Source organism: Phyllobates terribilis, unplaced genomic scaffold, assembly GCF_046119375.1.
Source record: "Phyllobates terribilis strain yellow unplaced genomic scaffold, ASM4611937v1 Scaffold_5__5_contigs__length_657084704, whole genome shotgun sequence".
Taxonomy (NCBI): Eukaryota; Metazoa; Chordata; class Amphibia; order Anura; family Dendrobatidae; genus Phyllobates; species Phyllobates terribilis.
The window spans coordinates 427,214,353-427,502,710 of NW_027362765.1; the positions used below are offsets into that span (position 1 = coordinate 427,214,353).

At 43.9% G+C, this 288,358-nt stretch overlaps 1 protein-coding gene across 4 annotated transcripts; it reads right to left on the bottom strand.

The window, feature by feature from the left end:
- Positions 1 to 55,907: 55,907 nt before the first annotated feature.
- MYOF (myoferlin) lies at positions 55,908 to 208,349 on the bottom strand. Of its 4 annotated transcripts, none has more exons than XM_073685252.1 (54): positions 208,118 to 208,349; positions 180,916 to 180,971; positions 176,937 to 177,028; positions 160,950 to 161,058; positions 159,342 to 159,435; positions 151,965 to 152,119; positions 151,710 to 151,838; positions 150,161 to 150,223; positions 149,460 to 149,510; positions 149,209 to 149,239; positions 148,997 to 149,112; positions 145,456 to 145,582; positions 143,615 to 143,718; positions 143,463 to 143,531; positions 143,341 to 143,384; positions 141,504 to 141,586; positions 138,426 to 138,464; positions 132,426 to 132,550; positions 131,776 to 131,889; positions 129,708 to 129,885; positions 129,457 to 129,581; positions 127,850 to 127,956; positions 123,424 to 123,616; positions 120,420 to 120,575; positions 118,252 to 118,383; positions 117,006 to 117,169; positions 115,456 to 115,570; positions 114,891 to 114,996; positions 113,733 to 113,875; positions 113,018 to 113,191; positions 110,168 to 110,279; positions 106,386 to 106,463; positions 104,724 to 104,905; positions 104,469 to 104,627; positions 102,039 to 102,137; positions 101,737 to 101,898; positions 101,454 to 101,619; positions 99,104 to 99,180; positions 90,731 to 90,742; positions 79,386 to 79,484; positions 78,721 to 78,846; positions 77,876 to 78,031; positions 77,705 to 77,796; positions 74,067 to 74,237; positions 72,835 to 72,983; positions 69,990 to 70,129; positions 69,225 to 69,313; positions 68,769 to 68,864; positions 66,328 to 66,469; positions 62,244 to 62,343; positions 58,464 to 58,639; positions 57,094 to 57,203; positions 56,634 to 56,781; positions 55,908 to 56,427 (listed from the first exon to the last, which is right to left on the bottom strand). In XM_073685252.1, the coding sequence occupies exons 1-54, from the start codon at positions 208,203 to 208,205 to the stop codon at positions 56,389 to 56,391; spliced, it is 6,162 nt and encodes a 2,053-aa protein (XP_073541353.1). In that variant the 5' UTR covers positions 208,206 to 208,349; the 3' UTR covers positions 55,908 to 56,388. The 4 variants fall into 4 exon arrangements, with proteins under 4 accessions (XP_073541353.1, XP_073541354.1, XP_073541356.1 ...); XM_073685253.1 differs by having other exon boundaries at positions 132,426 to 132,547; positions 208,118 to 208,348; XM_073685255.1 differs by lacking the exon at positions 138,426 to 138,464 and having other exon boundaries at positions 132,426 to 132,547.
- Between the last annotated feature and the right edge of the window lie 80,009 nt (positions 208,350 to 288,358).

Below are 288,358 nucleotides of genomic sequence, written 5' to 3' on the forward strand. Positions count from 1 at the left end.
TTCCTGCAGAGATCCATCCCCTGCCCCTCCCCCCACCCCGCTGTACACTCAAACTGCGTATTAACATTAATTTTCATCATTACTGAGAAAAAATCCAGTTATGATTTTGGTGCACGAACAGTTATCGAACATAACCTCGAACAGCCGAATTTTTCTCAAATTGTTCGTGTTCGCCGAACGGCTCGAACACCGCCCAAAACAGCTCGAATTTGAGATTGGCGAACAGTTCGAGTAGAACAACGCTCATCTCTAATAGTAAGTATATTATAGTAGACAGTATAGTAGACAGTATAGTAAGTATAGTGTAGCAGACAGTATAGTAGACAGTATAGTAAGTATAGTATAGCAGATAGTATAGTAAGTATAGTATAGCAGATAGTATAGTAAGTATAGGATAGCAGACAGTATAGTAGACAGTATAGTAAGTATAATGTAGCAGACAGTATAGTAGACAGTATAGTAAGTATATTATAGTAGATAGTATAGTAAGTATATTATAGTAGACAGTATAGTAGATAGTATAGTAAGTATAGTATAGCAGACAGTATAGTAGACAGTATAGTAAGTATATTATAGTAGATAGTATAGTATAGTAGACAGTATAGTAGATAGTATAGTAAGTATAGTATAGCAGACAGTATAGTAGATAGTATAGTAAGTATATTATAGCAGATAGTATAGTAGATAGTATAGTAAGTATATTATAGCAGATAGTATAGTAAGTATATTATAGCAGACAGTATAGCAGATAGTATAGTAAGTATAGTATAGTAGACAGTATAGTAGACAGTATAGTAAGTATATTATAGTATAGTAAGTATAGTATAGCAGACAGTATAGTAGATAGTATAGTAAGTATATTATAGCAGATAGTATAGTAGATAGTATAGTAAGTATATTATAGCAGACAGTATAGTAGATAGTATAGTAAGTATAGTATAGCAGACAGTATAGTAGACAGTATAGTAGATAGTATAGTAAGTATATTATAGCAGACAGTATAGTAGATAGTATAGTAAGTATAGTATAGCAGACAGTATAGTAGATAGTATAGTAAGTATATTATAGCAGACAGTATAGTAGATAGTATAGTAAGTATAGTATAGCAGACAGTATAGTAGATAGTATAGTAAGTATAGTATAGCAGACAGTATAGTAGATAGTATAGTAAGTATATTATAGCAGATAGTATAGTAAGTATATTATAGCAGACAGTATAGTAGATAGTATAGTAAGTATAGTATAGCAGACAGTATAGTAGACAGTATAGTAAGTATAGTATAGCAGACAGTATAGTAGACAGTATAGTAAGTATATTATAGTAGATAGTATAGTATAGTAGACAGTATAGTAGATAGTATAGTAAGTATAGTATAGCAGACAGTATAGTAGATAGTATAGTAAGTATATTATAGCAGATAGTATAGTAGATAGTATAGTAAGTATATTATAGCAGATAGTATAGTAAGTATATTATAGCAGACAGTATAGCAGATAGTATAGTAAGTATAGTATAGTAGACAGTATAGTAGACAGTATAGTAAGTATATTATAGTATAGTAAGTATAGTATAGCAGACAGTATAGTAGATAGTATAGTAAGTATATTATAGCAGATAGTATAGTAGATAGTATAGTAAGTATATTATAGCAGACAGTATAGTAGATAGTATAGTAAGTATATTATAGTAGATAGTATAGTAAGTATAGTATAGCAGACAGTATAGTAGATAGTATAGTAAGTATAGTATAGCAGATAGTATAGTAAGTATAGTATAGCAGACAGTATAGTAGATAGTATAGTAAGTATATTATAGCAGACAGTATAGTAGATAGTATAGTAAGTATAGTGTAGCAGACAGTATAGCAAATAGTATAATAAGTATAGTAAGTATAGTATAGCAGACAGTATAGTAGATAGTATAGTAAGTATATTATAGCAGATAGTATAGTAAGTATAGTATAGCAGACAGTATAGTAGATAGTATAGTAAGTATTGTATAGCAGACAGTATAGTAGATAGTATAGTAAGTATAGTATAGCAGATAGTATAGTAGACAGTATAGTAAGTATGTTATAGCAGACAGTATAGTAGATAGTATAGCAGACAGTATAGTAAGTATAGTATAGCAGACAGTATAGTAGATAGTATAGTAAGTATATTATAGCAGACAGTATAGTAGATAGTATAGTAAGTATAGTATAGCAGACAGTATAGTAGACAGTATAGTAAGTATATTATAGCAGACAGTATAGTAGATAGTATAGCAGACAGTATAGTATAGCAGACAGTATAGTAGACAGTATAGTAAGTATATTATAGCAGACAGTATAGTAGATAGTATAGTAAGTATATTATAGCAGACAGTATAGTAGATAGTATAGTAAGTATAGTATAGCAGACAGTATAGTAGACAGTATAGTAAGTATATTATAGCAGACAGTATAGTAGATAGTATAGTAAGTATAGTGTAGCAGACAGTATAGTAGACAGTATAGTATGTATATTATAGCAGATAGTATAGTAAGTATAGTGTAGCAGACAGTATAGTAGATAGTGTAGTAAGTATAGTAAGTATAGTATAGCAGACAGTATAGTAGACAGTATAGTAAGTATATTATAGCAGATAGTATAGTAGATAGTATAGTAAGTATAGTATAGCAGACAGTATAGTAGATAGTATAGTAAGTATATTATAGCAGATAGTATAGTAAGTATATTATAGCATATAGTTGTTATGTTCTGCTACCAAAGCTAAGGAAAGAGAGGAGATCTGTCCCTACTATAAGACTCAGCTGAATCCCTACGATGTAACAGGGAACCTGATCCTGCTTTCAGACCTGCTAAAGTCCTAATCTAGTCTGTACGGAGACCTATAGATTTGGGGAGGGAATCCCTACAAGTACTAAGGACTGGGAGGAATATGGGACACCTCCTAACAGAAATAGCAGCAGACAGACGAACAAACAAAATAGATAGAACCTAGAGGTCCGTAGACCAAGCAAACTAACAGAGTTAGATACAGAGCACAGGCTAGCTAGAAAGTAGATATACAATGAAGTCCAGCAAAGCCAGAAGGGCGGAGCAGGATTAAATAGGCCAACAAGGTCATGTGACCAGCAAAGGAAAAAAAACCTAACAGCAAGGTTCTAACAGTACCCCCCCTTCTAAGAGGATCCTCCGGATCCCCTAGGACCAGGCTTATCAGGAAATCTCCTGTGAAACGCTCTGATAAGTCTGGACGCGGAAACATCATCTGACCTCACCCAAGAGTTATCCTCGGGTCCGAAACCTTTCCAGGCCACAAGATACTGCAAACTACCTCTATACCGTCTAGAGTCAAGGATGCGAGAAATTTCATATTCCCCGTCCTCCACCACCGGAGGAACAGAGGCAGAGGCGTCACCATCCGACACAACAGCTTTTTTTAACAGAGAGACATGAAAGACCGGATTAATTCTCCAGGAGGTAGGAACCTCCAACCTAACAGCAGATTGGTTGACAACCTGAAGCACCTTAAAGGGCCCTACAAACTTGGGACCCAATTTCTTAGAAGGAATCCTCAACCGCAGATTCCTAGAGGACAACCAAACCATGTCACCAACAGCGAACAAAACCTCCTGTCGTTTCCTATCAAAGTAGTCTTTAGATTTTCTGTTGGCCTCCTGAAGATTACCACGCACATCCGTCCAAACTCTTTCCAAATCACCGGAAAAATTCTCCTCCTCAGGCACGGCAGATCCCAACTTGGAGAACGACCCAAACGACGGATGTCTCCCAGAACAACAAAAAAAAGGCGAACAACCAGCAGAAGAAGATGTATGATTGTTCAGAGCAAATTCGGCAAGTGGCAGAAACTCAGACCACCCCTCTTGATTGTCTGCCACAAAACAACGCAAGAACTGCTCAACATCCTGGTTTTTCCTTTCTGTCTGGCCATTAGATTCAGGATGATATCCGGACGAAAACGACAAATGAATTCCCAACCTGTCACAAAAGGCACGCCAAAAACGAGCCACGAACTGAGGACCCCTATCAGAAACAATGTCAGTAGGAACGCCATGAAGTCTGACAATTTCCTTGACAAAGGCCTTAGCGAGAGTTTTAGCGCAGGGCAGTTTGACGAAGGGAACCAAGTGACACATCTTGCTAAAACGGTCCACGACCACCCAGATGACAGTAAAACCCTCAGAGGGGGGAAGGTCAGTTATAAAGTCCATAGCCAAATGTGTCCAAGGAGCACTGGGGACCTCCAAAGGACAAAGCAACCCCGCAGCAGGAGTATGTGAGGACTTAGATCTAGCACATATAGTACATTGGCGCACCCACTTAATGACTTCCTTCTGCCATCCAGGCCACCAAAAACTGCGACCCACCAGTCTCTTGGTCTCAGAGATTCCGGGATGACCTGCCAACCGAGATTCGTGACACTCAACAAACAAATCTCTCCTAAAGGTCCCAGGCACAAACAACCTCCCATGAGGAGTGTTAGATGGGGCATTCTCCTGAGCTTTAAGAATCTCATCTTCCAAAACGGAGTCTAAAGCAGCTATCACAACACCTTCTTGTAAAATGTTTTCCTCTTTCTCAGCACCGACTATGGGAGAAAAACTGCGAGACAAGGCATCCGCCTTAACATTCTTAGTACCAGGGATGTAAGTAACGGAGAAATTAAACCGCGAGAAAAACAGTGCCCACCTAGCCTGACGGGCATTCAGGCGCTTGGCAGCGTCAAGATATATCAGATTTTTATGATCCGTAAGAACCTGAACGGGAAATTCCGCACCTTCCAAGAAGTGGCGCCAGTGTTCAAATGCGAGTTTAATAGCCAATAATTCCCGATTACCAATATCGTAATTCAATTCAGTCTCCGAAAATTTTTTTGAAAAAAATGCACAGGGATGTAATCCATCCCCGTTATCCTGAGACAATACTGCGCCAACCCCCACAGAGGAAGCATCAACCTCAACCAAAAACGGCCTAGTAACATCAGGCTGCATAAGGATGGGAGCAGAGGTGAACCTCTCCTTGAGATACACAAAAGCTTCAATGGCCTCAGAAGACCACTGAACCGCATCAGCACCTTTCCTGGTGAGATCAGTCAGAGGTTTGACAATACTAGAAAAATTTTTTATGAATTTTCTATAGTAATTGGCGAAACCCAAAAACCTCTGTATTGATTTCAAACCAATAGGCCTAGGCCATTCCTGCACAGCCTGAACCTTAACCGGATCCATCTCAAAACCTTTGCTGGAGATAATGTAGCCCAAAAAACTAATTCTCTGTACAGCGAACTCACATTTCTCCAGCTTAGCAAAAAGCGAATTGTCCATTAATAACTGTAATACCTCACGCACGCTCCGCCAATGAGACTCCAGATCTGGCGAATAAATCAAAATGTCATCCAAATACACAACCACATTTTTACCGATCAAAAGTCTAAGGATGTCATTAATCAGATTCTGAAAAAATGCAGGAGCATTAGTAAGACCAAAAGGCATAACCAGATTCTCAAAATGACCCACAGGAGTGTTAAAAGCAGTCTTCCATTCATCACCCTCCTTCATGCGCAACAGATTGTATGCCCCCTTAAGGTCAATTTTAGAGAACCACTTGGCCCCCAATAACTGGTTAAACAGATCAGGAATCAATGGCAGTGGGTAAGGATTGCGTACCGTAATTTTGTTAATCTCACGAAAATCCAGACAAGGACGTAAACCGCCGTCCTTTTTTTTTACAAAAAAAAATCCAACCGCCACAGGAGACTTAGAGGGCCTGATGTGACCGGCGGCCAAACTTGTCTGTATGTATTCCTCCAAAGCCTTCCTCTCAGGAATAGTAAGGTTAAATAAATGACTTTTAGGAAGAGTCGCTCCAGGGACAAATTCAATAGAACAATCATAGTCTCTATGGGGAGGCAAAACCTGCGATTCTTTCTCAGAAAAAACTCTCCAAAAATCCTGAATAGGAACAGGCAATTCTCCCCTATCCAAAGCTGCAATACGCCCGTTACAACACTTGTCATAACATTTATGGCTCCAGGATTTAATTTCACTGGTAGACCAATCCAGTACAGGATTGTGAAATTTTAACCAGGGCAAACCCAATATTACTGGAGAAGGCAAGTTATTCAACACTACCAAATCCAATTTCTCATGGTGAACACCATTAATAGTGAGAGGAAATTCACTGACCTTGAGAGTAATATTCTTCAAAGGGGAGCCATCCACAGAAACCACAGCAATGGGAGATGATAAAGGTTCAGGTTTTAAATTGAGTTTTTCCACGAATCCCCCATCAATAACATTCAGTGTAGACCCGCAATCAACAAACACCCGAAATTCCATTAATTTTTCCTGAGCAATCGTGGAAGCAGCTAAAAATATACCCTTGAAATTTAAACAGGCAATACGGGCGTGACTGACCATTTTTTTTTCTTTCTTCATACGAAGCTCACAGCCTTTAATCAAATGACCAGATTTTCCACAATAGAAACACAAGCCTTCTGAAAAACGACGGTGTTTTTCTTGAGAGCGAGGTGCCACCGATCCAATCTCCATCGGTTCACCACTGTTAGTACACACATTATCATAACCAGAAACTGACATAGCAGAGGATTTGCTCTCATTAACCCTAGCACGCAGTCTTCTGTCCACCCGTATAGCTAATTGCATAGCCTGTTGCAAATCCTCAGGTGTAGGATAAGCAATTAGCAGGTCTTTAACCTTTTCACTGAGCCCAGCAAGAAATAGACTTTTCAGAGCAGAATCGTTCCACCCTGTTTGAGTGGACCAACGACGAAAATGTGTACAATATTTTTCCATATTACCTGATCCTTGTTTTAAACGTCTCAACTCAGTCTCAGCTGATGCCACACGGTCAGGATCATCATATAATAGTCCTAAAGCAGAAAAAAAACTATCCACTGATCTGAAGCATGTATCACTAGGTTGCAAAGAAAAGGCCCACTCCTGAGGCTCTTTGCGCAAAAGTGACATTATGAACCCTACGCGCTGGGATTCATCCCCAGAGGACTTGGGTCTCAAACGAAAATACAATAAGCAAGCATTTTTAAATGAAAAAAATTCTCGATGTTCACCAAAAAATAAATCCGGCAAACATACCTTAGGCTCCAAGAAATATGCTCCAGGACAGTTACTCACGTGCTGACGGAGCTCGGCCACTTCCAGAGAGAGTCCCTGCAGGTGTTTAGCCAAATCCTGAACCGACACCATGATGGAACAAAAAAAAATCTTTCCTTAGAGAATTTACAGGCTGGACTTACTGTTATGTTCTGCTACCAAAGCTAAGGAAAGAGAGGAGATCTGTCCCTACTATAAGACTCATCTGAATCCCTACGATGTAACAGGGAACCTGATCCTGCGATCAGACCTGCTAAAGTCCTAATCTAGTCTGTACGGAGACCTATAGATTTGGGGAGGGAATCCCTACAAGTACTAAGGACTGGGAGGAATATGGGACACCTCCTAACAGAAATAGCAGCAGACAGACGAACAAACAAAATAGATAGAACCTAGAGGTCCGTAGACCAAGCAAACTAACAGAGTTAGATACAGAGCACAGGCTAGCTAGAAAGTAGATATACAATGAAGTCCAGCAAAGCCAGAAGGGCGGAGCAGGATTAAATAGGCCAACAAGGTCATGTGACCAGCAAAGGAAAAAAAACCTAACAGCAAGGTTCTAACAATAGTATAGTAGATAGTATAGTAAGTATAGTATAGTAGACAGTATAGTAGATAGTATAGTAAGTATAGTGTAGCAGACAGTATAGTAGATAGTATAGTAAGTATATTATAGCAGATAGTATAGTAAGTATATTATAGCAGATAGTATAGTAAGTATAGTATAGCAGACAGTATAGTAGATAGTATAGTAAGTATATTATAGCAGACAGTATAGTAGATAGTATAGTAAGTATATTATAGCAGACAGTATAGTAGATAGTATAGTAAGTATATTATAGCAGATAGTATAGTAAGTATATTATAGCAGATAGTATAGTAGATAGTATAGTAAGTATAGTGTAGCAGACAGTATAGTAGATAGTATAGTAAGTATAGTGTAGCAGACAGTATAGTAGATAGTATAGTAAGTATATTATAGCAGATAGTATAGTAAGTATATTATAGTAGACAGTATAGTAGATAGTATAGTAAGTATATTATAGCAGATAGTATAGTAAAGTAGACAGTATAGTAGATAGTATAGTAAGTATATTATAGCAGATAGTATAGTAAGTATATTATAGTAGATAGTATAGTAAGTATATTGTAGCAGATAGTATAGTAAGTATAGTATAGTAGACAGTATAGTAGATAGTATAGTAAGTATATTATAGCAGATAGTATAGTAAGTATATTATAGTAGATCGTATAGTAAGTATAGTATAGTAGACAGTATAGTAGACAGTATAGTAAGTATATTATAGCAGACAGTATAGTAGATAGTATAGTAAGTATATTATAGTAGATAGTATAGTAAGTATAGTATAGCAGACAGTATAGTAGACAGTATAGTAAGTATATTATAGCAGACAGTATAGTAGATAGTATAGTAAGTATATTATAGCAGACAGTATAGTAGATAGTATAGTAAGTATAGTATAGCAGACAGTATAGTAGATAGTATAGTAAGTATATTATAGCAGACAGTATAGTAGACAGTATAGTAAGTACATTATAGCAGATAGTATAGTAAGTATATTATAGCAGACAGTATAGTAGATAGTATAGTAAGTATATTATAGCAGATAGTATAGTAAGTATAATATAGTAGACAGTATAGTAGATAGTATAGTAAGTATAGTATAGCAGACAGTATAGTAGATAGTATAGTAAGTATAGTATATCAGTATAGTAGCCGACATCTAAAAGTGTCTTTAGGTCATATTTTTCACTGGGAAAATACCAACGACCCACACAGAGCAGTAGATCTGTAAATGTATTATCCTCAGTGATTATTTTGGTTACATATAATTCTCTACCACTAACTTTCCAATTTTATATTCTATTATTGGAACTCTCTCCTTAAAGGAGTTGTCTGGTCACTTAAATAAAACTCCCAAAATACTGTAAAATAATACAATAACACTGTACTGATCTCTACCGCTCCTGTTGTAGCGCTTCCCAGCTTCACCTATGTGCCAGATATTTGCTTTGCCCAGACATGTTACCACTGCCACCAATTACTGTTGCAGCCAGTGATTGACTGCAGTGGTCATGTGTCCACTTTATTAGTTAGTTATAAATTGTAAATTGTTTGTGGCTCTTATTGCTCCAATCCCCATTAATTGCAAGAACAGAACTCCCTGCCCCGATACACTGCTTTCAAACTCCTCCTTGTTGGTGTTGTGCCGCTAGAACAGGGGTGAGGAACCTTTTTTCTGCCAAGGGCCATTTGGATATTTGTACCATTCTTCGAGGGCCGTACAGATTGTGCGCTAACTCCGCCCACAAAGTAAGTCTTGACGCTGGCTCTGGTGTAAGGACGTATTCTTTCATTGCACGCACCTCAGCACTCAGTAGTGAACACTATGTGTGCGTGTGCTCAAAGAGCAAGAAGAAATTAAAAGGCCGGTGGCCATCAAAACACAGCTGCCGGCCCAAGCACTGTGGTCCCCAAGAATCTGCCTGGGGGCTGGAGAAGCAGCAGCAGGTGAGCCCAGCGGACAGGTGATAACTTTTTTTTCACCAGAAAACCCACTTAACGATGTGTACACAGAAACTAATAGCAGTGGAGTAGCGTAGCGGGATCCATGAAGATGGTTTCACATGAACATCAAATTCTGTGGGGGTTACAAAATTTTAGGTCAATATGATCCACGAATGCAGGACCAGAAGACATCTTTCAAAAAGAATTATACAGATATTCCAACTTGTATTTTCAAAGTACATAAGGTCTAAGAGATTTATAAAATAATAATTACAGCTTGTATTGTGAAATATGCTTTGAAGAGAACCTGTCATCTGCCCTAGCTCCCCCCCCAAAAAAAAACTGTGACCATGTCTTTATCGAACCCTATATCTACTTTCTAATAAGCCCCTTTTTGTGGCTTAATATGCTAATTAGTGGGTGACTAGTCTTGGGGGACATTGCCTTTCTCAGACTAATCCTTCTCATCATGTTTTCACGGCCCTGTGGGTGTAAGTCCAACAAAGAGAAAGAGGTACACTATGTTTGCAGTGATCACCCAAGATATTAAAAATTCATTATAAATATATAAATTTTTATTTTATATCCACAATTGCTTTAGACACCCAAAACAAACCTAAAACACAAGTAAAAAGCTCAGTGGCATGCGTATAGACCCATTTACTGTACATTTCCTCCCTTTACATAAGAAACATGATGATTTATATCTAAAGGTTATCTCTGATGGTCAATGCACTACAGTCACTGCAATCTGGTCATGCTCACAAAAACATAATTGTTGTATAAGAATTAACCTCTATTGCACATACCCTTAATACAATACATAGTTTGTTTAGACCACCTGCATATATATTGACCTGAGATCCCTTGGACCTGTCAGAAAGTTTTTTGACAACTATTGCACAAACCCTCAGCCTGCAGCTGATACAATTTCCCATGTGTTTGTGCCAAAAAAGTCTATGCATTAATGTTAACAGAAGGGAGGAAAACCTAGGTTTACTGCGTTGGGGTTAATCCTTTATCATCCTGTCAATCAATGTCTGCTTGGTAAATAAATGCAGGATGATAAGGAAACAAGAAAATAGATTGAAAATGAATAATTCGATAACCCATCTGTTGCCAAGAAAAAGTCCAGTGGATGGGCTATTTTTTCCCGACGCGTGTCGCCACCCGTAGTGGCTTCATCAGGGGCTATGTTTTCACGCCCCTGTGGGTGTAAGTGACATGACTTGTAAGAGCAACATCAACGAGATGCGGGCTATGTTCTGCCCAGGGAGGTAGCAGTAAGGATGGACTCAGCCTGCCCAGAGATGCTTCACACAGTTGCCAGAAAAAAACATAAGGCTGGTCTTACAGTACCCATAATCCACCAATGAAACACACAACCCACTAGTGGGTCATGTTTCATTGGGGTTAATGAGGGCTGTAAGACTTTTGGGCAGGCTAAGTCTTGCATCACTGTTGTCGCAGTGCACCGATGAAGCCGGGGAGCATACACCCGTCTTCACTGCGCAGAACATTGTGCGCATGCATGAGATTCGCAAAGAGCCCGCCGTGACACTGCTCTTGCAAATCATGTCACTCATACCCACAGGGGTGCGAAAGCACAATGAGAAGGAAGATTAGTCCAGGAAATCAACGCCCCCCCACGATTAGTCACTGTCACGCTGTCTCTGTATACTGGAGGTAGGGGGCCTAAGCTGACCCTAAGCTGGGGCCCTGACTAATCCCTCAACCTGGAGGTACTGTTAAAGGTACAGAGGTCCAGGCCGCCAGCGTAACCCCTACCTCCTGAAGATCCCTGCACCTCAGTAATCTAGTCCTGAGAAGGACCCCGATCACAACCAAAGGGAACAAGAAATAATATGCCCAAACACAGTATTTAGACGAACGAGACAGTACAAGGGAAAAACCAAAACCACCTTGCATCCAACTACTCAACTACAACAGAGGGAAAACCAATGGGAAAGGAGATAAATGATAAAGCAAGGAAAGGGAAAAAACACTTCCAAATACACTTATCTCAGCAACTCCAAACACCACGATCCGCTCTGTCAGTCTGAATGAAATGCTTTCACCGACACCTCCCAAACAGACCAGCAGGTATATGAAGGAGTCTCACTACAGAAGTATTGATTGCAGCTGGGCGAGGCTGGACCTCATCTAGCCCAGAGAGAGAGAATTAACTCCCTCACTGCCGAGAAACACAAAGCACCAACAAGTCAGCTGCGAGAAGTCAGGCTGTGTACTCGTGACGATCTTCGTGGCAACACACCCGTGACAGTACCCCCCCTTCTACGAGGGGCCTCCGGACCCTCAGGGCCAGGTTTATCCGGGTGAGTCATGTGGAAGGCCCGAACTAATCGGTCTGCGTTAATATCCGACGCAGGAACCCACATCCTCTCCTCAGGACCATACCCCTTCCAATGAACCAGGTACTGAAGGGACCGGCGATTAAAGCGTGAATCAATGACCCTCGATACCTGGAACTCCAAGTTACCATTGACAACCACTGGAGGGGGAGGTAAAGGTGACGGTACCACCGGTGCCACATACCTCTTAAGCAATGATCTGTGAAACACGTTGTGAATTTTAAACGTAGGGGGGAGGTCAAGACGGAATGCCACCGGATTAATAATAGAACTGATTCTGTACGGCCCGATGAACCTGGGACCCAGTTTCCAGGAAGAAACCTTAAGTTTAATATTCCTGGTAGACAACCATACCCAATCGTTCACACTTAGGTCCGGACCAGACACCCTCCTCCTATCAGCCATACGTTTGTATCGGTTCCCCATAGTATTCAGATTCTTCAGCACCCCTCTCCATACTGAAGCGAGTGATGAGGAAAATCGTTCCTCCTCAGGAACCCCCGAAGAGCCCCCCCCACTGAAAGTACAAAACTGGGGGTGAAAACCATATGCCCCAAAAAACGGGGACTTACCAGTGGACTCGCTCCGCCTATTATTAAGAGCAAACTCTGCCAGAGGTAAGAAAGAAGCCCAGTCCTCCTGGTTCTCTGACACAAAACACCGGAGATATGTCTCCAAGCTCTGGTTCATACGTTCCGTCTGACCATTGGTCTGAGGATGAAAAGCCGATGAGAATGACAACTGCATCCCCCGCCGTGCACAAAACGCCTTCCAGAACTTAGACACAAACTGAGACCCCCGATCAGACACCACCTCGGAGGGTACCCCGTGAAGCCTCACAATCTCCCCAATGAACACCTGCGCAAGAGTTTTAGCATTAGGGAGAGCCGGAAGAGCGATAAAATGTGCCATCTTGCTGAACCTGTCCACTACAACGAGTATGACCGTTTTACCCGAAGACGGAGGGAGGTCCGTAATAAAGTCCATAGACAGATGAGTCCAAGGACGCTCCGGGATCTTCAAAGGTAAGAGGGCCCCAGACGGACGGGTATGTGAGGTCTTAGAGCGCGCACAAACCCCACAGGACGCGACAAAAGTTACCACCTCCTTATGTAAGTTAGGCCACCAAAACCGACGCGAGAGGAGATCCACAGTTGCTTTACTCCCCGGGTGTCCTGCAAAAACTGAGTTATGGTGTGCCTCGATCACCTTTTGTCGTAACTGATCTGGAACAAACAGTCTCCCTGGAGGTCCAACAGGGGCGTCCCCCTGAGCCTCCAATACCTCCTCCTCCAGCTCAGAGCATACTGCCGAAACCACCACCCCCTCCTGAAGGATAGGAATCGGGTCGTCCGTATTCCCGGCCCCCGGGAAACTACGAGATAAGGCATCCGCCTTTACATTTTTTGACCCAGGACGATATGTAACGACAAAATTAAACCTGGTAAAAAACAATGACCACCTAGCTTGTCTGGGATTCAGACGTTTCGCGGACTCCAGATATAGCAGGTTCTTGTGATCGGTGATGACGGTGACCGGATGAACTGCCCCCTCCAAAAAATGGCGCCACTCCTCAAAAGCTAACTTAATGGCCAAGAGTTCCCTATTGCCGACATCGTAATTCCTCTCAGCGGACGACATTTTTTTAGAGAAAAAGGCGCACGGATGCCACTTACCAGGGGACGAACCCTGTGACAATACTGCTCCCACCCCTACCTCGGAAGCGTCTACCTCTACAATGAATGGCTGAGACGCATCAGGTTGAATGAGTATGGGTGCCGAGGCAAAACATTTTTTCAAAGAGGAGAATGCTTGACAAGCCTTGTCAGACCACCTAGAAAAATCCGTCCCCTTTTTAGTCATGTCAGTGAGAGGCTTAACCATGGACGAGAAATTACGAATGAACTTCCGGTAATAATTAGCAAACCCCAGGAAACGTTGTAGTGCCTTAAGATTCTCTGGCCGATCCCACTCAAGAACTGCCCGCACTTTCCCAGGGTCCATACGAAAACCGGACGCTGAAACCAGGAAGCCTAAAAACTGGAGCTCCTGTACGGCGAACACACACTTTTCCCACTTGGCATACAGTTTATTATCCCGCAAGATCTGTAACACCTGCCTAACGTGCTCCTGATGAGACACCAGATCCGGCGAGTAAATTAAGATATCATCCAGATATATGACAACAAACTGTCCCACCAGGCGGCGAAAAATGTCATTAACAAAGTGTTGGAACACCGCCGGGGCATTAGTCAGACCAAATGGCATGACAAGGTTCTCATAATGCCCCTCCGGAGTGTTAAACGCCGTCTTCCACTCATCCCCCTCCTTCATCCTAATCAGATTGTACGCCCCCCTGAGATCCAACTTAGAGAACCATTTGGCGCCCGCGATCTGATTAAAGAGATCGGGAATAAGTGGGAGCGGATACAGATCTCGGACCGTAATCCGATTAAGTTCACGGAAATCCAGGCAAGGGCGTAGGCCTCCATCTTTCTTCTTAACAAAGAAGAACCCCGCAGCCACCGGTGAAGATGAAGGTCTAATATGCCCCTTAGCCAGACTTTCTGAAATATAATCCTTCATGGCCTGCCTCTCAGGACCAGAAAGGTTATACAACCTAGCTTTTGGTAACCTAGCCTCAGGGAGCAGTTTTACAGAACAGTCATACACACGATGAGGAGGTAGTTCCTGACACCCTTTCTCCGAGAATACATCCTCAAAGTCCGCCAGAAATGGAGGTAAGATCCAAGGAGTAACCGCACCAATGACTGTGTTCATGCAGTTTTTATTACAGAATTTACTCCATTGGCTTATCTCCCTGGTTTGCCAATTAATAACCGGGTTATGCTTAGCTAACCAAGGAAGGCCCAACACAATAGGAGTGGGAAGACCCTCCAACACGTAGCAAGACAACAGTTCTTTATGTATTGCCCCCACTTGAAGTTTTACGTCATGCACAGCTTGCAAAAAACTTCCCTGACCGAGAGGCCTGGCATCGATCGAGAATATGGGGATGGGTTTAGCCAACTCACTCAACCGCATACCTTGAACCCGGGCAAACCGAGCATCAACCAGATTAGCCCCGGCCCCACTATCCAGAAGAACAGATATCCTCTCAGTTCTCGTACCCACCACCACCTCCGCCGGTACGAGAAACTGAGACGAACCTAGGGACGAAATACCTACTCCCAGATTGCCGTCCACCACACAACCTGGGATCAACAGTTTTCCGACGACTCTTCACTCTGCAAGGGACGGGATGGACACCCCCCAATAAAATGTCCCTTTCTCCCGCAGAAGAAACACCTTCCTGCCTTATGGCGCACCACCGGTCCCCTCCCCCGAAATGATGTCCCTCCTAATTGCATAGGCTCCTCTGAACTGACCAGGGGAACCACCATATGAGGGGACCTTGTAGGAGGTGGAGTCATCACAGGGGGTAGAGTTATCCCGCACCTCTCCCGAAGCCGTCTGTCCACGCGAATAGCAAGGGCCATAGCGACTTCCAGTGACACGGGAGAGTCATACTGTGCCAACACATCCTGTAATTTGTCGGATAAACCATGACAAAACTGGCTCCTAAGAGCCGGGTCATTCCACTGGGTGTCCGTGGCCCACCTACGGAACTCCGAACAGAATTCCTCCGCCGGACGATCTCCCTGCTGGATCCTACGTAACTTAGACTCAGCAAGGGAGATCCGATCTGGGTCATCATATACGAGTCCCAGAGCAGCGAAAAACCTATCCACTGACTGGAGAGCCGGGGAACCCGGGGGAAGAGAGAACGCCCAAGATTGTGGGTCCCCTTGTAGGAGCGAGATGACAATTCCCACCCTTTGTTCTTCACTCCCCGATGACCGAGGCCGCAGCCGAAAGTACAATTTGCATGCCTCCCGGAAAACAAAAAACTTGTCCCGCCCCCCAGTGAACCTGTCAGGGAGAGCTACTTTAGGTTCTGGTCCGGCTTGCTCCTGAGGATGCCAAACCTTGGACCTAACGTCCGCCAGCTCCATGGACAAACTCTGCAATTGCCGAGCTAGACCGGCTACTGGATCCATGGTAGCTGGAGAAAAACTAAGTGGTCGGTGAAAATGTCACGCTGTCTCTGTATACTGGAGGTAGGGGGCCTAAGCTGACCCTAAGCTGGGGCCCTGACTAATCCCTCAACCTGGAGGTACTGTTAAAGGTACAGAGGTCCAGGCCGCCAGCGTAACCCCTACCTCCTGAAGATCCCTGCACCTCAGTAATCTAGTCCTGAGAAGGACCCCGATCACAACCAAAGGGAACAAGAAATAATATGCCCAAACACAGTATTTAGACGAACGAGACAGTACAAGGGAAAAACCAAAACCACCTTGCATCCAACTACTCAACTACAACAGAGGGAAAACCAATGGGAAAGGAGATAAATGATAAAGCAAGGAAAGGGAAAAAACACTTCCAAATACACTTATCTCAGCAACTCCAAACACCACGATCCGCTCTGTCAGTCTGAATGAAATGCTTTCACCGACACCTCCCAAACAGACCAGCAGGTATATGAAGGAGTCTCACTACAGAAGTATTGATTGCAGCTGGGCGAGGCTGGACCTCATCTAGCCCAGAGAGAGAGAATTAACTCCCTCACTGCCGAGAAACACAAAGCACCAACAAGTCAGCTGCGAGAAGTCAGGCTGTGTACTCGTGACGATCTTCGTGGCAACACACCCGTGACAGTCACCCACTATTTAGCATCTCATAAGAGCAGTTCTGAAATTGATTTTAAAGTGATTCAACAATCAATAAGCCATGAAAAGAGGCTTATTAGAAAGTAAATATAGAGGTCAATTAAGCCATGGTGGCAGTTTTGGGAAGCTAGGGAAGTTGACAGGTTACCTTTAAGACAAGGCCTTTCCAGTCAAGTAAAAACAGTTTTTCCCACTGAACATTGTCCATCAGACTCCAAAGTTTAGATGGATCTCCTAAGTAAGAAACAGTAAACCTTTAAAAAGGGGTTGGACATTAACTTAATGGGCAGCTACCTCTCTAAGTATCTTTGGTTCTGCAAGAGAGCTAATTTACGTACTTTTTTCTCATGAAGCATTACCAACAAGACTCCATACTAAGCCATTGCCCTTAAGGAGAACCAGTACTTTCCCAATCTAGCAATTCATTTAGTTCCCCCTTCCAACAACATCTGAGTTACCTTCGGCTCTTTTTGATTTAGCCTCCTCATCGTTCTAATATCTGAGATTTATATAAATTATTCTTGTGGTATTTTTCTTTTGGAAATGTTAGAGGCATTAAGTATAAATCTCTTCTTTCCTCGTTCTTCAGTCTGTCTTCTACCCTTACCAACAAGTCTTCTGACTGGTGCCCCTACTCCTACTCCTGGAGTAGCCTACACCAATATGTTCTTAATATGATTATCTCAAGACAATCCCAACATGTAAGCTATTTTAAAAGGATGCTTCTTAAATGGGGTAATTACAACCAGAAGCTGCGCTGAGTGGGAAGGCAACAGATAAGATCAGGTCACCCAGCGAGCAGAAGTTCACAAAGAGCATCAGGGTAAATCATAGTTCATTGACATATTAGTGCCTCAGCCCTGTATCCCATTTATCTGTTTCAGCTACCGTATGGTTTCTTGCATGCGGCTAAAAGCTAGAAAGATAACCTGCTGGATCCCATGAGAATTGGTGGGTATGTACTCGTCTCCCCCCCAAAGACAAAGATCCTCGACGTTCTATGCAAACAAATCAGAGGTAAAATTACTTTTCTTCAAAACAACTTCACTTTATCCCCACTTGTCCTGGCAGGGGATTGAGGCCGAGTACAGGAAGCCAGCAAGGAAGCTCATTCACTGGTTCCATTCAGCAGCAAGAAACACTTTTCAGAAACAAAGATGTAGTAATTAGATTTCGCTGGCTTACTTAAAGGTCGTGACCATTTGCTTTAAGGAATTTGAACTTTTTTATTCATGGTCATTACACTGTAAATCTAAATTGAGAATGCCAGATGCAGCTTTTTACTTTCAAATATTTACTCAATTACATGCAGAACGTGCTCTAATTTGTCCTCCGCTCGTCTACCGACAGATTTTTAAGAGCCTCATTCGCAGCAGTAAAGGAATGGGGGTTTCATTTTGGAATTTAAGGTTGGATATGAGTAAGATAATGTTAAATATGCATCAATTAGCCACCTATGTTTTGGATGCTTCTATTATTTTATGTCTGTGTTTTATGTAATTTTTCATGTTCTACGAATGCTCTACAATCCAGACTGCAAATTGGGATGATTCATGGAAATTTCATGGAGGATGGGGGCAAAGCTTTAAAATGCCCTGCTTTTTTTTATTTGATACGCCTTTCCAGTTTGCAGATTTGGATTGTTAGTATTGACCAGACATAGTATCAAAATACAAAGTGGGATTTTAGTATACTTTTGAGCTCCCTTAAGGAGAAACATGGAGTTTAAGGGGACCTAATCTGACAAACTGCCTATAAATCTTATCTGAAAGATCAATAGTTCCCCCCTAAAAAATATATTTTCCACCACTATAACTTGTCTCTCCATCAGGAATCAGATGGCTTCAAATTTCTAGGTTGTACCTTTTTTTTTCCTTTTTGTGAGCTGTTTTTTTTTTTTTTTTTTTTTTAAATTGGTTTTACAACAGAGTAAGTAGGCAGAGGTACCCTACGAGCTTACCTGCGGCATTCATATAGAATATGCTGTAAGTGACAGTATAGTCGTAGATAGAGATGAGCAACCTCGAACTGTAAAGTTTGGGGTTCGTACCGGACACCATGCTGAACTACGAACACGGCGTTCTCCTGGAATTCCGTTTTACAGTTTGGCAGTCCGAGGAGAGAGAGAGGAGAGAGAGATTTTCCTGCTCCAAAGTTTGGGTCACCATTGGTTTGGGTTAAGGTTCAAGTTCGAGTACATTTCTGAAACCCGAACCGAACTTTGAATCAAAGTTCAGTTGAACCCGACGAACCTGAACTTCTACGGGTCCGCTTATCCCTAGTTGTAGACTAACACTCCTCAATTTCGTCATGGCTCCACTAATATCAGGTTAGAACTGTTGCTTTGGAGTCCTGGGTTTAAATCCCAACAAGAACAACATCTGCAATGAGTTTATATTTTCTCCCCGTGTTTGCGTGAGTTTCCTCCCACACGCAAAAGAACTGATAGATTTTAGATTGTAATTACTGTCCCCATTGGGACTCACAATGTCTGTAAAGTGCCGCACTGTGCCAAGCCTCAAGCAACATTGAACAGTGCAGGTCTGCTTTGCTCAACATGTGAATCTGGGTAGGTAAGTATTTTTGGTAAGCTTTTTCTGGTTGGGGTGGCCTCATAATGTACGGGGGTGGTAATGGGGGCAACATACATTTGTAGTGGCATGCCCTGTGGGAGCCTTATACCGCGTTTCTGTTTGACTTCTTTTTCATCATGACACTGTGTGGGGAGGTATCATACTAAATGAGTGGCATGGAAGGGTTATCGTAGAGGGTGGGAGCACTAAGAAGCTTCACTAGGGACACTATTTCTGTGTGGGTGCACAAGAAGGACTGGGAGGTAAGTAAAATGACTTCCGCCCATGGGACATGCATGTGCCGCAGTTTGCCTCCCTCTTTCAGAGTTGGGAGGTATTAATAAAGTGATAAACCAGTAAAATATCTGATTTAGAAGATTGAACAAGTGGCCTATTTTTAGTGATGACATCTTGATTTCAGGAGGAACTTCTCTTTTTTGTTCAATGTACCATAATATTACAAATGCAATTTCAAGGGTAACTGAGTCCTAAGAATTTCATGTGTAAAGGAAGAATACATCGATGTCATGTGCTGGCTTAGATGGAAAGGGCTACTGGCACTAGGTTACTTGAGATGCTACCTGTTTTTACAGTACAAGGAGTCAGGAAATGACATCTAAGAGCTTTCATTCTATGTCTCCTGTTTCTCTGTTTATGATCTGTGTGGTTCTTGATGCTCCTGTCTGCAGGGATTGTGCTCCTGCCAGTCTCCGCTGGGGATACATAGGGTCAGAGGGACAGGCCAGATGCTTGACTGGTTTGAAGAGTGAAAACCTTCTGATAACATCAGCTCCACATCCTCTGTATGAGTGATAACTACACCAGGGACACTTGATAAAAGGAAGACGAGGCATCTGTCCTTTGCAGTGATCTTTGCACCTGTATGAGAACATGGTCTCTGCAGTCATTCCCTAGGTCGCATTATTTGTGGATCGGCAGCACCTCATAACATTTACAACTATTCAGATGCTAGAGTTGAACAAAAAGATTTGCAGGACTCCATGGCCGCTAGACCAGAGCCCTACAAACCAGTCACGAAGTGGAGATCATGTAAAGTTACACAGCAAGTTCGCGGAACGCTGAGGCTTATAGTTCAAAAAAGTCTCAAACTCTCTGCTAACTCCAAACCTCTTCCGGCCTAAACATCAGGACAAAAAATTGTGTCACTGTTGGGAGCTTCATGGCATGGTTTTCCATGGCCAAACAGCTGCATGCAAGCCTTATATCCAAAAGACTCTGCAACAATGAAAAATGTTCTGCGGAGTGATGAATCACGCTTATCTATCTCACAGTCTTTTGGATGGAGAACGTTGCCTGCATGACTGCATTTGCTTTAACTGTAAACTTTGGCAGAGGTGGGATAATGCTGTGGGATTGTTCTTCAGGGGTCGGGCTAGGCCCCTTAAATCCATTGAGGTGAAATCTTAAAGGGGTTGTTCAATACTATGACAACCCCTTCTTAAACTAAATGTTTGGCCCCAATAAAATAAAAAAAAAACTATACTCACCTCTGGAGCTGGTGCCTTTGGCCCAATCAACGTTGGCGTCCCTGTCCCCGCCTCCTGTCGAATTGAACATGAAGAGGAAGTCAGGGATCAGCTGCAGCCCAGACGTGCTCTTCATGTTCAGTTCATATGAAGGCGAGGACGTTGATGCCAGAGCTGATTGGGTGCCGGGCACCACGTGTCATTCTACCGCATCACTGCCCAGGGACGGCGAGTGCCGACACCGCTGGAACGGCGCCAGGACCAGAGGTGAGTAAAGTTTTTTTATTTCATTGGGGCCAAACATTTAGTTCAAGAAGGGGTTATCCTAGTAGAGGACAACCCTTTTAATGCTTCAGTATACCATAACATTTTGGACAGTTGTAGTCTCCAACTTTGTGGTAACAGTTTGGGGAAGGACCTTTCCTGTTTTCCATGACTGTGCCCCAGTTCACAAAGCAAGGTTCATAAAGTCATGGTTGGGTGAATTTGGAGTAGAAGAACTTGGCCGGCTGCATAGGGCCCAGACCCCAGCCCAATTGAACACATTTGGAATGAACAAAAATGGAGATTGCAAGCCAGGCCTGTATCTAAACTCACAAATGCCCACATACTCTTTAAAATCTTGTAGAAAACAATACAAGAAGAGAGGAGGTTGTTATAACTGCAAATGGGCAGAATGGTGGCTCAGTGGTAAGCAATGTTGCTTCATAGTTCTAGGATCCTGGGTTCAACTCCAACCAAGGGCAACATTTGCAAGAAGTTTTTATGTTCTGTGTGAGTTTCCTCTGGGTTCTCACATTTCCTTCCACACACCAAAAACATATTGATAGGGAATTTAGTGTTAGGCTCGCCTGGTGAGGTAGATTCTCTAAAACTCAAGTACAGGTGTGCACATAGACACCGGGCGTTGGTGTAGCAAGCAGGAAGGCACATGGGCAGCGAGGACTTCGCACACAAAGGAAGCTCAGGAGCAGCAGAAGGGATGAAGTGGAACCCAGCAGGGATGAATCCAAGCACAGACACAAAAAGCACAGATAGTGGAGCACACCAAACATAGGACTAGAGTTTCAATCCCAAGACACAGGTGTGTGCCGTAAATAGATTTAGAGAGATGATGTCATTGATCCACGCCGGGAAACTTGCAAAACCCGATGTGGAGAACATCAGAGGGCAGTGGACCCAGGGGAAGGAAGCGGAGCCCAGGATACTCGGGACATGTGTGTAATATTTATATTGTGAGCACCAATGAGGACAGTGATAATAATGGCTGTAAAGCGCTGCGGGATATGATGGCAGTACATAACCAAGCATAATTAATAAAGAAGAGAGCAACTCCTTATTTTAATGACTATGGATTTGGAAAGGGATGTAAACGTTTGTTTATGCGTCCCAATATTTTTGCTCATAGAGTATGTATCTATATGTTTCATATATTCACGCATACTATAAATTTATTCAATATGAGAAAAATTAATTGTATGACACGTGGGCCATAATGCTTGATGGGGACACAAAGGACTTTCTGCTACATGAGTAGATAATAGTATAAGAAATGATACATGTAAATGAGGGTCATAATACAGAATTTCCAATGGCATCTAGGAAGCTCAAGATACACCTCTGTCTGTCAGTCCTTATTTTATTATGAACCTTTGCTTAGGAAATGGCATTGGCCCTCATGCGAGAGAAGTCTTGAAATAAAGACTGCTAAAAGATCCAGGTGTAATTTCACGCGGTGTTGACTCTCGTATTAATCCTTGATAATTGAAGTGACACGAGCACGTATCTGCAGGTGATTATGAACATAGCCACATTAGCCACTTGGTTGATTCTTGTAAGAACTTCAGTGTCAATCCACATGGATAGGAATTGCCTGATGTTTAACCCTGTGAATAATTTGCAGTTCATTAGTATAGATATTATAGGAATTCAGTGGCCTACAATACACACTGCTTAGCTCTCAAACCTGAACCTGTTTTCTGCATTATCTTATATTGCAGAATTATTTGATTCCGCCATATGGGTTCATTCAATGTAAATTATTACCAAGAGGAGCCACTAAAAATATTGTTATGGTAACCAGAGTCCTCTGTGGCAGCATTTAGAGGGAGTCGTGTTGTCCCCATGGACTGAGGAACTGGCTTGGTGCGCTCAGCCGCCATGGCTCCCAAGACCATTATACAGACGCATTTTGACGTATGTCATGTCTGTAAGACCTTGACCCCTCAATCTTGTGTGTTCTTATTTCTGGTCAGTGGAGCCCTAGAGGGTACAAATGTTATATGTCGTTAAAACAAATTAGGGTTATTCCCAAAACTATAATGGGATCTTATAATAATGTACACAAATATTTTCATTTGTGCTAAAATACCAAATTTTTAAATCTTCCCTGTTTTGCACATATCACTCCACCCCTTCCTGAAAGAATGGCTCTCCAAGCTCTATTAGCCCTCCAGTTGCCGTTGGAACTGTCCTGCAGTAGTTTCAGTGCTCCTGGTCCATCATGCACAGTGCAGTCCCTCTCATCTGGCTTCCAGCCAACATAGCTCTTCTCTGTCTCCAACACTAACAGAGTAATTCTACATTTAGATAACACTCTAAGCCTCCGTGCACTTTCTACTCCTGTATGGTACCCAGCCTCACTGATGTTATCTTTTACAATCCACACCAGTATAGCTGTCTGAGTGTTTTTACATGATTATTAGCTGGTTTCTAGCAAAGCTCAGCTCACCTGCAACTCCACCCCCTCAACAAAGATTGTAATTACTAGGGAGTGCACAGTTGAGCTGTGTATGTTGCTTGCTGCTGAGAGATCAGTGATGTGAAACTGCAAATGCTGCACTGTTGATGCATGTGGCAGAAGATAATCCTCTGCCATATGAGCAGCATTTGCAGTTTCACATCATTCATCTTTCAGCAGAAAGGAACAAACACTGGTATATGGTGAGGAGATATAGGGAAATGTTTGGCACATTGTGAGGTGAATTTAATATTCGCTTTGGGCACATTGACTCCCCTTGGTCTCAATGAAGCACTGTTTCTTGTCCTTTTTATGAGGGACATTTGCTACCACTTCCACAAGCAATATCATTGTTTTTGTATTTCATCTTATTTTTTTTTTATTTTTTTTTCATGTTTTTTAATCATTTTTTTGTTCATCTGCAGTACCGTTATTGAGATGACAAATTCTCCCTAATTTTTGGGATTAGGATTGTCCATCATGAATTTACGACAAATGGACTTTGGGAAAGGATGCTGCAATAATTTCTTACAAGTATGGTGATCTACGCAGGGGAACTGGTCATCAATCAGTGCCTACAATTTACTGCAACCTAATAATTAGTGTTGAGAATTCCGATATTGAAATATCGGGTATCGGCCGATATTCGCGGTATCGGAATTCCGATACTTTTAGACTATCGGATACCGGAATCGGAAGTTCCCATAATGCAATGAGCCAGTTTCATTTTATTCAGCCAATGAGGATCCTAAGAAGTGTGGGCACATCCTGTTAGGCATGTAGGCATGTTAACTAATGGCATGGCTGTGATTGGCTGCTGAAATGATGTCATGATGCACTATAAAAGCCGCCGCCGCCATTTTGAGCTCACTCTGCTGTGAATTCAGTTAGGAATAGGACGCTGTTGTTCTGAGGGACAGTTTTAGCTACCTATTTGGTCTATTCTGCTTTACCCAAGCTACTTTATAAATCGCTGTGCCTTGCACGGCTAGTGCACAGTTCTCTGTGCTGTTCACCGCAGTCTGCAAGGTCTCTGTGTGTGAGTGCAGCTCACCCTGTAGTGTGTGCTTCAACCCCGTCTGGTTATAGTGCACTCAGTGAGTGTCACTGCCTCATACATTGTCCTTTTTTGCTAATTGATCATTTTTCCTGATTTCTCCTATTAGTGTGGTGGTTCCATCCGTATCCAGCTACATTGGTTCCAAACACACTATATAGGAGTAGTTAGAGGAGCCTTTCTGCAGCCTTGTGCCCTGCAGCCCCAGCCAGATTAGTATTAGCCTATTTTTTGTAGCCACATCTATTGCATTGTAGGTTACCTTCCTGCATTGTAATAGCTACAAAAAGTTTGTGATACTATCAGTATTATATCTTTGGGCACATCTAGTGTCTTTTTGTGACAAAAAAAAACTAAATAAAGTTCACCAAACACTCCACTTTACAGTTGTGTAGGCCTCATTAGCTCATATTAAAGTCTAGTCCACACTTTATAAAATTAGTATTTCTTATACCTGTTAGCAGCTGTTCAGGAATAAGCACACTAAGCCCTTAGCACTTTTCTGCCTATCTTTATCAGTCTACCAAGATGAAGAAGGCAGGGAGTAAGGCATGTGGTCGTGGGCGTGGAGTTTCTGCAGGGAGAGGACGTGAGGATTCTGTGCCTGCAGGGAGAGGACGTGGGGATTCTGTGCCTGCTGCGGGCACCAGTGACTCAGCATCCCCCAGTTTTAACAGGGAACAGTCCTTTATGCGCAGCTTTGTAGGAGCTAGCCGTACCCCACTGCTGCGGGAGGACCAAATTGAAGCCGTTGTCGGATGGATGGCAGCTAACGCATCAACTTCAATTAGTTCCAGATCCTCTCAGGTCCTGAGCACTGAAGAGCACCCATCTGTCTCTTCACCACGTGCCAAATTGCCCAGGCAGTCAGAGAGCCCTGGACAGGAGCCATCTCTACTTCTGTTCTCTGAATCTCTTGGCTTGGAAAGAGGGGGCCAGCCAAGCAGAATTCGGGAATTTGAAGAAGAGGTAGTATGCAGTGATGCGCAACCGTTTTGTCTCTCTGAATCTGAAGAGGCGGGTGGGCCAGTGCCTTTGGTCAGCAGCACACCTCAGTACGCATCTGATGATGAGACTCAGGTGCCACTTTCTGGTGCGTACTGTGCTGTCGAGACTACCCAGGAGAAGCAGTTGTTTGAAGAGGGTGGTGTAGATCATGAGGTCCTTGACCCATCATGGCCTGAGGGACAGGAAGGTGGTGGGAGCAGCTCTGAGGAAGAGATTCCCCGAACAGCCCAAAAAGGAGGGAGAGGGAGGGGGCAGACTTGGTTGCCTGTAGCCTCCACTTCGGCACCCATTAGGAGCATGGCTCTTCCAAAATCCAAAGCAGGCGCTCCCAAGACTTGCAGTGCCTGGTCCTTTTTTGACACAGTTGCTGATGACATTTGCTTTGTCAAATGCAAGCTGTGTAATCAGAAGGTGAAAAGAGGGAAAAGTGTCAGCAACCTCAATACCACAAATATGTGGAAACATGGGCGGACCAAGCATGTGGTGGAATTACAAAAACACACTGAAGACCTAGGCCAAGCTACAGCGCCACCTACCACCTCTTCAGCTCGTGTTGTAGCCTCTTCCTCCAGCTCACACACAGCTGGTTCGGCTTCCTCACAGGATCGCCATGGAAGAACCTCTGGCACTGTTGTACAGAGACGCAGTGTAATTCCACCCACAGCACCACGTTCCCTGTCATCCTCACACTCCCAGGCCAGTCTACAGCCATCGTTAGCACAGGCATGGGAGAAAAGGCGCCCATACTCGGCAAACCACCCCCGAGCACAGGCTCTGAATGCTGGCATTGCAAAACTACTGTCCCTTGAAATGCTATCATTCAGGCTGGTGGAGACTGACACCTTCCGTAACTTGATGGCATTGGCAGTCCCACAATACAACGTGCCCAGCCGCTTATATTTCAGCAGGCAAGCCGTCCCTGCCCTGCAACAGCATGTGGAGGGAAAAATTAAACATGCGCTACAAAACGCCGTCAGTAGCAAGGTCCACCTGACCACCGATGTGTGGACCAATAAGCATGGACAGGGACGATACCTTTCCCTCACTGCCCATTGGGTAAATGTTGTGGAGCCGGGTACAGATCTTGAGAGTGGCGCTGTACATGTTCTGCCAACTCCAAGGATTGCAGGAATCCAGTCTGTACACATTGACTCCTCCTCATACTCCAGTTCCTCTGAATCAGCACTGCAGGAGCCGTCACGGTCTATCTCCACATCGACCCGTGAACGGTTACCTGTTATGATGACTGATATGAGCACAGCCGTGGCCAAACGTCAACAGGCCATATTAAAATTAATTTATTTGGGGAATCGAAGTCACACAGCTCAGGAGCTCTGGAATGCCATCAAGCAGCAGAGCGACGTGTGGTTTGTTCCAGCGAATCTCCAGCCAGGTATGGTAGTGTGTGACAATGGCCGAAATCTGGTGGCAGCTCTGGGCCTAGGCAACCTCACTCACATCCCATGTCTGGCACATGTGCTCAACTTGGTCGTGCAGAGTTTTTTGAGGGACTATCCGGATCTTGATGCACTGCTGCACAAGGTCCGCATAGAGTGCGCTCACTTGCGGCTTTCCAGCAACGCAAGATTGCGCATTGCAGCTCTGCAACGCCGATTATGTCTTCCGGAACATCGCATCATATGTGACCTACCCACCAGGTGGAATTCAATGTTACATATGTTGGAGAGGTGTGAGCAGCAGGCAGCAGTAATGGAGTAGCAGCTGCAGCAGGCGCAAACAAGTCGCAGTGCGCGCCGTTCACACTTCACCACCACTGAGTGGGCCTCTATGAAGGACATTTGCCACGTTTTGCGTGCCTTCGATTATTCCACGCGGATTGCGAGTGCACATGATGCACTAGTCAGCATGACTATCCCCCTTATCTGCCTGCTTGAAAAAACACTGCAAGCACTAAGAGAGGAGGTTTTGGAAGAGGTGGAGGATGAGGAGTCACAAATGCCATCTGCTTCTGTACAGTCTGCGCAACGTGGTTCCTCACAAAGGCCTAGGCAGGGAACACTTTGTGAGGAGGATGAGGAGGAGTCAATGGAGGAGGAAGACATCTGTCCAAAGGAGGGAGGTACACAATGCTCTAGTAGTCAGTATCTAGAGCGAGGGTGGGGTGATGCAGAGCAGGCAGAGATCACGCCTCAAGCAGGGGACAGCGTTTCTTGGCCAGTTGGCAGTCTGCAGCACATGGTTGATTTCATGCTGCAGTGCCTGAGAAACGACCGCCGCATCGCCCACATTCTCAACACGGCTGATTATTGGGTGTCCACCCTCCTAGATCCTCGCTACCGGGACAACGTACAAAGCCTCATAACACCGTTGAACCGGGAGCGTAAAATGCCGGAGTACCAAGACGCACTGGTGCATTCCATCATGTTCTCCATTCCAACCTAGAGCAGTGCTGCTAGTGCTTTACAAAGCAGCTCACTGCGTCGAGGCAGTGGAGGAAGCTCTGCACAAAGAGGGAGCAGAAGCAGCGCCTCAGCACAAGTCAAGACCAGTATGGCCCAAATGTGGCAAAGTTTTGTGTCCCCACCGCCACAAATGTCCACACCATCACAGACGGCTCCAGTCAGCAGGAGGCAACGTTTCCGTCAGATGGTGACAGACTACATGTCTTGCCCTCTCAGTGTACTCCCAGACGGCTCTTCCCCCTTCAAGTTTTGGGTCTCTAAGCTGGATACATGGCCAGAGCTTAGCCAGTATGCATTGGAGGTGCTGGCTTGCCCTGCTGCTAGTGTATTATCGGAACGCGTCTTTAGTGCCGCAGGTGGTGTACTAACAGACCGTCGCAAGCGCCTATCCTCCGATAACGTTGACCGGCTTACTTTTCTGAAAATGAATAAGGCCTGGATCTCGCATGAATTTGCCAGTCCTCTTCCAGAATAAATAATTGGTTGGCAACAGTATCCAGGTCTCCTGTTGTGTTCATGTTTCTACCACCTGAACTGTAATCCCTGAGCTCCAACACCGCCATTCTCACTACTACAGATTTTAAAGTTGCTCCAATTAGACCTCTGGCTCCTCTGTTTTCAGTATTTACCCTGGGCTCCAACACCGCTAGTTGCTGCTCAGAAGTGCCGTCTGCACAGTCAACGCTTGCTCCAGTGTTATTGGGGTTCAGTAACGTCAGCTGTTCCCCTGCTGTGTGTACGGCAATTTCTCCTGCTCTGTCCACATCCACTGTACTACAGATTTAAAACTTGCTCCAATTACACCTCTGGCTCCACTCTTTTTTCAGTATTTACCCTGAACTCCAACACCGCCATTCTCACTACTACAGATTTTAAAGTTGCTCCAATTAGACCTCTGGCTCCTCTGTTTTCAGTATTTGCCCTGGGCTCCAACACCGCTAGTTGCTGCTCAGAAGTGCCGTCTGCACAGTCAACGCTTGCTCCAGTGTTATTGGGGTTCAGTAATGTCAGCTGTTCCCCTGCTGTGTGTACGGCAATTTCTCCTGCTCTGTCCACATCCACTGTACTACAGATTTAAAACTTGCTCCAATTACACCTCTGGCTCCACTCTTTTTCCAGTATTTACCCTGAGCTCCAACACCGCCAGTTGCTGCTCAGAAGTGCTGTCTGCACAGTTAACACTTGGTCCAGTGTTATTGGGGTTCAGTAATGTCAGCTGATCCCCAGCTGTGTGTCCGGCAAATTCTCCTGCTATGTCCACATCCACTGTACTACAGATTTAAAACTTGCTCCAATTACACCTCTGGCTCCACTCTTTTTTTCAGTATTTACCCTGAGCTCCAACACCACCAGTTGCTGCTCAGAAGTGCTGTCTGCACAGTTAACACTTGGTCCAGTGTTATTGGGGTTCAGTAACGTCAGCTGATCCCCAGTTGTGTGTACGGCAATATCTCCTGCTCTGTCCACATTCTCACTACTACAGATTTTAAAGTTGCTCCAATTAGACCTCTGGCTCCTCTGTTTTCAGTATTTACCCTGGGCTCCAACACCGCCAGTTGCTCAGAAGTGCCGTCTGCACAGTCAACGCTTGCTCCAGTGTTATTGGGGTTCAGTAACGCCAGCTGTTCCCTTGCTGTGTGTACGGCAATTTCTCCTGCTCTGTCCACATTCTCACTACTACAGATTTTAAAGTTGCTCCAATTAGACCTCTGGCTCCTCTGTTTTCAGTATTTACCCTGGGCTCCAACACTGCTAGTTGCTGCTCAGAAGTGCCGTCTGCACAGTCAATGCTTGCTCCAGTGTTATTGGGGTTCAGTAACGTCAGCTGTTCCCCTGCTGTGTGTACGTCAATTTCTCCTGCTCTGTCCACATTCACACTACTACTGATTTTAAACTTGCTCCAATTAGGCCTCCGGTTCCACTCTGTTTTTAGTATTTACCCTGGATTCCAGCACCGCCAGCTGTTTCCCAGCAGTGTCTTTGGCACGGGTACTCCCTCCTGCCCAGCCTGGTTCCAGCACGCCAGCTGTTTCCGGGTAGTGTCAACGTCACTTTGCCTCCAATACATTGTCCTGTAGTGTTGTGGTCGGGTTCGACGACTCTATGGTGCCTGCAGTTTAGGTGACTCCTATGTGGGCTGCGGGATCTGGCAATGAAGGATGGTTCCATAGTGCCAATAGGACAAGCACCCCCTGTAGGACTGTGGGTGTCGGTAACTGCGGCCGGCTTGCGGCCTTGCAACTTTTTTTTTCATGGGTACCTTCTGCTACCCATCCGGGTTCCAGTACCGTCAGCTGTTTCCCGGAAGTGTCTTTGGCACGGGTACTCCCTCCTGCCCAGCCTGGTTCCAGCACGCCAGCTGTTTCCGGGTAGTGTCAACGTCACTTTGCCTCCAATACGTTGTCCTGTCGTTTTGTGGTCGGGTTAGCCAACTCTATGGTGCCTGCAGTTTAGGTGACTCCTATGTGGGCTGCGGGATCTGGCAATGAAGGCTGGTTCCATAGTGCCAATAGGACAAGCACCCCCTGTAGGACTGTGGGTTTCGGTAACTGCGGCCGGCTCGCGGCCTTGCAACTTTTTTTTTCATGGGTACCTTCTGCTACCCATCCGGGTTCCAGTAAAGTCAGCTGGTTCTCGGCAGTGCCTTTGGCTTAGGTGCCTCCTTCTCGGTATCCAAGTTCCACCAACGTCTGCTGGTCCTTGGTAGTGCTTTCTGGCACAGATACCTCCTCTGCTTAGTAACCGGGTTCCAGTACCGTCAGCTGGTCCTCGGTAGTTCCATTGGCTCTTGTACCTTCTGCTACCCATCCGGGTTCCAGTACCGTCAGCTGGTTCTCGGCAGTGCCTTTGGCTTAGGTGCCTCCTTCTCGGTACCCAAGTTCCACCAACGTCTGCTGGTCCTTGGTAGTGCTTTCTGGCACAGGTACCTCCTGCTTAGTAACCGAGTTCCAGTACCGTCAGCTGGTCCTCGGTAGTTCCATTGGCTCTTGTACCTTCTGCTACCCATCCGGGTTCCAGTACCGTCAGCTGGTTCTCGGCAGTGCCTTTGGCTTAGGTGCCTCCTTCTCGGTATCCAAGTTCCACCAACGTCTGCTGGTCCTTGGTAGTGCTTTCTGGCACAGGTACCTCCTGCTTAGTAACCGAGTTCCAGTACCGTCAGCTGGTCCTTGGTAGTTCCATTGGCTTTTGTACCTTCTGCTACCCATCCAGGTTCCAGTACTGTCAGCTGGTTCTCGGCAGTGCCTTTGGCTTAGGTGCCTCCTTCTCGGTATCCAAGTTCCACCAACATCTGCTGGTCCTTGGTAGTGCTTTCTGGCACAGGTACCTCCTGCTTAATAACCAGGTTCCAGTACTGTCAGCTGGTCCTCGGTAGTTCCATTGGCTCTTGTACCTTCTGCTACCCATCCAGGTTCCAGTACTGTCAGCTGGTTCTCGGCAGTTCCTCAGCCTTCTTGTACCTTCTGCTACATTTCCAAGTTCAAGCTTTTTGAAATGGTTCAATCACTCTGGATCTCCCTGACGACGACCCTGAAGACAAGGACCCCGAAGACCACCCTGAAGAAGACGAGGACCCCGAAGATGACGACCCTGAAGACGAGGACCCTGAAGACCACCCCGAAGAAGATGAGGACCCTGAAGATGACGACCCCGAAGACGAGGACCCTGAAGACGAGGACCCTGAAGACCACCCCGAAGAAGACGAGGACCCCGAAGACGACAACCCCGAAGACGAGGACCCTGAAGACCACCCCGAAGAAGACGAGGACCCCGAAGACGACGACCCTGAAGACGAGGACCCTGAAGACCACCCCGAAGAAGACGAGGGGTGAGTCAGTTCCTCCTCGTGGTGCCCCTGGAAAAGACCTGCTGCTGCAGGCCAAACTGAACGCGGACAAATCCTGTTGTAAATCTTTTGTGACGGGCAGAACGAAAGGTGTAATGTTCAAACTTTTATAGATAACAACTACAGGAATGCCTGTCACAAATAAGAATATGATGAAGAAGAAGAATATGAAGAAGATGAAGAAGTAGAATATGAAGAAGAAGAATAGTTGAATAAGAAGAATATGAAGAATGTAAAAAAAAAGAATAATACGAAGAAGGTGAAGAAGTTGATGAAAAAGATGCTGATGCTGAGGATGATGGAGAAAGTGTGGGAGAAGTAAAAAAGAAGGTGAAGAGCATGGAAGTAGTGAAACATAAATATCTGACAAAATATAAAAAAACTTAACATAGTCAATATTTTCGTAACTCAGAACGTCTTAAAAAAAATATTAATTCCTGCTATTCCATTTGATTGGGCTAAACCTCTATGCCTTTATTGTCTCCCCCACCTCCCCCAATACATTCTACATTATTCTTAGTTGTTTTCCTTCATGTAGAATTAACCTACAAGGAAAGAAAGGGTTTATTTTCATTCCGATATTTGTGTCCCATTGACTTGCATTAGTTTCCGGTATCGGAATCGGCGATATCCGATATTTTTTGGGTATCGGTCCGATCCAATCCGATCCGATATTTCTCGATATCGGAAGGTATCGCTCAACACTACCAATAATATAAGATGTTTAAATGCACTATTGATCAGTCTTTTCTCCTTTTGCATTGTTTCCCTTGTTTGCACTCATGACCTTATTAAAGATGTTGTAGTGTGGTGGCGTATGGCCTCACAGCCCTGTAATGTCCTGATTTACCGCTGAGATTGACATGCGAGTTTGTTTTTCTCCACCTCGTGAGCCCGCCCACACTCCAGCATCTTGATACCAGTCTGTGCATGGCTGGGAGCCATGCACAGACCGGTTTGATGGCCGGGGTGAGCGTGAAATGCGAGCGGCGATCTGCGCACACGCCAACAGCTCAATCTCATTGGCAGGTCGGTGACCATGTGAATGAACCTTATGTCTCACTTCCCCTTGAGAAAGTGAGGAAATAACACGTGAAACGCGCGTTGGGGATACCTGCAATGGCATGTGCACTAAGGATTACCTTTGGCAACATGGGTAAGGATCTTCCTGAGTCCGAGTTACATGTTTAAAATTTGGTGGGGAATACTTGTGAAGAAGGTCTAATGGTCTGACTGGTTTATATAAACTTTTAGTGGGAACCTTTCCTCTGACACACCTGTACCTTGGACACCCATTGGTCATACGGGTTAACCCTTTGGTGTTTTTGTTACCACTTGCTTTTTTTTTCTATATACCCCTGTGGGGGATGCTTTATGTGATTGTTATAAGAATAAAATGAATGTTTTTAAAGCTTTAAACACTCCTGTTTTCTCTTCTATTAATTCAAGTTCCTTGAGGAGTGGCTTCTAATTAATTAGATGCATTAAAAGGGCTATGATGACTTGATATATTCCTATTTAAAATGTTCCTGGGATTTGCATTGTTAATTTATTTTTACATTGCAGTTCTTTTTTATACCATTTTGAATACGTACAACATTTTGATAATCTTTTATTGCATGACAGTAGCATCAAAATGGTTAAACAGCAGTGCTCTGTATAAGGTTATATGCACACAACATCTTCAAGCAGAAGATGCTTCAAGAAAAGAGCTCTTTTTTTTGTCGATTCCTTTTGCGGCAGCGTAGCCAGTCTTTTTTTTTTAATTTCTATGTATAAATAGCGAGCAGCTTCCAAGCAGAAGCCGGCAGAAGAGAGGTCAGGTCTAGTGTTGAGCGAGTATGTTCTGTCCGAGTATGCTCGGGCCGAACTCCGAGTATTTACAGCTGCTCGGTGATAAGGTTAAATCGCTCACGTGTGCATGATTTGCAACTGTTTGACAGCTTTATTACATGTGAGGAATGTGTAAGAAATAGACATTCCTCCCATGTAATAAAGCTGTCAAACAGTTGCAAATCATGCACACGGGAGCGATTTAATCATATCACCGAGCAGATGTAAATACTCGGAGCTTGGCCCGAGCATACTCGGCGAAAGGGTTAATAGAACATACTCGCTCAACACTAGTCAGATGCCTTCTTTTAACTGCTTTTCAAACCTGAAACTGCTAAAAGAAGCTCAAAATGCCTGAACATATGCACAGCGAGTCGTTTTGACATTGCAGTGATTGTGTTCATTCTTTTGATTGTTTTTTTTTTTTTTTTTATCAGACGGGTTCCTGCCTGAAAAAGACATTGTGTGCACACACCCCAATGCCGCCGCAACATGGACTGTATGTAGTGGTCCTGAGCCTTTTCCATTCATGCAGACCCTGGCGTTGATGTACATCTTATCAGGGTGCACAAAGGAGTTAAATGAAGTGGCCGTCTAGCATACAAAATTCTGCCCCATTCGACCTCTATGGGACTGCTGGAGATAGTACAGTGCTGACAGCAGTGTACTCACCAGCTAAATCTCCTGGCTCTCCAGTGTTGAGCTCCAGTGGTCCTCCACAAGTCATTGCTTATTGTCCATTTTGGAAAGTAATAATTGACCAAAGGGAACCACAAGAGCATCAGTGATGGAAGACCACCTATCTGAAGAAAAACATTGTCCATATCAGTTGAATTGTCTTCTTGGGAATATTACCAGGTATAAATATTTATTTGAAGTCTTGATTTTGCAAGTTGTCCATCATTCCAGATGACAATGAGATGCCTATTTTCTATGATAGGTGCTATATATATATTTTTTTGATCGTCAAGATTATATTAGACATTAGTTGCTGATTTAAGCTCTGGAGATTTCCATGTCAAAATGGATGGTATCAGGGTGGGTTCACGCAATGAGGAGTTGAGTTTTTTTTGGTTCAGTTTTTCAAAATACTCTGTTAAAAAACATTAATTTTTGGCAAGGCAAAAAAGTCTTGTGATCGTATCATGTAAATCGAAAGGGAAGGGAACCTGTCTCGTCATTTCAAGCATCTAAACTGTCCCCAGTGCGTTATTAGTGATGCAATATGCATCACTAACACATTATTTTCATTAAAAACAGTGGTCTAATCATGTCGCAAGAGCACTTTGTATACTTATACAGTACCTGCTCGTTTACAGCAGGTACTATATAATGTAGTGCGGCGGTGTTCACACAGTGCGATTTAATAGGCAGTGACCCAGGAATGTTGAACTTAAAGTTTTTATTGTCCAGATAACTCACACAGAGAAGACAGCCTTATCCTCCGGATTGCAGCCGGATTGTCCACAATAGTCTGTACAACAAAACACCGTTGTCGAGGGGCGACTGCACCGCCGTATCACTCCAAGGTGTGTCAGACGCTTGGCCTTCCTGGGGCTCTGTGTTCAATTCACACATGCCTCTACAGCACAGATCCTCCTGCTCTGAAGCTTGCAAAACCAAAGACTGACACACCCAAACTTTTGCTGCAGGTTTTTAAATGAAAACTGTAGACATGAGCCACATGCAAAACGTGGCTGGAGGGAGTGGACCACCCCACTGCCATCCTGCAGTCCACGCCAAGAATAAAAGCCCATGCCGGGTTTTACTAAATCTGCCTTGGTCAAATAGATTGACCAAGTCCAAACTTACTTTTATTCCGCACTGCAACCACAGGCTTGCCTGTGATTGCAATGCACTCCAGCGGGTTCAGTATGCTTCGGTGCGCATTCTGGGAGATACATATCGTCCCTCGCATAGGATTCCCCTCACTGCCTCACAATAAGTATAAAAAGTGTTTTTTATACATCATTATTGAGCCGATTTTAATGAAAATATCACTAATAACGCACTGGGGACAGTTTAGATGCTTGCAATGACATGACAGGTTCCCTTTAAAGTCAAAAGGTCCATAGTAATTTGTCCAGACACACGAAATTTGTAATAGTAATTTGTCTACTCTACTAGACTAGTGAATTACCTGCAAATACCTAAAGAAGCTTCTAACTTTTCTGGAGTAAGATGTTGGGGATTCAGGTTTAAATGTTGGTTATGGTTATACGGTACTTTAAAATCAAAAGTTTTGAATGGAGCGTGTCTGGATCTAAACAATCACTGGAATGAAGGGGCAGAAGCGTCCAGCTCAGTGCTTAACCTATTCGGCCATGATTGGTTTTGCGCATCGCTCTATGAAAAAGTGAGAAGAGAGGTGCACAGATCTCGGTGTCTGTCATTGCCTGCAATGCTGATGTCATATTGATAGCGCTGCAGCCAATGATTGAGCTCAGCGGCTCAGCCCAAGTTGATGACACAAACTTCTAAGCCCACTGATTGGCTGTAGTGCTGTTGACCTGGGAAAAGTGAGAAAAGCACTTTTTTTTTTTAAGCAAAAAGCAGCCAGGGAACAGGAGTTTTCCCAAACCTAAAAACACTCTTTAAAGAAGTTTTATCAGTCCTTAGTGCTCATCAGTGCAAAACAAGGAAGTCAAGTAACGGACTAAGGAAGTAGCCTATAATATTAGGAAGGGCGATTAAATAAAACCTTAATTCTTTTCAAAATGTCCAAATTTTACCATAAAAAACAATGCCTATAACTATATATTTGTAATTGACAGTTTCCACAAATCATTTTACCAATAAATGAGCACTTTGTCCAGGTTTCTTTTTTTTGTCATCTCAGGCTTAGACTCAAATATGCTTCACGAGAACTCAGCTCCTCACAACTTTTTTAACTTTGGCCAAAGCATCTTCATATTTGAAGTTCTCTTTAATTCTTCTTTTAAATCATGCTTTTCAAATGTAATATGGGACAAGTTTTATAGAATGCTTCTTCTCTAGTGCACTCCTTGTATGGTCACAATGTTACCAGAAGAGAGAATGACTATTGGTAGTGTCTATTGTGCCTAAGATCACCACCACACACAAGAAGCAAAATTGCATTTCAAAAATATTAATTTAAGAATCTTTGCAATATACAATAAAAAAGGAAGAAAGAAAAAGAAAACAAGGCATTTTTAAGATATCTTTGGCACCCTTGTTTCTGCTTAGGATGTATCAAAATGCTGAAGAACATCCATCCACTCACATACTTATGAATCCTACAAGGGTAGACATTATGCATGGTTTAACACACTGTATGTGGTGTGGCACCAGTTGATATTTTGGTCAAGATCACAACCTACGACAAGGATCCTCATTATTTTGTGAGTTTCTTAACCAAAATCCAATGAGAGGAAATGTACATGCATCTTATGACTAATGAGCCGCAATTGTTTTGCCCAAGTCGCCATTTCACAGAACTGACAATCCAGAATAGAATACCAGGAGAAAATTCAATCTCTAAAATTCACCGAGAGCAAATATCAAATTTGGCAAAATTGATTCACCCAATAAATTCTAATGGTTGCCAAACAATTATTGGGTTTACGAATTGACGAACATAAATCATCACTAGTTATGACATATCAGAATTCCAGATCTGCCCCTAAATTTTACACAAATAAATTTTAATCAGAAACACTGCATCCATCAATAGAAATGAGAACAGATTTCACTGTACACATACCAAACTGTATTCACATCTCCTTAATTCAATATACTCTTAGCATAAGATGGAAAAGCTCCCGATGGACTCTCCAAACCAATACTCTAGACTGGTATATGGCTGCCTAGTCTTATTTTTTTAAAATGCTGTATCAGAAAGCGTAGTGAATGAAGCATTACTGAGTGTGTGCAACCATTGTACCATTAACTGTCTAACTCCTATAGCTAGCTAATGAACGATAGTCACGCATGCTTATTAAAGAGAACCTGTCACCAGTTATTCTCAATATAAACTATGGCCACCACCTTTACAGCAATCTACCAAGCTGTATACAAGTTGGAAACGCTCTCCGCAAAGCCCAAAAAATACCTTTTAGTATCCCCTCATATCGCGCAGTTCAGGTAGATGGTCTCACTTCTGCACCTCTTCTCTCCTTGCACTCGCCGCCCTGCTTGCTTCATATAGATGACATGTCCTAAGCTTGCAAGAAGATGGACATATTGCCCTGTTCCCCCTTGAAGACATCAATGTTATTGTTATAATGTAAAGTGTAATGTCATCAGTAATTGTGATGGAGATGTGTAATGTGAATTCTAATGATGATGTATTATAATGTTTTGCACTGTACTGTGAGGAAGCTGAGTTCTGCCCAGCAACAAACAGCAAGTAGGGACAGTTAGAGTTAATGTTTTGGATTAGCCCAAAGTGGGAAGGGCTAGTGCAAGGACAGTGATTGTTTCCTTCTAGAAGCTCATAAAGGGCCTAGTGTGTGAAGTAAGGGGACCTAAGGTCCAGTGAGAACAATGACGCAGTTCGTGTGTGTCCCATAGTCGTGAGAAGACACAAATAAAAAAGGATAGCGTGATGAGAAGCAGAAATGAGGAAAGGGACAGAGGCAGAGTGAATTACCAGAGAAGGGTCCTTGGAGATGACGCTTAGCAGTAAGGCCCAGAGTTCATAACTCCAAGAGGTAACGTGCCTAGACACGATACGTGAGACAGATAGAGTGCCCTGGGCCGGGAGTTGCAGAGCGTCTGCACTAGAGAAGATAAGTACTGGCCATACTGGCACTATTGCTCACCTAAGGGGAGAGAAGACACGTACACATGGAGAGAAGCGTGAGTGAGGACACGGACCCTGTGTGGATGATGTAGGACATATCATCCACATGAAGCAGTGCAGGAGGTCAGCCATTGTGAGGAGAGAGGAGGTGCCAAAGCAAGACCAACGATGGCCACTGGACCAGACCACGCTGCATGGGGGATAATAAAAGGTATTTTTGGGGCTATACATTGTGTGTGTGCAACTTATATAAAGATTGCTAGACTGGTGTAAAAGAGGCAGTAAAGGTGTTGGCCATAGTTTATAATGGGAAAACCCGGTGATAGGTGACCTTTAATACAACCCTCAAATAGGGGACTTAGGGCTTCACATTCTCAAAATCAATGGAGGTCACATTGGCCATATCCCAAGTGATCATATAGTCTGTATCCTGTGAATAGGTTACATATGTTGTTGAGAAAGTCACTTTAAGAATACGACTCTAAATAAATGGGGCAGCGGGAGAAGTCTCATGCAGGTTGCTCCCCGTTGACTTCTCCTCACCTATTTGTACATAGACCTGTCAATCAAATTGAGCTGGGAGGATCTACCCCTATGAGACTCACCTGTTCCCAGCTCATTTCACACCATGTTTTCTCTGAAAGTCTGAAGAATATTGCAATACATGTTCGTAACTAGGGAATCTGTCCTCAATTTACAGGGGGAAAAAAAAAGTGTTTTACCACCAAAAGGATCTAGAAAGAAATATAAAATACCTCATCTCTCATGCTGTGACTGTTTTGGATGGAACATTTCTGTAATAAATGACATTAATGGAGAAATTTTACTGTACTGTAAAATTTATATGAAAGCCAAAAGCGGATTAATTTTCTGATTCATGTCCTGTCTATAGCATAAAGTTTATTTTTTACACTACAACTTTTCAGGTTCCCTGTTCCAAGAGAAGTCACACTTCATGAATTTTCCTCTGCTTTCCATAATGGTTTATTTTATATATGACACGGCAGCAACCTTTGAGTCAATACGAAACCCTACATTTAAATAAAACTAAAATATTTATTTGCCATAAATTTCCTATTGTTATATGTCTTAATCAATGCCATAAATATCAGCTGCGTCAATGGCTAATTGCCTCCAAGTGTAATTTTGTCAATAGTACAGTGACAATCCATCCGGATTACATTTGATTCTAAGATTTACCTTTCATTTATAGGTCAAAAGGCGGTCGAGTAATCACAGCAACCCTCACAATTCTTTCATTCTTTCCCAGAAACAAAATGCTGTGAAGGCAGAAAAGTCTCAATTCAGTAAAAGAGATGAAAGGCCTTAGGGTATGAATAAAAAATAAAAGTCCTATATGTCATGATGGGTCAATATTCTACAATAGACCTAAATGGGTAGTATAAAATATATTTAGATGAGATGTTACTTACCTACAGACTGTGAATCCCCCCCAACTCAATATTGTGATGTGGATACATTAAGAGATAATTTTTCTACTTTCTTGAGCAAAAAAGGTACAGATGAGAATTAGCTAGAAGATCGTAAAAATCCCATTTGATATGTAGCCTTTCTAATCCTCAAAGAGTCTTTCACCGTAGGAAACAAACTACAGGCCATAATAATTGCGTTATGTAAAAGTCTTGAGAAAGCGACCAAAATTCACAAGGCATAAGAAGTGAAACCCTTAAAAATCATAGGGCCCAATTCATTACTGCATTAGTGCCCATTTTTGTCCGGGTATGGGTAGATTTTGCTCGTGTTTTCCATTTGTGCTTTATTCTGTTTATTTGTGCCTTTTTTTTTTTAAAAAAAAACCCTCTATTTTATAAGTTCACCATTGTGGGTGAGGAGATGATTCATCAACGTTTCAAAATTTTGGAGAAAATATACTCCAGTCCTCCTCTGGAATTATTTTATCTATGGTAAACAGTGGGTACGGAAAGTATTCAGACCCCTTTAAATTTTTCACTCTTTGTTTCATTGCAGCCATTTGGTAAATTCTGAAAAGTTCATTTTTTTTCTCATTAAAGTACACTCTGCACCCCATCTTGACTGAAAAAAAACAGAAATGTAGAATTTTTTGCAAATTTATTAAAAGATAAAAACGGAAATATCACATGGTCATAAGTTTTCAGACCCTTTGCTCAGACACTCATACTTAAGTCACATACTGTCCATTTCCTTGTGATCCTCCTTGAGATGATTCTACTCCTCCATTGGAGTCCAGCTGTGTTTAATTAAACTGATAGGACTTGATTTGGAAAGGCACACATCTGTCTATATAAGATCTCACAGCTCACAGTGCATGTCAGACCAAATGAGAATCATGAACTCAAAAGGAACTGCCCAAGGAGCTCAGAGACAGAATTGTAGCAAGGCACAGATCTGGCCAAGGTTACAAAAGAATTTCTGCATTACTCAAGGTTCCTAAAAGCAAAGTGGCCTCCATAATCCTTAAATGGAAGAAGTTTGGGATCACCAGAAGTCTTCCTAGACCTGGCCTTCCAGCCAAACTGAGCAGTCGTGGGAGAAGACCCTTGGTGAGAGAGGTAAAGAAGAACCCCAATATCACTGTGGCTGAGCTCCAGAGATGCAGTAGGGAGATGGGAGAAAGTTCCACAAAGTCAACTATCACTGCACACTGCAGCCCTCCACCAGTTGGGCCTTTATGGCAGAGTGGCCCGATGGAAGCCTCTCCTCAGTGCAAGACATATGAAAGCCCACATAGAGTTTGCTCAAAAACACATGAAGGACTCCCAGACTATGAGAAATAAGATTCTCTGGTCTGATGAGACGAAGATAGAACTTTTTGGTGATAATTCTAAGCAGTATGTGTGGAGAAAACCAGGCACTGCTCATCACCTGCCCAATACAATCCCAACAGTGAAACATGGTGGTGACAGCATCATGCTATGGGGGTGTTTTTTAGCTGCAGAGACAGGACGACTGATGTGGCCAAGTACAGAGATATCCTAGATGAAAACCTCTTCCAGAGTGCTCTGGACCTCAGACTTGGCCGAAGGTTCACCTTCCAACAAGACAATGACCCTAAGAACACAGCTAAAATAACAAAGGAGTGGCTTCAGAACAACTCTGTGACCATTCTTGACTGGCCCAGCCAGAGCCCTGACCTAAACCCAATTGAGCATCTCTGGAGAGACCTGAAAATGGCTGTCCACAAATATTCACCATCGAACTTGACAGAACTAGAGAGGATCTGCAAGGAAGAATGGCAGAGGATCCCCAAATCCAGGTGTGAAAAACTTGTTCCATCATTCCCAAGAAGACTCATGGCTGTACTAGCTCAAAACGGTGCTTCTACTCAATACTGAGCAAAGGGTCTGAATACTTATGACCATGTGATATTTCAGTTTTTCTTTAATAAATTTGCAAAAATTTCTACATTTCTGTTTTTTTCCCAGTCAAGATGGGGTGCAGAGTGCACTTTAATAAGGAAAAAAAAATGAACTTTTTAAAATTTACCAAATGGCTGCAATGAAACAAAGAGTGAAAAATTTAAAGGGGTCTGAATACTTTCCGTACCCACTGTATGTCTCAAATAGTTTTTTTCTCTCAACATTTTAGTAGAGCATGCAACTTTTTGCTATAAACAAGTACAACATTGGTTAAAGACAAAAAATATAGATAGTTTTTGATTTTGAGAAGAATTCATGAACAGTTTATTTTGAAGAATTTGGTACAAAAAAACGTCAGCAAATACCTAAATACAAAAAAAATAAATAAAAAAGTGTCATGAAAAAGAGAAAACTCTGGAAATGATGAATCTGCCCCAAAGTGTCCATGAAACAGGAGTTTTACCAAAATGCGTTTGGCTTGGCACTCCTAGAGATGGGACATTGATCCACTGATTTATTCTGAGCGCCATCTTTAGTGCAGAGAATAAATCCCTCCCCCCCCTCCCCGAATTTGAAACAAGTGGAAATTTCTCTGAACTCTTACTCGTTCTCTCTTTTTGACTGTGTGACTGTATTTGTAACACCTCAGTTTTCATCTTTACAGAAGTTTTGAATGGTGCGAAAAAGTGTTTGCCCCCTACCTGATTTCTTATTCTATTGCATGTTTGTCGTACTTGAATGTTTCAGATCACAAAACAAATTGAAATATTAGACAAAGATAACACAAGTAAACACAAAATGCAGTTTTTAAATGAAGGTCTTTATTATTAAGGGAAAAAGAAATCCAAACCTACAGGGCCCTGTGTGAAAAAGTGACTGCCCTTAAACCCAATAACTGGTTGGGTCACCTTTAGCAGCAACAACTGCAATCAAGTGTTTGTGATAACTGGCAATGAGTCTTTTACAATGCTCTGGAGGAATTTTGCCCAACTCATATTTTCAAAATTGTTGTAATTCAGCCACATTGGAGGGTTTCCGAGCATGAACCGCATTTTTAAGGTCATGCCACAGCATCTCAATCGGATTAAGGTCAGGACTTTGACTAGGCCACGCCAAAGACTTAATTTGATTTTTCTTAAGCCATTCAGAGGTGGACTTGCTGGTGTATTTTGGATCATTGTCCTGCTGCACAACCCAAGTGCGCTTCATCTTGAGGTCACAAACAGATGGCCAGACATTCTCCTTCAGGATTTTATGGAAGACAGCAGAGTTCATGGTTCCATTTACCACAGCAAGTCTTCTAGGTCCTGAAGCAGCAAAACAGCCCCAGACCATCACACTATCACCACCATATTTTACTGTTGGCATGATGTTCCTTTTCTGAAATGTTGTGTTACTTCTACGCCAGATGTAATGGGACATACACCTTCCAAAAAGTTAAACTTTTGTCTTGTCAGTCCACAGAGTATTCTCCCAAAAGTCTTGGAGATCAAGATGTTTTTAGGCAAAACCGAGACGAGCCTTTATGCTCTTTTGCTCAGCAGTGGTTTTCGCCGTGGAACTCTGCCATGCATGCCATTTTTGCCTAGTCTCTTATGGTAGAGTCATGAACACTGACGCTAATTGAGGCAAGTGAGGCCTGCAGTTCTTTACATGTTGTTAGTGGGGCCTTTTGCGACCTCTTTGATGTGTGGCTGCGTTCTTGGGGTAGTTTTGGTCGGCTGGTCACTCCTGGGAAGGTTCACAACTGTTCCATGTTTTCGCCATAAGTGGATAATGGCTCTCACTGTGGTTCGCTGGAGTCCCAAAGCTTTAGAAATGGCTTTATAACCTTTTCCAGACTGATAGATTTTCATTAATTTGTTTCTCATTTGTTCCTGAATTTCCTTGGATCGCAGCATTATGTCTAGCTTGAGGATCTTTTGGTGTACTTCACGTTGTCAGGCAGGTCCTACTTAAGTGATTTCTTGATTGAGAACAGGTGTGGCAGTAATCAGATCTGTGTGTGGCTAGGGAGATTGAACTCCGCTTCCCAAAGATGAGATAAACCACAGTTAAAACATAAATTAAGGTAGAGGGGGATAATCACTTTCAGCAGCAGAAGGGAAGGAAGGGAGACACAGATTCTCTACTTCGTGGGTAGGCGGAGCCCCATAGGATAGTCACCTCAGATTGGAAAATGACGACCGGCCCCTCCAGTATATAGGCTCCTCCTACTCCCATGTTCATCAGTCTTTTTATCTGAGGTCTCAGAGGATAGTCGCTGCTTCGGCAGCTCCTCAGAAGCGTTTGTTATTTTATATCCAGCGAGTCCTGGACCCCCCGTGGTCTAGAGGTCTCTGGGGGTCTCGGCGCTGCCGAGACCCCTGACCCTCCCCTGGCAGCTCTGTGTACCCCTTGAGGAGGTTCCCACTTATGCCTGCCGGCCCCGGGGGGATACAGGGCGCTCCCTGGCGGAGGCGCACACCACACATCTGAGAGGGTCCCTGCGTGCTCCGCCATAGGGGGGAGCAAAGGGCCATGGCGCCAGACATCCCTGAGGATCCCTGTGGCGTTCAGCCGGGTAAGTGCTCTTTGGTCTAAAGAGTATCTTTGACGGCTACGGCAAGTGTACTGCCTGTGTGTTTCTTGTCTATTTCAGACGCTGCCTTGACTGGGGAGCAGAGACGGAGGCCAGTAATTTTTATTTTTTATTTGCGCATGCTTTTTCGTTTTTGCTTCCTGCCTTCATTGAGGCAGGAAGCTCCCTGTATTTGCGCGCGTTTCCTTGCTTTTATTGACTTGCTTCCTGCCTTCATAGAGGTAGGAAGTTTTCTGCCCTCGTTTTTTGAATAAGCGTGGGCTTTGGCGGGGGCGTGGCCTAGCGGGGGCATGGCCTAGCGGGCATGGCCTAGTGGGGGCGTGGCTTAGCGTCTCCTAGCTTCCTGCCGTCATTACTTAGACAGGAAGTGCTTGGTTGAACATGCGCTGGCAGTCCCTGCTTCTCCCTCCGGCGTCCAGCGGCATCTCCTGCTCTCTGCTCCCCGTCCGTCCGTCCACACACTCAGGAGGAGCGGTCGCCGCAGTACCGGTGAGTCCCCTCTGCCTCTGGCAGAGGTTCGTTGTCAGTGCTGTCACTTCGGCTACCTATTAGGAGTCCTCGTGAGCACTGCCGCTTTCCCTCCTAAAGCTATTTACTCCACTGACCTTTTTAGGCAGCGTAGTATTATAGTTGCTGTGATGTTAACCCCTTCTGAACAAGTGGAGCTTTAGGGGAAACACATGGTGTTTAAGGGAATTTCTCCCTTTGATTTTTTGCTCGGCATTTCTGGGGTAGCTCTTTTCTAAAAGTGAGCTTTAACCCTTCAGAGCCTGACGCATATATATAAAAAAAAAAAAAAAGTGAAGCGACACACTCAGGAGGAGCGGTCGCCGCAGTACCCCCTCTGCCTCTGGCAGGGGTTCTTTGTCAGTGCTGTCACTTCGGCTACCTATTAGGAGTCCTCGTGAGCACTGCCGCTTTCTCTCCTAAAGCTATTTACTTCACTGACCTTTTAGGCAGCGTAGTATTATAGTTGCTGTGATGTTAACCCCTTCTGAAAAAGTGGAACTTTAGGGGAAACACATGGTGTTTAAGGGAGTTTCCCCCTATTGATTTTTGCTCGGCTTTCTGGGGTAGCTCTTTTCTAAGGGTGAGCTTTAACCCCTCAGAGCCTGACGCATATATAAAAAAAAAAAAAAAAAGAGTGAGTTTTGAAAACAGGCTGTGCAGCTTTTACACTTTTTTGCCATCCTTGTTGTACATCCTGGCATCTGGTGTGGGTGGCATGTTGGATCAGGGGCCTGGGAGTGCGGATCGGTCTCCTGATCCGTTTCAGGTTCAGTCGCACGCCTCTGATACACTCAGGCCTTCTACTACATCAAGTTCAACGCTCAGTGATGTTAAAGTGGAGGCGCTCACTCGCTCCATTGATAGTCTCTCTAGTCTCCTGGGACAGTGGGTGTCAGCTAGATCACACCCAATGCCACGAGGTAAAAAGCGCCACAAGACTATGGTGGCGTTGTCTCCCTCGCAGAGCGCATCAGAGGCTTCGGATTCACCAACAGATTCGGTTGATGAAATTTCTGAGTCCGAAGAGGAGGATCAACAGGATCGCTCTGTTTCTCTTTCAGGTCGTGTAGATGGGCTTATTAAGGACATGCGGGAAGTATTAGAGCTGTCTGAAGAGCCGACAAGACAGTCTAGGTCGGCCCGTCTGTATCAGAAGACGCGCCGTGTTCGTTCTACATTACCTGCGCATGAGAAACTTAACGAAGCTGTGGAGAAGGAGCGTCAGTGTCCGGATAAACGCTTCCGAGGAACGCGTTTTTTTTTTGATGCCCTATATCCCTGTGCCAAGGAGATGGTTATTAATTGGATTCCCTCTCCTGAGGTGGATATATCTCTGTCTCAGCTGACCAAGTCTTCCCTGCTTCCTGTTAAAGGGAGAGCCAATCTTCAGGATCCTTTGGACAGAAGATCGGAGTCAGCGGCGAAATCCATCTATGAAGCCGCAGGTCATGGTTTCCAAGCGGCCTTGGGGGCCATGTGGGCCGGTGAGGCTTCTCTGCGGTGGTTGGATCAGCTGCGTGCGGCGTGGCAGGATGGGACTTCGCGTTCAGAAGTGGAAAAGCTTTTTCAGCGAATGGAAGAAGCTATGTGTTATGGCAGAGATGCAGTACTGGACACTGCTTCAATTCTATCCAGGGCTCAGGCTTCGGCAGTCACGATTAGAAGAGCTCTGTGGCTTAAACAGTGGACCGGAGATGCGGTATCTAAACAGGGATTGCTTAGTCTGGCATATAAGGGCGGTCAGCTCTTTGGTTCAGATCTTTCGGAACTAATTGCCAAAGCTAAAGCTAAGGATGTTACTCTGCCTGGGAAAAAGGCAGTGTCATCCACAGCCAGCAGGACAGGGCCCGGCAGAGGTCTTCGGTCCTTTCGGGCCAGGGGACGATTCAGTCAGCCTTCTTGGAGATTGGGTCGTCCCTCATCCTCCGGCAGATCCGCCCAGAAATCTCATACTCCCTGGAAGCAACGGTCCCATCAGGACAGACGGGAGGTTGATAAAAAGTCCGCTAAGGCTGACTGACGCCAGGGATCCCCCCGATGGCTCTCGGGTGGGAGGTCGTCTGCTACAATTCGGGTCGATCTGGGCATCCCACATAGCAGATGCCTGGGTGACACGGGTTATGTCGGCAGGCTATTTCATAGAGTTTCATTCTCTACCTCCAGACAGGTTTCGTCTGACGGGCATTCCGTCCGTGCCAAGACTGGCTGCCGCACTGTTTCAGGAGGTCGACTCTCTCCTACAGCAGGGTGTGGTGGTTCAGGTTCCTCCGGAAGACCAGGGAAAGGGTTTTTATTCCAACCTTTTTGTTGTCCCCAAAAAGGAGGACAAGTTTCGTCCGGTGCTGGATCTCAGGGATTTGAATATTTACGTCCAGACACGGAAGTTCCGCATGGAGTCTCTCCGATCGGTGATAGCGACCCTGTCGCAGTACGATTTCTTGGTGTCGATAGACATCCGCGACGCCTATTTGCATATCCCTATCGGCAGGGCTCACCAGCGTTTCTTGCGTTTCGCTATAGGTCAAGCCCATTACCAGTTTGTGGCCCTACCCTTCGGGTTGGCCTCAGCTCCCAGGATTTTTACAAAAATTCTGGCTCCTCTCATGGCGCTTCTTCGAAGACAGGGGGTTACGATCCTCCCCTACCTGGACGACCTGTTCATAGTGTCACCCACAGCAGAGGAGGCAATAACGGCTCGCGATCTCTCCCTTCAGTACCTGATGGACTTCGGGTGGCTGATCAATTGGAAGAAATCGTCATTGGAGCCAGCACAGTCCATTCTTTTCCTGGGGATGCAGTTCGATACAGTTCGGGCAGTTGTGTCCCTGCCTCCTGTCAAACAGACGAACCTTCGTCTTCTGGTCCAGGCTATGAGGTCGGCGCTGTCAATGTCCCTTCGGGAATGCATGCGCCTTCTGGGTCAAATGGTAGCAACTATGGAAGCAGTACCGTTTGCACAATTTCATTCCCGGGATCTCCAAAACCTTATTCTGACCCATTGGGATCGATCGCTAACTTCTCTGGATCGCTCAGTCATTATCTCCCGCAGGGTGCGAGAGTCTCTTGGATGGTGGTTACGTCCGGAGTCTCTATCCGTGGGGAAATCCTTCCTTCCCCCGAGATGGTCGGTGGTGACAACCGATGCCAGCCGGACAGGCTGGGGGGGGAGTTTGGAACGACCTCTGGATTCAGGGGGTCTGGTCGCCAAAGGAGTCATCTCTCCCGATCAACATTTTGGAGTTGAGAGCAATATTTCTCTGCCTCCAACATTGGACGGTCTTATTAAGCGGTCTACCGGTCCGGATCCAGTCGGACAACGCTACGGCTGTCGCGTACATCAACCACCAAGGCGGGACGAGGAGTTCCAGTCTCATGTCGGAGGTCTCTCGGATCCTGGTCTGGGCCGAGTCCAAAGTTCCAGCAATTTCTGCAATTCACATTCCAGGGGTGTTGAATATCTCGGCGGACTTCCTCAGTCGCGAGCAAGTGGACCCTGGGGAATGGAGTCTCCATCCAGAAGTGTTTTCTCTGCTGTGTTCCCGTTGGGGGACTCCTCAGGTGGACTTGATGGCATCCAGGCTGAACGCCAGGGTTCCGACGTTCATGTCCAGGTACAGGGACCCGGAGGCGGTGGCGGTGGATGCTTTAGTGGCCCTGTGGGGTCAGTTCAAGCTGATCTATGCGTTTCCGCCGATATCCTTACTGCCTCTGGTGATCCGATGGATCAAACTCGAAGGGGTATCAATAATTCTGATAGCACCAGACTGGCCGCGGAGGACATGGTATTCGACGCTGGTGTCTCTTCAGGCGGCACCTCCGTTTCCGCTGCCCCTTCGCCCGGACTTGCTCACTCAGGGGCCCATTCGTCATCCGGACCTGAGGTCCCTTCGTTTGACGGCGTTTCTCTTGAGACCGAGATCTTGACCCGTCGCGGTTTTTCGCCCGAGGTCATTGCTACCTTGCGGGCGGCCCGGAGTCCAGCTACGTCCAGGATTTATCACAGAACTTGGGAGTCTTTCTATTCATGGTGTTCTGGATCCTCAAGAAACCCGAGGGTTTTTTCCATCCCCAACTTCTTGGCCTTTCTGCAATCTAGTCTGGCCAGGGGTTTGGCAGTAAGTACGGTGCGGGGACAGGCTTCTGCTCTTTCCGCACTTTTTAGGAAGGCTATTGCCTCTCGCAGGGATGTTCGTTCTTTTTTTCGCGGAGTCGCACGTCAGTTTCCGCCACGGAGGGCAGTTGTGGCTCCATGGCGGCTTAATCTAGTCCTGGAAGCCCTTCAGCATAGGCCTTTTGAGCCTATGGATTCTGCTAAACTTTTACTACTTTCTTGGAAGGTGGCCTTCTTGGTGGCAGTCACCTCTTTGAGAAGGGTATCGGAATTGGCAGCACTTTCTTGCTTACCTCCTTTTCTGGATTTTTTTCCGGATCGCGTGGTGCTTCGTACTCGTGAAGATTTTTTGCCTAAGGTAGTGTCACAATTCCACACTAATCAGGACATTGTGTTGCCTTCGCTTTGTCCAGGACCTAAGAATCCAAGGGAGAGGGCCTTGCACTCGTTGGACTTAGTGCGGGCATTGAAGTTCTATCTTACGATCACTCAAGGTTTTCGGAGGTCGACTCTCTTTTTGTAATTCCGGCAGGTCGTCGGCGTGGTCAACGTGCTTCCAAAGACACGATAGCTCGGTGGATCCGTTCAGCTATCCTGGAAGCGTACCGGCTCAAGGGCGAGCTTTGTCCGGTTAAAGTTAAAGCTCATTCCACGAGAGCCATTGGCTCATCGTGGGCTTTTCGTCAGGGGGCCTCGGCAGCGCAGCTCTGCCGGGCGGCCACCTGGCGCTCCGTTCACACCTTTACTAAGTTTTATAAGGTGGACGTAAGTGCTTCAGCCGATGCGGCCCTGGGACGCAGGGTCCTGCAGGCGGCGGTAATTTAAGTTATCCCTTTATTTAGTTTTCCATTATTTAGCGCGGTTTGCGCTCTTGCCTAAGTTTTGGGGTATGGAAGCTTCTGCCTCTATTTCCCACAAGTAGGTACTGCTTTAGGACGTCCCACGAAGTAGAGAATCTGTGTCTCCCTTCCTTCCCTTCTGCTGCTGAAAGACGGATTTTGGTAAGAACTTACCTGTAAAATCCTTTTCAGCGAAGGAAGGGAGACACAGCACCCTCCCAGGGCAGAAGTGTGTTGTTGTGTTTCTAGATGCAGCGCGTCTCCTTCCTGATGTCGATCTTCTGGACTGGGTTTAGCGCTCTACGGCTCTCCTTCCAGTTTCGCCAGCTCTACACAGTTGTCAGGTCCAATGGGGTATGCCTAAGACTGTGTGTTTCTATTACAGAACCTGTTTTCTCTCATTTCTGAAATTTCAGAAGGGGATATGTTGTTCTGCTCTTCCTTAGCTTGTGTACGGACTGATGAACATGGGAGTAGGAGGAGCCTATATACTGGAGGGGCCGGTCGACATTTTCCAATCTGAGGTGACTATCCTATGGGGCTCCGCCTACCCACGAAGTAGAGAATCTGTGTCTCCCTTCCTTCCTTCGCTGAAAAGGATTTTACAGGTAAGTTCTTACCAAAATCCGTCTTTTTCACACAGGGCCCTATGGGTTTGGATTTCTTTTTCCCTTAATAAAGACCTTAAATTTAAAAACTGAATTTTGTGTTTACTTTTGTTATCTTTGTCTAATATTTAAATTAGTTTTGTGATCTGAATCATTTACTGCGTGACATGCAAAAGAATAAGAAATCCAGAAAGGGGAGCAAACAATTTTTCACACCACTGTATTACCCCATATACAGGCATGCCCATGACCATCAGTAATTTTTGATGCTTCTGACATTTTTTCTTCATTAAATCAAGACATAAGAATTTTAACAATTATTTAGTTCAGTCTTTTTTTTGCATTGGAAATGGGTTGTTGATCGAAGGATTTATTCTCTCCGTACTTCAGTAGTAAACGCTTTGTGAATTTTTGCCTACCTGTGGATCAACATAGGATAACCGGTTGATCTTGACGGACTTTTCGTTAAACCTTACTCAATGCTACTACACATTACACAAACTTAGCTAGGTAATTTTAAAAATAAAAAAATTAAGGCATCCATAATATTTGAGACTGAAGAAACATACAGATTTTGACTGTAAGTATCATTTTCCAGTTTACAGTGAATTTAGCTGATGTCTCATCAGAATTATGGACTATAGATTTGGATCACTTATCGTAATGAACTATGATGGTTTTCCGATGTGTCCATTAAAAATATTGTCTGTCCTTGATTTTTTGATAAGCTGTCCAAAAAAAAAAAAAAAAAGTCAAGTTGGCAACTCAGCTCCACTGTGTCACAATCAGTACAGACCCATTACTTATAGGGTTAGATCTTTCTTGCGGACATTTACGTAATCACTATTCCATACTAGTCTACTTTTGCCAGCAAACGAAAAACTTTCATGAATTCATCAATTTGTAGTGATGCTCTTTCACAAAAGTCATGCATCCTCTACAACCCACCTCACTTAAGAAAGAAACCAAGTTCACATGAGTTGTACCGCTCACTTTTGCAGGTAGGAGAGAAAGAAAGAAAGTGGACCCCATTTAGTTTATTCATCTGTCAGAAAGGGCTTACTAAAAAGCTTTTCACTTCTGAACTTCAAAACATGAGTTATCTCCCCAGTTGTTGGGGAGGCAATTTTGACACAATTTACCATATGCAGCACACTCCATTTTATGATTGCATCAATCTCTATTTTAATCAGCATAATTAAATCTTTTGGTGCATATATTATTGTTCCACCAGGATCAGAAAAACTTTGATCATTTTTAGTTTCACATCTGAGACATCACCAACATACCAAAGTATCCAACAGCAGTTGAGCACAGGCAACTTGCATACTCCTTCAGGCCCTTCTACACACGTCCGCAATTCCAGTAAGTGTGGCATCCGTATTCATAAGTACCGGAGACACTTACACACCCATTACAATCTATCGGGCTGTGCACATGTCAGTGTCTTCACACAGACATGTCCATTTTTTCCAGCAGCACAGATGACAATATGTACTGCACACGTGCGCACACAGCTGACATACAGTACAGACCAAAAGTTTGGACACACCTCATTTAAAGATTTTTCTGTATTTTCTTGACTCTGAAAATTGTACATTCACACTGAAGGCATCAAAACTATGAATTAACACATGTGGAATTATATACTTAACAAAGAAGTGTAAAACAACTGAAAATATGTCTTATATTCTAGGTTCTTCAAAGTAGCCACCTTTTGCTTTGATGACTGCTTTGCACACTCTCGGCATTCTCTTGATGAGCTTCAAGAGGTAGTCACCGGAAATGGTCTTCCAACAATCTTGAAGGAGTTCCCAGAGATGCTTAGCACTTTGTTGGCCCTTTTGCCTTCACTCTGCGGTCCAGCTCACCCCAAACCATCTCGATTGGGTTCAGGTCTGGTGACTGTGGAGGCCAGGTCATCTGGCGTAGCACCCCATCACTCTCCTTCTTGGTCAAATAGCCCTTACACAGGCTGGAGGTGTGTTTGGGGTCATTGTCCTGTTGAAAAATAAATGATGGTCCAACTAAACGCAAACCGGATGGAATAGCATGCCACTGCAAGATGCTGTGGTAGCCATGCTGGTTCAGTATGCCTTCAATTTTGAATAAATCCCCAACAGTGTCCCCAGCAAAGCACCCCCACACCATCACACCTCCTCCTCCATGCTTCACGGTGGGAACCAGGCATGTAGAGTCCATCCGTTCACCTTTTCTGCGTCGCACAAAGACACGGTGGTTGGAACCAAAGATCTCAAATTTGGACTCATCAGACCAAAGCACAGATTTCCACTGGTCTAATGTCCATTCCTTGTGTTCTTTAGCCCAAACAAGTCTCTTCTGCTTGTTGCCTGTCCTTAGCAGTGGTTTCCTAGCAGCTATTTTACCATGAAGGCCTGCTGCACAAAGTCTCCTCTTAACAGTTGCTGAAGAGATGTGTCTGCTGCTACAACAACTGTGTGTGGCATTGACCTGGTCTCTAATCTGAGCTGCTGTTAACCTGCGATTTCTAAGGCTGGTGACTCTGATAAACTTATCCTCAGCAGCAGAGGTGACTCTTGGTCTTCCTTTCCTGGGGCAGTCCTCATGTGAGCCAGTTTCTTTGTAGCGCTTGATGGTTTTGGCAACTGCACTTGGGGACACTTTCAAAGTTTGCCCAATTTTTCGGACTGACTGACCTTCATTTCTTAAAGTAATGATGGCCACTCGTTTTTCTTTACTTAGAATTTCTATTATGGCAAGAAAAAAGCAGCTAACAGTCTATTCAGTAGGACTATCAGCTATGTATCCACCAGACTTCTGCACAACACAACTGATGGTCCCAAACCCATTTATAAGGCAAGAAATTCCACTTATTAAACCCGACAGGGCATACCTGTGAAGTGAAAACCATTTCCGATGACTACCTCTTGAAGCTCATCAAGAGAATGCCAAGAGTGTGCAAAGCAGTCATCAAAGCAAAAGGTGGCTACTTTGAAGAACCTAGAATATAAGACATATTTTCAGTTGTTTCACACTTTTTTGTTAAGTATATAATTCCACATGTGTTAATTTATAGTTTTGCTCCCTTCAGTGTGAATGTACAATTTTCATATAGTCATGAAAATACAGAAAAATCATTAAATGACAAGGTGTGTCCAAACTTTTGGTCTGTACTGTAAGTGTGACATCCGGGTGCCATCCGTGTTACATGTACTGGAATAGAAATTGAAGATTTTTATGTGCAAAGATAGAGACATAGATAGGAGGTAAATGGATATCTGAGATATATAATTTTGCTGTACTATACATGTATTAACATAATAGAAAAAAATATATATATTTGGGGTCCTCCCATTTTTGGTAACCAACAAAGGTAAAGCAGACAGCTGTGTACGAATATTATCAGGCTGGGAAGGTCGATGGTTATTGGGCCCTTCCCAGCCTAAAAATACCAGCCTGCAGCCACCCCCAGAAGTGGATCACCACATGAGATGGTCCAATTGTAGAGTTTTGCATTCGCTCTTCCCGATTGCCCTGGTACGTTTATAAAATCGGGGTAATTGGGCTTGGTGTCAGCTGTAAATTGTCCAAAAATGTAGCGGACATCAAGCTGCGGTGTTGGTAATGGAGAGGCATCTATCAGAAAACTCCCATTACTAACCCAACACTAAAAAGAAAAAAAAAAAAAAAATACACAAAAATACTCCCCGACTCTTTCCCTGGTTCACCAATGTATTAGAAATATAAAATCCCACGCAGATCCGAAGTAGTTCAGGGAATTCGATGTAGTCCACAAATGGAAACCTAAAAAAACACCAATTTATTAGAAAGCAAAGCTCCCACGAAGGTCCGACGTAGTCCAGCGCTTTCCATGACATTCTCCGAATCAGTTGTCCAAAGTCTATGCCATAGGCTTTAGCAGCAGCCACTCCCGACTCATGTAGCGCTCCGTGAGACCCGGCGACTGAAGAGTAGTAACGTAGCAGGGAGTGGCTGCTGCTAAAGCCTATGGAGCCTCAGGAACGTCGTGGGAAGCACTGAACTACATTGGACATGCGTGGGTACTTTGCTTTCTAATAAATTGGGACAGAGTCTTGTTTTTATTTCTTTTCATGGTTTTCAGGTTTCCATTCGTGTAATATGTCGGATTCTCTGGACTACATTGGACCTGAGTGGGATTTTTTTTTTTTTTATAAATTTGTGAACCAGGGAAAAAGTCGGAGTGTTGTTTTAAATAAAAGTATTTGTGTTTACTTTTTAGTACTGGGTTAGTAATTTGGGTGTCTGATAGACACTTCATCATTACTAACACCAGGGCTTTATGTCAGCTGTATTTTTGGACAATTCGCAGCTGACATTAACCCTAAGCCCATTCACCCTGATTGCCAATGCACCAGGGCAAATCGGGAAGAGGAATAGCGAAGCAATGTGATGTTCTACTTCTGGGATGGCTGCGGGCTGGTATTTTTAGGCTGGGAAGGGCCCAATAACTATGGACCTTCCCAGTCTGATAATATCGGCGCTCAGCTGTCTGCTTTACCTTTGCTGGTTACCAAAAATTGGGGGGGGGGGGGGGGGCCCACGTGATTTTTTTTCATTTGGTTAATACATGTACAGTAAGCTACACACGCACGGCACTAATTATATATCTGACAGATATATATTTATCCATATCTTACATCTTTAACACTTAAAAATCAGTAATTTCTATTCTGGTATGCGTCACATGGACGGCACACGTACGGCTAACAGAAAACCACACGGATAGTAAAAATGAACAGTCTCATGGATACTTTTTTTCAAGCGGACGTGTGAAGGGGGCCTCAGACAACAGAAGAAACTACTCAACTATTATGATCTTGAGTCTTATCTGTGGGAAGCGGCACAAGCTGCATCTACAGTATGTGCCTGCTCCTGGATAGACTAAGGGTCAATTAAGACCCGCTGATCTGTCTTTTAGTGGCTTGATTACGCAAGCCAATGAAACAGCAATGGATAAAGAAGCATCGCTAATATGAGCATTCTGTCATATAGCATTACGTTAATAGCACCACATCCCATTTATATGAGGTGAAGTGCATGCACAAAACTCATCGCACCCGACGAATGAGCGATTTGCTCTTCCATAGGGTGACCTCTGGCCTGTTTAAGACAGGCTGATTACTGGCCATTATTTTGACCAGCTTTGGGTATTTTGAAAGCAGGAATAGCTGGTGGCAATAAAAGTCATGATGCTCGTCATGCTAAAAACATGCTGGACTAGGTCATATTCACCATGTGGCCATTTTTATTTTTTCTGGGGTGGAGCAGGGAAGGATTATTGCGCAAGTGTCACAACTCTTGTTTTTTTTTGGTGGGAATAATCAAGAATTGTAGCCCCAATATTGTGTATACTGCAAGAAAACCAGTCAGGTCAAGTGGAAAATAGTGATATTTATTTGGTGTGATCAGCAGTTTATTACAATTGAAAAAATACTATATAAAAAAAGTACATAAGATAATGGTGCTTTGCATTTGACCTCCGTACATGTACAGCTCTATTATTGCACTTTTAGAATTTCGATAAAACAATATTTTGTTTTTGTTTGTGAGAACATTCTCGCCATTTCACTGCTCAACTGAAATGGATTGTTATATGTGACGTCAAGGAGAAAGTGGAGAGTACACCGAAAACGAACCCACACCTGAGGTGGACTTGTGTTAAAAGTTTACATTTTTTAACTAAATACTTTTTCACAAGTCATGACCCCATGAACCTTCTCTAACCTTGGTTTTAGGCATCATCCATTTATTATATTTAACAGACAAGAGAACAAAAGGTTACATCTATTAAGAAGGTCTTCCGGCATTGGGGGGGTGAAACACTGATCTCAAGATTGTTCAGTTTTCATTGTCTATGTATTTGGACGCACAATCTTCATGGAAACATAGCCCTGTAATAAAAAAAAAAAATTAAATTTTTTTAAAAAATTAACCAGATTAATATAGTCAATGTGAACATAATGTAAATATCAATAATAATGAAAATTAAAATGAAATTTTTAAATAAAGTGGAAAACTTTTTAAAGTCACTTTTTAGAAAATGTTGTATAATTCAGACTAATAGTAAAAAAAAAATAAAATTTTATGTATAACTTACCGGCAAAGAATATAAAAACACTCCAACGAACAGCAGCAGCAGGGCCAAGATGATAAAACCAATGAAGTACCATTTCAGTTTGCGCCACACAATGAATTTCATGGTCTTGCACGGGTTTGTGAACCAAAGGAAGGAGGTTTCTGGTCGGCTGCATTTTGAAAGAAACAATATTAATCACAAGAACAAACAGCAAGAAAGAATTTGGTACTTTAAGATGAAGAAAATAATGCAACTCAAATTAATAATTAACTCTGGAAAAGGAGAGAAAAAAAAAAAAAGGACAAAATGTCAGCAAGTCAGACAAGAAAGCAGAAGAAAAGATAGAGGAGTCAGTACAGGGCAAAACGAAAGATCAAAAATCAGGAGAGTGATTACAATAGGTTATCAAATCAGAACTGAATTTTGGATAAAGGATCCGAATGCAAAGCACGTTACTCCAGGAATGAGAAAAAGCTCTCACTTTGGTGGGTCTAACTTGGGGTTCATGTTGGGTTCATCTCGTCCCTTGCCAGCTGGCCTTTCTTCTGCATCTTTTTCATTTAGCACTTCCAGCGTCAGCTCGATTTTTCCCTTTTGGCAAATGAAAACAGGTTCATGACATCTCACTAAACATCGTGTTCTGGTTGTTTAGAGGAAATAATACATTTTTAGCTTTTAAGTAAAATCTCTTTTGGAGGCTCCTGGAGGTCAGTGAGTGTGTGAGCGGCAATGGTCGGGATAATGGCAACAATGCCGATACCAATTAGCCGTCAAGTTATTCAAATTGCTCTCTTCAATCTTTTCAGATAGACAGAAATGTATAAACAAGTATGCTCTTATGGGACAGAGTTTTACACAAGTTCATACAGTATACATACCAAGACATGAGGTAGTACAGATCACATCCACACGCTTCAAGAAGATTTTAAAGTTTATAATTTGATATATTTAGCATATTTTTTATACTTAAACTAGATTAACTATGACATCATATTTATTTAATCTATGATCATGCCAATTTTTTTTTTTTTAATATTCAGTATATTGTTTTCCCTTCTCAAAAAGAATCCGAACTTGAGATAATTTAGAAAAGTCTTATTAAAAAATAATATATTATCACATCCTATATTCAGGGACACCTTCATACTAAGTTTACAAGACTTAGCATTTTTTTTACATATCTGATTGACATGTCTAAGTGGCATTTGTAGCTGGGACCAGGTTTGGACTGGCCCACCGGAGAATAGGTAAATCTCCCGGTGGGCCCCTGTTAAGTCTTATTAATGAGCAGTGCCCATATACTTGAGTCAATATTTACAGACAAAAGCATCATCTAATAAACTTACCCTGATTATTATTATTATATAAAAGAATAAAAATACACTTGTGTAACAGGGTTAGGTTATTTTTGCACAAAGCTGAACAGTCGGCCCTCAGAAGCATGGTTACTGATGGGCCCACACTGACTTGGACCCCTATTATTCTTAACACCACCCTTGTTTTACATGGATAGGTTGCCACTCTTGGACTACTCTTTTCTGGGAGACAACAATTTGGCCATTTGTGAAGATTTTGGTACAAAACTCCCCAAATTCTGCCTTTAAACATGTATAAATAAGTGACCTACTTTAGGACAAAGCCATCAAGGTATATAAAGATAAGTAGTTGTCTTCTAAAAGAGATGGTCTGACAGACATTTTTCCATGTGTATATGGTTCATAGGAGGCAGAAGTATTCGGAAAAAAAAAAAAAAAATTTAAGGTATTCAACTCGTACACTTTCTGGATGTATCACTACATGAATATCGCTGAAAGTCCTCTACTGGGATGAAAAGTCAATATGAAGTCTTACAGCCAAGATACGTTTTCCGTCCTTCTCAGCATAGCACGGCCACCATCCCTTCATGGACTTTTGTTCAAAAATAGAAGCAACCTTGGCAGGTTTAGTAAGGCCACTCATGTCCAAGCTGCATTTTTCTGGGGTTTTTGCTGGTATTATTGTGCGGTGTAAATCAAGTTCAACAAAACCTACAAAGAAAGGAATAGTATATGAAGACCAAGTTACAGCAAATTATAATTTTTGCAAAATTTCCTGACAAAAATATTTTAATACAACTAGAATCCAAGGGTTTCTATTGACTAAAAGTAGTGCTAATAATTTACATTACTCACGTTATAAGCCACAATAAATTGAAATTGATTAATAGGGATTTTTTGGCTTCAAAAATTCATTTTCATATATCCCATTAGGGAATTTTTATATGATAGAGGAGTCTCCTCTCTTAGAGTGGAGAGTGATTAAGAGTATCTTTTTTTTCAGGAGTACGTCTCGTGTCCTGTCCGGCATTACACTGACAACTTACTGAATGAATTGAGCATTATGTAACACTTCATATCCCCTGAGGTGGCGCTGCAGGGAAACTGAGCACTTACTGCCAGGATTCCCCACAGATCACAACTGATTGCTGGTGAACACAGCAAGGAGAATCTTTATGATCAATTTAAAGTCAAAGGATCCTCTGATTGTTCATAGCAGGGAACAACTTTAAGAAAAGCCTAAGTTCTCACGACCATATTTTCTGTCCAAGTGCCGCGAATACGTCACTTAGCCAATGACTCACTGCGGCTCGAGCATGCGCAGATATGAAATGAAGCTGGGACTTACACCCAGATTCAGTGCGCATGCCCGGGGACCTGATAGTCAGTGCGCAAGTGTGGGATTTTCTGGGCGATTGCCGTGACATCATGGCAATCCAGTCAATCAGACTGCGATGGGTGTGAATAATCTGAAGAGGTCCGTGACTGGAAGGACAGAAAGCGCCATCCCTATGACTGAAAGAGAAGGTAAGTGAGGCAGTCACCCAAGGATAAAAAGTGATTTTTGAGATAAATAGTGGGAAGTTTTGCTTGAGAAGACCATGTTCGTGATGCACATTGCATCACCAGCCAGACATTACGGGCAGTTTAATACCGAAAAAAGACGTGACAGGTTCCCTTTAATGGCTCACCACACTTAAGTGCACATAAAGACCATTAGTACGATTGTTCTGTGTACATAGACTGTTCATTGTTCTCGGCAGCATGTCTTATTTACATAGGACAATCTGATGCAGAGAACCATCTCACCAGAAGATCTAGAATTTTGCTTGTTCGTCTGGTAATTGCCAGCCTTTCGCAGATAGGCCAATAATCAGGAAATGAGCCCTTCCTAGGCACGCTCGTTCCTGACTGTCGGAATATCTAAATGCGGGATTACTATACACTAAATAATTATGCATTTCAAGATATATTTTTAGTTATTCAATTTCTAAATAGATATATTATTTTGCAGCTCATTATAGGTAACGAACCAATGGATACAGCAAGGTCTTTTCAAATAATTTCTTGGAAAAATGACAATTTTTGCTTTTGTGTAACACCACACTAAACACCGTGACCATGTCCCTCATTTCTCCTAGACATTTTGATTGAAATACTTTTTTGATGGATGCCATCTGCACCTCTTTGTGAGAGACCAGGTCAAGCATCGACATACTAACAAGTTACTGTTGAAATAATAATTTTGGTAAAAGCTTTCTATGACTCAGGGCTACACTAGTAAAAGTGTCTTTGCAGATTTACAACCTTTCCCCGGGGAACCTCAGCTTCCCTTCCATAAGCGTGTAGAACATATGGTTTGCCATACATGTATTTTAGTGGAGCAAATGATCGGGATCAAGGCCAGTGGTGTCTCGCTAATGGGAACCACAAGCCTCACCTGGTTGGCTGTTGACAAATTAAAAGCAGACGCTGATCTCCATAAAAATTGAAAGAAGTCTTTTCTTTCATGAATAAGAAATGAGGATGGAAATGATGTAGGGTAGAAACCTTCTCATTCTGCCTGATCGTTGAATGCCAATATTGAAGAGTTATATTTATATTAAGCCGGTCACCAAGGGCTACAATTAATATTTTGTCAAAAATTGGGATCATTGTATTTGAAGGAATTTAGTAGATAAAAAGCTTCTAAAGAAAAAATGTAATTGAGTAAGCCAAATTTTATTTTGTAGTATCGGTTTTGCACTAATTTACTAATTACTAGTTTTGTTGCTCCCACTATATACCCCTCAGAAGCAGAATTCAAGGCAGTAACTTGGGTCTTGGCATTTATCCAATGTCCGTCATCTGCTCGCTCCTGATACCAACTAGCTTAGCATAATGGACTACAACAGTTTCAGATTCATGCGTCAGGTATTTCATCTGCAATAATGGACTGATTTCTGTTGAATCTGATCTCCTTCTGTTTTTGACAAATGTGGGTTTTAAATTTTTCTTGTATGTAAAAAAAATAAAATTAAAAAAAAAATGATGGAAATTACACAAGCGTCTCCTAGAAATGGACAGCACATGGATGCAACACGGACCCATGGGGCGAGTTTGATCCTAATGTCGAATCAAAATCTGATGAATCTGTTTTTATGTGGATTGTTAAATCGGCCAAAAAAACAGACAATTGAAAAGACCCAGAGACTAACCAATGTTCTGTAGGTTAAAAAAACGTGTGAATGGGGCATATTTTTTCTCCCAAATATCCTTTTCAGCTGGAGGCCAAATGCACCCTTCTACACAATGCTCGGTTGGCTTGTGGGAACCATATGGTGCACACATCTAGTGTCCACTGGTGTAAGCTTTTAGAGTCACTTCATTAACTTCCCTTTAATCTCATGACATGACCTCTTTAAATGAAAAAGAAATGATATAAAACATAAGAGATCCATTCAGTGCCGTCGTTTGGTGAGCCTTCTATGAACTGGACTTGTTTTTCCAGCACATGCCTCAGATCGGAGATTTGGAGAACTTGGAGTCATCAACTTGGAGAACTTGGAGTCATCAACTTGAACAACTTGTCATGGCCCTTATTCCTGAGAATTTTTTGCAATATGGCAGGGACCATTACCCTCATGGAAGAAGACACTGCCAGGAACTTGGCTTCCAGCAATGTTTAGGGAGGTGCTGTGTCAAAGCAACATCCAAGGTTTCACAGCAAACATTGCTGAGGGCATCACACCGCCTTCACAAGTTAAGCCTACAGCCCATAGAGCAGTGTTTCCCAAACTCCAGTCCTCACGGCCCCCCACACGTCATGTTTTCAGGATTTCCTTAGTATTGCCCAGGTGATAGAATTATTATTAAGCCATCAGAAACGGCCACAGGTTCTCTCACCTGTGCAATACTAAGGGGATCCTGAAAACACGATGCGTTAGGGTCCGTGAGGACAGGGTTTGGGAAACCCTGCCATAGAGTATCCTGATGAGCACACACGCCATCTTCCACGTAATAGAAAACAAGATTCCTCAGACCAGAACACCTTCTTCCATTGCACCATGATCCAACTCTGATGCTCAGGAGCCCAATGTAAGTCACTTTTGGCAGTGGACATAAGTCATCATTAGCCTTGTGACGGGACAGTGGCTACATATCTGAATACACTCAGAGCCCTGACACCTTTTTATCATAGTCCATATTAATTTTTCCAACAATTTGTGCTGCTCTAACTCTTCTGTGAAATATGGAGAAGACATTTAATAAAAAATAAGATAAGTGCATTAAGGGAAATTAAACAAATGAAACAATATGATCGGGAAATCCATACCCAAGTAGTCATCCAAAGAGAATTTGTCATTGTCCCAGATTTGAAGTAAGAGTTTTGGTGGTAACTTAAATTCTGTTTTATCAAGGCTCCAAAAGTGTTCCTGAAATTGACAGATATAAATTGTCACATACAGGGTCCCACTCTCCACATTATAAAAAAAATAAAATGGAAAAATGACCACATAAATGTACAACAAATATAAGAGCAGTAGCCAGAGTTTGAGAATTGGTTTGTTTTAGGGTATGTGCCCATTATTAGGAATAACCGCGTTTTGGACGCAGCGTATTTTCGTTTGGTCCAAAACGCTGCGTTCTACATTACAAGCACAGTGGACGAGATTTATAGAAATCTCATGCCCACTGTGCTCTTTAACGCTGCGTAAACTGACCTGCTACGCGGGTTTACAAGCCGCAGCATGTGAAATTCTGTAGCAGAGACGGTTAGTCTCCTTTTTCCCCAGTAGACTGTCATTAGATGCAGTAAATCCGCATAGTTACCTAAACACATGAGTTTTAATAGAACGCAGCAAAAATCCGCTGCATCCAAAACGCTATTCCTGATGGTGGGCACATACCCTTACTTAGGCAGGGTTCACACAGCATTTGCCACTACATTCAGTGGCTCACGTTCGAACCCCTTTCAAAACAGGATTCGGGTGCAAGTGCTAACAGGGCCATGGACTAGAATGATACAGACTGGGTCAGTGTGTGTTTTGTCATGCATCATTTTTGGCTGTATACGTCCATTAGAGACGAGCAGCAATGCATAGTCAACTACGTCTTGCTGCCCACTTCAACTATACATATATAGGTGCATCTCACTAAATTAGAATATCAAAAAGTTAATTTCAGTTTTTCAATACAAAATGTGAAACTCATTATATCGAGTCATTACAAACAGAGTGATCTATTTCAAGTGTTTATTTTTATTTAAGTTGATGATTATGGCTTACAGCCAATGAAAACACAAAATTCATTATCTCCGTCAATTAAACTAATTAACAAAAAACACCTGCAAAGGCTTCCTAAGAATTTAAAAAGGTCCCTTAGTCTGTTTCAGTAGGCTCCACAATCATGGGGAAGACTGCTGACTTGACAGATGTCCAGAAGGCAGTCATTGACACACTCCACAAGGTCCCAAAGTTCCAATTTTCATTTGGAAATCCAGGTCCCAGAGTCTGGAGGAAGAGTGGAGAGGCCACAATCCAAGCTGCTTGAGGTCTAGTGTGAAGTTTCCACAATCAGTGATGGTTTGGGGAGCCATGTCATCTGCTGGTGTAGGTCCACTGTGTTTTATCAAGACCAAAGTCAGCGCTGTCGTCTACCAGGAAATTTTAGAGCACTTCATGCTTCCCTCTGCCGACAAGCTTTATGGAGATGGAAATGTCATTCTCCAGCAGGACTTGGCCCCTGTCCACACTGCCAAAAGTACCAATACCTGGTTTACACACAACAGTATCACTGTGCTTGATTGGCAGCAAACTCGCCTGACCTTAACCCCATGGAGAATCTATGGGGTATTGTCAAGAGGAAGATGAGAGACACCAGACCCAACAATGCAGACGAGCTGAAGGCTGCTATCAAAGAAACCTGGGCTTCCATAACACCTCAGCAGTGCCACAGGCTGATCGCCTCCATGCCACGCCGCATTGATGCAGTAATTGATGCAGAAGATGCCCCGACCAAGTATTGAGGGCATTTACTGAACATACATTAAAGTAGGCCAACATTTCGGATTTTATAACCGCTTGAAAAGGGTTTTTAAAGTATTCAAATTTACTGAGATAATGACTTTTGTGTTTTCATTGGCTGAAAGCCATAATCATCAACATTAACAGAAATAAACACTTGAAATAGATCACTCTGTTTGTAATGACTATATAATATATGAGTTTCACTTTTTGTATTGAAAAACTGAAATAAATTAACTTTTTGATGATATTCTAATTTATTGAGATGCACCTGTATGTAAGAAAATGACGCATGAAAAAGCACACCGACTCCGTCTGCATCATTATAGTCAATGGCCACATCAGCGCATACACCTGAATCCCGTTTTGCCAGATACAAGGTCGGATTGGTCTGCCATGCCCCACAATAATGTTCCTAAATATCCTGCAGAGGACATATAATCGGGTCCTATTTCTAACTGATGATTTACAGGTTATCAATGGGGCCTTGTTAATGATACATGGTGCGCACACTAACAACAAAATTTACAGTGAACTTAAAAGTTCCCATGCACATACTCAGTTTAGATAGAGGACGGGCTCATAATAATTTCCTCTGGTAAACTAAACAATATTATTACCAAAAGTTGGCAGCAGCTTTGCAAATTTAAAATGTTCTAAAAAGGCGATTATGGACACTTTTAGGGGCATTTATTTTCCTACATGTATTTTGGGCTTAAAATTATTCTTACAATTGGGTTTCATTAAAAATGTTGCACCATTTGCCTTCTATAACCGCTGTATTGTGCTGACTATTGTTGGCTGCAGAATGAATTGACTAAGTTACAAACTCTTAAAAAAACAAGCTCGCTGATAGACTTTCTCACGCCTCATTCAGACGTCTGATTTGATCACATATGAGGACAATGAAAAGATTATTTTGATTAAAGTTATTATCTGGGTGGTCCAAGTGACATCAGTGTTTCTCCATCTTCTCCTGTCTGCTGCCAGTCCATGAAAATCGGACTGCACTCTAATGTAAACTGAGTGCAGTCCACTTTTTTCATGGACCCATAGACTTACACTGCCAATGTTGATCAGACGCTTGGATCAGAATTCTCTTTTGGGTATTGAAATAATTTTTTTTTCATTAATTTTTTTTTTTTTTCACGATACGTGGAGCCTATTTTTTGTGTTATTTTTATACTCTCCATTTTTTTTTGCCAATCGCGATGGGAAAATAAAAGGACATACGTATGTTTTTTACATTTTCAAACTTTTCGCACAACTCCGGTCACGGTCCAGGTTAGTTCTCATTGGCCATAGACAGGAGCTATGTGAAATTTCCTGAGGTTCTGGCTTTCCTGAGGTTCCTGTTGAGGCGGTGGATTTGCTGGCCTGGCACGACATCATCGGTGTGGCGTACAGGTGACGTCTCGCCATCCCAGCTAATCATAAGCAGAGTCTAAAAAGGGTAAGCAAATTTGCGCAAGCTCCTGTCCACGGCCAGAGAATACGTTTTAGGACCCAAGTTGCGCAAACTGCTCCGCTCATCTCTACAAAGGACAAAAATATTTTTTTCCCCTTGCCATAAAGAATTATTTTTATATTTCATAAAACACCTTTGGGGGACATTTCAACCCTTTTTTTTAAATCTAATTTCCCCTGTAACTGTGGCTTTTATATTACACCCAGTTACGGGTCAAAAATTCAGCCTCCTGGCTGAATAGCTCAGCAGTTTTTGCTTCTCCCTACATAAACTAGGTCCGGAGGAGTAAGAACCGTTAGCAGTTCCTATTACTGTATACACAGTGCTTGTTCAGCGCTGTGTTAACAGTGATCAGTAAAGAAGAGATGATAATAATCCCTCTCTGAATTCTCTATGGAGAGTCTGGCTGTGTCTAACAGCTGACTCCCACACGATCTCGTGCAGCTACTATACTCTGCAGTGACGTTTATGTCACTGCAGAGTAACACGCGGACAGCCCGGTCTGGAAGTAGTTAGTAAAACTGATCATAAAAGCGATGGTGTACCCTCGCCTTATGCTCTCACTTAAAATGGAAATACCCTAAAGTACATTTTGTTACAATGTGTAAAGTGCTTCATAATTGTGAAATAACTCCAGGTGCCTGAATGAGATGATCACAGTGACCGCGGCACAGATGAGAATACTCCCATACATATCATTTATCTTTGTCTCCATTTACTCTGTCGTTTTTTTTTTTTTTTTTTACTTGGCTATAATATGCGACTCTAGGAAAATTGGCTATGCTGAATGATACTTTTAGGAAGGCTTGAAATCTGACTACGCTCTCCTGGCCTACACTGGACTAAATGTCTACCGCACACAGAAATCCGGTGCTTTACGCTCAACATATTTAATACAGGCACGACAATGTTTCACGGGCGCCCACCTTTTTAGAAATAACACAGAGCTGCTCCGCTGGAAGATATTCAAATGGGAAAACAAATCGCCAGTTAAAGTTTCCATCACCGTCCAGTGACCGATAGTGCACATCTGTTTTCTGCTTATTTTCTTCATTGCCAGGAATCCAACTGAAAATAATATGCAAACATATTTGGGTTTTATGTGACCTCGATAACTGGCGCTTTTGGTACCTTCCAAAAAGTCTGTACTGATTACGAGCTTTGAGTGTGTGTGTGCAAAAGTGTCCAGCTCAGCCTTATTTCACATACGGATCTTTTCAGATCAGCCATGAAATCGAGTAACGAGTAAAGGAAGCTCCAGTCTGTGGAGTCAGGTCTGGCGGGATCTCTGATAGCCAGCGCTCATCTGGTGCTCATTTAGCCAGAGTAAACAGAAAAATCCTGCACCATTAGGAATCAGTTTTGGTCCTTTTACCTCATCGGTTAATGTATTCATTGCATCTTAGGAGTACAGAATATTCCCTTCTACAGAAGGATTCATCACCCACCATAAATATGTAGTAAAAAATCATTGTACAAATATCTACAGTTCCCCTTTTCCTCAGCAAGAGGAAAAAAATGATTTTAAAGATAAAGCGGTATAAAAAAAAAATAAAAAAAAAATAAATTATATATATTATAGAAAATATATAATTTAGTTTTAATTTTCACATTGGCAAATAATTTACAGCATTAGGTGATGGGCACTGTTCTTAAGATGTATACGGATCTCAGTTATGGAACCTGGGTCTATCATACAATTGTGGCATATTAAAAGGATACAAGATTGGACAACTTCTTTAAATTGCATTCATCCTTTGCAGTGTCCATATGGTGTATGTGCTCGGAAAGCTCCTCATACACATGACAATTACATCTATGCCTTTTACTCAATTATGGGGAACAGGGTAGTCAACTACAGTATTCTAGATAAAAGCATATAGCACATATACACATTTTTTCACATGAAATCCAATGGACAACAGTTGCATCAGCAAAATCTGTTGTGTATACATCAGGAAATCCTCCGAACATATACCTTGAATGTACTTTAATAAAGCAAGAATTGACACTTAAAGGGGGTTTCCCATGAACAAAGTTGATTTTAATTAATAGATCTTGGAATAATAATAATTTCCACAATTGGATGTGGTTAAATAAAATGTTCCTGTGCTGAGATAATCTTATTCATGTGCCCCTGCTGTGTACTGTGTAATGGCTGTGTCTGACCGTGTATAGAACATGGTCTGATCATACCACAGCTCCTGGGCAGGGGAGGAAGCAAAAGAGAGTATACAGGAATCACAGCTGATTCTTTATGTGAGGCAAAACATTTCACTGCCTGTCTTTAAGCAAAGTTTCACCAGAAAGAATGAATCATTTGCGATCCAGCACTATTCTGTCGGTATAACTTTTTTGCTTCCCCCCCCTGCCCAGGAGATGTGGTATAATCAGACCATGTTCCTGTACAGTCAGACACAGCCATTACACTGTACACAGCAGGGGCACATTTATAAGATTATCTCAGCACAGGAACATTTTATTTAAACACATCCAATTGTGGAAATTATTATTATTCCAAGATCTATTAATTAAAATGAACTTTGCTCATGGGAAACCCCCTTTAAAGGACACAACTCCACAGCTCTGATGAAACTTGAGCCCAGTAGTAATAGATTAATATTTGGGTCAGTAAACCATGGCAGCCTGCCTATTAAGTCTATTTTATGAAACTGGCCTTAGACACATCCACACTCAGATGAGTTCATAGCCACATAGAAACGCCAGTGAGATGCATGACTTCTGCATCAATTCTCATACTCAAGTAGGGTTGTACCTTGAGAGGAGACAAATGCAGTCAAGTGTCAATAGACTATGATATTTTTAGGACACCACCCAATCAAATTCCCTCTCCACTTCCCAAACACATAGGATATTCCCCCATGATGAAGCGGTCACTTATACAAGTGAAACGTGTGTAGGGGACGTGGGGAATCCTTTCACCAGCCTGACAGTTCCATTGGTGTCCATCCTCAATTTCTGGGTATGTCTATGAGTCCGACTATAGGATATGCTTTCCCCTGAGCCTATTGATAGTTACTAGGATAGGTTTCAACATTGATAATCAGTACTATACCTCTCTCTCTTGTTTAGGAGAAGATCTATGGACTCATTGGATATTATCAATATGTATTATGTATAGGAATGCCCCTGTGGCATAATCTGTATCTATAAAGACATATGTAATTGGTGCCACTAGTTACTTACAGTCTGAGGTCTGTGTCTATCACATCTTCATGTAGTAATGTTATGTGGGTGTTTTTTGTAATGGTTTTTAATTTTTATATGTAATAAAATTTTGATAATTGTTCTAAGCAATTTAAGACTCCATTTTCTTCTCCATTATAAATACAGGATAAAAACGTACCCCTTCACGTAGATATCGCTCATTTCTTCTCCAGTAATACTCTTCTCATCGAGCAGAACGTCTTTCGTGTTCCAAACAATCACGCGGAGCACGTAGCTACACAAAGCACAACACGTTATACATACAAAATCCAAAGAAGACCGCTGACCTCCATAGACACAAGAGAAGAAGTAGACAAGAAGCAAAGGCTGGCAGAAATCATCTAAAATCAGTGGGTAGTTGTTACAGTTTCTGAATCTAATGGTACCAAACTTTTTAGGAAAAATACTAGGCGACATCTTTTCGAAATAGGCGGCCATAGACAAAAAGATGTAGATCCACATGGCTGAATATGCATGCTATATCTGAGGAAGGAGGAAAGGGAAGAAGTACTAGCAATCCTGGAAATACAATGTAGGATCTGGAAGATGATGTGTAAATGGATAATCCAAATGCAGATCTTGTTATATAGCTTACTTTTTAGCTTTGCGTGGTGCAATATTAAATGGTGGTCCTGGAAGTCCCAAGTTTTTGGGGAAAACATCTACCCACATTTCCAGTTTTCCCTGTATGTAAGAAGTAAAATAAAATAAAATAATCAAATCTATTTTTTTTAATCTATCTATCGAGAGATAAATATCTATCTATCTATCTATACACATATACACACACACTTGACATATCTATATTATACATGTCAAAAAATCATGGCGACAGCACACAAAAATGATGAAAAAATATAGGATTTTAATGGCCCATGAGGCAAGGTTTCAGTCCAACAGTGGGGACCTTTCTCAAGCCAAGTCCCCACTGTTGGACCGAAACGTCACCTCATGGGCCATTAAAATCATATATTTTTTCAGCATTTTTGTGTGCTGTCGCCATGATTTTTGATATGTTAAGGACTGGTACGTACCTGGGGGGGCTTTGCACTGAAATCTTGGCTAGTGCTGTTCTTTTTCTTGCTTTTTGATATATTATACATGTACATATATGGTTAAAGAGTAACTGATGATCTACATTTTTTTTATTTCATAAATTAATAGCTTGATATGCTGGTTATATCCTTTAAACACAGGACAAGACTTGGCTTCATTGTCCTATTGAAGGTGACCAGAAATGGCTAACTATAGAAGCACGAAAAAGTGAACTGGAGGAAACCCGATTGTGATTTTCATGGCAAAAAAACACACACGGAGTAAGAAAAGGCTATCTACTGAAGACACAGAGGAAACCACTCACTTGTGAGAGGTTCGGTTGGAAGGTGCTGTATAATGTCCGGGTTTCAACATGTTCTGGAACAAGACCCTGGCCGCGGAGAATATAAAGAGCGAGTCTCTCCTTGGCAGGTCCAAGGTGCTGATGTATTTTCTTGTTCGTCTCTACATAAAACATTATGATAATCTGCTATTAATAATCAGGTTATTGAATTACACATGTTCTGTTCTCTGTCTGTAGGACTTTACAGTCAGGACCCTGTGAAAGTGAACAGTTCGGACCCACAACTTTTCATGAACCTTGCATTTCTGAGATCTAGCTCCGGTTCTGACATTTGTATATATCGTTCTGTCTATATTCCTGGCGTATTACATATCAGTTATGCACGCTCACTAATACCTGGCACAGTAAATCAGCTGTTACATGGGCTATTCAAGCATTGCTATTGATGCCAGTTCACTGTCACATCCAATAAATAGCCCCTTTGTCAAACAGGAAATAAAAGGGAAACGAGGATCCTCTTCTCAGTGTGCCAATCGGGAAAGAAGGATCCTCTTCTCAGTGAGCTCTCCTGGTTATCGGCCATGCCTTGCCGACCGATCTGTCACTTCTGCAGCAGGACCTTGTTTCTAAGAAATCATTTGCGCATGGATGTTGTCTTATGACTTACCATTTCCATTCATTATCCCACGGAGCCGTTTAAGGGTTAAAGCAGTGCCTACTAGAATACCAAAGCTAGCTTTGGCCTTCAGGATTTAACAATTTTTGGGCATTGTGTTAAAATTTGCATTATCTGAGCTATATAAAAGGTCTAATTTAGTTGCCCTTTTTAGCGATACATGTTTATTATTGTTTACTTTTATAAATTTATGACCATTTTTATAAAAAACTTAAAAGGGATTGTCCGGGACTTTAACATTGATGGCCTGTCCTTAGGATAAGTCAACAATGTCTGATCGGTGGGGGTGCGACACCCGGCACCCCCGCTAATCAGCTGTTCCTGATGTCGGCCAGAACTGCTCAATTGCGGAACTGTTCGGTTGCGGAGCTGCACAGCACAGCTCCATCAACTGTTTAGTGGCCGTGGCAGGGAACTGCACATCCGTCACCTATTCAAATCAATAGGGGGTGGATATGCAGGACCGGCCAGACATTGATGACCTATCCTAAGACTAAGCCATCAATGTTAAAGCACTGGACAACCCCTTTAAATGTTTTATAAAAATGGTCATTCTGCCTTTACACCAATTGTGGGGTAGTAAGGCATGCTTACATTGCTGCAGTATTAAGTCCAATTACAAAAATGTAATTTTTAAAGATTACTTGCAGTTTAAATTAAAAAAAAAAAAAAAAAAAAAAGTAGGTCAATTTCTTAACCCCTGCCTTTGATGTGGGCTCACACGCCGAGCCCGCATCTTTCCCAGAACTTGATGGCTGGCGTTCATAGGAGATCGTGATTTTAGCTATACATAGCAGTGCTGAAGCCAAATACTAATAAATACAGTAAAAAAAAATAAAAAATTACAAGAGTTCAAATCACCCCACTTTTGCCCCATTAAAAAAAAAATAACACATATTTGGTATCGCCACATTCAGAAATGTCCAATCTATCAAAATCTAAAATAAATTAATCTGACAGTAAACTGTGTAACGATAAAAAAATAAAAACTCCAGAATAATGTTTTTTTTGTCAACGCAACATTGGAATAAAAGGCGATCAAAACATTGCATCTACCCCAAAATGGTATCAGTAAAAAAGTCAGCTCAGTGCGCAAAAAATAAGCCCTCATCCAGCCCCAGATCATGAAAAATGAGAATGTTACGGGTCTCGGAAAATGGCGAGAAATGTGAAATATTTCAGAATTTTTTTTTTCACCACTTAAGGAAAAAAAACAAAAAAAAACAAACTATACATGTTTGGTGTACTCTTACTGACCTGGAGAATCATATTGCCTGGTCAGTTTATCTAAACACTGTGGTTGCACTTTTTTTTGCAATTTCACCGCACTTGGAATTTTTTTCCCATTTTCCAGTACACTAAGTAGCAAAATGAATGGTGTCATTCAAAAGTACAACTTGTTCCGCAAAAAACAAGCCCTCATATGGCTATATGGCGGGGAAAAAAAAAAAAAAAAAGTTACAGCTCTTGGAAGAAGGGGATGAAAAAATGAAAAGGGGGAAAAAAAAATTGGGTGAAGGGGTTAAAAGAAAGTCAATATAAAAAATGACTTCTTTAAAATCAGGTTTTTGTGTTAAATGTATATTAAAAAAATTTGTAAGGGTTTTTTTAATCTTTTTTCAAATTTTATTATTGCAATTTTCACATTGGTCATTGGGGTTTGTTTTACACTCATTTCCTGTACGTTCAGGAAGAGTTTTCAGCAGGAGCCTAATCATGAGGCACAGGATTAGAATGACTCTTATATACAGCGAATAACAAAGGCTCCACCAATCACAATAGGTGTTACAGCTCCCCTGCTCCCCTCCCTGCACAATGACCTTTAGATAGAGTCTGTTCACTCTGGCTATGTACAGGTGTTGTTTCTTGAAACAGCAGGAAGTATTAGTCCAGAAAAGCTCCAGTGGCCAGTGTGAAAATTGCAAGTTACTTTTAATTTAATAAAGACAGGGATATGTAAAAAAAAAAAAACATTGCCAAAATATATTTAAAAACAAAAGCCTGATTCATACAATAGGTCAATTTCCGATGCTTTAAATCCACACTTTTAGACAGATTCTTCATTAAATGAATGTATGAATGGATTCTGAATAAACAGTAACAGGCCCATTATATCTGATCGCTATGATACTGTGTGGGTACTGATTCTAGATTAGTGGACACTGGACTATCGGAGCTCATGTGTCTCACCGCAGTCATCCAGTGAATACTCCCGGCCTGAAAAGGTGGCTTTTGTTCCATTATCCGAATACACCGGCGGGGGAACAGATTTAAATCGGGCGACATTCTGCAAGATCTCAGTGGGTTTTAGCTGATCCCTCCACTGATTTAGCCCCGTTCTGTAAAATAAAGAGAATGAAGAAAATTACATTTACAACCAATCACTATCCGCTAAGCTCAACAACAATAGCATTGTACATGGAGCACAGACTTCATCCTTTCTCCATAATACTGTGATGAACTATTCCAAGTCCAGGAAGCCGGCAATGCTTACAGTCTCATATCAGACTTGATTCAATTCCTGAAGAACAACCTAAGTACAGTAAGTAAAGGGTTGCCCATGAGCTGCAACAAAAAACTGTATAAGACAAAAATGGCTGCTTTTTCCAGACACTTGTCCATTGAAGCGAGGCTGAGCTGCAATACCAGAGCTATATACAAGTGTGGCGCTGACTTTGGAAGAAAGACGTCAAGGACACACTGGGAATTATAGGTTTATGTTATACAATTGTATATGGGGCTGACCTGATATCGCAATTGATCAATGTACTAAGCTTGGTGCTATATACATGTACTGATGGTGGTTCTGGCACTGAATTCATATTTTAACAGTGATTATAGAGCTAAATTCATGTACTGACTGGTTCTGATGCTGCATTCATGTACTGACGGTGGTTCTGATGCTGTAGTCATGTACTAATGGTGGTCTTAGTGCCAAACTAGTGTACTGACAGTGGTTCTGATTTTATACACATGTAGCAATCTATAATGTGCTTCATGACTATGTGAAAACTTAAAAATGCTCAAAATTTTAGAGATTTGAGAGTAGGATTTGGCAAGTTTCTGTTCCCTAAACTCAGTTTAAATTAGTGTGTTTTTTGGGGCAGAAACTCTCCAAATTCTCCTCAAATACTCAAAACTTGGTTCTGGCAATGTATTAATGTACTGATGGTGGTTCTGGTGATGTATTCATGGAAGTACCCCTCTCAATATTTTTGTAGCCCTTGATATTGGTTCAGTATGATAATGTGGCCCTTGGATCAAAAAATGTTGTGCACCCCTGCCTTGGAAAATCAGTCAGTACAATACAATGTCCAGTTTATATCGGAGATAACCCAAACCATGCAATTCCTGCATGAACATATCCATGGCCAGAATTATTTAAGGAGGCGAAAGCCCGGCACAAAATTATTCAGACTTACACACAGTAGGTCTGTGGCAACCCACAATGGCTTCCAAACCGTGAAAGGAATCTGTTTTCCAAGTCTATTGTGGTTTCTCCAACCTTTTCATCTCGTGTCAGAGCGTCATAATCATACACAGAGATCTTAAGATCTTTCTCTTGGGGTAAGAAGCAGCTCAGTTCATACATTCTGTGGGGACAAAGATTAAAAAAAAAAGTTAATTAGAGAAAACATGTTTAGGTTACACAGGCTGAAAGGACTTTCCAAGACCAGGAATAGTTTTAGATCTGAGATTGCGTTTACGGCTCAGAAAGCTTCTAGATTTAGAAGATCTGCTCTTCAGCCAAATTCAAGTTTACCATATGATCCAAGAGAACAAGCAAGCAGAAAAATATGGTAAATAGGTGGGGAGTGCAGATTATAACAATGACAATATTGAGAGGGGCCGTACTGGCTGCCAGGAGGTTTTAATGAGTAATGTCTGCTCACGATTTTTGCAAAGAAATAGTAACTTTGATTATAGTTCTAGCATCGTAGGATATTAAGTGTTGTACTGTTTTTTAATAAAGCCCCTTAAAATTATGTGACTTCGATGAAAAAACAAAGATAAAAAATTGGTCATCCATAAAGTCATCCATCCCCACTATGGAAAGCTGAGCTTTAAAGGGGTTGGCCACTTTTTCATTGTCTCAAATGCTATAATACGCTTACATATATATAGTTATTACAGATGCAGAGCAGATTTCATCTTAAAAACGCTGTCCCTTTTTTAAAGAGCAAAACCAAAAAATGAACAGGAGTAAAAGTTGGTATACATAGAACGTGTAGGGGCATGTTCTCACTGGCCATAAAAAAGACAAAACCTAAGATTGAAACAAAATAAACCTATACTCTGCTGTAAGTAAAAAGCAATAGTGCATATAATTACCATAGGGTGATTTGCATACATGTGGTCACATACAGACTAGGCATGCAAGGATACGTCTAGTCAGAATGTGGCCACATGTATGCAAATCACATACTTGCGGTCATGCGCCTGCTGTGTGCTGTGACGATTCACCAGTCTTCGGTCACATGACTACCTGTTGCCAGCACAGGAGAATTTTGACAGTGCGCACAACGCGGATTCACAAGTCTGCAGTCCGTGTAACTGTTGTTGCCATCTCCTATTCCAGCTGCCTTCACTGAATACAGATTTTACATCAAAGCTGAAAATTTTGATAATGACTGATCAATTTTGGCAGAGAAAAAAAAGCAAATTCCTCTGATAAAATATATTATAAAGTTGCTTATTTTCATGTGCACTATTGATATTAATAAATATTAAAAAGACAGTTAGTCTTAAGGCCGGACAACCTCTTTAAGAACAGTCGTCTTCTTGCTTGAACAGAGCTTCGGTCTCAACATACCCACTGATGGAGGGGCATGTGACCAGACCTGTGCAACAGAATTGGCCAAAAAATGTTTGCAGGACCCAGGAGCTATGTCTGTGGCCGCCAGAGCCGAACCCTGTGAACCTCCTACATCTTTTCGGATTAGTAGACCTGAGGCGAGGTGCGATACATGCACAATGTCTTACCAGGCCTTCCAAATCAGAGACGGACAAGTTGTTGCCGGATATTAGGAGGAGGTTCACAGGGTCCTGCAGATCTTTCTGCTCAAATCATTAAATGGATGAAAAAAAAAAAAAAAGGAAGAACACAGTCTGACCACATGTCCATTCATCAGCAGCCGTCCATACTAAATCAGGGGGTGGCAGGTCTTGGAGGAGGTTGACACTAAATCTGTTCTAACTATATATTAGAAACAACAAAAGAACAAAGGAGTTTGAGGTTCAAAAATAAGAACAAGTAAATCTTTATTAAATACATATAGGGTAATAAATACATACAGATTTAAAAATATCAGATATGTGCAAAGGTATCAAAGTACAGAGGCAAGAGGGGCATCCTGATAACCGGAACCTCAGTAGCAAGTGCCATCCAAGAAATGGGGGCCACACACTGGGATTGAAGGTGGACAAGTCAACAAATAAACCTAATAGTACACCTTGCTTAATCTAAGATCGGACAAATGAGCCTAAGTAGCAAACCCCAATGTAGGCAACCTATATTGCTTACCCCAAAAGGTGGTAGTGGTGGGTATTTGGCCCCCATTTCTTGGATGGCACTTGCTACTGAGGGTCCGGTTATCAGGATGCCCCTCTTGCCTCTGTACTTTGATACCTTTGCACATATCTGATATTTTTAAATCTGTATGTATTTATTACCCTACATGTATTTAATAAAGATTTACCTGTTCTTATTTTTGAACCTCAAACTCCTTTGTTCTTTTGTTCTCTCTCATATAATTTGGAGTGGTTTAATTGCTGTGACACACACGGCTTTTTTGGCGTGGGTGCTCACTAGCATTATTTCCTTTGGGATTTGGTTTACTAACTATATATTAGTATGTGGCCTAAAGAGCAGTTTGCAGCACATTTGGAAAATAAAATTTGTAAAGTTGCCAACCACTTTAATTTAGTAAAAATAATCAACAAGGATCAGACCAGGGATGTTATTACTTTATGCTGGTTAAACAAATGAAAGTTTCAAAAGGTGCAATATCCACAAGGATTGATCAACCCACTTGTAGTAACTACTGTGGCAATTTATTAAGCTCAAATAGCATGGCCCTCAATATGGCACCACACAGACTCCCTGCTTTGTCCACCCCTGCATTCCCTCCAGATAATTTACTATCAATACTAAGCTAATTCCTGCTGATTTTTGGTCCAAATTTGACGTTAAAAGTGGGAAACTATCAGTAGGATCAACTCCCCTAAGCTGTCTACATGGACATGTAGATCACAGGAAGCTGAATAAAATGATACCTTGATATCTGAGATCTGATGTCTTATTCCCAAGAAATCAACATTTCTAATAATATGTAAATGAGCTGTGAAGATCTATGGGCCGGACACAAGCTCTGGAGGCAGACTATTTAAAATGAATGGTTATCAGTGCGAGACATGTAATGACTGACAGTCTGCTCTCCTGATCTACAGGTCTCACATTGGTAACGTCTCCTTTCATTTACAATAAGTTCTGGAGGCAGATTCTCCAGGAGAGCTATGTACGGTCCCATAGATCTTAAAACTCATTTACATATAAGAAAAATGTGGATTTCTCTGGAATAAGACATCGGATCGCAGGCATCAAGGTATCATTTGATACATGTCTATATAGATGGCTTAGGAGGGTTGATCCTACTGACAGATTCCCTTTAAGGGAGCAGAGATTAACAAAAATATACGCAGAATGCATGGTGGGGTGGTCAGGGAAGGATGTCTGTGTAGCATACAGAGAACTGAATGATATCAGATAAGGGAAAGGGTGTCATTGTGTCAATGGTAGCAGTGTATGCCACTATTGGGCTCCCCTTAGGGGGGTGGGGGGAGGACAGACCACTAAGCAATAACTTAGCTATACAATCTAAATATTACATTTATGTGAATGCTAGATAAATGTAAAGACCCAAGAGATGCAAACCTTTAGCTGATTATCTGCCACATATAGAAATTGCAGACTGAAAAGTACATAGACCTGTCCCTGTCTAAGAACTTTAAGAAAAAAAAAAAAAAGAAGCAAGACAACAAGGAGATGTATAAGACGTACCTTCCAAAGACTGGATTTAGAGTGTTGGGCATGTAGTTATCCCGGTCCTCAATTACTTTTTTACTTAAAGTAATTTTGATGTAAGGATCACACTACAAGCAAAAACACAACAATAAGTACATCTGTCATTCTGATATTTCGGTGCAGAGGTAGAAGTAGAAGAACACTCACCAGCCCATTATTATCCTTGGGTTGAAGATCTATCCCTCTGATTATGTAGATCCGGACAATGCACTCCTGGGGTCCGCTGTCCGGCAGCTCCCGGAATTGTCGAGGAGGGGCTTGGACACCTGGGTCATCAGAAAGAGGGTATATACGGAAGGATCCCTATTCGAAAACAAATAATGGGAAATATTAGAAAATCAATAATATACAGGTCCATAGGAAAAGAATTTAGCGCATTGTACACATGTAAATCATATGTTCACGATCTGTGGAGTGACGGATCGCGATACTTTATCTGGCAGTCTAATGGACGAGTCTCGGTAAAACATTACCTACCTGACCACGTACAGTTATAGAGCGAGGTCGCCAGGAGTTGAGGTGCATAGTGCGTAAAAGTCAACAACGTTTTGGTGACTCAATAACTGCAAAAGTCCCAAAATTCCTCTAGCATTTAAAAAAGAAAAAAAAACAAAACTGTGCTACGGGAGTTTGAGGACAGGGGTTTTCATGCCTGAGCAGCCTTACACCACCAAACACAATGTGCCAAGTGTCAGATAAGGTGATGTAAAGCACACAATCAGTAGAAAGTCATTCCTACAGGACTAAGGTGGGCCAAGTGATAGCGCCCCCTCTGGTCGCACTAACAAGCCATTCTAGCGCACTAGTTTATTTATATAGAGGTGAACTGAAGCCTTTATACCCTCCGAAGTTGAAGGCATCACTAGTTATGCATCACTAGGGGCAGAGATCTAGTGTCTGGGCGTTGGATCGTGGAGCTGGAAATTTGTTATATGGTAAAGCTTCAGGATTGCAAACATTTGCAACAACAACAGTGATGATGACCTGCTTACCTTAAACTCTCCAACTACAGAAGGATCATCATCATCTTCAGACTTTCCTCTGAACAGCTTAAAGGTTTCGCAAAAATCTGTCAGGCCGCTAAACTCCGACACGTCCTCCAGCTCACAGTCATACACCTGCGATGTGGAGAACACAAAAATGACAATATTAAAGGGGTATTCCCATCTCCAAGATCCTATCCCAGTATGTAGTAGGTGTAATATTAGCAAATACTTCCAACTAGAAATGTAGTATAGTTCTCCTGATCTGCTATGCTGCTTAGCTCATGTAAGGAACTGCAGTAGTTTAGGTATCCATGGTTATGACCACTAAGCACTAAACAATTGTCACTACAAGAGTGGTCATAACCATGGATACCTAAGCTACTGCAATGCCCTGCACATGGGGTAAGCAACATAGCGAATCAGAAGAACTATACTACATTTTTAATTGGAGATATTTGATATTATTACACCTACTACATATTGGGATAGGATCTTAGAGATGGGAATACTCCTTTAAAGGGTAAAAAAAAAACAAAAAAAAAACACAAAAGTGTCACCATTAGCCTCTTATACCATTGCCTGTCCATTTAGGACAAGGGCTGCATATATATTATAATAAAATCATGTATATAAAATGCACATATATTAATTTGAGCAAATAGGATTGTTACCTTGAGGGAGTCGTAACCTTTCTGCAGATACTGGCCACATTTTTCATGTTCGCCAATCGAGGTATAATATTTACTCCACCAATCAACAATTTCTTCTTCCTATTAAAAAGACATAAATGGTCAAGAACTGTCTGTTACAGGAGTCTGGCTATAGATGCAAGTTGTATAGCAGTAATACATATAGATATATACTGGAGAACTTACCGCCACCTTGTAGATGTGAAGTAATTCATTAACAGTTGTGGTTTATATCATTTACTCTGCACCAACAACAGAATATTTAACTGTTTGTACGTTACTAGAAAAATCTAGCCGCTTTCTTCTACAAGTGGCACCATACTGGCCTACATGTTGTATGAGATACTGCTCTCCTGAATTTACTTTAATAAAGCAGTGCTGCAATACCAGACACAACCTGTGGGCCAGGGTGGCACTGGTTTTGTACAACAACATGCGGTAAGTACGGTAGTTGCCATCTACTTATCAAAAAGAATACTGTAGCTTTAAAAAAAAATAACTTTTTATAGTATGATCTGCATTCATATATATTAAAAAAAAAAAAAAAAAAAGAAAAATCTTGCAATACTTCTCCGTTCTATAAGGAAAGGCATTTGGACATGTGGTTAGCACTGTTGCTGTGCAGTGCTGGGTCCAAATCCCACCAAGGACAACTGCAAGAGGCGCGAGTGTTTGTAGTTCTCCTCGTGCTTTTGTGGATTTCCTCTGGTTTCATCCCGCACTCCAAAGACAAAGTGAGAGGGAATATAGATTGTGAACCCCGATGGGGACAGTGATGGTGATGTATGTAAAGTGCTGGGGAATATCATAGCGCTATATAAGCAAAATAATAATAAATAAATGGCTAATGTGAAGGGAGATGGGAGGAGGAAGAGAGCTGCAACATCAGCTATTGTGAAGGGAGAGAGGAGAAGGAAGAGGAGAGCTGTAACATCGGCTATTGTGAACGGAGAGGAGGAATTGGAGAGCTGTAACATCGGCTATCGTGAAGGGAGAGAGGAGGAGGAGGAGAGCTGTAACATCGGCTATTGTGAAGGGAGAGAGGAGGAGGAGAGCGGTAACAGCAGCTATTGTGAAGGGAGAGGAGGAGGAGAGCGGTAACATCAGCTATTGTGAAGGGAGAGGAGGAATTGGAGAGCGGTAACATCAGCTATTGTGAAGGAAGAGAGGAGGAGGAGGAGAGCTGTAACATCGGCTATTGTGAAGGGAGAGAGGAGGAGGAGAGCGGTAACAGCAGCTATTGTGAAGGGAGAGGAGGAATTGGAGAGCTGTAACATCAGCTATTGTGAAGGGAGAGGAGGAAGAGGAGAGCTATAACATCGGCTATTGTGAAGGAAGAGAGGAGGAGGAGGAGAGCTGTAACATCGGCTATTGTGAAGGGAGAGAGGAGGAGGAGAGCGGTAACAGCAGCTATTGTGAAGGGAGAGGAGGAGGAGAGCGGTAACATCAGCTATTGTGAAGGGAGAGGAGGAAGAGGAGAGCTATAACATCGGCTATTGTGAAGGAAGAGAGGAGGAGGAGGAGAGCTGTAACATCGGCTATTGTGAAGGGAGAGAGGAGGAGCGCGGTAACAGCAGCTATTGTGAAGGGAGAGGAGGAGGAGAGCGGTAACATCAGCTATTGTGAAGGGAGAGGAGGAAGAGGAGAGCTATAACATCGGCTATTGTGAAGGAAGAGAGGAGGAGGAGGAGAGCTGTAACATCGGCTATTGTGAAGGGAGAGGAGGAGGAGAGCGGTAACATCAGCTATTGTGAAGGGAGAGGAGGAGGAGAGCGGTAACATCAGCTATTGTGAAGGGAGAGGAGGAAGAGGAGAGCTATAACATCGGCTATTGTGAAGGAAGAGAGGAGGAGAGCTGTAACATCGGCTATTGTGAAGGGAGAGAGGAGGAGAGCGGTAACAGCAGCTATTGTGAAGGGAGAGGAGGAGGAGAGCGGTAACAGCAGCTATTGTGAAGGGAGAGGAGGAAGAGGAGAGCTATAACATCGGCTATTGCGAACGGAGAGGAGGAAGAGTAGAGCTGTAACATCGGCTATTGTTAAGGAAGAGAGGAGAAGGAGAGCTGTAACATTGGCTATTGTGAAGGGAGAGAGGAGGAGGAGGAGAGCTGTAACATCGGCTATTGTGAAGGGAGAGATGAGGAGGAGAGCTGTAACATCGGCTATTGTGAATGGAGAGGAGGAAGAGGAGAGCTGTAACATCGGCTATCGTGAAGGGAGAGGGGAGGAGAGCTGTAACATCAGCTATTGTGAAGGGAGAGAGGAGGAGGAGAGCTGTAACATCGGCTATTGTGAAGGGAGAGAGGAGAAGGAGGAGAGCTGTAACATCGGCTATTGTGAATGGTGGGTTCTGTGTTATCAGCTGTGTATAGAGGTGTTATTTGTCTTTGTAACCCTGCCTGTGATGATAATGAGACTGCTGAAAAGTGGAAATAGTGTGAGTTTACAATTAGGCCTAGTGGCCAGTGTGAAAACTGCAAGATTTTTTTCCTTTCTTTCTAAAACAGATTGTGATATTATATAAATATATTTTCCATATATTTATTAATCCAATCTGCTTTAGAAATCAAAAAGTAAGTCTTGCAGTTTTCACACTGGCCACTAGGCCTAAAAAAATAAAATTATAAAAAAAAAGAATTGTCAAAAACTTTAGTTTTCTTTTTAAAATACATTAAATTGATTAAGTCATTTTCTGAGGACACATTCCCTTTAAATTTATCAGCCTGGATATCCTAGATACAAGTAAAGCTTCCCAAATAGTCAGTAACGTCTAAAGAATTACTAGAAAACACGGTCCAAATAAATAAATTATTAGCCACGAAAATAATCTCTGACCACCATCTGGAGGAATTCCCTTCTCTCACGAATATTGATATATTCAGTCAGTTTTCAGCAGCCAGGAAAATGTAGGCATTACCAGCAGATAAGAATACTTGGCCCCTCTGCTTCTACCAGAATTCCCCTCGCTCAATTAAAGACCCTTGAAATCTGTTTAACGCAGGATCATGTGACCTTACGAGTTACTGAGCAAACACTGGGAGAATTATCAGCCCCCAGAGCTGCGCGCCTGCCAGATACCAAACCACTGAATGTACAAGTCAGATATGTTTCCTCTGCATGAATATTAATCAGGAAAACTCTTAACCGGACACCTTGGCGGGAAAAAAAAGCTTCTCTGCTTTGCAATATCATTTACACGGAATAAGTTTTACAATTTTTTTTTTTTTTTTTTTTTTTAATTTTTCATATCCTTGATCACCACCACTTTAGTAAAAGTATAAAACACTTGACATACAGTATAGTAGCAGTGTTTCAGGTGTTATACCTTTCATCAGGCAAAGAATTGTGTCAGAACAAGAACGGTTCTACAACTGTTACATCCACACAGAAAAACGGACCATATATACTGTTATTTAGCGGAAAATAATCCCAGCCCCTTGATGGTGAATAGAACTGTTCATGTTCTGACTAGTGATGAGCTAGTCAGAACAAGAGCATAGAGATCGAGATGTGTCATCACTAGTCAGAACAAGAGCATAGAGATCGGAATGTGTCATCACTAGTCAGAACAAGAGCGTAGAGATCGAAATGTGTCATCACTAGTCAGAACAAGAGCGTAGAGATCGGAATGTGTCATCACTAGTCAGGACAAGAGCGTAGAGATCGAAATGTGTCATCACTAGTCAGGACAAGAGCGTAGAGATCGGAATGTGTCATCACTAGTCAGAACAAGAGCGTAGAGATCGGAATGTGTCATCACTAGTCAGGACAAGAGCGTAGAGATCGAAATGTGTCATCACTAGTCAGAACAAGAACGTAGAGATCGAAATGTGTCATCACTAGTCAGAACAAGAGCATAGAGATCGAAATGTGTCATCACTAGTCAGAACAAGAGCATAGAGATCGAAATGTGTCATCACTAGTCAGAACAAGAGCGGAGAGATCGGAATGTGTCATCACTAGTCAGAACAAGAGCGTAGAGATCGAAATGTGTCATCACTAGTCAGAACAAGAGCGGAGAGATCGGAATGTGTCATCACTAGTCAGGACAAGAGCATAGAGATCGAAATGTGTCATCACTAGTCAGGACAAGAGCATAGAGATCGAAATGTGTCATCACTAGTCAGAACAAGAAAGTAGAGATCGAGATGTGTCATTGACTCGCCCCCTGGGCCGTGGGGCTCTCGGAGCCGGGCAACAGGGCAATAATGGGGGTAGTAGTGGCAACCCGGTCTGTGGCTCAGGGTGGTCAGACCAAACGTTGTGGCAGTCTATTTATAGGGTTTTGAATGTCCGACTACGCCACCCGTGGATTGCGGCTATTATGAACCGCCGCTGCAATGCAGACCGCGGAGGCTGATGGTGTGTGCAGCTGAGATAGTATAACTCCCCACGGGAAGAGTGTAGCCTCAGGGCAGTGTAGTAGGATGCTGGGGGTGATGGTGCAGGCGCAGCATAAATCACACAGAGTCAGTGATGCAGTCCAGGGTCTTTTACTCACAGTTGTTATCCGAGTCACTTCTGTCAGCAATGACTGCCCAAGCCGTGCTGCGTCCACCAGGTGAGGAGCTCGGTCAACCCCCAGGCAATTCAGGAGTATGGCACAGGACCCCCTTCTGTCCTTTCTCTGGCCTCTCGTGCCCCACCAGTGACCACACTTCTGTCCAGCTGCCTCGAGCCTTCTCTTGGTGAAACCTGTCGCCGGTTTCCCTGACCCTATGTGGTGCCTTCCTAGTGGGTATAGCAGGGGGTCGCACCAATAGATGATCACGACCTCCGGTCTTTGGCTGAGGGATAATTTACCTCCACCAACTTGGGAATCCTGTACCCTTATTCTGCCTGACCCTTCACCCGTTATCTCGTGGGTTCTTAGGGTCCCTCCTGCCTTCTTGTTTCTGGAGCCATTCTACTCCTCTTTCTCTCCACCTTTCTTCCTTCTCCTCTTCTCCCTTCTGGCTCCGGCCTCTGTGCTAGGCCTGCCCAGGGAGCAGAGCCCATGCAGCAGCTCTGCTCCCTACCTTCTCCTCTCACAGAACACTGAACTCCCTCCTAAGATGGCCCCCACCTTTTTATCTACCTCTGTGTCTGAGTTCAGGTGACCTGCAACCAATGAGCTCCTTCCTATGCTCCAGAAACCGTCCCCTTCTGCTCCTACATCACTGGGTTCTCTCCCCCCTCCCCACTCCAGCCAGGGACATGGTCAGTCGTGCCTGCATATATATACATGGGAGCACCGTCAAGCTGTCCCCCGGCAATGGGGTGTGTGTGGTGTATGCAGCTAACTGAGCCCTGGCCCACACTCCATCCTTACCGGGGAGTGAAATATCACACCTCTGGTTGAGGTGCAATACCCCTGTAGCAACCGAACCCTCGGGGCGCTACATCATCACTAGTCAGAACAAGAGCGTAGAGATCGAGATGTGTCATCACTAGTCAGAACAAGAGCGTAGAGATCGAGATGTGTCATCACCAGTCAGAACAAGAGCGTAGAGATCGGAATGTGTCATCACCAGTCAGAACAAGAGCGTAGAGATCGAAATGTGTCATCACTAGTCAGAACAAGAGCATAGAGATCGAAATGTGTCCTCACTAGTCAGAACAAGAGCATAGAGATCGAGATGTGTCCTCACTAGTCAGAACAAGAGCGTAGAGATCGAGATGTGTCCTCACTAGTCAGAACAAGAGCGTAGAGATCGAGATGTGTCCTCACTAGTCAGAACAAGAGCGTAGAGATCGAAATGTGTCATCACTAGTCAGAACAAGAGCGTAGAGATCAGAATGTGTCATCACTAGTCAGAACAAGAGCGTAGAGATCGAGATGTGTCCTCACTTGTCAGAACAAGAGCGTAGAGATCAGAATGTGTCATCACTAGTCAGGACAAGAGCGGAGAGATCGAAATGTGTCATCACTAGTCAGAACAAGAGCGTAGAGATCGAAATGTGTCATCACTAGTCAGAACAAGAGCGTAGAGATCGAAATGTGTCATCACTAGTCAGAACAAGAGCATAGAGATCGAAATGTGTCATCACTAGTCAGAACAAGAGCGTAGAGATCGGAATGTGTCATCACTAGTCAGAACAAGAAAGTAGAGATCGAAATGTGTCATCACTAGTCACAACAAGAGCATAGAGATCGAAATGTGTCATCACTAGTCAGAACAAGAGCATAGAGATCGAAATGTGTCATCACTAGTCAGGGCAAGAGCATAGAGATCGAAATGTGTCATCACTAGTCAGGGCAAGAGCATAGAGATCGAAATGTGTCATCACTAATCAGAACAAGAGCATAGAGATCAAAATGTGTCATCACTAGTCAGAACAAGAGCGTAGAGATCGAAATGTGTCATCACTAGTCAGAACAAGAGCGTAGAGATCGAAATGTGTCATCACTAGTCAGAACAAGAGCGTAGAGATCGAAATGTGTCATCACTAGTCAGAACAAGAGCGTAGAGATCGAAATGTGTCATCACTAGTCAGAACAAGAGCGTAGAGATCGAAATGTGTCATCACTAGTCAGAACAAGAGCGTAGAGATCGAAATGTGTCATCACTAGTCAGGGCAAGAACGTAGAGATCGAAATGTGTCATCACTAGTCAGAACAAGAGCGTAGAGATCGAAATGTGTCATCACTAGTCAGAACAAGAGCGTAGAGATCGAAATGTGTCATCACTAGTCAGAACAAGAGCGTAGAGATCGAAATGTGTCATCACTAGTCAGAACAAGAGCGTAGAGATCGAAATGTGTCATCACTAGTCAGAACAAGAGCGTAGAGATCGAAATGTGTCATCACTAGTCAGGGCAAGAACGTAGAGATCGAAATGTGTCATCACTAGTCAGAAAAAGAACGTAGAGATCGGAATGTGTCATCACTAGTCAGAACAAGAGCGTAGAGATCGAAATGTGTCATCACTAGTCAGAACAAGAGCGTAGAGATCGAAATGTGTCATCACTAGTCAGAACAAGAGCGTAGAGATCGAAATGTGTCATCACTAGTCAGAACAAGAGCATAGAGATCGAAATGTGTCATCACTAGTCAGAACAAGAAAGTAGAGATCGGAATGTGTTATCACTAGTCAGAACAAGAGCGGAGAGATCGAAATGTGTCATCACTAGTCAGAACAAGAGCGTAGAGATCGGAATGTGTCATCACTAGTCAGGACAAGAGCATAGAGATCGAAATGTGTCATCACTAGTCAGGACAAGAGCATAGAGATCGAAATGTGTCATCACTAGTCAGAACAAGAGCGTAGAGATCGGAATGTGTCATCACTAGTCAGAACAAGAGCGTAGAGATCGGAATGTGTCATCACTAGTCAGAACAAGAAAGTAGAGATCGAGATGTGTCATTGACTCGCCCCCTGGGCCGTGGGGCTCTCGGAGCCGGGCAACAGGGCAATAATGGGGGTAGTAGTGGCAACCCGGTCTGTGGCTCAGGGTGGTCAGACCAAACGTTGTGGCAGTCTATTTATAGGGTTTTGAATGTCCGACTACGCCACCCGTGGATTGCGGCTATTATGAACCGCCGCTGCAATGCAGACCGCGGAGGCTGATGGTGTGTGCAGCTGAGATAGTATAACTCCCCACGGGAAGAGTGTAGCCTCAGGGCAGTGTAGTAGGATGCTGGGGGTGATGGTGCAGGCGCAGCATAAATCACACAGAGTCAGTGATGCAGTCCAGGGTCTTTTACTCACAGTTGTTATCCGAGTCACTTCTGTCAGCAATGACTGCCCAAGCCGTGCTGCGTCCACCAGGTGAGGAGCTCGGTCAACCCCCAGGCAATTCAGGAGTATGGCACAGGACCCCCTTCTGTCCTTTCTCTGGCCTCTCGTGCCCCACCAGTGACCACACTTCTGTCCAGCTGCCTCGAGCCTTCTCTTGGTGAAACCTGTCGCCGGTTTCCCTGACCCTATGTGGTGCCTTCCTAGTGGGTATAGCAGGGGGTCGCACCAATAGATGATCACGACCTCCGGTCTTTGGCTGAGGGATAATTTACCTCCACCAACTTGGGAATCCTGTATCCTTATTCTGCCTGACCCTTCACCCGTTATCTCGTGGGTTCTTAGGGTCCCTCCTGCCTTCTTGTTTCTGGAGCCATTCTACTCCTCTTTCTCTCCACCTTTCTTCCTTCTCCTTCTCCTCTTCTCCCTTCTGGCTCCGGCCTCTGTGCTAGGCCTGCCCAGGGAGCAGAGCCCATGCAGCAGCTCTGCTCCCTGCCTTCTCCTCTCACAGAACACTGAACTCCCTCCTAAGATGGCCCCCACCTTTTTATCTACCTCTGTGTCTGAGTTCAGGTGACCTGCAACCAATGAGCTCCTTCCTATGCTCCAGAAACCGTCCCCTTCTGCTCCTACATCACTGGGTTCTCTCCCCCCTCCCCACTCCAGCCAGGGACATGGTCAGTCGTGCCTGCATATATATACATGGGAGCACCGTCAAGCTGTCCCCCGGCAATGGGGTGTGTGTGGTGTATGCAGCTAACTGAGCCCTGGCCCACACTCCATCCTTACCGGGGAGTGAAATATCACACCTCTGGTTGAGGTGCAATACCCCTGTAGCAACCGAACCCTCGGGGCGCTACATCATCACTAGTCAGAACAAGAGCGTAGAGATCGAGATGTGTCATCACTAGTCAGAACAAGAGCGTAGAGATCGAGATGTGTCATCACTAGTCAGAACAAGAGCGTAGAGATCGAAATGTGTCATCACTAGTCAGAACAAGAAAGTAGAGATCAAAATGTGTCATCACTAGTCAGAATAAGAGCATAGAGATCGAAATGTGTCATCACTAGTCAGAACAAGAGCGTAGAGATCGAAATGTGTCATCACTAGTCAGAACAAGAGCGTAGAGATCGAGATGTGTCATCACTAGTCAGGGCAAGAGCGTAGAGATCAAAATGTGTCATCACTAGTCAGAACAAGAGCGGAGAGATCGAAATGTGTCATCACTAGTCAGAACAAGAGCGTAGAGATCGAAATGTGTCATCACTAGTCAGAACAAGAGCGTAGAGATCGAGATGTGTCATCACTAGTCAGAACAAGAACGTAGAGATCGAAATGTGTCATCACTAGTCAGAACAAGAGCGTAGAGATCGAAATGTGTCATCACTAGTCAGAACAAGAGCGTAGAGATCGAAATGTGTCATCACTAGTCAGAACAAGAGCGTAGAGATCGAAATGTGTCATCACTAGTCAGAACAAGAGCGTAGAGATCGAAATGTGTCATCACTAGTCAGAACAAGAGCGTAGAGATCGAAATGTGTCATCACTAGTCAGAACAAGAGTGTAGAGATCGAAATCTGTCATCACTAGTCAGGACAAGAACGTAGAGATCGAAATGTGTCATCACCAGTCAGAACAAGAGCGTAGAGATCGAAATGTGTCATCACTAGTCAGAACAAGAGCGTAGAGACCGAGATGTGTCATCACTAGTCAGAACAAGAACGTAGAGATCGAAATGTGTCATCACTAGTCAGAACAAGAACGTAGAGATCGAAATGTGTCATCACTAGTCAGAACAAGAGCGTAGAGATCGAGATGTGTCATCACTAGTCAGAACAAGAGCGTAGAGATCGAAATGTGTCATCACTAGTTCTGACACATCTCTACGCCTGATGAAGGGTGCAACACCTGAAATGTTGAGACTATTCATAGCATATGGAAAAAAAACATACCAAAAATTTTTGGGAAGCATATCCCTCTCGTACAATTTGCTGTGCAATTCCTTCAGGTGCCAATAAGAAAAATGGCATTAAGGAGCAGATTGGTCTGCTGTAATGGAATAAGTATCTGACTATTTGTGCTGCTGCTGAGAGTAGTGAACATTGCGTGAGCAAGAATAGTGTAGCCCTCAGTATTTTTCCTGTCAAACCATCAGAAACTGGACAAATTCCACTAAAAGTCAATGGGATGTATTAGAAAATGGAATCTGTCGTAGGAGTCATGGCTCCTTTCAGAAAGGAAGCCCTAAAGGGATTGTGAAAAAGGCTTTATGCAATCACTACAGCTATGTACATGGTAGATAAAATAATCATATTTATCAGATATTATTTAAAAACTAACTGTCAGATGTTTTGATCGGAGATCTGGATGCCAAGATAGATAATGACCACTAAAACCATGGGTTGCTGCAGACAGCCGTATTATCGTTCCGAGCGCGATCTGACAAAACATCGGATCACACCAGGACCAATGTTATTCTATGGGGCCTTGCACGTGTAAGGTTTTTTTCTCGGAGCAATTTTTTTCCTCCATGTCAGAGTTTGATCTCATATTTAGATTACAAGTCCATGAGTGCATGGAAATCATCGGACTGCGCTCAAATGACACCTGAGTGCAATCAGATTTCTGAGCACTGACAATGGAAAAGATGGAGAAATTTAGTTCTCCATCTTCTCTTCAGTGTGCTCCGATTCTGTCATTTGAGAGAATTGGATTACACTATGCTCACACTCGGATCAGAGTGTCATTTGCATAATCGGCCCAATTCTCCTGGATGCACGAGCCCTAGGGGGCAGAAACACTCAGATAGACAGGGTTAGCTGTCTGTGTTCAACCAATCCCATTTCTCCAGATGTCCACAATCAGTAAAAGGTTCAGCATTCAATTCCTTCCATCGAAACCTTTGACATGTCACCCACGACTTGTCAAAAGTTTCTATGAAGAAGTGCAAACAAACACTACCTAAAAAGTTAGTTCCGAAACATTCCGACGTGTATTGTGCTTCTATTTCCTACTGGTTTTCAATATTGCCACTTGCTGTCATTTGATGTGGAGATTATTGCTTACAGACAGATGTTATTGACCTTTTTTTTAAATTTCCAACTCAGATAGGTACACAGCCTCAGCCTCAGACTAATGTAAAGGTTGATCATCATTTTACACTAAAGGTCTATTATTACTAATAACAACAACCGTTGCTTCTATGATGGCTAAAGGTGAAAAAAAAAGTTAAATGTTTTTCAAATTTGGCAGGAATTAAAGGTTTCCTATTATTTTGTGTCTACAGCGCCTATACTGAGCTATGTGTCTCCATGGTAACAGACTACAGATTTACCCTGTGTAGTCTGACCGTGCATCAGTCTAATCTACTTGCTACATGAATTTTACCAAGAAGTGAGTGGCAGATGAAAGGCAAAATGACTGTATAGTTTGTCTGTAGTCTGTATTAGTTTTATTTTTATGTACTGGAGCAATACAACAAAAAAGGTTGCAAAATTGCAAAAAATGGGTATAACATTTAGCTTACAACTTTTTTTTTTTTTAAATTTACAACAGTTTTTGCCATAGTTAAAGAAATGTCTATAGGATATCTCAGAGCAGAATTCTCACCTTTTCTTGAAGCTGGTTTAGGATCAGTCGCAAAAAAAAAAAAATACAAAAAAGTAAAAAACAAAAGCACATATTAGAACAGAGAAAATTTGAAAATATATAGATAATTTTTATTATATATATTATATAGCAAGAGGAGTCAATGTCACCAAGTACACACAGATCTTGAATTTTGTGAGAGTTCTCAATTTATTACATACAAAAAGTGATAATCTGAGCCGGGATCATCAGATGAGGATTCACATGCTTTGTACGAGTGATGTACAAAGCAAACTACATCTCGTATTGATTTAGTTTATTATTCGCATCTTGTATGTAATAAACGTAAATGATGAAATTAGATAAATACATTTCCTTCAAAACCAAGCAAAAAAAAGGAAATAAAACCCACTTACCTTACTAAGCAACCCAATTACAAAGAATTGCAGAAACACTCAGAAATACGCACAAATTTGTACTAAAATTTACAGAAGAGTCCATATATCACTTGAAAAAATATTAAATGCTACAGCCGATAAAGTTGGACTTTCATTTCATGGCGGTAAAGCCATTGGACAATATCAGGAACAATGCATGCTGGGAAGCAAGTAGTGTGTGAAAGGAAGTTTTAGTACTTATAGTGCTGGCAGAATGAGTGGATGGAAAGTTCTGAGAATGAAAATAGGGACAGTTCCTTAACATATTAGACAGGAATATGCAGCAAAATACATTTTCACGTGTTGTGGGGGGAAAGGGCAGCACGACCATTGGCTTTAAGTAAAACAAAATACCATTCTGACCAACTAACCACTAGAGGGAGTATACTGGATACTGGACCATCATTAAAGGGGCTGTGCACATTGGGGAACATTTTTTTTTCTTAACTACATGTAATTGAGGCTAAAAATTATTTATTCAATTGGGTTTCATTAAAAATATTTACCTTCTTTAGCCTCTGTGTTACAATGTTTATCGCTGGCTGCAGTATGAATTAACTGAGAATCAGTCAGTGAGCTCGCTAGGAGTGTGTGACGGGGAGTTTGTAGTTTCAGCTGTCATTTACTGAGGCCCTCGTAGAACAAATTTTAATGAAACCCAAAAAATAAAAAAAGTCCCCAAATTAGGAAAACCACTAAGTTCAATGCACAACATTTAGCTCCCTCTAGTGGTGGCTACAGGTAACCAGTGTGATGTGTTATTTTTTTCTGTAGGGGACTCAGAAAGCTGCAAAAAAAAAAAAAAATTTTTTTGATTACTATAAAGGCATGTAAAAAAAAATGTAAATATATATATATATCAGATTAAGTTAATGGCTAATGTAAGGCCTAGGATAACAAAAAAAAATAAAACATTTTTCAAGTGATATATTTTTATTGGAACCATTTGTGAAGATTTTGGAGAGATTAATCTTAAAAAATTCCAGATTTTGAAAAAAAAAAAAAAGAATTTTGGTATTGGCTATTCTGCTGGGAATATCTGACCTCTTAGAAATGCTCTCCAAAATCTTTTCCCCATAGAAGCCCAAGCAGTGGTCCTGATGTACCCAGAGATCACCCATCAGTGCCTCCTCCTCGTGACATACATACATGCACTGTGGTTGGAGAGGTCAGTTTTCCGACTGCGGTTGACATGCTGCCTAACAGCTGCAAATTATATGCAATACACTTGTGAAATGTCCATACAGCTGAATATTACAACACTTAGAAAACAGATAAAGGCCGTATCAATCAATCATTTTCCAAAATAAGAATTTATTAATTTATATGCATAATATAAAAAAAAAAAAACAAGGATTACAAAAAAGCGCCACCCGTGTCCATGGGTAGCATCTGGTATTACAGCTTATTTCCATGAATAGTCTAAATAAAAATGGGCCGCAGTACTGTCATATAAATGATTTGGGGGGTTAACGTTTGACAGGTTCCCTTTTAATAAAAAAAAAAAAATGACAACTGGACATTGCCAAAGGGAACCTGTCAAACTTTAACCCCCCAAATCATTTATATGACAGTAATTTAAAAGATAAGCCAGTTGCTCCCTTTGACTCCAAAGCGCTGTTCCAGCAGCAAGAAATCACATTATGAAGTTGTCTTGAAGTGCATTGTGGAGTGATGATGCACTTACAGCTTCTCAGCCTCGCGCTGTATTCCCTACCTAGCAGCACCCTCCCCTGGATGATTGACAGCTCATTTGCTCTGCTACACGGCCACTGACCTGTCAATCATCCAGGGGAGGGTGGTGCAAGGTAGGGAATACAGCGAAAGGCTGAGAAGCTGTAAGTGCATCGTCACTCCCAAATGCACTTCTAGACACCTTCAAATTGTGATTTATTGCTGCTGGAACAGTAATTTAGGGTCATAAAGGGATCGACTGAATTATCTTTTAAATGGCTATATTATATTATTGTTATTATTATTATTATTATATTATATTAATGGTTAAAGTGCCCTTTAAATTTTACAGGAATAACAGAGGAACAGCACAACAGAGTTATAAGAACAAAGTATACAGAATTGTTGTACTATGTTGCATACAAAAAAATTACTAAAATAGACAAATCTGGAGCATGACTTAAAATGGAACTGGTCATCAGAAAATTATCTACTGTTTAAATCAGGTTTTAGTGCCAAATGTACTTTAATATATTAGCAATTTTTTTTATATAGTACAATCTGTATTTAAAAAAAAATAGAAATATTGTAATTTTCACACTGGCCACTGGGACTTTTTTTTAGACTAACTTACTTTTGTTTCAGGAAATAACGCATGAACATTAGCCACAATGGTCAGACCCTGTCTTTTGTATTGAAGCATCTAATGAACGTGTGCAAAGGTCAGTGTGACACCACCTATTAGGTGGACGCTGTGTTATCAGTTGTGTATGGGTATTACTTGTCATTTTAAACCTGCTAATAATGAAAATGGTGTAAACACTTCCAGAAATGACCATAAGTAAAAGTCTAAAAAAAAAAAAATTCCAGTGGCCAGTATGAAAATTACAGGATTACTAATTTTGCATTTATTTTTTAAATAAAAAAAAAAAAGGTAAAAAAAACACACAAAAAAAAAACCAACCATTGTCAAATGTAGAAAAAAAAGGAAACCTGATTTAAACAAATGGGTCATTTTCTGATGATCACTCTAAATTAACTTTAAATGGGAGAGCATCACAATAATTCCAATGTCCAATGAACAAATCTTACTTGATATCTCTGGTTAAAACCCCTGCCATATAATATTAGTGTAAATGTAGGAATATGCAGAAAACTAGAAACAGCACACAGGAAAAGCCGATTCCCCCCAGCACAACGCAGCAAAAGTAATGATGGCAGCTGTCCCCCACTGAAGGCTGCCATACCAGGTTAATCAGTGAAAGGGAAAGTGTAATCAGAAAATGACACATTGTTTATATCAGGTTTTAGGTTATATGTACTTTTTTAAATATAAAAAATGTGAATATTGCATCATATATCACTTTATATATTTAAAAATATAATTAAATCGTGAAGATTACAAATTATTAGGCCTCATACTAGACTCATACCTCAGATGATTTTTCCGCAGTCTCATTATCAGCACAGACATTACAATACCAGATAACAGAACTATATACAGCAGATAATAAATGATCCAACATTCACTTTAAGTGATGACACAGCTCACCTCCTCCCCCTCTCTTCACAAGGACCTTTAGGAGTTTAACATTAGGCCTAACATTATATTAATATATATATATATATATATATATATATATATATATATATATATATATATATATATATATATATATATATATATATATATATATATATATATATATATACACACACATACTGCTCAAAAAAATACAGGGAACACTTAAACAACAGACTATAACTCCAAGTAAATCAAACTTCTGTGAAATCAAAACTGTCCACTTAGGAAACAACACTGATTGACAATCAATTTCACATGCTGTTGTGCAAATGGAATAGACAATAGACAGAAATTATTGGCAATTATCAAGACACCCTCAAAGGAGTGGTTCTGCAGGTGGGGACCACAGACCACATCTCAGTACCAATGCTTTCTGGCTGATGTTTTGGTCACTTTTGAATGTTGGTTGTGCTTTCACACTCGTGGTAGCATGAGACGGACTCTACAACCCACAGAAGTTGCTCAGGTAGTGCAGCTCATCCAGGATGGCACATCAATGCGAGCTGTGGCAAGAAGGTTTGCGGTGTCTATCAGCGTAGAGTCCAGAGGTTGGAGGAGCTACCAGGAGACAGGCCAGTACACCAGCAGACGTGGAGGGGGCTGTAGGAGGGCAACAACCCAGCAGCAGGACCGCTACCTCCGCCTTTGTGCAAGGAGGAACAGGAGGAGCACTGCTAGAGCCCTGCGAAATGACCTCCAGCAGGCCACAAATGTGCATGTAGGCACAAACGGTTAGAAACCGACTCCATGAGGGAGGTATGAGGGCCCGACGACCACAGATGTGGGTTGTGCTCACAGCCCAACACCGTGCAGGGCGCTTGGCATTTGCCACAGTACACCAGGATTGGCAAAGTCGCCACTGGTGCCCTGTGCTCTTCACAGATGAAAGCAGGTTCACACTGAGCACATGTGACAGACGTGACAGAGTCTGGAGACGCCGTGGAGAGCGATCTGCTGCCTGCAACATCCTTCAGCATGACCGGTTTGGCAGTGGGTCTGTAATGGTGTGGGGTGGCATTTCTTTGGAGGGCCGCACAGCCCTCCATATGCTCACCAGAGGTAGCCTGACTGCCATTAGGTACAGAGATGAGATCCTCAGACCCCTTGTGAGACCATATACTGGTGCGGTTGGCCCTGGGTTCCTCCTAATGCAGGACAATGCCAGACCTCATGTGGCTGGAGTGTGTCAGCAGTTCCTGCAAGATGAAGGCATTGAAGTTATGGACTGGCCCGCCCGTTCCCCAGACCTGAATGCGATTGAGCACATCTGGGACATCATGTCTCGCTCCATCCACCAACGTCACGTTGCACCACAGACTGTCCAGGAGTTGGCGGATGCTTTAGTCCAGGTCTGGGAGGAGATCCCACAGGAGACCATCCACAACCTCATCAGGAGCATGCCCAGGCGTTGTAGGGAGGTCATACAGGCACGTGGAGGCCACACACAATACGGAGCCTCATTTTGACTTGTTTTAAGGACATTACATCAAAGTTGGATCAGCCTGTAGTGTGTTTTTCCACTTTAATTTTGGGGGTGTCTCCAAATCCAGGCCTCAATTGGTTAATAAATTTGATTTCCATTGATGATTTTTGTGTGATTTTGTTGTCAGCACATTCAACTTTGTACAGAACAAAGTATTCAATGAGAATATTTCATTCATTCAGATCTAGGATGTGTTATTTCAGTGTTCCCTTTATTTTTTTGAGCAGTGTATATCCATATACATACATACATACATACATACATACATACACACAGTTATATGAAAAAGTTTGGGCACCCCTATTAATCTTCAGCTTAATGTTTTATAAAAATTGGTGTTTTTGCAACAGCTATTTCAGTTTGATATATGTAATAACTGTTGGACACAGTAATGTTTCTGCCTTGAAATGAGGTTTATTGTACGAACAGAAAATGTGCAATCTGCATTCAAACAAAATTTGACAGGTGCATAAGTATGGGCACCTCACCAGAAAAGGGACATTAATATTTAGTAGATCCTCCTTTTGCAAAAATAACAGCCTCTAGTCGCTTCCTGTAGCTTTTAATGAGTTCCTGGATCCTGGATGAAGGTATTTTTGACCATTCCTCTTTATAAAACAATTCCAGTTCAGTTAAGTTTGATGGTCGCCGAGCATGGACAGCCCTCTTCAAATGATCCCACAGATGTTCAATGATATTCAGGTCTGGGGACTGGGATGGCCATTCCAGAACATTGTAATTGTTCCTCTGCATGAATGCCTGAGTAGATTTGGAGCGGTGTTTTGGATCATTGTCTTGCTGAAAGATCCATCCCCTGCCTAACTTCAAGTTTGTCACTGATTCTTGAACATTATTGTCAAGAATCTGCTGATACTGAGTGGAATCCATGCGTCCCTCAACTTTAACAAGATTCCCGGTGCCGGCATTGGCCACACAGCCCCAAAGCATGATGGAACCTCCACCAAATTTTACTGTGGGTAGCAAGTGTTTTTCTTGGAATGCTGTGTTTTTTTGCCGCCATGCATAACGCCTTTTTGTATGACCAAACAACTCAATCTTGGTTTCATCAGTCCACAGGACCTTCTTCCAAAAAGAAATTGGCTTCTCCAAATGTGCTTTTGCATACCTCAGCCGACTCTGTTTGTGGCGTGCTTGCAGAAACGGCTTCTTTCGCATCACTCTCCCATACAGCTTCTCCTTTTGCAAAGTGCGTTGTATAGTTGACCGATGCACAGTGACACCATCTGCAGCAAGTTGATGCTGCAGCTCTCTGGAGGTGGTCTGAGGATTGTCTTTGACTGATCTCACCATTCTTCTTCTCTGCCTTTCTGATGTTTTTCTTGGCCTGCCACTTCTGGCCTTAACAAGAACTGTCCCTGTGTTCTTCCATTTCCTTACTATGTTCCTCACAGTGGAAACTGACAGGTTAAATCTCTGAGACAGCTTTTTGTATCCTTCCCCTGAACAACTATGTTGAATAATCTTTGTTTTCAGATCATTTGACAGTTGTTTTGAGGAGCCCATGATGCCACTCTTCAGAGGAGATTCAAACAGGAGAACAACTTGCAAGTGGCCACTTTAAGTAGCTTTTCTCATGATTGCATACACCTAGCTATGAAGTTCAAAGCTCAATGAGGTTACAAAACCAAAAAAAGTGCTTTAGTAAGTCAGTAAAAAGTAGGTAGGAGTATTTAAAACAAGAAAATGATAAGGGTGCCCATACTTATGCACCTGTCATATTTTGTTTGAATGCAGATTGCACATTTTCTGTTAGTACAATAAACCTCATTTCAAGGCAGAAACATTACTGTGTCCAACACTTATTACATATATCAACCTGAAATAGCTGTTGCAAAAACACCAATTTTTATAAAACATTAAGCTTAAGATCAATAGGGGTGCCCAAACTTTTTCATATAACATACTATATATATATATATATATATATATATATATATATATATATATATATATAATTACCCATACATATAGTGATATTAACAAAAAGAAGAAAAGATGAATTTAACATGAAAACCTGATTTAAACAAAAGGGTGTTTTCTAATGACTCATTCCCTTTAAAAAGCCATCTCCAAATAATAGGAACCTTACAACCTGCATGTGACCATCATGAATGTGTTTCCAGCACTATGTGTACTGTACCATTCATGAACCAGACACCAACGCAAAAGCCAGGCTGGATACATTTTAGACTAAGGCGCTTGATATATTAGCATGGTGCAAATAAGAAAGGTACGTGATGTATATTGTAAGACCAGACTAAAGAGGGCAATTCTAGCAGTTTCCAGGTTTGTTACAAGCAGGCTGCAGAAAACAGCAGCTCCATTGGTCACACTTCTTCAATGGTGTCTCGCCCGATTGCCAGGGTGCTTTTCATTCCACCACTACATTAATCTTCATTAGACCAATGAAGCTGCAAAAACCATATAGTGAAGGTGCAATCCGGGGTGACATCTGCAGCATAATGGATTTTCCGCTGCAAGATTTTAGGACCAGGTCTCCTTTTTATTGTATGGAATGGGAAGTGGAGAGGTGATGGACACTATGTGACCTCATCGGCCCACACTAAAATGTATAGTAAGCTATATGGGAAGTCAGTGCACAGAAAAGCCCTCAAACCCATGATAGGATGACAGACAGACACAGAGGGACGGACGCTTGTGGACGTTACTACCTTTTCTGGCCTGCCCTTTTTGAGGTGAAACAGATCCCACTTGTCTTGCTGCTGTAGAAGAATGGCAGCAAGATGATAAGTGCACGGTATAGTACGAGGAGGAGAGGTCGTGAACGCTTAGCTTTAGTGACGCAGGGTTTGTACGGTTAGCGGTATATGGGATGGGGTCAGAGTTAATATACACAGAGACGGCAGTGAAGGTTGGGGGGAAATTGGATAACTAAGGACACCATAGGCGTAAATGTAGTAATTAGAGTTTGGGTTTTCGTCTACCAATGTAAGTCCTGAGGTTACAACACATGAACAGCCCTATTGGCAGCACAGGACGGGTTGGTGTTGGGAATAAGTAGGACCGCGGACATTTGGGAAGGTTTGGTGCTCAGAAGCAAAAAAAAAAAAAAAAAAAAGCAGTGTGCAGTGAACGGACTGGGAAACAGACACAGTTATTCATCTATTAACCAACATTGACACAGATCATGCAAAAACAGAAGCGGAAGCGGAGCCGAGCAGAGCAGATATTACCTGAGAGGCCAGCAACGGTTTGGTGTCATCCATATCTATGACTACATCACGAGGAGCGGAAGATGCCAGGAGCGCCACTGAAAGATCGTGAGGATTTAATACAGAATTAAAAGGATAGATTATGTATCCGCTGGTAGAACAGCAAAGGTTACATTGCTGGGGGACCCAACAATTAGTAGTATGAGGGTCTCCAGACTTCATGCTAGGTAATAAATATTAGATTGCTGGGGGCCGCACCGATCACTATAGGGGTCTCTATTCCTTAGGTTAGGTAATAAATGTTAAATCATTGGAAGCACCATTGATTACTAGTGTGGGGGCCTTAGTCCATGGAAGAAAAGAAATATTAGATACCAGGGACTGCAACGATCACTAGTATGGACACCAAGTCCAGGGGGGAGGGAGTAAATATGAGATACCGTGGGCTGCACGGATTATGGGAGACTCAAGGCAACAGGTTAGGTGGCTGCAATTATCACCAATTTAAATGTCTAAGCCACAGTATAGATCACACATGTCAATCTCTGGCCCTTAGGGTGATTATATTTGGCCCGTGACACCGGGGGCTATGTGGGGCCCATTATCCTGTATGGAGGACTATGTGGGGCCCATTATCCTGTATGGAGGACTATGTGGGGCCCATTATCCTGTATGGAGCACTATGTGGGGCCCATTATCCTGTATGGAGCACTATGTGGGGCCCATTATCCTGTATGGAGCACTATGTGGGGCAAATTATCCTGTATGGAGCACTATGTGGGGCCCATTATCCTGTATGGAGCACTATGTGGGGCCCATTATCCTGTATGGAGCACTATGTGGGGCCCATTATCCTGTATGGAGGACTATGTGGGGCCCATTATCCTGTATGGAGGACTATGTGGGGCCCATTATCCTGTATGGAGGACTATGTGGGGCCCATTATCCTGTATGGAGGACTATGTGGGGCCCATTATCCTGTATGGAGGACTATGTGGGGCCCATTATCCTGTATGGAGGACTATGTGGGGCCCATTATCCTGTATGGAGGACTATGTGGGGCCCATTATCCTGTATGGAGGACTATGTGGGGCCCATTATCCTGTATGGAGGACTATGTGGGGCCCATTATCCTGTATGGAGGACTATGTGGGGCCCATTATCCTGTATGGAGGACTATGTGGGGCCCATTATCCTGTATGGAGGACTATGTGGGGCCCATTATCCTGTATGGAGCACTATGTGGGGCCCATTATCCTGTATGGAGGACTATGTGGGGCCCATTATCCTGTATGGAGGACTATGTGGGGCCCATTATCCTGTATGGAGGACTATGTGGGGCCCATTATCCTGTATGGAGGACTATGTGGGGCCCATTATCCTGTATGGAGGACTATGTGGGGCCCATTATCCTGTATGGAGGTCTATGTGGGCATCATTATCCTGTATGGAGGTCTGTGTGGGCATCATTATACTGTATGGAGGTCTGTGTGGGCATCATACTGTGATTGGTCACCATACTTTGCTGGGGGGGGGGGGGGGGTCATCGAGGTCGATCATACCGTGCGTGTGGAAGGTACTGTACAGGAATACACTGTGGGGTATCATTGTGTTTGAGGGACACTTTTGTTGGCATCATACTTAATTATCTGTATTATTTATCAATTCAAGGTTTTTAATCCATTGTTATTACATATTTAAATTAGGCCATTGGGCCATATGCTTTTTACTGCTCTTACATAACATTATATTATTCCACTATGCCCCATTTATGATAATGCGCTACTTTTATTCTAAGATCTATTAAAATGTACTTTGTACGTGGGACAACCCCTTTAAGTTGGTTTCCTTATGAAAAGCTTCATCACTATATTTCATAAAGAAAAACTTCCTCAATTGTCGACATTTTTTTTTTAATAAATATCAAGGTTGGCAGGTGACTTTGTCCAAGCTTTTAATTTTGGTCTTCTGTGTATTGGAGTTCGACATCCCCAGTGTGATTACAAGGGATTTATCATTCATCATTATGAGAATCCTAAATCCCCATTTTACCCCCCCCCCCAGCATAACTGTGGTGCTGAGGAGACATTATGGGGAATCTCTGCCCTTATTTTGCAAACTATATCTCTATGGGAGTTACTGAACCAGCTGGGCAAGTGATGCTACATACAAAGCTCTTCCCATGATGGTCCTGATGAAGACTAATGAGGGAGTGAAGACCCCATTGTATAGTCCAGTCACTACAGTATTATTAAGATAATCACACAGGATACCACTCAGCATATGGCTGGCAGAACAATATGAAAATATATTTTTTTCCGAGAAATAAATTAATAATATATAAACCCCCAAACAATCTTCGAGTCCGCACCTTTTAGTTCAGCGGCGTCATCCATTCTTGCAGCATATGGATCACACCGGAAGTGTTCGAGGGTGTCGATTGTACACTGCCCCACCACTGGTTTCCTCCCAAAGGGCCGATTATCGATCACTTTAATGATGATGGGGGGCACATACATTTCTTCTTTTGGCAAAAGCTACAAAAAAAACAAACAAATCTATTACAATAGAAACACAGTTCCTTCATATTCGCCATGACTGTACACATTGTGCTGGTTGAGGGGTGCGCAGATATTATCCTTTTCCTGGCTTACCACTCTCATGAAAAGGACAGAACTTAAGAAGTTGGGGGTCTTCTTGAGGTTCTTGATGACGGCAGACTGAACGATTTCGCCGCCACACTCCACAATTAGGCTGGGGGATGTGACTGAGGCCATCTGGTAACTCTTCATGTTGCGTAATCCCCAAGTGAGGATCTATAGTGTGAGATATTTATGTAAGTGAAAGTACAAAGTCACAGAAATAGAATGATATAATGTAGAGAAATTTCATATCGTTATAGGATAAGAGAGAATTAACAATTGGCTTACGAAAGATACACTGAAGAGCAGCCTACCTCAATGGCCGTGAGCTGGACCACCGGTCGGATGCCCTGCGGTACCATGTAGAGTTTTGGAGCTCGCTGAGATGGCAGTATTGGCAGGTTTGAACCATCCTAAAGAAGTAGAAAAAAAATATTATATGGACTGCTGCTCATGTTGTGGGGAGGGCTGCTGTGAGGCCATTACGGTGCGCTGCGCCCCTGCCTGGCCGGTGATCTACCCTTAAGTACCCTTATTGTGCCAGGGAGATCACCGGCCGGCGTCCCCGCAGCTTCCGGTACCTCCCCCGAAAATTACATCCGGGGGTCAGAGGTCCCCGCGCACGTCATCGGGGAGCGACTTCCGGTTTTGTCACTTGCGGTCGCGCCCCGTGACGTCACATCCAGGACGCGGGGTTTGCCGGCTACCATGCTGTGTAGGCGCCGCAAACCCCCGCCCGCACGCGGGGAGGCCACATGTCGGCGCCTCCCGCGGCGCTTCCAGGAACCACGGGACAGGCCGCAGCAGAGACTGTGCCCGGCCACCACCGACCGGCCCCGGCAAGCTTGAACTTGCTGCTGTCGCCGCCGACGAGAAGGAAGGTCACCCATCAAGGACAGGAAACCACTGAGGCAGAGAGGCACTGCCCTTTTTATCTTGAAGGTTTCCTGTCCTTGAAAGGCGGATCCCCTCTCTCGTTGTGCCGTCATGGGTGACAGAAAAATTAGGCCTGTGTTGTTCGTACAGAGGCACAATGATTGGATTAATTATGTTATTCAAGTAGTAGGGGCTTGTCACAACGTGTAGGGCAGTTCTGTATTGAGTAGACACCTGCCCATGCTACCACTACCACCAAAGGCTTTTCTGGTGGCTGCTGCATAGCCCTCTCCTTGATGTTTCCAACATCGTTGGCATTATTTCTACTAAGCGTGAATCGACTTTAATCAGTGAACAGCACTGAGGCCCACAGGTCCCTCGTCCAGAGTAGATGCTCTCTGGCCCATACAAGACGACGAAGCCTGTGCCTTGTGATGGGGTCAGGTACCCTTGCAGGTTATCTAACACGCTGACCACTCTGATGTAAACGTTTTCGAATGGTCTGACGTGACACTTGGGTGCTTGGAGTTGTGTGGCATTCACCATCCGGTTCTGAGGGGCATTGCGCACTATGAAGCGGTCATCAGTATAGAATGTGGCCAAAGGAGGTCCACTTCTCTGCCTTTCTGTGACTCTTCCAGTCTCTCTGTATCTCTGTTGCACCCTGCTGATGAAACTCTAAGCTCAGTGGTCACTTCCGTCTGAGAACATCCTGCTTGAAGCCTCGCAATGACAAGGTACTGGTGTCGTCTTGGTCTCATGTCAAAATGTGAACAGCATGATGATTAGGACTGTTTAATACCAATTCTAATTGACCCTGAAATTTATTGGGTGATTCATGGATCAAACACCTGTTGTGAATTCTTGCTATTAAGCTCCTTGTTGGAGAACAGCAAGTTGCGCAAAAAGTACTGAAACGTTGAGCAGTTGGACATGTGCCTTCAAAAGTTTAGAGAAGGTCACATTAAGTTCAACTGAAACTCATTGCATCAAGAATGGACATTGGAAAAGGCCACAAATACAACTTGTGACCTACATAACCCTAACGTGGCAGCCCCTAATATTTTTTATGTGCCGGTTGGGCATGTACCTCAGGAGCTGAGTGCCAGGGGGTTGCCAAAACACCTTGTTTAAATGCAGGGTTAGGACAGCAAACCCCAGGTGGTAGAAAACCTAAGATGACTCTGCTATTCTCAATATAGGAAAGGGTTCTTTGCAGTAAGTGTGGTTGAAATTATACCAACCAAGATAAAAAGGCAAGTTAAAAAATAATAAGAATGAGAAAAAAAATTAATAAAAGAATAAATAAATAAATTAGTAGACGTTATTAACTTGGAAACAGGGAAAATATCTAACTAATTTCTAATCGATTTTTTTTATGGGGGTCACAGTACGCTTCTGTCTACCACACCATCAGGTGTTCAAGCATAGGGCTGTAGGTTTTCTTCTTCCTCTTTCTGGAACAAAAAGCAATTTTAAACTTCACAGAATGAGTCATTTTTTTGGTCTAAGTAAAGTCGAATTCAGATGTACGGACCGACCACAATTCTCCTGACCCAATCTCATCAGCCTCATATATATGCCTAGGAGGCTGTGGAATTTTCTTGGAAGACCTGCGGTCGGTCCGTACGTCATGGTCAATAGAAATTAAAATGTGAATGCATCTTGATATCTTTCACAACAAAAAATGATCGGATTGAAAAAAAAATAAAGTAAAATACAAAAAAAAAAAACCTCTAAAATTGCTTGATATGGCCAGATAATACAAAGATTGTGCCCAGGCACGGTGCTGTACCGCTTCGTAGGCTGGAGCCACACAAGTTCAGGCAGTACAGAAAAGGAATTGTATTTTATCATATTAATGAGACCTTGTCACGCAGAATAAGTTCGGCCGCCACCAGGATGTCGCCGCAGTTTTTTTCAGCATTCATCACAGGATACCATAGGAGTTTCGGGGTGATGTCTATTCCAGAATTCAGCTTCACTAAAGGTGAGCACAGGCTTCTGCCTAAAAATTCATCTTTCCCCTAAAAAAAACAGAATATATAAAGAATAAATCCTACATGGTAAAAACAAGAATTAGATCAGACGTTGTATGTTCTATCAGCATGGTACATACTTACCACTTGGTCGCTGTCAAATATTTCAATGACCACATTGGGCGGGTTATGTGCGACTGCCAGTGGATCGCCGAAGATTTCAACTTCATTGAATATTAGCGTTTGGTCCCATGTCGGGTTCAGGGTACAGTGGATTATCTCTGTGGTTTTACTGCGATGAAGGAATGATACATGTGCGTAGGGGTCTGTGATGAAACACAGTCTGGGTTAGTATGTATGGGAGGGAGCCACATCAAGTCCACGAAAGCCATGACCAGACACCAGAAGAAAACAGAGGACCGTGACCGTTTCACCACACGGAGACCATGTCTTGTTTAAAAACACCCTAACTGGTGTGACCAGAAATTGTATTATTTAAGCCAGGGCTAGGATAGAAATATGTAGGGAGACAGACCGGGCCAGAGCAAGGGGGGGCGCGAGAGACTGAGACAGACTGCGCCAGAGCAAGGGGGGGCGCGAGAGACTGAGACAGACTGCGCCAGAGCAAGGGGGGGCGCGAGAGACGGAGACAGACTGCGCCAGAGCAAGGGGGGGCGCGAGAGACGGAGACAGACTGCGCCAGAGCAAGGGGGGGCGCGAGAGACGGAGACAGACTGCGCCAGAGCAAGGGGGGGCGCGAGAGACGGAGACAGACTGCGCCAGAGCAAGGGGGGGCGCGAGAGACTGAGACAGACTGCGCCAGAGCAAGGGGGGGCGCGAGAGACTGAGACAGACTGCGCCAGAGCAAGGGGGGGGCGCGAGAGACGGAGACAGACTGCGCCAGAGCAAGGGGGGGCGCGAGAGACGGAGACAGACTGCGCCAGAGCAAGGGGGGGCGCGAGAGACGGAGACAGACTGCGCCAGAGCAAGGGGGGGCGCAAGAGACGGAGACAGACTGCGCCAGAGCAAGGGGGGGCGCGAGAGACGGAGACAGACTGCGCCAGAGCAAGGGGGGGCGCGAGAGACGGAGACAGACTGCGCCAGAGCAAGGGGGGGCGCGAGAGACGGAGACAGACTGCGCCAGAGCAAGGGGGGGCGCGAGAGACGGAGACAGACTGCGCCAGAGCAAGGGGGGGCGCGAGAGACGGAGACAGACTGCGCCAGAGCAAGGGGGGGCGCGAGAGACGGAGACAGACTGCGCCAGAGCAAGGGGGGGCGCGAGAGACGGAGACAGACTGCGCCAGAGCAAGGGGGGGCGCGAGAGACGGAGACAGACTGCGCCAGAGCAAGGGGGGGCGCGAGAGACGGAGACAGACTGCGCCAGAGCAAGGGGGGGCGCGAGAGACGGAGACAGACTGCGCCAGAGCAAGGGGGGGGCGCGAGAGACGGAGACAGACTGCGCCAGAGCAAGGGGAGACAGGCGGGGTTGAGCGAGAGGCAGAGAAGGCAGGCAGGGCAGAGCAAGAGGAGCTTGAATCAAAAAGTGGAGATGGGCCAGAAAAATGAAGTATAAATGATAAGGCAAGGAGATGTTACAAAAATGTTCCCAAGGTCTCATTGAAAATAAACATGATATTGCTCAGAGATGTAGCTTTAAGCTCCTGGGCTTCAATGGCAAATCTGTGTCAGAGCCCCAACTTACCATGTGTCGGTCTTCTAATGTGGCGGAGGTGCATTTTGTCCGCCTCATATACTACTTCATCACACAATAAAGCTACACCCCAGATTATAGTTTAATGCACTCACCGGAGAAGCTATCCTTATCCATGGGAGTGAGAGTTCGAGCTTGATACAGATAGCAGCGAAGATGATAGGTGAAGACTCCTATAAAATAAGAAAGAGGCCTCCGATGTAAGAAGTAAGTTAGGAAGAGTTTACAATGATATTGTGAGATCAAATTATATAACAGTATATATCAAAGAAGTTCCAGACAGAGATCACAGTTTTCAGCGCCCCAAACTTTCTACATTTACCAAGGTCATAATATCAGAATTTATTGACTTGCATGGGGCTGACTGGTCAGATTTGGATTAGGATTAGGCAGGGTTGGTTTTAGATATGATCAATTCTTTAAGGCGCCCATATACTTTAGACAGTTGTCAGGTGAAAGCCTCCTCCATACACATGAATGCTTGGCATAGCAGAAAATTCATGTGTTCTCTATGGGGAGAGTGGAGCAAGTCTATGCCAGACATGTCTAGCAGGAAAACAAAACGCTCAGAACTCAAACTTCAGTTCTTGGGGAGAGTCGGGAGCCCCCCAAACATATTAACTGCTCAACCGATAGCACCAAAATTGGCGGATTTGATTGATTTTAACCCATTTACCCCCGAGGGTGGTTTGCACGTTAATGACCAGGCCAATTTTTACAATTCTGACCACTGTCACTTTATGAGGTAATTACTCTGGAACGCTTCAACGGATCCCCCTGATTCGGAGATTGTTTTTTCGTGACATATTGTACTTCATGATTGTGGTAAAATTTCTTCGATATCACTTGCGTTTATTTGTGAAAAAAATGGAAATTTGGTGAAAATTTTGAAAATTTTGCAATTTTCAAAATTTGAATTTTCATGCCCTTTAATTAGAGCGATATATCACACAAAATAGTTAATAAATAACATTTCCCACAGGTCTACTTTACATCAACACAATTTTGGAACCAAAATTTTTTTTTTGTTAGGGAGCTATAAGGGTTAAAAGTTGACCGGCGATTTCTCATTTTTCCAACAAAATTTACAAAACCATTTTTTTAGGGACCACATCATATTTGAAGTCACTGAGAGGTCTTTATGACAGAAAATACCCAAAAGTGACACCATTCTAAAAACTGCACCCCTCAAGGTGCTCAAAACCACATTCAAGAACTTTATTAACCCTTCAGGTGCTTCACAGGAATTTTTGGAATGTGGAAGAAAAAAATGAACATTTAACTTTTTTCACAAAAATGTTACTTTAGACCCAATTTTTTTTATTTTCACAAGGGTAACAGGAAAAAATGGACCCCAAAATTTGTTGTGCAATTTCCCCTGGGCATGTAGGGAAAAAACACTGTTTGGGCGCACGGCAGGGCTCGGAAGGGAAGGAGCGCCATTTGACTTTTTGATTGTAAAATTTGCTTGAATAATTAGCGGACGCCATGTTGCGTTTGGAGAGCTCCTGTGTGCCTAAACATTGGAGCTCCCCCACAAGTGACCCCATTTTTGGAAACTAGACCACCCAAGGCACATATCTAGCTGCATAGTGAGCACTTGGAACCCCCAGGTGCTTCACAAATTAATTTGTAAAAATGAAAGTGTTTTTTTTTTTCCACTTTTTCATTTTTACAAATCAATTTGTGAAGCACCTGGGGGTTTATTTGGGGCTCTCCAAACGCAACATGGCTCCGCTAACAATTTGAGCCGATTTTCCATTCAATTTGTTAGCGGACACCATGTCGCGTTTGGAGAGCCCCTGATGTGCCTAAACAGTGGAGCTCCCCCACAAGTGACCCCATTTTGGAAGCTATACCCCTCAAGGATTTTATTAAGGGGTATAGTGAACATTTTGAACCCAGAGGTACGACACAATTTGTTTACATTAGGTCATCATATTGAATAAGTTGTCATTAGTCTTGAGCGCAAGTGCTCGCTACTTGAGTTTGCATCGGGTACTCCGGTATGTACCATGTACTGCGTGTGCTCGAGTGACATGCTCGAGACCCTGCCCCGCATGTTTCACGGTTATTAGACACCCAAAAAAAGACATGCGGGGATCGCTCGTGCATGGCAGGCAATCCCCGCAAAGTTTTTTTGGCCGCGAAGCATATGGTGCGGAGACTCGAGCATGTCACTCAAATACCCACGATACTCAATGCATACCAGAGCACCCGATGCAAACTCAAGTAGCGAGCACTTGCGCTCAACACTAGTCACCATATTGTCATCTTTTTTTCTTACTTTTGAAAAAAATCCCAACCCAATCACAACCCTAACCCCAACCCTAACCCAAACCCCAGTCCTAACCCTAACACAACCCTAACCCGAGAGTTTATTTTTGACGCCGTTCTTCGTGCGGTATAAGTGATTAGACGACCTTATTCTTCGGGTCGGTGCGACTACAGCGATACCAGAATCATATTGGGTTTTTATGATTGACAGCTGTCACACACTAAAAGACGCATTTTTTTGTAAAATCTAGTTTTTGCATCGCCATATTTTGAGAGCTATAATTTTTCCAGACTTTGGCAGACAGTCATGTGACGGCTCGTTTTTTGCGGGATGAGTTATCGTTGTTATTGGTGCCATTTTCAGGCACGTGACATTTTTTGATCGCTTTCTATTCCGATTTTTGGGAGGCAGAATAAACAAAAACCAACAATTCAGGAATTGTTTTTTTTTTTTTTTTAATGCCGTTCCGCATGTGGTAAAAATGATAAGGCAGCTTTATTCTTTGGGTCAGTAGGTTTACAGCGGTACCACATTTATATTGTTTTTCTATGTTTTTCACTATTACATAAAAGCAATTTTACAGAAAAAATTATTTTTTAGCATAGCTTTATTCTGAGAGCTATAACTTTTTTATTTTTCGGGTGATGGAGCTGTATGGCGGCTTGTTTTTTGCGGGACGAGATGACGTTTTCAGCGGTACCATTTTTATTTATATTCATCTTTTTGATCGCGTGTTATTCCATTTATTATTTGGCGGTATGGTGATAAAGCATTGCTTGTTGCTTCGTTTTTTTTTTTTTTACCGTGTTCACTGAAGGGGTTAACTAGTGGGACAGTTTTATAGGTCAGGTCGTTCCGGACGCGGCGATACCAAATATGTGTACTTTTATTGTTTTTTTTTGATAATATTTATTGATGGGTACATTATATTTTTATTTTTGGTGGATTATTTTTTTTATTTTTTATTTTAATATTTTTACAATTTTTTTTTTTTTTTTTTCACTTTATGACACTTTTTTACTTTGTCCCACTATGGGACTCTCACTTTTTTTCTCTGATCGCCTGCATGGCACAGGAATGCAGCACCATCCCTGTGCCATGCAGGCTGTCAGCGCTGGACAGGGAGAAGATAGTTTGGAGATGCACTGCGCATGTCCAAAAAATGTTCCTGCTGTCTGGTGACCCGGATGTTGTCATGACGACATCGGGTCGTCATGGCAACATCCTGGAAGCCGCGGCAGACAGCGCTGGAGGCCGGAAGAGGAGGTGAGTATCAGCGATCACCTCCCCTTGCCACTGCAATGCTGCGATCTACTTCGATCGCAGCATTGCGGGGGTTAATGTGCCGGGAGCGGTGCGGGACTGCTCCCTGCACATAGCACCAGGTGTCAGCTGTGACAATCAGCTGACACCCGGCGGCGATCGCGCGCGCACAGCCTGTGTGCGGGCGAAATCGCCAGGGCGTATAAATACGTATCTGGTCCATAGGTCCAGGGCACAGATACGTACTAATAAGCCCTATGTCGTAAAGGGGTTAATGTAATGTTTTGCCTTTAGATTCATTTTTACATATTTTAAAAGTGGTAAAGTTCCACTTACGATCAAAGGTGCAAGACACAATAGGTGTGTTAGCCCCAAAGATATTGGTTGCAGTGTCCTTTCCCTTCTCAGAACTCTTCTTGTCTTCTTCCTCAGTACTAGTATCAGTGCCCTACAAGATAATCACACAATATTCTACAATGAGGCATCCTGAATAAACCACACAGTTATTACAAAAAAAAAAAAAAATTGAGATACCGATGTACAGCATGTATATAAAAGAAATTATATATTGACTCACATTTGTATAAGGAATGATAAACTGGTGATATCACCCACTATATCTAAAAGACATCTTTAGAAAAATAGTGCCATCTAGTGGTCATATATACATATATATATATACACACATATTATTATATATATATATTAATATATATATATATATATATATATATATATATATATATATATATATATATATATATATATATATATATATATATATAAAAAAACCTTTCCTTTTTAGGTCAATTAGGATTACCATAATTTTTAATATTTGCCAAATGCCAGAATAATATGAGAGAGAGAATGTTTTAAGGTATTTTTATTACTTACTGCAAAGTCAAAAGTTTACATATATTTCATTAGTATTTGGTACCATTGCCCTTAAACTGAATGACTTGGGTTAAACGTTTGGGATATCCTTCCACAAGCTTCTCACAATTGTTGGTTGGAATTTGGGCCCATTCCTCCTGACAAAACTGGTGTAACTGATCCAGGTTTGTAGGTCGTGTTGCTCGCACCTGCCTTGTCAGCTTTGCCCATAAATTTTCAATAGGATTGAGATCAGCGCTTAGTGATGGCCACTCCAAAACATTGACTTTGTTATGCTTAAGCCACTTCGTTACCATTTTGGCAGTATGCTTCTGGTCATTGTCCATTTGGAAGACCCATTTCCGCCTAAGCTTTAACTTCCTGGCTGATGTCTTGAGATGTTGCTTCAGTATTGCCACATAATCTTCTTTTCTCATGATGCCATCTATTTTGTGAAGTGCACCAGTCCTTCTTACAGCAAAACAACCCCACAACATGATGTTGCCATCCCCATGTTTCACAGTTGGGATGGTGTTCTTCGGCTTCCAAGCTTGTCCCTTTTTCCTCCCGACGATGGTCATTATGCCCAAAAAGTTAAATTTTAGTTTCATCAGACCACAGGACATGTCTCCAAAAATTAAGGTCTTTGTTCCTGTGTGCATTTGCAAACATTTATCTGGCTTTTTATGTTTCTTTTGGAGTAATGGCTTTTTCGTGGCAGAGTGGCCTTTCAGTCCATGTTGATATAGTACTCGCTTCACTGTGGATATTGACACAATCTTACCAGCTTCTGCCATCATCTTCACAAGGTCTTTTGCTTTTGTCCTTGGGTTGAGATGCACATGTCGGACCAAAGCATGGTTCATCTCTGGGACACAGAACCTGTCTCCTTCCTGAGCGGTATGATGGCTGGACATTCCCACCTTGTTAGTACTTGCGTATAATTGTTTGTACAGATGAAAGAGGGACCTTCAGGTATCTTGAAATTGTACCCAAGGATGAGCCAGACAATTCTCTTCCGGATATCTTGGTTGATTTCTTTAGACTTTCCCATGATGCTAAACAAAGAAGCAGTGTGTTTCAGGTGTGCATTAAAATACATCCACAGGTGTGTGAAGCTTCCAAATGACCACATCATATGGGCAGTACAGAATTGTTAAAGGCATAGTAATCTTAGTGTATGTAAACTTTTGACTTTTGCATTAAGTAATAAAAATGCCTTAAAACATTCTCACTCTCTCATTATTCTGGCATTTGGCAAATATTTAAAAATTAAGGTAATTCTAACTGCCCTAAAAAGGTAAAAGGTTTGTTCTAATTTCATGTCAGATATTGAGAAATACATGCGTATGTGTCTTTTTATATAGTGTATGTAAACTTCTGGTTTCAACTGTACATACAGCACGCACACACACGCATGCATACATACAGCACGCACACACACGATGCCCCCTGAGTGCCCCCTCCAAAAGTAAAAATAGCACTTTTGAGCCACCCTTGCAAAACAAAATTTCTACTCCCCTACTCCAAGCGACCAACCAATTTCTTGTTTTCCCTGCAATCAGAAAGGCAAAGCAGAGGCGGCAAAATGCAGCGACGTCATTGCACTGCCTGGGCTGAGACGTAGACGCCATAAGTCTACAGCAACCTGTGTCCTTCAGGATGGAGAGAGGTGGGGCAGGGAGCCAATGACTTCCTGCTCTACCACAGAATTCAACTGGATCGACGTCCTGTTTGGGCCAAAAAAGTTCAAAATGGTGCTTGGATATTAGGTGGTAATGACACCACTTTTTAGGAGTGCAACATTTCAAAAGAAGGAATTTAAAGAAAGAAAAAAAATTTCGACAAGGACCCACCACCCCAGTGTCCCCCATTAGGGCATGCAGACACATTTAGTATTTACAACAGATTTTTCTACTGCAAAAAACAGTGGGTTGGCAGGCAAAGCGCTGCGTAAAATCCACACTTTTTTCCCATTCATTTGAATGGGTGAAAAATGCTGAAAGAATCGACATGCTGCAGATTTAAAAAAAACGCTTTGAAGATTCAAATCTGCCAGGAAAAAATAAGCAGCATGTGCATGAGATGTCAGAAATGTCATTCACTTTGCTGATACTGTAAAACGCTACCCTTTTTCCCGCAGCAAAAAAAGAATGTGTGAACAAGCCCTAAATGCCACTGTATATATAACATATCATATACACATACATATTAAACTATATATGAGAATATATATTTATAATAGCAGCAAGTTGGTATTAGGAGACATTTCCCTTGTTTGTGCTATCACAGCATCATTTTGTTCATACTTACAAGGGCTCCCTCCAGTTTGAAGATAGCAGAGGCACCAAGACTTTCAGAAGGAGCCATTTTTCTTCTCCAGCGTCTTCGACGGAAAGTATCAGAGCTGCGTTCTTTTAGATGAAATTTCCAGCCTATGAGGGCGGCATACTCCCAGCCTTCAAGCTCCTCTTGGGTACGTGTTGCCTGTGAAGTGTTAAAAAAACACAACATGAATACACAGACGGTGACCATATCAATACATTCACATAATGCACTTTTTATTCCCCCAGCTATAAACATTTTCTATAAAATCAAGGAAGAGCAGTAACGAGGCAACGAATGTGGCTCTCCAGGACTGAATATTGCTGTGATGGGTCCAAGTTTTATCAAAGGAATGACAAGTGCTCCCTCTAGTGGACATTCCTAAGTATTTCCTAAAGTCTAAAAATTCTGGGTATTTAAATTCAATCTTAAAGAGGTAAAACAAAACTTTGTGCAAGGCATCTAAGATCTATCAGAATGGGTCTGATCCAGTCATCTGCATAATGAAATGATATGACCATCCAAACGCATAAAGTCCTGAAACTATTAACGCGAGGACAAGTTTCTAATATAACAGGTAACAAAGAACCAAAATATTTAACGGCTCAAGGGTGCATCAACCTCATGCCATGTTGGCAGTCTCTGTGGTATATGCTGGCGCTATACATACAGCTCGTACGCCTGCACACGTTTGCTCGTTCACCTTTCTAGCAGCAGAGGTTACGTTCGGATCCTTCTTCCTCTTCCTCACTAGTCTCCGGCGGCGGTGAGTGTGGTACATTTTCTCAGCAGCGACCCAGGATTTGGGTTTAGTGTCTGGAGGAATTGTGATTCCATATTCCCAACCTGGAATGAGAAATGACAGATATGAAGTCACTGAAAGTAATAATATAAAACTTATTAATAATGGCTGTTCCATAACGTTTTTCTACTTTAAATGGATGGGCACGGTTTTGTGACCCCAATGTCCTATTTCTATATTGTGGGTGGGGGGCACACAAGCACATCTGCAATTTACTCCTTATATTTACACTTTTGTTTTGTTTTCAGTTTGTTGCCTAGGAGACAGACCACCGCTGTTGTCTAGCTTGTAAGCACTGCGCTGCAGCTGGTCGGGGATTAAGAGCTAACTGCGCGCTTCAGTAATCCTGGCCACCTTCAAAACAGTGTTTACAAGCTCAACAGAAAAGAGCTTGTAAGCACTTATGTTCTGATGTCTAACAGTGGTGGTCGGTCTCCAAGGCAACAAAAGAGTAAATATCTCAAGAACAGCTGAAAATTTTAATAAGCAGTAAATTGAAAAATTGATTGCATTTACAAGAACTATCCGACGGTACCCATTTCAAACAGTATGAAGCACTGACTCATTTTAAGACAGTCCACTTTTGATTGTCAAAGAATTGGACAGTTTTGACAATACGTTCCACTATGCTCAATGTATGCGGGGGGCAGATAGATAGATAGATAGATAGATAGATAGATAGATAGATAGATAGATAGATAGATAGATAGATAGATAGATAGATAGATAGATAGATAGATAGATAGATAGATAGATAGATAGATAGATAGAGTGGCACCTGAAAAAAAAAAAAAAAAAAAAAAAATAGTCTGCTGCACCTCCTTCCTATTCTGTTGATAAGATGGTATGCCAACATATACCAGACCAACTGAGGCCAATGACAATCTGTGGGTTCTGTTGGGTAAGTGGAGCCCTATGTATACAAATGATGTATATGCTCGGAATGATTCAGATATTGGGCAGAGGTAAAATATGCAATCAATTAAATATATTGGCGCTTAATAAAGAAGGCTTTTTACGCCTGCACAATATGAGCTCATATAGTCAGAGGTAACATACCCTTCTCATCCACCGCCCTATTAATGTCATAGATCCAGGCGTCGTCTTCCCAAACCCAACCATATGGGCACTCAAACTCCCCGGGAGAACGGCTTTTCTCTCCATTCTGGAAGAAACAAATAGGAATCAAATATTGTACCTTAGACGGGTCGAAATACGGAGGAGGCAGAACCAAAGCAATTTAGCAGCACAGAGCTGGAAATATGGAAAAACTATGATTTTATAACCCAGCTGGAATAGGATTGCTTGCTATGGTCAGTACCTCCATTTCTTGAGTCATTAATTTTGGCATTTAACGCCAAGAGAAGCCATGCTGAAGCAGAAATGACCAGACTAAAATCTTCTCATATGCCTAAAATCAGAAATGACCTTGCTACTGATTCTGTATATAAAATGTTGTCTTCCTGCAGCCACCACTAGGGGGAGCTTAGAGAATTCAGCGAAGACATGACAGCAGTAAAAGTGCATCATGTCGTCTAAGTCATCCCTTGTGGATTTTTTCTAGGTTTCCTCCTATCGTGTGAGCAGATCAGTGAATTAGCGCTACCCACTCCAGATTTCTCACCACATCAGTATAAGCCTCATCAGATTGTTTCCACTCAGCACCCGGGTATCGACTCTCGTTCTGAAACACTTCATCAGTAAATTCACTGTGTCCGGCGTCCGCTTCCGTCAGTAAACTGCGGGACAACACAGAAGCGGTTCAGTATACTGCGATGCCTAAAGCTGTGCGTGTTACACTTCACAAGCGAGACAATGGGTACAAAAATTGTGTTATTAAACCAACAGAAATTACTTAAGAGGTTTTCTGGTCACTTTTTGATATTACAAAAAAGGGGGTCCATGAAGGTTTAAAAACAAAAAGAAAAAAACACAAGACAAAAACCCCATACTCACTCACCTACTGGACAGACGCCATTCTGTCGCACAACTGCCGGCACACCACCTGTCTCCAAGGTGCTTCTTCCGTTTGGGAATGTCATGTGACCACTGCAGTCAATCAGCAGCCTTGATCAGCTGCAACCTTCACCTTCCAGCCACTTAGAATGTAAATGACTTCACCCACAATAAGAAGCAGCCAAGAGAGGAGGATGACACAGGCAGTGGTGTGAAGGAACTGCGCTGGTCCAGTAGGAGTGTATGTTTTTGGATTATTTTGCTGCGTTTGAACATCCCTATTGTAATTTTAGGAAAAAAAAGTAACTTCGTATACATCTGATGGAGCTGTGACTACAACACTTTTCTCCATGATCCCTTGTTTCTTACCCCTTGTCTTGTGACATGTACCGTTCCCCTCTCTTCTTTTCGCTTGTTACCTGTTACATTGGGCATTAATCTGACATTTGAGTTTGTATTATTCTTGTAAAATGTCAAAAAGTATTTTAAAAAAAAGAAGTAGTGCACAACCCCTTTAATAAATGAGTACATATGACAAATCATTTATTAATGTGACACAACATGTATAGTATATAAGGTCTAGGCAACATATACTCTACTGACATCTAGTGGTGAAAATTGTGTGAAACTAATAGGAATTGAAAAATGGTATTCAAAAAAGTTCTCCTCCAGAGCACAGAATCTGAGTCTTTCACAAGTCAATATTCCTCATACATTTAATGGCGGCTGTACCAGCATCCACTGATTAAAGGGAATCTGTCAGCAGGTTTTTGCTACCTTATCTGAGAACAGCGTAATGTAGGCAAAGAGAAGCTAAATCCAAAGATGTATCACTTAGATTACTGGGTGCATACGTTTTGACACCATTTTAGTTTTTGAATGAAGCAGAGCTGAGGAAGCTAACCCCACCCACACCACAACAGACCCCGCCCACACCAGGCTCTCTGTGTACAAAGTCCATAGACAGTGAGCTGCTCATCACAGAGGAACGGGGCGTTGCCGGACTACTTTAGTGATGAATTCTTCACAGTTCGTGAACAGCAGCACACACTTTGACAAGTCACACATCCCTGAACTCTATATTTCAGCCTCTATCTCATGCTGTCCTCAGATTACATAGCAAAAACCTGCTGACAGATTCCCTTTAAGTCATATACCAGATGATAGGGTCCTAAAGAGTCCTTCAACATCAGTTATCACTAATACAATAATTCTCACCTTCTCTCCGGATCCACAATCCAGTCTCCTTCCCATTCCCAGCCCTTTGGTGGCAGGAAACTTTCCTGTTTCAGTTTGATTGTTCCGGTGACATCAGAAAATTTGGGACGTTTCAGCAGACCCGTGGTTCCCCATTTCCCAAATATCAGAGCCTGGTTCTCATACTGGTCAAAAGCAAGTGAAAGAAATAGATTTAATATCCTGTGTAAAATACAGCACCTTTAATGAGGAAATAGATTTTTTTTTAACCAAAAACAGTCAACATTTTGCATTTTAACACTAATGTTTTTGGAAAAAATAAATAATTCTACTATGATTTCTTTCTTTCTAGATCTGTCACTCAGTTGTAATATACAACAGCTGCATGCCTATGCCGTGGAGGGACTATGTGAAGCAGCACAGCACCATCTGCTGTCTAATGGTTATGGTTTGTTATGGTGCATGTATTTCCTCTATGTTCTATTGTATGACCTCTCAGTTTTGTTAGCGACTGTGCTGTCCCGTGTCTGCTTTGTTGTGGTAATGAAGATGATGGGTGATCCATATCCTTAGTAAAATAGTTCATTCTCCTACGATACTTAAGTACTTATGATTCGGCACCATCTTGCAGAACTCCAAATTCTTTGCACAGATATATTTTACAATTTTGGCTTCCCTGCAGCCACCATTACAAACTTACTACATAAAGTCTCATTACTAAGGTAAAGGGTTTTCTCTGGATAAAGTTTGTTATAGAAAAATAAAATAAAAAGTGGAGTGGCAGCGGCCCTAGGTTCTACAGGGAATTTCAGCCAACCTCATTCCCCTGAATATGACCGCATTGCACGGCCCCTGCACAGCCGGGTGGCTACTGGGCAGGCGAAAACCAGTGAATGAGACAACACTGCAGTCCCTTCATTCTCAGGATTGAAAGAGGTCCCAGAGGTCGAGCCCACACTGATCATAAAGTGACGTCATATCCTAGCGATGCCACTTTATAAGATGGGAGAACCCTTTAAAAAGAGAGATGGGAGAACCCTTTAAAAAGAGGCTGTAGACAAGTAATAAAATTGTTAATAAAATTGCAGTTTTGCCCTAAAATTCTGAGGAGCTAATCCAAATGGCTACCAATAAATAAGTAAATAAAAAATAACAAAAACCCAGAAAGACAGGTTAATGAGAAAAATGAGAAATTGGGTACTCCTCTAAAGTTACATTTACTTCTAAACTTTACTGTTTCGGAGATTGGGCGATGTGTCATTCTTACCATCTCAGCGTTTACACTGAAGGTCCCTTCTGCATAGCTGTTAAATTTCTTCTCGACAGCAGACAGCCCCAGCCACATGCTGACTCGTAACTGAACTGGAATTTTTGCACCTTTATTTTTATCCATCGGATACTAGGATATAAGAGACATTTCTAGAATAAAACCAGGCTTCAAAATTGTTAATGCACATTGGTATATACCCAGCGTCAGGCTGGGTTGGCAAAGGCCCACCAGTAACTGATTCTTGGGGCCCATTGTTCAGCTACATGCAAAAACAACCTGACCCTAGTACACAAATTTACTTTTGCTTCTATGTAATAATAATTTAGATAGCTTGATTATACCTACATTATAGCTTTTTCTGGAAATTGTAAACAAAGAGTAATAGCACTGCTCATTAGCACTCACTCAGAGGCGGCCTGCCGGAGGATTCTCCGGTTCTCCTGTGGGCCAGTCAGAGCCTGGATATACCCCAAATTACAATCATAACCACAATCCAAAGAAAAAAAATGTCACATACATCAAATAGGCACCACGTCAATATATCCAAAAGCATGAACACAAAAGGATGGAACAGGACAATACAATAACTTTAAAACTGTGCTGCACACTACGCTCGACCCCAGTCAAAATATGGTTAGAGGTCACCCCACATGGTAGACTATGTAGTAATTTATACTTGTTTGCTCAATGTGTTGTAGCAAAAAGAAAAAAAAAAGAAAAATGTATATGATCACCCCAAGAGGAAGGTTTTTACGAAAAATGTGAAGTACGAAAATACACCTTACAGTACAAATAATGCAACATAAAAACCATAATAAAATGATGAGTAAAGGAATCACCACTGACCCCATCACATTGGATCCAATTATTGTATTTGTACTTTCATTTTTTTACCTCCCCTTCTTCCAAGAACCAATATATATAGATTGGGGAGGACTTATTTTTTTGTGGAATGATCTGTAGTTTTGAAGGACACTATATCATATAGTGTACAAAAAAATAGTCTGCAGCTTTTTTTTGCTTTTGCTTATGGAGCTTATTGTATGATAACCGTATTGCCAAGTTAATTTTATTTTAAAAAATTAATTGGTTTGTGTCGCCATTTTCGGAGACCTGTAACTTGATTTTTTCCATTGATGTTGCTGTCTGAGGGCTTGTTTTTTTTGCATGACAAGTTGTAGTTTTGGTACCATTTTGAGACACATACGATGTCTTGATTGCATTTTTGGGGGAGGGGCAGTGACCAAAAAGCGCAATTTTTGTAAATATATTTTTATAAACTTTAACATTTTTTTTCTATCCTGGTAGGAAAATTAAACACTATTTTAATCGCTTGTACTATATACTGGGGTTCATAGAAGTACAAAGATGGCAGCAACGGTGGCCTTTAGCAGGCTTGTAGTGATTGTACCCAACTAAGATCGCGGCTGTTAGAGGCTGGGGGTATAACACAACCGAAACCTATCATCTTTGGAGTGGGCTCAGCTCTGGAGCCAGCTCCATACACCCATGGAAAGAGAAGGGGCAAAAGTGCAATAATCACCATAATAAGTCTCACATCGGGCAGAAGGGGTTAAAGATCAAAAATACTAAATACCTAAATTTTTCATATAACAATTATGGATCTTTTCCTGGATGTTATGCCTGTACCAAAACACATGTTATTTCTCCTGGAACTTTCTAAATAAATTGACAAGTGGGTGTCAATCAGGGCTTATAGATTTAGGCTTCAGAGGGACACACCTCTTTGGACAGGCAGGAATAACAATCTAGTCATACATTTTCAGGCGGAATAACAAAGAAACAATACACAGTTATTTAATGGGGAATACGAGTATTTACTAAAGAGGTGACTATTTTTCTTTGACAGTTTTGTCTCAATTTGTCTTTCTGTTTCTCATAGCAACCAATCACAGCGCAGCTTTCATTTTACCAAAGCCGTTTTAGAAATGAAATCTGAGCCCTGACTGGTTGCTATGGGTAACTAAGGCAGTTTTTCATAAATGAGGCCTATCGCCTTTAATATTTTACAGGCCTCATTACCAATAGTTTGAGCTGATAAAAGGTGTCAATACATTTACGTCAAAGTAATCAAATTAACATGACATATAATGGTGTGATGAGATTATAGCATTATATAAAATGGACACTTATTAGTTACCTACCTGCAGGAAGATTGTCTGAGTCTTCCCACAATATTTCCCACATGCCCCTTCACTAACGGACGAGAAAAGAATTTGGTGGGCCGGGACGCGGGCGTACGCCAGTCTTTTCTCTGCTCTAATCATCCAGATGATCACATCCGGCATACTGTTCTGAGGCTAAAATGGAAACATGACGAGGAGGATTAATCGTTGTTTTACCATTTGGATCCCACAATAAGAAAAACATTTTATTCATTTATTTCATATTAGCAAACCAAAGATTTACATGAAAACACACCCGTTATGCATCAATTCAAAGGGAACATGTCAGAAGGTTTTTACATATGGAAGTAGTGGTATGGCTGTATAGGCACTCGTCCCCCTGATAAAAATTATACCGTTATAGTAGAGATCTGATGTGCCAGTCATGAGAAATCTAGTGTAGAAATGAAATGCAAATCAGGCTGGAAGTGCAGTGGGGGCGGTTTCTTACAAGTACTTTGACACGCCCCCACACAACTTCGTCTGACTTGCATTTGGCTTCTACACTAGATTTCTCAAGAGTGGAAGGTCAGATCTCTACAAAAAAAAGGAATTCTTTTTATTGAGGGCAAGTGCCTATACAGTCATACCACTAATTACACATTAAAAAAAGATTCCCTTTAAAGGAAGTCTGTCATCACAAATATGCATTTTAAAGGGAACCGGAGCTGGCACTTAGACCCCCGCTGCAGCTGTAACCACACCCCTGACACTGACTGACAGCAAACTCTAATGCCGAGCCTACTGTCAGTGTCTGGCACGCGGTTACAGGAGTCGCTCACCATACACGTATATGGTGGCTGAACCCGCACTGGCATCGCCCTCGTGACTGAAACCCAAAAGCTACAGGGAGGAATAAAGTTCATTAACCCCCAGAAACAGGGCTCTCAATGCCGACACAGGGCAATTTCAGAAAAACATTTTTCACATAACATGTTCACTTTAAAATGAGCTTTTCCATGATATAAGGGACTTAGCCCCTATAAAAATTATAATAGCACTATACCAGTTACTGGTAGGGATGAGTGCACCCGTGGAACTTGGGGTTCTGGTAGCCGAACCGAAATTTACTCCAAAGTTCAGTTTGGGTACCAAAACTGTACCCAAACTTTAACCTGAACCCCATTGAAAACAATGGGGACCCGAACTTTGGAACTGGAAAGCTCTGTCTTTCATTAGAATGGACTTCCGGGAGAAGTCCGTGATCGGAGTTTAGCACTAGACCCTAAGTGTCCAGTACGAACCCTGAACTTTTAAGTTCGCGTTCGTTCCTCTCTAGTTACTGGTACAATACCTGAGAAAATTACTTTTAAATTCAAAAACAAGAGTGGGGGCTTCGACGCACCCTTGGCATGGCCAAGAGTTTAGTACACCATTATGACCCCTCATTTTGCCTGTTGGAGGGTTTCCCCTACTTTTGATTAATAGTGCTCACTTCCCAAAGCAAGGGCTGCCTAAAGTCATGTGTGCGCAAGTGCACTAAAACGGTCCGACACCTGTCACACGCAGTGTCAATGCCGAGGGGTGTTCTCCATCGTGGCTCCTTACTATGGATACTGCTTAATACACTAAGAAACTCTGAAGTGTAGCGAGTGGCATCAGCAGGGAAGTGAACATGTGTGGCCACTGTGCGGCAACGGGATTAAAACATTGTGCATGGTAGGAGTCAGGCAGTGTCAGTGTAAGAGTGAAGGGAGAGGTGGCGCGGGGCCCGCAAGCGTGGAGGGAGAGGCGGCGCGGGGCCCGTAAGCGTGGAGGGAGAGGCGGCGCGGGGCCCGTAAGAGTGGAGGGAGAGGCGGCGCGGGGCCCGTAAGAGTGGAGGGAGAGGCGGCGCGGGGCCCGTAAGAGTGGAGGGAGAGGCGGCGCGGGGCCCGTAAGAGTGGAGGGAGAGGCGGCGCGGGGCCCGTAAGAGTGGAGGGAGAGGCGGCGCGGGGCCCGTAAGAGTGGAGGGAGAGGCGGCGCGGGGCCCGTAAGAGTGGAGGGAGAGGCGGCGCGGGGCCCGTAAGAGTGGAGGGAGAGGCGGCGCGGGGCCCGTAAGAGTGGAGGGAGAGGCGGCGCGGGGCCCGTAAGAGTGGAGGGAGAGGCGGCGCGGGGCCCGTAAGAGTGGAGGGAGAGGCGGCGCGGGGCCCGTAAGAGTGGAGGGAGAGGCGGCGCGGGGCCCGTAAGAGTGGAGGGAGAGGCGGCGCGGGGCCCGTAAGAGTGGAGGGAGAGGCGGCGCGGGGCCCGTAAGAGTGGAGGGAGAGGCGGCGCGGGGCCCGTAAGAGTGGAGGGAGAGGCGGCGCGGGGCCCGTAAGAGTGGAGGGAGAGGCGGCGGGGGGCCCGTAAGAGTGGAGGGAGAGGCGGCGCGGGGCCCGTAAGAGTGGAGGGAGAGGCGGCGCGGGGCCCGTAAGAGTGGAGGGAGAGGCGGCGCGGGGCCCGTAAGAGTGGAGGGAGAGGCGGCGCGGGGCCCGTAAGAGTGGAGGGAGAGGCGGCGCGGGGCCCGTAAGAGTGGAGGGAGAGGCGGCGCGGGGCCCGTAAGAGTGGAGGGAGAGGCGGCGCGGGGCCCGTAAGAGTGGAGGGAGAGGCGGCGCGGGGCCCGTAAGAGTGGAGGGAGAGGCGGCGCGGGGCCCGTAAGAGTGGAGGGAGAGGCGGCGCGGGGCCCGTAAGAGTGGAGGGAGAGGCGGCGTGGGGCCCGTAAGAGTGGAGGGAGAGGCGGCACGGGGCCCGTAAGAGTGGAGGGAGAGGCAGCGTGGGGCCTGTAAGAGTTCACGGGGTGTGGTCTGGGATCTGCATGAGTTGAGGGAGTCAATTAATTTTAGAGTGAAAGGAAAGGAAGCATATGCATTATTTGAAAGTTAAATATTTTAAGTTGATCTTGTATAAATTGGATGGGACAAAAGCCAAAATGTTTTACGCAGCATGTGCCTCTTCAAACACCCCCTCTAGAATCTCTCTTCTTAAAATTTGGCAAGCATGTGATACGTATAACCTGCAAATTACTGACCTCTTCAGCAATCTGCTGCAGTTTTTCCAACCAGTCTTCTATTTCCGGCAGTGTGGCTTTCACATCGGTGGCTTCGCTCCTCATCCGCACGGCTGCCTCCCCGATCAGCTTCAGGGAAGTCTGTCTGAGCTTATAAAGCTGCATGTCCAGCATTGTGACGTGGGACTTTCCTTCCAGGGAAGGCAGCGGTCTCCTAAAGAGAGTAAAACAGAGTGATATATTATTAACAAATTCACAAGCAGGCTCGGACTGGCCCACAGGGAACCGGTGAAACTCCTGGTGGGCCCTTTTGCAGGAGTGGCTCCCTACCCTGCAGCCCAACATAAGTAGTATATGGCAATGTACACTGTGTAGATACACTATATACAAAATGTAGGGTACGACTCGTCCTTTATTTAACCAACTAGCTATTATAGAGAAGCATGATGTCCTAGAGAACAAAAAGGAGAAGCTCAAGACCAACCAGTGTCCTCCCTCCCCACCTTTTTGACATAGCTGCATCGGCCCGTTCCTCACTAATCATCTTGGTGCCGTTCAAGGACTTCTGCACTTTGAGGCCTGCTACTGTGCGAGTAAATATCCACCTGATCATGGGGCCAAAAGGGCTCTCAGGTCAAGGTAAAAGCCATGCATCACTTAGAGGGCAACCGGAATGGGTCATAAAACTGCACGTACATGCACTGTTACGTCAAACCTGTACGTTTTCAAATGCATTGATAATTAGCATGCAAAAAAATCGTGACGCCATTACTAATCAATATAAAAACTGCAATATTTTGTGGTTAAAATGGCATGATTATGCAGCCAGCTTTCCATTCAAATGGATAGAGAATGTACTGGCCAGGAATGTAACGTTGGCATGTAGCTGAGGAGCGGGTACCAAGAATTAAGGTCACTGGTGGACCCAAGGCTCCCCAGACCAATACCGATCACATGAAAAATCACAGCAAAATCCATGTCAGCGTACCGCGTGGTCATGTTATCTCCAGGAGAGGTTTCCATTCTCTATCGCAGATATTTATAGCGGAAAAGAGAAAATCCATCCATTGTCAGGTATACAGGTAGGAAAGAGCAAGAAAAGGAAAAGGTGAAGATAAATAGACACATACAGAAATGAGATAACAGATAGGAAGGATATCAATAGCTTGTGCTCAGGGGATTGCTTAGACCAGAGATGTCAAAAGCAAACACACAGAGGACGTCCCGGGCCAACAAGATACAGAATAGAGGGCCCCACATGGGCCAACAAGATACAGAACAGAGGGCCCCACATGGGCCAACAAGATACAGAACAGAGGGCCCCACATGGGCCAACAAGATACAGAACAGAGGGCCCCACATGGGCCAACAAGATACAGAACAGAGGGCCCCACATGGGCCAACAAGATACAGAACAGAGGGCCCCACATGGGCCAACAAGATACAGAACAGAGGGCCCCACATGGGCCAACAAGATACAGAACAGAGGGCCCCACATGGGCCAACAAGATACAGAACAGAGGGCCCCACATGGGCCAACAAGATACAGAACAGAGGGCCCCACATGGGCCAACAAGATACAGAACAGAGGGCCCCACATGGGCCAACAAGATACAGAACAGAGGGCCCCACATGGGCCAACAAGATACAGAACAGAGGGCCCCACATGGGCCAACAAGATACAGAATAGAGGGCCCCACATGGGCCAACAAGATACAGAATAGAGGGCTCCACATGGGCCAACAAGATACAGAATAGAGGGCCCCACATGGGCCAACAAGATACAGAATAGAGGGCCCCACATGGGCCAACAAGATACAGAATAGAGGGCCCCACATGGGCCAACAAGATACAGAATAGAGGGCCCCACATGGGCCAACAAGATACAGAATAGAGGGCCCCCCATGGGCCAACAAGATACAGAATAGAGGGCCCCACATGGGCCAACAAGATACAGAATAGAGGGCCCCACATGGGCCAACAAGATACAGAATAGAGGGCCCCACATGGGCCAACAAGATACAGAATAGAGGGCCCCACATGGGCCAACAAGATACAGAATAGAGGGCCCCACATGGGCCAACAAGATACAGAATAGAGGGCCCCACATAGTCTTCCATACAGAATAGAGGGCCCCACATAGTGCTCCATACAGAATAGAGGGCCCCAACATAGTGGTAATGGCTCTAGTATTGCAGGCCAAATAAAACCACCCTGCGGGCCAGTTTGACACGTATGGCTTAGAACGAATATACTGTAACAAACCTCCAGCAGTGAGCAGCACAGATTTCTAGGCTATGAATATATACAGGATTTCATTCACCGACTGCAAACAGAGATCCACACTGGGTGTGGGACTGAATACCTAAATATGTGGTATTACACAATATGCTGCAAATTACAGTGCTGTGCAAATTAATTCTGACAAAGCATTTTTAAAGTAAAATCGTAAGCTGGTTACCAGTCAGTGATTCAAACCAGTTTTAACTATTTTGAACAGGTGTGAGTGTACAACCGTGAGTAACAAAATGTGGTTTGACTGGTTTTAGTCAGAAAATAACATCTAGCTGCCCCCTCAGCTTCAGTTGAGAGCTTGTTTCTGTGAGGAGTGGTTTAGTGTACTTTTTCTCCATGCCACAATTCCAAGTGTGTGAAGAAATTCCTGGAAGAAAATAAAGTAAAAGTGCTGGACTGGCCTGGCAATTCACCAGACTTAAATCCTATAGAAAATTTGTGGAGCATTGTGAAGAGACGTCTTGGCAAAATGGACTGTACAACCAAAGAACGCATGATAAACTGTGCCGTACAAGTGTGGGTCCATGATGAAGAATTGAAGAATATGAAGAATTGAAGAATTTATGCAACAACTTGGTACAATCAATGCCAAAACGCATTGAAAATCTCATATCTGCTAAAGGAGTACATATTTCTTACTAAAATTAGTATGTAGCAGTGCATTATAACATTAAATATTCAAAAATATTTTTTTTTTGGGCTTTGTCCAAATTAATTTGCACAGCACTGTACTTTTATACAACACTTGTTATTTGTGTGCCGGCCTCTTAGTTTTGTGTTATGCCTAGTAACTACAGCTTGGTTACACTATCTTTGGGGAGTGTGTGATACTCAGAAATCTACCCCCCTTTCTCATCAGAAATTCAGGCTGTTGCTTTGGTCTCCCCCATGTTTTACACTGCAGCTTTGCTCGTTCTGATTGGCTGCTGTGTACAGAAAGTCAGTGCATGAAGAACTTTACAAGGATAAGATGGTTGGAATTTAAAAGGAACTAAACCAGTAGCCAGAAAACCTATTACAGAGTCCCCCACTTCACATCCGGTATCTGGAGATTAACCGTCTTAACAGTTATATAAGGACTTGTTGTTTTTGCAGAACAAGCTGTAGTTTTTGAGTTAGTTTCGCACCATTATTTCAAGAGGGATAAAATAGAGGAAAAAAAAAATGTATCTCCTCCTTTACCGGCATTCATTGTTCTGTAAAATTGACCTGGAAACATGATTGCCCATAGCAGTGCGATTATGAAGAATAACGACCTTCATTTTTTTAAAATTTTATTCAAGTAATGAGAAAAAACACAGAACAGGTTTTGTTTTGTGTCACCATTTTCTAAGACTAGTAACATTTTTTTGTTGATGGAACAGAGTGCGGGTTTGTTTTTTGGGTAGCGAGCCAAAGTTTTTATTGCTAACAGTTAAGGGTACAAATGAAGTTTTGATCTCTTATTACATTTTTTTTTTTTTTTTTTTTAGGGAGGTGTGGCGACCGAGAAAAACCTCAATTCTAGATTTTTTTCATCTTTAAGGTACTTACATATCGGATTAATCATTTTTATTTTATTTTGTTTAATAGACTGAACTTTTACGGACGTGGTGATGCTAAATGTTTATTTTTTCCCTTTTATATTTTTAATATAATAAAAGGCTAGCGAGAGTTGAGGTTTTTTTTATTTTTTTTTCATTTTTCCATGATTTTTTTTAGTCACCTTAGTGAATTTGAACCTACGATCAGAATTTTGCAGTATATGTAGGTAAAGTCATGGTCTCCTATGGTGCTCAGCCTGTGGCAGAGGACTTCAGCAAACCCCTGGCTGCAATTGTAATCCATCAATCTCGTCGTGGGGGGAAAGGATTGAAGGTGGAATAGAGAGGAGCCAGCACCATCAACCAATTTATTTAAATGCCGCTGTCAGAAATGGACAGCAGCATCCAAATGGTTAACAGCCACAGCTGGAGCTCATGATGCCAGCTATGTAATATAAATTGCATCTACTGCCCGAGGAGGGAGCTGAACTCCTGAGCCCCCCTCCATACATGTGGACCCCTGTTCAGGATGTTTATTCACATACTAATATGTGTGGGGGTCAATAAACCTCGATATTACATTACAATCAATCAGGAAGAACACTCCCATCGTACACATCCATACATACATCGAGTCTTCGATAAGCTGATCGATGAGCTTCAGCCATATTTCTGCCAGTCTCGCATCAGGAATCTTTGCTTGTACTGCGGATTTCAGTGCGGAGATGTTGGATTGCTATAAAACATAGGAACCCAAAAAAATATTTTAAAGGATTGTACCAAATACATTTATTACTCGGGGTCTGACCATTGAGACCCTCACCTATCCTCTTTGCAAATGGAGCGATGATGATCATGATTGACCACGGCTCCATTTACTTCTATGGGACTGATAGAGATATCTGTTTCATCAGTTTTAAAGAAGTTAATGGAGCTGTGGTTGAGTATGTGTACCAAGGCTCCATTCTCGGGATCACATGATCGATCCTTGGCACTTTTTGATTCCTGTATTATGACCCGTCCCATAAGTCCCTGCACTACACATAGCACTAGGTACAGTATATTTACAGCCAATATTGAGAATCACTATATATATATATATATATATATATATATATATATATATATATATATATATATATATATATATATATATATATATATATATATATATATATATATATATATATATATATATATATATATATATATATATATATATATATTTGATACCTTATCCCTTTTTTCCCCCTTTCTCCTCCTCCCCTCTTTGGTTATCAAGTTTTAGACAATCCCTTTAAGTCACCTTACAAGTGTCCTATTAAGGCATATGTGCCCACTATGAGCCGCTTACATTGATAAACCAGTCCATCCTTGAATTATTTGAACACACATATATTACTACTTTCTTCCTTAGTGGCCACTTCATTACAAAATTAGCAAAATTGACTTTGCCAACCTTCTCTTCACATAGTCAGATATTTGATATATGATCCCATGAGCTCGACGAATCACCATGGCCATTTTCATATTAAAGAGGGTGATGAGCGAGCCGATTACATAAACGCCCACATTAACACTTAAAAGGGTTTTTTCCCATGAACAAAAGTACATTTTAAATTAATAGATCTTGGAATAATAATAACTTCCACAATTGGATGTGTATAAATAAAATGTTCCTGTGCTGAGATAATCTTATAGATGTGCCCCTGCTGTGTACTGTGTAATGGCTGTGTCTGACTGTACAGGAACATGGTCTGATCATACCACAGCTCCTGAGCAGGGGAGGAAGCAAATGAGTATACAGACATTACAGCAGGGGATCACAGCTGATTCTTTCTGTGAGGTAAAACATTTCTCTGCCTGTTTATAAACAAGGTTTTACTTCAAAGAAAGAATCAGCTGTGATCCCCTGCTGTGATTCGTGTATACTCTTTTGCTTCCTTCCCTGCCCAGGAGTTGTGGTATGATCAGACCATGTTCCTGTATGGTCAGACACAGCCATTACACAGTACACAGCAGGGGCACATTTATAAGATTATCTCAGCACAGGAACATTTTATTTAAACACATCCAATTGTGGAAATTATTATTATTCCAAGATCTATTAATTAAAATGAACTTTTGTTCTTGGGGAAACTACTTTAAGAGACTTGTCTAAAATCATTTATAAATCAATTATAACAACTAGAAATTAGAAAAAATAAACACGTATGGACATATACAATTTGCTCACCAGCCTTTCCATCATTGCCTGCAACAAATTGACAACATCAAGTCGATGACAAATGTCTTCCCAGTAGGAAGTTAGTGTTACCACTGGTTTGGTGGACGACCATGGGAGGTAGTAATAGAGGTTACCTGGAAGTGAAGGTAAGCGGTTAATGACGCCATCATCTTTATAAATGAAGTTGATGGACCCGCCGTGAAGGCTTCGTCTCAGAGGGATGGGGACTTGGACTTTACAGAATGTGTGCGCTCACTTACCATCGAATACTGCGCGGCTGTACTGAGTTGTTGACGCAAGAGGTTTACAAGTGCTGTCAAATTTATTGCCGTAGTTTCCGATGCTGACTTCGAATTGTATGGCTTCACCTATGTCTTGTAACATGGTGGCTGAATGGAAGACGGCGCACAAGCTGAACTTCCTCCTGCGCTGATATTTCTGAGTAAGAGACACGTGTCAGGTTACTTACAGAGCGCGGTCAGTATTTAAGTAACATTTTACAGATTCTATATGGACAGAAATAAAAAAGTTAAGTCAATTTGGAAATACACATTTTACATAATAAATACAAGCTGCTGCCTTTATTATAACCCAGAGCTGTATTCACGATTCTGCACATATGAAGATTTCTCACTAGACCATTCTGACAGGTACTGAAATAAGCAAATAAAAAAACAGATATTTCTGGTGAACATGGACATAAAGCAGTTGGCCCCACCTTTGAGGACAATTTTTATTTTTTTTTGGCTTAAATGCTGGCACTTGTGGTATCATTATAACATTTGCACCATTTGCTTTCACGGGCTCTTTGTTTTCCTGCACATTCAACTTTGATGTGGTCATAAATCAGCTCAGAAAAAGACAGTTATAAGAGTAACAAACTCCCCATCAGACCATCATAGTGGGCTCGCTGGTGGATTACCGTATCAATAAACTCATTATGAAGCCAGAAATAGACAGTGCCAAACAGTCTACAGAAGGCAAACAGGGCAAAATATTAAATGAAATCCACAAGCAAAAATGATTTTTAGCTTGTTGTACATGCATTTTAAGGGTTAGTCTCAAGTTATCTATTGAGCAGCTCAGGAGATATGCAGTCCCCTTACAGTCTCTATTTCCAGGTTTCTGGAAGGCACTCATCATTGAGTGATTGTTCTGGTGAGTAGCGGAGCTGTAGTATTAGTAGAAATATAAAGCTCAGCACAAGTTCTGCTGTAACACATTCAGTTAGCAGTGTTTGTTCTGTAGTGTGTACGGCTATCGCATTTGAACAAGAACAGGGCTCAGGACAGCAAGAAGCCGATGCTGCAGATTGGCGATTTTGCAAGATTTATAACAGCAACTTGTCAGGAGCTGTGAGGAATGGGGAGGAAGGTGAGCAGCTAACTGCTGTATAGAAATCAACTAGCTGGCGAAAGGTGGCTGGGGTATTAGAAGTTGACACCTCTCTTTGAATGTAACTACTCTGTACACTCTACCCGGGTCTTTGACAGGCATTAGTGGCTGAGATCCATGGAAACCAGCTGTACACTATGAAAGATAAAAGCTTTCATTGAAGGAGAATGACAGCAGATAGAAAAAGCAAGTCAATTGCAAACTTGCTTAATTTCATGCTGTTGAGCAAATTAAAATCAATTTAATAACATGACAATACAAAGAAATATAAGTCCCCAAAAGGTGGACAACTCCTTTAGGCAAATTCCAATTAAGTCTTTGGAGCTTTGCTTACCTTTTAAAATCATCCCAAAATCTAATTTTTTTATTTCCTGTAATGGAGAAGTCTTTCAGATATCAGACAGATGGCAGTCACATGCTATCATCATGGTGACTGGCGGACAGATTTTTAAGCACATCAGATGGATTATTATTTATTAGCCATTTGCACACAACAAATTAGATTGATATTGAGTGGAAAGATATTGGACAGGTAAAAGCACCCTTAAAGAAGTATTCTGGTTATCACCCATCTACTAGATAGATAACGCTTAGATCAGTACTGGCTCCACTATGGGGACCTCCACCGGTCGGTAGAACATGGCCACAAGTCAGCAGCCGGAAGGAGTTGAATGGAGTGGCAGGATGTACATGCCAAAAGATCGTAGGGAATCAGATTACAGGTTTCGCTTTACCATGGCTCAGATACAGTAGTATTCTGAGGATCTCCTGACTGAGCAATCTTCAAAAAAATATCAGAACAAAGCAAAACTGAACCCATGAGGTGTCACCTGGCATCCCAAGTCCTTGCGATCCAAAATGATTTCCACAACTCACGCTGGATGTGCTAAAAAACCATTTAAATCACAAGAATGGAGTCACGGATGGACTTACCTCTACAACGAGTATATCATCACTTGGTATATCATCAATCTTTTTGGCTGGTGTGCCATCAAGTTTGGTTGTCAGTTCAACAAGGATTCTTCCCCTATAAGCTACACCTTCTCCCTGCAACATGAAGAGCGCCATCATCAGTCATGACTTGTATTACATTCAAAACTCTTTTTCCGATGGTGACAGATGGGCTTGTTCCAGGACTGGGGATGCATGAGCCCACCAGAGGAAATGTAGAGCCCATACTCCACCCATGTTTTATTTGCATTGTACACATTGCGGTCATCATTTGACGCTAGTCTGTGCTAGCGGGCAAAAGCGAGGTTAAACAAAAAAAGTGACTTCTGGCGTTTCGCGCCACTCTCACTTTAGGTTCGACAGAGTGGGTGGACCTGAGGAAGGACGAGGGTGTGGCGAAACCTGCAAGTTAAAGTCATAATGAGCAGCGGCGTTCGCTATGCCACAAACCGTACTCCAACAGAGGCATAATCATATTCTACTGCTGGACCTTTGGGGTCCATTATGGTATCAGGCCTACTTGAAGATCCGCTTGTGCTCTGGTGGACCAGTCCAACTCTGGTCACAAATATAGAATTAGTCCTAAAATAGGACGTATAGTAAATTAGTATTTCATTGCTGTTCTAAAGTACCTTTCCAAAGTTGAGATCATCATACGGGTCAGGAAATCCAGTGAATTCTCTTGGGCTCCCATATAGATTAAGGTAACAAGGTCCGAAAGTCGGCAGGAACCCAACCTCCTTGTCACTACCTGCTGCTTGGAAAGATCACACTGGGATTAGGAAAATAGGCCGGAAGGAAAACTAATTCTAAAATAGAAGCTGTCTCTATACAGTGAGCATGGTGGAGAAATACTGGAGGAAACATTTATATTCCGATGGACAGAGAGAGGTGCCCATAGGTTTATAAAGGTTTTTCCATCCAACAAAGTGCTGACATATTGCTAGGAAATGAAGGTCTGACCTCCACCAATCCAGAAAATTAAGGGGCATGCAGCACAAATATAGCACTCTGCCCCTTTACTCTTTATCTTGCAAAGTGACACCCAGCAAACAACTGCAGCGCATCATGGGTTAAGAAGAAATGAGAAAGAAACTCGGAGTTAAAAGGAGTTTAAATCGGAGTTGACCCAGCGCCACAACTTTTTTTTTGTAGAATTGTGAAGGTCCCAAAAGGTCAGACCTTTACCAATCTTGGGTTGACAACATGCCAGCACTTTATCAGATGAGAAAACTCATTTAAAAAGGGATTCTCCATGAATAGACAAAAAAAATAAAAAAAGATTAATTATGAAAATATTCCAAAATACCTTTAACAAAATCACATTCATTTTGTCTATGGAGGTAATCACTGCAGTACATTAAAATTGCATATGTCTTATTACACTGACAGAAAACGGTCCTAGAAAGTTAATAGGACAGGAGCCTGTGAGCATGTGCAATAGGATGCTCGGAATTCTCCCTGTGGATATTCTGATCTAATACGGGCGACACCAAGGGTGCGGAGACTAAGACGATGAAGACGACGCTGCTGCTCACACTGCTGAGCGGCTGCGGTGACCTGCAGATAACAGGGCTGTACAAGGCGTTACGAGCCTCCAACTGCACATGCTCAGAGCCTCCTGTCCTCGTAGTATTATAGGTTAGTTTTTGGTCATAGAATTTTCATGTATTATAATTACTACGCCCCTAGACAAAACAAGTGTGATTTTCTAATTAATGACATTTAGAAAAGCATTCATATTTATTAAAGGGGTTGTTCACTTCTTGACCTGAATGTTTGCTCCCTAGAAAATAAAAACACTTATACTCACCATTCCAACGGTGTCGGCACTCACGTTCCCGGGGCTCACGTGCGGTTGTCATGAAACATGTGTCCTGTGCCTGATCAGCGCTGGCATTGCTATGCCCGACTTTGAACGCATTATTGACCGGCCAATCGCTGCCCTCATGTCCTCTTGATAACGCATACATCCGAAGGCGAAGATAGCGACGTCAGAGGTGATTGGGCGCAGAGCTCGTGTGTCATAACCACACGGGAGTCCCAGGACCGCGAGTGCTGACACCACTGGAACAGCGCCGGCACGGGAGGGGAGTATAAGTGTTGTTATTTTCACAGGGGCAAACATTCAGATCGAGAAGGAGTTGTTTTAGTAGTGGACAACCTCTTTAAGAAAAGGAAAAAAAAATATTTTGCTATTCCCAGAGAACCCTTTAAATTATTCAGCTTCTGAGATTTTTTTTTTTTTTTTTTTTAAAGGGAATTTGTTAGCAACATCTACCCCTCCTCAGCTGTCTATATGGGCATGTAGGTGTTAGATAAGGTATCATTTTACTCAACTGAGATCTGTGATCCGATGTCAGATTCCAAAGAAATCCATGTTTTTCTTATATGTAAATGAGCTGTTAAGATCTATGAGCCGGAAAAGATCTCCCCGAGAATCTGCCTTCAGAGATGATTTTAAATGAAAGGGGGCATTACCAGTGTGAGACATGTAGATCAGGAGAGCAGACGGTCAGTTATTACATGTCTCACACTGATAATGTCCCCTTACATTTTTTATAAGCTCTGGAGACCGATTCTCTGGGAGATCTGTGTCTGGCCCATAGATCTTAACAGTTCATTTACATAAAAGAAAAATGTGGATTTCTCTGGAATAAAACATCAGATCACAGATATCAAGGTATTCAGCTTCCTATGATCTACGTGCCCATATAGATGGCTTAAGAGGGTTGATCTTACTGAGATTCCCTCTCCGCCATTTAACATCATCTGCTCCTCAGCAATATAGCTGCATGCTGGTACCACAGTAAGCAACTGACATTTGAGAGGGGAAAGGAAAGAAAAAAAAAAAAAAAAAAAAAAGCACAGAAAAAAAGGACAGGACGGGGAAAAAAAAAAAAAAAAGGGAAAGAAAAAAAAGAATAAAAAAAAAAACGGACAGACGGAAAGACAGATCGTTCTAAACATACTAGTCATGCCCAGATAAGAGAAACTTGTATTTTAGGAATAGTTTTCCCTTCTAGAAAGGCTATTTTATTATGTTTTGTACTTTTTCTTCATTATTCTAGCATTGCGAAAGCTTTATTTGAGGCAATAGTACAGAACAAAATAAAACAGCCTAGAATTAAAGGCATTTTTTTAGGATTTAAAAGTGTTGAAATTAGCACTTAGTCATTTTAATATTCTGTTTTCTGAATGTGCATCACGTGAACCAGGGCGAATCTGGAGTACAGCGATATCAGCTTATTGTCTTAGCTGTAAATATTGTAAGAGCAGAGGCGATTAGTTGCAGCAGGCGTTAGGGAATGCATTGTACGTGTTAGTATGTCACAGTTAAAGGGGCATTACAGGTACTAGTTTTACCATTTGCTCAAACTATAATATCCCTTTAAGTAGGAGATACTAAAATCCAAAATGAAAAAGTATTTCAAGTTATAAAATGATACCTGCACTTATGAGTTACTGTACTATGACACGATGAATTTGCTGGACCAGCAATTGCCTAATATATTTTTAATAAAAACGGTAATTGACTCATACCCGTTAACTGTGGGAACAAAGTAAAAAATTGAGCAGCCAAATACAACCTATAGAATGTCATAATAAAAAAGGATATCAATTCTACTGATATTCAAGGCAATCACATGCAAATGCCTTAAAATGCAAGTACTATCCTGCAAACATGACTGACATGAAGACCTGCTACATTTTTTTTTAGGCGGCTCCCATAGCTAATGGGATGGTCCCCTTAAAGGGAACCTGTCATGTTGAACTTGGTGTCTGATCTGCAAGCAGAAAGTTCTGGATCAGGAGGAGTGAAGCAGATTAAATTTATAGTTTTGAAGGAAAGATTCAGTGTAACATTCTATTTCTTAAAATCCCTGCTTTTTCTGGGCTTAGGAGTCAAGTGGGCGGTCCTATTAAGAAATATGAAAGTGCTCCCTGTAGAACCACGCATAACGAGATAGCCATCAGTCATGGAGTAGGACCGCCCACTGAACTCCTCAGCTCAGAATGAGCAGATCATCAGACCAAAAAATCAAAAGTTATACTGATTTTAACATAAAGCTCCTCCTGTTCTATAACTCGCTTCCTGAAGAATCAGACTAGCAGGTTCCCTATAAGAAAATAGTATTAGGAAACTGCTGTGCAAATTTCCTAAAAATTGCCCAAAAAAAGTAGAGATACCATTGAAACTTATTTTTTATGGATTACATATGATTGTTTGTATTATTCAGCTGATTTGCAATTATTAAAATTACACACACACACACACACACACACACACACACACACACACACACACACACACACACACACACACACACACACACACACACACACACACACACACACACACACACACACACACACACGTAAAATATATTTTTGGAGGGTATTGCCAAGAAAGGTGTCCCACAGCTTTTAAATAGAATAAAAATGTATGGAGTATAATAGTTTAAGGGAAATCCAGTCCCAAAATGTATGTTGTATATACCATAAAGGTGTGTTAGTAGATCACAATATGGAGTGGAAGCTTGTACCTTGCCTAGAAAAGAAAGTCTGTGGTTGGTGGCACGAAAAAATCCCAAAAAACACCAATTTCAATGGTCAGGGACAACACTTGAAGTGGCATGAATTGTATGTCCACCAGTGTTCAGGTGCCGGGTGGTGCACCAACAAACTACTCTTTTTCGGACAGGGTATTTAAATATAGGGCTAGGGAAGCAAACCCAATCTTTGCCTTGTGTGAAGTAAAGCCTAGCTAAACTATGAATGGTTTTGTCTAGTGACCGAAATCTCTGATGGTAGCCCAATGACTTCAAGAGGCTACCCTTCAAATTGGAAATCAGTAGTGGTCCAAAGACATGGACTACACTGGTGCCATCTTCTCTTACCTAATCTATGACAGATTAAGATGAATGATAGATTTGTATGCATGTCTGTAGAAGAATTTGGAAAAATTAAAAAAGGTTCTCCACTGCTGTCATATTAAAGTTGACCAAAGTCGCCAGATTGTATGGCAATTCAACGCAGCGGCAGCCCGAAAGTCAACGCAGCAGCAGCCCGAAAGTCAACGCAGCGGCAGCCCGAAAGTCAACGCAGCAGCAGCCCGAAAGTCAACGCAGCGGCAGCCCGAAAGTCAACGCAGCGGCAGCCCGAAAGTCAACGCAGCGGCAGCCCGAAAGTCAACGCAGCGGCAGCCCGAAAGTCAACGCAGCGGCAGCCCGAAAGTCAACGCAGCGGCAGCCTGAAAGTCAACGCAGCGGCAGCCTGAAAGTCAACGCAGCAGCAGCTTGAAATTCAACGCAGCGGCAGCTTGAAATTCAACGCAGCGGCAGCCTGAAAGTCAACGCAGCGGCAGCTTGAAATTCAACGCAGCGGCAGCCTGAAATTCAAAGCAGCGGCAGCTTGAAATTCAACTGCTCAATGGTTTTGTTCTCAAGGTAGAGGATACGCCGCTACCAGATAAGTCTGGCAGCGGATTGCTCCATTCTTTCCATATAGAATACAAAGGCTTAGCCAAACTGAGCATTCACATCTGTCAGAATCAGGGGAGAGATCTGTTTGGCCAAAGTGTATGGGCACCCTTAGGCCCGAATATAAAGCGATATCAGTCCAAAATGTACTAAAGCTCATGGCTCTTCAAGAAAAAAGTAATGTTACAGACTGACTAATGGGGTATGGTCACTGGCCCTACTGTCATGGAATAAAAGAGAAATTGTCAGTCTGCCCCTGCATAAGGGCAATGCCAACTTTAGTACTCAACCCTGGGCTGATTTGTAGCACCTCTGTGGTAAGACATCAGAGCCTTCATTGGCAATACGAAGGGTAAAAGGACGAATTTCAATGTTTATAAAATATCAATTTACAATGCATTTTGGGAAAAAGTTAAGATTAAAGTTAGATTGTTAAAGGTTGTTGATTAGTAGGGTCTAGTCACACGGACATGAACCATGCAGCACTGACTGAACTGGATCTGTGAGCAGAATCAGACATGTGTATTTTACATAGCCCACTAACAGTGTATGTTCACACACAGCAGATATTTCTGCAAAGGTCCCATACATCAGCTTGCAGACATCCATGCAAATGCTACAAACACAACCCCAATTACATGTATGGACTTTATGCTAACAAATCTGCCAAGTCTAATCTAATAAAATTGGCTACAGACTAATGTATAGATCATGTAGGTAAGGCGGTCATGTCAGGACACCGCATTATACAATTAATTTGCTGTGGGTGAACTGCTATAAATATATATTAATACATGTGTGAATAAAAGCTAGGAAACGTGTAGGTGCTATATGTAAGGTTGGAGGTAAGGGGTATAGAGGACAATGGAAACCCTGCAGTGGCTATAGGACACTTTGGATTCTGCGCACTGTGATCCAGTCAGTTCTAGGAGAAGCCACATAGCAAAGACATAGAAAGATCATGTATGTATGTATGTATACATCCATGCAGACTCCAGCGCCAAAACTGTATTTTCCTTAAAAAACAAACAAAACAAAAAAAAAAATACATTTAATTTTTAAATATTAGGACCAAAACTATGGAGTCACAGTTTGGGCAGTGGGTTGCAACAATCAAAAATTGGAATGAAATCACACCACGATATACACCTTCTAATGCCGTAGACCCAACGCCCGAAGTCTCACTGTCTATATTACAAAAAGAAAATGGTTAAACAGTACACATCGGACACAATTCAATACAAAGCAATCTGCTCAAAGATATCTGGCAAAAGAAAATGAACGTATAACAAGCACAAATGCAGCAACAATTAAGTGGTTAAAACATAAATGTAGGAAATCAAATACTAAATTTCCCACAAGTTATAATCAAGGCTGTGTCCACATCTGCATCGGAGGTTAGGTCAGGAGTTTCCCCCAGAGATTGCCATATTTGATGGGAAGAGTAGTGCAGAACTTCACATCAAAATGAGGGGAATCAGGACCATGAATTAAATCTCAATGGGGTCTATCAGGTGCTCCTGGTACCGGTCGTACAATGGATTTGGCACAGGGACGCAGCTGTAAATGAGCCCAAGAGACACTAAAAATACCAAAGCTTATAAAAGGTGTTGTTGACAATTATTTTTATATTTATTTTTACTTAAATGCATAAAATTCAGACTAAAAATCAGTTTTGCAATTGGGGGGGGGTCATTAAAAATTTTGCAACAGTTGCCTTTTTTTTTCAATGTACCTTGCTTTCCTTCACATTCAACTTTAATCAGGTCTGTGTTCATAAATCAGCCGGAGAGTTACAAACTGTCCTGTCCGGCTCAGAACCAGCTCACTGACAGATTCTCAGTTAACTCATTATGCAGCCAGCAATAGACAGTGCAGCACAGAGGCAAATGGTGCAACATTGTTCATGAAAAAACACATGCAAAAGTGATTTTAGCCCCAAATACAAGTAAAAAAATAATTCTCCAAATGATCAGTCATAAATGTCTGAGAAAAGTTATGCCCTAGAGGTGAGACCAGCATCCATCTGCCCAGCCCCCAAAACACCAGGTAAGGTTACTACTGCATTTAGGCAAGAAATGAATGTAGAGGTGGCCGCACACAGGCGCAGTTCTCGCCATCTACTTTCTCATGAAGGTGAATGGAGAGCGCTGCACCAAAGAGCGACCATCTATTTACTCATTCTCTGCCTGAATGCTATGGCCAAGGGACCATCCTGGAGATCGGTGCAAGGGTCCCAGCGGTGGGGTCCTTAAACACTCTACGTTTCGAATAAAACAGTTTGAAAATCCTGCTGAGGACACAGGGAAAGATGAAAGGAATCTGATGCAGTCCCTGGCCAGATTCTCCATGCCCCAGGGGATTTAACAGCGCACACCCCATGCACCCACATGAGAGAGACCTGTCAATCAACTGGAGCGGGAAGAATCCAGATGGGGACCATATCGGACTCCTCTCATCTCTCTGTATGGCTCCCGCCTTCTTTGTGCAGCCAGGCTCTGATTCATGATACCTGTAGTTTTGGAAGCATGAATCGACTGACAGGTTCCCTTTAAATATGGTGAATGCCTTCAGACAATTTTATTCCCAGATGTCCTTCAAATAAGGAAATTCTGCAATTTTCACACTGGCTAATGGGCCTAACACTAGACTCACCCTGCCTCAGACTACTCATTGGGCTCATTATCATCACAATTACAATGAAAGCTAACAGGTTTATATATAATAATAGATAATACAGGATCCATCATACACAATAGGTGATTTTCTCAGCTCACCTCCTCCTCCTCCCTACACAATGACCTTTGCTCCGATTATAGCATGCTCACATAACGCTTCCACAAAAACAGAGTGGCTCAGTCTACTGGTGCCAATATCCATATGAAGAACAGAAAGTAACAGTCTAATATCAGGCCTAGACGCCAGTGTGAAAACTGCAAGAGCTTGTTTTTTATATAAACACATGAACATACATTTATATAGCTTGGCATAACTGTTACACCTATGGAGGTGTTTTGGGGGCTGAGTACCAAGATGGCAACAGCAACGGGCACTTGGAAGCACAGCCAGAGGAGTACCAAGATGACAGGGCCAGTAGGCACTTGAAAGCCCATGCAGAGAAGTACCAAGATGGCAGTGACAGTAGGCACTAGGAAGCTCATGCAGAGGAGTACCAAGATGGCAGTGACAGTAGGCACTAGGAAGCTCATCCAGGGGAGTACCAAGATGACAGTGACAGTAGGCACTAGAAAGCCCATGCAGAGGAGTACCAAGATAGCAGTGACAGTAGGCACTAGAAATTCCATCCAAAGGATACCAAGATGGCAGTGACAGAAGGCACTAGGAAGCTCACCCAAGGGAGTACCAGGATGGCAGTGACAGTAGGCACTAGAAAGCCCATGCAGAGGAGTACCAAGATGGCAGTGACAGTAGGCACTAGAAAGCCCATGCAGAGGAGTACCAAGATGGCAGTGACAGTAGGCACTAGAAAGCCCATGCAGAGGAGTACCAAGATGGCAGTGACAGTAGGCACTAGAAAGCTCACCTCTAGGGCATAACTCATATATACACATACACACACTGATTTTAAAAAGTAAAAAAAATTGTACATTTAACAAAAAACAAACAAAACTCCAGTCTTTTTCTGATGAGATTTCCGTTAAGTAGAGCGCACATATAATATAATGAATCATGTCTGTAGCTCATTTACCATTTCAATTCGCATAAGAGCAGCACAGTAATCATTTCTGCAACCTACTGCTTCCAAATCTGAGCTCGTATTGTTAGTTTGCTTGACATGGACCATAGAGTACAGCATTATAGTGGTTCTGATTGATAGAAGTGAGGCATTTTGGGAATCCCCTATACTACGTGTCCTCCATAGATCTAACAGTTATGCCAAGCACTAGAGGTGGAGGGCTTGTCTCACATTTGTTCTTCAGGAGCACACCGCTCTTCTGCCTTCTGGCTTCCTGCTTGCCAGGGTGCGCTGCGCTCCTGAAGAGTGACAGGTCCTAACAGCAGCATGGATTAGCCGCTGGCCACAAATGCGTGCTCCCCAATGCTGCTAGCAGAGGCAGCTTTGCACACTCACAGCATACAGTATTTGATAGAGCTTAAATTGCTTCGGTTCCACGTGGATAGTACACAATGGAAGTGTCGGATTAACCACATACATACAAGAAAAACAGTAATAAACTCAATGTGCCTGCAGAAGCATTGCCTCACCTTCCATATCTCCACCAGATGCAGCAATTTTTGACAAACTCAAATTAGTGGTTCCAACGGCATCGTTCTTGGTGAGTCTGTCCCTGAGCAAAAATAAAGTGTATTCAAAAAGTTATAAATTGGAATAGATTAAGACTAAATGGATCCGCTCTAGTTAAAAAAAAAAAAAAGAAAAAAGTAAATAAAATGATAAAACTATAGCATATAAAAAAAAAAAAAAAAGTGATCATAATCATCAATAATTAGATCAGATTATTTTAAATAATATTAAATGGACTCCAAGAAAAAAACTAGGCTATAAGACGAATTGTGATGTCTTGAACCACCACAGGTCTACTGACCCAAACATGCCTTGAGAAAGCACCCTTGTGTGTGAGCAATGCGCGTCGGGCGGCTTGTGGCGGTTTTCCCAGTACTATGGGTAGGTAAAAATGGGACATAGCCCCCACGCAAAACTTAAATGTCTAAACTGGTAATAGTCCACTTTAGACTTGAACACTTGCGAGTTTTGCCGGTTGTTGCTATTTTGCAGTAACATGAACAATTTTAAATTTAATGTTGAGTGCATTCTGACATTTCTTAAACCACCACTGCCTATGTCTACTTGGATTAATTCCCTTTGCACAACTCTTTCGGTCTGTGCCTTTGCTTATGTGTAGCACATGACTTTTTAAATTGAATTTAATAAAAATTGATTGATTTTATTAAAAAAAAAAAAAATTCTGTCAGTGGCTTTTTTTGGATATGATGTACCCAGATTTATGTGTATATATGGAGTAATCCACTGCTAATACTTGTGTAGTAATTAACGGACTTTGTCATGTCTCCAGCCGGACTTCACAGTATATGCATTTGAGGCTGTTGACGTTGGATCAGGAGACCAACAGCTAATTTGGAAATTGCAGTCTGTGAAATTTGGATTTGTAAAACCGGCCTAAAAGCAATACAAAAATCTAAAATAATTATACTGTTAGTAAAATATTTTTTTTATAAGTAAATAAAAAAACAAGGCTTAGAAACATTAAATTAATAAATGAATAAAAAGGGTTGTACCATAAACATTTATCACCTATCCACAGGAGAGATGATAAATGTATTATCACTACAGGTCTGGTTTCGGAGAGACTTACCTATTACGAGAACAGGAGTCCCAAAGTTTGTGTGAACACAACATGTGAGACTGTCCCTCCAGTAAATAGCACAGTGGTCACACATGCTCACTACTGCTCTACTCATAGAGAAGATTGGGGACCTTGTTTTTATGATCGGTGGGGGTCCCGTGGTCGAGCCCTCAGCAATCATATTTATCATCTATCCTGTGGACATATTCTTCTTGGGACAAACCATTTAAAGGGAATCTGTCAGCAGGTTTTTGCTACCTCATCAGAGAGCAGCACAATGTAGGCAAAGAGACCCTGAATCCAACGATATATCACTTAGTATACTGGGTGTATCGGTTCTGACACAGTTTTTAGATTTAGCAATGCAGCTGAGAAAGCTGCCCCCAACCACATCAGGCTGTGTATTTACATAGTCTATAGACCGTGAGCTGCTTATCACAGGAGGGGGCGGAGTCGGATGAATGCTATGATAATGTCCTTATGATAAAACCTTCAATGAAAGTAAACAGCACAAAGCCTGACATGTGACACATTGAGTTCAGTTTTTTTTTTTTAACCCCTAGCTCATGCGGTGCTTAGATTACACAGCAAAAACCTCCTGACAGATTCCCTGTAATGCATTCATCAACTATAAATTCACTAATCGATAAAACTGAATGACCTTCGAGAACATTTACTGGTACTTTTATATCTCTATACAGTCAGCTGTCACTTACCAGTCGTATACAGTGAGTCTTATATTCTCACACACAGAGGGAAACTGCAAGAACAAATATAGTTCCATGTATTACATGTATATACAATGACCTGCTCAGTACCTGCAGATAATAAATCTAACCTTGATCTGAAGATTGACAGCCTGGTTCCATTCTGGATTAGCATTTTTTTCTATAGTCCTCGTAGAGACCTGTACAGACAGAAATTGTTCTATAAAAAAAAATACATTATCCTTACATACGATTAATTTTTTAGGTTAACAGAAAGTTTTACCTTCTTGCCAGCAAAAGCCACTTCCACAAATGGATCAACTAAATTTTTCTTATCAGAGTCTCCTCCAAAGAGTTGCTTAACCGACTGTGCAAACGCATCATCCACTAAAGACAAACACCAGTGATGAGAGATGTTAAAAGCTTATTTTACTTAAAGGGGTTTTCCCATGAACAAAAGTTAATCTGAAATTAATAGATCTTGGAATAATAATAAATTCCACAATTGGATGTGTTTAAATGAAATGTCCCTGTGTTGAGTTTATATTCACTTGCTGTGTGTGTCTTGTTTGAGAGACGTACAGATGGTTTACCTTTGTTTTCTCTGTCAGTTTTCTCTTCGGTTCTTATTTCTAATGAGGTCAACAACTAAAATGTTCCTGTGCTGAGATAATCTTATAAATGTGCCCCTGCTGTGTACTGTGTAATGGCTGTGTCTGACCGTACAGGAACATGGTCTGATCATACCACAGCTCCTGGGCAGGGGAGGAAGCAAAAGAGTATACAGACATTACAGCATGGGATTGCAAATGATTCTCTCTTTGCGGTAAAACATTGATTAAAAACAGGCAGTCAAATGTTTTACCTCACAAAAAAAAAAAAATCAGCTGCAATCCCATGCTGTTATACCTGTATACTTTTTTGCTTCCTCCCCTGCCCAGGAGCTGTGGTATAATCAGACCATGTTCCTGTACAGTCAGACACAGCCATTACACAGTACACAGCAGGGGCACATTTATAAAAGATTATCTCAGCACAGGAACATTTTAAGTATTGACCTCATTAGAAATAAGAACAGAAGAGAAAACAAAGGTAAACCATCTGTACGTCTCTCAAACAAGACACACACAGCAAGTGAGTATAAACCCACATCTTAGTTAAACAACTCAGCTCTCAGATGTGGGAACCAATAAATGGCTGAAGCGAAAGAAAAGTCTACCATGAAAAATTAAGCAGTCAAACTATCAAAAGTTTCAGGAAGAATCAGAAGACATGGAAAGCCAGATGAAACCTAGGGAACAGATAAAACAGCTGAGACAAAGCTTAGTTAATAAAGAGCAAGGTAGCAAGATGTATGAAGGAGAGAAACCTGTCAGACTTAAAGTATTAGACAGTGTTCAGCCTACAGAAGAAAAGTAAAAGAGGATGATCATCAAATAGAACACTCTGAAGCTGAAGATCGAAGAAGCCATGACCCATATATCTGAAAAATAACTGAACACAGATGTTCTGGGCTGACCGAGGGGCTGGGGTTAATTGAGTCAGACTTGGCTGTTGAGAAGGCGTATACAACTGCAGGCTTATGCGGTGGTAAAGCTATGTTAAGCAGACAGTATAAGGCACTGTACTCTAGACTTTATTGGAGGACCTTTCTGGTTTCTTCGGCTTTTTTTTTTTTTTTTTTTTTTTTTAAACAATGGGCCTAAAAAGTAACAGACATGTAAGTTCTAACAGGTGACAAACTCTGAGGCCTGCCTGTTCTATCCGGCACTGGCTCAGAGAGGTCACCGACCGCTCCTGCCAGCTATTCAGCTGCTCTACATCAACAGAACAACTCTTCTTCAGGGGTGTCCTGTCGACAGGACTTGACTGACAATGTCATGCTGATTGACAGCTGGTTCCCTTAATCCCAGGAATAAGAATTTGGTGTATACGTGCACGCAGTCTCCTTTCTATGATACTAGGCTTAATGAATTAATGATGGCCGGACCTCCTATCATTTCGTGCCCCCCATTGGCCATCTCTGTGGTAACACACATGCCACTTTCACCAAGGTAATATCTGCTGGTCAGGTCATAATGTTTGAAGGTAGGAGACACATTGGTAAGAGGTGACATGACTTACTCTGCGGGATATCCTCAGCTCTGTAGATTTTAAGCAAAAAAGTGACCCACCGCAATGCCACTCCAGTAGGAAGGAGGAGATTACTTTCAACATCATCAGATTCAATGTCTTTATCTCTTTTCTCAGACTAAAAAAATAAATAAATAAATAATTCACATCATTAAACGTTAAAAACCCAACCCAGACCAATCCTAGTTATAAGGCACTGCCTGTGAGACTCCATGCTTGGCCGGGCTCTTTAGTGATGTCTTGGAAGGGGGGGGATGGAAGTACCGATGCTCCCTAAAGAAGCCTGTTTTGGCAGAAAGAGCGAGCTCCTGCTAAAGGGCTCTAAAGGCCCTCAAGTTGGGACTAAGTAAATAGTTTGGCTCATTGTTAAAGTAGATATTAAGAGGGTAAGTCCAGACATTGTGGATTTGTGTTACGGGTTCCGAATTGCAAATGTGCAGCATCTTCCAGCAAACCACACTTGGAAGAGGTTCTGGGAACACCAGTCACATAACGGGAATTTTCTGTGCAGAAATCTGTGGCATGCTCATTCCGTTGTAAAGAAAAATATTTAGATTTGAGAGTCCTCAGTGGTTGATACCTTTTAATGGCTAACTGAAAAGATGGTAACAAATTGCAAACTTTCGAGACTACTCAGGTCTCTTCATCAGGTATAGTATAACACAAAATCTGCAGTCATATATTTATACACAACAAGACACAGACATAAAGCAATAGATGAGACAAGTGACATGAAGCAGAACTATCATTATGGGAGAGGGATAAACCGTTGTATAAACATGTGACTCTTCAGATTTTGTGTTATCCTATGCCTGATGAAGAGGCACGAGTAGGCTCGAAATCTTGCAATTTGTTACTATCTTTTAAGTTAGCCACTAAAAGGTATCAACCACTGAGGACTCTCAAATCGAAGTATTTTTCTATCTATTGGCCAACACTGTACAAGATAGATCTCATTCAGTTGTGGAAATTTTATGTATTTTCACTGCGGATTTTACACTTTTGATGAATAGGGACGTAAACCTGCAGCAAAATCAGCAGTTTCCTCTGTATATAGCCATACATGGGTGAGGATCTCCCTAAGAGAAAACAAAAAGATGTAGCCTTTGGCCTAATTCAATAATGATAGACACACGCTCAAGGTTTCGCCTCTGTGGTGGTGTTACAGAGAACCCCTATTATGCCACAGCCGATGCTCATGCTGGCACCGTAATACAGAGCAGTGTTGTCCAGACCCATTCACAGCCAGTAACAAAAATCTAGCCTAAGGCCTCATTCATACCCCATCTTTCACATACATGTACAGAAGAGGCACTAATTTTAGTCTACTAAAATGTTAAAATGCTTATTGTTTTATGGACAGATTGCAAAAAAAAAATTGAGATATGTACTTTTTTGACCCGATTTGAGTATTAACCAATTTGTAATCTGAGAACTCTACATGTTTTACTGTATAATGGGTAGAAGTTTTCAATTTTTATTTTTGAAAAAGTACTTTTTAAAAAGTAACAATCCCCCAAACCAATACTACACATGAAAAAAAAAAGCAACTTTGTAACATATCTTAGAGAAATCTGCTTCTTCCTCCTCCTGCACTGACCTTTCATTCTCAATTCACAGATAAAATCTGTGTTTTCAGTGAATACAGATTTTCCCATTAACAAGATAGGAGGAGTTAACAGTTAGTGCTCATACAGTTCTATGGAGAAATGTAACTAATTTCAGGAGAACTTGCAGCAGAATGACTGCGTATCGCTACCTCCTCCCTCCTTCGTAGAATATTAAAAGCACTGACTTTCTTCCATCTCACTAATGGGAAAATCTGTCTTCACTGAATACAGACTTTAAGCATGAATTGAGAGTAAAATGATCAGTCTAGGAGGAGAAAGAAGCAAATTTCTCTGATAAACAGCTTTGTAATATATGTGATCAGAGTAATCTGCTTATTTACCTTCTGGATTGTTCTTTCACTCTCAATTTATGGATGGGTAAAATCTTTATTCAGTGAGGACAAATTATCCCATTACGAAGAACGAATTTTAAAAGCACCAACTGTCGTCTATGGATAATGGAGGAGGAACTGGAGGCAAAAATAGACATTCTGCTGCACATTCTAAAATGACAGTTACAGTTTTCCATAGAAGTTTATGAGCACCAACTGCTCTCTCTTTCAGTAACAGGAAAATCTGTCTTCACTAAAAACAGATTTTACCTGTAAATTGAGAATTTTGATAATTAAAAATCAGTCCAGAAGGAGAAGGAAGCAGATGTATCCAATGAGATATATTCGAAAGTTTCTTATTTTCATATGTACTATTAATTTATGAAATAAAAATTAAAATGCCGGTTAAGTTTTAAGTGTCCAGTCATTAGGTTTTGGTTTATCTTTTTAAATGACCCATGATGTGCATTTTTGTCAAGGGTCAGTAAGGCAAATATGAAGCTGGCTCAGGAGCTGATCCTGCTTCATACCAGGAAAACGCCAGCTGTGTCACCCAGCTAGCATCTGCACCGAGCGGAGTTCCCATTGCTGCAGTTTAACCATTTAAATGCTGTTAATGTTTGACAGCAACATTTAAATTACATCATGGCTGGTGTGAAGACTCCCATGAGTTACCCTGGCCTGATGAAGGCCCGCGTAACTGACATTTTAGACCTTGTGTACGGCTCAGCTGTAGGCAGAATCAAGCTCCCTATGAAGACTAAAAAAAAATTAAGAGTAAAAAGTAAGAGAAGTCTTTAAAATTTTTAGTTTGAAAAATAAAAACAAAAGTTTATAAAAATCACCCCTTTTTACTCCTTCAAAAAATAAGCTTATTTTTTGAAAATAAAAAGTTTGTGGCATCGTCAAGTCTGAAAAGTCATTTCAAAGTATAAAATTACTTAAATCATACCTTAAATTCAAAAAATAAAATCATATCGAAAGAATTGCCATTTTTTTAGTCGCCCCACCCCTCTTTTCACTCCACTCCCCCCCCCAAAAAAATAAAAATAAAAAGCAATCAAAATGTTATGTACCCTAATGAAAATGCGAGCTTGGGGCACAGGAAATCAAAACCTAAAACACCTCCATTGGCTTAAAAATAAAAAAAAATTAGGGGTCCCAAAAAATTTCCAGAATTTTGTTTTCCCTACTAAAATAAACTGGTCTGACAATTTTTGCATGGTGGGAATTATATTGATCCAGAGAATTATATTGATCATACAATGAACAACGTAAAAAACAAAAACTAAAAAATGTCAGAATTGTGTCAGACTTTTTTTGCAATTTCACTGCACTTGGAATTTTTTCCTGCTTTTCAGCACATTGTATGGTAAAAATTAATGGGGTCATTCAAAACTACAACTTCTCCTGCAAAAAAATTACAAGCCCTCGTACAGGTATGTTGACAGAAAAAAAAAAAAAGAAAAAAAGTTACGGATCTCAGAACAAGGAGAAAAAACAAAAAATTCCCACATCCTTAAGTGGTTAAAAGGTATTTTTTGCTGTACTGGGAAAGCAGTCAATAATATACAGGGAACCAGTACTCACAGGGGGCTCATCTCCAGTGCCAATGACAAACATGCTGACTTTCAGGTATCCTTTTGCTCCTGAGCTCAAGTCTTCGGTATCATGAAGCAGAACCCATTTTCGCATAACGGCGTGACCTATAATGAAAAAGATCCCATCATCCATTATACATGTTGGTGACCACCTTACACTTCTACACATCAATTTCAAGAAAAAAAAAAAGTTGCCCTTACTTGGTTCATCGTATATAAAGCCGATATCAAGCTAATAAAAAGGGAAAAAAAATAATTACATTTACTGGAAATAGGAAAGAAAAAGCAGCCTTCTAAATATCTGGTATCGCAGCTCAGCCGCATGCAAATAAGGTGGTCTGTGCTGTAATACCCAACTAGCCCACTATTAAAAGTGGAGCTGTTTCTAGAGAAAAACAAATCATTTATATTCTAAGACCAACTCGTATACTATTTTTTTTATTGGAATTTACCTTAAATTCTCCTATAAGGCTGTCTGCTCTTATCGACCCAGAATTGAACAACTGTCAAACAAAATAACAGAACATTATATAAAATCATGGAACTGAAAATCGCAGACTGGTTATTAATATTGTAAATCAAGCAGCATACATGAGAACAGATTTTTTTTAAAGAAATTAAAAAAAAAATACTGTATAAACAGAAAAAAAAAAAAAGGTAAATGATGTAAGGGTGCATTCACATTGCAATGTACATTTGGTGAATGGCATTTGTTGGAGGAATTAAATATTGTGTAACACTAAAGGACTGCACTTCCAACTTTTACAATAAAACAATGTGAATGCACGCCAACACTTTTCACATAAGATCGCTCTCGGTCCAAAGGGCATTCGACCAACAGCCATCTTCCCATACACATGTATGCTCACCTCGGCTGAGTGTGCATGTGTTCTTATTATGAAGAGGGGAATAAAGGTCGGCATACACCTTAGACCAAAGTTGGATGAACCTGCCAATATCAGCGTGATCGGCAGACAGTGTAAAGTGAATGGGGGGCCCCAAATGATTGCCATTGCCCAATACTCCTCTCTTCTGACATTTGCCGTCAGAATCTCCCATACAGATTAGATCGTCACCCAGTTCTGTCGAAATCGGTGGGTTCAACTAATAAAACATCTTTTGTATACAGCTGGCTTATCACGACTTGACTTACCCGCAGTATTACAGACTCATCAAACAGCTCCGATGGGGACATGTTGACATTAAAGAAAAAAATCTGTTCAAGAAAACAGAGACCGTATATAAGATATGGAACAGGATTATATAGGATATCTGCAATTCGACAGACTGTAAGCTCTTGTGACCAGGGTCCTCACACACTAACTTTTAATACATGTGCAAATGAGGGGTCTTCGATGCACCCATGGCGGGACCATGAGATGGGAGCACCATTACGCCTCCCTCAATTTGCAGCTAGGGCACTGCCCTAGCTTGTGATGGATAGAGCTCATTTCTAGAGAGAACGAGGCCGTGCGTGTGTGCACCGATGCCAAATGTGCTTGCTGCACAAAAAAGCACACAGTGGCTGGGCATGTTCTCCTAACTGGCTCTCTTCAGATGTCGCACACTACACTTCCTGGTGTACCATCAGCAGAAGGTAACAAGGATGGAGAACGTGCCCAGACTTTGGGAATGTGCGCTCAGCCGACACAGCCATTATCGGTGCGCATGCGCACACAAGTGGGGCAGCGTTCGTATGTTATAAATATCATACATGTTCAGCTGGGTACATGTGGGATGGAAATTTTATGCAGCATTCAGATTTTGAAGTGGGTTAAGTGCCAATTTCTCCACATGGAAAGTGGAGAAATCTGATGTGATCGCCCACAAGTATTTAGAAGTCCACAACATGTGTAATGAACAGATCTGCAATCAACCCCCTGCATAAAAGGTGCACTAATCTAAACTTACTCTTAAAAGGGAGTCAGTCAGCACAAAATGACCAATCAAACCAACACAGCATAGGGGCTCACTCGGTTCACTCTCCCACCTACCCGTTTTCTATTTGTCTCTGACTCATGTAAAGCTGTCAATCAAGGAAGAGGGGGCAGAGATAGACGGAAAACTAGTAGGTAGGAAGGTGAACTCAACTGTTTGTTCACGCCAAGTGTGCACCGAGTACATGGGCTTGGTTTGAACAGTCATATTGTGCTGACAGATTCCCTTTAAAGTCTATGAAATATGCTAAAACCAAAATAGGAATATATTCCTAATCCTACTACCACTTCTCTGCAAGGAACAGCGATTTGATCCTCTCATTCTCAAGTGGTTGGATTCCCACCAGGCATCCATGGTATAATGCAATAATCTATAAGTGTCATTCATAGGAAAACTCCTTAAAGATAAAGCATAGGTTGTCCTGGATTAAGAAAAAAAAATAATTTTTTAATCTGAAACAGCACCTCTCTTGCCCATGGGCTATGTCTGGTATTGCATCTTAGCACCATTCTTTTCTGTTCCCGGAACTAAAGAACACAACGCTCTTTATATATTCTTGGACAAACTCGTTCACATCTAGCAAGACACTGTTTAGTTTCCTTTATGACTTGCATGTGTATTTTATTATCTTGCTGACACGTGACGATCCGTATGGCTGCAGGCGGCTTGTTTATAGATCTATACAGCTATTGCGTTTCCGTACCAGTAGAGGGCGTAAAAAGAACAAGTAGATTCCATAGACCTGATGTGATTCCAACACCGACCTCATCAAAGTAGGGGTTGTTCCCTCTTTTGATCCTTGTTCTGTGGGTCTGCCCGGCTACGCTGACTTTCACCACAGGCTTTATGTTGTTACCAGCCAGTTGGCGCCCTTCTATGACTCGAACTCGGATCTGTCGGGAAAACATTCAAGAAGAAAAAGTTAGATTAACCTTCTAAGGCGCAGCTTTTCTTACTGTAGAAACCCAGCCTGTGCTGCAATGTGGACGACCAGATCAAGTCAGTCTCCCAGAATATACCTGAAAATCTTGAGGCTTGTTGGATAAGATCCTTCTGGTTTTCTTTCCTTTGGTAAGACGTCGGGCAAGTTGATTTTCAGTCTGCCCAGGGACCGCCGGCATGAATGGACTGAATCCGGAATCAACAATATCGCCATCTTCTTCATCTTCATTTTCTATGGAGGCCGAAATTTAGTTAAAAAAAAAAAAATGCATTTAAAATTGCAGTTTCATAAATGGGTTTTTCACTACTTAGCTAATGGTCTATCCCTAGCACAAGTCTCAGATCCAAGGGGGTTCAACACCCGGCACAACCGCTATGCAACACTGCAGCGCCCGTGGTGTAAACAGTCGGTATACCACAGCGCCATGCTATGTATAGTGGCTGTTCTTCGGTACTGCAGCTCAGCTCCTAAAGAAGTGACTGATCTGAGCTGCAGTACCCAGCAACGGCCACTACACAGTGTGTGGCGCTGTAGTGTCCTGGCTCCATCCATCTCCGATGTTGCAAGCTGTTGACTGTAGTAATTAGCTGTAGTCATCCACAGAGGGAGGAGCTTGTAAGCATGGGAAATTAATTATTGCATGGTTCCCACTGAAGTCAGGGGGCTGCCCCTACAATGGAAGAGACACGAACGGTCCTCGATAGAAAGATGTTTAGTTTAGTTGTTCTCTGCCCAAGTTATTTTTTTTTCACAATATCAGAAAGGAGGACCCCTTTAGGGGTATTCAGATTTACACAAATTATCAGCAATCCACTGAATAGACAACAACTGATCAATGTGAAGCCAACCGTTAAGACCTCCACCAATAGCTATAACAGTGGACCCCTTTAAAAGGGGTATTTCGCATCTCCAAGATCCTATCCTAATATGTACCTCCAATTTAGAAATGTAGTATAGTTCTTCTGATTCACTATGTCGCTTACCCAATGTGCATGGCATTGCAGTAGCTTAGGTATCCATGGTTACGACTACTCAGTGACAGTTAGTTGTTAGTGGTCGTAATCATGGATACCTAAGCTACAGAAATGACCTGCACATGAGGAAAAAGACAAGACAAATCAGAAGAACTATACTACATTTCTAATTGGAGGTATTTGCTAATATTATACCTACTACATAAAGAAATGGGATCTTGGAGATGGTTATACCCCTTTAACTCTGTTCAGGTCTTATGCTCACACAAGTACGCAACTCGTTACAAGATAGTGTTAATAACAGCACTGTAACAAACTGTGCACCTGTGTACCCATCATCGGACTAGGAAAGATTTTTAACCTGGTTTCTATTGAATGACAGAAAGAAGAGATCTTAAGAAACTGATAGATATTCACAGTAATCCAATCACTGGGATCCTCACCAATTGGTAGAACGGGCTAGTTTTATTTTTGTTAGAATAAAGCGACAGTGTGCATGCTGGATTGCCACTCCATCCATGCTTTACGGGACTGCTGAAAAAAGTCAAGCACTCAGCAGTGCCATACAAAACAAGTGGAGCAGAAGCAAATCAAGTGCATTGCAGCTCCACTCTCATGAGTGTAAAAATTCCCCCATTCTGGCCACAGGAGGGAATCTCCGTGGTCGGACCCCCATCATACTATTCTCTTATAGGTGAGCACTTATTTTCACTGGGCGACCCTCTTCATTTCATTAGAGGCATAAACCTTACTAATTGGAGTTGATCCTGAAATTACTTTTACTTTCTTTACAGTCCTGATAACAGCAGCCTGTCAGGTGAAGATGGAGAGATCTTATCAGTTCATTCATTGACTTTACACCTTCACTGACAGAATTGTGACTTTTTTTTCACTACATTTCATGATTATTTTTTTTTTTTCTAAAGTAAATTGCTTTAGGATTAGTAGATTACACATCTATACAAGAGACCGATTAGGAGCAGCAGACAATATATGTGACAGCTATTTATATAATCATGCGGTAAAGGTCAGTGAAGGGAATAAGGTGACGCCACACCCAGGACCGGCATTGGTTGGCCGGAAGTGAACGGGGATGCATCATGTACATTCAACTTGAAGAACAGGTTTTTACCGCTGCAAACTAAGGTTTTGTTTTACCTTAAAACACTGAACGAACGCAGATTAGCAGCACAGATAAAAGGATACCTATGTGAGTGTAGCTGGCCAGAGAGAAATAGGAGAAAAAAGGGTCAAAACTCCAAATATAGCAACAAAAGTGAAAAAAAAAATATGTATCCCATGCCCAAGGCACACAAGGTTTAGTCTCAAAGTGTGATCCTCTCTCACACTTGTGACCATAGATAAAGATTTTTGCTGATATGGGGCAACTTATCATTAAAGGGCTATTACCTTCTCCAAGATCTTATCCCAATATGTAGTAGGTTACGACCACTAACAGCTAACGAACTGTCACTTTATGTGTGGTCATAACCATGGATACCTAAGCTACTGCAATGCCCTGCACATGGGGTAATCGACATAGCAAATCAGAAGAACTATACTACATACTACCCCCGTGCCTGTCATTGTGGATCTCCTATGAACGCTGGCTCGTGACCAGAATTCATAGGAGATAGTGATTTTTGCTACACATAGAAGTGCTGAAGCCCTGCTAGGTGTAGCACAGGCGATCGGATGATCGCAGCTTCAAGTCGCCTAAGGGGACTATTACATACAGTAAAAAAAACAATAAAAAGAAATAAAGTTCAAATCACTCCCCTTTTGCCCCATTGAAAATAAGAATTAAAAAATATACACATTTGGTATCGCTGCATTCAGAAATGTCTGATCAAAACATAAAATAAATCAGATTGGTAAACAGCGGAACGAGAAAAAAAAAAAAAGAATAGAAACACAGATATACGTTTTTTTGGGTGCCGCAACAATGCAATAACATCATGTCTACCCCAAAATGGTATCAAAAATGTCAGCTCAAGGCACAAAAAAAAAAAAAAAAAAAAGGGTATGGCTCTGGAATGAAGGGGAGCAAAAAAGAAAAAAAAAGAAAAAAATCGAGTTTGTGAAGGGGTTAATCTGATGCACTTGACTTACACTGTATTACGCTGCAGAACACATGGGCATTTTCTCCAATAGAGCAGAGGCTAATGGTAGTGTCGTTGTCTATGGCATTAAAAAGGGTTAATGGTAAAGTCCAAAGAGGGTCTTAAAGGGCAATGACACTGCTAGATTACCGTGAACGAGCGTTGTTAACACACTCATTCATTGGGTGAAACGATCTTTTGTGCAGTACAAAAAAAAATCATCTTTCTCGTCGGTGCCGATCACCAGCCCCCAGCTTTATAGTACATATGTAATCTGCCATTTTCACCACATAAAATAGAGTGCGGACATTATGGTCTAATTTAAACAGGACAAGTCGGACTGCAAATATTTAAAAGGGAATGGATAAAAATTGGGAGATTGCGATACGGTTACTTGAAGTTATACACCCGAAGTGCAAGGGTGACTCCTGAGAGATTATGCCGACATGTCCCCTTCAGATTACTGTCATGGAGACCTTGTGTGTATCCAGGCACCCACTTCAACAATATGCACACCCTGAAAGTGGAGGATGTGAGGGTGAGGGTGTAGGTATATCTGTGTCATGAAAGGTCTAGAGTCACACAAGGACTGCATGACACCATGGCAGACAGACAGACATCTGGAGTCACGATGTCAACACAATATCTCAGTAGTGCTGTAAGGAGACGGACATACTGTCCACGTTCCCTCTTGAAGAATACTCATTGTTGTATTGTATAATGTGAACTGTGATAGTGTCGTGATTGTGTTCTGCCCAACAGTAGGGAGAGTTAGAGTTAATGATTGAGACTAGCCCAGAGTGGGAGGGGATAAAGTGAAGGTGATAGAGAGTTTCCTGTTAGGACTTCAAATAGGGCCCAGTGTGCATCTGAAGCAAACCTAAGGTCTGGACAGTAAGAAGTGCCGCATGATGTGGGTGTTCTGAAGTGAGGGGAGACTGAGATGGTGGTTAGCGTGAACTGGAGTAACGAGAGAAGAAAAACCGACAGGAGGACGGAGTGATCAATCGAACACGGCTCCTGGGAGAGGACACCAAGCAGTATGGCCAAGAGTTTATAACTCAGAGGTAAATGTCCAAGACAGGACAGATAACGAAGAGGGTGTCCCGCGCGGGAGTTCCAAGGCGTCAGTAGAGGCTAAGTACTGGCCATATTGGCAACCTAGTTCCTTTGAGGAGAAAGAAAACGTGGAACAAATAGTGAGAGTCCTAACTGGACTGGAGTACTAAGCTGGATTGTGGGGAAGTAAAGTGAAACAGTGGAGATAGAGACCAAACGAGTAACGAGAAAGGAACTGAGAGTGTGTGTGAAGATGCTCCATATTGTCCAGGAAACGTTCATAAAAGTTGTGTACCCGCTACCTACCGTACATAATTCTCACAAGGTTATGGTTAAGATAAAAGTTTGTTTTTGACTGGTGGTCTCCCTCAGTGAAGTCCCCACATCTGGTCCTGGCAAACCAAAATCACCGGCACCATGCAGCCTACAAGGGCGTAGCGCCCCCATAGCACAAGTCCACTCACCCAGCCAGGACCCCCACCTTCATATAATGTGCCGGGGCATAAGAGGAGTACCTCACCCACGGCTACCACCCCGAGCCACATTACAGTACAGCTGTATGCTTTGGACCTGTAATTTTGAGGACTGTGTTTCAGCAAACAAGTGCTATTTTTCTTCCATTTTGTTCTTGTAGGTCTCTTTCAAACAGCTGTATACTAACTATGAAACGTCGCCTCATGTAACTGTTAATAAAAAGGACGGGTGAGGGTACAATGTCATTTCTAAAATATTTCCTCTTTACGCTATGGAAGAAGTGCACAATGACAGGAAAAGCTCCCTAGATAAAATACAACTACAATACATCATTATAGCCATAGATGTGGCTACAAGTTTGTTATCTCTCAGGAAAACGCCGAGCCAACTTCCTGCCTCTGTACGTTCCCTCACCACCTGCCATCTGAGGAACAGCTAATGGGGCGCTACATAAAACCTGGGAACTTAATTAGGAAAAAAAACAATTCATTAATTTCTTGAGGCTGCTGAAAGGAAGAATACTTTAATATGCGAGGGAGACTTCACTATGCCCATAGCCAGTAAGAACCGGCTAATAATCCCACACTGGGTAACGACCAAAATGGCTGACATTACAGCTCACATACAGGACCATGCCCTAGCCCCTTAGCTTTTGCGTTTTCATTTATTCCTTTTTTTTTTTTTCATATAGCCGTAACTTTTTTTTTTTTTTACATTTTGAGCTTATAGAAAAGGACGAGTTGTAGTTGTGGATGACACCATTCATTTTGTTATATAGGAGTAAGGAAAAATGACCAAAAAACACAAATTCCAAAATGGCGGTGAAATGGTTAAGGAAAAAAAAAAACAAAAAACACAACAATTCTGCCATTGTTATTTGGCTTTTATTTTTTACAACATCAATTGTGCAGTGAAAGATGACTGGTGAACATGATTCTCGGCCAGTACAATGTTGTTGCCATAAAAGTTTTTTTTTTTTTTTTTTTACAATTTTAGTGGCTTTGAAAAGTTCTGTACTTTGAAAAACAATAAAAAAAAAAATAATAATTTTTGTTGGTGCCACCATTTTCCCCAAAAATTTTTTTCTATTAATGGAGCTGTGTGAGGGCTTTTTTTTATTTTGCATTGCGAGCTGGTGTTTTAAGTTATACCATTTTGGGGTACATACTAAGAGGACAGTGCAATAAAGTTTTCCCAACAGAATTTTAGTGTACAAGTTCTGAAAACTTGCAAAATGTAGGCGCAACTTGGAGCTGCACTTAAATTTTGGGACTTTTGGCGACCACAGCTTGTTAAATTCATGACAAGCAGCGGCATTCGCTACACTGTAAATCTTACTAGTAGGACTTGTAGAGCGATGCACACAGTGGTGGATGCCACTCGTCCGACACGCGCAGATAGGCACAGACCTGTCAATCGAGGGCAGCGGGCAGGGAGAAGTTGGGGGAAACCAGTCTTTCAGACTAGTCTACAGCGCGATCTAGGTCCCCAGCAGCTATTAAAAGTGTTTTTCTCTGAAATTCCGCAGCATACATGGTTTAGATTGTACAGTCAGTGCCGGATACATGCGGCCTATGGATTGGGCAGCATGCATCAGGTTCACTTTAAGACTATCGACAGGTCACCAGACAGTTAAAAAAAAAAAAAAAATTATACATATTTCTTTACAGCAGAATTACTGCTCCAACCCACAACGCTTTATGGCACCATCACCCAATAACCTTGTAAGCAGACAACACAAGAAGGAGAATACGTGAGATTTCCTGCCCGGTCCTATAGTAAAACAAGTGATTATATTGCATTTTATCCATGCACCAGAGAACAGTTTTAGGGGGGGTAGCCATAAGGGTTGCAGGTTGAGCAGTTACATGTTGGCCCTTGTGTATGGACTAAAGGCCACATAAGACAGCAGTAACATAAATGGCACATAGGAGGAAGGGCTGCCTAACTTTCTAGAAACCAAAGTTTTTTAAGTTGCGTTTTAAACTATTTTGCACAAGCAGAACTAATAATCCCGAAACTTTAATGAACTGTTAATTTATTATAGTTACCAACAGTCCCAAATTAGCAAGAAGTGTCCTGATTTTATAGAAAAATGCCATCAATTTCAGGTATGTCCTGAGCGAAAAATGGCAGGATTTATGTTAAAGGGGTTGTCTGGATATTGATGACACATCTGTTGGAATGGGAGATAGAGTGCAGTACCAGGAACAGCCACTATAAAATGTAAGGAGCTGCGGCATTCCACGTCATCCATCGCTTACATCCGGCGGCGGCTGGAGCAGATACCAGCTGATCGCTGGGAGCACCGGGGATAACACAACACCTTTAACTATGGCTAAAAGTGAAAAATCCAAAGTGGCTTTGAGGACGCCATTTCCAGGATGAACTTTAAAAATCCCTATTTTTCCCAAAAACAATGTTGGTAAACACATTATCCACCCCCTTACATGTCAGTTTCATATACATTTTCATCCACAATTTATCTAATAATATACCACGGCATCAATGATGTGAGACTGCAGCATAGTTATCAAAGTCTGGAATCCCAAAACTTGAACATTTAAGCTCCGCCTTTACAATGCCCCAAAACACCAATGGACACACTCAAAATTTGGGGTGGGATTTGCTTAAGTCCTCCCCACAGTGAATGGAGACTGCTGGCAAGTATATTATAGGAATGTTACTGGGTCATTAAAGGGCCGAGTCTTGAGGGATCTTGGTTGTCACTTATTATTACATACATATTTCATAAATAACAACACAGGAGGCCAAAGTCATCCAGAAAAGGGTGAGCAAAAACACATGGAAATACAGAATACAATATGAAGACTAATCGCGTACCTGCGTCAGGTTGCACATTTGTCCCCCCAGGATCAGCGACATTGCTGTTCGGAGACGCAGGAGGCTCATAGGACACCGATAAATCAATAGTGGCCTGGAAAGGAAGAGAAAGTGCTTATCAAAACTCTAGGTAGTGACGGTTTGGATGACCGGGGGGCGGCCATGGAGGCAGCACCAGAGCAGCTCTTTATCCTTTTCCTTAGGGAAAATCAGGGAAGTTTTGATCTAATCTACCGGCCAAATTTGAACCAGTCTACCCAAGTAGAATTTCAGGAGATTTGGTAATTGTTTCAGATTGCGTAAAAGCAAAACCTAATGACAAAAGGAAATGCTAACAACTAATTGTCAAGTTTTGTGTGCACTTCCAGGAGTAATAACAGAGGAACAGTACATCAGAACATATCGAGGCAGGATTTCAAAGCAATAGTCGTGAATTTTCTATTGGATGTGTTGCCAGTTTTCTTACAAAAACATGCATGTGGTTTGTGAGCTGCGAGAAGCCGGCTTTGAAAAGTTTGGTTTCCTTGATTCAAGAGACAGAAGGTTAGGCCAGACTCGCATGCAACTTTTATCCATAACACAAAAACAGATACACAGTAGTATTCTTTTTCTTAATGATCTTTCCTTTAAGGCTGTGTGCCCATGATGAGTTTTTGGTGCATTTTTGATGCATGTTTGAGTCTAAATGCAGCGTCTTACAGTTCTAGCAAAGTGGATGGGATTGAGAGAAATCTCCTGCCCATTGCACTTTTTAATGCTGCGTAAACTGACCTGTGGTGCTTTTTTCAAATCTGCAACATGTCAATTTCTCTTGCGAGTACGCAGAGTTTTCTGTGTGGAATTTCCCTATAGACTTACATTAGATGCGGAAATTCAGCAGGTAAAAAACGCACATGTGTTTTTAGTTTGTTTCTGCATCAAAAACGCATGTAATCCGCAGCTAAATATGTCCAAGCAAAAAAACCATGACAGCTTTATTTACAGCATGACACACCAAACAGACGAAAAAAAAACAGAATCAAAAGACGCATGTTAACAAAATGCACCATGTTGCGTTTTTTTCTGTGTTTTTTTTTTCTGCAGGCAAAACCTGCTTTCTTGGCAGTAAAAAAAGCTGCTTACAAAAAGCAGGTTTTTGTGCATTTTTGCTGCAGATTACATTGTCTACAGTACATGTTTAATAAAGTCAGTTTTATTCACCAAAAAGGCAGATTTGCGCTTTTTTTCCAGCGTTTTTTGCAAATTTTTTTTACGGTGAAAAACGCTGCAAAAAAAGCTGAAAGAATAGACATGCTGCAGTTTAAAAAAAAAAGCAGTTTTCCAATTCAGTGAGGTAAAAAAAAACAAAAAAAAAAACAAAACAAGTGTGCGCATGAGATTTCTGAAATCTCAGCTTTTGCTGGTACTGTAAAAAGAAGCTTTTAATTTGCATAAAAAAAAAACAGCCAAAGCACAAAATATGAACATAGCCATAACAGGTGCAGAAATTCTGCAACATCAGAAACATACCAAAAGTTCATCGTGGGAACGTGGCTTAAGACTCACACATAGGAGAATATACACATCAAAAATGCCCTGTGTGATCCTGCCCCAAAAAAGCAAACTTACCCCAATGGGCTGCCCCTTGTCACTCATCAGAGCCAAGCTTCGAAACGGAATTGATCGCCCGGCTCCTCCAGCAAAATCCTTTAGTGATATAGTTGTGCTTCCAATCAATCTGATGAAACAAAAAAGTTCAATCTTTCAAAAGTGAGTTCTCCGCTGGTAGTAATTTCCTGCAGCGCCACCTCAGTGGAAATAAGGAATTTCACTCTGCTTTTCAAATAAATAGTAATGCAGGACAGGACAGGTCGTCCAGACAGACACACTCTTTGTAAGCACTTTCCATTCTACCAGTTGACCCCATTTTCTTAACTCAGAATTACCAAATTTTGAGAGCGAATATAAGGAACAATGCATTTTTAAATAATGAAAATTTTCATGACTATTTACCAATTACCTTACAGTCAACTCGCATACAAAAGAGAATATATTTTGATCATTGACTTCAATGGAAAGCTCTACATACATGCCTGGCCACTTCTCAATTCAGTTTTCTATAATAGTTGGTCACCAGGCTGCAAGTCAGGATACTGCCATTATCACTAACATGTGAAAATTGGTTAAAAAAAAAAACAAAAAAAACCACACACCAAGACGTCTTTCTAGTCCAAAAAAAAAAATTCTTCAATATCTGATTGGTGGGGGTGAGACACCCGGCACCCTCACCAATCAGCAGTCGGAAGTTCTCGGATGCTGTCAGAACACAGCAGTGCCATCAAAACTATAGTGGCTGCAGTGGGAATTTGATGTTTCGCCCCCAGCAGTTCGCCCCTGCACGGGGGCGAATCTTCCTGGGGGAGAAATGATAGGGGCGAAATGTACCTGGGGGCAAATTGCTGGGAGCGAAACTTCCTATAACCGGCTGCAGTCAGGTACTACAGATCCACCCTCCATTCAAATGAGGATAGGCCATCAAAAAAAAATAATTAAAAAAAATAGTGGCCAACGTGCCAACATCTTAATAGTAACTAAACTCAATTTTTCATAAATTTTGTCTAGCATGGAAAGTTATGAATCTTTGCAAAAGAAAAAAATGCATGCAAGATGAATTTGTGTGCTATAGTAAATTTATTACTCAAAACATGAGCTGTGTATGAGGGAGTTGGAGTTGTGGAGTCGGAGTAATGGAATATGAGGAGTCGTAGGTTTGGCTCAAGACTCCACAGCCCAGGGTCACACTTTCCTCAGTTAAGGTCAGTGTTCTTGACTCCACCAGAAGAAAGAGACTGGGCAAAAAATAGCATGCATGGCAGAGTTCAAAGACAAAAACCACTGCTGAGCAAAAAGAACAAAGGCTCGTCTCCGTTTTGCCAGAAAATATCTTGATTATCAACAAGACTTTTGGGAGAATACTCTGTGGACTGACGAGACAAAAGTTGAACTTTTTGGAAGGTGCATGTCCCATTACATCTGGGGTAGAAGTAACAGCATTTCAGAAAAGAAACATCATAACAAACAGTAAAATATGGTGGTGGTAGTGTGATGGTCTGGGGCTGTTTTTCTGCTTCAGGACCTGGAAGACTTGCTGTGGTAAATGGAACCATGAATTCTGCCATCTACCAAAAAATCCTGAAGGAGAATATCTGGCCAGCTGTTCGTGACCTCAAGCTGAAGCGCACTCTTGGGTTATGCAGCAGGACAATGATCCAAAACACACCAGAAAGTCCGCCTCTGAATGGCTTAAGAAAAACAAAAGACTTTGGGAGTGGCCTAGTCAAAGTCCTGACCTTTATCCAATTGAGATGCTGTGGTATGACCTTAAAAATGCGGTTCATGCTCGGAAATCCTCCAATGTGGTTGAATTACAACAATTTTGCATTACATATGAGTGGAAAAAATTCCTCCAGAGCGTTGGAAAATACTGACAGTTATCGCAAACGATTGATTGCAGTTGTTGCTGCTAAGGGCAGCCCAACCAGTTATTAGGTTTAGGGCGCAATCACTTTTTCACACAGGGCCCTGTAGGTTTGGATTTCTTTTTCCCTTCATAATAAAGACCTTCATTTAAAAACTGCATTTTGTGTTTACTTGTGTTATCTTTGTCTAATATTTAAAATATGTTTTGTGATCTGAAACATTTAAGTGTGACAAACATGCAAAAGAGTAAGAAATCAGGAAGGGGGCAAACACTTTTTCACACCACTGATATAGATTATAACATAATATAGATAGATATATTTAGTTCCTCTTTAAAAATGCTTTGGAGTGTAAAGGAAGACATATCAGGGGCAGCTTCATCCACTAGAAGCCGTCGTGACCAGACCAAATACCGAATAATTACCAAATTATCATATTCTGCACATTACAAGAAGTTACACTTCATGGAGTTTCTGGAACTTGAATGAATGAGGTCACTGAATTCAAAGCCCTGTCGTAAAATCTGCATAATTTACTGATCAGAATATAAAATACATAACTCACAAATTGCAAACAATGAAATTCATTTATACGCGCGATCGCCATATCTAAAACCCGATTCCATGGGCTTTCAAAATAAGTCATGTGACGTCGTAACGCTCGAAGTTAACGCTTACTGGCGCCACATCACTATTCAAAAAATGTAAGGAGATAATTTTACACTTATTAAAAAGGGGTTTCAGGGATTAAGAATCCATTTTTTTCCTGGTAACAGCGTCAATGATCCATAGGCCGGTCATTTTTTTCCCCCAGAGGGCTTCTAGTTGCAGGCGTTAGAAGAGTGGGACGCGCACTGGCAGAAAGGTAATTACAAAGTTATCAAAAAGTAGGTACAAAAGCATCTTGGACAGATGCCAGGATCGTGCAGGAGCTAGTCGAGTTTTCTTTGGAGAGCAGTCTGGGAAATCAGCCAAAATAACTAACTGTACACATGAAATATGGAGGAGATCCTCAGAGCAGAAAGCAAAGAGTCTCAGAAAAAAGGTAAAAGCTCCTCCACACCAGGCGAATACAGCCAAACTCAAGGTCAACAAGATACAGCACATTCTTTCCTTAGAAGCAGGGGACATTACTCGATACAGTAATTATTCTATGTAGAGACCTCAGTGTACAAACTCCTGTACATAAAATCAGCATAATATGCCTTGGACCCTTCTTGAATGTGGGGCTTTTATGGTGGTCCTAGATGGTACCTATCCCAGTATAACACACCTCAACCTCTCCTGGTGCACATGGTACTCTGTAGAGTCAGAATATACGTTCCAAAATGTAGACAGTGGAAAGACCACAGCAATACGGCGTGAATGCAGCCTAATGGTGCAAGCAGAGCTCCTGGCCTGTAAATCCAGAAACCCTCGCTGCGCCATTAGCACCATCCTACGACTACAGTTTGTTTCACGCCGATAGATGCTCAGGAACACGGTCCAATAACTGATCTACTTACTGCCCAATAATTGTGCAAGACATTAATTTCGTATTCTTTAATTGTAAACTCATAGCAAAATGTCCTAAAATCTAGTGGAGCGTTGGGTAACCTCAGGCCCTCGGGCCATTTACAGCCCTCGATGACCTTTTGTTCTTGCTCTGTGAGGACGTGCACGCAGTATTCACTACTGAACACAGACGTAGAAATGAACCTGTGCATGCCGAGTTGCACATCTCCATAGACAAAGCATGGCAGAATTCTGTTGCCTATAGGGGATTTGGATGGGGAGAGGAACGAGGGTCGGGTTGTCCAGAGAGCGTTTGCTGACATGAACCAGTTCCAAGAGGAGAATTAATTTTGGTCTGTGAGCCCCCCCTCCCTTTTTTAACCAGGCTCAATGCAAAATATATACAGCCCTATACAATGATATATAAAGAATTGCCCATTACAACAGTTATCAGAATATTCTTTGTCTAATAAGGTTTAATGGAAACTTGGCAAGACTCATTGTGCTCAGTAACTGTATGACCAGGTTCCAGGAAAAATAAATTATTTATACCATTATGGAACTATTGCAATATTTTAGGAACCAAAACTCAGCCAGATGTAGTCCACCTTTCATCTGTAAGCGTAGCACCACTTCCTCACATTAAGCAACGCTTTATTCATCTCGCATTCATCAGAAAGCCATTTACTGTGACCCTTTGTCCCTATGTTTTGCGATAGTTTCTACATAATTTGGAGGTTTCGGTGGGAATTTTTGCCCATAAATCCAGAAGAAAATGTACGAGGTCAGACACTGATGTTGGGGAGATGGCCCAGTTCTAGTTCATCCCAAAAGCTGGTGGATGGGGTTGAGGTCAGACAGACAGAGTCATGTTCTAAACTCGTTCAACCATGACTTTATGGACCTTGCTTTGTGCTCAGTCATGGGGAGCAGAAAAGGGTCTTCCCCCAAATCGTTTCCACAAACGTGAAAGCTACAATCGTCCAAAATGTCAAGGAATTCTAAAACATTAAGACTTTCTTTCTCTGGAACCAAGGATGAGGCCAACCCCTGAAAAACAAGACCATAGCATAACCCCTCCTCCACCAATCTTTACAGCTGGCACAATGCAATCCAGAAGGTAACGTTCTCCCGATATTAGCCAAATCAAGAGTCTGCCATTGCCAGTATAATAGCGAAGCCAAACACATTTTGCCAGTGGCAAGTAACATTGACTTATACTGGGGTCCAGGGTTCGAATAAACCCAAAGACAATACCTGCATAGAGATTGTGCATTTCCATCGTGTATTCCAGTTTATTCATGCTCTAAAAATATACTGCTAGGTTAATTTGCTTCTGATGAAAATGAAAAGTGACAGATATGAAGAAATTAGGTTGTGAGCCCTCAATATGGTCAAGGACTGATGTGAATGGCCACAATCTTTGTACAAGGCTACAGAATATGATGATGCTATAGGGAATTTAAAAAAAAATAAATAAACCTGAAGGCCAATTGATTCCATAAACAGTATATCTATTCCCTCAACATTAACAGGGAAATTCCGTAACATTTTGCTGTAGAGTAATGATCAAAGCCGTAACATTCTGGGCTCCAGTGTAAAATCTCGAATTGGCCCTGCCACCTTTCATCTCATTTAAAACACATCATATGTGTCAGAAGGGACTTTGACCTCCTCAGGCACCAGAGCCTTCATACTTGCCAACTGTCTTGCAAACTCTGGAGTCTCTCAGCTACAGGTAACACCCTTCTGGACTCCCAAAGACTTTCTAAAAAGTGTGTTAACTCTTTTGGAAGTTTTAAAGGGCATGATGCCTGGTTCTAAGCATATAGTTGTAGGGTGTAACCAGGGCATGAACCTAAGTTGCTGAATGCTAAGGGCCGGGGTGGGATGCCAAAAAGCCACTTTTTGCTTTTGCCAGAGCAGCAGTCAGGGAATACTGCGACAGAGGCCAGATGATCGCTGCGTCTGGTTTCACGAACTCCTGCATTGGTTAAAAGTACTTCCCCATCTTATTAAACAGCGCAGGTTTTTTTCCTTGCTAGCAGTGCAGGGGTTAATCTGTTCAGTTGAAGCTCCTGGAGCTTTCCTATCTGGATTGTCTCAGCTGTTCTGTGTTGGCCACTCCCTTCTATGCATACTGGTGTCTGGCACTTCGGGATTGCCAGTGTTAGTTCTTACTCCCTGGTGTGCAGATGGAGGTGTAGTTTGTGGTTGGAGATTAGTTCCGGAGATTGTTACTAAGGCTAAGACTCTGCTGGGTGGTCTATGAACAGTGGGAGTTCCAGCATCCATAAGCACATACAGGGGGTATAAAGAAGGTGTGGAGAGCATGGAAGAGCTATATACGGGGCATGGCCTTGAAAGTGGGAGTGGAAATGGGGCAAAAATTTCCACCAGCGCATTTTGCCCACTATTCTGCTAGAAAGGCGTCCCTAAAAGTATCCAAACAGCAGATGTTTAGCAATAATTCTGCACCTGTTAATCCTATACTCCTCATTATTACTGATTCATGAAAAACTCTTTTTTCCAGCAAACTTTATTTGACCAAATCTCCTTCCAGAATGACGGCTGCAGTACATAACATGGGAGAGTAGCCAGCATAACCAATCAGCTCACATGATGGAGTTTCAGCAAAAGGACTGGACTTAAAGTTTGATATGTAGAAAAGTTATAGCCCAAATCAGGGCTTTTCCCAGTCTCAGCAGGCGGAGAAATTGTAGCTGGAAACCTCGTAAAATATACTGCAAACTCACAAGTGTAACTCAGCCAGGAAACAATGAGTAACACAGGAATGTGCCGACGTTAGTCCTTGAAGTGGGGCGAACATTATTTCTTAGTGTTACTAGGGAACTAACTATACAAGAGGCGATGGCCACAAGTAATATAACTGTACTTTGTTATCCACAGACAAAAACTATTTCCTATATAATTAAGGTTATTTTTAAAGCCGGCTTCTATGAGGAGGAGGAGGAGGCAGCTTTGTTGGAAAGGTATTTTTCATGCATTTATATGTAAAGCACAGGGTAAACCGAATCCATAACTGTACAGTCCACTGAATACAAAGAATGTCCACGTGTTGTACATAATTTAAAGGAGCCTGTCACACTGTATAATCTGTCTGATCTGTGGGCAGCTCGGCATAGAGAAGGAGAAGCTGAGCAGAAGGATATAAAGATTTTCTGGAAAAGATTTAGTATAACTTGTATATTACTTATGGAAATTCCTAGTGTTTGTATACACACAAGAGTCCAGTGGGCGGTCCTACTGGTGATTGACCGCTCTCTCTCCATGGACAGTCATGCAGGGAAGACTGTCAATAACGGAATAGAACCGCCCACTGGACTCCTATAAATCTTCTGATCCCCAACTTCTACTCTATAAGGTCGCAGTCAGACGACCGTATAACACGGACGACAGTCGCATTGCAGTGCTCGGACTGGCTGGTGGCCCTCCTCACCCGAAAGCATGTATTTCTATGCAGCTGTCATGCGTGAGTGAGGAGAGCTGCCGGCAAGTCCGAGTACTGCGATGTGATCGTCGTCCATGTTATACGGCCGTCTGACTGTCCCCTAACAACCGGCCTACAGATCAGATACCATTTTTGAAGTCATGTGACAAGAATGGGCATTATTATTGTTTTGAGATATTCTTTTAAAAGGGGTGAAAGACTAACTAGAGCAAAATGGTTAATATGCCCTAAATAATAACAGTAAACCTACAATAAATAACTCATCTAATGATGGATTAGCAGGTTATCTGGGCACGTTCACATTGTGAATAATAGTGGATAGCAGGAGTCTCACTATAAGGGCTCACACCACCGTATGCATCGGATGAGTGTTACCCGATTTTTTATCGAATGGTCCAAGGACTAATGTTATTCAATGGGGCAGTGCTGATGAGCAAATTTTTTTCACTAACAGTATCTGTGAGAAAAAAACTCAGCATGCTGCGATTTCACTCCGAAATCAGATGGGTGTAAGAAGAAAAAAAAATATTCGATGCCATACGGAGCCAGTGTAGCATCCGATTTTTACAGATCATGGCAATTCCGTATTGTAGGGATCTGTAAATGATTAATAACTGCTGAGTTGAAGAACAGATTGTATACAAACAGCATACGGATGGCAAGTGAGAAAAAAAAAAAAAATCGTCCCATTTTTCTGGATGAAAATCAGACCGATTTTTTACGTTTGTGCGACCCTAGCCTAATGGGTAGGAAAAATCTGTTCAAAATCCACCTGGGAAAATGAATCACGCAGAGTATTACACAAATTTCAGTATTAAAGGGGTTGAAATCTCTGGAGAAAAATAGAAATGGATGCATCTTCATGTGGAAGAATTTCACACGTTCAGATCTTATTCACATGGCTGTGATCCGCTCCATTTTCAGTGTGCAAATTAAATATTACCGTAAGTATTTGTCAGATGCGATCATGCTTTTAACGATTCACCACAAATCCGCAGCATTTCACATGCAAGGCGTTTAAGCCTCCTCACACTGGCGTGCCAGACCTGGCATGTCACTCTACATAAAGGAGAAACATTATCCCTTAAACATCAGTCCAGAGCCTCTCACCCAGCCAAATCAGATCTCATACTTTGCACCGACGAGGGGCAATACCCCGAAATACCACGTCTACAAATTAAGATAAAAGCCAAACCAGAATCTCAAGTCATATTGCAAGGCTCATTAAAGGGTTGATATTCACTTTTAGGATTGCGGCTTCCAATAAGTGGCGCTGGAGTTCAAGTCCTCTTCTTCTCCGAAGAGACAATTTGCATATTTAATACCCCTCTACATTTAAAGGGACAAAATCCTCAGCAGGAACTCGCAAACTGTGAATTTCAAAAAGGTTTTCTGCCACCATAAAAGAGGTTTGTACAATTAATCCAAAAGCTGCAATAGATCTAGTAATTCACCACACAAGTTGCGATGTGATTACTTACCTAGCTACACAGCCAAGTGCTTATACAGTTTCATAATAATCTTCCGAAAGTCATAGCTGGTGATCACTGAATCTAACATTTACCACGACTCTGTTTAATGTCCGTCACAGTCAGTCTCAACCACAAAAGCTCTATATAGGTTATGAAATACAGCAACCAAACCTTACATTGTGCAAGGGACCAAATCCTTGTCAAACCCCCAACACTCGTTATTTCACGATTTCTATTGTCCTGCATCTGTCATTTTTAATGTTTTTTTCTTGGTCAGACCTCTATCATTTTTGCATATTTTACAGAAGCACATCCTTTTGTCTGAAGCAGCGAAACTTAAAAACAATCAATTTTTTTCATCTATCAATAGGACATTTTATAATACATCTTATAGAAAAATCCACTTCTTTCTCCTCCAGAACTGATCATACATTCTCAAAATTATCAATTCAGGGGTAAAATCTGTATTCCGTGAAGACAGATTTCCCATTACTGAGATAGGAGATGACAGTTGGGACTCAAAGTTCTATGGAGAATTGTAACTGGTTTCAAAAGAACTTGCAGCAGAATGTCTGTCTGCCTCTAGCTCCTCCCATCTCCATAGATTCTTATAAGCACCAAGTGTCATCTTCTATCTCAGTAATGGGAAAAAGCAGCCTTCACTGAATACAGATGTTACCCATGATTTGAGAGTGAAAGATAAATCCAGGAGGAGAAAGAAGCAGATTGCTCCAATAAGATATATTACAGAGTTGCTTATTTTCTTGCGAACTTTCTTTTTTGATTTTTGAAATAAAAATGACGATTATTCTATAATCAGTATGCAATCTACTTATGTCCGTCACACATTTATGCGATAACTATAGAATATTCCATAAAAGTCCCAGATGGAATAAACTTAGAATGTTTATTGCCGTGACACAGAAGTCAAGAATTTTAAAGAGCAAGGTAAAGACTATAATTGGAAGGGACACGGCCACCTGTCCTATTTCTCCAATTATATGATACTGCTAGATTACACAAAGTGATTTTAATATTCTGGTTTGCATACAAAGTCATTGTCTATGGCAGGCGTCTCAAATGCAGCTATTGGCCACATGCAGGCTTTAAAGCAACTTTTCTTGCAGCCCGCAGAAAGGGGCAGGCTGGGCCAGGAAGCGGCTATCGGTTGGGTGGGCACAGTGTCTTGAAATGTGTTGGGTGACATCCTGGAAACTTCACAGAATAGTAGAATGCAAGTAGGGGGAGCCGTGGGGCCACCATCACACTACACGTAGGGGGAGCCGTGGGGCCACCATCACACTACACGTAGGGGGAGCCGTGGGGCCACCATCACACTACACGTAGGGGGAGCCGTGGGGCCACCATCACACTACACGTAGGGGGAGCCGTGGGGCCACCATCACACTACACGTAGGGGGAGCCGTGGGGCCACCATCACACTGCATGTAGGGGAGCTGTGGGGCTGCAGTACACTAGAAATCACAATGCAACACAGTTTACTTGTATGATGCCATGATGTAGCAGCTATACAGAGCATACTTTAGCCTAGTGATTTCTGTTGCGTTGGATAGCTCCAACCTAAATTTTACAATGCCACTGGCACCCTAACGGGATTTTTCTATGCGACTCGAGGCCCCATTTTAGTTTGGTTCTAGAGCTTTTTTTTTTTTTGCTTAGGATCCTTGATGTGGATAATCAAAATTTTCTAAAATGTGATCCCAAGTGACGGATAATAAACATGCTGGGGATATTTTTGCATTTACATACAAACATAGTGTATGCAAAAAGTGACGACATGCAAGAATAGCTCAGATGTCTTATCGGACAGATTCCCAGGTGCTGTTCCTTTTAATTTGTTTTCGGCCATTAAGAAATGGTCACACGTTGACTCATGTACAAACAGCAGCTCTGAATAAAGCTCGCGGTGGGAATATGGGACCCACGCCTTCAGCTTGTGTATTTTCTAATAGTGAGATATGTAGTGAACCTTTCACCCCACCCATTCTATTTGCCGATATTAATTATGCATACAAAAGATAAGCAGCTCACTAAAACAAATATTCCAAAAGAAGGAGGATGTATGCCATGTAAACGTGAAAGTGGGAATGCAAAAACTTAAAGAGGAAGTTTGTCCAAATAATTTGACATATCAGAAGGGCACATTAGTAGAGTCTGTATGATGCGACCTTCAGGGTATGGATTTCCTCAGCAGATTTCTGAACCTATTTTTCCTGTAAAAAAATTTCTGCTGCAGATTTTCCACTGATCCAAAACAATAAAATTATGCCAATACGACACAGATTTTGTTACAAATTTCCCCTTTAAGAATGAATTTGGATGATGTTGATTGTGTTGCAGAAAGTTCTACAATTGTCCCGTTCATCTGAAAAACTGTTTTCAGCAGCAGCAATTTCTGCAACAAAATCTGCAGCGTGGGAATTCACCTCAATGCAGAAACTCCCACAACTGCAAAAAAAAAAAATAAAGGTTCATTGCATTTAATCAGAAGGGGGTTGTTCAAATGAATGGGACACCCACTGACAACAATCAGCAGCGTATGCTTTCACCTTAAAAATCCACAGCGTTGGTCAGTTTCTGCTGTAAATTTCTTTCCGCTGCACATGAGTAAAATTTGGTAAAGTCTCATCTACTTTTCTACTACTGGAAAATGGTGGAGATTTTCTACCTGCAAATCTGGATAGAAAGTCTGCAGCGTATCTGCCCCACATTAACATACCCATTGAGGCCATTTAGATGGGCCAATAAAAAAAAAAAAGTGATGGGACAGAACAATATACAATTGTTCTGTCCCCATAAGGTTTCAAAAATCCAAGGAAATTCGAGGAATCAGAAAACTTCTCATAGGGATAAAATATAACTTTTATTCTGTCTTTAAAAGCATATGGCATTAGTTACAAATGCAGAAGATGAATCAAGCAACGTTTCGGCCAGGATAGGACTTTCTCAAGCCAAAATTACAAAAAGTCAGCCATAACAGTCCGAGCCTGCACAGAGTGGCCTTTGGTGCATGAGAAATATCCACTGGACTGTCCCCATACAGAGTCACGTTTATCAGCAGCACATTCCAGGAAGATGTGCGGTTGATAAAAATGATTTTATTTTGCATTGCTTCTTAATTGGGCAATTGCCAACCTGTTTAAACAGGCTAATAATCAGGAACGAGCATTGCTACGAATATTTGCCAATTATTGGCTCATCTAAATGGACCAATGCTCACATCTCTGAAAAAGGAAAAGCAAGAGTGGGTCCAGCTTTTATAATTCCTTCCCATTGACTTAAAAAAAATAATTAATAAAAACCTTAAACTGAGACCTCTCCAACCCAGCAATAGCAATCAATTATCAGTATAAATCACACTTTATATATAGTCATGGCTGAAAGTGTTGGCACCCTTGAAATTGTTCCAGAAAATGAAGTATTTCTCCCAGAAAGTTATTGCAGTTACACGTTTTGTTATAGACTTTTTTTTTTTTTAATTTCCTTTTTGTGCATTGGAACACAAAAAGAAAAAGGAAAGCTTAAAAAAAAAAAAAAAAAAAGGCAAATTAGATAGAATTTTACAGAAAACCCCAAAAAATGGTCCGGCCAAAATTGTTGGCACCTTTCCAAAATTGTGGGTAAACAACTTTGTTTCAAGAATCTGTTGCTCATTCAAACTCACCTGTGGCAAGTAACAGGAGTGTGCAATATGAAAATCACACATGAAACCAGATAAAAAGGGGAGAAGTTGACTCAATGGGGGGTGTGTGAATCAAAATTGTTGAAGAATATTAACAATCTCAATGTTACAAGTCCATCTCCAGAGATCTTGAGGTTCCTTTGTCCACGGTGCGCAGCATAATCACAAAGTTTAATACCTATGGCATTGTAGCTTAACCACCTGGACGTCAGAGAAAAATTGCTGAAAAGTTGCAACGCAGGATAGTCCGGATAGTGGATCAGCAGCCACAATCAAGTACCAAAGAAATTCAAGCTGTCCTACAGGCTCAAGGTGCATCAGTGTCAGCAGGAACCATCCGTCGACATTTGAATGAAATGAAACGCTATGGCAGGAGACCTAGGAGGACCCCACTGCTGACAAAGACATAACAAAGCTAGACTGCAGATTGCTAAAATGTACTTAAGCCAAAATCCTTCTGGGAAAGCGTCTTGTGGACAGATGAGACCAAGATAGAGCTTTTCGGTAAAGCACCTCATTCTACTGTTTGCTGAAAAAAGAATGAGGCCTTCAAAGAAAAGAACACTGAACTTCCACCATATTTGACTGTAGGTACTAAGATGTTTTGGGGTTGTTTAGCTACCTCTGGCACTATGTGCCCTGACTATGTGCAAGGCATCATGAAATCTGAAGATCATCAAAGGATTTTAGGTCACAATGAAGTCACAATGAAGTGCCCAAACAGGACAATGACCCAAACAAAGCACTGGAGAGTTCTGAAGTGACTAGCAATGAGTGCAGCTTTAAGGCTGTGTGCCCACTATGCATTTTTTAAGTGTTTCCGCAGTGGCAATTCCGCTACAGAAATGCTTAAAAAAGCACTTGGTAGAAGGCCTGTCATGTTTCCCAATGATAATCCGCATGTGCTGTGCACATGCTGCGGAAATTTCCTCTGCGGATTATCATTGCGGAAAAATCCACAGCACTACCAATTATTTTGCGGAAGCGCGGCGTGTTCGCCGCCATTGACTTGCATTGAAACGCATGTAATCCGCATCACTGAATCTGTACATGCAGAATCCATGCGATTCAATGTGCGGATGGTACCCGGGTTTGGAGAAGAGGAGGCTCTCCTCCAGACCGGGGTACCATAGTGCCTGTAAAAAAAAAAGAATAAAATAAAAAATATACATCATACTTACCTTCTGATGGCCCCCGGTCTCCATAGCGATCCGTCCTAGCTTACAGGCAGCTCACGGTGGACTAAAAGGACCTGCGATGACGTCATTCAGTCATGTGACGGGTCACGCGACCGCTGACGTCAGCAGGTCCTTTAGTCTACCGCGAGCTGCTGGCAAGCCGAGACAAGGACACCGGGGGCCATCAGAAAGCAAGTATAATATTTATTTTTTACCATTCTTTTACGGTCACACTATATATGCCGGTTGCATGGATTTATATAGTGTGACCAAGTTGTCAAGCACTTGCCAAGTGATGCTAAAAATCGCTTGGTAAGCGCTTGACAACACGCATGCGGAAATGCATGTGAAGAACGCTTCACATCCACATGTCCCTGGCAGGAAAACCGCATGTACAGTACAGACCAAAAGTTTGGACACACCTTCTCATTTAAAGATTTTTCTGTATTTTCATGACTATGTAAATTGTACATTCACACTGAAGGCATCAAAACTATGAATTAACACATGTGGAATTATATACTTAACAAAAAAGTGTGAAACAACTGAAAATATGTCTTATATTCTAGGTTCTTCAAGGTAGCCACCTTTTGCTTTGATGACCTTCAAGAGGTAGTCACCGGAAATGGTTTTCACTTCACAGGTGTGCCCTGTCAGGTTTAATAAGTGGGATTTCTTGCCTTATAAATGGGGTTGGGACCATCAGTTGTGTTGTGCAGAAGTCAGGTGGATACACAGCTGATAGTCCTACTGAATAGACTGTTACAATTTGTATTATGGCAAGAAAAAAGCAGCCAAGTAAAGAAAAACGAGTGGCCATCATTGCTTTAAGAAATGAAGGTCAGTCAGTTCGAAAAATTGGGCTAACTTTGAAAGTGTCCCCAAGTGCAGTTGCAAAAACCATCAAGCACTACAAAGAAACTGGCTCACATGAGGACCGCCCCAGGAAAGGAAGACCAAGAGTCACCTCTGCTTCTGAGGATAAGTTTATCACAGTCACCAGCCTCAGAAATTGCAGGTTAACAGCAGCTCAGACTAGAGACCAGGTCAATGCCACACAGAGTTCTAGCAGCAGACATATCTACAACAACTATTAAGAGGAGACTTTGTGCAGCAGGCCTTCATGGTAAAATAGCTGCTAGGAAACCACTGCTAAGGACAGGCAACAAGCAGAAGAGACTTGTTTGGGCTAAAGAACACAAGGAATGGACATTAGACCAGTGGAAATCTGTGCTTTGGTCTGATGAGTCCAAATTTGAGATCTTTGGTTCCAACCACCGTGTCTTTGTGCGACGCAGAAAAGGTGAACGGATGGACTCTACATGCCTGGTTCCCACCGTGAAGCATGGAGGAGGAGGTCTGATGGTGTGGGGGTGCTTTGCTGGGGACACTGTTGGGGATTTATTCAAAATTGAAGGCATACTGAACCAGCATGGCTACCACAGCATCTTGCAGTGGCATGCTATTCCATCCGGTTTGCGTTTAGTTGGACCATCATTTATTTTTCAACAGGACAATGACCCCAAACACACATCCAGGCTCTGTAAGGGCTATTTGACCAAGAAGGAGAGTGATGGGGTGCTACGCCAGATGACCTGGCCTCCACAGTCACCAGACCTGAACCCAATAGAAATGGTTTGTGGTGAGCTGGACCGCAGAGTGAAGGCAAAAGGGCCAACAAGTGCTAAGCATCTCTGGGAACTCCTTCAAGATTGTTGGAAGACCATTTCCGGTGCCTACCTCTTGAAGCTCATCAAGAGAATGGCAAGAGTGTGCAAAGCAGTCATCAAAGCAAAAGGTGGCTACTTTGAAGAACCTAGAATATAAGACATATTTTCAGTTGTTTCACACTTTTTTGTTAAGTATATAATTCCACATGTGTTAATTCATAGTTTTGATGCCTTCAGTGTGAATGTACAATTTTCATAGTCATGAAAATACAGAAAAATCTTTACATGAGAAGGTGTGTCCAAACTTTTGGTCTGTACTGTACAATCCGCATGCGTTTTTTCTGCCAGGGAGATGCAGAAATGCTCAGGAAAAATCCGGAGCATTTCTGTATCGTGGGCACATAGCCTTAATCTCATTGAACACCTGTGGAGAGATCTTAAAATTGCTGTTGGGAGAAGGAACCTTCAAATATGAGAGACCTGGAGCTGTTTGCAAATGAAGATTGGTCCAAAATTCCAGTTGAGAGGTGTAAGAATCTTGTTGATGGTTATAGGAAGCGTTTGATTGCCATTATTTATTCCAAAAAGGTGTGCAACCAAATATTAAGTGGAGGGTGCCAACAATTTTGTCTGGCCCTTTTTTGGGTTGTGTAAAATTATGTCCAATACACACAAATTTCTCTGAGAGAAATACTTAATTTTCTGCGACAATTTCATGGGAGCCACCATCTTCGGCTATGACACACACAGATTTTTCGTCATGTCGATAAGCCACAAGATAATAATTATGCATACAGAAGACCATTGTAAAGCTAAAGCAAATAAAGAAATAAATCAAACATTTCCATAATGAAAGAAAGTTTATACTAATTTTATAACTAGAAAATTCTTCATTCATCATCCTGTTTTCATCAATCTACAAGCTGGCAATACATAATGGCTACTCTTCTGCAATGGAAACCATTTCAGATTTTTATATTCCATTCATTCCTTTGTATAATATATGCAGTAAAGCAGCGGTTACTCTACAGCTGATGCACTACCGCTCCCAGCACGTTCTGACTGCCTATGATGTAGGAAAACTTGTGGTTTCCCTATAGCAGGCATTAAAGTTTAAATGCAAGAGATAAGATATGCAGATAACCTACTTGTCTTTTCCGATTGTTTCAAAATCCTTCACAACGATTTCCAATGATGAGGAATAGTCGATGGGTATTCCCTTCAGATCAAACTCAATAAGCTGGAAGAGAAAAGTGTGAAACAGGATATTTGTAGCTGTACATAAACCACAGCTATGTCACATTATACCACAAAGAAACTATCAAACAAAGCTCATTCTCCACCCCGGGTCATGAGATCCTAAATTCAATTTGTTTCCCTGCACGCCAATAAGTTCCAAAGTGAATGGACAGTATACACACAAAACACAAATAATGGGAAGAAAATACGGCTGCCCAAGAAACAGCTAAAATTAAAAGGTTGAATGGGGTCTCTCTTATCAAGACCCTTTTCATATATCATTAGTGCATATGGACGTCATAGATGGAGGACCTCCATTTAAGACCCCGCAGTAAGAGCAGGTCATTCAGACTAACCTGGCGCATCTGAAGCCTATGGGCGCCCATAGGCCACACCATTTGACCATTGTAAAGAATAAGGGGCTGATTCATTAAAGTGGTATTCCTATCTCTAAGATTCTATCCCAATATGTAGTAGGTGTAATAATAATAATTTTAACAAATACCTCCTATTAGAAATGTAGTATAGTTCTTCTGATTTGCTATGTTGCTTTCCTCATGTGCAGGGCATTGCAGGATCTTGGGTATCCATGGTTACGACCACTGATATAGTGACAGTTAGCTAGTTGCTAGTGGTCGTAACCATGGATACCTAAGGTCCTGCAATGCCTGCACATGAGGAAAGCGACATGGCGAATCAGAAAAACTATACTACATTTCTAATAGGAGGTATTTGCTAATATTATTACACCTACCACATAATGGGATATGACCTTGGAGATGGGAATACCCCTTTAAGACGGGCACTGTACAATGAGGGCACCATTAGATTAACATATGCCTATAACTAAGAGCGAGCGGCGGCCAAAAATGCTACTGCATTTATGGACTGGTGTAAAATCTTTGAGTTGCGCAAACATTTTGAAACTTATGGTGTTTTACGCCAGCAAAAATACTGATGAAATCGAACCCCTTGTGTCGCAGCAGCGTTACAGACGTCTAATAGATCCTCTTCTCCCACCTGTGCCCTAATTTTTTTCTATGGGTGCCCCAAAAACTACTGAGCATGCGCTCACCAATTTACAGAGCTCCCAAAGAAATGGAGAGCCGAGCATGCGCGCTCAACGCACAATACGACCCCAACCGCGCACAACGGGATTCACTATCCAGCAATTATGGTCTCTTGTCGAAATGTCCCATATATGTCAACCCCTTTAAGTACTGGGGACCAAAGATATGTGTTTTTATTAGGGTTGAGCGAGTATGTTCTGTCCGAGTACACTCGGGCGAGCTCCGAGTATTTACAGTTGCTCGGTGATCTGGTTGAATCGCTCCCGTGTACATGATTTGCAACTGTTTGACAGCTTTATTACATGTGAGGAATGTGTAAGAAATAGACATTCCTCCCATGTAATAAAGCTGTCAAACAGTCGCAAATCATGTACACGGGAGCGATTCAACCATATCACCGAGCAGCTGTAACTACTCGGAGCTCGCCCGAGCATACTCTGCGAAAGGGTTAACAGAACATACTCGCTCAACACTAGTCTTTATGTCATTAGTTCTTTCATAAGCTACCTACATCCTAATATATTTATACAGTCAGAAATGATACTGTTGAAAACACATCAAGAAGAAATTGTGAAAGCAGAAATGTGATTCAATAACGGCCATAATTTCTTAAGTAATTTCATAATTCTACAACCAAAATTTTAAAAGGGAATCTGTCACCAGGTTTTTGCTGACCCATCTAAGAGCATCAAAGTAGGGACAGAGATCCAGATTTCAGCGCTGGGTCCCTTACGGAGCTACTTGCTGTAGTTTTAATAAAACACTGCTGCAGATCTGCTAGTCTTCTCAATGATGACCTGCTGCAATGTAAACCTCAATATTCGTGAGTTCCAGCTATCCAAGGCTCTCCATCCACTAATTGGCAGCTTCCTGCCTATGCACAGTTCAGAAAAAAAAAAAAGTTGTCAGTGGTCTAGGTGGAGTTATACAGAAACCACCACTGGGAAGACTAACTGATCTAAATCAGCAAAATCCGGTAAATGACCCAGTGCTAGAATCAGGGTCTCTGTCCCTTATTTCATGATGCCCTCATATTGGGAAGCATAAACCTGGTGAAAAATTCCCAAGTTTGTAAAGTGCTGAGGTGCCGCAATTATGAAATGATTTGTTTGGCTTTATTTTTTATTTGCTGGGTAAAGTAAGGGATAATTTCGTTTTGTGCCCTACAAGTGAACTCAACATCACCATTACACATCACGGAACCACATTATTTCTAACACAACCAAATTTTTTTTATATCTTTTATGGTTTTTAGGTATGGTTGGTTTCTACGGTTCATGAGATCTAAGAGTTCTCAGACTTCCGTATGGCAAAGTTATACCTAGTTAGGAAGAAATAAGGAAATCAGGATGGTTTGCTTGCACACACAAGTTGCATAATAACCCCCACACGGGCTGTAATGCCGGCCAACATACTACATTTTCTGAATGCAATAATTTTGAACTATTTCACAGATGTGGAAAAGTGAAAAATGGAAATATCCCTAGAAAAACAAAGAACAAAAATCTATCCAATTATGTCCTTCAAAAACACATCTTATCTTCGCTATATAGGTTATTTAGAGTTGAGAAGAAAGATCGATTGGATCCTTATCCAGCAGCCACATCAGTAGACCTGAGAAATGCGAACCTCCTACTAAATCAGAAGAGGTCCAGGGATGTTGCAGGTAGCGGGAGGTCCGCAGTGCCCTGACGCAGCCGTTCAACCAGGGCCCCGAGAATCATTTTACTTAACTCCAAAAGTGTTGTCTATGAAATCATTGGTGGTTTATCATTAGGAATTACCACCAAGGTCCAATTGGCTGATATTTGCCCATTGTGATCCTCATCTCAGTTTGGATTTTCCTAGTGGGCCACATGCTGATAGTTTTTAGGATCACAGCACCTCATGATACTTTTGCTCAAATGGCTGCCATGGCAAAATAACTAGAGTGAACTACCAAATTTTGTAGACTGATTTTCTATTACATGGTGAATTTTATTATTCGAGTGAAAATATTTGGAGTTTTATTGCAAATATTAAAGGGATTGTCCGGCCTTAGAGTGACTGCAGACTTGTGAATCCTCACATTGAGCACACTGATTGCTGTGAAGATTCTCCGGTGCCAGGCACGTGCGGTCATATGATCTCAAGTATGTAATTTGCATACTTCCGGCCATATTCCAACTAGACTTGTCCATCCTTGCTCAATACATTTGCAATGAGCAAGGTTGTGTATGTCTAGTCGGTATGTGACCACATGTATGCAAATCACATATTTGTGATCACGCGTCCACCGCTCCCAGCGCACGCGATTTAAGAATTCACATGTCTGCAGTCACAAAGTATATCCTATAAAAGAAGGAAATACCAAAAATAAAATAAATTTAAACCCTAGAACACCACATACGACAAGAAACCCAAAAGAAGGTATTCAAACCAGGCAAAAAAAACAACATGTATATAAAATATTCACTTTATTAGATACACAAATTACATATAAAAACATAAGAACAAGAACATATAAAAAAAAATATAATAAGAGCTATGGGAAGGGGGAGAGAGGGTATGTCCTAAAAGAATTTGGCCAAAAAGAACAGTCCTTGCTGCCGGACAGCCCAGAGGTGCTTTCAAAAGGTCCCTGCACGTAGTCTGCACTATAGGGGCCCCTACCTTCTATGACGTCCATGTGCCCTAATAGGATATAAGGATAGTGGTTGTTCCTAAATCCCAAGAGGCATTTATGAAGAGTTCTCTGATAAACAGAAAGAACTTAATACATTTCATATTTGCTAAAAATCAAAGAAAACCCCCTAACACGACTGTGCAACCCACTTACCTCCTTCCATACTGGATTAAGTTCATTGTCTATGGACTTGGTTTTCTTTTTCTCCCCTGCAACGAAAAGAAAAGATCAACGATTGAGAAAAAGCAAACAGTATTACTATGGGAGAAAATGCAGGTCTAGTTAATTCGGTATATTCTACACTCCAGGAATTTTTTCCCTTATATCTCGCCCATTTATCGAGAACATGGACCTCCACTCCTTCCATTCTCTATGGGACTGCAGGAGACACTTGAGCCCAGTACTATCACTGGCAGTCCCATAGAGAATGAATGAAGTGGAGCTGCGCACACTATCAAGCAGCAAAACCCTCATTGAGCAGTAAGTTATCTAAAAATTAAAAAAAAGAAAGAAAAATTAAAACTTTGTCCTAAATCTTTAAAGGGTCTGCAGTAATTTTCACCCCAAGCTATTTATATTTCTGTAACTTTCAATGACAAGTCGGGCAATACCTTTACACGGCCAGTCCTTTCCTCCGTTACTGAGAAATCAGCCTCTGAATTTATATGCAAATGAGTCTAAAGAGCTATGGTAGATCTAAAGCCTCTGTCACTCCAGTTCTATTCTCCGCCCTCTTGCTTGACTGGCAGCTCCTTTGCCTGGAGTAACACAGCAAACATGCAGTTAGTCAAGAAAGAAGAGGTGGCGCTAGATGAGGAACAGAGCTGGAGTGACTGAGGCTTCAAATCTACCATCGCTCTTCAGACTCATTTGCAGATCAATTCAAACGCTGATTTCTCAATAACAGAGCAACAGGCTGTTTTCCCTGGTGTCTTTTTAATAGGCTTTGACGCCAGTCATTTTTTTTAATATCATATATAAAACATAGTGGCACTATGTACACTTCTTTTAGTGGCTTCACAGCTTTTAAAGCCTGGAGCTGTTAAAAAATGTGACAAAAGACAGAACATGTGCACAGCAAGTTGTTTTGACACTGCTGTGCATTATAATTCTTTTTTGGCAGTTTTTAAAGCACTTCTTTCAATGGAATCCACCTGATAAACGTGTGTGTACAAGCCTTTACAAGAGAGTCAGGAGATTTGCCAGATCTCTCCTTTTTTCCTCTAGTTGGCAAGTAGGACATACAGACACCTAGATGTACAAAACATTCCTGAGGAGCAGCCATTCATTCGCAGCTAATATCTACAATCTATTCTCAGGAATGTTGGACCTGACCACAAATAATAATATAGTTGCCCGTTTGCTCTATCGGCCGAAACCAACATGTACGTTTTGAACCTGGTGCATTTCTTAACTCCAAGTGCCGGACTGCACCCGGCATTAGATGCACCGACGTACATAATCTGTACACAGCTATGGAAACTATGACCATAATTGTGAACACATCAGAAAAAAAAAAAATGTAGAACATTTTTGCAATACACTGTGACTAATAAGCCATACAAGTAGTGATTGTACGGCACGCATGAATCACTACAAAGCACAGTAAAGCCACAGAAGGAAATATTGATAATTGCTCCATTGTGATCCAGCGTGTGGGATGATGCGGCCAGAGGATTCCTTACAAAAGGAACGGTTGTGCAAAGCTATTGTTCTAACAATAACAGATAGGGAAGTGCTAGTTCCCCTGTCCCTTGGCATTAAGGAGACCATAGAAGAATATATACAGTCATACAAAATATGTATGGACTCACTAAATGCCCTTTTTATTGTTTCCAGGATTCCTGGAAATGGGGTGGGAGATTTTTCTTCCTTTATTACGCATATACTATCCATTAAATTTACAGTAAATTCAAGTAATTCATACAAAAGACCTAGTGATTAAAGGCAATCTGTCCGCCTGTGCTTGCTTTAAATAATCACGTTGGGCTCTCGGTGCACCCTTGGTGTGGCCAAACTGTTCGGCGCACCCTCTCACCTGGTCGTTTTCCATCCATCTCCATTCTATGGCATTACTAAAGCTAAGAAGTGGTCAGAGATAGGTGGAAAACAAGGAGGTGGGAAGATGCATTGAACTGCTTGGGTGAGCAGAGGAAGCACCAGGTGCTTGGTTTGAACAGTCATTTTGTGCTGACAGACTCCCTTTAAATAACTGGTAGGGAGCCACCTTAGATTTGGGAGATATCCCATCAGGTGGACCCCATCTACTTACCATAAAAGATGAATAAAGGCTTTTATTCTGTGATCATTTTTCTTTCTAAAAACTAGATGCAGACGTGCATGTATTCTCTCATCCAAGATAATATTAGAGTTCAATTCTCTCGGATGAAAAAAAAAAAAATCCGACTTGTGCACAAAATAAGCAAAACACTGGTCCGGGTGTGATCCAATGTTTTGTCTGCTCGCCCTCCAACAAAAAAATATGACAATGTGCACGAGCCCCAAGGAGGATTATTCTATTAGGAAAATTTACATTTTGCAATTATTCATAATCTGAAGTTGTACAACAGTGTATGGCTATGTTCACACATAGCGTTTTTTCAGCGTTTTTTTTTCCTGCGGCAATCCTGATCTCTTGCCAGAAGGTTTGATCAGGATTTTTCTTGCATAAAGAGACAAAAGAAAATGGAAAAAAAACGCAGCAAAAAAGCATGTACAGTACAGACCAAAAGTTTGGACACCTTCTCATTTCAAGATTTTTCTGTATTTTCATGACTATGAAAATTGTACATTCACACTGAAGGCATCAAAACTATGAATTAACATATGTGGAATTATATACTTAACAAAAAAGTGTGAAACAACTGAAAATATGTCTTATATTCTAGGTTCTTCAAAGTAGCCACCTTTTGCTTTGATGACCGCTTTGCACACTCTTGGCATTCTCTTGATGAGCTTCAAGAGGTAGTCACCAGAAATGGTCTTCCAACAATCTTGAAGGAGTTCCCAGAGATGCTTAGCACTTGTTGGCCCTTTTGCCTTCACTCTGCGGTCCAGCTCACCCTAAACCATCTCGATTGGGTTCAGGTCTGGTGACTGTGGAGGCCAGGTCATCTGGTGTAGCACCCCATCACTCTCCCTCTTGGTCAAATAGCCCTTACACAGCCTGGAGGTGTGTTTGGGGTCATTGCCCTGTTGAAAAATAAATGATGGTCCAACTAAACGCAAACCGGATGGAATAGCATGCCGCTGCAAGATGCTGTGGTAGCCATGCTGGTTCAGTATGCCTTCAATTTTGAATAAATCCCCAACAGTGTCACCAGCAAAGCACCCCCACACCATCACACCTCCTCCTCCATGCTTCACGGTGGGAACCAGGCATGTAGAGTCCATCAGTTCACCTTTTCTGCGTCGCACAAAGACATGGTGGTTGGAACCAAAGATCTCAAATTTGGACTCATCAGACCAAAGCACAGATTTCCACTGGTCTAATGTCCATTCCTTGTGTTCTTTAGCCCAAACAATTCTCTTCTGCTTGTTGCCTGTCCTTAGCGGTGGTTTCCTAGCAGCTATTTTACCATGAAGGCCTGCTGCACAAAGTCTCCTCTTAACAGTTGTTGAAGAGATGTGTCTGCTGCTAGAACTCTGTGTGGCATTGACCTGGTCTCTAATCTGAACTGCTGTTAACCTGCAATTTCTGAGGCTGGTGACTCGGATAAACTTATCCTCAGAAGCAGAGGTGACTCTTGGTCTTCCTTTCCTGGGGCGGTCCTCATGTGAGCCAGTTTCTTTGTAGCGCTTGATGGTTTTTGCAACTGCACTTGGGGACACTTTCAAAGTTTTCCCAAATTTTCGCACTGACTGACCTTCATTTCTTAAAGTAATGATGGCCACTCGTTTTTCTTTACTTAGCTGCTTTTTTCTTGCCATAATACAAATTCTAAGACTGTGTGCACACGATGCGTTTTTAATGCGTTTCCGCAGCGTTTCTGCAGCTGCGGAAACGCATTAAAAACGCATGGTAGAAGGGCAGCAATGTTCCCCAATGGAAATCCGCATGTGCTGTGCCCATGATGCGGATTTCTCCGCAGCGTAAATGCTGCGATCAAAAATCCGCAGCATGTCCATTAATTTTGCGGAAACGCTGCTTTTTCGCCGCCATTGACTTGCATTAGAACGCATGGAATCCGCATCACTGTATATGTAGATGCGCATTCCATGCGTTCTAATGTGCGGATGGTACCCGGGTGTGGATGAGAGGACTCTCATCCAGACACAGGTACCATTTTAAAAAAAAAAAAAAAAGAATATATATATATATTTCTTTTTTTTTTTTTTTTTTTAATGGTACCTGTGTCTGGATGAGAGTCCAGAGATATATATATATATATATATATATATATATATATATATATATATATATATATATATATATATATATATATATATATATATATATATATATATATATATATATATATATATATATATATATATATATATATATATATATATATATATATATATATATATATATATATATATATATATATATATATATTTATTCCCGGGCACTTCACGATTGAATGAAGGACCTACGCTGACGTCAGAGTCATGTGACGGATCACGTGACGCTGACGTCGGCAGGTACTTCAGTATTACACTGCCGGCACGGAGGGAAGCAGGACACCGGGGGCCATCGGAGGGTAAGTATATATTTATTTTTTTTATTTTTTGACTTTCACACACACACACACACACACACACACACACACACACACACACACACACACACACACACACACACACACTATATAAATCCATGCCGGTTGCATGGATTTATATAGTGTGAAGTTGACAAGCACTTTCCAAGTGATGCTAAAATCGCTTGGGAAGTGCTTGTCAACCCGCATGCGGAAATGAAAGTGAAGACCGCTTCATTTCCGCATGTCCCTGGCAGGAAAACGCATGTACAATCCGCATGCGTTTTTTCCTGCCAGGGAGATACAGAAACGCTCAGGAAAAAATCCTGAGCATTTTTGCATCGTGTGCACATAGTCCTACTGCATAGACTGTTAGGGTATCAGCTGTGTATCCACCAGACTTCTGCACAACACAACTGATGGTCCTAACCCCATTTATAAAGCAAGAAATCCCACTTATTAAACCTGACAGGGCACACCTGTGAAGTGAAAACCATTTCCGGTGACTACCTCTTGAAGCTCATCAAGAGAATGCCAAGAGTGTGCAAAGCAGTCATCAAAGCAAGAGGTGGCTACTTTGAAGAACCTAGAATATAAGACATATTTTCAGTTGTTTCACACTTTTTTGTTAAGTATATAATTCCACATGTGTTAATTCATAGTTTTGATGCCTTCAGTGTGAATGTACAATTTTCATAGTCATGAAAACACAGAAAAATCTTTAAATGAGAAGGTGTGTCCAAACTTTTGGTCTGTACTGTACATCAGTGAAAAAAAAAATAATTTTATTCTGGTTTTGGCACAAAAAACACTGAAAAACCTGACACCTGCGTTTTTTTTTTTTTCACAACTCATTACTTCCCATGGGTGAAAAATGCTGAAAGAAGTGACATGCTCGGTTCTGCAAAAAAACAAACAAACATGCAAAGCACAAAATACTGATGAAATAAAAACTACAGTAAGATGTGTACATGAGATTTCTGGAATTTCAGACTTTGCTGGTACTGTAAAACGCAACTGAAAATTTGCATAAAAAAAACGCAATGTGTGAACATAGCCTATGGCTTCAAAAAGGTATAAAAAGGAAAAAAAAAAATGGATCCTTAGAAATATTTGTGGTCCAGTGACAGAAGGTAAACTAGACAGCATTACTGGTGTAATCCACTAGGATTTCATGTTACGCCACGTTCACACACTCAGTATTTAGTCAGTATTTTACCTCAGTATTTATAAGCAAAAACCAGGAGAAGAACAATCAGAGACAAAGTATAATAGAAACACAACACCACTTCTGTATTTATCACCCACTCCTGATTTTGGCTTACAAAAAACTCAAACACTGAATGTGTGAACATGGTCTTACTGGTGTAATCCACTGGGATTTCAGTAGTCATAATGGTAATTTACCTGAAATTTTAAGGAGAGAAGGGTGGGCTGCCACTCTGTCGACAGAGTCCTGGCTGTCTAGTGATAAAGTGCTCCCAGTCCAAGGAAGATGGGTATTGCCAACCTGCAGGAACCATTTTAAATGACTGGTATGGACAACTAGCATTAAAGGGGTGGTCCGGTCTAGAACAACAAGTCTGCAGTCAGTCACTCTGTGTCACGCAGACTTGTGAATCCTCCCAGCGCACGCACTGTGCGCTGCGAGGATTCACTGGAAATGGCGGTCAAGTATACGATATGCATACTCTCTGGCATAACATGTCTAGTGGGGGCGCCCTCGCTCCATACGCTTATAGAGCGAGGCTGTGCCCATTAGACAGGTTCTGCCCGGGAGTATGCATACTGCCTACTAGATACAGTGCGTGCACTGGGAGGATTCACAAGTCTGCGCCACACAGAGTGACTGCACGTGTCATTCTAGACCGGACAATCGGTTCTTGAAGTTTGTGTGTTGGTAAAAAGAAAAATAATGAACAGGCTTAATGGTCTAAGTGACTTTAATAAGGGCCAAATTGTGACACCTAGACGATTGCGTGAGGGCACAACCAAAACAGTATGTCTTGTAGGGTTTTCACAGGACGTGTGAATGAGGCCTTACACAGCACAAAAGATCATTTCACGTTGTGTTCGTCCATCAGGCGATTGGCAGCAGTGGGATTATCTTGAAACGAGGAAAGCTCATTCACGATAATTGTGTGGGGCAAACGGACCTTTGTGGAGTCCATGCCTTGACCGGTTGGAATGGTTTTAGTAGCATGAGGAGGACCACACAATATTAGGCTAGTGGTTTAAATGTTATGGCTAATAGGTGAATGTGATAGGCTGTACACAAACAAGATCTATTTAGGTTTTAAAAACAGGCTTCCCCTACAGACACAGCATCTATTAACCTACGGAGACGGCGAGTACAGAGCAAACTAGGAAACACTGTGTACACAAGGGAGGGTAACGCAGCCGAATTGTCCAATGAATAAACAGAGGATCAAAAGACGACTCTTCGTTAGGCAAATACTTGGCTGCGGAGAATGTGGGAATATGCGGCCTGAGTCAGCCCACGAAAACCACGAAGCCGGCACTGTCCGCCTCCTGTGTCACTGGGAAGAACAACATTAAGGGACTCCACTTTATAATCTCACAAAGTGCAGAACGGTCAGTCTTCCCGTTACAATCTGTTTGCAGGTGGGAATTATTCCTCAAATAAAATTAGGCATAAATCATATTTGGGTTTATTTCCATATAGAGCAGTCCGCCGTGCTCCCATCGCTGCGGCAGGAAAACATTTTGCAGATTCCTCGTTCGCAGTTATCAAGGGAGAGGCAAGAATTTCCCACGGATCAATCACTGAAACCAGGGAATACGAGTAGGGCCTCATTCAGACGTCTGTTTTTCAAAGACCTGTGAACAGCCATTTAGGGCTTGTGCACATGCTGCGTTTTTTTTTTGTTTTTTTTACCCTTGGGGGGGGGGGGGGGAGCAAAAAAACAAAAACTAAGGCTGCACTTTACAGTACGAGCGAATGAGAGTTCTGAACGCTCATGCACACACTGCTTTTTTTTTTTTTTTTTTTTACTTAAAATCTGCAGAGTAGCAATTCTTTCAGCATTTTTTGCAGCAATTTTCACCAGTTCAAATGAATGGGGAAAAAAATGTAAAAAAGGATGTATTTTAGGCAGTGTTTTTCCTGTCAATAATCTGGTATTTGGCACTGAAAAATCTGCTGCAAATACTTAACGTGTGCACATGCCCTTAAGTTTTATGGGGGTTTTTTGTGGACCAAGTGTCCACAAAAACGCCAAAATTACAGACATGTTCATTTTTGATCATGTATGAAAGTTGCCAATGCAAATCAGTGGCTGCTAAAAACAGATTGCACTCAGCTGCCATCCAAGTGCTGCCTGTTTTTTACTGTTTAGTGAGTAGAAAATGCGACGAAAATGTACGGACACAAAAAAAAAAAAAAAAATGAAAATTGGAACCAACACACTTATGAAAAACAGTTCATTTTTCATACTAGAAAAAAAAAAACAAACAAAACATGAAAAGTTAAACTTTATACAGACTAATGGAGAAATGTCCAAAATGTAGCGCCCTTCTTTTCCATGACATGCATTATAGGACATAGAGAATGCAATTGCAGAACTAGAACCACCCTGTTAATTAGGGAAAAAAATGTAATAAAACGGATTCTCCAGGGGCGTAACTACAATAGGTGCAAGGGTTGCAATCGCACCCGGGCCCTAGAGTTTAAGGGGCCCCAAAAGTCTCTCTGGCCCATATGACCAAGACTAATACTATTTAACCACTTGCAATAATTGGGGGCCCCGTCAAAGATTTTGAATTTGGCCCATGAACTTCAAGTTACGCCACTGGGGTTCCCTACTCAGGAACTTCTCAAATAAGCAAGTGAAGAATAATTACAAAGAGATGCTTCTCCTATGGAGGCCAAACAGCAGCCAGACGATGCAATGGGCTATCATAGCACGTTCATGCCATGCAGACTGCTCTCAGTTGCACAAGCAATATGTGGCCCGGCGTTGCCATGTTCAACAATGGTTCCTGGGATTAGTCTCCCACTGAGCACATCTGGGACATCATTGATCATGAATTGCAAAAGGAAGCTGCCAGCGGCGGATCTTGATGATATGCCTAAGTACATTCAGCGCAGCAGAACATTCCTCAAACATTAATAATCTTATTGATAGCAGCCAAGGTGGTTAAGTGCGGAGATTTCTGCGCTCTTCTACTCGATATGGAATAAAGAGAGATGTTTTTAAAATGTTATTCCATATCAGTAACATATCCATCAGTCCTGTGATTTCCATCATTCCACGACTCTACAATTTCAACGTTGAGCAATGTGTATTTACAGCATGAAGGTAAAAGCACAATCTACACAAAAAAAAAATATGCACTGAAGAACATGCCGAGATTTGTGACTAAAAGGTGTAGTTACACAGATTCAATTCTACATGCCCATAGGATATAAAACAGGTTGTGAGCCGGGCCAACACCCACACTAGTACTGAAACAGTAATGTATGAGCTCAGTTACCGCAGGTAAATACCAGACTTGTTTGTGGAAACTACTGGCGGGCCCTTACATGGGACGGGATGGGCTTTATATGCTACATAAAATCCAACACGTTATAAGTAGTTGCATGATTATACATTAACAAGAAAGCGCGGAGTGACGCTGAGGTCAAAGCCTTTCGGAGCATGCATTGTACAATGCAAATATTATATATATATTTATATCAACCCTTTAACGAGCCTTGCCATATGAATTTATATGGCAAGGCTCATTAAAGCACCACTCCAACGTTTTTTTTATTTTTTTATTGCACAGCCGGAGTGGTGCTTTAAACGCAAGTCCGCAGTCTCATACTCACCTGCTGCCGCCTTCATTATTTTCCAGTATCGGCAGCTCCAGTGTTTCATGGAGCGACGCGGAGGTCACTTTTCAACAAAAGTCTACGAGAGCCTCGTTCAGGCCCTATTCTGGCTCTCATAGACTTGCATTGAGAGCTTGTGACGCAATCAGAAGCTGCAGTCGCAAGATGGCGCCGCGGGACAAAACCGTCACCGAAAAACAAATACGACGATGGAGGGTGAACATATAACCGAGGGAAGGGGACTTGCGTTTAAAGCGCCACTCCAGCACTGAAAAAATAGAGACATGCTGGAGTGGTGCTTTAAAGGGTTGATAATGACTTTCAGGATTGCTACTTCCAATAAGTGGCGCTAGAGTTAAAGTCCTCTTCTTCTCTGAAGAGACAATTTGCATTCTCTAGACATCTGCATATCCAACAGCCAACCCATGACCCACGGTGGCCATCACAGGGTCCAATGTATTATAACAGTGCAGACAGTTATCAGCCACAATCTCCGGGCCAAGGTCCCAGCACATCCTCTTTTGTTTTGTGTCCTTTACAGAACAATTTATGAAATTAGCTGTCTGACATCTCATTACAATAGCTAAACCAGCCCCCTTCTCTGTCACAGCTAATGTAACGACAAAGCGAAACGCGTTAGCTAATAAATTGAGCACATACATGTCTCTGGACATGCACCAACACGGAAACACTGTCCAAAAAAAAAAAAAAAAAAACTAGAAGAGGGTTTACCCAGATCAGAGCTTGAAGCTGAAGATCGGGAGACCTTCCAGATCAGAACATGCAAAATTGACCAATTTGAGGACATTTTGCTATAATTTTTGGTTTTAGCCTGGCAACTTGGCAAGCTGATTAAAACACAAATGCTATTAAAGGGTTATTCCACCTTTGTTTTCTTGCACAGTAGATGGTGAACAGCACCGGTGACGTCAGGTCTACATATATCTGCCCAGGAGGAAGGCATGATTGACAGGTGCAGGATACTTGTCATTTGTGAACGTGTCCTGGCAGATATCTGTAGACACATCATTAGTTACCACCTAATAAATTAAGTAGCATTGAAAGAACCCTTTAGAACTTTTCCTATTTATCTGTGCACTTTAAAGGCACAGTGCAAAATACTAATTAGCAATTCTAACAACTTATACAACACTGCCCCGGCCACAACCTTACAGGGTCATATAGGTCAGATACTGAAAATTTGTGACAAATCTCATGGGGATAGCTACGGCTATGGATCCCAACTGCAATGTTAAAAGTCACCTTTGAGGGGTGTTTATGAGGCAGGAGATGGATGGGAGGAAGAATATAGAGCGCAGAACATCCAAGGAGGAGAGGAAACCATAAAATCTATCAACAACTAATGACTCCAATTTTAACTTTTCAATCTACAGATTAGAAGGTAGAAATGTATTTTTTTCCTTTAGGTATAATAGTGGTCATTGCAGACTGGGGCGTCCCATAAAGAGGAGCTGACGATCAGGGCACCTCTCAAATGTGAAGTATATTAGTAAGTTGCATAATTTAGCTTCATTTAATTACACAACCCCTATAATATACACTGATATATTGTAGCAGGAGAGTTTGTGCTGTTTTGTGTTTAGCTCATAAAAGATCGCATAGAGTGGATGAAAAATAAACTTTCAGCTGTAGGAAGTCTACAGTCTCTACGTGTGGTCAGCCTCTGGATGTAACCAAGAATGTCCTCAACCACTGACGGCAAGCAGACACATTGGTATTAAAGAAATGTTCCCAAGCTTGTAATCCTATGAAGAATGATTCCATCTTGAATGGAGCAGAGGTAAGCATGCTTAACCTCCACTCCATTCATTGTCTATGGGACTGCGGGAGGAAGCAGAGTACAGTGCTCAGCTATTTCCAGCAGTCCCACTGACCACCAATGGAGTAGAGGTTGCTCACTTAAGTCCCTTTCAGGATGAGCACTATTCTTAAAAAGGAACCCGTCTTGTAAAAAAAAAAAAAAAAAAAAAAAAAAAAAAAAAAATCTATATTAACCAACAGATTTGGGGTTAATCAGCAGGTTAATAGTGTTCTGAACCTGCTCAGCACCAGCACTCAGAGCCCCGCTGCCGGGGGAAAATTAACTTTATTCCTCCCGGTAGTGTTCAGGTTTCAGACACCACTCTGTGTATAGAGAGAAGCAGCTGTAACCGCAACCCCCCCTCCCCCCGCACTGACTGACAGCAGCATCGGCATTAGTGCCGGCAGTCAGTCAGTGCCGGGGGAACAGTTTCAGCTGCTGCTCTCTATACACAGTGCAGTGACTGAACCAGCGCCGGCACCCCCCCCCCACCCCCCCCAAGACTGAAACCCGAACACTGCAGGGAAGAATAAAGTTAGAGCCCCGCTGCCAGGAGCAAGAAAAGTGCAGGCGCCGGGCAGGTTCAGAACGCCATTAGCCAGCATATTAACCCCATATTTGCTGGTTAAGTGTTTTTTCACCTGACTGGTCCCAGCAGACAGACCTGTAGAGCCCCTCATTAAATGAAGCAGAGGTGCGCATACTCGACCTCTGCGTCATTCATGGTCAAAGGCACTGCCCGAAGACCCATAAACAATGAACGGAGCGGGGGCAGAGCATGTGCACCTGCTCCATGCAAGCCAGGGCTGCAGAGTCCCTTTCTCTGAATCACTGGGGTCCGAACAACTACTAATTTTGAGAAACTTTTTTTTTTATTATTTTTAAAAACACTGGAAAAGTAGATTTCTGTGATCTTATCACCCATTTTCTGAACACTAGATTCTCATTCAGGAAGTAATTAACCTCTACAACTGAAGCGCAGAGAGAAGAGTTGCCAAACCCCTCGGGGCGATACACTGTGGGTAATAATATTGGAATAATAAAGTTATTACACAGAAGCACGTCAGGACTACAGCATGTACGAGAGAACCTGACTGCAGATTTATTGATACAATGTACATGATTACGTCTCGTAGATACTTCTTTCGACCTACGAAACTTGGGGGGCAAGACCTAACTGAAAGGGGCTGTGGCTTTTTGGAGAAGCAGAGCAGCCTGAAATTTAACAAAAATTTTGCCAAAATTTGGGCACAAATTGTTGGTGCAAAGTAAACTAAACTGGATATCATAAAGATGCACCAAATATATCCTTCATCATGATTGGTTGGGATCCCAGTGATTAGTAGGCCATCACCTATCCCTCCGAAAACTTCTACTCTTGGTACAACAGCCTTAGGTGATTAGAAAGAAATTTTACTCAACTTCTTTGGATATAAAATTTTTGTATCAAAAGATACAGATCAATTGTTGAGACTAATGCAATAATTCCATCACTATCAATATCTTAGGTCATAACCGGTTAGGTTGTTCTCCAACATGATCCGTAAACCTTTCCCATACTACGCACAGGGTTTGCTCACACGCATATTTAAGCCGTTTTCAGTCTGCTATCACTGTGTGTGAACATAGACAAATTCTAGGAGGAAGAATTGAAGCTTAAAGGGGTTGTACCAGCACAACCGGTAGACAGCCGGTTTTGTCAAGGGAAGGCAGACATTTGCCCTACAGTGTCAGCTGCGTAGGAAATGTAGTATTACATTGAGATTTTTAAATCATTTATGACTTGAGCTAAATCAGAGAAGGCCTCATACTAGTGTAAGAGCAAACCCTTTGAAACCTCAAGCGGTTTAAATAATTAATATTCATTATTTGTCTACTGCTCAACTGCAGATCTTTAGGTCTCCATGGTAACAGACTACAAAAACATTGTGTAGTCTGCATAGAACAATAAAGAAAACTACTCACAGATATGGACCTTCCCTTTAAGTCAGTACTCCAACAGGTGAATTTCCCTGTGTCTTGGTCATGTTGTGTATTGCTAAAAAAGGCAGAGATTTTGGTATGTTTTTGAACAGAACGAGAAGAACAGTATAATAATATAAGGATAATGAGGGCTAATACAAGGCTGGACAGGTCTGATGTCAGATTAACATGCCTGGTATAATGAATGGTTGAAGCTGGAAGCAAATAACGTGGCGAGAAGTTCCAAAAAGAAAGAACAAAGCTTCTGTTCACACGGCTTTTACTTCCTTTATTTAAAGGATCCATGACAGATGTGGTGCATCCGTTTTACATTAAATACCAATAGAAACCAGTGACTTCTAATAGGTCCTTGTTTAACCTTTGCTGGTTAACCTTGTGCTGCAGACTACAGACGACTCCATCTAGGCTTGTGGTGACCAGACAGGTTCCAAGAAGTCTTGGCGATCAGAACCTTCTTCTAGTTTAACCCTTTAACCAAGCATGCTCGGGTGCTTCCCGAGCATCTTCGGCGTGCTCGCATATTATAGTCGAGTCCCTGCGTCTGCATGATTTACAGCTGTTACACAGCCGGAACACATGTGAGGAATCCCTACATGTGTTCAGCCTGTCTTACAGCTGTAAATCATGCAGACGCAGGGACTCGACCGTAATATACGAGTACACCGAACATACTCAGCAAGCACCCAAGCATGCTCGGTTAAAGGGTTAAACGAGCATGCTTGTGTAGCACCCTGAGGATTCGGCTGCTACAGGGGTATTGCACCTCAACCCAGAGGTGTGATATTCCACTCCCGGGTAAGGATGGAGTGTGGAAATGAGCTCAGTTAGCTGCATGCACTACACACATCCCATTTCCGAGGAACAGACCGATGGTACTCCCACTAGAGAAATGTGCAGGTACGACAGTGTCTGTTCCTGGCTGGAGTGGGAGGGGGGTGGAACATCCCAGTAGTGTAGGGGCAGATAGGGGGAGCAGCCTGGGTAAAGCTAGGAGCTCATTGGGTGCTGGTCACCTGAGCTCACACATAGAGGGAGTATATAAGGTGGGAACCATCTTAGATCAGGGTCAGTCTGTCAGTCTTTTGTCAGAGCAGAGGAGAAGAGCAGCTCCAAGGCCCAGAGAGAGAGAGAGGAGAAAGAAAGACCCAGAGGGGGAGAAAGAAGGAACTCCAAGAGCCCAAATTAGACCAGAGGGTGAAGAGTTGGCAACAGGGTACCGGATCCCAAGCTGGCAGAGGCTACAGCACACCTTAGCCAGGAACCGGAGGTCGTGGGCAGGATCTGCCACGATCACCCACTAAATCCACCCGGAAGGCATACCACGAATAGGGTCAGGAAAGCCAGAGAAGGTTTTACCACCAAGAGGCCCGAGGGAGCCGGACATAGGTGGATCCCTGGTGGGGAAGGCCAGAGAAGAGGACAGGACAGAAAGGGAGCTCAGGACCACGCTCCAGAATCACCTGGGGGTTGGCCGAGTCCAGGACCTGGTGGACGCAGCACGGCTCGGGCGGTCACTTAAGGCCGGAGTGACCAGAACAACTGCAGTAAGTAAACAAACCCTGAACTGCACAGCCCGACTCTGAGTCTCATTTCCATCCCCGCTGCACCACCACAACCCCCATCCTCTGCAACTGACCCCCTGAGGCTATACCCCTCCCGTTGGGGGTTATACTACCTAAGCTGCACTCACATCATCAGCCTCAGTGGACCCTGCTGCAGCGGCGGCCGTATTGACCGCAAATCAACGGGTGGCGTAGTCGACACAAAAGAACATCTAGTAACATCATAAGGACTGCCACACACTGAGCTTGACACCCTGGGCACGGACCGGGTCACCGCCACTCGGAGACTACAACCCCCATCTGATCCGGCTCCGGGTAATCCCCAAACAGCACTGGCCCAGGGGGCGCGTCACGTGCTCGCTCATCACTAATGTGCACCTGTCCGCCATGCAGGTGAGATGCATATGGACTCAGCCACATCCACAATATGTGGATGCGATCAGCCCGATATTTCACATATCTTGTGGACTCGGCATTAAAAGCGTGGTCCTATCAGGAGTATAGAGCTCCCCAGCCTCCTGACTTCCTGGTTGCTGGATGGGCAGGCAGCAATCCTGCTTGAGTGACAGTTCAGGCCAGCGGCTTCCTCGCACAGCTAGCCTCTCGATGCTGTTTATATGGAGGCAGCCTTGCCTTTTTAGCATCGGAAAAGCAGCAAGACTGGAGAGGTGGCCGGGATTAGGAGCAAACCACGCTACACCGGTCCACCTGGCCTCAATCATTAGGAAAGAGCTTGTAAGCACTGAGCATGTTCGGACAGCGCTCCTACAGCAAGCAGTAGCTGGTCCCTTTGGTAATAATTAGGAAAATTAGTTATATCTGAAGAATGGGGGAAAATTTTAATAAGTTATGATTTTGCAAAGCTGATTTTTTTTTTCTAGTCACTAACTCAACATATCCATCTAAGAAGATGGGAATAATCCTGTACTGAATGTATCAATAGATTAGGGTAGAGGAGAAGGGCAGCACGGTGGCTCAGTGGTTAGCACTGCAGCCTTGCAGCACTGGGTCCTGACCTTTAAATCCCACTAAGGACAACATCTACAAGGAGTTTGTATATTCTCCGGTTTCCTCCCACACATAAAAAAAAACATACAGATAAGGATTTCAGATAGTGAGCCCCAATGGGGACAGTGATGATGACGTCTGTAAAGCTTTGTGAAATATGATGGCGCTAGAAAAGCAAAAGCATAATAAAAATAATTTTAATATGGTTTGCCTTGGCAGCTCTATAGATGATATTCTAAACAAAACAGGGAAAAAAAATATAGGAGGCCCAAGATTGATACATACAGGATGGGTAATATTGGGGGTCCCAGAGATAGACAGATACATCGCTCTGTTACCTATGGCAGCCCCACAGAGGCAGAAGGGAGCACCAGAGCCCACGCTCAACGCCGAGTCATTAAAATGGGAGGACTACCATTATAAATGAATGGTGGAGGTCCCAGGAGTCAGCCTTACACCAATCAGATACAATAAGTGCAGATCTTGAGTACAATCTTACTTAAAGGAGTTGTTTCCTGAAAATACATAAATACGCCTCTAATAAGGAGCACATGTGGTGCAGATGTTTCCTAGAATACTCCGTGTGGTTCCTCGTCAGATTCAACAAAAACATACTGAAATGAGGTTGAATAAGCGGTGAAAAAGTCAAACAACAAAGCGAGGGTAAGAAAACATCAGCGCTCTATACACAGCGCACAAACGCCAAGTGTCCAGAAAAGAGGATTATCCACCTCCGCAATGACGGGAAACACTACAGCAGTATTCTCCAACTCCAGTCCTCAACAGCCACCAGCAGGTCATGTCAGGATTTCCTTAGTATTGCTCAGGTGTAGGGTCAGGCAGACTAGGCATCTGCCTAGGGCCCCCACTCCTCCAGGGCCTGCCAGCCAGTGGCGTGCCGCTAATACCAACGCACCATGTGGCCCGTGAGTCCGGGGGTCCAGACGCCAGAGAGGTAGAAAAATCGTATGCAAACAAAAGAAGAATATACAAACTCCATGTAGATGTAGCCCCCCGTCATATATTGCATCAAATGCCAAGTTATAGCATGGTCCCCTAAGCAGATGAGTAACTTGAAGCTGAATGGGCCCCAATAGAAAAATCTCCAAAAGGTCCAACAACTATCCCCGGACTTATAGTATTTGTTTTCAGAGGATTATTCCTTCTGCAGGCAATCTTCAGCATCAGGTTTCACCTTCATCAGTGCTAGACAAATAATTACAGTGAACGTTGTTGAAATCACCACCATCAAAACACGATCTCCTAGTAGGGGACTTTCTTAAAGGACATGGCCAGTTGCTGCATCTGCCAAATTTCCTAGGACCTCTGGACCAAAACGGGGCCGAGTTTATTGTAAACCCTCGCCCAACGTGCTTGTTCCCAGGAGCGGTGGCGGCTGGGATTGTAGTGGGGGCTTAATCATCCCCGAAAATGCAGCCAACTAAGAATATACACTAAATGCGGTGGAATTAAAAATCTATCATACGTCTTATAAAGGGACATGGATCCAATAAGCTTTTGAGATGATCAAAACCTGCGAGTTTTCAAGTGGAAACTGCAAAAAGAAACGCCCCTTTTTTTGGAGGAGTTTTCCCATTTCCTGAACAGTTTTATTCCCAAAAGTGTTTTTGTAGCTTTTTGATTGGACAGTGTCTCGCTTGGAGTGGATTCCAAGTGGATCTGCCTCAAAGAAGTGATGTGTGTGGTTTTTCTTCCCCCTCAATTTTTTTTTTTTAAATCTCAAGTGGGGCGGGAAACAAAAAAAAAACAAAAACTTGCTGCTTATTTTTTCCTTGCAGATTTGAACCTTCAAAGCTTATATCAAATCTCCATTGCGTCAATTCTCTGCATTTTTCAAATGAATTGGGGGAACAAAACAAAAAATAAAATAAAAAATGAACGCACGCATTTTACACAATGTTTTTCCTGCAGAAAAAAAAATTGCTGCAAATACTGCATGAATGCACAAAAATGATTTCTCAGGCTTTTGAGGAAAAAAAAAAAAAATACACATTTTTTTTGCACATAACCCAAATACCATGCATGTGAAAATGATTTTTATTCCCCCAAATCCCAATAGAATATTTCCATGCAAGTTTGCAAAAAAAAAAAATATATATCAGCTGCGAAAATAAGTAGCACGTTTTACTAATTCCGCATGAAAAAAAGCGCGGATGGGACCATCAATGGGATCGATCATGTGGATTTGCTAAACGCCCTCAGAGATCTTTACATATTTTACACATGAGACGTTTATTGCGCGGATCAGCAGCGCTCCAGGTCGTCTGAGCAGAGGACGATCGCCCCCCCCACCGGGCTGCTTACTTTGCATCCGCTAACAATTATGGCTGTGTGATGTCAGTGATTATCAGGGAGTGGAGAACACAACCTATAACTAGATACACAGCTGCCCCCCGCCGGCTCATGGATACTCCACATTTTTCCTGTTTCCATTATAAACAATGTTTCTAATATTTCAGGAGCGAGATATGAAGATTGTCATAATGTGGAGACATTAGACATGGAGGGCTCTCCGCTGAGTCACAGCCATGGAAATGCAAGAAAAGCAGTGATTCAACAGAAAATAATGCAGGATGTAACGTCTGCCAGACGCGGTTACATTTCTACATATAAGGGAGGGGGATGAAGTTTCAGGACTTTCACTGAGCGCACAAGGCCTCCAAAAACACATTTCTATGACCCTTAGGTCAATTCTTCTCCCCTTGTTTGCAAACTATAGAGTTCCTATGAAAAAAGGCGTCTTGTACAAGTTCTCACCACCCAACCAGTGCTGGGCCTGTTCGCTCCATGGGCTGCCTCCATGATGGACTTTAAAGGGAATTGTCAGCAGGTTTTTGCTATGTAATCTGACAGCAGTATGATGTAGGGGCAGAGGCCCTGATTCCAGCGACGTATCACTTACCAGGCTTGTGTGTTGTCGTTTTAATAAAATCAGTGTTTTATCAGCAGGAGATTATCACTACAGGACTAGGAGTTTCGTGCCTCCTAGTCCAACCCCAGCACTGATCAGCAGCTTTCTATCACTATACATTGTACACAGAAAGCTGCTAATCAGTGGAGTGGACGGGGGTATATGTAGCACCCTGAGGATTCGGCTGCTACAGGGGTATTGCACCTCAGCCAGAGGTGTGATATTCCACTCCCGGGTAAGGATGGAGTGTGGAACTGAGCTCAGTTAGCTGCATGCACTACACACATCCCATTTCCGAGGAACAGACCGATGGTACTCCCACTAGAGAAATGTGCAGGTACGACAGTGTCTGTTCCTGGCTGGAGTGGGAGGGGGGTGGAACATCCCAGTAGTGTAGGGGCAGATAGGGGGAGCAGCCTGGGTAAAGCTAGGAGCTCATTGGGTGCTGGTCACCTGAGCTCACACATAGAGGGAGTATATAAGGTGGGCACCATCTTAGATCAGGGTCAGTCTGTGAGACGTCAGTCAGTTGTCAGTCAGCCAGTCTGTCTGAGAGCCTGAGAAGCAGAGCAGAGGAGAAGGAAGAGAGACCCAGAGGCGCAGAGGGGACCCCAAGATCCCAAAATAAGGACAAAAGGGTGAAGGGTCGGCAAAAGGGTACCGGATCCCAAGCTGGCAGAGGCTACAGCACACCTTAGCCAGGAACCGGAGGTCGTGGGCAGGATCTGCCACGACCCTCACCAAATCCACTAGAAAGGCATACCAAGCATAGGGTCAGGGAGCCCAGAGGAGGCTTGACCACCAAGAGACCCGAGGGAGCCGGCCAAAAGTGGATCCCTGGTGGGAACGGCCAGAAGAAGGGAGAGTCAGAAAGGAGCTCAGGACCATACTCAAGAATCGCCCGGGAGTTGACCGAGTCCAGGACCTGGTGGACGCAGCACGGCTTGGGTGGTCACTGCTGTACACAGTGACCCGAGCAACACCAGTAAGTAAAACCCTGGAACTGCATTTTATGCCTCTGAGTCTCCTTGCTGCACCTTCACAACCACCATCCTCCACGGCTGACCCCCTGAGGCTATACCCCTCCCGTTGGGGGTTATACTACCAAAGCTGCACACATACCAACAGCCTCAGCGGACCCTGCTGCAGCAGCGGCCTTTTGACCGCAAATCAACGGGTGGCGTAGTCGACACAAAGAACTCTAATAACATCTGTAGGACTGCCACACACTGAGCTTGACACCCTGGGCACGGACCGGGTCACAGCCACTCGGAGACTACAACCCCCATCTGATCCGGCTCCGGGTATTCCCTAACAGCACTGGCCCAGGGGGCGCGTCATATACAGAGCTCAGCATTCAGAGCACTGCTAGATCTGCAGCAGAGAAAACTGAATGTATCACAACTCAATGGGTAAACTAAGTGATACATTGCTGGAATCAGGGTCTCTGCCCCCACATCAAACTGCTCTCAGATGGCATAGAAAAAGTCTGGTGATTCCCTTTAATGGGGTTGTCCAGGATTTGAAAAACATGGCTGCTGTCTTCCAAATAATAAAGAGCTGCGGAATATGTTGGCGGTATATAAATGAAAATTATTATTATTAAATACAGGTCTTCAGGTTCTGTGTCATATTGCAGTTTAGCAGTTTAGTCTCACATTCTTCAAAAGGAGCTAAGCTGCAATACCGCACATAACCTGTAGTCAGGTGTGGCGTTTTTTTTGGTTTGTTTTTTTTGCAAATACTGTAGACCCCCTTTTAGGCTGGGGCTACACGGAAACTTGTGTCAAATCTCAGACAAGTCGCCTCAACCAAAAAAATCTGTGCAACTTATTGCCAAATCAGCAATAAGTCGCAGCTATGACTCCCATGGAAGTGTACGGCAGCGAGTTATGTGCGACCAGCGACAGAAAATTCAACTCATTAGGAAATGTTTTGAAACTGTGTCGCAGTCGGTCAGAGGTCGCACTGTATCACCATAGCAAACCATTAGATGTGATGATTTAATGTGAAACCACGATCTCAATGTTGCTCAACACATGAGGCTGTGCAGCCCCAGCCTTAGGCCACGTTCACACGTTCAGTATTTGGTCAATATTTTCCATCAGTATTTGTAAGACAAAACCAGGAGTGGGTGATAAATACAGAAGTGGTGACGTGTTTTATTATACTTTTCCTCTGATTGTTTCACTCCTGATTTTGGCTTACAAATACTGATGTAAAATACTGAACAAATACTGAACGTGTGAATGTGGCCTTAATCTGACTCTGGCACAGCCGAAAGCTCAGTTGAAGCCATGATTTGCTAGGGCAGTAATTAAATATAAATAGCAAAAAAAAAAATACTGCCATTTCCCTAAAAGAACAAGATGGAGCAAAAAAGTCATAGAAATATGGAATATTCACAGCTATGTTCACACTAGGTTTTTTCAGCGTTTTTTTTTCTGCAGCAAAACAGCAGGTTTTGGTGCGTTTTTCAGGATCCCAAAGTTCAGCTTCGCTTCTACCAAAGAAGCATGAACACAGGTCACCAATGCTTAATATATGTTCATGAAAAATTCCACATTACAAATGAAACAGTGTGTATGTATGTATGTATGTATGTATGGGTGTGGGTGGGTGTGTGGTAGTGAATTGGTCGGGAATAGTTTCTCTAAGACATTGGCAGTGCATTGAGTTTGTAGGACACTATTTACCGTACTTTCACACTTTGGTCTGCCATTGAGTTGCTCAAGCACTGTTCAATCTCACACCTTGGTCAGCCAATGTTTACTTTGTACACATCACCAATTTAATTAAACTGCACTAAACCTAACTGTCATCTCAGGTGACCAAGACAAGAAGGTAAACTTGGTGGGAGAAATCACAAAAATAATGTGTTTCACATACTGCTATACTTGCTTTTTTTCACTAAAAACACAGCAAAAAGTTTACACTAGGCGTTTTTTTCAGTGTTTTTTGCACCACCCATTTCTTTCAATGGGTGAAAAATGAAGTGCCACGCTCTATTGTGCAAGAAAACATGTAAAGCACAAAATCCTGAGGACACAAAAAAAAAAAAAAAAAAAGTGTGTGCATGAGATTTCAGACTTTGTTGGTACTGTAAAACGCAGCTGAAAATTTGTATAAAAAAAACACCTAGTGTGAACTAGCTGGACAACCCCTTTTTATAATAAAGCATTCACCCTTGTAAAGTAAAAATACCCTATTCTCAATGTGGCATAATAACATGCAAGCCCCGGGAGACCTGGTGCGGACATTGCTGAAACGGTGCCAAAGCAGTGGACAACCCCTCTAAATTAACGGTTCCATGGTGGAACATTACAGACTCTGCTCTGCTACATCTACTGCAAACAACCATCGCTTTATAAATGCAGTTTTTTGGTCCCTGAACTTCCAGACAACTTGATCTCATTTGATAAATCTGCAAATCCATTTATTTAAACCCTACGTCGTCTTACTCCCAAAAATCACTTTAAATATTGCCAGCCACTAGGCTTTTCCCTTCTGTCCAGCAGTGGAGGCGGCACTTTGTCTCTTTGTTCCAGCTTTAAACTGCATACAGGCATAGCAGGACGGCAGGCATTTACTCCAGAGAAAGTCAGCCTTTGAATAATTGCAGGTGCAATACATGTGGTGAAGGAAAGGAAGTAACAGTTCCTGTAGTGCTGGCAGAATGCTCCTCAAAAAGAGCAGATGGCGAGTTACAGAGCATAAGACTTTGGACAGTGCCAGTACATATTGAACTGGCATGTGCACCAAATTAAGTTTTGCCATGCTTTTCTACAGGTTGTGTGTGAAAGTTCAAGTACACTTTGATTTGGCAATGCCGGATTCATACATTAGCATTTGCATGCGTGCCGTTTTATTCCCATAGACTTTATATTCTACGGGAGTACTGACATATCCATAGTTTTGCAGAACACATTAAAAATAAAAAGAATTGAAATGAAAATACAAATGGCATCCGAGAAAAATAGATAAGACATGAAGTCCAAAAACAGAAAGCCAGGGACCAAAGATGGATGAAATACGGAGCTTTTTTCCCAGATTTAACCACCTGTTACACACGAGCCAGCACCACCACTCCCACCATGCAATGTCAGGACACGTCTCTATCCTCCATCATCCACAGTGATTCCTAATCCCTGACCTCGCAGGCTTCTCTCACCTAAGAGGTTCTGCAGCCTCCCGTCCAGAGGATTCAGAGAGGAGCTGTGCGCTCACAATCTGCATCCGGTGTAACATGAGCTGCACCACAAATCAGCCCCAGATGCGTTTTCCCCTTGCCCTGGATTATCAAACATTCTTTCCAGACATGACTTTTTCCTTGCAGAAAATGTGGCAGAAATGCGTCAAAACTTCAAGAAAAGACTCATTGGATGCCATGTAATACCAGTGCTGCCGGGGTGGAAAAATGTACACAATGGTGGGATTAGTGTCCAGACCTGGAGAGTTGCCATACTACAAGGGACACAGTATCCCTTTAAAAATTGGGCTTGCAGGACATCCAGACAAAGTGTTTAGAAAACAAGATACTTGGAATGTGTTTGCCTGCGTGGACGCGCTTCATGCCAACAATCAATATGACCCCGTCACTGAGCAGATCGCACTGCTGCAAATGATTTCAGTTTACGGGTTAATAGTAGGGTCTAAGGGGTAAGGTTTCTCCTTGTGGAGGGTGAAAAGGCAAGCCTGACATGTCAGAGCGAGGAGACTTGCCATGCCCGACATGTCATAGTGAGGAGACTTATAGGCCATGCATGGGATAATCGTACAAAAACATTCAGAGAAATCTACACTCTTTGTACTATTATCCCATGCATGGCCTATAAGTCTCCTCACTCTGGCATGTCAGGCTTGACTTGTCACTCTGCTCCAAAAGAAGGAACCACGTCAATCAATCAAGGGTCAAAGAGTTAAAAATCTGCAGATTGCAACCAGATCCATTAGGCCTCATTCAGACGGCTGTGTTCCCATACGAGTGCTATCCATTTTGTTCACAGATAGCACTTATACCTGTGCGATTCTATGAGGCCATTCATGTCCATGATTTTTCACAGAAAAATCGCAGAAACATGTAGGATTTTAATCCAAGGGTCAGATCGAAATTGGTAATGCAAGTCAATGGGTCCTTTGGGAAAAAAAATAAGTAAACAGGACTGCACTCAGATGACACCTGACTATCAGAAAGGAGAAGATTGAGACATTTTTTTTTCTCCACATACGAGAAAAACTGATGGCACTCTGATCAAAATAATCGGTCTGTTGTTCTTGTATGTGAGAAAAATGGACGTCTGAATGAGGCCTAAAATTAAGGTTTGGGCTACACGGCCGCAACACCGGTTGCGCGGCCAAAAATTGCACTATGCCGCTGCTAAATCACAGTGTAATGCAGGTGAATGGGGTCGCCTTGCAATTCCTGGGGTACAATGCAAGCAAGAAGCAAAAAACCTGAAGGGGTCTGACTAAATTTGCTTGTCGCGGTCCCTGGGTGTCGCAAAGTGACGCCTTTCACCTGTATTACGCAGCAATGTAGCAGCATATAGCATATTTTGGATGCACAACCTGTGTTGTGGCTACAGTTGCTGTGTAGCCCCAGCCCTAGGCCCCATTCAGACATCCATGTTTCCTTCAGTGTTCTGGATACGATTTTCAGCCATGTTTTTTTGGGGTTTGTTTTTCTATCAATATCTAACATCCATTTCCCACAAATGCAAAAAAAAATAAAAATAAAAATAAAAAATAAAAAAATAATAATCTTCAAGTTTCTCCTACTTAAACAGTAAAAAAAAACGGAAAGCACTCGGAAGATACAGGGATGCCATCCTGGTGCCTTCTGGTTCTTTCATTGATCTGGACCGGTAAATATGATCCATAAATGAGATCAACATCAGACATTTCTATCCGCAAAAATAAACTTTTAGGCTGTGTGCCCACGTAGCGTTTTTCAAGCGTTTATGCTGCGGAATTTCCGCAGCGTAAACGCTTGTGAAACGCTAGGTAATCCGCACCCCATGGTCCCCAAGGGGATTCCGCATGTTCTATGCACATGCTGCGGATTTTTCTGCAGCGTTTATGCTGCGTACAAAAATCCGCAGCATGTCATTTAATTTTGCGGAAGCGCAGCGGAACTCCCGCCATTGACTTGCATTGAGACGCATAGAATCCGTGTCTGTACATTTGTACAAGCGGCTTCTATGCGTCTCTATGTGCGGATGGTACCCAGTTCTGGAGGAGAGGAGACTCTCCTCCAGACCTGGGTACCATTGTACCTGTAAAAAAAGAATAAAATAACAAATAAAGTTTATACTCACCTGTCCGGCGGCTTCTCTCTGAATGCCGGCATCGCTTGAGGACCTGCGGTGACGTCACAGTCATGTGACCGCAGGCCCTTCACCGCTCTGTCTCGCGATATGCCGGCAGCCGGGAACCAGACAGGAACGAGCACTGCAGCCACGCCGGGACATCGGGGGCGAGTATAGCTTTATTTGTTTTAATTTTTACGGTTCACACTGTATAAATCCATGCTGTTTGCATGGATTTATACAGTGTGACCTAGTTGTCAAGCACTTTCCAAGTGATGCTATCGCATGCGGAAACGCATGTGAACCCGCATGTATTCTGCAGGAAAAACGCATGCACAATCTGCATGTACAATCTGCATGCGTTTTTTCTGCCAGGGAGATGCAGAAATGCTGCAGAAATTTTCTGCTTCATTTCTGCATCGTGGGCACATAGCCTTCGGCCACATGCACACGTTCAGTATTTTGTGAGGTTGTTACCCCAGTATTTGTAAGCCAAAATCAGGAGAGGAACAATCAAAGGAAAAAGTATAATAGAAGCACGTCACCACTTCTGGATTTATCACCCACTCTTGATTTTGGCTTACAAATACGGATGTAAAATACTGAACATGGCCTAAGGGTCCCTGTTCTATATGCACATGGGCGCGTCATTGCACATGGACAAATACTGCCACGCCCACACTGCACTTACACTCTGATTTGCATGTGGCTTCTACCCTGGTACATCACATCTAAAAAAAAAAAAAAAAAAAAAAAAAAAGTATAATTTTTATAGGTGGGGGGCACAAGAGCCTATACAGTCATATGTACAAACATACTGACGGCTCCCTTTAAAGGGGTTGTCTCACAAGAGACATTTCTAGCACATCCACAAGCCATGAATGTCTGATGAGTGCAGGTCCCAGGAGACCTGGATCTGCAACAAAACGGGGGTCCCCTTATTCCATTTGGTCGGCATCGGACCACCAGCGAGTGGAGCTGTGGTGACGCATGCGCCATCTCTCTCCAATCACAGCGATAGGAGTCCTGGCTGTATCTAGAACGGAGATGGGAATGAAAGAGTCGGCATGTGCAGCGCCACCATTCCTCTTGCTAAGGCTGGGGTCACACCAGTGTATTACACAAATCGCATGCTGATCAGAGTATGGTCACAGTGTGATCTGATTCTCTCGGATGTGGAGAAGATGGAGGGAAAAAAAAATTCTCTATTTTGTGAGGCTGCAAAAATCGGACTGCACTCAGATGTCATCCGAGTGCAGTCTGGTTTCCCACACACTCATTGACTTGCATGGCCGAATGCAATCCCAATATCGGATCAAACTCAGGCATGCAGAGATTTTTCTCCTTGGACAGACACTGATGTGCCCTGCCCCATAAAATAACATTGGTCTGAGTGTGATCCAATGGTTTGTCGGACTGAAAATATGGTCGTCTGCATTTGCCTTACTAGTCAGACGCCAGCCGGAACAAGGGATCAGGGGACCCATGTTCTGAAAATAGATGCCGGTCCCACCTATGTGACCTATCAGACATTGATGGCATATTCTACAGACATGGAAGGTCTCGCCCTCTGCAGCACCTTGACTATTACACCAGGGGTCTTGTGTATCCCCCCCCTATGACATCCATATGCTATAATGGGAATAGGGGGTCGGAGCTGTCTGAACGGGACATTTCGAGATGGAATAACAGACGTCATTGGGTTGCTTCCCTTATCAGTCGGTAACATAGTGATGCATGATCCCTACAGAAGACGCAGCCTGTGCCACATGTCCGCCGCGCCCCGTGGTGCCCACTGACTTAAACAAACATAAAACCCAAAAAGAAGGTACAAATAGGGCAGACACATGATAAAGCACATAATACATAGCCTAGGAACATGGAGCACATGCTAATCACACCTGGGGAGAGGTGACCAAGTTATTATCCAGTGAAATCTGGGAGGGCAGAACAAGACAGCAAATAAGGCATTCTGTGATTTGTAGTTCTCCAAATCACTTTCAGCATGTCTGAGATGGAATTAGGAGCGGAGCCGCTGCATGTAATGCTAGACGATGCCTATCCAGACCTATTACCATACACAATAAAGGCAGTTGTGTCCATGATGAGGGAAGAGCAGCTTATTACATGGCAGTTATAGAAACTGAGGAATGAGAAAGCCACAGAGAAGAGACCCCAGGAGACTTGGCCCTAACCTTACCTCTGAAGGTGATGGTCACTATGGGATCCGGCTTTCCCAGCTTGGTTTTAGGGACATTGGAGGCAGAGTCCACAAAGACCTTCAGCATGGCTGCAGAGCTGTGACTGTGTATGGAGGAAAGTTGTGAGTAAGTTCAGCTGCAGAGGACTCCCAGCTGGGACTGCTCATCTACAGGCAGCAGCATGGAAGAGGGAAGCTGCTGCACAAAAGGGAAGGTTACTTTAAGAAAAAAAAAAAAAGTTGGGTGGATCTCACCAGCAATTGCATAGCAGAGGCTGCAAAAATACCTGTAAAATGATCCCTGTGCAGCTGAGAGCTGGTGCAGAGCGCAGGTCCCAGCCTGTCAGCTTCTCTGATGGGAGGACATTGCACATTTCACTATTTCCATAGGTTTGCATCGCTGGCGGTGGTATATACTGTATATACTGCGGCCTCCCTAGGAGCAATAACACATTATTTAGGGATATAGTAGGATAACTGTCTGATGGCGACAAAACCAGAAACGTTTTTATCTTGGGTCAAAAAGTAGCCACCGATTTACAGCCAAGTCTTGAATGTATGGAGAAAAGTTATTTCAAGAGGTTTAGAAATGAATCTCTAAGGCTATGTTCACACATAATGTTTTTATCAGCATTTTTTTAATGCAAATTTTCAGCTGCGTTTTGCAGTACCAGCAAAGTCTATGAGATTCCAGAGATCTCATGCACACATCATGGTTTTTTTTTTTGTTCAGGATTTTGTGCTTTGAGTGATTTTTTTGCAAGATAGAGCATGTCACTTCTTTCAGCGTTTTTTCACCCATTGGAAGTAATGAGATGTGGAATAAACGCAGGTGTCTGGTTTTCAGCGTTTTTTGTGCATAAACCTGAATGAGATTTTTTTTTTTCACTGAACATTATGTACATTCATAACAGAGACAAAGGGACGGTGAAAAAAACGCACCAAAAAAAAAAGCAAGAAAAAGCAACAAAAATCCAGAACAACCTCCTGGAAAGAGATCAGCTTTTGCCGCAGAAAATGAATGCAGAAAAAACCATGATGTGTGAACATAACCTTACAAGCAATGATTTGGCCAATTGGATCCCAATGCCATGACCCTTATTTTAATCTTTTTTTTAATGGTTTGGAAAATAAAAATCACGACTTGTGTATTTTTTTACAAGCATACTTGGATTTCTTTGACAATCCTATAGAAAATGCAGTTGTGACGCCTCTACTTCAGAAAAGCCCGTGTTTTACCCTGGGTGTTGGGGGACTCGGAGTCGGGTCCTGTGTTGGAGAGATGGGATGCAGCCGTGGCCCGGGCCCGACCCGTGCTCAGGGCCGTCACATTAGAAAGAGATGGTGTGGGCTCGTCCGGGTTGAGTGGCAGATTAACGACTACGCCACCTGTGGTGCCTGGTGAAGGGGGGTCACCAGCGCCGCTGCAGTCCGCTGAGGCCCGGTGTTACGGCGGCCAAAGTTCTTACCGCTCCCCACAGACGGAGCAAGGCCTCAGGGCAGAGGGACAGGATGGAGGGGGTAGTAGTTGAGGAGAAGGGATCCCGCATCCCGCTGTGTGGCGCAGAAATAACAGTCCGGAGGCCATAGTGGTGAACTTCCAAGGCTTTACTCACTTAGTTGGCAGATGGAAGGCGACTCCCTGCTCCCCGCGGAGTCCTGCGGTCACCAGGGACGGGGGTCCAACAACCTCCGAGAAAGTCCAGCGTTCGGTCGCGACCTTACAGCAGAGTGTTCCTGAACTACAGACCGATTCTCTTCCTGTCCGTGTGTGTGCAAATAGGCCGGGTCTCCCTCTGAACTCCTCTCAGAAGAAGGGCACGGGTGGCAATTCCTCTCCATCCGATACCCGGTGGGATCCTCTGGGCCTACCGGGCTTTCCCGTCCAGGACATGGAGTACAAGGTCGGGTGTCGGTACCCTCTTGCAGCCGGAGTCCCTCTGAATATATCAGGTGGGCGAGGACAGGTGGCGTACTCCGCTCCGTCTGCATCCTCCCCGGGACCCATTTGCTGGGGAGCCACACTCTAAAAGCTCCCGGGCCTTCTTGATCCTGGTCCTTGGCCGGGTTGAGACATTCCTTGTCCACAACCTACCTCTCGTCCCAAGGCCAGGGTACGAGGGCTGTGTCCATTGCCGGTGCAGGCCCACACAGGATCTGCGCTCCCGGAGGGAGGTCACATCACACACCGTAGTTTAGACCGCTTGACAGACCAAGAACCTAGATCAAAGATGGCAATTTATTAAATATGGAATTTGAAGTGTAACTAACTTGTAAGTCCTCCACCCACACCCACTAACTGGTTCCTACCACTTTGTGTTCCCCAGTCTCCATCTAACCAGGGGAGCAGCACCTAGTGCATACTAGCTCCCTCTGGTGGAGAAATGTGGTGTTGGATGCAAGGTTAGGTCACCATCGCACTGGCCTTACCTCAGAGGAGGAACACTACACTCCATTAAAGAAGTGCAGCATTCCTGTGGCGGTCGAACCCTCAGGGGCGCCACACAGTGAGCGCGCTATGAGGATTCACAAGTCTGCAGTCACACAGAGGAACTGCAGACTTCTACCCAAAGGACAGAAAACCCCTTTAACTTCAGGAAAACAATCGTGGCATCCGATAATATATTAATGGCGCTATATAAGTGAGTAAAATAAATAAATCCTCCATTGGGCAATCTATTACACATACTCTTTTAGCAAAAAAAAAAATCTAATGTTCTTCCATTTGTGAGACAAAAAAAATAAAAAAATAGGCACAAAGAGGTTGAGAAGGGGCCCATACAATACTACATGAAGCCTGAGGCCGGGTTTGTGGTGCTCCGATCCACCCGCAACTGTTAACCAGTTAAATCCCACTGTCAATCTCTGACAGCAGGATATAACACGTGCCAACTAGAAGCGCGTCATTCCGGCCACCCATTGGCGCCCCTGTCACATGATCGCGGGGTGCTGGCAAACAGGCAATCCCTGCATGTGTCACAACTGTCTAACAGCCACCGCAAGACATGCAGCCGCGGCCACTCGAACATAGTTTTTGAGCATGCTGAAGATACTCGTTAGGACCCGAGCGTGCTCGATTAAAAGGTTAACAGAGCAGGTTCGCTCATCACTAGTTGTCATTAAAGCCAGGGGGTCTGCAGAAGTCCCCCATGCCTGTCATTACAATACTCATGTGAATGCCGGCTTGTGGTCGGCGTTCATAGGAGAACATCATTTCTGCTCTACAGAGCAGGGCTGAAGCAGGTGATCAGATGATCGCAGTTTCAAGTGTCCTAAGTGGACTATTAAATAAAGTAAAAAGTTTAAAAAAAAATGTAAAAAAAAAATATGAAAGAAATAAAAAAACCTAAAAGTTCAAATCACCCCCCTTTTGCACCTTTGAAAAAATAACAATTTTAAAAAAATGCACATATTTGGTATCGCTGCATTCAGAAATGTTCATTGTATCAAAATCTACAATAAATTAATCTGATCAGTAAACGGCGTAACAAGAAAAGAAATTGAAAAGTTACTTTTTTGGCCACCGCAACATTACAATAAAATACAATAAGAGGTAATTAAAACATCGTATCTACCCAAAATGGTATCAATAAAAACGTCAATTCAGGGCGCAAAAAATATAACCCTCATACGGCCCATGTCCCGAAAAATGGAAATGCTACGGGTTTCAGAAAATGGCAACAAACGCTAAAATTTTTTTTCATACAAATTTCGGAATTTATTTTATATTTTTATTTTTACTATACATGTTTGGTATCTGCGTACTCACACCGACCTGTGGAATCATATTGAAAGGTCAGTTTTACCATATAGTGAACATGGTAAATAAAAAAAAAAAACTATTGTAGAATTTCACTTTTTTTGCAATTTCACCGCTATTGGAATTTTTTTCCCATTTTCCAGTAAACTATATGGTAAAATCAATGGTGTCAATCAAAATTACAACTCGTCCCGCAAAAAAACAAGCCTTCATATGGCTATATTGACAGATATATAAAAAAGTTATGGCTCTGAGAAGAAGGGAGGAAAAAACAAAACAAAACAGAAAATGGCCATTGCGTAAAGGGATTAAAGGGATTGAACAAAAATATCCTGTGAAACGTTTAGAAATTTCAACTATTTTTCTACTAGAGGTTAGGACGGTCTTAAATAGGGTCACCATGACATGTTGGGATGGCTTCTACGTTTTTTTGAACAAGAATATGTTAACCAAGTACCATATATTATTTTCATGCACTGTTGCTATTTATTTACTTACGGCAGAGCATTTGCTCATTTTGTTTTACTATTAGGTTTTGCATTTTTCTACCAAGACTCCTCATTTCAGAGGTACAGGTGCATCTCACAAAATTAGAATATCATCAAAAAGTTAATTTATTTCAGTTCTTCAATACAAAAAGTGAAACTCATATTATAGAGTCATTACATACAGAGTGATCTATTTCAAGTGCTTATTTCTGTTAATGTTGATGATTATGGCTTACAGCCAATGAAAACACAAAACTCATTATCTCAGTAAATGAGAATAATTAGCAAAAAACACCTGCAAAGTCTTCCTAAGCATTTAAAAAGGTCCCTTAGTCTGTTTCAGTAGGCTCCACAATCATGGGGAAGACTGCTGACTTGACAGATATCCAGAAGGCAGTCATTGACACACTCCACAAGGTCCCAGAGTTCCAATTTTCATTTGGAAATCAAGGTCCCAGAGTCTGGAGGAAGAGTGGAGAGGCCACAATCCAAGCTGCTTGAGGTCTAGTGTGAAGTTTCCACAATCAGTGATGGTTTAGGAGCCATGTCATCTGCTGGTGTAGGTCCACTGTGTTTTATCAACACCAAAGTCAGCGCAGCCGTCTACCAGGAAATTTTTAGAACACTTCATGCTTCCCTCTGCTTTTTGGAGATGGAAATTTCATTCTCCAGCAGGACTTGGCACCTGTCCACACGGCCAAAAGTACCACTACCTGGTGTAAAAACAACAGTATCACTGTGCTTGATTGGCAGTAAACTCACCTGACCTTAACCCCATAGAGAATCTATGGGGTATTGTCAAGAGGAAGATGAGAGACACCAGACCCAACAATGCAGACGAGCTGAAGACTGCTATCAAAGCAACCTGGGCTTCCATAACACCTCAGCAGTGCCACAGGCTGATCGCCTCCATGCCATGCCGCATTGATGCAGTAATTGATGCAAAAGGAGCCCCGACCAAGTATTGAGGGCATTTACTGAACATACATTTCAGTAGGCCAATATTTCAGATTTTATAAACATTTTTCAAGCTGTTGTTATAAAGTATTCTAATTTACTGAGATAATGACTTTTGTGTTTTCATTGGCTGTAAGCCATAATCATCAACATTAACAGAAATAAACACTTGAAATAGATCACTCTGTTTGTAATGACTTTATATAATATATGAATTTCACTTTTTGTATCTGGTACTACTGTGGTACAGAAACCAAGCCACATTTCAGCTTTTAATTATTTTGTGCTAGTATTGTCCTCTAGCTAGGAATCTACATTTCAAAATCTAAATTCTTTGTGCTAATAGCGTGGTCCAGAAACCAGGCCACATTTCAGCCTATAAATATTTTCTGTAATATTGTGCTTCATCCAGGAGTCCCAATTTCTGAATCAAAATTGGTTGTGCTAATAGCATGGTGCTGAAACCAGGCCACATTTCAGCATTGGACAGGGCTTAGAGCAGCATTTCTAGCTTAAACTTTGATCAGTAACAGGTGGATGAATCACAGGTGTAGGCCTGGTGCTCTGAGAGCTGGGTCAAATTCAGGCAACACACATGAAGGAGACCCAACTTGGAGACCAAACATTTTCAAGAATTATGGGAAGATGCCACTAAAGTGAAATCAATTTTTATTTATTTATTTATTTATTTATTTATTTATTTATTTAACTCATATAGTGCCATTAGTTCCACAGCGCTTTACAGACATTATCAATTTCCCCAGAATAGAAATAGTATAATGGGGCTCTGACACCCTTCCACTACAGGAAATCCACCAGATGGAGATCCAACTTGGAGTCTCCACATTTAAAAAATTTTTTTGTAACAGCAGCGCTAGCAACAACAGGCACAGAAGCCATGACAAAGGTGTCACAGAACGCAATAACGTGAGATCAATGCAGCACACTAAAAACTGCCCCATCGCCCAGTCTGCCCAGTCTGCGACTGGGGTGCAAAAGACATTGGAGATCCATGACTTGTTTATCTTGATGAAAGTTAGGCGGTCTACACTACACTCTGCTGGTGCACGGGCTGGTCTAAAAAATGCGTGAAACGACATTTACACTGCTGCTACTTCTAATGTTTTTGCATTGACAACTCGATGTTCCTTGGGTTGGAAGTCTATAGCTGCGATGCACAATGTGTGCCTCACTGCTGTCTTGGGGGAAAACTACTCTCAAGATTGTCTTCAAGCATGTTTTGATACTCCAGCATGGGCGCATCCCTTTCCAGGGCAAAAGCATCTGGCAAAATTTACTCTTGTACCGTGGATAGAACAGTGTGGCAAGCCAGTAGTCAGCACTATTTCTAATCCTAACAATACAGGCAACAATCATGTTGCAGATAGTGCAGCAAGAAGGCGCTCATGGGTCTGTTTCTTCCATGAGGTCCAAGTCCATACTGTGTTGGTGGTGGGATAACACTCAAGCTTGATTCATCCGTCCTCTCCCACCAGCCACAGAAAACAAAGAGGGGATCATTATCCTCTTCATCTCCTAACTGTTGCGCGCCCATCCTCTCTTCCTCCTAGTCTTCCTCCATTTGTTACTCGGTTACTGCACCTTCACTTTTCAGCTGAATGTGCATATGTAGCACCCCGAGGGCTTGGCTGCTACAGGGGTATTGCACCTTGTGATGAAAGCCGGCCGGTGGGTGCAGCTCTCTGGCGCCCCCTTACCTCTCAGGTCAGTCAAGGTACTGCACCTAGAGAAAGTAGTGCCAGGAAGCTGCAACCAGCGCAGGGAACACGGTAGTGTGTTATCCCTTCAACGTCACTAAACCGTAACGTCACTACACAGCACAACTCGCTAGCGCCCTCTTAGCCTCAGGTCAGTCAAGGAACTGCACCTAGGATAAGCGGTCGCCAGGGAGACTGTCCTGTAACCTACTGGGTATCGGGGCCCTCTGTAGTGAGGGCGGTATATATATCTTCCTTGGCCGCGCCAGGAATATATATATCTGAACCTCCGACCGTCACTACCAGCCTTCCCCAATCCCCAGTTGGTATGCTGCCACCAGTCCCTATTTTAGATATACGCCCAGTCCGTGAATGGGCCTATATCGGGTCAGGAACCAACCCTGGGTAGCGTTTTTGGCTTGAGCCGAGCTCACACGGACGTGCGTTCGTTATGCAGAATAAAAGGCAGGCCCACAATTACTTGAGGTAATTGATTATAATAATACACTAGATACACGATATACAACTAAATATACACAGGTATAAGGTCAGGCTAAACTATACAACAATGGAATACAACACACAGAATCACCACAGCATATCAGTTACCGGTTTCTTGATTTTCTTGTGACGCAGGGAGAGGATTCTGCGGTCGCAGGCACGGTTCTTTGTTACAGGCTGAGGCCTACCACCGCATGGTCAGACTGCTCCTCCCCTTGGTGGCCTCAGCTGGTGCTCAGATGTTCAGCACCCCACTATTGGGTCAAGACTGACTTGTCTCTTGTCTGTCCTGCTATCTTACCTGCCCCGTCCCGCCCACTGCTGGTGAGGTCAGCTGGCTCAGTCTCCACCCTCAGGTCTAACTTCGATCAGAAGCCCAAATTCTATGGAACCCAATAACTTCTTCTGGGATGGTCTCATGATACCCCCAGGGGTTCCCATGGATTCGGGCCGCCGTAACCGACCTTTTGATATCAATTATGATACCATACGGTCCTCAGGAATGGCTCCGCGCTATATCTTGGCTTCCAGAGCACGTACAAACGTCTACCGCGGAGGCTTGTGTGCGCAATGGCTCCGGGACGCCGTGATATTTTTTTATTGGCCCATCCCACGCAACATGCGTGTACTATTCATGTTTCTATATCTTATGCCTCCATGCTTGTGACAGACAAAGAAACTAGTCCTATGGGACAAATGGTCAGGTACAGATAGACGAAGCACCCCCCCCTGCTGGCTGTGTTTCCTCTCGAAGTCTTTGAAGCTCCTAGCATTCAAGTGTTAAGTAGGCTTCTTATCTTACAGGAGCCTGGATGGGGGGAAACTATCTAGTTGACGTTTTAACAGAAGGTCCCAAGGGTGGGGGCTGCTGAAGTGTGGCCATCCCTGGATATGATTTATCATTACCAAGATGGCGGCTACAGGTTCATCACACCTCCCCCTATACGAGGGCGCGAGGGGGTAGCACATTCCTGTGTTCCCCCGTGCGTCCTTCTGCACCCTCCCCTTGCCGGGATAACCCGTCAGCGTTACCGTGGTCACGGCCTCTTCTGTGGCGAATGGAGAAGTGGTACTGCTGGAGAGCGAGGCTCCAGCGTAGCAACCTGCCATTCGACCCAGAGACCGTGTGTAACCAGCTGAGGGGGTTGTGGTCCGTCTCCACGGTGAAATGGCTCCCGTACAAGTAGGGCTGCAGACGCTGCAGGGCCCATACAATTGCCAGGCATTCTTTTTCCACCGTGGAGTAAGCCACCTCCCGGGGCAGTAGCTTCCTGCTCAGGTACAAGACAGGATGTTCCTGGCCTGTCGTGTTGACCTGACTTAGCACAGCACCGAGGCCAAAGTCACTGGCGTCGGTCTGTACCACAAACGGCCGGTCGAAGTCGGCAGCTTGCAGTACAGGGGAGCTACTTAGGGCGGCCTTGAGTGCCCCGAAAGCTGTCTCGCAGGCGACTGTCCAGTCGACTGCGACGGGCAGCTTCTTCTTGGTGAGGTCCGTCAGGGGCTTGGCCAGGGTGCTATAGTGTGGGACGAACCTCCTATAGTACCCGGCGGTCCCCAAGAAGGACATCACCTGCTTTTTGGTCCTAGGAGTGGGCCAGGATGCGATGGCATCCACTTTCCCCGGTTCTGGCTTCAGAACCCCCCCGCCTACCCGGTGACCCAGGTAGAGGACCTCACTCATGCCCAGCTGGCACTTTTCCGGCTTGATGGTCAAGCCTGCCCGGTGGATCCGACCGAGCACCTGCCGCAGGTGCTCTAGGTGATCCTCCCAAGTGGGACTGAAGACTGCAATATCGTCCAAGTACGCAGCCGCGTACCCTTCAAGTCCCTCAAGCAGCGTATTGACCATCCGCTGAAAAGTGGCAGGGGCATTCTTCATGCCGAATGGCATCACTGTGGACTCGTACAGTCCAAAAGGGGTGATAAAGGCAGAGCGTTCCCTTGCCGCGGGGGTCAGAGGAATCTGCCAGTACCCCCGGCTCAGATCCATGATGGTCAGGTACTTAGCCCCGGCCATCCGATCGAGCAGGTCATCGATGCGTGGTATGGGGAACGCATCGGTGGCCGTTACAGCGTTGAGCCCCCGGTAGTCCACGCAGAACCGTGTAGTTCGGTCCTTCTTTGGTACGAGGACTACAGGCGAGGCCCACGCGCTGCTGGATGCCTGGATCACTCCCAGCTTCAGCATCTCGTCTATCTCTTGGCGCATGTTTCCCTGCACCTCGAAAGAGACCCGATATGCTGAACGCCGGATCGGCGGGTGATCGCCAGTGTCCACGTCGTGGACAGCCATCTCAGTCCTTCCGGGCAGGCTGCTGAACAGCCCCCGGAAGGGGTGCAGGGTGGTCCCCAGCTGGGACCGTTGGTCCTCCGTGAGCTGGTGGCCAACCCCCACATCCTCGATGGACCCACCCGCCTTGGCTTGGGTGAGCAGATCCAGGAGGGTTTCTACCTCTCCTTCCTCGGGAAGGTTGCACACTGGGTGGGCAGTCGCTTCCCGCTCATGATGAGCCTTCATCATGTTCACGTGGAAGGCCTTCCTCCTTCCACGGGCGTGATCCAGGGTGACCAGATAGGTGACGGCATTGAGTTTCTGGTGCACGAAGTAGGGACCTTCCCAGGCTGCCTGAAGCTTGTTCTGTGGTACGGGGACCAGTACCCACACCTTTTGACCCACCTGGTAGGTCCTCTCACAAGCATTCTGGTCGTACCACCGCTTCTGGTCGGCCTGGGCCTGGGCCATATTGTCCTGCACCAGCTTTGCCAAGGCCATCATCCTGTCCCGGTGGCGCACGACATACTCGATGACCGACACCTCGGGGGTGGCCAAATCCCCTTCCCATGCTTCCTTCACCAGAGCCAGGGGGCCCCGTACCCGTCGCCCGTACAGGAGCTCAAAGGGGGAGAACCCCGTTGAGGCCTGCGGAACCTCCCGGTAAGCAAATAGGAGGTGTGGGAGGTAACGCTCCCAGTCTCTCCCGTGGGAGTCGACCAACATCTTAAGCATCTGCTTTAAGGTGCCATTGAACCGCTCACACAGGCCATTAGTCTGTGGGTGATACGGGCTGGCCACCAGATGTTGCACCTGCATTTGCTTACAGAGGGACTCCATCAGCCGCGACATGAACTGGGTCCCTCGGTCGGTGAGCATTTCTTGGGGGAAACCCACTCTGGAGAAGATCTCCAGTAAGGCGGTAGCCACCTTGTCGGCCCGAATGGACGACAAAGCTACCGCTTCCGGGTACCGGGTGGCATAGTCCACTACCGTGAGTATGAAGCATTTCCCGGAGTGGCTGGGAGTGGACAGAGGTCCAATAAGATCCACAGCAACCCTCGAGAAAGGCTCTTCGATGATTGGCAGAGTTACCAGTGGGGCTTTGGGGCGCGGCCCCGCCTTCCCCACCCTCTGACAGGTGTCACACGAACGGCAGTAGGCACCCACCGCGGCTCCCATCCCAGGCCAGTAGAAATGCTGAGCTATCCTGGCCTTGGTTTTAGCGATCCCTAGGTGTCCGGCCATCGGAATCTCGTGTGCGATCCGCAACAATTCCGCCCTGAACGGATAGGGTACCACTAACTGTCGGTCCCTGGGCCACGCCTCCGGTGAACCCTGCTGGACCGTTACCCGGTACAGCCGTCCCTGGTCCCAGACCACCCGCTCGCAGTCTGACTCCATGGGAGGCTGTGCCGCCTGTTCCTTGAGAGCTTTCAGGCTGTCGTCTGCTTCCAACGCAGCCTGAAATTCCTGACTTGATGTGGCCAGAATCGACGAAACTGCCACATCCTCTGTCAGCCCCTCCGGGCATGTCACCTGGCCGCTGTCTGACCCGGCAGACACTTGGTCAGAAGTGGGGAAGCCGTCGGACCTCTGCAAGGCTCCTTGGGCTCCGGCGCTCCCACTCCTGGTGACAGCGGCTATGACCGCTGTGACCGTGGGTAGTGCCTGCTTCCCCTCTGTTTCTGACCAAGCCGCCCGATCAGGCAGGCTTCCTAGGCCTTTGGACATCTCGGATGTGGGGAACTCCTGCCCTGGGGTCTTACCTGGCGGCTCCTCTCTTGGGACACCCCCACCTCCCATGGCCTGTTCCTCCCCCTGCAGTGGGCCTATACTCAGCAGCCTGGATACCCCTGGGAGCCCTACACTGCCGGTAGCTGCCCCCCTCTCCATCCCTGAGCTTCCCTCTACAGAATCCTGCCCGCCCCCTCCCTCACCGGAGGACAAGAGGTCACGGCACGCCGGCTGAGCACCTCTGCGGGCATCCCCACACTCCCCACCTGCTTTCACTAACCCTGTTTGTGTTGTGTCTGTGCAGGTGTTACCCTCAGGTTTCACTCCCTCCTCCTCAGCAGGACACACACTACATACAACATGGTTGGCATTAGCAGCAGACAAATCAATACACTCTTGGGGGGCCGAACTTGGGGGTTCAGAGGGTACATACTGCGATACTAGACGCCCCAAGTCGGTCCCTAATAAAACATTTGCGGGAATATTTGGCGTTACTCCCACCTCCCGCATCCCCCTTCCGGCACCCCAGTCCAAATACACCATGGCAACGGGAAGTGCCGGCTCCACGCCTCCAACCCCGGAGACGGAAAGAGTCTTTCCTGGTACCAAGTCCTGGGGGGACACCACCTCAGGCCGTACCAGTGTTCGTTCAGCGCCCGTGTCCCGCAGTCCCATGACCGCAGAACGGCCTATGGTGACGGGTTGGATGTTGTCCAGGGACCTACCACCACCCCCTCCCACACACAAAACATTGGGCGCTCTCTGGGACTGGGATGGGGTCTTTTGGCGCTGGGGACACTCAGCCCTAAAGTGTCCTGGTTTGTTGCATAGATGACAACGTCTTACGTCTGGTCCTTGCCTGGAGAGGGCAACAGGGGGATACACCCCTTGTGTTCTAGGGGCCGGGGAAACAGGGGCATGACTGGGCTTACCCCCTCTCCAGGTGCTGCTGGCAGACTTCTTCAGCTCAGGCGCCCTGTTATTGGCATACTCGTCTGCCAGGGCGGCTGTAGCAGAAGCCCCTGTTGGTTTTCGGTCACGGAGGAACTGTCGGAGGTCCTCTGGGCAGTTCCACAAGAACTGCTCCGTGACGAACAGTTCCTGGACCTCCTGGCGGGTAGTAAGCGCTAGACCCGAGGTCCAGTGCTCTGCGGCTCTCAACAGCGCCCGCATATGATCGGTCCAGGTGTCCTTGGGGCCACGCAGCAGGCTCCGGAACTTCTGGCGGTACGACTCGGGAGTGAGGTTGTACTGCCGGATCAGGGCCCGCTTGATGCAGTCGTAGTTCTGTACCTCCCCGGCAGGTAAGTCCCCCAAGGCATCCAGGGACTTACCCCTCAAACGGGGGGTCAGGTATCTGGCCCACTGATCCCGGGCCAGATGGTGCTGAAGACAGGTCCGTTCAAATGCCACCAGAAAGGAGTCCAGGTCCCCATCCTTCTCCAGTAGAGGGAAGTCCTCAGCTCGGACTTTGGACGACTTGGTCTCCTGATGGGTTGGTTGCTCTAGCGGAAGCCCCCGCTGGGCCAGGTCCAGTTGGTGCTGGCGCTCCGCAGCTCGCTCTGCACGCTCCGCAGCCTCCCGGCGCTCTGCAGCCCGCTCTGCACGCTCCGCAGCCTCCCGGCGCTCCGCAGCTTCGCGCTCCTCCTCCGCTGCCTTCTCTGATGCTGCCAGGAGGGTTTTGTAGACGGCATCGCCATGAGACTGGAGACTTGCCATAGCCGCTTGTAAAAGGGCTTGTGATCTGGACAGGCTGGGCTGGGTAGGTGGTGGGCAGCCCACTGCGGGACCGTATACTGGGGACTGGCTCCCTGAGGTGCCCGGGCTGGACTCCTCCTCGCCATGAGTAACAATGTCCTCCCCTCCTGCCACACGGACCGTAGCATTAGCCTCCTGCAGGGTCTTGCTCCTGGTGCCGTCTGCCATCTTGGTAACCGACACCGCTGCAACCCTGAGTTTGCACACACCTTGTTATACTTTTAGCCTGACCGTCTAACGTTGGGCTGACCTTAAGACTCCAGCAGTGGAAGTTACCACTGGCAGTCTTTAGTGCCTGGGAGTAGGGGTCCCACAACACTATTATTCTGCAATCCCACCGCTCTGCCACCAATGTGATGAAAGCCGGCCGGTGGGTGCAGCTCTCTGGCGCCCCCTTACCTCTCAGGTCAGTCAAGGTACTGCACCTAGAGAAAGTAGTGCCAGGAAGCTGCAACCAGCGCAGGGAACACGGTAGTGTGTTATCCCTTCAACGTCACTAAACCGTAACGTCACTACACAGCACAACTCGCTAGCGCCCTCTTAGCCTCAGGTCAGTCAAGGAACTGCACCTAGGATAAGCGGTCGCCAGGGAGACTGTCCTGTAACCTACTGGGTATCGGGGCCCTCTGTAGTGAGGGCGGTATATATATCTTCCTTGGCCGCGCCAGGAATATATATATCTGAACCTCCGACCGTCACTACCAGCCTTCCCCAATCCCCAGTTGGTATGCTGCCACCAGTCCCTATTTTAGATATACGCCCAGTCCGTGAATGGGCCTATATCGGGTCAGGAACCAACCCTGGGTAGCGTTTTTGGCTTGAGCCGAGCTCACACGGACGTGCGTTCGTTATGCAGAATAAAAGGCAGGCCCACAATTACTTGAGGTAATTGATTATAATAATACACTAGATACACGATATACAACTAAATATACACAGGTATAAGGTCAGGCTAAACTATACAACAATGGAATACAACACACAGAATCACCACAGCATATCAGTTGCCGGTTTCTTGATTTTCTTGTGACGCAGGGAGAGGATTCTGCGGTCGCAGGCACGGTTCTTTGTTACAGGCTGAGGCCTACCACCGCATGGTCAGACTGCTCCTCCCCTTGGTGGCCTCAGCTGGTGCTCAGATGTTCAGCACCCCACTCTTGGGTCAAGACTGACTTGTCTCTTGTCTGTCCTGCTATCTTACCTGCCCCGTCCCGCCCACTGCTGGTGAGGTCAGCTGGCTCAGTCTCCACCCTCAGGTCTAACTTCGATCAGAAGCCCAAATTCTATGGAACCCAATAACTTCTTCTGGGATGGTCTCATGATACCCCCAGGGGTTCCCATGGATTCGGGCCGCCGTAACCGACCTTTTGATATCAATTATGATACCATACGGTCCTCAGGAATGGCTCCGCGCTATATCTTGGCTTCCAGAGCACGTACAAACGTCTACCGCGGAGGCTTGTGTGCGCAATGGCTCCGGGACGCCGTGATATTTTTTTATTGGCCCATCCCACGCAACATGCGTGTACTATTCATGTTTCTATATCTTATGCCTCCATGCTTGTGACAGACAAAGAAACTAGTCCTATGGGACAAATGGTCAGGTACAGATAGACGAAGCACCCCCCCCTGCTGGCTGTGTTTCCTCTCGAAGTCTTTGAAGCTCCTAGCATTCAAGTGTTAAGTAGGCTTCTTATCTTACAGGAGCCTGGATGGGGGGAAACTATCTAGTTGACGTTTTAACAGAAGGTCCCAAGGGTGGGGGCTGCTGAAGTGTGGCCATCCCTGGATATGATTTATCATTACCAAGATGGCGGCTACAGGTTCATCACACACCTCAAACCAGAGGTGTGATATTCCACTCCCGGGTAAGGATGGAGTGTGGACCAGGACTCGTTAGGCTGCATGCACCACACACACCCCATTTCCGAGGGACAGCTCAACGGTGCTCCCACAGAAGTGCAGGCACGACAGCTTCTGTCCCTGACTGGAGTGGGGAGGGGGAGGAAAACCCAGTGGTGTAGGAGCAGATGGGGGTGGGTCTCTGGGCATAGGTAGGAGCCCATTGGTCACCTGGGCTCACACATAGAAGGAGGTATAAAAGGTGGGCACCATCTTAGAACAGAGGTCAGTTCAGTCAGGAGGAGAAGAGAGAAGGAGCTCAGCCAGGAGGGCTGACAGGGAGCTGTGGCTCAGTCTGGGCCCAGCTCCACGAGGCCGGGGCCTGAGAGAGAGAGAGAGGAGAAGGAACAGCAAAGGAAGTAAGAAAGGAAACAAGGAACTGGAACACAGAGAAAGGCCCAGGAGGCAGAAGGAACCCCAAAGGCCCAGGAGATTGCGGGTGAAGGGTTGGCAGAGCAGGGTACCGGGACCCAAATTGGTGGAGGCAACAGATTCCTCAGCCAAGGACTGGAGGTTGTGACCACATCTTGGTGCGACCCCTCACTACATCCACCAGGAAAGCATACCACATAGGGTCAGGGAAACCGGAGATAGGTTTCGCCAAGAGAAGGCCCGAGGAAGCTGGACAAAGGTGGGTCACTGGTGAGGACGGCCAGAGAAGGGAAGAGAAGGGAGCCCTGTGCCACGCTCTGGAATTGCCTGGGAGTTGGTCGAGCCCCTTGCCTGGTGAACGCAGCACGGCTCAGGCAAGGGCAAGTGACCTGGATGAGAACTGTGAGTAAAGCATTGGAAACTGCAACCACACGTCTCTGTGTTTCATCGCCGCACCAGCACCATTAGTACTGGGACGCTTACACCATCACTCCCATCATCCACACTAGCTGCCCTGAGGCAATACTTCTCCCGTGGGGAGTTATCCCATACTTGGCTGCGCATACAACATCAGCCTCATCGGTCTGCCGCGCAGCGGCGGTCCCCACTGACCGCAATCCACGGGTGGCGTAGTCGGACATTTGTTATTACACTAAGACTGCCACTGGTTTGACCGCCCTGGGCATGGACCGGGTCACCGCCACGGAAGACTACAACCCCCAGCGATCCGGCTCCGGGTACTCACGCACACGTGCATCCACAACACAGGCCCAGGGGGCGCGTCACATACTCGGACAGACATATAGCTAAAATAGACGCTGCGTCGGCGGGTTCCCTGACTCCACAGGTTTCGTCGTGATCGCACCCTTTACGACTGTGATATTACTTCTCTGATAATGAGTTAATATTCAAAATTGTGGTTCTAATGTTGGATCCTGTGGATCTCTGGGAGCCTGGTCAGTGATGTATTCTGCTCTGATTTGAACGTACATTTGTAGTCTTAGGCTGTGTGCCCACGTTGCGGAATACAAGCGTATTTGATGCGGAATTTCCGCAGCGGAAACGCTTGTAAAACACTTGTCAATCCGCACCCCATGGTCCCTAATGAGAATCCGCAAGTTCTATGCCCATGCTGCGGATTTTTCCGCAGCATTTTTGATGCGCACAAAAATCCGCAGCATGTCCATTAATTTTGCGTTTCCTCATGCGGAATTGCCTTTTCAATGTAATAAAAAACGCAAGGCAATTCCGCATGTGGAATACGCGCGATAAACGCTTGAGAAATTCCGCATGCATTTTTCTGGGCAAGGAGATGCGGAAATGAAGCGCAAATTTTCCGCTTCAATTCCGCAACGTTGGCACATAGCCTTATTGGCTTTCCAGACTCCAGACTGTCTAGTATGGACCTGTATACTGACATACTTTATCAGCAAAATCATCAGTTTTGAGCCTAAAACTTTGAAAAATCTTTTCACTCTTCCATATTTCTGTACAGATAATGAACCATCTGATAATCAGGAGAGCCCTGGCACAGAGGAGAGGTGAGTTATGTTGTATATAAATATCTCTATATAAACCATGAACTAGGTAAGAAATGTTTCCTGTGAATTTATAGATGATTCCTTATTTTTCCCAGAATGCCAATGTGCAAAATCCCTGGTTGTTTCCTGGAAGACATCATATTACCAAGTTCCATCTACGTGACAAACTTCCAGGAGAATAAAGAGGAGCTAGTGAAACGACTGTATCGGCTGTATAATGAAACCGTCTTCGGGAATCTGGTATACCATCATCAGTATCTGGGTTATACATGAAAACAAGAAAAGCGGCTTTAGCTTTCTGGAGGGCACCCTAACACCTTTGTTACTGTTCTGTAATTTAGTTATTGAGAATCTCAGGAAAACCCTCTTCTTATCTATGGAATGAGTGGAGACCATACAGGAGATCCACCATACATAGACATAGAGAATCTCACATTTTATCTTGATGTTCAGAGGATTTTTACACTTGTATATAAATCCATCTAGTTGACCTTTGAACATTTTATATTGAGTTTATTTTTGTTTTTGCTCTCACAATTTGGACTTCTCACAATACCCCATGTCCAATATAAGGATACCAGTAAAGTAAATTACATATGAGTGTGGGTAGTTTGCTAGATTGGGACTTAAGAGTTTACAGATTTAGGCTGTGTGCCCACGATGCGTTTTTTTAAGCATTTCCGCAGCGGCAAAAACGCTGCAGAAACGCTTAAAATGCATGGTAGAAGGCCTGCCATGTTCCCCAATGATAATCCGCTGCGGATTATCATTGCGGGAAAAAACGCAGCACTACCAATTATTTTGCGGAAGCGCTGCGTTTTCGCCGCCATTGACTTGCATTGGAACGCATGGATTCCGCTTCACTGTATATGTAGATGCGCATTCCATGCGTTCCAATGTGCGGATAGTACCCGGGTCTAGAGAAGAGGAGACTCTCATCCAGACCCAGGTACCACAGAACCTGTGAAAAAAAGAATAAAATAAAAAATAAATGTTATATTTACCTTCTGATGGCCCCCGGAGCGCTCGTCCTCCCATGCTGGCAGATCGCGATGGACTGAAGGACCTGCGCTGACATCATAGTCATGTGACGGGTCAATCGATGCTGACGTCGGCAGGTCCTTCAGTGTACCGCGATCTGCCGGCAGCCAGGACGGTGAAGCAAGACTCCGGGGGCGATCGGAAGATTTATGTTTTTATTTTTTACCATTCTTTCGGTCACACTATATAAATCCATGCCTTTTGCATGGATTTATATAATGTGACCAAGTTGACAAGCACTTTCCAAGTGATGCTAAAATCGCTTGGAAAGCGTTTGACAACCCACATGCGGAAATGCATGTGAAGAACGCTTCACTTCCGCATGTCCCTGGCAGGAAAAACGCATTTACAATCCGCATGTACAATCCGCATGTACAATCCGCATGTACAATCCGCATGTACAATCCGCATGTACAATCCGCATGCGCTTTTTCTGCCAGGGGAGATGCAGAAACGCTCAGGAAAAATCCAGAGTATTTCTGCATCGTGGGCACATAGCCTAAATGGAAATTGTTTCCTCTTTTTAGCTTCCTGACGAAATGAAAATTGTGTGGAATAACACGTTGACCAGAAGATCTGGTCTAACCTATAACCTGAAGGGGAGAAAAAAACGTTATTCCACTATAGAACTTTCCGATAAAGTCTTGAATTCTGCCGGTAGGTTTCACATCACTTCCACCAGCTTCATAAGATAATGTGTATACATGGTAAAAAGCTGCTACTTGGTTGTAATACATCTCATATACTCATTGTATATTCAATCATGAGAAGAACTAAGTACACCCTCTTTGAATTCCATGAATTTACATCAGGACAAAATAAAAAAGCATTTGGTCCTTAGAATGTCTTAAAATTAGGTAAATACAACCTCAGAAAACAACAACTCCTGATAAATAACTGTGGCACCCTGCTGTTCACAGGTACCACAGGACCCAAAAGGGTGCATGGATGGACTTCTCCACAAGAGGCCCTCGTTACAAACAAACACCTCCACCCTTCCACCTCAAACCACCAGAGGGAGCCCGTTAGGGATATATAGATGGAGGGTGGAGCCAGGCAGTTAGTGAGTCTTTAGTCAGAGAGTGTGCTGCCACTGAGAGCAGTGAAGAAGCAGCACGTCTTCTGCTGTATTGAGGGCCCCGAGTGTGGTCGGAGGCAAGGAGGAGAGGAACGAGGAGTTGAGGGGGCAGAGGAACATCATAGGCTCACCCCAAGACACGAACCGGACACCGGGTCCGCGCCTACAGGGTCCTTTATACCCAGTAGGGATCACTGCCATACCAGGAGGACTACAAGTCCCTGGTCGACCTGAAGCTAAACCCTTGACAGGACTAGGAACCACGAAGGCCCCGGTGTCCATGGATAGTGGTTGCCAGAAAAAGGTCCTACTACCAAGCGACAGGTGAAGGAACAGCACAACACAGAAGCTAGGCCCAGTTGCAGGCTGGCCAGGAGCTTAGAGAGAGGGAGACATGGACCAGGAGGCCTTATACCCGCTCACTGGGGAGAAGTCCTGTAGTGCACCCTTCCTACCTAGTACCCTGGACCATACCTGACATCCGCACCAGTAAAGGTACCGAAGTGAATGTCCTGTCTCTGTCAGTTACTCCTGCTGCGCCATCTCTCCTGCACTGCAAGCCCCAGCAACATCACGATTTGCACCTACACTGCCCCGGGGGCCCGCTCCGCCTGTGGGGAGCAGAAACATCCCAGCTGCCATCCCATCACCCCCCAGAGGTCTGCGGCAGCGCCAGTAACCATTACCGGAAGCCACAGGTGGCGTCAAGAGACAAACTGTATACTAAAACCCCTTTTTAAAGAGAGACCCAGAGTACGGGCCCGGGAGCCGACTGCCGTGACATCCTAAACAAGGTAAAAGGCCCGGGTACCGAGTCCCCTATATCCCCTTGGGTGACACAGCTCTCTTTCCTGGCGTCACGAACAGGATTTCGTGCCCATTGCCACCGGGTACTGTGTGCCGTATTTGGACTGTGTTTTAACTGTGGTGAACATCGCCGCCATTACCGCGCCGCCACGTGGGAAGAAGAGAGGTGTAACCGCGGGAACCAGAGGAGCGTGACTTTTGGAAGCGCACGAAGCTCAAGCCCCGCCTTGCGCTCTGACGCAGCACCAGGAAGCGTCAGGTCCTGGAAGGAGACCGTCGTCTGCGGAGCTGCGGCCTACCCGATTAAAGTAAAGGAAGTAGGCTACGGCTCACTAGGGGGGCGCAACCATGGCCGACAACCAGCAAAATGCCGGAGCACCGGTTAACGCTCCTGATGCTCAACTCGCACCTGGCGCTGCTCAGGCCGGAGCGGCCGCCCCACCAGCAGGGGTCGTGACTCCGTTAATACCCATGGCCCTGCCGTATATCCCCGGAGCAAAATGGCTTCCCCAGTATGACGGCAAACCGAACACCCTGACCGGAACTTATATCCTGGTGACTATGTCTCCTACACCAGGCACCATGGGGAACGCGAGTGGTACGCCCTCCAAGTTCATCGTGTGTTTAAAGAAGACAAGGACATGCCCCTGCAGCCTGAGGCTGATGACCCGGCTGGGTCAGCCAGCAAAAATCAGAAGTACCCCCGGCGGGGACACCACTACTAAGTAACTAAGTGGGACTGAACATTGTAAATAAGTTACCCGTAAGGGTACAAACTGAACATTTTGTGTGCATAATTACCCGGTAAGGGTATACAGACTTCAGGCTGAGGACTGTGAGCAGCCAAGAACTGATCTTGTATATAGTTTGCACTTCTTAAAGTGCCCTCTATTGGTATTATATTAGCAACCAAGCGACCTCAGAACAAAAACCCATTTGGCGAGCCCGAAGATGTGGTCCAGCACTAGGATCACTTAAGCTCTGCAGCCACGCCTAGGGCCTACGTTGAGGGTTTTCAGACAGGTCTCTCATGCTGCTCGATCTGCATCTTTACCAGTGAGATGGACACCCTGTTTGGGATCTCACTGCAATTTGTTTGAAAAATGTTGAAAATGTTTTACATGAGAAAATATGTATCTGTAAGTGAAAAGTTTTATATTGTCTGTAATAATGTTAACCAGTAACGTTTAAGAAATCTGCCTCCCATATAGGGAAGAACAAGTTTTATAATCGTCTAAGTGATGCATCTAAATATTTAGTATGTCTAAAATACAGTGTTTTTGCTCAGTTCCAGCCTGCGGACGTGCTGTGTTTTACCAGGGGGGAGTATGGTTCAGTCGCCATAAAGGTACTGCACCTCACCCAGAGGTGTGGTGTCTCCTTCTCTCAGGTAAGGAAGGAGTGCTGCCCGGAACCCCAACACCCACTTTCAACACTACACTACTCCAGGCCGGCTGGAGGGGCAAGATGCACTGTATTTCTGCTGAGCCCTGTCCCTGGCTGGAGTGGGGGGAACCAAAGAGAGGGGGAACCAGTAGTGGGTGTGGGTGGAGGATGTAGAATAGGGGAGCATCATAATAGATGGTATATAAAGGGAAGCCATCTTAGGATGGCAGGACTGAGTAGCGCAGAGGACAGTGAGTGAGCAGCAAGGAGAGGAGGGGAGCAGAGTCTGTTTAGGAGCTCTGCTCCATAAGGAGCCTAGTAATAGAGGCCCAGGAGGGGAGCAGAGGAGGAAGGCTCCGTCGACAGAAGAGATCCCAGGGGGTACGGTGAGTGCAGGACGGCAACCGTACGCCCCGAATCTGCCAGGTATCAGAGGGATCAGGCCGCAGGAAGGGAACCGGTCCCTGGACCAGCCGTGTTACTGCAGGTCTCGGCTGGAAAACCGGAGGCTTCTGCACTTCCATGGTGCAGTTGCCACAGTCTCAACCTAGTCGCCGTGAAGGGCATCAAGTAGGTCCGGGAACTCCAGGTTGCCCAAAGGGACTTCAGAGCACCCAATCGGGACTGTGTGTGGGAAAGCGCAGGGCAGGAGGGAGAAGACCCAGCGCGAGAAGTCGGTCTAGTAAGGAACATAAAGAAAGTGGGGTTCCGTCAAGCGCTCTTGATATACGTGAGAAAGTGCTGAACCCCTTCGCTGGTAGACGCAGTGCGACGCGGGAGGCTGACACCCGTGCGGTGTACCTGAGGAACTTGATCAAGAACTGTGAGTAAAACTCGGATGACTGCACTGCACTGCCTCCGTCAGTTATTTCTGCTGCACCATCTCTTCTGCACTGCAAGCCCCAGCATCATCACCATTTTCACCTACACTGCCCCGGGGGCCCGCTCCGCCTGTGGGGAGCAGAAACATCCCAGCTGCCATCCCATCACCCCCCGGAGGTCTGCAGCAGCGCCGATAACCATTAAACCACAGGTGGTGTCACGAGACAAACTGTATACTAAAACCCCTTTTTAAAGAGAGACCCAGAGTACGGGCCCGGGAGCCGACTGACGTGACATCCTAAACAAGGTAAAAGGCCCGGGTACCGAGTCCCCTATATCCCCCTGGGTGACACATAACTCTGTGACATTATGTATTTGACAAAAACTAGGCCATCATGGGAAAGCAGTGTGTGCAAAATTAAGTACACCTTTGCTGCTTTAATAGGAATTAACAGGTAGCATCCATGTGCTGCTACTAATATGGACGTAAAGAGAACCTGTCAGGTCCGATAATGCTATTAGCCTGCAGATATAGGGTTATTGTGTAGGGTAATAGTGTTACGAGGGAGCCCGGCCGCAGTACTGAAAGTACAGCACCCGGGAGAAAATGAACTTTACTTCATCCGGGAGCTGCCGGCTTTCAGTGATGCAGGTGTGCCCGGAGCAATTACAGTCACCGGTGAGCACACCCCGGCACTGACTGACAGCCAGCTCGACAGTGCGCAGTTCAGTGTGCCTCTCAGTCAGAGTGTTTTTACAGCAAGTGATTTTAGTGTTCTAAGTGGCAACTGTATTGCTCCAGGGATGCCTGTATTTCCCTTCTTTAACCCCTTTACAACCCAAGGTGGTTTGCACGTTAATGACCAGGCCAATTTTTACAATTCTGACCACTGTCACTTTATGAGGTAATTACTCTGGAACGCTTCAACGGATCCCCCTGATTCTGAGATCGTTTTTTCGTGACATATTGTACTTCATGATTGTGGTAAAATTTCTTTGATATCACTTGCGTTTATTTGTGAAAAAAATGGAAATTTGGCGAAAATTTTGAAAATTTTGCAATTTTCAAAATTTGAATTTTTATGCCCTTAAATCAGAGAGATATGTCACACAAAATAGTTAATAAATAACATTTCCCACATGTTTACTTCACATCAGCACAATTTTGGAACCAAAATTTTTTTTTGTTATGGAGCTATAAGGGTTAAAAGTTGACCAGCGATTTCTCATTTTTCCAACAAAATTTACAAAACCATTTTTCTAGGGACCACATCACATTTGAAGTCACTTTGAGAGGTCTTTATGACAGAAAATACCCAAAAGTGACACCATTCTAAAAACTGCACCCCTCAACGTGCTCAAAACCACATTCAAGAACTTTATTAACCCTTCAGGTGCTTCACAGGAATTTTTGGAATGTGGAAGAAAAAAATGAACATTTAACTTTTTTCACAAAAATGTTACTTTAGACCCCATTTTTTTTATTTTCGCAGGAGTAACAGGAAAAAATGGACCCCAAAATTTGTTGTGCAGTTTCCCCTGGGCACGCAGATACCCCATATGTGGGGAAAAAACACTGTTTGGGCGCACGGCAGGGCTCGGAAGGGAAGGAGCGCCATTTGAATTTTCGATTGTAAAATTTGCTTGAATAATTAGCGGACGCCATGTTGCGTTTGGAGAGTGCCTGATGTGCCTAAACAGTGGAAACCCCCCACAAGTGACCCCATTTTGGAAACTAGACCCCCCTGGGAACTTATCTAGATGGGTGGTGAGCATTTTGAACCCCCAGGTGCTTCACAAATTAATCCGTAAAAATGAAAAAGTATTTTTTTTCCACTTTTTCATTTTTACGAATCAATTTGTGAAGCATCTGGGGGTTCCAAGTGCTCACTATGCATCTAGATAGGTGCCTTGGGGGGTCTAGTTTCCAAAATAGGGTCACTTGTGGGGGAGCTCCAATGTTTAGGCACACAGGGGCTCTCCAAACGCAACATGGTGTCCGCTAACAATTTGAGCCTATTTTCCATTCAATTTGTTAGCGGACACCATGTCGCGTTTGGAGAGCCCCTGTGTGCCTAAACAGTCTAAACCCCCCACAAGTGACCCCATTTTGGAAACTAGACCCCTCAAGGATTTTCTTATGGGGTATAGTGAACATTTTGAACCCAGAGGTACGACACAGAATTTGATAACATTAGGTCATCATATTGAATAAGTTGTCATTAGTCTTGAGCGCAAGTGCTCGCTACTTGAGTTTGCATCGGGTACTCAGGTATGCACCATGTACTGCGTGTGCTCGAGTGACATGCTCGAGTCCCTGCCCTGCATGTTTCACGGTTATTAGACACCCAAAAAAAACATGCGGGGATCGCTCGTGCATGGCAGGCAATTCCCGCAAAGTTTTTTTGGCCGTGAAGCATATGGGGCGGAGACTCGAGCATGTCACTCAAATACCCACGATACTCAATGCATACCAGAGCACCCGATGCAAACTCAAGTAGCGAGCAATTGCGCTCAAGACTAGTCGCCATATCGTCATCTTTTTTTCATACTTTTGAAAAAAATCCCAACCCCAACCCTAACCCCAACCCCAGCCCTAACCCTAGCCCAACCCTAACCCTAGCACAACCCTAACTCTAGCACAACCCTAACCCTAGAGTTTATTTTTTACGCCGTTCCTCATGCGGTATAAGTAATTAGATGACTTTATTCTTCGGGGTGGTGCGATTACAGTGATACCAGAATCATATCGGGTTTTTATGATTGACAGCTGTCACACACTAAAAGACGCATTTTTTGTAAAATCTAGTTTTTGCATCGCCATATTTTGAGAGCTATAATTTTTCCATATTTTGCCAGACAGAGTCATGTGATGGCTTGTTTTTTGCGGGATGAGTTGACGTTTTTATTGGTGCCATTTTCAGGCACATGACATTTTTTGATCGCTTTCTATTCCGATTTTTGGGAGGCAGAATAAACAAAAACCAACAATTCAGGAATTTTTTTTTTTTTTTTTTTTATTCTACTCCGCATGTGGTAAAATTGACAAGGTAGCTTTATTCTTTGCATCAGTACATTTACAGTGGTACCACATTTATATAGTTTTTCTATGTTTTGGCGCTTTTACACAATAGAAGCTATTTTAAAGAAAAAAATATTTTTTTGCATCGCTTTATTCTGAGAGCTATAACTTTTTGATTTTTCGGATGATGGAGCTGTATGGCAGCTTGTTTTTTGCGGGACAAGATGACATTTTCAGCGTTACCATTTTTATTTATATTCGTCTTTTTGATCGCGTGTTATTCCATTTTTTGTTTGGCAGTATATGTTTACTTTTATTGTTTGTTTGCTTTTTTTTCATAATAATATTTATTGATGGGTACATTATATTTTTATTTTTGGTGGATTATTTTATTTTATTTTTTTTTTAATATTTTTACAATTTTTTTTTTTTTCACTTTCTGAGAGTTTTTACACTTTTGTGACTTTGTCCCACTCTGGGACTTTAACTTTTTTTATTCTGATCGCCTGCATAGCATAGGGATGGAGTCAGCGCTGCACAGTGAGAAGATTGTTTGGTCGTGCACTGCGCATGACCAAACAATGTTCCTGCTGCCTGGTGACCCGAATGTTGTCATGACGACATCGGGTCGTCATGGCAACACCCAGGAAGCCGCGGCAGACAGCACTGGAGGCCGGAAGAGGAGGTGAGTATTGCGATCACATCCCCTTGCCACCGCAATGCTGCGATTGACTTCGATCGCAGCATTGTGGGGGTTAACGTGCCGGGAGCGGTGCGGGACCGCTCCCTACACATAGTATCGGGTGTCAGCTGTGACAATCAGCTGACACCTGGCGGTGATCGCACCCGCACAGCCTGTGTGCGCGCGCGATCGCGATGACGTACTAATACGGGTCAGGCTCTTAAAGCCCAGGATACAGATGCTTATTAGTACATAATGGGCTTTAAAGGGGTTAAAGACCTTCTAATAATTAGATATTTTCTTATTATGTCCTGATATGTAAAGCAAAAAAAATTCATACAGGGTGTACTTAGTTAATCTAATGCCTGTATAAATTATTTTATTTTCAGAGCGATTACGATCCGCACTTGCACACGAGATGTGCCATGCTGCGTGCTGGTTAATCGATGATGTAAAGGACAAGCATGGTTCGTTATGGCAGGCTTATGCAAAAAGGGTCAATTCTATCCATCCTGAGCTGCCAGAGGGGAAGAAATATCACAATTATACTTTATGATATAACTTCTGTCGATGTACTTTGTGATAACAGGTAAGTAAATTTGATGACTCTATACCTCATGAAACGCAATTGACGCGCCCTCTGGGCCGTGTGTGGGGAAATACCCGGAGCCTGGTCTCTGTGTAATGCTTGGGGTTGTAGTATCTGTGGCGGCGACCCGGTCCCGTTGCTCAGGGTGGTCAAACCAGTGGCGGATCTGTTCATTTGACTTTTATCGTTTAAATGTCTGACTATGCCACCCGTGGATTGCGGTCACTGAGAACCGCCGCTGCAGGGCAGACCGCTGAGGCTGATGTTGTGTGCGCAGCAGAGGGTAGTGTAACTCCCCATGGAAGGAGTATAGCCTCAGGGCAGCGTGTGTAGATGGTGAGGGTTGTGGTGCATGGGCGCAGCAGAAATGACTCAGAGTCCGTACAGTGCAGTTCAGGGTCTTTACTGTTGGTAATGAAGAAGGCCCTGCCGGGAGTACTGGCTAACATTAGAGGCCTGGTCAGTCTGTGAGCGAACAAGAGTCCCCCTGGCCAGGTGGAGGTGTAGTCCTTCCCGTCTGACTGCACTCTTCCTGGCTACCCTGCTGTAGTCGTGTAGTAGCCCACGTCCCTGAGTGTACCGTGTGGTGCTCACCCATATGGCTGGTGACTTGGGGCCTTTGGTGCCTTCCTCTCCTCGATGGTGGTGCCGGTCCCTTGCATGTGACTGAGCCTCCGGGCTTTCTATGGCCAGAGGACCTGAAATCCCCTGCCAGGTGGTTTCTGCTGCTGGATGTGGATATCCTCACAACCTCGGACTCCGGTGTCCGGTTCTCTGCGTCTTCGGCCAGGACAAGCTCTGCTCAGCTCCAGTCCTCAGCTCCTTGCTTCTGTGTGTCCTGCTTGACTCCTGACACTGAACTCCACTCCCTAACCCTGCCTTCAGATCCAGTTATATAGGGCAGGATCCTCCCCTTTTCTGGTCTGGAGCAGGAGGTGTTGCTTGTTGTAGTCCTCCTGACCAGGAAACCCATGCTCGCTCTCAGACATGGTATTTCTACCACTGTGGCAACCAGACCCCCTGGGGTGCCACATTCCCCCCTAGTAAACTTTAGTACTCCGGGACTAAACATATTTTATGAAAACATACATAACAGGGTATAAGCAATAACACAACAACATATGTACAAGGAGTTCAGTTTTTAAAGGTCACGGCGCTTCCGTAACCAGGTGTCCATGTCACCCAACATGTATTTTGAGGGACCCGTCCCAAACCCTCCACGTAGGCCCTGGGGTGGCTACAGGGCATCGATGATCCAGCGTTGGACCACGTCTTCAGCCACCTCCATGTGTTTTTGTTCTGTGGTCTGGCACAAAAGGGGCACTTAACAGGTGCAACTATTTACAAGGTACAGTTCCGGTTATTCATTGTCCATAACCTGTCAGTCCATAGACCCTGTTGGGTAACTTGAGAAACATAATTATTATTCATGCAACAAACATAAAACATTTCAACATTTGCAATATACAGGTATATATCATTTTTTCTAGATTCTCCAGCGAGTGGGCTTCTGACTTCTAGTGCTCCTGGTGGACCTACGTAACACACTATCTGGTGGTGTTCTTTCTGGGTCCCCTGCTTCCTCCCCTTGTATAGTGGGCTCGCTAGTGTCTGCACTACAGGTATTTGGAGATGTTATGGGTAGGTTGGGCAGCCTTCTGAGTACTCTTTGGCTTACCACGGGTACGGCAGGCTCACTACTAGCAGAGGGTTGATTCTCCTGGGCTGCTGGTATGGAATCTTCTGCCTCCGGGGCCGGTTGCTCTCCCAACACTACTTGCTCTTCTGTAGGCCCTTGAGGGGCTGGCTGGAGAAAGGTAAGGACGGTTACCACAATAGCATTGTTAATTTGTGTCCAGGACCGGGGAAATTCTCCGAGTACTGTACTGACCATTTCTTCCCTTTCCTCTGTGGGTTGAGGGCTATCTTGGTCTTCATCAGTACTTTGCAGCTGCTCTGGACACTTCTTCAGGTGGCCTCTGGAGACAGTGGCTGTGGTCTCTCCTCCATCCTTACTGATAATGCATACTTTCGGATTTTCATGGCTTGAGGGCAGTACTGTGTATGGATCTTTCTCCCACTGGTCATCCAACTTATGGAGCCGCCTCTTCTTCTTCAAGACCTGCTCTCCAGGTGCCAGGGGAACAGTGGGAGCATGCTGGTTGTAAGTCCTCTCTTGCCTTTCTCTTGCTTGAGACAGACTTCTCTCAACACTCTCCTGCACTTTCCGGTACTTCGGCTGCCGTTCTGTATCCCAGTCTGCCTCTGGCGAGGTGTCCTCGGGTTTCAGGACTCCCATATCCAGGTCAATAGGCAGCTTACCAGGTCTTGCTCTCATTAGGTAAGCCGGGGTACAGTTGGTGGAATTTACTGGAATGTGGTTATACAAGTCCACCAGATCAGGCAGTTTTTCAGGCCACAGACTGCGTTCTTCCAGGGGCAACGTTTTCAGCACGTCTATCACCACCTGGTTCATCTTCTCGCACAATCCGTTGGTTTGGGGGTGATAGGGCGTTGTCCTTATCTTCTTGCAGCCATAGAGGTTGCAGAACTCCTGGAAGACCTCCGCTTCGAAGGCTGGACCTTGGTCAGTCAACACTTGTTCCGGATACCCGTGTGGATGGTAGAATGCTGCTGGAAGGCTCTAGCTGCTGTCTGAGCTGTTAAGTCCTTGACAGGGACCACCACCAGGAACCGGGAGTAGTGGTCTACGATGGTGAGGGAGTAGACATACCCGGACCTACTTGAAGCCAGCTTCACATGGTCCAGGGCTACCAGTTCTAGTGGCTGCTTGGTGATGATGGGCTGCAGGGGAGTCTTCTGGCTGGCACGGTCCTTTCTTCTCAGGTTGCACGGGCCGCAGTCTCTGCACCATCTCTCAATGGCCCCTCTCATGCCTACCCAGAAGAACCGTTCACGCAACAGGAACTCCAACTTCTTCCATCCAAAGTGCCCTGCTCCATCGTGGTATGCCTCCAGGACCATAGCCGCGTCTCGTCTCGGGACCACCACCTGCCAGGTCAGCTCATGTGTCCGGGAGTTGACAATTCTCCGGCACAGCTTCCCCTTGTAGAGAAACAGTTTACTCTTCTCCTTCCACAGCTGTTTGGTTTCTTCCGGAGCGTCTGGGTCAAGGCGGGCATCAGCCTGTGTCAGCATCTCTTTTACCAGGCGGACGGCTGGGTCACTGTCTTGCATCTCCGCCCAGCTGTAGTGGGGTAAGGGATTGAACATGGCAGAGTGCTTGTCCCTTACACAGTGGGAACACTGGGTAATCCTGTGACGGTGGAACGCAGGGAGTTCAATCTATTCTAGTTCTTCTGGATCTTCTCCTCCGTCCGGCAAGTTCGGCATCCTGGACAGGGCGTCTGCGTTGGCATTTGTGCGTCCCGCCCGGTATTTCATGGTAAACTCATAGTTGGACAGCCGGGCCATCCATCTTTGCTCCAGGGCACCAAGTTTTGCAGTGTCCAGGTGTGTCAACGGGTTGTTGTCCGTGTACACAGTGAACTTGGCAGAGGCAAGGTAATGTTTGAAACGTTCCGTCACTGCCCACACCACTGCCAGGAACTCTAGCTTGAAGGAGCTATAATTCTCAGGGTTTCTCTCTGTGGACCGTAGTTTTCGGCTGGCGTAAGCAATTACCCGCTCTCTGCCCTGCTGGATCTGGGATAGTATGGCTCCCAGCCCCACGTTACTGGCGTCTGTGTGGAGGATGAAAGGCTGGCCGTAATCAGGGTAAGCCAGGATCTCATCCCCCGTGAGGGCCATCTTCAGCTGGCGGAAAGACTCCCCTTCCAGCTTGTCCCACCTGAAGGGCGGCTTCTGATTCTTGGTCTTTGACTGACCTAACAGGAGGTCTTGCATAGGGGCTGCCATTTTGGTTAACCCAGGAATGAATCTTCGGTAGTAGCCTACCAACCCGAGGAACTGCCGCACTTCCTTTATGCTGGAGGGTCTTGGCCAGTCCTTAATCACTGTGATCTTATCAGGGTCTGGGGCTACTCCGTCAGCACTCACCACGTGTCCCAGGTACTGTACCTTTGGTTTCAGTAGATGACACTTGGAGGGTTTCACATTTAGGCCGTAGCCTGCCAGGGCGTCAAACACCTCTGCCAGGTGTTTCACATGGTCCTCATATGTTTTGGAATACACGATGACATCGTCCAGATATAACAGGACCGTCTCGAAATTCCTGTGCCCCAGGCAACACTCCATCAACCGCTGGAAGGTTCCTGGTGCGTTGCAGAGCCCGAACGGCATACAGTTGAATTCGCTGAGACCCATCGGGGTGGTGAACGCTGTCTTCTCCTTGTCTGCCTCTGCTACAGGAACCTGCCAGTACCCGCTAGTAAGATCCAAAGTGGAGAAGAAGTTAGCAGACTTTAATGCAGCTAAAGATTCCTCTATCCTAGGTAACGGGTACGCATCTTTGTGTGTGATACGGTTGACCTTTCTGTAATCTACACACATTCTCATGGTGCCATCTTTCTTTTTCACAAGAACTAGTGGAGCTGCCCAGGGGCTACAGCTGTCCCTGATTACCCCAGCCTCCTTCATTTCTCGCAACATTCCCTTGGCATTCTGATAGTGTGCAGGGGGTACAGGTCGGTATCTTTTCTTTATGGGTGGATGGTCTCCTGTGGGGATGTGGTGTTCTACCCCCTTTACTTGCCCAAAGTCTAGCAGGTGTTTGCTAAAGACTCTTTCGTACTCCTGCACCAACCGGTAGACTCCCTGTTTTTGGTGTAAGGGAGTGGAGTCGGTGCCCACATGCAGCTTCTGACACCTGTCCTCCATTTGTTTCTTGGAGCCGTTACCCTCCTCTGGTTGAGATGGAGGCAAGGGTTCCATGGCCTTTACAGAGTTTTGGTTAACGGTGAACAATTTGGCTAGAGTGGCATACCGGGGCAAGTATACTTCTCTTTCCCCAATGTTTAGGATGCGGACGGGTACCCTCCCATGGCGTACATCGACCACCCCCCATGCTGTCAAAATGGTGGGCCTACTGTCTGAGTAGACGGATTCTACCATGGCTTGGTAGTCCCTTCCTCTTAACCCGATTGCAGCCCGGCACCAGATCATCATCTCACTTTTTGGGGGCATGGCGATAGGGAACGGGTCACTCATCCTAACACTACCAATCTCACTACCAGACAGTTCTACATATTGCCTTTTCATCAGGGCTCTGATCTCTTTTTGTAGGACACGCTGCTGACTGGAGCTGGCGTTCACCGCAACCTGCTGTAATATGACAATTATCTCTGCAAGACAATTTTCAATAACATTAGTATCCAAGGTTATCTTAGGGTGGCTTTCACGATGGTCAATGTCCACAATAATCAGTCCTTGCGCTGGCAGTTCAACTTTACCAATTTTGATGGTCACCTCCTTGAATCCCACCTGCGGTACGGGCTGACCATTGCTGGCGATGATGCTCAAATCGTTATCTGGGTAGCGGGTAATATCTGAGTCATTCCAGTACCGCTTAAAAAGCACATAGGGGATGGTGGTTACCTGTGACCCGGTGTCCAGTAGTGCACTCATAGGAATGCCATCCAGCACCACAGGCAAGACCGGTCGTCCCCCTACATACTTATCATGCCAGCTCGATGGGCCTGATGATCTTATGCCTGGGGGTCGGCCCTCTGCCCCAGGTTAGGCCCGTTTAAATAACAGTACCTTGCCATATGTCCTGGTTGGTTGCAGCGGTGGCAGATGGGTTGTCCGTCCTGGTCGTAACGGTCGCTGGGCCTTCCTCTGGACGACGGGATCCTCCTCTGTCAGCGCCAAGGGACGGACTGGAAGCCAGCTGGATCTTTCCTGGAGGGGACACCTGTAAAGACTGCACAGTTCTGGTTAGCGTGGCAACGCTTTGGTCAGCTCTTGGACCTGATGGTGCAGATCTGCAGCCGGGGCTTTGTCCAAAGCCTGTGCATCAGCTCCCACAGGCTCTGCAGACAAGAGCGCCGCCTCTTGGTGATAGGTGATAGCTGGGCGCCTGTGGGTTACAGCGCCACCTGGTGCCGGTTCCCGGAGCACCCAAATGGCCCTGTCTTTAAACTGCGCAAAGTCCAAATCAGGGTTCTGCAAGGCCATAACACGCAACTGGGTTCGGTGGGCGCTGGACTGTAGACTCTCAATGAACTGTTCAGTCAACAGCTTATCCTCATTCCGCACACTGTCAGGGTCTGCCTGCTTAATGGCCCTCAGGGCCTCCTGCAAATTCAAAGCATAGTCCCTTATACTGTCTTGTGCCCGCTGTTTGCATCCATAAAATCTTAGCTTGAGCTCTGCTGAGGTGCGGGTATCAAAAGTGTCCTTTAGACGGGCCAGTATTTCCTTTACAGTCCCCTTTTCCTTGGCTGACCAGGACTTTACTTCTCTTTGGGCTGCTCCGATTAACTGGCCTATCAGGATGCTCACTTTTTGTTCCTCGGACAGGGGGTATACTTTGAATAGGCTATACAGTCTTTCTTTAAAGTCGCTCAGGGTATGCGACTCCCCTGAGTACTGGGGTAACCATGCCGTTCCGGGGATATACGGCATCGTGAACGGCATCACTGCGGCAGCAGCCGCGCTGGTGGTGGGAGCTCCCACCATTCCTGGTGTCTCCCTCCCCCCTAGTTAACTGTGGCCTACCGTCCGTTGCTTCGTCTCCGTAGGCCGCGGCTCCGCAGGCGATCGTCGGGGTCGAGGACCTTGCGTCGCGCGCTGGTGACGTCGGCGTCCGCTGGGCTCCTTCCAGGACCTTGCACAGCGTCAGTACGTAAGGCGGGCCTTCAGCTCTCGCACGCTTTTGGTGTCCACGCCCCTCTTCTTCCCGCGCGGCGTCCCAAAAATGGCGCCCAATGGTGGGTAAATGGCTGCGGATGGCGGGAAACTTCACCACAGTAAGTATCACAGTCTTTCTTCAGGCACGCAGTACCCGATGGTTGCGGGCACGAAATCCTGCCGACTACGCCAAAGTTGACGCGCCCCCGGCGCCGTGTGTGGGGAAATACCCGGAGCCGGGTCTCTGTGTAATGCTAGGGGTTGCAGTCTCCATGGCGGCGACCCGGTCCCATGGCTCAGGGTGGTCAAACCAGTGGCGGATCTGTTTATTTGGCTTTTAAGGTTTAAATGTCCGACTACGCCACCCGTGGATTGCGGTCACTGAGAACCGCCGCTGCAGGGCAGACCGCTGAGGCTGATGTTGTGTGCGCAGCAGAGGGTAGTATAACTCCCCACGGAAGGAGTATAGCCTCAGGGCAGCGTGTGAAGATGGTGAGGGTTGTGGTGCATGGGCGCAGCAGAAATGACTCAGAGTCCGTACAGTGCAGTTCAGGGTCTTTACTGTTGGTAATGAAGAAGGCCCTGCCGGAAGTACTGGCTAAAATTAGAGGCCTGGTCAGTCTGTGAGCGAACAAGAGTCCCCCTGGCCAGGTGGAGGTGTAGGCCTTCCCGTCTGACTGCACTCTTCCTGGCTATCCTGCTGTAGTCATGTAGTAGCCCACGTCCCTGAGTGTACCGTGTGGTGCTCACCCGTATGGCTGGTGACTTGAGGCCTTTGGTGCCTTCCGCTCCTCGATGGCGGTGCCGATCCCTTGCATGTGACTGAGCCTCCGGGCTTTCTATGGCCAAAGGGCCTGAAATCCCCTGCCAGGTGGTTTCTGCTGCTGGATGTGGATATCCTCACAACCTCGGACTCCTGTGTCCGGTTCTCTGCATCTTCGGCCAGGACGAGCTCTGCTCAGCTCCAGTCCTCAACTCCTTGCTCCTGTGTGTCCTGCTTGACTCCTGACACTGAACTCCACTCCCTAACCCCGCCTCCAGATCCAGTTATATAGGGCAGGATCCTCCCCTTTTCTGGTCTGGAGCAGAAGGTGTTGCTTGTTGCAGTGCTCCTGACCAGGAAACCCATGCTCGCTCTCAGACATGGTATTTCTACCACTGTGGCAGCCAGACCCCCTGGAGTGCCACATAATCACTGTGTAATGACACCGGTGCGGCTCTGTTGGTATTATGCTTTTATATTTTACTTCTATCAGAGTAGACTGACATCTGGAAGCTGTAGGGTTAAGGATGCTACATTATATTATATATATTATATATATTTTGTTGTCTACAGTCAGTTCTTCATATATTCGTTACAATTTGTACTTTTTGATACAATCCATGGTACTAACCAACATTCATGCCAGTCTGCTAACCAATGTTCCTTCTATCTTTCTAGATTCGGGCATTTTAGAAAAGTAGCCGAGAATAAATGTTGTTGCCGCCACTGTGGAGGTCGAGTACATCAATTGGCCACCATGTAAGGATGTCACAGCAACAAGAGCAACTCAGGGTGAAGAGACAAGGCAGACAGCTCTCCTCCCTATACAGTACAAGCAGGGGTGGATTAAGAGTAGCAAGGGCCCCGGGCAGTTTAGAAGGCGCCCCCCCCCCACCTGATGTATCATATGTCACATGATCCCCTGTGATAGATCATGTGATAGTTCACGTGAAATTAATTTGGCACAATATTAATATATCAATTATAATAATTTTTTTAAGGCTGTGTGCCCACTATGCAGCAATTCCACTGCAGAACGCTTAAAAAACTCTTGTTAGAAGGCCTGCCATGGTCCCCAATGATAATCCGCATGTGCTCTGCACATGCTGCGGAAATTTCCGCTGCTGATTATCATTGCGGAAAAATCCGCAGCACTACCGATTATTTTGCGCAAGCGTGGCATTTTCGCCGCCATTGACTTGCAGTGGAACGCATGGAATCAATTCAATGTGCGGATGGTACCCGGGTTTGGAGAAGAGGAGACTCTCCTCCGGACCCGGGTACCATAGAACCTGTAAAAAAAAAGAATAAAATAAAAAATAAATATTATACTTACCTTCTGATGGCCCCCGGTGTCTTTATCCGATGCATCCTGGCTTGCCGGCAGCTCGCGGTAGACTAAAGGACCTGTGGTGACGTTGTTTAGTCATGTCACGGGTCACGCGACCGCTGACGTCGGCAGGCCATCATAAGATAAGTATATATTTATTGTTTACCATTCTTTTACGGTCACACTATATAAATCCATGCCGGTTGCATGGATTTATATAGTGTGACCAAGTTGTCAAGCACTTTCCAAGTGATGCTAAAATCACTTGGAAAGCGCTTGACAACCCGCATGCGGAAATGCATGTGAAGAACGCTTCACATACGCTTGTCCCTGACAGGAAAAATGCATGTACAATCCACATGTACAATCCGCATGCGTTTTTTTCTGCCAGGGAGATGCAGAAACGCTCAAAAAAAATCCAAAGAATTTCTGCATCGTGGGCACATAGCCTTACATGTAGCCATCTATACACAGCAGGAGGCCGCATCTATACACAGCGGGAGGCCGCACGGCGCCATCCATACACAACGGGAGGCCGCATGTAGTCATCTATACACAGCAGGAGGCCGCACGTAGCCATTTATACACAGCGGAAGGCCACACGTAGCCATCTATACACAGCGGGAGGTCGCATGTTGCCATCTATACACAGCAGGAGGCCGCATGTAGCCATCTATATACAGCGGGAGGCTGCACGTAGCCATCTATACACAGCCGAAGGCCGCATGTAGCCATCTATACACAGCAGGAGGCCGCATGTAGCCATCTATACACAGCGGGAGGCCGCACGTAGCCATCTACACTGTGTTCCAAATTATTATGCAAATAATATTTTCTCAGATTTTCCCAAATTACCTATATGAATTGCAGTCATTGTAATTTTCCAGTCAAATAACTATGAGTACAATTGAAAGGTTTTGGTACAAACTGCCTATGATAACAGTATATTTTTAAAAAAATAAAAAACTCAAACTGCACTCAAAATGCATGTTCCAAATTATTATGCACAGCAGAGTTTTCAACCTTTTCATTTTAATAAAGAACAAAAAAATTGTCATTTTTGAAATTATAAGCATTAGCAGGTTATTACAAACTGAAATCAAACAGTTTTCAACTCAAAACTTTATTCTAGGTGATGTTACATTTGCACATAGGACCCCTTGTTCGAAAGGAGCTTCTGAACTCTCTCGTCCATTGAATTTGTCAGGTTTTGGATGGTTTCTGCTTTAATTGTTTTGCATGAGGACAGAATACCCTCCCAGAGCTGTTGCTTAGATGTGAACTGCCTCCCGCCATCATAGACACTCCTTTTGATGATGCTCTAGAGGTTCTCAATGGGGTTGAGGTCAGGGGAGCATGGGTGCCACACCATAAGTTTGTCCCGTTTTATGCCCATAGCAGCCAGAGATGCAGATGTGTTATGTGCAGCATGGGACGGGGCATTATCATGCATGAAATGATCTCGATGGTCCAGATGGATGGAGTGGAGGCATCAAAACTATGAATTAACACATGTGGAATTATATACTTAACAAAAAAGTGTGAAAGTACTGAAAATATGTCTTATATTCTAGGTCCTTCAAAGTAGCCCCCTTTTGCTTTGTTGACTGCTTTGCACACTCTTCAAGAGGTAGTCACCGGAAATGGTTTTCACTTCACAGGTGTGCCCTGTCAGGTTTAATAAGTAGGATTTCCTATAAATGGGGTTGGGACCATCAGTTGTGTTGTGCAGAAGTCTGGTGGATACACAGCTGATAGTCCTACTGAATAGACTCTTAGAATTTGTATTATGGCAAGAAAAAAGCAGCTAAGTAAAGAAAAACAAGTGGCCATCATTACTTTAAGAAATGAAGGTCAGTCAGTGCGAAAAATTGGGAAAACTTTGAAAGTGTCCCCAAGTGCAGTTGCAAAAACCATCAAGCGCTACAAAGAAACTGGCTCACATGAGGACCGCCCCAGGAAAGGAAAACCAAGAGTCACCTCTGTTTCTGAGGATAAGTTTATCAGAGTCACCAGCCTCAGAAATTGCAGGTTAACAGCAGTTCAGATTAGAGACCAGGTCAATGCCACACAGAGTTCTAGCAGCAGACACATCTCTACAACAACTGTTAAGAGGAGACTTTGTGCAGCATGCCTTCATGGTAAAATAGCTGCTAGGAAACCACTGCTAAGGACAGGCAACAAGCAGAAGAGACTTGTTTGGGCTAAAGAACACAAGAAATGGACATTAGACCAGTGGAAATCTGTGCTTTGGTCTGATGAGTCCAAATTTGAGATCTTTGGTTCCAACCACCGTGTCTATGTGTCTCCGGTCGTTCTAGGTTTGCCTTGGTTAAAACTGCACAATCCTTTACTGGACTGGTCTACTAATGTGACTAAGTCTTGGAGTCTGAAGTGCTATGATAAATATTGTAATGGTCGCATTGCGGCTGTGGAAAAAGGGGAATTACCGGTACCTATTCAAGATTTTTGGAGGGTCTTTTCGGAGGAGGAGTCACAAGTTTTACCTCCTCATAGGGATTATGATTGCGCTATTGAGTTTGTTCCGGGAGCTACTCTTCCCAAGAGTCGCTTCTTTAATTTGACTATCCCTGAAAGAAAGGCCTTGGAGGAGTACATACAGTCTAGCCTGTCTGCTGGTCACATTAGACCTTCTAAGTCGCCTGTGGCAGTTGGATTTTTCTTTGTTAAAAAAAAGGATGGGGGTTTACGTCCATGTCTGGATTTTCGTGAAATTCATAAGATTACCGTACACAATTCCTACCCATTGCCGTTAATTCCTGACTTGTTTAACCAGTTGGTGGGGGCCAAGTGTTTCTCTAAAATTGATCTGGGGGGGCATACAATTTGTTACGAGTGAAGGAGGGTGATGAATGGAAAACTGCTTTTAACACTCCTTTAGGTCATTTTGAGAATCTGGTGATGCCTTTTGGTCTTACCAATGCACCTGCATTTTTTCAGAACCTTATTAATGACATCCTGAAATCTTTGATTGGTAAGAATGTGGTTGTGTATTTGGATGATATTTTGATGTATTCACCAGATCTAGAGTCTCATTGGCAGAGTGTACATGAAGTTTTGCAGTTATTGAGTGATAATTCGCTCTTTGCTAAGCTGGAGAAATGTGAGTTTGCTGTGCAGAAAATTCTTTTTTGGGCTACATTGTCTCCAGCGAGGGCTTTGAGATGGACCCGGTAAAGGTTCAGGTTGTGCAGGAATGGCCTAGGCCTATTGGTTTGAAATCTATACAGAGATTTTTGGGTTTTGCCAATTATTACAGGAAATTCATTAACAATTTTTCTGTACTTGATAAGCCTCTAACCGATCTCACCAGGAAAGGTGCAAATACGGTCCAGTGGACTACTGAGGCCATTGAAGCATTTAAGTATCTCAAAGAGAGGTTCAGTTCTGCCCCTATCCTTATGCAGCCTGATGAGACCAAGCCTTTTTTGGTCGAGTTCGATGCTTCATCGGTGGGGGTCGGAGCAGTTTTGTCTCAGGAGAACAGGGATGGAGAACATCCTTGTGCCTTCTTTTCAAAAAAAATTTCGGAAACCGAACTGAATTATGATGTTGGAAATTGGGAGTTGCTGGCTATTAAACTCGCGTTTGAACATTGGCGTCATTTTTTGGAAGGTGCTAGATTTCCTATTCAGGTGTTCACAGATCATAAGAATTTGATCTATCTGGATGCTGCCGAGCGCTTGATTGCCCATCAAGCTAGGTGGGCACTTTTTTTTTCTCGGTTTCATTTTTATGTTAAGAAGCAGAGGTGACTCTTGGTCTTCCTTTCCTGGGGCGGTCCTCATGTGAGCCCCTTTCTTTGCAGCGCTTGATGGTTTTTGCAACTGCACTTGTAGGCACTTTCAAAGTTTGCCCAATGTTTCGGACTGACTGACCTTCATTTCTTAAAGTAATGATGGCCACTGTTTTTTCTTTACTTAGCTGCTTTTTTCTTGCCATAATACAAATTCTAGCAGTCTATTCAGTAGGACTATCAGCTGTGTATCCACCTGACTTCTGTACAACACAACTGATGGTCCCAACCCCATTTATAAGGTAAGAAATCCCACTTATTAAACCTGACAGGGCACACCTGTGAAGTGAAAACCATTTCTGGTGACTACCTCTTGAAGCTCATCAAGATAATGCTAAGAGTGTGCAAAGTAGTCATCAAAGCAACAGGTGGCTACTTTGAAGAACCTAGAATATAAGACATATTTTCAGTTGTTTCACACTTTTTTGTTAAGTATATAATTCCACATGTGTTAATTCATAGTTTTGATGTCTTCAGTGTGAATGTACAATTTTCAAAGTCATGAAAATACAGAAAAATCTTTAAATGAGAAGGTGTATCCAAACTTTTGGTCTGTACTGTATCTCAAAGAGATGTTCAGTTCTGCCCCTATCCTTATGCAGCCTGATGAGACCAAGCCTTTTTTGGTCGAGGTCGATGCTTCATCGGTGGGGGTCGGAGCAGTTTTGTCTCAGGAGAACAGGGATGGAGAACATCCTTGTGCCTTCTTTTCAAAAAAAATTTCGGAAACCGAACTGAATTATGATGTTGGAAATCGGGAGTTGCTGGCTATTAAACTCGCATTTGAACATTGGCGTCATTTTTTGGAAGGCGCTAGATTTCCTATTCAGGTGTTCACAGATCATAAGAATTTGATCTATCTGGATGCTGCTGAGCGCTTGATTGCCCATCAAGCTAGGTGGGCACTTTTTTTTCTCGGTTTCATTTTTATGTTACCTATATCCCTGGTACTAAGAATGTTAAAGCCAATGCTTTATCTCGCAGCTTTTCTCCTATGGTCGGTGTCGAGGAGGAGGAGAACATTTTACAGAAAGGAGTTGTGATGGCGGCATTGGACTCCGTTTTGGAGAATAGGATTCTGAAAGCTCAAGATGATGCTCCATCTAACACTCCCCATGGGAGGTTGTTCGTGCCTAGAACCTTTAGGAGAGATTTGTTTGTGGAGTGTCATGAGTCTCGGTTGGCAGGTCATTCAGGAATTTCAGAGACTAAGAGACTTATCAGTCGCAGTTTTTGGTGGCCTGGATGGCAGAAGGAAGTCATCAAGTGGGTGCGTCAATGTATGGTGTGTGCTAGGTCAAAGGCTTCACATACTCCTGCTGCGAGGTTGCTTTGCCCTCTGGAGGTTCCTAGTGCGCCTTGGACGCATCTCACAATGGATTTTATTACTGCTCTTCCTGTGTCCGAGGGTTTTACTGTCATCTGGGTGGTCATGGACCGTTTTAGTAAGATGTGTCATTTGGTTGCATTCATTAAGTTGCCCTGCGCCAAGACACTCGCTAAGGCGTTTGTTAAGGAGATTATCAAGCTTCATAGCGTTCCCACGGATATTGTTTCTGATAGAGGACCTCAATTTGTGGCTCGCTTTTGGCGTGCTTTTTGTGACAGGTTGGGAGTCCATTTGTCATTTTTGTCTGGGTTTCATCCTGAGTCTAATGGACAGACTCAAAGAAAGAACCAGGATGTTGAACAGTTTTTGCGTTCTTTTGTGGCGGACAATCAGGAGGTGTAGTCTGAGTTTTTGCCTCTCACAGAATTTGCTCTTAACAATCATACATCCTCCTCTGCTGGGTGTTCTCCTTTTTTTTGTTGTACTGGGAGACATCCATCTTTTGGTTTGTTCTCCAAATTGGGGTTGGCTGTGCCGGAGGAGGAGCATTTTTCCGGTGATTTGGAGAGAGTTTGGACTAATGTACGTTGCAACCTTCAAGAGGCTAACAAGAAGTCCAAGAAGTATTTTGACAGAAAACGTAAGGAGGTTTTGTTTACTGTGGGTGACATGGTTTGGTTGTCTTCAAAGAACCTGCGGTTGAGGATTCCCTCTAAAAAACTGGGTCCTAAGTTTGTGGGGCCATTTAAAGTGCTTCAGGTTGTTAACCCATCTGCGGTTAGGTTGGATGTCCTTACTTCTTGGAAGATTAATCCTGTGTTTCATGTTTCCTTGTTGAAAAAGCCTGATGTATCAGATAGGGATTCCACTGTCACAGCTCCTCCTGTGGTGGAAGACGGCGAATATGAAATTTCTCGTATCTTGAATTCTAGATGGCATAGAGGGAGATTATAGTATCTTGTCTCCTGGAAGGGTTTTGGTCCCGAAGATAACTCCTGGGTAAGGGCGGATGATGTCTCTGCTCCTAGGCTTGTTAGAGCTTTCCATAGGAGGTTTCCAGATAGGCCTGGGCCTGGAGGTTCCGGAGGATCCTCATAAAAGAGGGGGTACTGTTCGAACCCTCCTGTTTGTTTTTTCCATCTTGTGTTTTGCGGTCACGTGACCATCTGCCTTTATATTCCGGCTCCGCCATTCTGGCTGTGCTGGACTACAGTGTTGTTTGACTGTCTTTCTAGCCAGGTACTTCGGTGCCTATCTCTGGGACCCCTAGTACCTTTTTGTCTGTTTGTTTTTTTGCGTTCTGCAACAACTTCTCTGTTTAGGAGGTGTCCCATTTTTGTTCCAGTCCTTAGTTCTTTTAGGGACCCCTCCCATTATGCTATAGGTCTTCATTCAGACTAGCCGAGGACTAAGGCGTGTCTGTTTGCTAGGAACAGGCAGCCCACTACATCGTAGGGATTCAGCTTAGTATTGCTATAGGGACAGCTTTCCCCTGTCTTTCCTTAGTACATGTTGCAGATCATACCATCTTGAATACTGTTATTGCTATGCAGTGACTGCAACTGCTGTCAAAAATTTGGAGGAACTCCAATGCCCCTTGCAAGAGACGTAGAGGTTAGAGGGCCTTCTGAGAACAATGTTCCCATTACTAGGAAGTGTGTCTCCCATACAAAGGCCTGTTATTTGCTATTACTATTGTAGCGCCCCGAGGGTTCGGCCGCTACAGGGGTATTGCACCTCTGCCAGAGGTGTGGTATTCCACTCCCAGGTAAGGATGGAGTATGGACCAGGGCTCAGTTAGCTGCATACAGCACACTCACCACATTTCCGAGGGACAGTTCAACGGTGCTCCCATTAGACATAAATGCAGGCACGACAGACCATGTCCCTGGCTGGAGTGGGGAGGGGGGAGGAATACCCAGTGATGTAGGAGCAGATAGGGGACGGTTCCTGAGCGTAGGTAGGAGCCCATTGGTTGCTGGTCACCTGGGCTCATGTTCTAAGGGAAGGTATAAAAGGTGGGCACCATCTTAGATCTGGGTTCTGTTCAGTGAGAGAAGACAGGGAGCAGAGGCTCTGTAGGAGCTCTGCTCAGAGGCAGGCCTAGAGAAAAGGCCGGTAACAGAAAGGAACAAGAACAGCAAGGAACAAGAACAGAAAGGAACAGAAACAGAAAGGAACAGCAGAGAAAGAGAGAAAGAAACAGAAGGGCTCGGGAACAAGAAGGCAGAAGGGACCCTAAGAACCCACGAGAATACCGGGTGAAGGGTCAGGCAGATTAAGGGTACCGGATCCCAAGTTGGTGGAGGAGAAACTACCCTCAGCCAAAGACCGGAGGTCGTGATCATTTATTGGTGCGACACCTCATCAAACCTGCTAGGAAGGCACCATATAGGACAGCGGGGAACGGGATCCACGTTTACCCGCGCAGATCCGCGGCAGCTGGACAAAAGTGGGTCACTGGTGAGGCAGGCCAGAGAAAGGACAAAAGGGGGTCCTGAGCCATACTTCTGAATTGCCTGGGAGTTGACCGAGCCCCTCACCTGGTGGACGCAGCACGGCTCGGGCGGTCATTGCTGACAGAAGTGACCCAGAGCATATGAACTGTGAGTAAAAGACATTGGACTGCAGTACGTTGTCTGTGTACTTTCTCGCTCCTCCAGCACTACCGGTGCTGGGACTCCCTGCACCATCACCTCCACCATGCACTGCACTGCCCTGGGGTTACACTCTTCCCGTGGGGAGTTATACAATCTCAGCTGCGCATACCATCAACCTCAGGGGACTGCCTTGCAGCGGCGGTTCCTAATAACCGCAATCCACGGGTGGCGTAGTCGGACGTTGTCAACAGCACGAAGCAGCCTACCATTGGTCTGACCACCCTGAGCCACGGAACCAAGCAGCCACTACTACCTCCCCATCGTCTCCTTATTGCCCGCCTCCGAGTGCCCTACGGCCCAGGGGGCGAGTCAGCTTTGGCGTAGTCGGCAGGATTGTAACCAGCCCGCCACAAGCGGGTATCGTGCGCCTGAAAAGAGACTGTTTCACCATTTGAAAATGGCGCCCGCCCCAGAAGAACGAGTGCCATAATGTGTGCGCCAAAAGACCACAGGAGGCCGCCTCCCATCGTGGGCCAGGTCCCAGAATGGCGCCAAAGAAGGAGCCCACCCCCAACAGCCATGAGTGCGGCTGTGGAGATGTCCATCAAGGAGGGGGGGCTGCCCCTGAAAGTGATTGTCACCAAGTTGCCCCGGGACCACCCCCAATGGGGGTGGGAAGAGAAGAAAACTGTGGGGCAGGGCGCGGTCTGGATCAGTCTAGGCAGACCGCACCCGGGAATGGACGCATTCAGCCACACCAACCTTTTGGCCCGGAGCCTGCTGCAGGCTGAACCACCCTGCAGCCTGGCAGAGGTCCTAGCGCAGCTCCCCAGAGACCCGGAGCGTGCGCAAGCTGCACTGGAGGACCTGGAGCGGAGGATGGTCCGGGCGCAGCGGGGTGTGCTCATCGAGTGGAGGGAGGAACTGGCCCGGCAGGCTGGAACCCACCAGCGACAGGCCTCACCCGCACCCCGGAGTTTGCCTGCCTCTGAGGACGGTGCAGGAGGAGTGAGGGCCGGAGACGACGACGCGGAGGGAGCCACGAGGACTGAGGTAAGTACAGGGGATGTTACCACCCCAGGCCCAGCAGCTGCAAGCCTGCCCCAGCCTCCCGTCGCAGAACCCGAAGCCCCACTCACCGCACCTGTTGCCGCGCCGCCACTGCTCCCAGCTAGGCCTCAAGCGGCGAGCGCCGCGGCCACGCCACGCCCGGCGCCACGCCCCTTGTCCCCGGGCGCCTTAAAGAAGGAAGCGTCATCGGTCCGGTTGCAAGGCCTAGTTAACCCGGGCGCCGTTACCCAACTAGCGCCCCCTTCCCGCCACTGGGCCGCCACTGGATCTAACCAAAACACCCCCGGCCTGATCGCAGGGCCGAGTGCCCCCGGGCGCTGCTCCCAAACCGGGTCCCTCCACTATACCACCGCTGGGCGCGGACCTGTTTGCCCATCATAATGGTCCGGGTGGACTGCCGCTGGAGTGGCCGGCTGAACTGACCAGCGGTCAGCCATGGAAGACCCAGCCCCCACGCGAGCCTCTGATACCGGCTCCGGAGCCCGTAGAGGTCACCCCGCTCCCACTAGAAGACGCCCAATTTGAGTGGGACCCCGCCGGTGAGAACTTAATGGGTTTCACTCAGGAGACCCGGGTGGACGCGGTCCGTCGGCTAGAGGCTTGTCAACAGCAGCTGGCAACCTTCGAACGGGAACGGCGAGAGAGGCGCGCTAGGGAGGAGCGGCTCCAGGCCCGAAGCGCCGAGCAAAAGTGCAGGGCCCGTCAAGATCCCGAGGCCGCCCGCGGTCCCCGAGCCACCGGGACCGTGATAAAGTTCCACATGGAGAACGGCTGGGGCTTTATAAGAGATCCGGACACCGTCGGCGACGTCTTTGTAACCCGCAGGGACGTTGAAAGCCATCTACCCGAGGGACACCGTGGACGTGACCTTTACCCAGGTGATGTGGTCACCTTCACCCGACACGAGGGCGCAAAAGGACCGTACGCCCTCCATGTCCATCGGCTTACAGAGGAGGAACTGCAGCACTATGGCTATGAGGAAAGCCAAGAGGACCCGGACGGGTCTGAAGAACAGTATGAGGAGGAGGAAGGAGCATCTGGAGGACACCGCTACTAGTGAGTAGCAAAGTACATGTGTAAATAGTTACCCATCAGGGTACAAGAACTGTTGTGAAACTGTTGACTGTGTGAACATTACCCCCTACATCCCTTACCTGGCTGAGGACTGAGAGCAGCCATCCCCTTTCCCAACACTGGCTGAGGACTGGGAGCGGCCAATCCCCTGTAAATAGTTGCGCTTCCTAAAGCGCCCCCTACTGGTTTTATAAAAAGACTACCACGTCTACCTCGGGACAGAGAGTCCCTTACGTTTACAAGTTTGCCAAAGTTTTAGCACTTAAAAAAAAAAATGCACACCTGGTCGCAAGTTGCACCATGGCCAGGATCCAAGAATGTGTTTTGCTTAAAAATGTTTTATGTAAAGAGAGTTTTATATGCTGCTAAATAGTACTGTGACTGTTTTCTATAATGTTTATATGTCAAAAGAGTTCCAGAAGTGTTAGTAACGTGTTTTATAATAGTGTAACAAGTGAAGAAAGTGTTTCCCCTGAAGGGAATTGAACTGCGTTGTCTGTTTCCTAATGTGAAAAGTTTTGAAAAAGTTTGCATGTCCTGTATTTAATTATTTTTGCTCTGTTCCAGCCCGAGGACATGCTGTGGTTTACCAGGGGGAAATGTAGCGCCCCGAGGGTTCGGCCGCTACAGGGGTATTGCACCTCTGCCAGAGGTGTGGTATTCCACTCCCAGGTAAGGATGGAGTATGGACCAGGGCTCAGTTAGCTGCATACAGCACACTCACCCCATTTCTGAGGGACAGTTCAACGGTGCTCCCATTAGACAGAAATGCAGGCACGACAGACCACGTCCCTGGCTGGAGTGGGGAGGGGGGAGGAATACCCAGTGATGTAGGAGCAGATAGGGGACGGTTCCTGAGGGTAGGTAGGAGCCCATTGGTTGCTGGTCACCTGGGCTCATGTTCTAAGGGAAGGTATAAAAGGTGGGCACCATCTTAGATCTGGGTTCTGTTCAGTGAGAGAAGACAGGGAGCAGAGGCTCTGTAGGAGCTCTGCTCAGAGGCAGGCCTAGAGAAAAGGCCGGGAACAGAAAGGAACAAGAACAGCAAGGAACAAGAACAGAAAGGAACAGAAACAGAAAGGAACAGCAGAGAAAGAGAGAAAGAAACAGAAGGGCTCGGGAACAAGAAGGCAGAAGGGACCCTAAGAACCCACGAGAATACCGGGTGAAGGGTCAGGCAGATTAAGGGTACCGGATCCCAAGTTGGTGGAGGAGAAACTACCCTCAGCCAAAGACCGGAGGTAGTGATCATTTATTGGTGCGACACCTCATCAAACCTGCTAGGAAGGCACCATATAGGACAGCAGGGAACGGGATCCACGTTTACCCGCGCAGATCCGCGGCAGCTGGACAAAAGTGGGTCACTGGTGAGGCAGGCCAGAGAAAGGACAAAAGGGGGTCCTGAGCCATACTTCTGAATTGACTGGGAGTTGACCGAGCCCCTCAACTGGTGGACGCAGCACGGCTCGGGCGGTCATTGCTGACAGAAGTGACCTGGAGCATATGAACTGTGAGTAAAAGACATTGGACTGCAGTACGTTGTCTGTGTACTTTCTCGCTCCTCCAGCACTACCGGTGCTGGGACTCCCTGCACCATCACCCCCACCATGCACTGCACTGCCCTGGGGTTACACTCTTCCCGTGGGGAGTTATACAATCTCAGCTGCGCATACCATCAACCTCAGGGGACTGCCTTGCAGCGGCGATTCCTAATAACCGCAATCCACGGGTGGCGTAGTCGGACTTTGTCAACAGCACGAAGCAGCCTACCATTGGTCTGACCACCCTGAGCCACGGAACTGGGCTGCCACTACTACCTCCCCATCGTCTCCTTATTGCCCGGCTCCGAGTGCCCTACGGCCCAGGGGGCGAGTCACTATCCTTCACAGATACCTAGTGTAAATAGCTTGACCGACACACTGCAACGGAATGAATATGGAAGAAATGTCTGATTTTGGAACACTCTTATAGCTGTTATGTTTGACAGAGAACCACGGTTTTAAATAGCAGGCCTGTTATTTGCTAATACTACTGTATACTTCACAGACATCTAGTTTGAATAGCTTAACCGACACACTGCAACAGAATGGAAAAGGAGACCAATATTCTCAACGTTCAGTTTAAATTTCTTGATTTTATCGCTGAAATATGGAACAGATCTGGCTTTATTCTGCAGTGAGAACAAGCAAATGGAGCAGAAAAATGGTGTACTCCGGATTGCTTTTTAAGCAAATAACCAGGATTGAGATAAAAAAAAAATTCCCTGGCCCCTGATATATGGGGCTATGTCTACAAATATCTGTAAGAACAGCAGCAGCAGGAACATTCAGTGGACCCTCTTGCACTATATGCACTGCAGTCTGCCACATACACTGCTTGCCTGCCAAATTCCTGCTATCACCACTAAATATATGCAGCTGGATTAGTCCTTAAAAGGACTGTTAGTTCAGATGGATATATATACACTGTGTGCAGAATTATTAGGCAAATGAGTATTTTGATCACATGATACTTTTTATACATGTTGTCCTACTCCAAGCTGCATAGGCTTGAGAGCCAACTACCAAGTAAGTAAATCTGGTGATGTGCATCTCTGTAATGAGGAGGGGTGTTGACTAATGACATCAACGCCCTATATAAGGTGTGCTTAATTATTAGGCAACTTCCTTTCCTTTGGCAAAATGGGTGAGAAGAAAGATTTGACGGGCTCTGAAAAGTCCAAAATTGTGAGATGTCTTGCAGAGGGATGCAGCAGTCTTGAACTTTCCAAACTTTTGAAGAGTGATCATCGAACAATCAAACGTTTCATGGCAAATAGCCAACAGGGTCGCAAGAAGCGTGTTGGCCAAAAAGGCGCAAAATAACTGCCATGAATTGAGGAAAATCAAGCGTGAATCTGCCAAGATGCCATTCGCCACCAGTTTTGCCATATTTCAGAGCTGCAACGTTACTGAAGTATCAAAAAGCACAAGGTGTGCGATACTCAGGGACATGGCCAAGGTAAGGAAGGCTGAAAAATGACCACCTTTGAACAAGAAACATAAGATAAAACGTCAATAATGGGCCAAGAAATATCTTAAGACTGATTTTTCAAAGGTTTTATGAACTGATGAAATGAGAGTGACTCTGGATGGGCCAGATGGATGGGCCAGAGGCTGGATCAGTAAAGGGCAGAGAGCTCCACTCCGACGCCAGCGAGGTGGAGGTGGGGTACTGGTATGGGCTGGTATCATCAAAGATGAACTTGTGGGACCTTTTCGGGTTGAGGATGGAGTGAAGCTCAACTCCCAGACCTACTGCCAGTTTCTGGAAGACAACTTTTTCAAGCAGTGGTACAGGAAGAAGTCAGTATCGTTCAAGAAAAACATGATTTTCATGCAGGACAATGCTCCATCACATGCATCCAACTACTCCACAGCGTGGCTGGCCAGTAAAGGTCTAAAAGAAGAAAAAATAATGACATGGCCCCCTTGTTCACCTGATCTGAACCCCATAGAGAACCTGTGGTCCATCATAAAATGTGAGATCTACAGGGAGGGAAAACAGTACACCTCTCGGAACAGTGTCTGGGAGGCTGTGGTGGCTGCTGCACGCAATCTTGATCGAAAACAGATCAAGCAACTGACAAAATCTATGGATGGAAGGCTGTTGAGTGTCATCATAAAGAAAGGTGGCTATATTGATCACTAATTTTTTTGTTTTTTGTTTTTGCATGTCAGAAATGTTTATTTCTAAATTTTGAGCACTGATATTAGTTTACCTGGTAAAAATAAACAAGTGAGATGGGATTATATTTGGTTTTTATTAAGTTGCCTAATAATTCTGCACATAAAATAGTTACCTGCACAAACAGATATCCTCCTAAGATAGCCAAATCTAAAAAAAACCCACTCCAACTTCCAAAAATATTAAGCTTGGATATTTATGAGTCTTTTGGGTAGATTGAGAACATAGTTGTTGATCAATAATAAAAATAATCCTCTAAAATACAACGTGCCTAATAATTCTGCACACATTGTATATATATATATATGTTGTGGAATACCTATACTAACAGGACGTTCAATGGACCCTCTTGTGCTGTATCATGCACTGCGGTCTGCCACATACACTGCCTGCCTGCCTAACTCCTGCTATCACCACTGAATATATGCAGCTGGATTAGTCCTCAGAAGGACTGTTAGTTCAGTTGGATATATATATATATATATATATATATATATATATATATGTTGTGGAATACCTATACTAACTATGAAGAAGCAAATCTCTCCCTGATGCAGCAGCAGCTCTCCCTACTCTGCCTGGTTCTGGAGTAGACTGTGACGAGCAGGGTGGCTCCCGATCTTATATACACCTGATGATGCTGTGCGGCCATCAAATCACTGTAATGCCCACATCCAAAATGGATACGGCACTACAGTGCATGGCAGGAAATCCCTGAATGTTCATTGGTCTCTAAAGAGCCCCAAACATGCAGGGAGGGGACCCGAGTTTCCGCCCGAGCAACCCGAAAGTAGTACCGAGCAGTGGTGAGCACAATCACTACTCTCAACATTTCAAATTTTTTTTAGTAACATCAGCAGCACTAGCAACAAGAGGCACAGAAGCCATGACAAAGGTGTCACAGAACGCTATAACGTGAGATCAATGCAGCACACTAAAAACTGCCCCATCACCTAGTCTGCCCAGTCTGCAACTGGGATGCAAAAGTCATTGGGGATCCATGACTTGTTCATCTTGATGAAAGTTAGGCGGTCTACACTACACTCTGCTGGTGCACGGACTGGTCTAAAAAATGTTTGAAATGACATTTACACTGCTGCTACTTCTAATGTTTTTGCGTTGACGACTCTAAGTTCCCGGGGTTGGAAGTCTATAACTGCGATGCACAATGTGTGCCTCACTGCTGTCTTGGGGAAAACTAGTCTCAAGATTGTCTTCAAGCATGTTTTGATACTCCAGCATGGGCGCATCCCTTTCCAAGGCAAAAGCATGTGGCAAAATTTACTCTTGTACAGTGAATCGAACAGTGTGGCAAGCCAGTAGTCAGTACTGTTTCTAAACCTAACAATACAGGCAACAATCATGTTGCAGATAGTGCAGTAAGAAGGCGCTCATGGGTCTGTCTCTTCAATGAGGTTCAAGTTCATACTGTGTTGATGGTGGGATAACACTCAAGCTTGCTTCATCCGTCCTCTCCCACCAACCACGGAAAAAAAAGAGGGGATCATTATCTTCTTCATCTCCTGTTACACGCCCATCCCCTCTTCCTCCTTGTCCTCCTCCATTTGTTCCTTGCCTCCTGCACCTTCACTAACAGTTTCTTTAGTACCATGAGCCCCCCTTAATCACTGCAATCCACCCTCCCAGGGCAACCGCCTGTGAGAGGACAGTCAGAAACTTAGAGATATTGTTATCCTTCCGCATCCTCCTCTGCTTCCTCCTCTTCCCCTGGGAACAACACCTCCTCCCACAGACTATTTAATGTGTGCTCCAGCAGGTAGATGACCGGAATAGTGATGCTGATATTGGCATCGTCCGCACTAACCATCTTAGTAGCCATTTCAAAATGTGCATAAGGGTGAAGAGGTCCTTCATCTGTGTCTGACTCGCCCCCTGGGCCGTGGGGCACTCGGAACCGGCCAACAGGGCAATAATGGGGGTAGTAGTGGCAACCTGGTCCGTGGCTAAGGGTGGTCAGACCAAATGTTGCGGCAGTCTATTTGTAGGGTTTTAAATGTCCAACTACGCCACCCGTGGATTGCGGTCAGAGTGAACCGCCGCAGCAGAGCAGACCGCTGAGGCTGGTGTTGGGGGTGCAGCAGGGAATAGTACAACTCCCCACGGGAGGAGTGTAGCCTCAGGGCAGTGAGCGTAGATGGTGGGGGTTGTAGTGCAGGGCGTCCCAGTACCGGTAGTGCTGGCGCGGTAAGAAACGCAAAGACAACGTGTTGCAGTCCAGGGTCTTTTACTCACAGTTTGTATACTCCAAGCCACTTCTGTACAGGTAATGACTGCCCAAGCCGTGCTGCGTCCACCAGGTGAGGGGCTCGGTCAACCCCCAGGCAATTCAGGAGCATGGCACAGGACTCCCTTCTATCCTTTCACTGGCTCGTGCCCCACCAGTGACCAAACTTCTGTCCAGCTGCCGCGGATCTATGCGGGTAAACGTGGGCCCCGTTCCCCAGTATCCTTTATGGTGCCTTCCTAGCAGGTTTGGCGGGGGGTCGCACCAATAAATGATCACTACCTCCGGTCTTTGGCTGAGGGATTATTTACCTCCGCCAACTTGGGAATATGGTACCCTTATTCTGCCTGACCCTTCACCCGTTATCTCGTGGGTTCTTAGGGTCCCTTCTTCCTTCTTGTTTCTGAGCCTTTCTACTCCTCTGTCTTTTCTCCTCCTTTCCTGTTCCTTCTTCTCCTTCTCTTCTCCTCTCTGGCTCCGGCCTTCACCCTAGGCCTGCCTTCTGAGCAGAGCTCCTACAGAGCACCTGCTCCCTGTCACCTCTCCACTATACTGACTCTCAGAACTAAGATGGTGCCCACCTTTTATACCTCCTCCTCTGAGTGTGAGCTCAGGTGACCAGCACCCAATGAGCTCCTTCCTATGCACCAGAAACCGTCCCCTTCTGCTCCTACATCACTGGGTTTTCCTCCCCCTCCCCACTCCAGCCAGGGACATGGTCAGATGTGCCTGCATAAATATATAAATGGGAGCACTGTAGAGCTGTCCCCCGGAAATGGGGTGTGTGTGATTCATGCAGCTACCTGAGCCCTGGTCCATACTCCATCCTTACCCGGGAGTGGAATATCACACCTCTGGCTGAGGTGCAATACCCCTGTAGCGGCCGAACCCTCGGGGCTCTACATGTCCACTCCGCAAGTGTGATTTGCACCACATTCATACTGAGTTGACCCAGTGTCACGCAAAGTGTGGGAAAGACTTAGTGCAACACAAAGGGAAGAGGGAAAGGGAGCACAGACACTAGGGAAAGGGGGGAGTGGAGATCTTCTAGTCTGGTCTAGTGTCACCCTGTCTCAACTACCATCCTTATATTGGCTCTTCACCAATCGCCGTACGTGTGCCTCGCCCTGACTTTCCCTGGCGTATGGCTAAGGCTAGGGAAGGAAGGAGATGAGCAATAGCCGATCTCCACTAAACTCTATAGACAACAAGGGTAGACAAACAGGGGGGGAATCGCTTAGCTTTAGACGATGCCAAACAAAATACGCACACGGCCTCAAGCTCCAGAGAGGACGAAGTACTACTCTTGCTAAGCCTCACAAGTAGTAATGAATATCGCTGGCACCGACCTTTTCAGCCAGAGGGAGGTAGCTGTTGGGTCCTAGAGACATCCCACCTCTAGAAATATTTTTGTAATGCCAAACGTAGAGATCTACTGCAACCAACTGCAGGGCGACTGTCTGTCACCTTTGTCACACCCGTGACACCCAGGCTATGTAAAATGACATAATGAACCAGGGCTTGTAGCTGCTGCCACAATCGCTGCAACATGTGCAGAGTTGAACTAAACCATATCAGCACATTGTATATCAACAGGTTAACCGGTAGGCTGAAAGATCTCTACAGCAATGCAAGTCGATGAACCGCAGATTGCAAATGGCGGAAGAGAGCACACAGAGGTTTCTGCAGCAGCTCATCCAGGCCAGGATAGTGGCGGAGAAATTGCTGTACCTCCAGGTTGAGGATGTGAGCCAGTGCAAGGCACGTGTATGAGGTTGCCTTGGCATAGGGCCGCCACCAGGTTCAACCATTATCGCACATGGCCTTCCCTGGCTCCAGGTTCAGTGGAGACAGCCATTGCTCAAACTCGGCCTGGATAGTTGTCTACAACTCTTGAGCTGTATAACTGCGATCTCCAAGGCATATTAATTTAAACACTGCCTGATTGCAGAGAGCCCTGGCTGCACAGTACAGAGGTGGGGGAGATTCTCTCTCCACTGTTGGAATGCGTGTCTCATTAAGCCAGAGGTTGAGGGCACAGGTGGAGACCCTAAAGGAATTGGAGGAGGCAGAAGCAGTGGAGGAAGTGTTAGATACGGGGGTTTATCCCGCAAGCCTTGGGGATTCCAAGACTTGGTGTCTAGTGGTTTAGTTCTCCAATCCGTGGTGTGTAGTGGTTTAGTTCTCCAACCCTAAGTGTTTAGTAGTTTTATTCTCCAACCCCTGTTGTCTGTTAGTTTAGTTCTCCATCTTCTGGTGCGTAGTGCTTTAGTTCTCCAACACTAGCTATTTAGTAGCTTAGTTCTCCAACCCCTGTTGTCTAGTAGTTTAGTTTTCCATCTTCTGGTGGATAGTGGTTTAGTTCTCCATCCCCAAGCTCCCTGCAAGCCTTGGGGGTTCCAAGACTTGTGGAGCAGCCCATTCCGTGCCTGCCCCCACAGCCACCAGAGTCACCCAGTGCCCAGTCAGTGAGATGTAATTCCCCTGGCCATGCTTGCTTGTCCACGTGTCAGTGGTGAAATGCACCCTGTCAGGCATAGATTTTTTCAAAGAACGGTTGACGTCTGCAATATGCTGGCGTAGCGCAGACACATGTTTCATAGAGAAGTAATGGCGACTGGGCAACTGGTACTGGGGGACTGCGACGGCCATCAGCTTTCGGAAAACATCTGTATCCACCAGGCCGAAAGGCAGCATTTCCGTGGCCAACAGATTGGAGATGGTGAAGGTCGTGTTCTTTGCTTTGACATGTAGGAGGAAACAATCTTTTACGTGACCACAACTGTGGTACTGGGGATTGGCTGCTGTCCTGAGAGAGGGTGGAGTAGGGTGAACACCACAAACTGTTGGACTGTGAGAAAGGTGCAGGTGGAGATGTTATGGTGTTTTGAAAAAGATGTGGTGTGCTCGGTGTCTGAGATCGGTCAAAAACAGCAGGCATGTCCACTTCCATAACAGCTGAAAGGCTCTCACTCACCCCGTCTGTTGCGGGTAAACAAGTGGAGGTTCTGCGGCCAGTGACCTGGGTGATAACACTTGCCACGGTGACGGAGGAGGAAGAAGCAGCAGTGGCAGTTGATGGGGCAGCCGGTGGTTGGCGAGGCCCGCTAGTCTGCTTTTTAGAGCAGTGAGATTCCCAGTCTAATGCATGTTGATTGCGCATGTTCCAGTTCATGCATGTAGTAGTTCAATTATTGCAATTTTTGCCTATACTCAATCGTTTTTTACAAAGTTGGCAGATAACGTGAGTTGTGTCATCCTTTGCGGTCTCCAAAAAGACCCAGGCTAGGCAACCCTTGCCACCCCTGCGAACTGGAGACCCGTGACCGCTGCTGGCCACAGTTGTGGCTGTGGATGCAGTGCTTATTGTTGTTGCATCACTCAGTGTTTGTGCAGGAAGCTGCAATGTAACCTCTTCGTCTTCCTCCTCCTCCACCTCCTCTGCTGAGCTAATCAGCTGCGTGCCTCTGGATTCACACCAAGTGAGATCTACAACCTCATCATCATCCTATTTGTTCTCCCTCTCCTGGCCCTGAGAGTCACCCTCCTCCTCTACCTGCACTGACAGCACAGTACGGTCCACGTGCGTTTCAGGTATCTGAGTCTCATCAGTATCACCGAATTCATCATCTTTCCACCTTGTCATTTAACCCCCTCAACTGAGCTATCCATCAAAGTCAATGGCTGCCCTCTCTCCCTATTCCCGCAACTTGACTCTGATCTCTTCTTCAAACCTGAGATCCAAGCCTTTTCCACTTCCTGCCGACTCCAACTCCAAAAGATCTCCCAGATCCGCACATTCCTCAACCATGAATCTGCAAAAACACCTCTGCAGAAACACCATCTCCCACCGACTGCAACCTCCTGCTCTGTGGCCTCCCTTCTAACACTTTCACACCCCTCCAATCTATCCAAAACTTTTCTGGCCGACTAATACACCTGTCACTCTGCTATTCCCCGGCTTCTCCCCTCTGTCAATCCCTGCACTGGCTCCCTGTTGCCCAGAGACTCCAGTTCAAAACCTTAACTTTGGCATACAAAGCCAACCAAAACCTGTCTCCTCCATACATCTGTGACCTAGTCTCCCAGTACTTACCTGAGCGCAACCTCCGATCCTCACAAAATCTCCTTCTCTACTCCGCTCTTATCTCCTCCTCCCACAATCGCATACAAGATTTCTCCCATGCTTCCCCCCTACTCTGGAATGCTCTACCCCAACGTATCAGACTCTCGCCTACCGTGGGAAACTTCAAAAGGAACCTGAAGACCCACCTCTTCTGACAAGCGTACAACCTGCAGTAACCCTAGCTCCACCATACCGCTGCATGACCAGCTGTACCCTCACCTACTGTATCCTTACTCATACCTTGTAGGTTGTTTGTGAGCCCTTGCTGTAGGGCCGGATCCAGGTTTTCGTGGGCCCTGGGCGAAAGATTCTCAGTGGGCCTCTTTAACACATACCACGATTCATGATGCACAGATACCGCAGAGAAATATATATATAGTGCAAGGCCAAAGATTTCACTTCTTACATTACATGAGTGATATCTATTGTAAATTCTACAATAGCTCAGAAACCGGTGAATCGCTCCATACAGGATACTGACCCCCATATAACGCTCCATACAGGATACTGGCCCCCATATAACGCTCCATACATTATACTGGCCCCCATATAACGCTGCATACAGGATACTGACCCCCATATAACACTCCATACAGGATACTGGCCCCTATATAACGCTCCATGCAGGATGTGCCCCCACATAATGCTCCATGCAGGCTGTTCCCTCCACATAATGCCTCATGCAGGCTGTTCCCTATGCAGGCTGTTCCCCCCACATAATGGCCCACACAGGCTGTTCCCCCCACATTTCACCCCCTCTTATAATGCCCCATTCAGGATGTCACACACACCCCCTCGCTTATAATGCCCCATGCAGGATGTCACACCCCCTCCCTTATAATGCCCCATGCAGGATGTCACCCCCCCTTGCTTATAATGCCCAATGCAATGTCATACCCCCTTATAATGCCCCATGCAGGATGTCACACCCCCCCTCCCTTATAATGCCTCATGCAGGATGTCACACACACCCCTCCCTTAAAATGCCCCATGCAGGATGTTACCCCCCCCCCTTTTAATGCCCCATGCAGGATGCCACCCCCCCTCCCTTATTATGCCCCATGCAGGATGTCACACACACCCCCTCCCTTATAATGCCCCATGCAGGATGTCACACTCCCCCCTCCTTTAAAATGCCCCCTGCAGGATGTCACCCCCCCTTATAATGCCCCATGCAGGATGTCATCCCCCCCCTTATAATGCCCAATGTAGGATGCTACATACCCCCACCCTACCCCACCCCACCATATAATGCCCCATGCCTCCATACAATTAAAAAAATAAAAATCAAATATTCACCTCACTCCTCACCTGCTGCCGCTGCTCCGGACTCCTCATGCACGCTGGCGTCTTCCCGCTCTGTGCTGTGACTTCTCAGGAGAGCGCGCGGTGGAAAGACGTCACCGCGCCCTCTGACCTGAGATGTCACTGTGCAGCAGCCGCAGAAGAGACAGGACCTGCTGCAGAGGCATGGGGAGAGGTAAGTATTGCGCCAGCAGCCGAGGCCCTGAGCAAGCGGGGGGGCGGCTCTGGCACCGCTCTCCTCCGCTCACGGGTCCCATAGCACAGCGGGGTGCCCAACGGCGAGTGGGCCCCCCCCGCCTGCTCAGGGCCCCGGCACTTGCCTGGGTGCTGACGCCGGCCCTGCCTCACGGGCAGGGTCCTCTCTACTCCTCCTGTACCAGTCAGTGACCCCTTTTCACTTGTAAAGTGCCATAAAATAAATGGCTCTTTAATAAATAATAACAATAATTATACTATTTGTACACTGTGGGTTAATTGATACCACTTTTCCCGGTGTCTGCCCTCAATTTGAGCTGCTTTGGAACTTTTGGACCCCTTTTGAAGGTGTTGTCTATGAGTTTGGTTTTGCCTCCGATTGAATGCAATGGGATTCGGATATTTTTGTCAAACTGTACGACGAATTGTTTGGAGAATATGGGGAAGTTAGCTGATCTGAACCGAATCGAACCTTGAGAGGTTCGATCATCTCTAGTTACAACCTACAGTGCCTTGTAAAAGTATTTGGCCCCCTTGAACTTTTCTACCTTTTGCCACATTTCTGGCTTCAAACATAAAGATATAAAATTCTAATTTTTTTGGGAAGAATCAACAACAAGTGGGACACAATCGTGAAGTGGAACGAAATTTCTTGGATATTTTAGACTTTTTTAACAAATTAAAAACTGAAAAGTAGGGCGTGCAATATTATTCGGCCCCCTTGAGTTAATACTTTGTAGCGCCACCTTTTGCTGCGATTACAGCTGCAAGTCGCTTGGGGTATGTCTCTATCAGTTTTGCACATCGAATGGCTGAAATTCTTGCCCATTCTTCCTTGCAAAACAGCTCGAGCTCAGTGAGGTTGGATGGAGAGCGTTTGCGAACAGCAGTTTTCAGCTCTTTCCACAGATTCTCGATTGGATTCAGGTCTGGACTTTGACTTGGCCATTCTAACACCTGGATACGTTTATTTTTGAACCATTCCAATGTAGATTTTACTTTATGTTTGGGATCATTGTCTTGTTGGAAGATAAATCTCCGTCCCAGGCTCTGGTGTTTTGCAGACTCCAACAGGTTTTCTTCCAGAATGGTCCTGTATTTGGCTCCGTCCATCTTCCCATAAATTTTAACCATCTACCCTGTCCCTGTTGAAGAAAAGCAGGCCAAACCATGATGCTGCCACCACCATGTTTGACAGTGGGGATGGTGTTTTGAGGGTGATGAGCTGTGTTGCTTTTATGCCAAACATATCGTTTTGCATTGTGTCCAAAAAGTTCGATTTTGGTTTCATCTGACCAGAGCACTTTATTCCACATGTTTGGTGTGTCTCCCAGGTGGCTTGTGGCAAACTTCAAATGAGACTTTTTATGGATATTTTTGAGAAATGGCTTTCTTCTTGCCACTCTTCCTTAAAGGCCAGATTTGTGCAGTGTATGACTGATTGTTGTCCTATGGTCAGACTCTCCCACCTCAGCTGTAGATCTCTGCAGTTCATCCAGAGTGATCATGGGCCTTTTGGCTGCATCTCTGATCAGTCTTCTCCTTGTTCGAGATGAAAGTTTAGAGGGACGGCCGGGTCTTGGTAGATTTGCAGTGGTCTGATACTCCTTCCATTTCAATATGATCGCTTGCACAGTGCTCCTTGAGATGTTTAAAACTTGGGAAATCTTTTTGTATCCAAATCCGGCTTTAAACTTCGCCACAACAGTATCTCGGACCTGCCTGGTGTGTTCCTTGGTCTTCATGATGCTCTCTGCACTTGAAACAGAACCCTGAGACTATCACAGAGCAGGTGCATTTATACGGAGACTTGATTACACACAGGTGGATTCTATTTATCATTACCAGTCATTTAGGACAAGATTGGATCATTCAGAGATCCTCACTGAACTTCTGGAGTGAGTTTGCTGCACTGAAAGTAAATGGGCCGAATAATATTGCACGCCCCACTTTTCAGTTTTTAATTTTTTTAAAAAGTTTAAAATATCCAATAAATTTCGTTCCACTTCACGATTGTGTCCCACTTGTTGTTGATTCTTCCCGAAAAAATAGAATTTTATATCTTTATGTTTGAAGCCAGAAATGTGGCAAAAGGTAGAAAAGTTCAAGGGGGACAAATACTTTCACAAGGAACTGTACATGTGAAAATAATAACCATTATTACCGGTTTGCTACAATTGGTTACTTATACACCTGACTATATTTCTAGAAAGTCCCTGACTTTGTACAAGTGAACCTAGAAAGATGTCTTTTCTTTATTCACTTTGCACTTTGTTAATAAAAATAAACTATTAACACTTCTGTATGTGAAAGCTTTCTTACTTTGCAGCATTTTTTCACACCTAAATATTTTGCACAGCACTGTGTATATATATATATATATATATATATATATATATATATATATATATATATATATACACAATAGGTGTTCTTTGTGCGGCCGTCTACATCATCTGGGTGATCAGCTCTAGTGGCCATGTCACAATATATTCGACAAACACGGAAATTCATCTAGGAGAAGAATGATGTACAGCAGGTAAATGATCAGCCCATGAATCAGACTGGTCACAGGATATGATTCTCTGGTTGGGAAGAGAGACTGTTCTGTCGCCGGCTCCTCCCAGGTGCAGACAGTTAATTTGCATAACCAGCGACAAAGCTTTAAAAGTCTTTATTCTACAATCTGTTGGTGCATTTAGGATTATAGTAACACGCTGGTGATGCCTGTCTCATGACGTATACCCTACTGGGGGCAGTTCAGAAGGCATAAACCATATGACATGTTTCCTTTAAATATCATTACTCCATCTACTGCTACTTATTCAGACGACATCACTGATGACATCAGCACAGCTGGCAGTACTGACCCTGTGCGACATCACTGATGACATCAGCACAGCTGGCAGTACTGACTCTGAGCGACATCACTGATGACATCAGCACTGCTGGCAGTACTGACCCTGTGCGACATCACTGATGACATCAGCACAGCTGGCAGTACTGACTCTGTGCGACATCACTAATGACATCAGCACAGCTAGCAGTACTGACCCTGTGTAACATCACTGATGACATCAGCACAGCTGGCAGTACTGACCCTGTGCGACATCACTGATGACATCAGCACAGCTGGCAGTACTGACCCTGTGTAACATCACTGATGACATCAGCACAGCTGGCAGTACTGACCCTGTGCGACTTCACTGATGACATCAGCACTGCTGGCAGTACTGACCCTGTGCGACATCACTGATGACATCAGCACAGCTGGCAGTACTGACTCTGTGCGACATCACTAATGACATCAGCACAGCTGGCAGTACTGACCCTGTGTAACATCACTGATGACATCAGCACAGCTGGCAGTACTGACCCTGAGCGACATCACTGATGACATCAGCACAGCTGGCAGTACTGACCCTGTGTGACATCACTGATGACATCAGCACAGCTGGCAGTACTGACCCGGTGTAACATCACTGATGACATCAGCACAGCTGGCAGTACTGACCCTGTGCGACATCACTGATGACATCAGCACAGCTGGCAGTACTGACCCTGTGCGACATCACTGATGACATCAGCACAGCTGGCAGTACTGACCCTGTGTAACATCACTGATGACATCAGCACAGCTGGCAGTACTGACACTGTGTAACATCACTGATGACATCAGCGCAGCTGGCAGTACTGACCCTGTGTAACATCACTGATGACATCAGCACAGCTGGCAGTACTGACCCTGTGTAACATCACTGATGACATCAGCACAGCTGGCAGTACTGACCCTGTGCGACATCACTGATGACATCAGCACAGCTGGCAGTACTGACCCTGTGTAACATCACTGATGACATCAGCACAGCTGGCAGTACTGACCTTGTGCGACATCACTGATGACATCAGCACAGCTGGCAGTACTGACCCTGAGCGACATCACTGATGACATCAGCACAGCTGGCAGTACTGACCCTGTGCGACATCACTGATGACATCAGCACAGCTGGCAGTTCTGACGTTGTGTAACATCACTGATGACATCAGCACAGCTGGCAGTTCTGACCCTGTGTGACATCACTGATGACATCAGCGCAGCTGGCAGTACTGACCCTGTGTAACATCACTGATGACATCGGCACAGCTGGTAGTACTGACCCTGTGTGACATCACTGATGACATCAGCACAGCTGGCAGTTCGGACCCTGTGCGACATCACTGATGACATCAGCACAGCTGGCAGTACTGACCCTGTGTGACATCACTGATGACATCAGCACAGCTGGCAGTTCGGACCCTGTGTGACATCACTGATGACATCAGCGCAGCTGGCAGTTCTGACCCTGTGTGACATCACAATGCAGGCCTCAGTGATCTATGCGTTGGAGGACACTGGAGTCTTTTGAGGGTTTGATGTTGGAGAAAATGGATTTGCGGAGCATTGCTGTAGTGCTGTTCACAATTGTTTTCTATTGTGTAGAAGGGAGACCTGTTGAAACACCAGAGGGTAAGAGACATTGATAAATAAGGATTATATATTGTATTTTTTTCTATATGTTGATGGGTATTGGTTATAAAATAGTTGTGTGTGATATTTCATTTTATCGCCATTCTCTTGAAAGTCATAGAACTGCAATACCGGACACGGGTCATGGGCAGAAGTGGTGCTGTGGTATGAAAAAACTAGCCATTATTCTATAATTTAAGAATTCCCTTTTATAGAATAAAATGGGAATGTCTGAAGCCACCACTAGAGGGAGCTCACTGAATGCTGACTTCTATTGAGTTGAGTGTATACATGTGTGTAGTAGTTCCCATATTCTCTAGTGGTGGCAGACAGAATTGTGTCATTTACCTCTATGGCTATACAGGCCATTGTGAGCTCCGTATGAGAAAACTCAGCTCTGACCATTATAAAGAAGTATGAGGATATTAATCAGTGAGACATTTTGAACATATTTACATCCTGAATCTTATTTATGGGAGAACATTTACTGTCAGCTGATGATACAATGTATTTAATGTCTCTACGGCTTTTCATAGAGGTAAATGGAGGTAGAATCCACTGTACATATGATATTCCCATATAGTGGCCATCAGTCCGGTCGTGTCTCTGATGACATCAGCAGCGTTCAGCAGCCCTGCCCCCACACTATAGCATTCTGACACTATGACATCACAGCGCTGGGCCCAGTGCTCTATGTGTTGGGTCTTTTGAGGGTTAATTTTGTACAATATAAAAATGGAGAAAATTGTTCTATATGTTTGTTAATTTGCTCATATTTAGTTAAGAAAGTTCTAATGATATAAGCAGGTAATGGACATTATCACTGGGGACTGTGTTTGTAGGGTTCAGTTATAAGGAGTCTTCTGTCCCCTTCATGTTATTGGGGTCACTTGCTGCTATCATGGGGTTCATGTCTTCATTTTCCTTCTTTCTCTTATGGACAGTGGTTTCCCAGAGATCATGGGCTGTGATATTCCCCAGCTTGAACTTGAGGATCAGCGACGATAATAACAGTGAGTAGTCAATTCCTTCATCTCCTGATTCTACTCCCATCATCCTATACCAAGTCCTGCCTGCACTTATATATATAATGTGACGCCCCTGATCCTGACAATGTCTTCTAGAATATTCCGCCTGGGATAGGAATTAATAACCGGCATCTTGTTTCTTTATTCCCAGTCATTGGTCGCTATGTCCAGCCCGTGTGTCTGATGATAATGTTTACGTTCTTGGTCGGGATCTGGATCTGTTGGTGAGTTTCCATCTTCTCCTCTACATTTCACATTATTCGTTTCCCATATAAATAGGCAGTATGGTGGCTCAGTGGTTAGCACTGTAGTCTTGCAGCACTGGGTCCTGGGTTCAAATCCCACCAAGGACAACATCTGCAAGGAGTTTGTATATCCTCCCCGTGATTGCGTGGGTTTCCTCCGGGTTCTCCGGTTTCCTCCCACACTATAAAATCATACTGATAGGGAGTTTAGAATGTGAGCCACAACAATGTGGGTTTCTCTGGGTAGTCTGAGTTTCCTCTTACACTTCAAAGACATAGTGAATCTAGATTGTGAGCCCCAGTGGGCACAGAGCCAATGATGTCTGTAAAGAGCTGTGGAATTAATGGCGCTATATAAGTAAGGAAAATAAATAAATAAAAAATACCTACAGGGGGCGCAGTAACTACAGCAGCCGGGCAATACTACAGGACTATGTGGACTGTGTGGACTGTGTGGACTGTGTGGACTGTGTGGACTGTGTGGACTGTGTGGACTGTGTTATAATCAGTAGCTGCCGTTCTCCTGGTCCTGGTGCTGTATTATGATGTAATATATACTAGGACTGGTATACGCTGTACCTTTATATCTCACCCTCTGTAGTGGGGGAGGGGCAGGGGCATATTCTTGTGGATAACTGAATATTATCTTATGTACTAGTTTATATTAATACATTTCTCTGTGTCACAGTTACCTGTATGGCGTCCGGAGACATCGGGGCATACTGAAGGAATCAGACCTGACCGAAGTTGCTGTGGTCCTGGAGCCAGGTAACTATTAATATAAAACCCAGGTACAAGCAAAGCCTATGTCACCCGGGCTCTTCAATGCTAACACAGTAATGTCCAAGTGATCTCAACCTATCTGGATAGGGAAAAATGAATGGCGACCATCTCACAATCCAAGAGGAACACTGTCTGTGACACAAACTTTAGTTTAGGGATTTTTGTTTAGTAGCAAAATTAGAACAGAGGGGTATTCAACTGCCCTCCTTGTCTCAGTGCGTGAGGAAGAAAAAGAGTGCTGCTATTAAGGTGCTGTTACCACCCGTGTGCACAGCGCTGTCCCAGCTCTGACCCTGCGCTGTCTCCCCTGTACAAGAAGTCACAAGATTGTCCCCATCTTGGCTGCCATCCTGTAATAACGTCCTCCATCCTGGAACCTATTCTGTAAGGATGTCTATCATCCTGCCCCATCCTGTAATAACGTCCTCCATCCTGGAACCTATTCTGTAATAATGTCTATCATCCTGCCCCATCCTGTAATAACGTCCTCGATCCTGGAACCTATTCTGTAAGGATATCTATCATCCTGCCCCATACTGTAATATTGTCCCCCTTCCTGGCCCCTATCCTGTAGTAATGTCTATCATCCTGCCCCATCCTGTAATATTGTCCCCCTTCTTGGCCCTTATCCTGTAATAATGTCTATCGTCCTGCCCCATCCTGTAATATTGTCCCCCTTCTTGGCCCTTATCCTGTAATAATGTCTATCATCCTGCCCCATCCTGTAATATTGTCTCCCTTCTTGGCCCCTATCCTGTAGCAATGTCTATCGTCCTGCCCCATCCTGTAATATTGTATCTCTTCTTGGCCCTTATCCTGTAATAATGTCTATCGTCCGGCCTCCTCATCCTGCAATATTGTCCCCCTTCTTGGCCCCTATCCTGTAGCAATGTCTATTGTCTTGGCCCCATCCTATAGTAATGTCCCCCGTCCTGGCTTCTTCCTGTAATGTCCCATGTACTGGCACCCATTATGTAATTAAGTCCCCTGTCCTGTAATAATGTTCTCCGTCTGGGCCCCTGTGCTGATAATGTCCCTAATCCTGGCCCCTTCCAGTATTAATGTCCCCTATTCTGGCCCCTTCGTGTACCCTATCCTGGGGTTCTTTTCCAGCACATTAAAAAAAATGAATCAAAGGATTATTCTTACCTCCCCCCGCTCCGACAGCCAGCAGTGTCTCTTTCTGCTCTGTCGCTAGCACTGTCTCATAGCAAGTGACCTCATGTGCCATCCGCGATGGGCATGCCTCTGATTGCCCGGCGGCCTGTATAGATGTTGTGGTGTAGGGAGCAGGCGGCTCTCTGTGCCACAATACTTTTCAGCTGAATGTGCGTACTCGGACACACATATAGCTAAAAAAGATGGTGCGTCGGCGGGCTCCCTGACTCCACAGGTCTGCTCATGGTCACACCTTCTACAACTGTGTTTTTACTCCCCTGATAGTGAATTAATACTCAAAATGTATTTTCAACATTTGGTTAGGAATATTCATGATGTCCTTCTCAATTCAGATACAAATGTGATTTATGAATTTCTTCTCATGTTGAATCACATTGACTAAAGTTGGCCTCAGTGCAGTTTACTGTAGCAGAATGGGATAATTTTTCCCATGTACATATAGGGATGTACTGAATACTTTATTAGCATTTGTTTCTTTGATGTTGAGCCTCAATCATTGCTATTGCAATATTCTAAAAAGAGATTTATGTTTTTTTTGCTCCCGCAGATCTGAAAATACCAACTTCAGATAATGATTTGGACAATACCACCAGGTAGGACATCCATCTTCTCCATTACTAGAGACTTTATGGGGATTAATGATTAGTGGTGGGCTCACATTTTGTTACATTTATTTCACAGCTCCAATGACGACATCACTATTAGTGATAATGGGACTTCTAATAGTGGAGAAACTTCCACAGATAAAAGTAAGTAATAACTTCAAGATGAAATTCAGGTTTATGTTATTGTAGAAAGAACAATTCTTAGTTTTTTGTGATGGACACTTCAATATTGGCAAAACAACTGACCGCCATGTTGACTTATGGCCACCGTTGTCTTTACAGAATTTCTTGCATCAATGCAATAAATTTGCTTGGGTTTTGCTGTAAGTCCCATACACATTGATAGCGTCCTATAAAAGTGCTCCCGAATCTCCATTACAACCCATGGACACTACCATGACACATCAATTAAGGTCACGGGATGTCTATTTTCATGTTAAATGGAGGCCCCACTGGACAGACCTTTCCTTTTGATCTGCCATAAATAACTAATATGACAGTATTATCTGTGCAGAAGATATTAAGTGACTTAACTTTTCATAACTAGTTGGAAATCATCTAATCTCAGCATCCATTTATTTCCTGACAACCCTTGTTAGAATGGTTGAGATTGTTGAGGGTCCACACTCCGGTCCTAATGTTGGATCCTGTGGATCTCTGGTAGTCTGGTCAGTGATGTATTCTGCTCTGGTTTGAACCTACATTTGTAGTCTTTTTGGCTTTCCAGACTCCAGACTGTCTAGTATGGACCTGTATACTGACATACTTTATCAGCAAAATCATCAGTTTTGAGCCTAAAACTTTGAAAAATCTTTTCACTCTTCCATATTTCTGTACAGAAAATGAACCATCTGATAATCAGGAGAGCCCTGGCACAGAGGAGAGGTGAGTTATGTTGTATATAAATATCTCTATATAAACCATGAACTAGGTAAGAAATGTTTCCTGTGAATTTATAGATGATTCCTTATTTTTCCCAGAATGCCAATGTGCAAAATCCCTGGTTGTTTCCTGGAAGACATCATATTACCAAGTTCCATCTACGTGACAAACTTCCAGGAGAATAAAGAGGAGCTAGTGAAACGACTGTATCGGCTGTATAATGAAACCATCTTCGGGAATCTGGTATACCATCATCAGTATCTGGGTTATTGTTAGAACCTTGCTCTTAGGTTTTTTCTATTGCTGGTCACATGACCTTTTTTGGCCTATTTAGTCCTGCTCCGCCCTTCTGGCTTTGCTGGACTTCATTGTATAACTACTTTCTAGCTAGCCTGTGCTCTGTATCTAACTCTGTTAGTTTGCTTGGTCTACAGACCTCTATGTTCTATATATTTTGTTTGTTCGTCTGTCTGCTACTATTTCTGTTAGGAGGTGTCCCATTTTCCTCCCAGTCCTTAGTACTTGTAGGGATTCCTTCCCCACATCTATAGGTCTCCGTACAGACTAGCTTAGGACTTTAACAGGTCTGATCGCAGGATCAGGACCCCTGTTACATCGTAGGGATTTAGCTGAGTTCTATCGTAGGGACAGATCTCCTCTCTTTCCTTAGCTCTGGTAGCAGAACATAACAGTAAGTCCAGCCTGAAAATTCTCTAAGGAAAGATTTTTCTGTTCCATCATGGTGTCGGTTCTGGATTTGGCTAAACGCCTGCAGGGACTCTCTCTGGAGGTGGCCGAGCTCCGTCAGCACGTGAGTAACTGTCCTGGAGCACATTTCTTGGAGCCTAAGGTACGTTTGCCGGATTTATTTTTTGGTGAACACCGAGAATTTTTTTCATTTAAAAATGCTTGCTTATTGTATTTTCGTTTGAGACCCAAGTCCTCTGGGGATGAATCCCAGCGCATAGTATTCATAATGTCACTTTTGCGCAAAGAGCCTCAGGAGTGGGCCTTTTCTTTGCAACCTAGTGATACATGCTTCAGATCAGTGGATAGTTTTTTTTCTGCTTTGGGGCTATTATATGATGATCCTGACCGTGTCTCATCAGCTGAGACTGAGTTAAGACGTTTGAGACAGGGATCAGGTAATGTGGAAAAATATTGTACTCATTTCCGTCGATGGTCTACTCAAATAGGGTGGAACGATTCTGCTCTGAAGAGTCTGTTTCTTGCTGGGCTCAATGAAAGGGTTAAAGACCTGCTAATTGCTTATTCTACACCTGAAGATTTGCAACAGGCTATGCAATTAGCTATACGGGTGGATAGGAGACTGCGTGCAAGGGTTAATGAGAGCAAATCCTCTGCTATGTCAGTTTCTGGTTATGAGAATGTGTGTACTAACAGTGGTGAACCGATGGAGATTGGATCGGTGGCACCTCGCTCTCAAGAAAAAGACCGTAGATTTTCTGAAGGCTTGTGTTTCTATTGCGGAAAATCTGGTCATTTGATTAAAGGCTGTGAGCTTCGTATGAAGAAAGAAAAAAAAATGGTCAGTCATGCCCGTATTGCCTGTTTAAATTCCAAGGGTGTATTTTTAGCTGCTTCCACGATTGCTCAGGAAAAATTAATGGAATTTCGGGTGTTTGTTGATTGTGGGTCTACTCTGAATGTAATTGATGGGGGATTCTTGGAAAGACTCAATTTAAAACCCGAACCTTTATCATCCCCCATTGCTGTGGTTTCTGTGGATGGTTCCCCTTTGAAGAATATTACTCTCAAGGTCTGTGAATTTCCTCTCACTATTAATGGTGTTCACCATGAGAAATTGGATTTGGTAGTTTTGAATAACTTGCCTTCTCCAGTAATATTGGGATTGCCCTGGTTAAAATTTCACAATCCTGTACTGGATTGGTCTACCAGTGAAATTAAATCCTGGAGCCATAAATGTTATGACAAGTGTTGTAACGGGCGTATTGCAGCTTTGGATAGGGGAGAATTGCCTGTTCCTATTCAGGATTTTTGGAGAGTTTTTTCTGAGAAGGAATCGCAGGTTTTGCCTCCCCATAGAGACTATGATTGTTCTATTGAATTTGTCCCTGGAGCGACTCTTCCTAAAAGTCGTTTATTTAACCTTACTATTCCTGAGAGGAAGGCTTTGGAGGAATACATACAGACAAGTTTGGCCGCCGGTCACATTAGGCCCTCTAAGTCTCCTGTGGCGGTTGGATTTTTTTTTGTAAAAAAAAAGGACGGCGGTTTACGTCCTTGTCTGGATTTTCGTGAGATTAACAAAATTACTGTACGCAATCCTTACCCACTGCCATTGATTCCTGATCTGTTTAACCAGTTAATGGGGGCCAAGTGGTTCTCTAAAATTGACCTCAAGGGGGCATACAATCTGTTGCGCATGAAGGAGGGTGACGAATGGAAGACTGCTTTTAACACTCCTGTGGGTCATTTTGAGAATCTGGTTATGCCTTTTGGTCTTACCAATGCTCCAGCATTTTTTCAGAATCTTATTAATGACATCCTTAGACCTTTGATCGGCAAAAATGTGGTTGTGTATTTGGATGACATTTTGATTTATTCGCCGGATCTGGAGTCTCATTGGCGGAGCGTACGTGAGGTATTACAGTTATTAATGGACAATTCGCTTTTTGCTAAGCTGGAGAAATGTGAGTTCGCTGTACAGAGAATTAGTTTTTTGGGTTACATTATCTCCAGCGAAGGTTTTGAGATGGACCCGGTTAAAGTTCAAGCTGTACAGGAATGGCCTAGGCCTATTGGTTTGAAATCGATACAGAGGTTTTTAGGTTTCGCCAATTATTACAGAAAATTCATAAAAAAAATTTCTAGTATTGTCAAACCTCTGACCGATCTCACCAGGAAAGGTGCTGATGCGGTTCAGTGGTCTTCTGAGGCCATTGAAGCTTTTGTGTATCTCAAGGAGAGGTTCACCTCTGCTCCCATCCTTATGCAGCCTGATGTGACTAAGCCGTTTTTGGTTGAGGTTGATGCTTCCTCTGTGGGGGTTGGCGCAGTATTGTCTCAGGATAACGGGGATGGATTACATCCCTGTACCTTTTTTTTCAAAAAATTTTTTGGAGACTGAACTGAATTACGATATTGGTAATCGGGAATTATTGGCTATTAAACTCGCATTTGAACACTGGCGCCACTTCTTGGAAGGTGCGGAATTTCCCGTTCAGGTTCTTACGGATCATAAAAATCTGATATATCTTGATGCTGCCAAGCGCCTGAATGCCCGTCAGGCTAGGTGGGCACTGTTTTTCTCGCGGTTTAATTTCTCCGTTACTTACATCCCTGGTACTAAGAATGTTAAGGCGGATGCCTTGTCTCGCAGTTTTTCTCCCATAGTCGGTGCTGAGAAAGAGGAGAACATTTTACAAGAAGGTGTTGTGATAGCTGCTTTGGACTCCGTTTTGGAAGATGAGATTCTTAAAGCACAGGAGAATGCCCCATCTAACACTCCTCATGGGAGGTTGTTTGTGCCTGGGACCTCTAGGAGAGATTTGTTTGTTGAGTGTCACGAATCTCGGTTGGCAGGTCATCCCGGAATCTCTGAGACCAAGAGACTGGTGGGTCGCAGTTTTTGGTGGCCTGGATGGCAGAAGGAAGTCATTAAGTGGGTGCGTCAATGTACTATATGTGCTAGATCTAAGTCCTCACATACTCCTGCTGCGGGGTTGCTTTGTCCTTTGGAGGTTCCCAGTGCTCCTTGGACACATTTGGCTATGGACTTTATAACTGACCTTCCCCCCTCTGAGGGTTTTACTGTCATCTGGGTGGTCGTGGACCGTTTTAGCAAGATGTGTCACTTGGTTCCCTTCGTCAAACTGCCCTGCGCTAAAACTCTCACTAAGGCCTTTGTCAAGGAAATTGTCAGACTTCATGGCGTTCCTACTGACATTGTTTCTGATAGGGGTCCTCAGTTCGTGGCTCGTTTTTGGCGTGCCTTTTGTGACAGGTTGGGAGTTCATTTGTCGTTCTCGTCCGGATATCATCCTGAATCTAATGGCCAGACAGAAAGGAAAAAACAGGATGTTGAGCAGTTCTTGCGTTGTTTTGTGGCAGACAATCAAGAGGGGTGGTCTGAGTTTCTGCCACTTGCTGAATTTGCTCTGAACAATCATACATCTTCTTCTGCTGGTTGTTCGCCTTTTTTTTGTTGTTCTGGGAGACATCCGTCGTTTGGGTCGTTCTCTAAGTTGGTATCTGCCGTGCCTGAGGAGGAGAATTTTTCCGGCAATTTGGAGAGAGTTTGGACGGATGTGCGTGGTAATCTTCAGCAGGCTAACAGAAAATCTAAAGATTACTTTGATAGGAAACGACAGGAGGCTTTGTTCGCTGTTGGTGACATGGTTTGGTTGTCCTCTAGGAATCTGCGGTTGAGGATTCCTTCTAAGAAATTGGGTCCCAAGTTTGTAGGGCCCTTTAAGGTGCTTCAGGTTGTCAATCAATCTGCTGTTAGGTTGGAGGCTCCTACCTCCTGGAGAATTAATCCGGTGTTTCATGTCTCTCTGTTAAAAAAAGCTGTTGTGTCGGATGGTGACGCCTCTGCCTCTGTTCCTCCGGTGGTGGAGGACGGGGAATATGAAATTTCTCGCATCCTTAATTCTAGACGGTATAGAGGTAGTTTGCAGTATCTCGTGGCCTGGAAAGGTTTCGGACCTGAGGATAACTCATGGGTGAGGTCGGATGATGTTTCCGCGTCCAGACTTATCAGAGCGTTTCACAGGAGATTTCCTGATAAGCCTGGTCCTAGGGGATCCGGAGGATCCTCTTAGAAGAGGGGGTACTGTTAGAACCTTGCTCTTAGGTTTTTTCTATTGCTGGTCACATGACCTTATTTGGCCTATTTAGTCCTGCTCCGCCCTTCTGGCTTTGCTGGACTTCATTGTATAACTACTTTCTAGCTAGCCTGTGCTCTGTATCTAACTCTGTTAGTTTGCTTGGTCTACGGACCTCTATGTTCTATATATTTTGTTTGTTCGTCTGTCTGCTACTATTTCTGTTAGGAGGTGTCCCATTTTCCTCCCAGTCCTTAGTACTTGTAGGGATTCCTTCCCCACATCTATAGGTCTCCGTACAGACTAGCTTAGGACTTTAACAGGTCTGATCGCAGGATCAGGTCCCCTGTTACATCGTAGGGATTTAGCTGAGTTCTATCGTAGGGACAGATCTCCTCTCTTTCCTTAGCTCTGGTAGCAGAACATAACAGTTATACATGAAAACAAGAAAAGCGGCTTTAGCTTTCTGGAGGGCACCCTAACACCTTTGTTACTGTTCTGTAATTTAGTTATTGAGAATCTCAGGAAAACCCTCTTCTTATCTATGGAATGAGTGGAGACCATACAGGAGATCCACCATACATAGACATAGAGAATCTCACATTTTATCTTGATGTTCAAAGGATTTTTACACTTGTATATAAATCCATCTAGTTGACATTTGGACATTTTATAATAAGTTTATTTTTGTTTTTGCTCTCACAATTTGGACTTCTCACAATACCCCATGTCCAATATAAGGATACCAGTAAAGTAAATTACATATGAGGGTGGGAAGTTTGTTAGATTGGGAGCTAAGAGTTTACAGATTTAATGGGAATTGTTTCCTCTTTTTAGCTTCCTGACGAAATGAAAATTGAGTGGAATAACAAGTTGACCACAACATCTGGTCAAACCTATAGCCTGGGGAACAACAACGATAGTTATTGCATTATAGAACTTTCCGATAAAGTCTTGAATTCTGCCGGTAGGTTTCACATCACTTCCACCAGCTTCATAAGATAATGTGTATACATGGTAAAAAGCAGCTACTTGGTTGTAATACATCTTATATACTCATTGTACATTCAATCATGAGAAGAACTAAGTACACCCTCTTTGAATTCTATGGATTTACATATCAGGACAAAATAAAAAAGCATTTGGTCCTTAGAACGTCTTAAAATTAGGTAAATACAACCTCAGAAAACAACACCTCCTGATCAATAACTCTGACATTATGTATTTGACAAAAATTCAGCCAACATAGAAAAGCAGTGTGTGAAAAATGAAGTACGCCTTATCTGATTTAAAAGGAATTAACAGGGGAAGTGTCTGCCATAGCTGCTAATAATATGGACCTAAAGAGAACCTGTCAGGTCCGATAATGTTACCTGCAGATATAGGGTTATTGTGTAGGGTAATAGTGTTACGAGGGAGCCCGGCCGCAGTACTGAATGTACAGCACCCGGGAGAAAATGAACTTTACTTCATCCGGGAGCTGCCGGCTTTCAGTGATGCAGGTGTGCCCGGAGCAATTACAGTCACCGGTGAGCACACCCCGGCACTGACTGATAGCCAGCTCGACAGTGCGCAGTTCAGTGTGCCTCTCAGTCAGAGTGTTTTTACAGCCACCGATTTCAGTGCCCTAAGTGGCAACTGTATTGCTCCAGGGATGCCTGTATTTCCCTTCTTTGAAGATCTTCTAATAATCAGATATTTTCTTATTATGTCCTGATATGTAAAGCAAAAAAATTCAAACCAGGTGTACTTAGTTAATCTCATGCCTAATAAATTATTTTCTTTTCAGAGCGATTACGATCCACACTTGCACACGAGATGTGCCATGCTGCCTGCTGGTTAATCGAGGATGTAATGGACAAGCATGGTCCGTTATGGCAGGCTTATGCAAAAAGGGTCAATTCTATCCATCCTGAGCTGCCAGAGGTGAAGAAATATCACAATTATACTTTATGATATAACTTCTACTGTCGATGTACTTTGTGATAACAGGTAAGTAAATTTCATGACTCTATACCTCATGAAACGCAATCACTGTGGAATGACACCGGTGCGGCTCTGTTGGTATTATGCTTTTATATTTTATTTCTATCAGAGTAGACTGACATCTGGAAGCTTTAGGGTAAGGATGCTACATTATATTATATATATTATATATATTTTGTTGTCTACAGACAGTTCTTCATATATTTTTTTACAATTTGTTCCTTTTGATACAATCCATGGTACTAACCAACATTCATGCCAGTCTGTTAACCAATATTCCTTCTATCTTTCTAGATTCGGGCATTTTAGAAAAGTAGCCGAGAATAAATGTTGTTGCCGCCGCTGTGGAGGTCGAGTACATCAATTGGCCACCATGTAAGGGTGTGACAGCAACAAGAGCAACTCAGGGTGAAGAGACAAGGCGGACAGCTCTCCTCCCTATACAGTACAAGGCTGAACAAGCGATGGATGAATCTGTTGTATGGAAACAACTTGTCTGAATTACATTTGGGGCATCGCGGTGGCTCAGTGGTTAGCACTGCAGCCTTGCAGCACTGGGGTCCTGGTTTCAAATCCCACTAAGGACAACATCTGCAAGGAGTTTGTATGTTCTCCCCGTGATTGCGTGGGTTTCCTCCAGGTTCTCCGGTTTCCTCCCACACTATAAAAACAGACAGATAGGGAGTTTAGAATGTGAGCCACAACAATATCAATAATTAGATTGTGAGCCATTATAATAATTAATACATGAAATAAAGTTTAACATCTCAGCTGAATAAAGTATTAATGACCTGATTCATTGCTTTTCCACCCATCTCATGATGATTAGAGCTCTCCAGTTTCAGATAATAGGTGACAAGCAGAAAATGTATCACTTACAAGAGTCATTTCTCATTTAAATTTTTCAGAACCTGGTGCTCTACAAATTACCAATCTTCAGGGGTCTTACCCCAAATATTTCAGGACCAATGCTTAGGTCTGCCTCAGCCTCATTTATAATTCCATTGGTTGCACAGCTCCAATATATTAGGATTAGTGATGATCCAGCACTAAATACTCTAGTGCTCAAATCAAGCATGTTGAACGCTCGGACGGGCTCTACTTGAGTACCGTGTATAATCTAAGTCAATGGGAAACTCGCACATTTTTCCGGAAGACCTTAACAGGAGGGTTGGGGAGGCAGGGAAAAAAATTGCTGAAATGGGTGAAAGCAGTGCTCACATGGAATGGAAACAGCATGGGGAAGATGCCTGGACTCATCTCTGACTCCAAAGTCGATGTTGGGGACAATGTTGTCAAGAGTTTTCCTCCACTTTTATAGACTGACAAGTAAACATACAAAACTGAAGATAAAATGGATTTTACAGGAAAAAAATGTTTAAAACCATTCCTTCCTGTATAATGACTAGCATATAAGGCAGAATTAAAAAGAGAAAAAAAAAAGCCTCCTCCGTCCCTTAATAGCCGGGCCATCTCACACCATATTTCCCCGTTGCCTATGACTACAGTTGATGACTTTAAACTGGTTTCTTTCCCCCGAATATTTATATGGGAAGGTCACTATGGGTTCGGGGGAGACCCCCTGAAAGTCATAAGGTGTAGACATCACAATCTCTGCTGGCAGCGAAGAGCTATGGGGAGTTTTCCTAAAGCTAGTCATCTGGCCCTGCAATTGGGACTGAGAAGATTCAAGAATTTAGTGTCTCTCAGCCAGATCTTGAATCTCCAGAAACAGGTTCGTCACGTGATCACCAAGAGTGTGCATGGGATCCATGCTGGTGAAAAAAAGGAAACGGTCAACTGTAATGTGACTCTGAGAAGCCATGAGAAAAGGTAGTCAGTAGGTCCAAGGTCAGTAGCTCCAAGGTCAATAGGTCCAAGGTCAGAGGGCTCGAGGTACAGAGAGGAAAGACAAGTGGCATGGCCAGGAGATAGTCCAGGGTCAAATGCCAGGAGAGTACATCAAGACAAAAGAGTAAGTTAAATGGATAGTCAGAGGCCAAGTCCAGGGTCAGGTATCATTACCAGAGGTAGCTTTCATTGATTGTAGGTCTGTTGCTAACTTCATAGATTCAGGACTAGTCCTCAGATTAGGATTTGGGACAGTTGTTGCCATTGACTTGACACTGTTACTCCAGAACTTTGTCCAGCTGATAATGGTGGAATTCACAATTAAAGTGGGAGCAATTCACTCTGAGTCCATCTCCTGCTATGTTTTGGATAATTTGCCTGCTGGGTTGTTATTGGGGTTTCCATGGCTGCGCATTCATTATTCTGTTATTGATTGATGATTGAAGAATATTGTTTTAAGTGGAGCCTCAACTGTCATAAGAAATGTTTTATTTCTTTAAGAATTTTTACCGGATGCGCTCCTGTGGATAATGATAGAGACTCCACTGTAAGCTTAGTGGAAACGCTCCAATAGGCTCGCAGGTAACTGCTCAAAATCGCATAGATTCAAGATAAAAATTATTTTGAATTAAAAACCACTCAAGGGATGAGTGGTTGGCATATAGTAGCATATAATGGCACAACGCGTTTCTGCTCTCAAGGAGCCTTCATCAGGTGCATGTTGAGCTATACAATATACAAGCTGTAAATACCCTATTTGTATAGTAAGGGGTGGGGCTCTGTACCCCGGCATTAAGCTGAACTTCATTATATAAAACAGTCTACACCTTCCCACCCGCACACAGGCTGCAAGAACACTACTCCATCCCAACTACATTTAAAAAAAGAAAAAAGCCTGCCAGTATCCTAAAAATGACCGCCATACACATGAAATACACAATTGATTGAAAGGATTCTATACACAAATAAAACCAAGAGAACAACCAAGGAGAAAATGAGATTCTCACAAAGAAATATGATGTATTGGATTGTAAAATAGATCTCTAAAGGAACCATTTTTGATTTTTAGCCTTACATTTGCATTCCCCATTTACTTCATATTCATTCATAAATAGATTCATGTTTTGTATAGTTTGCCTTTAGATATGCAGAAAAATATATGTAAGTATTATAAATAAAGGGACGGTAGTAAATAAAAAGAAAATATATATATATTTTTTGCAATAGAATAAATATATTAAACTTGCACGACCCTCCTCAAGTCCGAAAACCTTTCTTCCGATGTGAATTCAAACCATAGGCTATATTTGTATATATTTTATATATTCCATCTGTGAATAAAGAACATTGCAAATTTGAAACTGTTTTTGCTTTAATAATCGCTAGTAAATAACCGTTTGATAACACTATGTTTGTATAGTTAATTGTCATCTTGAGATTGGAAAAAATAAATAAATTGTATATATAAAAAACACTAAAAAAACAAAAAAAACTGAAAAAAAACCCCAAAACCCCAAAAAAACACACACAATTTTTTTTATGTAAAAAAAAATAAATAAAAATAATATAAAAAAAAAATTAAATAAAAATAGAAATAAATAAGGAAAGCCCTACTAGAATTGCAATAAATTACCAATCACAAGTGCGAAGTATATGCACCTATATCTGAAACGAACAGGATTTTTATTTTGGCTGTGGGTGATTGATTCCATCTACTATTAAAGGATGGTGTTAGACGAAGTCTACAACCTCATTTAAACCGTCCGGATGGAGGCTTCCAAGCTTAAAAATCCAGAAGGATTCTTTGGAATTAAGGGTGGCTCTTCTATTTCTGATACCTGCAGGGATCTGTTCAAGCGGTGTGACTACTACAGAATCAAAATTTTTATTATGCACTAATGTGATGTGCTTGCAGGGGTGGATTAAGAGTAGCAAGGGCCCCGGGCAGTTTAGAAGGCACGGGCCCCCCACCCCACACACACACACCTGATGTATCACGTGACATGTCACATGATCCCCTGTGATAGATCATGTGATAGTTCACGTGAAATTAATTTGGCACAATATTAATTATAATAATTTTTTTTAGGCTGTGTGCCCACTAAGCGTTTTTTAAGCGTTTCCGCAGCGGCAATTCCGCTGCAGAAACACTTAAAAAACGCTTGGTAGAAGGTCTGCCATGTTCCCCAATGATAATCCGCATGTGCTGTGCACATGCTGCGGAAATTTCCTCTGCGGATTATCATTGCGGAAAAATCCGCAGCACTAATAATTATTTTGCGGAAGCGCGGCGTTTTCGCCGCCATTGACTTGCATTGGAACGCACGTAATCCGCATCACTGCATCTGTACATGCAGAATCCATGCGTTTCAATGTTCGGATGGTACCCGGGTTTGGAGAAGAGGAGACTCTACCATAGAACCTGTAAAAAAAAAAATTAAATAAATATTATACTTACCTTCTGATGGCCCCCGATGTCTTTATCCGATGCGTCCTGGCTTGCAGGCAGCTCGCGATGGTCTAAAAAGAACCTGCCATGACGTCATTTAGTCATGTGACGGGTCACGCGACCGCTGACGTCGGCAGGCCATCAGAAGGTGGTTGCATGGATTTATATAGTGTGACTAAGTTGTCAAGCACTTTCCAAGTGATGCTAAACTCGCTTGGATAGCGCTTGTCAACCCGCATGCGGAAATGCATGTGAAGAACGCTTCACATCCGCATGTCCCTGGCAGGAAAAACGCTTGTAAAATCCGCATGTACAATCCGCATGTACAATCCGCATGTACAATCCGCATGTGTTTTTTCTGCCAGGGAGATGCAGAAACTCTCAAAAAAAAATCCGGAGCATTTCTGCATCGTGGGCACATAGCCTTACATTAATTGTATGACTCAATATTGAGCACAAGTAGCCATCTAGACACAGCAGGAGGCCGCACGGAGCCATCTAGACACAGAGGGAGGCCGCACGGAGCCATCTAGACACAGCAGGGAGCCACACGTAGCCATCTATACACAGCAGGAGGCCGCACGTAGCCATCTATACACAGCAGGAGGCCGCACGGAGCCATCTAGACACAGCGGGAGGCTGCACGGAGCCATCTAGACACAGCAGGGAGCCGCACGGAGCCATCTAGACACAGCAGGGAGCCGCACGGAGCCATCTAGACACAGCGGGAGGCCGCACGGAGCCATCTAGACACAGCGGGAGGCCGCATGGAACCATCTAGACACAGCGGGAGGCCGCACGGAGCCATCTAGACACAGAGGGAGGCCGCACGGAGCCATCTAGGCACAGCGGGAGGCCGCACGGAGCCATCTAGACACAGCGGGAGGCCGCACGTAGCCATCTAGACACAGCGGGAGGCTGCACGGAGCCATCTAGACACAGCGGGAGGCTGCACGGAGCCATCTAGACACAGCAGGGAGCCGCACGGAGCCATCTATACACAGCAGGGAGCCGCACGGAGCCATCTATACACAGCAGGGAGCCGCATGGAGCCATCTATACACAGCAGGGAGCCGCACGGAGCCATCTATACACAGCGGGAGGCCGCACGGAGCCATCTAGGCACAGCAGGAGGCCGCACGGAGCCATCTAGACACAGCGGGAGGCCGCACGGAGCCATCTAGACACAGCGGGAGGCCGCACGGCCCCCCCTGCAGAGACAGCAGGAGGCCGCACGGCGCCATCTATACTCAGCAGGAGGCCGCATGCAGTCACGCACACAAACATATACATACACGCACAAACACATTTGAAACACAAAAATACATATAAACAGACATCACAAAATGATATCAGCCTATACATACATACACATACACACACTCACCATCCCCCGGCTCGGCTCCAGTCCTCTTGACTCCTGCTTCTCTCCGGTGGTAAGTAGCAGTGCAGGCCGGGCGCGCACAGCGTGACGTCACAGCTAGGAGACATGGCCGCGAACAGGGCCGTGTCTCCTAGCAGTGACGCGACCGGGCCAGCACAGGGAAGTTAACTGCTGCAGTGCTGGCCCGGCCGATGAAGATGTAGCGGCGGCCGCTGCTGGGGGAGTGGTCCGGGGCCCCCCCTCCCGCCACTGCTACCGGTATGTGCCGCGCGGCCACACATATAATGAGGGCAATACGGCCATAGCCCTCCCGGAGCCCCGGGCCCCCTGGAGACCCGAGGCTCCGGGCGGTAGCCCGAATTGCCCTCATTATAATCCGCCTATGTGTGCTTGGATAGACTTTGTTTCAGAAAGCCTGTTTTGGCATTATGCCTGTGGCCGTTCTCACTGTTCCGCAAGGTCTGAACTGTACGTCCCACATAATTGAGCCCACAGTTACATGTGACTGCATATATAAGAAATTCAGAACCACATGTGAACTCATACGTAGGCTTTGCAGTAACCTGAGCTATTTTATCGTTTGGGGCTCTCTTGTCAAAGTTGATAATTCTACAACAATAACACTTTTTCTTCCCGAATTTAAAGATTCCCACTTTTTCTTTATCAGGCCTCTGTACAGTATAAATATTTTCATTCCTCAACAGACTGGGCTCTAAACTATTTTTTATAGTTTTGCCCCTACTAAACACCATATTGGGTCTCGGGGGGACTAGATCTTTTAAAATGGGGTCCTTCCTAACAAGATACCAATATTTATTTAATATTTTACGAATGATGTGGTTTCCTTTATTATATACTGTAATGAAACTATGTTTCCAGTCGGATTTGCTCTTCTCTGGATTGCTTGGCGGTTTCTGAATCAAACAATCGTTTTGAGTGAGCGCTAGATTATTTTGATAGGAGGATGCCATTAATGCTCTAGGGTAACCTTCTCTTTGAATCTTGTGATCAATGTGTTTGATTGTACCTGATGATCTGCTGTTGCGATACAGTTACGAGTAATGCGTCAGAATTGACTTGGGGTAATGTGCGCTCGAGTAATCAAGGTATCCATTTGTGTCTACCAATTTGAAATATGTTCCACTTTGGATTTTTTGACCTACAGTATATAGTTCAAGATCCAAATAAATAATTTTTCCTTTAGATGTATTGCTAGCGTACGATAAGCCCCAATCATTTTGGTTTAACTCTTTCACAAAGGACTCTGCTTCGCTTGTTGTGCTCCTCCATATTATGATTAAATCATCGATATATTTGCGATAATATGGAATGTGATCCTTGTATTTGGGGGCTGTGAGTGGTGACAGGGACTCAAATCGCCCCATGAATGAATTTGTGAAACTTGGTGTGACCCGAGTCCCCATCGCAGTCCTGAACTGCTGCAGGTACAGTGTGTTTTGGAACCAAAAAAGATTATGTTCGAGTATAAATCTCAGGCTTTTGAGAAGAAAGATTTTTTGTTCCATCAACACCGCTGCGTTCTTTGATAAATAATAATCTATAGATTCGATACCCTGGTTGTGATCTATATTTGAATACAGCGCACAAACGTCAAGGGTGAAAAAAAGAAAATCGGTCTCCCATTCTATATCTATAGCTTCCAATATCAATTGCGTGGAATCTTTAAGATATGAGGGTAATTTTGATACATAATCCTGTCAGAGTAAATCAACATAATG

What these genes read in the sequence shown, in the direction of transcription:
- MYOF (XM_073685252.1), bottom strand. Translation starts at nt 208,205, where the DNA reads ATGCTGAAGGTCTTTGTGGACTCTGCCTCCAATGTCCCTAAAACCAAG. An exon ending in CTTTATATACGATGAACCAA is followed by an intron (nt 149,113 to 149,208) that starts GTAAGGGCAACT and finishes TTTTCATTATAG; the next exon opens with GTCACGCCGTTATGCGAAAA. An exon ending in TGTTTTTATATTCTTTGCCG is followed by an intron (nt 56,428 to 56,633) that starts GTAAGTTATACA and finishes TTTTTATTACAG; the next exon opens with GGCTATGTTTCCATGAAGAT.